We start from the raw sequence: 250,485 nt of genomic DNA on the forward strand, positions 1-250,485 counted from the left end.
AACTAAGAAAATGAAGCTAACACGCGAGAATAGACGCGCCGCAACGCAAACCGTACAATCGATTTACTAGGTCAGTCCCGCTTCCTCTTGGCGAGTCCGATTGAAGAGACAGACTGACGTTTCCGAATCAGTACTCAACTCCCTGCATCTGATCGGGAGCTACCGTAGGATCCGACTCAAGATGTCTCACAGTTAGAGATCTCTCTGCATCCAGTCGGGAACCAAATTGACTCGAAATCAAGATATAAAGAGAAATCTTCTCTACATGTAGTCGGATCATTGCTGGCTCCGTCTCAAGCTCGAGAGTAACCACCGCCACGCTTCACACGAGAGCTTGATCGGCATAGCCGATATAAAGATAGAGGAACACCTCGCAACATAATTCCTGTATCTCTGCCATATACGCCCAAGTTCAGAGGAGATACCTCATCTGTGTCTTTCCCCAAATCATTGTTATATTCGAGTCAGTATAAGGAGAGAAATGAGAGAGAACACAAAGAATCCATGGCCAGTACTAGAGTACTAATTCCATGTTCTTGCGGAAGTGTATCTATAGAGAAACCGGGAGAACTATCGCTTGTACAGCGAGATAAACTTCTTTTATAATTTATTTAGATTTACATTTCTGTACAAAATAAACTATTGTATCAATATGTAAATAAGTGATATTTCCTTACACACTGCGAAACAGAGAATATCACAAAATACATTCTGCATCTATTATTAAATTTTATTAATTTTGATGTAACATGCAACGTAATTATTATTAACGTTTAACAACGAAATACAAAGTGATGCAATTCAATGATGATATAAATGCGAATCAATGAAAACAAAGAATGAGTGACAGTAAATCAGTTAAGTAAGCAAAGCTTTGTATTTTATGCATGATCCACAGCTTCTTTCAGCTTCTGCGTTTGACTTTGGAGTTTCATTTCTATAACATCCACAGTCGCGTCTCTGACTTTACTTTTGTCGAGACCTAATTGTTGAATTTTCTCCATCTGTTCTGTAACATAGGCTACTCTCCTATCGAAGTAATCTTTAGCATCTGCAATACTCTTCTGAGCATAATAGCCAGTTCCGATATCAACTAACACATTAGTTGTGTCTGCAAGCTTTCCAGCAACGTACATCGATCCAGTTAATGGTACAAGTATCTCATTATCTGTAAGAAAGACACTTCTACTTAAATGCAATGCATAAACGTTATCCACATTTCCTAACCTCAAATTACGTACAGAAAACTGCACAGATCCTACTAATGAAAAATGTAAGTTTAGGATCAATTGACACGTACCCTTTACAGACGGGGAAATCTTTTCAAGACACGATCCTGATTCTTGAAATTTACTTTGAGCGATTTTTAAAGTTTGCAACGAGTCTTGAAAGACACCAAGTTCCTGATCCAGTTGCTGCTTTAAAACCGTGAGTTGTTGAAGGTTTAAAGTCGTCAGATCAATTTGTTGTAAGTGCGGTGACTCTGACATGGAAATTTCAGACATTTTGAGGTGTTTGTGATCAAATTAACGATAGATCGTACAATACGTTTACTTGACAGGACACGTTCCGGCACTATAACCAAAAACGGTCAACACCATTCTAAACCCATTAGATAAACAGAGATAGAATATCTGATGATTCAAAGAATTTCCGACAGGTGACGCAATCGTCCAATCAATCCAGGTTTCGTCCTCTGTTATCGAAATTGTGTATTGTCTTGTCCAAATTCGCTTCAAAGATAAACTACCAAAGATGAACACGTTACAATATATGTACACCTTATTACAATAATTGGAAAAAATAGTTACTTCAAATAAACAATATTTTACAGTGCTTGTGAATGTAGGATTTTTTAAGATCTATAGCTAGCGCTATCTATACACAAATCGTCCAAGTTTGTCGAGAAACAGTTTGAAGAGTTCGCCACTAGATGACGGAACGATGATTATTCCCGTTTTTAGGTATTTTCACAAATAACTTAATAATAATAATAATAATAATAATAATAATACAAGGTAAGAGTTGATTAATAATTTATTTAGTCTTCAAAATTCATGTTTATGTCTAAATTCTTATTCAAATATAATCTTCTACTAAACGTAAATAAAACTATTTTAAATAGAGATTGTACTGTTACTACAGATTTAAAAAATGATTAATTATTAGTCATATATTTTTGTTGTTATTATTAAGTTATTTTAGTAAAAAAGTATGGTAAACATCCAATATTTACTTCTAAAATCAAAGAATGGTATTAGTACCTCCATCTAACGACGAACAATCCGAACTATTTCTTGATAAATTTGGACGATTCGTGTATAGATGGCGCCAGTTACATCTTATGATCTATGGAAAATTAGTTCGACGCTCACCGCTAGATGGCGATACCGATTTTTGCACCGTTTTTGAAGATACTTAAATTTTTTAAATTCTTACATTCAGCTTAATAATAGCAATTAATATATGAAATAAATGTTAATTAATGATTTGTTTAGCCTTTTAAATTTATGTTAATATCTAGATCTATTCCCTAATATAATATTCCACTAGGAACGAATAAATATTGTATTAAATCATAGATCAAATGTTTAATTTCAAACATTATTGTCGATGTTATAAAACAAATAATATTTTTCGGACATATTTAATAGCAAACTCTAGACATTTAAAAGACTATAGGAGCAAGGCGTCATCTTGAAATAGAGCGTAAATATCGATGGCGAAATTGTGGCGTGACGACCCATTTCACTTGGCTTGTCAAAACTTTAACATTTAATATCTTGAAAACTGTTTGGGTTAGTAAACTGAGAATCATTTTCTCAAGATTATCAATTTTGTATTACGCTTTGTTTAACTTTACCAGTGCCTTCTGTGCAAACTACACCATAGTGTAGTATACTATACTTATAAGTATAAGTATAAGTATACTTATATGTTTGCTTTTTGTATATATTTATTTTATTTAATACATACAATGCACAGAAAAAGTGTTAATAAATGAATAAATAAATATATTGGCATTCATTTTCTTGATATTGAAGAGATTTATTTTATAGCAAGTCACCACCAATAAAAATTCTTTACAATATTAAAAAATCATCTGTCTTTAGAATAGAGAATGTCTGAAATAAAAAATGATGTTTCTAGATACAGGTGTGCGATGAAAACAATTTTCCAACACTATTATCATTTATTATGGATGCATCAATGTTTTATTTTATTACACAACATATATGCACACACTTTGTTACATTGCTGGCTTGAACTATTAGAACATTTCTCTATGACGAAATTATACAATGTGTTTTTTTTTTCCCATAAAATTTGTTCACACACTCGATGCTTAAACGCTTCTATTATATCCAATGACAATTTTAACGACAATCATACATCGAACGTTTTTCGTAAATTGATACAACAGCGAAGTCTCGAACAAGCGTGTTCAACATGTTAAAGATACATTTACATTACACACTTAATTTGCAATTTATGTTACATCTTTCGCGTCATTTACAAAAATGAAGTTTTTGCTCTGCCATTATGCGCATTGAAACCTCCATCAAGATGGCGATACATCATTTTTATTTAATAACTTTCCTTCCTATTTGTGGAGTTGAAATGGTAAGTGAAATGAGTTCCAAATAAAAATCGAAAATTATTTACAGTTGTTTTTATACCAAAATGTACAATTTTAGATTTTTTGATACTTATGTCATTTACTATTTCAACTCCCCAATTTATGTAAGAGCATCGTACTTGAATTTTCAAACAGTGATTTGAATTTTTACAATATGAAACATAAGTGTGCCAATAAGATATTATTTTTAATTGGAAATTGATGTGTTCTTCAAGAAAATTAGGCCTTCCAAGTTCGAATAAAGCATTGAATGTAGAATGAATCTTTCACCTCTTATTGTTGAACAATTCTCATATTTCTTTTCAAACTTAATCTAGGTTTACGGTTTTAAATTTAATAAACAATAGAACAAATAAAATCAAGTTTCCATATGTTACTTTCACTATAAGAAGATTGCACGCTTTATTTAACCATTTAATGGAAAGAAACTATCACGACATTTTGCACAATTGCACAATATTTATTTTCAAGTAGTCATTTCAATTTTTATCATGGTATACTGTTTTTATTTTTTTTTTTTTTTTTTGTAAATCATGTGTCAAATGCAAATATACGCTAACTCGCACAATTAATATAACGACTCGCGATATACATGAGTCGTTTAATATTCTCAGCTCTAACTTTTTATATATGCATATTCCGCTAATGTAGTATATATATATTTTATTTCATCCGTGATAAAATTATATCATTTGGTTATTTTATACGATACTGGAGGGTTGTCAAAGATCAGATTGTCGAGTGAGAGCGCGCACAGTATTGACTAGAATTTAATTACAAACGAAATGATTTTTTTTTTCATTGATCCCATGGTACTGAAGAATGTCCACGAAAGTACATTGTATCCATCTTTGTCTCTTAGTATATCAGCATTAAAGAAAAATAGATACTTTTGTAATTTCCATACATCGTTAGCGGCGCACATTTGTAATTGATAGTGAAACAATACTTATCTTACTCGTGTATAATAGAAAATAATTTAAATAATAACCAATATGATTTAAAGTACTCATAGTATTTTTTCAGTTATCTTATGAATAATTATTAAAACGTAATATAGCAACGTTACTTGTATTGATTGTGTTTTTAATTTAGAAAAATTGATTTCATTGATGGAGTGTAGAAATAATTATATTCATCATCAAGTCGATTTCCAATTTGAAAAAAAACAAACTGTACAAAAAGAAAATTAACTTTATTAATTTCAGGAATATTACACATTTTTATGAAAGAGAGCTCCGTCAATTACAGATATGTATTCTATCCTTGATATATTCTTTAAATTAATTCATGACCATTTGTCCGTTTCATTTTTTTTATTATATACATGAAACTGTCTAACATTTTATGTACGATTTGAACCTCTTACAAAGGCGTACTCTTATATTTATCGTGCGTAATAGTGTTTGCAAAAACCGAGCAATTTATTTAAATTATACAAAAGACAGTTATTAACCCTTTATACTACAATTACTTCCTTAGTTTCTTCTCGACCAAATGTTATTTAATTTTTAGGTTTAACAAAAGGTTGTTCTGGAAGAATATCTGATATCAAAATGTTCAATTTAAAAGTACGATACTCTTAACAAAAATATAAAAAATAGATAATATGAAGAAGCTAAAATTTGAGGAAAGAACCAGAAAAGAAAACAGGAATAAAATAACCAGAAAATGTTGGAGCCAAATTAAAGAAAAATTAAAAAAAGAAAAAAACAAACTGTGACCTCATCGTGCAAAGGGTTAATATAAAAAGTCTGTTGCTTGCCTGCAATGGAGAATATTTAATTTAAAAAATGGATAAAGTGTAACGCGTTCTTTTGTATATCAAAATAGTATAATGGAATCTCGAAGTTAGGCAAAATCGTCGTACAGAGAACAGTATGAACCATGCGTGGATACGTGTTGCATAAATGAGCAATACCTTCCTTTCATAGGCGAATCGAAAACGGATTCCCCTCGCGTTTCCTTTCGAATACAGGGCGAGTCACGCAACTGGGCCAGGTTATATCGCTTTTTTGGTTAGAAATAGGGAAACTGTCGGAGGAAAAAGTTGAATGCCGTCGGGTAGTCTAACTTTCCACGACCTTGTTTCATTTTTTCTGCATCGGCAAAGTGCACTTGCATATTCTTTTTAAATGGAGCTATACTTTTCTTTCTCCTAAAAATCGATTCCTTGGAATTCTCAGTTTAAGAAAATATTGAGACAAGAACTTGCCAGGATGAATACTTCAGATGATATTCCAAATTTTCTAAGAAAACTTATGCTTCATTGAGGATAGAATTTATTTTTAATGTTACTTTCAATAAACTCGATTGACAACAAAATTGATATTTAATTTCTATACGATGTGTTTTTTAAGACTATTTGATTGAAGAAAAAAGTCATTTTCCCATGAACTAAAATTGTTTTTCTTTTTTTCTTTTAATGAAAACGTGTTTTATAAATAGCACAATGGTAGAATTTAATAATATGGAAACACTTGCACGTCGAAAAACAAATATATAAAACAAAAATAGTTTTATTCGCGAGTATCGAATAGTCTGAGAATATTCTAACTTAGAAAAATGAAGTCACTAATTGCTAAAGGTAATATCTTTGAATTCGTAATATATTATAAAAAATAATACATAAATATAACGGAATATTTTCTATATGTCATTCCTGCTGTTAAATTACTTCCAAATGAAAATTCATATAGTTATAAAGAATATCTTCTGAAGAAGACCTCCCTCTCCATCTTCTTCCCTCTCTGGCCAAAAACATTCAATACTTAAATAAATGCTTGAAAGTCAATCAACGTGATTGATTTTTATTTAACATCCACCATTTTGGTCCTATCTCCAGTTACAAAAAAAAAACGAGTTTCAGCTGCGAAATTCACCCAGTACATAGCTTTGAGGTAGAAAAAGTGATTGGAATTCATGTGGGGAGACGTCAAGCCAACCTAACGATTAGACACGCGTTGAGCATTGCGATATTCTTGCGCCGAGGAGCATAGATTTTAATTGCTCCTCGATCCTTGCTGATTGAGACGAAATCTCAGCCTTTATAGCTCATTACGGTTCCACCTTTTTTCCTGCCTTTAATGACTCTGCTTCATTGGCAGGCGTTAATGACGAACGCTACACCGAAAGCTTCGACACTTAGAAATAAGCACACCGCACGGATACTTACCTTCTCCGCGATCGACCATCTAATTCTCATCTAAGTTTCATGCTTATTTAGTTTGCTTTTTTTTTTTTGTTATTCGTTCGACTTTAATTCTACATTTCTCTAAACATTGTCGTGATTAATCGCTATGTACCTCGCTGTCTAACGATCTGTGCTACACACATGTACATTCGCTACGTACTATAGCTCACAAACGATTGTGTGTAACGTTGCAGAGCCTGAAGATTGGAGCATCGAATCGTTCAAACGCGTATACGTTAACATAATATAGGCGAATATCGAACTTTCAGATAATTACAATATCGTGTTAAAGTCTTAAACCATTTATAGTGGAACATTTTCGGAGTCTTTAAATGTTTGGTTTAATTTCATTATCTTGTACGATTTGTGTTTATCTCATGCTTTGTTTTATGGAGTTCAAAGCATCGTTTTACAAAAGAATATTTTGATACAAAATTTGTAATAATATTGTAGTATTCAATTTTCATCTTCTATCATCTATTTAATTTGAAAGTACTCTCACAGTGAAGGCATCTAAAGAAATCTAAAATAATGCATATGAAAAATATTAAGCAAAACTCAGCCATGAATATCTACTCTAAAATTGTGTTTAATCATAAAAATAGATTACTCAACATATTTAAATCCGTACTGTCTCAACATTACGGAGGCTAGTGGAACAGAATCATGCCTACTAAAAGAGTTATAAACCCATGAATAATGTCTTTTTCACGAGAAATAGATTACGTTGGTGATGAATTATTGCGGTTCCCTTGAAATGGTCCAAGACTTTAGAAGAACTCGTGTACACGTAATACATAATAAACTCACGTTCTGAAAACGATTACGTTTAAGGAAACTCGTGTTATCTATCTTCCTTTTCGATTCTGAGTTAACATGCTTTGGAGAATCTGAATTCGAAAAAGAAGATATTACAAATCTGCTGTCCTGCCAGTATCGTACACGGTATGTACAAATTTCTAATTGAATATTTCTCTAAGTTGTTCCACATCTTCCTCTGTTGTTCTGCTCACTTTTCACGCGCATAATACTACGTTAATCGCATACAGTTTGCATAGTAAAGCCTTCCGCGTAGGATAGATGAAGTAATCGGAAATTCATCAAGATTCACGGCAGCCTTAGCGTGGATAAATAAACATTCGCCCACGCGATAAAGGAACAGGTTGACTATCACCGTTGGCAGTGAATTTCGAAAAATACACAGAACCTCCAAATAATTGCAACTGAATTTGGATTTAATTTGAATAATAATTTACTAGAAATACCACGCGTACCGAGTATATACGATACCTTAACAATTAATAAGTACAATAGCCGCTGTGAAGCGTTCCAATTGGTTCACGATTAACTGCAGTGTACCTTCGTATATTAATAATTAGCGATACGAAAATTATACTTTTACGAGGAGATTGATTGCCAGTACTTCGCATAGAAAGTTCGCAATGCAAAGTAATAGCTTACTTACTTCTCTGTAGAAAACGTATAAACGTTTGAAAATGATTAAACAACGTCAAATATAAATGTGATCATTAATTAATACAACGTTAAGTAAAAACTGCCATTAAAGTAAACTTAAAGCATATCTTTGCGAACGAGTGACAAAGAGCTTCTGAATTATCCATTTGTATATTTATGCTATTATACAGGATGTGTGAAAATTATCTTAACACTTAAATTAACAAATCATTATACCTTTTATCATTTATTGTTGCAGCCCGCTTTCTTCCATCGTAACCTTTCTCTCGTTATATCTGAGAAGGATAGAAAATTCATTCCTGAGTGTTAACATAATTTTTACATAACCTGTATTTTAGTCTTTTCCCCATTTCGTCTTCTTAGCGACATAATTCCATTTCGTGACGTACAATTCTTTTTGTAGACCGTCCTATTGAAAAATACATGACCCATCGCGGATATCGCGGTCGAAAAAATTTTGGATTCGCTTCGTTTATCGATTAATGATTGTATCATAAAGCTCGATTAAAAGTATCAAAGCTATACTCTGTCTTTACAACTAGTTTCACAACATTGATTCGCGTCTCTCGATTAGTGTCCTTTAAAAATACGTCTTTTTCTTTTAAAATGCATGCTCAGTCGAAAAGGTAACGGTTCACCTTATGAAAACTCTTGAAAACGTACGAAATTGTAGCGTTTCAATGCTTTCTCGCGAAAGAAATATTAATAAAATGATTAAATACGCGCACGCAATGAAGAACAATAACGAGAATCATGCGTTGTAAGAAAAGTATGCCCGTGATTATTCTTTTATGCGCTATTGAAATATCTATGATAATTGACTTATACAGGATGCCACGTTAATTATATCGTGAGACAATTTTAGCAAACGCAAGAATGATGCAACTGTCTTAAATTTCACCGTGATAAGAGGCCTTGTATTATATGCAAATGAAGATTTGATAACCTTCCTATTTAAACTAACGGAGAATCTTCGATCGTTATCAATTGTCTCTGTTTAATTTTTCCTTGGCACAAGAAATTTTTATTTTTCAAGTTTTTCTATCATTTTTGGGAATTACATTCATGATGAATCATGTTTCGTAATAATAACTTATAATCTTCTATTTATATCGATCCTATCTTCAATTTAATATTAATATGGCAATAGATTCTTGCAAGAATTTATTTATCTAATTACCCTCTTCGGCATCATATGTAGTCGTAACTTTTGTTGTAAATTAATAGTTTTTACTTAAAACAATTTTCAAAAATTAATTGAATATGCCTGCAATTAGACATATTACGGATATTATCAAATAACTTTATTAATAATAATTTTAAATCAATTGGATTTCATTTCGTTGAGATTGATAGAACTGTGCGTACGTAGGTCACATAAATGTTTCAGGAAGTTCAAGTTATTTCATTATATGCCATACTGTGCACCTAACGTCGCACAGCTGTCAAGCGTTTTGGGAAGGAGTGCAGCATGAACTGAGACATGTGTCCCTCAAACGGAATAAATTAAGCTGCCTGGATTATTTAGGGGGCTGTTGTAGATAAAACTGGTTCAGATTACTTAACAAAATTTAAACAGCTGCGGGAACTTCACAGAGATATAATTTTAAAGATTCTCAAGTTACATTAACGTTTATCCTCATAAAATGATGCGAATTGTTTGTTACCGTCTACCAAGATTATTTATTTGATTTTCCCAGGTGGAAGCAGACAAATTTCAAAGACTTCACCGTATAATGAGATCTAAAGGAAAAATCACGTTAAAGCATTTATAAGGGCGTTGATAAATTGTCCTGTATAATATTTGGAAAATAACATTGTCCATTGGGAATCCGTGGGGCCTTGTAGGCTAGGAAAGAGCCAAATGTAACAGAACTCGGAGGAAGAAGGCCTGCATGTAAGTAGGCCACCCCAAAGGCAGTGCGTGTACGGATAATGGAATCCTTGAATGTTTGGTACTTTTTCGAGGCAACCCACCCCCCACCCCAAATCTGGTTCGTTGCACTTAAAAAATATATCCCTGTTCTTCGAACGTAAAGACAAATTCATACAATAAAACCTCGTGTGAAAAAATTCTATACTGCTTCAAATTAACGACAAAGGTTTCTTTTTTTCTCTCCTTCGAATCGGTGGTGTTCGCTGCGACGACGCGATATTTATCGATGTCTTGAAATATATCATGTTCTATCTTCCGAGCCCGAACGATCCCATCTTTCGTTAAATTACGAAACTTGCGCGTGCACGTTCCAAGAGACACTTGAAGTTTAATATATTTTCGTCATAACACGAAGCGCTTACCGCGGCGGTTATTCCTATGCATAGTCGTCTAAAGTTAATCATACACTCCATAACAATACTGTAAGACGCTACATAAAATTATACAAATCTTTGTTACGAGAAAGAATTTTCCTACCTTCGTACAGAATGTCATTGTTTATTTCAGAAGATGGTCTTCCGAACAGTGTTGCATAAAAATTAGAAATATGAAACACGTTATGATTTTGATAGAAAATTAATATATAGAGTTTATTTTTATTATTCGCTAGTAATGTGAACTGCCACCTTTTTTTTTACACAACTTAACATTTTTCTTACCTTTTAAGATATGTATTGTCAACTACAAGTTAATTTATTGTTGTACGAGTTATAGTTTTTCTATTTTTAATTTCCAAAGAAGTCTCTCTTTTTAGACGTTCCCACCAGGCCATAGTTTGAATCAAAATTCTTCTTTAATAGGTGTGAAATTCTTAAAAATAATAATTACGAAAAGAGAAATTCTTTCTTACAACATGAATTTGAATTATTTTATCGGAGTGTCTCATAGTATTGTTGTAGAATGTACGTGATTGTATGCGTTGCGTGCATCCCCGCACAGAAGTTAATAAATATTCATATACATATACATTATATACATCCGAGAATGCAGTCCTAAACCCTATATCAATGCATTCTACTACTATATACATAAAGCGCGCAATACTCAACTTCTCTGCGTTAGTATCGCAAACTGTTTACTACTGTTATTGTCCAATTACCACCATACAGACATGGCGTTACGATTACAATTCGATATCAACTATGGAAGGCCTTCTTCATCGTAACAATAATCCCCAAAAGTGTCTCATCGAATTATTCGCGTCCCGTCTCGTTCACGTCATGTGCAAATCTCCTTTCAATATTCTCGTGAAGGTTTTCTTAAACTGTTGATTGGCTAAAGCATAACAGAAGGGGTTCATGGGACTGTTAGCGTAGCACAAAAAATACGAAAACATGTAAAGATGCTCGTTCGTGCACGGTGGCTTCGAACAGAACCCTTCCACCAACGCCAGGATGTGATAAGGCGTCCAGCAGGCGACGAAAGCACCCAAGATGAAGGATATCGTTCTGAACGCCTTCCTCGCTCTGTTCTCCGTCCGTGATTTCTGTCGACCCACCATAGGGTTCCTTCTCTGCGTTTTGCTCTTCAAACGCTTCCCGATCGATTTGACGAAGTCCTTTCTGGAGCCGCTTTCCTTGTTATCTCTCGTATCCTTCTTCTTGGACTCCACCTTGGAGTCGTGTTCGTTTGCCGTTGTCGCTGAGGCCGTGGGCACCACGCTGCCACTTGACGAAGAATTCTGAGGAGGATTGACAACCTTCGTCACCTGGTCGGCGAATTGCTCCGTCGCGATGTTCACTGCTTCCACGGCTGGTCCACTGACTACCGTCGTCACTGGCTGCTGCTTCGTGTTCTGCGCCTTGACAGTGACCTCTGTATGGACCTTGCTAACCGTTGGAGACGTTTGAGAAGCGGCGTTAGTCTTCTGAGTGATGAACACCCGAGGCGGATGAGTTTGACTCGAGGCATTGGACATCACAGGTACGAGTTGACCCTGTTTGGTTTGGATGCCTTGGCTGCTTGCCTGCTGAGCAGTGGCTCTGATCAACGCTGCCTGCAGTAAATTGATATTCGAGGACGAAGCAGTTTGGCCTAAAATCGGCGACGAAGGCGTCGTTGAGAGAGGATTGGCTAGGCTACACGAGAAGGAAGACGGTGGGCTCTCGCAGGAGGGACTAGGCAGTATCACCGAGCTCTCGTCCATGAATCTCAGGTCGGCGCTGTCCAAGCCAGTCAGAATGTCGAAGGTGCCTGGGCCTTGAGAAGCCACCACTAGAGACTTAGGTCTGTCGGTGGACGACGATGTTAGGGGACTCTCGGACACGGGTGGACTGCTCTGGAACTGCGTGGGAGGTGGTATGATGTTTTGTTGACTGCTGCTGATGGAATGGTTGGGATGCGTGGGTGGAGAAATCTCAGCAGAGGTCACTGGTTGTTGGCTGCTGTCGTTCCCGTTCGATTTCAACGACTGTTCAGGTGTCAATGTCTGGCTGGACTTGTCGGGCTCGGCTAGATTGTCTGTGTCCAGCAGGCTGAGCTCCTGTATCTTCGGCAGTGTTTGAGCCTTCTGCGTCGTCGTGCCTATTTCACATGTCGAGCATGACGAAGTTTTCCTTGACGCTGGAGCATTTAAGTCACCCTTCGCGGGAACGACCCCGTTCAAGCGACCGTTGGTGACGAAGACCTGGAAAGCGCCGGATTGAGCGACCATGTCAGCCAAGGACGATCGTTTCTTGACGCTGCTGATGTGTTGGCCCGGTACAAAGGTGCTTTCCTCGTCAGAATCGAACGCTGGGCTGCTGGAACGTTCGGACTTTTCAGTTTCAGGAGGCAAAGTGCTGGCACACGTTTGCTTCTCTGCTGAATCTGTCGGCCCAGTTGCTGACGTCTTCGAGGAGGTCTTCTGACCGGAGCAATCGGCTTCTGCAGCATCCTCCTCCGATGTACCCACTTTCTGTTTGTCCTGGCTTAAAAGAGTGCTCTGGGTCTTCGATATTCCTATCCCGGCCGCCATTCCGGACATCGCTCCTGCGCTGAGCGCAACCATCGATTGCATTTTACGCTGTTTGGCCTCGCTCTTCTTCTGCATGTCGTAAGCTGTCTTGTATATGCAACCATAAAGGATAAACAAAACCACGAGCGTCGTCCAGTAGTAACCGATTATCAGGGCGGTGTTGAAGACGGGATCCTTGAGGAATTGCACGGCGCACTGGCCAGGACTTAGGTCTCTGTAACCGATAAAGTATTGCCAACCGAATATGCTGGGGAAGAAGAGCAGAGCAGGAATAATCCATGTGATCGTGACCATCGAGATCACGCGGTTCTTAGTTCGCCAGCAACGGTATTTCGCCGCTATCTTTACAGAACAGAATCGATCGATAGTGATCAATAAGACGGTGTATTGCGATACCAGGCACACGGTGTAGTCTACCGACAACCATAGATCGCAGAGCAGGGGTCCGAGGTTCCAGTATCCCATCAGCACGTACACTGTGAAGAATGGCATGGACACGGTACCTGTTCAACAATTTTGTCATGCTTAATTCTGGTTTACCTGGAAATTATAATATCTGATACGAATGAATAGAATATACTCTATTGTAAACGACAATTAAAATGAGCTGAAAATAGGAATATTAGGATGTATTGATATTTGAATGTGCTACTTTTAATTACTATAAATTCATGATTGTTTTTGTCAATGTAAAGATAAATTTCATTTTTGTTAGTATCAATTATTGTGATTGTTCTATATAAAGTACAATTTCATTGTTAATGTATTCAAACTGCTTTGGAATTTCAATAAATATAAATATTACCCCTTGGCAATATTTTTAATATTAATTCGTGTATTTGAACTAATTCAACATCGCTTGAAAAAAAGGTCGTTTCTCGAATTGAAAAAGTGAAGAGACTTACCGATAAGCATATCAGTGGCTGCTAATGAAGCGATGAAATAGTTACTCGGCTGCCTGATAGCTCTATCTACGATAAATGCCAGAAGAACGAGAATGTTACCGCCGACAGTTAACAGTATACATATTCCGATGGAGAAAGCAATCAGTATCGACTGCCAGAGTTCGAAGGGTGGTAGAACGGGCGTGAAAGTTTCTTCTGTTGAACATATATGTATCACATCAGTAAATGCCATAACCTGCTACTTTATTTTTACATTTCATCGAAAGTCATGTACTTCATCGTTTCCTAATATACAATCTCTCTACATCGATAGTTACTCTCTGACATCATGTCATCATTGTCTTGTATTAACAATTTCTAAAATTATTAATAGAGTCTACTAATGATGTCCTGCTAATAACGTACAGAAATCGATTTTACGTCGTGAAACGCGAGAAACGGGAAACCAGATGGCAGTCTGTAATGAGTAGAACCAATCGATAGCAATCAAAATTTCTTGAAAAAGTAGTCCGAGCACTCGATACGAAACGTTCTCTATTTTTTTGAATTGACCATATTTTTTTAATGTATCATATTGAGTAATATATGTAGTATAATTTTGTTTAACGTACAAAATATAATTTGTCCGATCGAATAATTGAAATTGCTTAGTGAGATATTTTAGGACAATCTTCTGACGATGAAAAGTAATTTTCTTACTATGCAGTTGTTTAATTATATTTAATTATATTAATCATACTGTTCAGAAAAATTCAATATTACCAGTTGATAAGGCCGTCGTATTCCCTGTTATCGAGCAACAGTTGATGTTGTTTGTCGGAAACAGGCCTGTTGTGAGTTCTACATATTCTCCGCTACTCCAGCGTGGATCATCCGGGTCAGGCCATGTCCCATTAAACTGGGTGCATTCCGTTAAAATCTGGTTGTACATGCGACATATTCGCTCTCGGTGTCTCTCCCGTTTCCTATAAACGAGATTTAATATCATTTTTCATTCGTATTTTCTCGGTCTACGTTTCTGCATAAATAAGTTTTATAATTTTATTCAAACAATAAATGAAATAAAAAAAACAGATGCCAATATTCTGGAAAAGATTGATACCTTTTTACATCCATGAATTGTATATATTATTTAATATATTATGGTAGTATATTCATAATATTTAATTCCAATTTATAAGATTTTATACTCATATGTTTTCATACCTTTTTAACTTAATAATTAACCAAATGCAGTTTACATAGAGAAACCGTCATACTTCTTAAATTCTACAAGTATGTTTCTGTATTTAATTATATTCTTTTTTACTTGACAAAGCTTTTGTATCTATGCACGTATTAATTTAGAAAATTCGATAGTAGCATTTGTGGATCCTGACAATGATTCTAATACAAAAAATCGAAACATACGTATAACAAGTAATATCTTGCTTCAAACTAAAAATAAACTAGTCTAAGAATACATTCTTTTAATATTCAGAATGTACTTAAATTCATTAACTATTTCATTGATATCAGTATTGACATCAAGGAACTTATTTGATATCTTACGATATTTCTTCAAGTAGTTTATGTAAGAAAGTAGATCCTTTTAGTTAATTTAACAATCGACACGGTTACGTTGTAAACGGCGTGATGGGAACGGCGCGACGTACCGTAAGGTGGAATAGCAGATGATAAGGAAAATAATGAATGATAAGGCCACTGGTGCTACAGTAATGTTCGTTAGTATCAAAGAAAATGTGACACTAGTATTTCCTGATTTTAGCTAGCGACATGCACGTCTCTTGCTCTCCATGAAACATTGCTGCAGTGGCAACACGAGAAGCAAGTCAAAGGCTGAATGCACCCGACGCACAATGAGCTTGAAATAAGCATGAATGGAACCACATCCATTTCCCGCTTGCACATCCCCGTCGCAGGCAGGGAAGAAACGACGGCCTGTACCTTAAAGAGGGTGACTCGTTTTTAAATAATTTACCAAATCGATCGTAACTTCCACGAGTTAAAAGTACTTTCCAGTCTCGCATTCTCGTTTCGCCCATACTCCTCGAGCATATACACAACATTATTCATTTATAAATTAAACAAAGGTGACTCTGGTGAATTTGGACAAAAGTGAATTTTCGTGAATTGAAAGTAAACGTGAAATCGTCTTTTCCTAGAGAACAAACAACTTTGAGCATTCTAAAGTAGGTATTACAGGTGTTAATATTTTCTAAAGGTATCAATCTTTTCCAGAATTTGTAACGAACAATCCGTAGGCTTTACTGAGTCACTAATAACCCATTTGAGTACGATTATAAACTAATTAAACTTGATTATAATACGAATTGTCGTGATATATGAAAAGTATATAGTAAGACAAAATAAATGTATATAATTCAAATACTTTGTACGTGACTTTTTATATTTTTGTCAACTTTTAATTTCTTTCATTATGTCAGTTTCGTAATAAATAACAATTGTGCAGGTCAAAAGCTCTGGAACTTTTTGCGATAATCCGTTTCGGAGCAACTTATTAATTACGGGAAATGCATCTATGAAATGAAAAATTGTTAAACATTTTTTACAATTCAAATTAAATATGCTAAATATCGCGATTAATAAACTTTTACATTGCTGTGATATGGCACAAAACGATTTCTACGAGATGGTTGCTTTCAAAATTATTGTGTCACAGAATACGTATGTTGTAGCATAAACATTTTTAAGCGTGCTAACATTCTGAATTTGACTAGGTGAGGAACAGGTACCCTGCAGCCTATATATCAGAACCCAACTAAACTTTGCAACAATATTGAACTCCATGGAAACTTTAGACAGCTTAGTCGACACAGTTTATATGAAGAACACACATCATGATCATAACTTACGCCATCTCGATACTTTCGTTAAGATCTATCGCAACGCAATATTTAACGTCCAATAAAAATTCAATTCTTCCAAAATGTTTTTATAATAGGAACTACATTGAATTAAGTTAATCGTAACCTATTTTCCAGTAACTTTCATTTCTAACAGTATTGTAAATTATACATACAGAGCAAAGAATAATTTTATTCTCATTTTGTCGTTAAATGCTGAATTTATGCTAAATTTAAATTTAGTTCAAAAGACGCACTCCTGAAGATGACTTATTTTATCGCAGAGATTCTGTCTTAACTTATTGTTTGCTTAATTTGTAAAATAATTTCTATTTTCAATGCAAGACTCTGCAACATACGACACAGATGTTCTAGAAATAATTCGCGTTTCATATTTCCATTGATGAAGTTTGTATTGATGTCAACAAATTTTGCAAGTCAATGTGAATCGTTCTAAGATTATTAGAACAGCTCGCAACAAACATAGACAATGAAGCCACGCGAATAAAAGATAGAGAGATGAGATCCATTGTTTCAATGTTCTCGAGGGTAAATACTTGTCCTCGTTATAGCGGGCGTTCCCTTGAAGCTGCGTCGCCGTCAAATGATTCGTAAATACTTGACCTCGTTATGGCGGCATTTCTTTTTTACGGATCTACATTACAAGTGAAATGATTCGTAACCGGGAGCTAACTACTTGTAATTGACTCGAGCTTAGAGTAGAGTTAAACCTTGCGTGGAACTGATTCTGCTTGCATCAAGAATGGAAAGAGTACACAGAGACAAAGATGTATACGAAAACTGAATGAAAACCAGATTTATGACTGATGAAGGTATAATGACGTGATGAGTAGATAGATTCAAGCGATAGAATAATAGCAATCGAAATTATTTATTAGATTAGATCAATAACTTGTTTTTACAAAAGAAAGTTTGATCTAGGCCAAAGGTACATTCTAATTACCAGTTATTGATTGTTCTTCCTCGTCCTGTATACATTGATTCTGAGCACCAGTTGATGTTTGTCTTAATTACAAATAGTAACAAAATACAATCTTTCCAAAGAATTATTATCCGTGTTTCTCTTCAACTAAAACTCTCGTTTAATAGAACCAAATTGTTTCAGGGATCTTGTTCTACTCCATACATTTATTAATCACTGGAATACGAAGTAACAAGTATTTGTGCCTTTCTTAGGATCATCACGTCGAAAAGTACTTTACAACTTTACTTTCAGTACTGAAACTTCGTTAACTAGGTATAAATACGCGAAGTTTACTGATGTCCACTTCCTTTTCCTCGCTGGGTGTACCTTCGTCGTAGCTTTCCTTCGAAAATTCATTTGTTCCAAAATTGACACGTAAGATATCGTCGCCGAATAAATTACAAACTAGTCCACGACCCTACGGGACCAAAACTGTAGACATTACTTCAGATAAATTACTCCGAGACACACGACTGAATGTTTGAACGACTCCGTGGGGCGTGCGACTATTACTAAGAACTGAATGTCGAAGAAGAGGAAGACGGATGAGAAGGTCCCTAGATTCTACCAGTGGCTCTTAACGTTTACTTCCCACGAGTTATTTGAGCATTACTTAATCTTTTTCAGCGAGTGTTGTTTATTAAAGTAATTCAATAGTGTTCCCAGATGTTCGAAAATTTCATTCCGTAAAGAATTTCATCTTGAAAGAATACCATTATTCCCAACATTCGAAAGTTTGCAGAGATGTTTTCATATCAACAGTTTAGCAAAGGAAGCTTGTAAGGACTCGATAAAAAACATAAGTATAGACTTATTGTAATGGAGATCATGTCGACAAAATGACGATTAAATATTCCTACTTCAACCAGAGTTATAAATGATTGATTACGAAGGCACGGAATCATTTAAAACTCTTGATTGTTGAGTTTACGAAATGATATTTATCACGGTGACAAAATACAAATTTTTACACCTAATCTGGCTAATTTTAGATGTAATATACGCAGCAAAAATAAATATTTTATATCTCCCTATGTAAATTCAAGAACTACAAGAAGTGTATCCACGAATCCCCTTGGGGTCCTTGTACCTCGGGTGAAGAACCACTGTTCTTAGAGCGTTTTGGACGATGAAAGAATGCTCGATGGGTCGCCACAACACGTGCATCGAAACGAGGGTAAAGTATCCGTTTTATCTAATGAGTTGTGATGCCTCCTCGTCAAGGCCATTCAACCGTGACTCGAACTGGCGGAGACACCCTTGCGAGGGAGGACTCTGAACTTTCCATTCCTGTGCGTCTCAATATCCTTACAGCGCTGGAAACAGTTCGAAAACCTACAATGGCGCGAATAAAACATATAAATAGAGAGAATCGATTGCGTTTGTAACGAAACTTGAAACACATTCGTCTCTAATCTCTCCACAATTGTCGGTTCAATACTGCATATTAATCACACTCATTAATCAAGATTCATCAGCAGGAAATTCTTATTTATTACATATAGTATTAGATAATTCTTTTATTCATTAGTTTCAAATTATAATTCCTTGGCAGAAGTGACTTTTCAGGAACTGTTAATTTTATAACATTTTAACTATGGTATCAACTACTACGAACGTGAATAAGTATTTATAATTCAACCTCTCAATTTTAATTTCAATTGATTTGTAAATATTTGTAAAACGTTCGATTTGTATCAAATGGGTCCATATAGGATTATAAATTAAGCGCTGTTCGATGTGTAGTGGTATCTCACTCGAAGACACATATAGTAGTCCAATTCAACAGTACACAGTGTACATTTCTGCGCTGAGGATTTACGCAAGAGTCTCTCCTCCGAATGAATAGCACTCACGTGGCAGATATTCAGTTCCTCTTGAATAGCTCGGATTGAAAAGAGAATTCAAGGAGAAAAGATTTGAGAGAAACGAGATAAAGGGGTGGATGTAAGAAGTGACTGTCGAGAGTATGGAGAATATTGTTTAATTATAGAGGAACACGTGGTTTTCGTTGGACGTGAGCACAGGGAAAGTGAAGTTGGAATTCGTAAAGATGTCGTAATTAATGTCAGTCAGGGCGTACCTTGGTCGCTAATTAATGATGTGTGTTCTCTTCACTGAATATTTCCAGTTTTAAATTCTCTTCAGAAACATTTTTATGTAAAGTGAACTTACAAAATATAATATCAGATAGTATTCAAAGAAAAATGTATTATGACTTATATCAAAGGTAAAATTAAACCATTTTACACTTTTTCAATTTTATGCAGTGAAATTGTTCAAGGAAGAATTGTCTTCAAAGAGTTTACAACGTATGAAAATTGATACTGTTTTGTCGGTACAACTTTCTGATTTTATCGTAAACAAATTCAAATGGTAAAATAATCAAATGATTAAGCAATTAAAACTGTAAACACCAAAAGTTCTAATATTAAAAAATACACGATCAAATAAGAAAATTCCTTACAAAACTTTAAATGAAAGTAATTCCTCAAACTTTATTTATTCATTGACAGAACCAAAATTATTTATTTGAAGGAGTATCAAAAATAATTCATACCTCCTTACATCCCGTTTGAATTAAAAAGGGGCATGCTTATGAATTAACTTCATCGAAAGCTTTGTTGCACGAGTACAACGTTGATGGCCAACGGTTCTTTGTCCGGATGTTGCATCCGTCCTTCGATACATACACGCATGACACCCTTGTCTATGTGTGCCGGGAGAAGAGCGAAGGGTGACTGGTACGTAAGCCCTGTTGAGCCGAGGATCATCGCCGTGGAATGGCATGATCATACGGCCAGATGGAAGGGGGAGGATGAGCGAACGAGGTGAACCGATACGAACACGGGGGTGAGAGTAAAGAGTTGAAACGGACGATGGGAGAAAAATTGCGCGGAATGGAAGCCAAGGGTGGAATTCGAGATGTGGAAAATAGTGGCAACAAGTACTCGGAACGGCAACGATCCAACATTCTGTGAATACCGGTTCGTGGTTTCAGGTTGTTCGCCGAATGAACCAAAACAGTGATCCCCCTCCCGCCTCTCCGGTCATTGTATCGAGTCACAGTGGAGAACGTCAGGAACGTTGATACCAAATAGCCATTTCAATGGGCACCTTGCGGCGACCATGTCGTGCTAACACTATTAGGTTTCGCTGTGGATTCATATGGCAGATTCGAGTGCTTTAACTCTTTGAAGCTAGGTTACAAACTGACCAACCCCTTCCTTAACTTTATGAGGGGTTTGTATTTTTGATCAGTTACGATATAATTTTCGTTATTTTTTCCAGCCGATGTACTTGACATAATTTTCTGAAATTTGGTACGTTTATTTATACATATATTTGCAAGGTCTTCTAAAATTTTCGACTATCCTGCTGAATCCTCAGCTTGACTAGATGATATATAGTATAAATAGTAAAGAGTCAATTTTAGCAATTTAAAATTGTTTTTAAATATAATTTGGTAGAAATATTTGAAAGACCCGAATACTCAGACTAAGGTGAAGCACTTCAGAAATAACCCCTTCAATTTCAGACACTGGAAACTGTAAGGGGATTGATAACATTTGTCTCGGAAGAAGTAAGTTTACTTGAAACGTGAGCTGTTACGTTAAAAAATATTCACTTGTCACGTCTAACGTGTTTCGCCCTGTTTACGTATGCATTAAGATCCTACTCGTATACTTCCACTTATTCATTTGAGTTTACTTCTCCAGCACCAGTGCCCTGCAATGTACAATGAACATATTTATCAAAGTTGTTTCTACTTTTATGAACATCTCCTGAAAATATAATTAAGAAATGAAACCTCTAAGAGAGAAGAGACCGAAGTAGGTGGTAATGACGTTGAATGAAACGGAGGACAATGTCGGCCAGATTAGAACGAAGACAAGAAGTTACCTCGGGGTGGAATTTCTTTTTCTTCGTAGGCACCGTATTTCCTTCCACCCGTATTGCCCATTTAGGCTCTACTTGTTGTCTGCGAATTAGAAACCCGAATTCTTAACGTCGTATAACGTTATTCGTTTACTCGAGTAATGAGAGAATAAAGTTTTATGAGAGCGACGACAATTTATATATTTTTTCCTTCTTTGCTCGATTTGTTATTTCAATGTTCGTATAAAAAGTAGTAGAAACTACAATTACAGCACGAATAGATTTTAGTATAATATTGAGATTGAATTCTGGAACTAGACAATTTAGTAACTCAATTTTCTTCACCGTAATAATGAAGTTTGTTACACTCTATTCCAAAGATGTAAATAACATTTTTTGCGTTACTCCTCGCACAAAACTCTTAACTTTTAAGTTGAGTTTACGAAATGATATTTATCGCAGTGGTCAAATAAAAATTTTAAATAAAATAAATTAATGGAATAAACGTTGCAAAAAATGGAATAAAGAGGTCTCTCCATTCGTTTATCTAAGCCTATCTCAACTTAAATACTGTATACATGGACATAATGACCTATCTAAGATAAGGAAAGACTATGCACGCGTAATTGGTGGAAATTGATACACATATTCCTGTTAAAAGCGTGTAAGGAGGAAACATATACGCGCACATATGTTTATGGATGGATCGTTTCATCTGTACGATGGCAAACATAGTGCTTCCTATCAGAAGCGTTTCTGCGCATTACTTAATTATCGGTCTCTGCCCCGGCATGAAGCATAGAGACAAATAGCGATACACTGAAATGGAACAAGAGAATAGAGACGTGACGTTGCATTACGCATGCTTGATTGCTGTGCGTCAACAGATGCCAGAAATCACGGATTGCATGTGGACGCAAATATGGAGGGAGTATACGCAGCGTATCGGAAATGGTATACCTGATAATAAGTGCAAAATCTGTAATAAAATTTGTTCATACGATAACTCATTTGTGAGAAAATGGTTTCTCATCATTTGTCTGGCATGAATAAAGTCCCTACCGAAACCAAACTGATCGATACTTGTATATTACTGAATTGTAACAGAAGTTTTAGAAACGATGTTTATAATATTTATTTTTTATTTATTGAAGTTAGTTCAACTTCTGAGCGAAACGATTTATTCGGTCGATTGGTTACTTGGATAATTTTGTGCTCGTTGAATACGAAATGTAATATTATTCAGTTACTAAAATTCTAATTCAACCAATGTGGGAGAAAAAGTTGATTTTTATTCGACATTATCGATTTTGTATATAGGTAAGAATTTTGCTCATTTTTGCTTCTGGAAAACTCAATTAGCTAATGCGTCTGACCAATGCTCGCCGTTTCTACTTGCGTCAGTGTTCTGAAACATTGATGATGGTGTGGAGTTATCTGTCTTTCTCTAACTACAGCCAATTAAAACCAAGGATGTGAAGGAACAAATCAACTTTTATTTCTGAGAATTCGTTAGAGAATATCTATGTGGAAAAAAAAATGTATAATACAAGGGACGAGGGAATAAATTCTTAATGTAAGAATTAATTAAATATACTAGTATTCGAGGAATTATATTTGTACACATTTATCAGAAACACCTTTGCAAACAACACCAAGTAACAACTCTTCTAGAAACATGAAATTTGGTTTTTCAAACTCAGATTAGATTTAATAGTTTACAGGACCAAATGTAGCCAGACAGTTAATCAATTTAACTTACGTATATTTACCATATTTGCTGGTTGCTTTATAAGAAGTTAATCGTAAATAAATTGTTGTAATAAAACAAAAATTTATTAAAAAGAAAAAAAACAGTCACAGCTCCTCATCGTTGCATGCGCTAGTTATTCATCACCTTTACTCAGCATCAGGAGTTACACGGTTCAACGTCGACAAGATGAATAAAGGATGCTGTTACCGGCATAATAGGCTACTGATAAGAAATTTAATACCCTGATATTACAAGTCTTGAAAGCTTTTAAAAGCTACATAATGAATGAAACGAGTCCTGGAGGTATGTGTAAAGAATTTCGATGGCAAGAAACGTCACATGTATAAAGTGCCTACATAAGTTCCACCTACATATGTTCCACCTTGGACCAGTTTTTAATTCGTAGCAATATTTCCACCTCTATAAAAGATATCTCGAAGCATCTGAAAATATTAAACCGAGTCGCTAATAACCTCACGTAGTCGATGATAATATAAATAGTTAATTTAAAATGAAATCCCTAATCATTTCTGACAAAAATCAAGCAGTTATAAATCATGAATTCATTCGTAACCTGTTTCGTGCTTATGTATTAAAAATTTATCTATGCCAGTAAATATTAAATATTGCTTGTAATATCATTTATATTTTTATTTATACTTCACTGATTGATATGTTACAAATTAGGGCGTATATACAGACGTTCCTTGATATTTGCTGTATCTTGGCCATTTTTAAATACACCTTAACAACAAAAAAATGAATATATCAAGTTAAATACTTGTACTGTCAAATTACCCTTCGTTTTGGATCAGAATATGCATTTGAATCTTGAAGAAACATTCTTGAATCTTGACTGTGACAACTGTCCCCTTGGAAAAAAAATAAAATACATGGAAGATCTGATCTCGAGTAGCAACGTTAATCGCGACGAGTTCGGCATCAGAGGTCAATTAACATTCTTCGTAGATAGAGGAAACGCGCTTCGGGCAAACGCCCAGCTACCAGTTGCTCGCGGGGGGCGCGAGATTGGCGTATCCTGAAATATCGTTGAGCAGTGATTGCGCGGTTTGAATAATGCACCGTAAGTCGGCTACCGATTACAACATTGGCGGGAATTTCCCCTCGACTTTCCAAGAGGATCTCGACTCGCCTGTTGGATGGTTTAGTGTCGCGCCGTGGGCGATCGTATGCCAGCAGAGTTATTAAACGCGTTCGTTCAATTCCCTCGAGCGATTGAGCTTCCCCTTCGTGGAGTCTGCTGCATCGCCACCATCAGCTCTTCACCGTAACGTTGATATTTTTGGAACACGCCCGCCCTCCGTCCAACTGTAAACCTAACTTGATCTCTACCTATATTAAGCCCCCAACAACCCTTGAATCGCGATACAACCGGAGGCAGGCTACGAAACGTGATTGAAGACCTCATGCGGAGGGTTCTGTTCTTGACAGTTCTTTGGACGAACGGCTACGCTTCCAATAATTACGTTTTAACCAGGGAACGTTGATTTTCTTATCGTTTTGTAGGAATTTGTGCTAATCGTTAAATAGAATCCTTTTTGTCCACTTGTATAATGTTTGTCTTGTTTCGTTGAGATAAAAAATTTGTTAAATTTGTAATTTGATATATGTATATTATAGGTTTGTAAACTGTCACTCTATATTTGAATTACTAAGTAGACATTATGTACTTGAAGATCATCCACGTGTTCGTTTCTTCCGCGTCTATTTTCGTCATCAAATATAAATAATTTATTCCGTTATCAATATCAGGACGTGATTTAATTTATAATAATAAACAGTAATCAACACTAAATTTCAATGATCAGAAGCATTAAATTATATTTCTTTATTTTACAACATTAATCAATAATATAAAAATAAAAGCGTCTAATAATGAACAAATTCTATTAAGTATATTATTCAAATTGTCCCCATTGAAGAAGAAATTATTTTTTTTATAAAATATTTATTTTCAGAAAAGTTAAATGTATGTACAATATTCGCATAGTTTTTAGCACTGGACAAGAAACAAATTGGAGACATCAGTTCTCGTAATGGTCAACTGCGGCGCGTGAAATTCGTAATATAACGAAACCCTCGCTCGTAAAAGCTGAAAGTTTCCCACTAACCCTTAGGAATCATTAAAGAAGAATTCCCTTTGTTTTAAAAGTTACCGGATTCTCGGCAACTGGTGACCAAGCCATTGCACAAATCTTTCTAGCCGCAGCGCCGTCCAATTTCACGAAAATTTCTGCTAACTTCTGCTCTCATCTCCAGACATCCACGCCAAATTTCATCCCCCCAGTGAGAATGGGTGAAAGATCAACACAAAACAAGGGCAACGCCAAGAAGAAACGAAAGGAAGAAGATATAACTTCATAAACTACTAAAAGTTTGATCCATTATACGCATCAAATGAGCAAAGTTTCATGCACCAAGCGCTGAAACTGAGCTTTCTGTACTAGTTTCCTATATTCAATAAGATACCAGCAGTCTAATTGATATCTATTTGATAATAAGTAGGAGACCGGCAACGCGAACAAAATTAATATCGATGTTATTATACATTTCGTTTCGAACAACAAAATTATAATAGAGAATGGTGGTGAAGAACAGTAATGGCAGATTGAATTTCGAAAAGGATGTGAAGAAAAATACAATAACATCATAAACGGATACAGTGGTTGCAAGAAAAATCGTGGTTCTGGCAAAAGTAAAATGATTTCTCGTCCTGCAATGAAATTTTCTCAAATCATATTTTGTTCTCTTGAGAACAGATACTCCTGAAAGAAATTTTCGTAAAAAAAATAATGAAATCGTCTGAATAAAAAAAAAATTCTAAGTCATTACACACATGGATTATATTGTGTACATTCTAAACCATAAATTCTCTAAATTAAGAAGCAGATAAATGTTGTTTATCTTGTATACGTTGTTCAATATGTTTATCTGGATAAGACTGTTGCCTGTGTATGAATAGTTGAGGTTAAACAGGGTTAAAGTAAGGCATGAGCTTCAGGGGCTGCAGTATAAGGGCCTCCAAGAATTTCCAACAATTAATGACGAAGATGTTTCAAGAGTAGCAGCCAAGTTTCAGAAGATTTACTTAGGTGACATCGATTCTGAATTCGTATCAAAACTTCTTCACTTCGAAAACTTCATTGAATAGTGTAATGAAGTCAGGCATAAGCTTGACACACCACAAGTACCTAATATCTGCATCCTTGTAATAAGCAGTGGATTAACTTCTTCATTCTCCACTCTTGAAATGCTCTTGTAATACATACTCATCTTTGTTAAGTTTTCCATTATGTTAAATGAATATTATAGTGTCCCCTGTAGAATTAGCTTTTACAAATTCTACATTGCATCGTTACGCGATACGAGTCATACAGTATCTGTTATAAATTAACAAAAATAAAAACAATGTTGTTACATCATTTTTGTGCCATAATACGTATTTATTGACACGAGATCCCTCGACACAATCGGCTGTCGAGTGGATAAAGTGAGCAGTCGACTTCCCTCACGCACGGCCGAGCTCTCTACGCCTATGGGTTCAAACTTCCTGAAGGAGCTCTTTTTGCGTCAACGGTCTATTTTCCTCGAGGGGTGGGAATTTAAGGAAATGATGTCACGGGAAGCTGTGCCGTCGAAGAAGAAAGCAGCGTGGAGCTGATACCAGCCCAAAGCTATGAGTTACGTATTTCGTGCATGGCGGGACGAGAAGAAGAAACCTTTTGAAATGCTCTATCCAGTGGTAAGGAAGAATGTAAGAATAAGATTTCCCTTGAGGGGATTGTGAGGAAACATGGAAGAATGTATCGCCTGACACAAAAATTCCTTGTGAATTTGTCAAACGGTCTTTTAAGTCGATTGAAGTTTGCGTTTAATTGTAAATTATGTTAACATAGTAATTAAAAGGAATATTTATTAATAAGAGGCAAAATAGAATCTTGTGTTTCAAATATAGACTCTAGATAACAAAGCAATAGACCATTGAGTCAGAAATATTTATTATTAAGTGAAAAAATAGATTCTTACCCTTCAAATCTACATCAGAACTTTAGCCTCTAGAAAATAAAGCAATAGAATCAGTTAAATCAGCTAGGGGGTCCATTAAAAATAATTCTTCTAAATTTTGTTTAATAGGAAATATACCGCAACACTAGTCGTCGTAAACTTGTTGTTTATTAGTTATGATTAACAGTCAAATGAATGAATTTCCTTAAAAATTACAGTTTCGAATGGCGAAATATTTGTCACAGGTAAAGTCACGTCACGTGACTGCAACGATTCAAAATTGCAATACTCTGTACGTGCCTTAAATTATAAATTGATCAATCCGCAGGACGATTAATCACAGACACCGTAGCAAGTTAGTGTGGTGTAAATTTACGGGAAACTGGGAAAGCTTGTATTAAGAAAGTGCGCGAGGCAGGAATAATTGAGTTAGTGAAAAATGGGATCCGCTCGCTGCATTTTTCGTGTACACACTTTATAAAGGAAAGGGATTAATAAGTAATACAAAGTGGTTCCCGTACGACGTTACAAGTTGTTTATGAAGATATTACAAATGTCAACTTTGTACTATGTAACTTTGTAACATGCTATAGAGGACAAGATCTTTAACTTTTTTAGTAAACCTAAACATTCTTTTCTTTTATGTCATTTCGAAAGTATGGCAACAATTCTTCCTTTACATTAAAGCATGAGTGGCAGTTACCAGTTATTTCCAAATAACGATTACTGTCATTATAGATATCTACAGTAATTATATTTTATTTTTCATTTCAAAAATGGAGAAGTAAAGATTGAAATACTTAAATAATATTGGGGTATTGGCAATAATCCAATAATATACTTTTTGATAAATAAAAGGTTATTTTTAACATTAAACGTGACCATTATAAAATACGGACTTAGTCTTGATTTCTTAAATTCTCCAAGCATACTTATATTTATTGACAGAAAATCATTTTTAATGACTGAGACAAAATTAAACTCCTGTCAGAGTATCCATCAGGTACCCATCAGTTCACCGTACACATAAACAATCTTCAAAGGGATCACCAGACGGAACGGTGCGAATACCTTCACGCAAAACTCATTGAACAATGTGTCGACGGACGGACGGCCAACAATTGATGAGTAAACACTGCTAATCAACCTTAATGTAGCATATAATTATGCAAAAAATAAATACATAATATTGAAGCACTACAAACCCATAATTCAATTTAGAAACTGTATCTATTACCTTGTAAAATTAACAAATATGTTTGCTTCGCTCATTGAATTTGTAATTATACTAAATAATAACATGCAGGTTTATTTAAATAAGAAAACATTTCAGAGAACACGCGAACGGCTATGAAACACTGTTTTCTTCCAAAAACGAGATTCGGATGCTGGAAAATCCACCAGTAGACCTGTTGATTTAAAAGAGTGGATTTCCAGCCATGTCGAAGTAAAGGATGGCGGCAGTGCTCGAAGGATAGTGACAGCACAGAATGTCTCACGTTGTTATCTGCACTGTTTTGTAGAGAAATTTACGAGAGAAACAACTGTATCCATATCATGTTCAATGAAGACAACAATATACAAAATCTGTCTATAATCAGCATTGTTTACCCTTAGTATTTTTGTCGGCGCAGATTCAGTTGTGAAGATTCAATACATCGTCTCTATTGTATTGAATTTCTATGGCATATAGCTGGAATTATAAAAATCCCCGCTTTGTTACGTCAGCAAGGCGTAAAAAACAAATTTACAATGCATCTGTAGGCAACAATAACAGGTGAAATTTAATCTGACCCAAATAGGAGATTAATATTGATCAAATTGTATATTTCGCTTGATACGAACGCAAGAAGAGCTTTCAATAATGGGTAAAAGCATCTGGGTAATTCACTGTTGTTTTTACAAAAATTACGTAACGTTCAGTTTTAAAAACTGAACAATATAAATGCGATGATGTATCAAAAATAAGATTCGGGTAGGAAAAGTTTTAGAAACAGACAATTAAAAAATTAACATACAAATTGATGAGATGAAATATTGTATGTTATTTTTTAAAACAATTTTGAATAAAATTGATAGATCATATTTATATTGTTTATTTTTTAGCACTCACGAATAATTTTCTACACAATGTATATCATTTTAAATTAATATTTTTCTTTTTCCTTCAATTTACAACATAAAAAATAACCAAAGGACGAAGTAACAAAGAATTTCTGTCGAACGCCACTCTTTTGTTTCTTCTTTTATTTCTATTTAAGGATTTTATTCGTCCCAACGAAACAAAATGCGGGTTCCTGGAGCCATAATACAAAAGATACAACAAAAAAGGAAAGGGAAAAGAAATACAGACATAGGTACAGCGATAGTGAAAGGTCGAGGTTCGGCGAATTGACTTTTTAGACCCTCACATAACCTACCCTAACTTTATCCAGCGAATCAGATTGCAGGTTTCTCTTGCATCCCTAAAGAATTGTTAGCTTTCCACATACGGCGGCCAAATTAAATATTTCGCGAATCTCGATGCATATCCTGAATATACCGTGTACACTTCTGACAAGGAGATTTGAAAGCAGAGCAACTCAACATAGAGAATGCACTTTTGTCTCGATACTCTCTACGGAGCAATGAAAATTCGAAAATCAATATGCTTCGTATCGTCACAATGTACCTACAACGGTTTCCAATGCTCTGCCTTTTTTTCGCTCTGTCCGCGTACATCTGTGTGCCGTGTATACATTCTATATAAGCGGCGAGAATTATTCTGTTTATTCCACGCATATAACACTATTCGCGAAATAAAAAATGAGTTGTGATGATATTATTTTGAAATAATTACAAGAGTATATTCAAGTGAATTGCGTGGCTACAGATCGGAGCAAAGATAAACTTTGTTAGTATTTTTTTTTTAAATCTGTACAGTAAATTGAACGAATCGTTTAGAAAATATAGCTGAATGAGTAAAATTGTTGATAGCCCAAATATTTATTTCAACAATATTTGTATCAATAAAATACGATTGAATTTGAAGCGTACCAAATGAAAGCAGAGTAAACTTTCATTAGTAGTGTTGAAATTGTAGGAATTACTATTAAAAATAATGCTAATTAATAACATTAATAATATTTATGAAAATACTATGATGGATCATACATTACACAAAAGATGTGCAATTTTTCAATGAAAATAAATCTGTCTAATAAAGTTAAACTTTTTGGTACAAGACGTCATTTTCGATACAATTTGAAATTGTAACGATAAATCTAAAGTACTGGAGCTTCTTTATGATTAAGGAATGAAATTCGAGACTTTGAGAAGCTACAAATTGAGATCATTAAAATGACAAAGCCTTGGCTTCCGCAGCAAGTGGTGTATAGTATACTGTTCTTGTTACTTCGTTCACCAAGAATCTAATGACACAATAATCTAATGGAACAATATTGAGGATACGAAATGAAGTTGTAGCATTTCTACGTATTAACATTTATATAAAGACAATGCAGTACCGACAGTAAATAATTAAACCTGTATAAAATGTATAATATTTAATTTATTTACACATTGAATCGTTATTATGATATTGTACAAATCTTATACTCGATGTAAACATTGTCGACATATATTGTACTTAGTACAGAATATTGCTGTATGCTGTACGTATAAAAGAACAAAAACAATACTATGGCTGCTAAAAGAATCACGCCTTGTTTTACTTCCCCCTGTCCTTTTTCAAATCGATCGGCATCTATTAATATCAGTTTCGAAAGAAAAAGAAACGATGGGATTCAATCACGTAGCAATGATTAAACTATAATAGTCTCTGATCGATAATATAAACGAATTACAGCTGATTAACACACCATAATAATGCACACTAATTTACTACCGCATAAACCGCGATGCTTGTCTCTTGATTACACATTCTTGATGAACGTACTGCACAATTTGCACAAGTTACTGCGACCCAAACAATAGCAGATGTTTCTCACCAGAATCAACACTGCAGGTCGCGTTTTCATTTTTTAATGCGCATACAAACCAACAATTGATGGATCTATTTATCTTGTTTGATAAACTGCATTTTTGCTCGAATGTTAATTTCGTAAGACTGTTTATGTTTGTTTAATCCTAAGGTACCCATGAAAGAAGAACAGTGATATTTGGAAGAATGATTGACATACTTGACTGAAAGATGTGCCACAAACAAATTAATTTGGATTCGTTTTTGCATCGTGTCATTCAAAGTAGCATACATTACTATACATTTGTGATCATTTTTATTAAGTGTTGGGATAGAACTGGATATTACTTCTTCTAAATAATATATCTGTACAACTTATTTAAAAATACATGTCATTTCAGGCTTACCAGTTCGATAGTTAAATTAATGCAAGTCTTGTAGAAACGTCTTATCGAACATGTCTTGATGAATTTTTATAAAAAAAAAGAACATATTGTTCATCGTGTATATTGCTTACCTTTCTCATTCGCCTGTTGTATGTTTAGCCAGGGTTTCGCCGTGTAACGTTAAACGTAATTTAGTTACACGTATAGCGGAAACTGATACCAGTTTCTCGAGAAATATATACGTAGACAAATGCTCATTTTAAAGTCATACTATACTTTTCATGTCGCAAGTGATATGCAGATGGTATGCATAACATTGGAATTGCAAACACTTCTGCAGATTCGTGCCGACTTGGATGTCGATTTTATGAACGATAATTAACTACAATGGGTTTTACCATGCTTCAGCCTTGTATTCATTTTGCGCATACATATTCTGCATATCGTTTTAGTTTTCATAACGCAATTTTCAAAGCGTAAATTATATATTTTTGCTTTGCCTAGCTTTCGTTTCATTCGATGCACGACAGGAATTCGGGCTACGATTGAAACTGAAACTAGCAACGATACGGTAAACTGAAAAATATGCAACTGTTGAACGTCGAGATAAAAATGACCTGGAAGTGACACAGTGGCACGATATCGATGTAGAAATGAGCAAGTACAACCACAGCGACTGAATATCGATAGAAAAATAAATGGGTGCTGGCCGAACTGAGAAAATACAGTGGATTTTAAAGACGATGGGATAGAACGAGGTTTGAGAAATTTAGTTGAAGACACGAATGACAGCTACGATGTAACGTTAGGATGTCGCTATGTTTACGGTTGACGGAATGTTTACGGGCGAGAAGTCAACCGACGTTAAAGAGGGTACGTTAAATATTAATAGAAGTTGAAGAACCAGGAAAGAACGGGACCCAATTAATAAGTCTTCGATCATTAAGAAAAATGACACACGGACAAAGTGTTGGAAAAATTTAGATCCGTAGTTTTTTTTATCGTCTGTCACTCATATTGTATTTAATTAAAGCTACCCCCAAAGCGAATGGAACACGTATTCAATAAAATGTTTTGTATGTCAGGGTTAAAGTGCAGTACAAGTGCAGTTACAAGTGTAGCAATTGCAATTTCAAATTTCAGGTAGTCATAGTTGACGTTACGCTAATGGAATTGATCTTTTATAAAGATCTGATTGGCTACAGTGACGTCACTTAAAACTTGGGTGAAAGAGGAAATTTTTTGTTTCCATCTCCATCGGTCGATAAACAAAATACGTAACATATTCAAGGAGCTTGGGAGTTGCACTCACGGTTACAGTGTTTAATTATAATACAGAATAACGAAACAGAAATATTTATGTAACAAAACAAATTTGAAACAAAAGGAGAGAAAACGAGCAATATACATTTTACTTAGTGCATGGATTATAGTATTTTTAACGATAATTGAGGATGATTAATGAAAGTAAAAGTATACACGTATCAGGGAGTCAGATGCATGGTAAAGAATTTTACTAATTATTGAGAAATAATTAACCTATATATGAATCTAGGTTAACTCCACTACTTTACATGTATTTCGTTCCCATATCAAAGTTGTCCATACTCGTTTAACCCATTCAATGGCATCTGCGAGATGTCGGAGTTCAAATTGATTGCAATTACTCGAGGGATAAGTTTGTAAGAAGATGAAGTAAAAGAAGATCGTAAATTTTCTTTTTAAAACAACAAATTTAATATCACTTTTTATTATCAAAATAATAACCTACATTACACATGTGTGTTAAATCTTGGCGCCCAAGGCAAAACGCGTTTTTGCCTAGCAGTGAATGGGTTAGCACGACGCGTCATATTCGCAAGTACTAACGAAGTGATAAGTCTAAGAATTTGGAAAAAAAACCTACGTATTTGTATCAACAAAGGGCATTGTTTGCGTCAAAGGTTACCACCCATTATGTTCCATCGAATTTCAATAACCCATGAAAGAAATGACGCAGCGATACCAAATGCCGCTATGTATAATATGGTAATGCTCAAATACCCGTATACAATTGCGTCACTTGTACACGATAAGAACGAAAAGACTTTGTCCATCTTATCGGTTGACCTGAATTTTATCGAGAAAAGATTTTAGTATGAAAGAGGTAATCTTTATATTCAGTAGTGGTTCATTATTTCCTACTCGACTTGAATTTGACTAGGGTGAATAAAAAAATCATTCCTTGTTACGTTGATTTATGTAAAATACCAAAGCTTTCAATGGATATCTCTTACTTTCATTCACTGAAAACAAGAGAACATTTTTATATTTGAAGATTAATCCGACTTTTATCTTACAGCTCGAACAAAAGAAAATCACAGTTATTCATCAAGAGTTATTTCCTTTCGAAAAAGAAAAAAAATCCTACTCTTGAAGAGATCTCGAAGAAAAACCAAAACATCACGATACAATTCAATTAATATTTATATCAAACATGAGAAATATATGTAGTTTTAAATTAAATACATCTATTTGAAGGTCGAAATATTGGCTGAAACTTTTTTTTATTTTAGTTTAAATATATTAGGCGTGGACGTTACTTTTGTGACTTTGTATTTACATATTTATAATTCTACTTGTGATACTAATAATATTATACGATACATTTTGTTTTTACAAGTATGTATATCTGCTCTTTTGGAATGTGTGACTAAGGGAAGATTAAAAGTTGTATGATTTTTCTTGATAAAATAAATGTCAATTTTATTGTAGGAAAAGGAGGAATTAATTCCTACACCTGATAGTTTAGCTGGTCTGGATAATTCAATGATTACGTTTGCCTTTGAAAGGTGTTGATCGTTGATTGGACTCGGCGAATATGTTTGGTATGACTTTGTATCAAGAACGGTATACAGTTTCGTGTTGAATACAGGAATTGTAACGCGATGCGATAACAGACTGCGTAAGCAGTATCGAAAATACAGAATAATCAGGTTAGGGGTCTCACATGCAATTCTGCAACGTCCGCACGGCACATGCGTTTCGATCTAGGAGAGAAGAAGGATCAATATGCCAATCGAAACGGAAACGTTTGCGCGACACGTTCGTCGCGTATCGTATGCAATCAGAAATTGAATGTTTCACCTATAATAAAAGATTTCTATCTTTCTATCGCCCGCATAACAATTTTATGTAAATCTTATTCGTTTTTTTCTTTTCTAATACAGCATGTACTTTCTGGTATTATTTTCCTATTAATTTATATAAAATCATAACAAATTTAATACTCGATAACTGATAAACTTTAGTATTGTAGTTAATGGCTATTTACTTGGGCACCAATAACTTCATTCGTTGTCAGATGCAAGAGGAAATCATTTGGACCCAATACTGTCTGGTGAAAATTGCAAACGTATGCGGGCAGCAAAAGCCTCGCTTTAATTAACCAATTTGCAGAGTATAGTGAAACTGAATGTTACAAACGATTTATTTACCATCCGTTTCCAATACAGACTGCTTTATATGTAGTAGAGGATCATTTTAATCAATCTAATACTATAACGGTGTACCTCAATCCAGCGACGCAATTTAATAGGCAAACAGGTTAAAAAAATTTTTGCTCTGAGTTCTTGGCATCCAGAAGTTATGGTTTGCATAAGAATATAAAATGATACAGTGAGTAGAAAACCAAATTTCTCAAAATGTCTTCCAATTAGATAAATTATGTAATAAAAATTGTACTTTTATTTCGCAAAAATAAATCAAATTTCAATTATAATGAAAGTAAATTATTCTACGTCACACGCACGACTATTTAATTTCATTCGCGAAATGAAAATGAACGTGTAAAATCAATATCATCTCTCGTCGAAAATATCACCTGCACATTTATTTGATCGTAGCAGAATGTCCATTATCTGAATTAATAGGACACAAATGTTCAAGTAGATATCAATTTTCGAACAATAAAACGATAATTATTTTGACGTTAAATTTCATATATTTTAGACGAACTTAATATTTTTAATTTGTTTATTTTGTATTGATATTGTTCTTCCTTGTGAGAGTTAACTTGAATTGAATTTGACTCCAATTACATTTTAAACGCAACGTCAATTAAACACATTCATTTGCAATTAAATATTAATAAACGGTATTAAATATTCGTAATTTTGATTTATGTTTTAAAATGTAACTGAATTTCAAGGAAAAAGGTCTTCCATTTTTTACTTTTTAATTTCGAAACTAAACATTGGATGAATAAACTGTAGATACAAAAAAGTTTCGTCTCGTAATTCTCTATAAGGTGAAATTTCGCCATTTACGCGTGGGCGTTTAAACTACGATAGCGAGGGAATTAATAAATCTTCCCTTTTAAGAGACATTCTTCTCTTAGGTCAAATATGATCCAGTGATAGTAACGACATGTACTTATTTCGAGTATAAAATATTTCGATGAATATCGCCGTCAGATACTCCACGCGCGCATTTGTTACGGTAGAAACGGAAACGCGACGTCGAAGTAGGAAACACACCGTCGGAACAATAAAATGTTCAGATAATGAAGCTGCTGTATTTTATCGATAGGCACACGCAAAAATTCACAATTTTTCGCGAGGATTGCGTGCCCTAGCCGTCGATGAACAGCATAACGTGACTCGCGTGTTTCAATCCAGTCGCACGACAACGGTTCTCCTTTTTATGAAATAATGAAGCCTGCACGAGCATGTATTCGCGCATTCGACCAACTAACCCCATCAACCGAAACTCACCTACTCGTCTGTAAGCCCCGACTCGACGGTCTACGCGAATTAACATGTCTAGGTCAAGGGTGCAATTTTCCCCAGATTAGTTTTGCTGGATGCCAGCTAGCTGCTCGTACTTCCTCTATTCTCCCAGAACAGCTGGGAGCTGGAAAGATGATTCTCGGGTTACCAGCAATATAGTGGTACAATATGCGAGAGAAACGTGAACGTTGTCGAGTAATTTCGGCTTAGTTCGAGTCTTCGAAGCCTGTTTAAAACGTCCGACCCTACACGACTCGCACTGCCTTCCAGAGATCAATTTTCCACGTGCAATACATTCGCGAAAAATCCCCTTCGGTTGAACAGGAAAGTCTGGACGTTGTCGCTTCGAAATTGCATACGAGAATTTTTCTTACTCTGGATTGGAAATGAATTGCGATTTAATTCAATTCCCCGGAGACTCGAAGAAAGATTGAAACGTAGAATAATAATGAATATTCTTTGTTAGCCGATAACAGTGGGATAAATATCTTTAATTATTTCAGCAGGACAGCATTCTATTCTTAAGTAAGAGGTCTGATATAAATTGGCTATTATTTCGTTCAATTAAAAAGTATTGAGAACAATATTCGCGGAAGATAAATAAGAAAATATGGTATTTATTTATAATTAAAAGAAAAAGCATATTCTGAGTTTAACGGAGAATCACGTGACTGTTTATCATTGTTAACGTCTCTAATTGCACATAGTTATTATTTTTATTCATTTCTTCTGCCAATCTTCTTTTCTTTACCGTCTAAATGACTTGTTAATTTGAGAATTGTTTTAATTACTCGATGAGATAACATAGCAAAGTGTTTATGATATAAAAGAACAGCGAACGCTTATACATTTGTTATTCTTTAAGTTTACTTTAATTTTGGTACGTAATATGCTTTTATTGCGCTTACGTGCATACATATCACCGGAGAAGGGCTATTTTTAGATGAGAAAGAGTACTAACACCGTCTCAAAGATCTTTTAATAGCCACGAAACGCATCTATTTACCGTGTGTATAGCGGTATTCATTAAGCGCGACTAGAAGGACAATGCTGTCTTCAGGAGAAAGCAGACGACCTCCCCCCAAGCAATTTTTGTCTTGGTTTTGGCCCTCGTGAAAGTTCATTTCCTTTGTGTTTCCTGAGCGTACCCGCAGTCAATTAACATCGGCCGTGTAAGAGAACCTCACATGATGATTTAACTCTTCCAATAATGAGTATTTATAGAAGGCGACAAATTCATCAAAATGCCACACAAATTTCGAAAAGATGTCATAATAATCCACATGTTATTGTTTAAATTTCACGGTAATTATCAGGAATAATATTTTAATTCATACACAAGATTATATTATAAACTAATAACCTAAACACATTCTCAAAATTTAAAACTATTTATGATATTAGTTCAAGATATCTTTAGAATCTGGGCAAAATTTAACAAAGTAAAATGTCTGATTATAATATTTATACGTGATATTACTAAAATGCATGTAAATATATGTATAATTTTACATAAATTTTATATTTATGACGAAATTCACGTATTGACGAAATTCAAAGATCTTCAAATAATTTATTACGCCGATAAAATATGGAGACGATTATTATAAACATCATCTAAATGTTTGTGACTAACGCTACATCATGATCAACAAAGAATGTCAAACATTAAATGGCAGGTTACAACAACGTATACCTCCAACTCGCATCTCTTTAAATACATTTTGCAGCAAATCGTGACTCTCGTTAAAAAATTGTTTTCCAATTGAAGTCAGAAGTAATAAATATTTATTTGCATCGAGATCCAATTAATTAGAAAAGTTTTTCTCGTTTAATAACCATCGGTGCCGTATTTACAGTGGAACGACTTATATTCAAGAAAGATGTAGGTCGACGTTTCTTTGAGAACTATTGCGAAACGTAATTTCGATTTATAAACGCCTCGTACAATTTGCTAAATTGCTTCGTAACGTCATATCCTTACACGAAACAGTTCGAAAATTTCGCGTGTGCCAAGTACTACCTGCGTACTTGCTAGTAAGCCAAGTAGTTCACTGAGGCTGATTATTCCATAAATACACACACCACTTCTACCTGGTGTGAGAACTTTCATTCTGCATTTGATTATAATTGCCACGAATTCTATACCTTCAAAACTAAAGTCAGAAATCGTGCAAGACTCTGGAAGTAGGCAGCCTACTCAATGTTGGTCTTTCACTGCTATAGGAACTTTTTAATTGCCATTTAATTCGCTACTTAATTTTATTATTATTACTATATCTAACCATCGATTTATACGGTACATCGGTTTCATAAAAGTTGTATATAAATCAGGACTAACATTTACAGGGGAAATAGGAGGGATAAGTTGTTTATTTCCCAATATAAAACGATGATCTATTTTTATATTTATTGAATATAATTTTTATGCACAGGGCACTTTTTGAAGGTTGACGTAAACATGAAACATAAAATTCATGAAAATTAAATTTTACTTTATAGTTTCTTTACAATTTTTCGTAGATGTTTGTAGGCTTGTTTCGATGACTCCACGCTTGATTTCTTTTATGTCTCTGTTCAATTTTGTTTAAATTGAATCAGTATAAATATATATTATTAAAAATTCACGAATAGTGCCCCTTTTTTTAAGTATTTAATGTTGGTCTCTATTTTCTACACATACAAACGTACCTATATGTTGATATTTTAAGAGGTTCATTGAAATACTGGAAGTTTTAGTGTATGCAATGTAAATCTATATACTCACCATTCAGACATGTAATCTCTACTGATGACGTAAACTGATGACGCAGTGCGATTGCCTTCGGTGCCGTTGAGGCTGTTATCTGTCCCATTCAAATCCATCCCACCAGGTGAAAATCACGGTGGCAGTAACCTTCAGAGTCACCGACACCTTCGCTTCAATACCCAGTCATCTTTCCAACATTCTGAAATTAATACGACAATCACTATAAAATATTCTATTCTATTAGGATTTTAACATTTATACAAATTTTATAGTCTTGATTAGATCATATTTGGTGAAAGAGAATATCAAGATGTGGCGAATACGAGGAATAAATGAATATTCTCACGTACTCATAATGTCCACTAATTATATTTCACATATTAATCATAAAGCTCTGGAGAACCCCAATAACAATGTTTCATCAAAACACCACACTCCTGTATGATATTGTATAACAGAAAAGCATTAATTACAAGATGTTCATTTTACTCATTGAAAACTAAATAGTTTCAATAACTCATCGATTAATCGCCCACGTATCGCAATGGTAAGAAAATCAATTTTCCGTTGAAATGATGAAAATCCTTGAACACGTTAACAGTTCGCTTATAAACGAAGCTAAACGAAGTAGTTAGTAGCAGAATTTTTTGTTTACGTTGTAATCTCGTGCTTACGTTCGACGTAATTCAATGCGCAGTATTCGTGCTTAACGGTGAATTTTTTTTTGCAGCAATAAAATGATGAAGGTCATGAGAATTGAAATGGAAAAAATGTATCGCATGTCGCATGATTATAAATGCTTCGGTCCGTTCTTCTGTTTCAGACAGGTATTTGCATGATTAAAGACGGTTCTATATACTTTTTTTCCTTCTGGAAACATAATATATCCCGGTTTACTTTCTCCATTATACCCTGAGTGATGGTTTAAAAGTGTTTTACTCCTATTGAATTCTTGTTTTTTCGATAAAATACGAATTTACGATTAATGTACAAAATATTTATATATTGTGTCATAGTTTTGATTGTTTAACTGTATCGAATATTCAAATTGTAGTGTTGCAATATTGCTATGTGATTACGTCTAACTATAATTAATTACTATTCTTCTGACGTGTAGATGGATGCATGTATATTGATTTTTATGAAATTCTTAAGAAGATCTCATTATAAATACACACTTGCCAACTATGACTTATACGTAATAGAAATTTACACTTATTTTATCAAATTAACATTTGTTACCAACAACATCAAATTGTCGTCTTTGTTGAGATGAATGGGTATTGTCAGTAGTGAAACTCATATGCTGCAGAACCTCCACCACTCCAACATCGTTTAACTGAAGTATCATTTAAGAGAATTGTGTCATGAATGATATCAGAGAATATAATCGAGGAAATAGTTTGTGACGTAATTATTGTTACGATTAAGATAAGCTACAATAGAAATAAAGGAATGAATAAGGTAGAAGGTATTCTGTGAACATTTTGTGTTTTAGAAACAAGGACTCGGGTAGAGTGAAATAAATAAAGGTAGTTGGAAAGAATAGAGATTGTTAAATTATTTGTACAATTTCTGCTTTATATAGAATGTTACTTATTGTTAGTAAACCTTTCTCTAGTTAAAGAAAGTTGATTCAATTACTTTAAAGTCACTTGAAAGTTAATTACTTTACTTAAATTCTTCCAACGTCCATTCTTCCAAGTTCTTTAAATAACAGAGACTTTGAATAATTACTCCCAACAGTAATTATAGGAACTGTGACCAGTCAACTTCATCTCGGTGTTTTAAAACCATTTTATCTTCTTGGTATTATATAATTTTATTGTTAATTGCACGAACCCTTTGATCTTCAAATATCCCTATCCACAAAGAGCATCGAATTCGGAGAATGTTTACAAACGAACCCATTACATTTTGAAAACTTTACCTAACGCAATACACTGGTCTCTAAAGGGGAGCCGATGTTGAAAGTATACGTATAATGCAACAAAGAAAGGGATTTCTCTCTAGTACCGGAGAAGACCCCAATTAGCATGACCTATTATAACGATGCTCACGAAAATCATACTATTGTTTTGTCGTTGAAATGGAACATCACTCTGCCACAGCTTTTACGGTTATCGCGAGCAGTGACGTTCGAGCCTCTTTATGCGCAGAATACACAGATACAATAAACAAAATTGGAGTTTGACGTTAATTTGAAGGAACCATTCAAGGGAAGTTTTGCCGTCAAATGTGCGGCAAAAACAATGAAATACCACGTACTAATATTCGCTTAAATATTAATAACAATCACGGTTCAAAATAAGTATTCATTGAAGATAGTAATCGTGGGAAATTTGTCTATACTTTGACATCTATTGGTTGTATCTGTTGGTTCTGGTAATAGATAATTATTAACAATATTTCGGTAATTATTAACAATACTTATTTAAACAACGATGGAGAATATGATTTTGCTGTGATATTAATATTTCACGAATTATTTTCTCGATGGATTCAACGCGTCTTCGAATCAAGCGTCACGCGGTTGTTGTTCGCCCTTCCCCTTCTCTACTTCGAGAGGTACAAGCGAGCCGCGACCCTCGACCGACACAGGTATACGAGGGGCGAGAGCTCATTCTTCGACGGTCCTTCGGTCGATATGGATCTCGCGATCGCGCGTCCGCGTTTCGCGTCCCTTCCATTTTTGCTTTCGTAGTTTCCCTTAGTTATCGTGGCTTGGTATTGGATGTGGGTAGCTTAGTTTGGTTTTGTTAGTTTTAAGGCATGTACCTAAGTTAGTTTTAAGGCATGCGTGTACGAGTGTCTGTTCTCTGTCAAATAATTATTAATCATTTGTTCAATTCTTTTGTTTGTTCGTAGGTCCATATTGGACTCGCAACTCCGTTCTCCATTTCGGTCACTATTACTTGATGTGATAAGTGTAGTGGTCAACCATGTGACTGGCCAAAGTCGGTTGCCGTCCTCTAGTGGGTCTGATTTGAGAAAGGGTCAATCGACGCCTCCGAGGAATCTTCTACTCTCTGTACGCGTCAGGCGAAGTCCAGGCTCCCGACGCAGCGCAGCTCAAAAGAGCCGTCAGACGGATGCAAGTCGTGTCGTGGACTCCTGACGTTGTGCAGAGAGTAGAACTCCGTTTCGGGACTCTACGACCGTCAGACATACCTGGTGTCGCCAGGGCAGGGCAACCCGACGCGGTGCTACCTACGTCGTACACTGTAAGGTCGGATCTGGGCCCTCGGCAACAGGTACGCAGGGAGTAGAGTACTGGCGGAGACGTTGATCGTCTTTCTCTCGAATCAGGCCCACCAGGGGAAACGGGACTGACTCTGTAAGTCCAGTTACGTGGTCGCGTCGTGTCGCAATTTCCATTTACCTTCCATTTAGTTCAAATAATTATTTGACAGAGTCAGACTTAGACTTTGGAAATCGAAGGGAATTTTCTTTTCCTTTGATTTTCATCGTTTCGTACTTAGTATTAAGCTCGTCGACTCTATGTAGAGTATGCATCTACGTATGTATACTCTATGTAGAGGGAGATCGAAGGAACTTTGTTTCCTTCTATCTCCGGGTCTCCAGTCGCAGCAACCTCCACGTGGTGAGACCTGGTAATCGGTATTATTCGTGACGAACAATCCTTCGTCGCGAGTGATACCGAGCTAATGGCTGCGAACTTGGAATAAGATCTTTAGATATAAAAAGTGCAAGGTGTAAAGTGCAAAGTCAAAGTGCAAAAGTGCAACATACAGCGTGCAAAATGCAAAGTGTAAAAGTGTAAAAGTGTCAAGAGTAAAGTGTAAAAGTGCAAAAGTGTAAAGTGTAAACTTATATATTAACAAGTAATCAGGCTCAAGGATATCTTAATATCTTTCCTCCTTCAAGGAAGCACACCGCTGAGGATGCCTTCTTATCCTCAACTCGACACCTTTTTACCCCTCAATATTCCATGCCTCGTTTCATGTTATCCGAACGCGGAAAATATCGTGAACATGAATCTGGTAATATGTCTTATCGTTGACGTGCGTCGTATTCGTCCGGATGCGAGTATGCGATACATTTTTTTCCCTATTCTTGCAGATCATAGGCGACCGTGTTTGGGGGTAGAGTTAAACGAGCCATCGTGGCACATGTCGCGTCTCTGTGTGCAGACGATATGAAACGACCAAGAGATAATGAAAATGGAACGTGGATAGGACACCGAGCTACACAATTCTCCGTCGGCGGAAAGTAAGAAGAGTCTGACGTGTCGGAAATTTCAGGGAACGAGTGCTTTAATGATCGCAGGACTGCAGAAGATTAGAACGCTGGAGCAGAACGAATCGATTCGTGACAAACTAAAAATTAAATTTTGTTTAACTCGTGTGTACATGACGTGGGTTAAAGTAAAAATTATAATTTTGAGTATAACTTTTGCAATACTTCGAATCATAGTGAATACATACAGTCAGTTTCATAAGTATTCGTACAGCGTAGATCACCTATACTGTATATTTGTTTATTAAAAATATACTATCAAATTTCAACAGCTAATTTTTTAAATTCTCTTCGGAAAACATGTAATCAAAACGTGCAAACACTATACATACATTCAGTAATTATCTATACTGAAATAACTACGAATTTGTATAACCTTTTACTACAAAAAAAAAATTGAACATATCAAATTAAAACGTAGCACGGAATATTTGAGAGTGATACCAGAAGTGTATCGTAGTCACGTAAAATGCAAATAGATGACATTACGAGAGTTAAAAATACGTAACAAAACCTTGCAAACAAATGTAACGATTCTAAACAAAACGAGCAATCAGTTAACGATCACGTTTTTTTGAGTCTTTTTCAAACAACACAGGCAATAGACCATCCTCTGAACATGTTTGAAAATCGGTGAACAATTCCTGTTTTCTGTTCATTTTGTTCGTTCGTTTTTTTTTGTCTCTTGTCTACAAAATCCAAGCGATCTGCAACTGGAATCTTTGTTTCTGCGGAACCGATACGATCCTGGCTTCTTTGCATCTATTTGTGGATACGTGTACACTGGCTCGCTCGAACACATCGATTACCGATGTACCGTTTTTCAATGTAATAGGAAGACACGGGTCTACGTGAAAAGGGAGCTTTTCCACTCTCTAACCAAAGGAATTAGTTAGAAAATTGATGGAAGATGAATATGCTTAAATTGATATATGTACGTAGTCATATTTTAATTAAATTTAGTAATCGCGTTTAAATTAATTTACATGAAAACGGAATGCCATCTGAAAACATATTATTAATTAAGCCGATTATCAGATGGATTGATAATTTTCAGTAAACGAATGAAATATTTAGAATGCATCAAACGTGACATTAATATTAAAGGAAAATGTAAATTTCATTTTGCATAATAACAAGCTAGGAAATTCCGTATTTGTGTTAATGGTGAAAATGTTCATATTCTCATTGAGATTAAAATGTAAAGAAACCTTGTATTTCTTAATATTAGAGCGTACTAATGGATACGTTGTAGCAAATTCAGAGAATGTTTCTTCGCCGAGAACAATTCGATAGGGCAATTATGCTGCTATATGTAATCCACTAATGATATAATCGATATTGAGGCTTGAGTTCAAGTACGAATTATTGTTCAATTTCAATACACGCTAATAACAAACAATTGGGAATCATTTAATTGTTCATTCTTTTTAAGGATTTATTAATTTGTTTCCTGTTTTGAAGAATATGTAAGCAAAAAAGCGACAGATTAAAATAAAATTAAAGGATTTCATGTATAAAGTTATTGAAATTTGTTCGTCGTGTTTCAGAAGGCGTCGATACATGAATTAGTCCAGAGTAAGCCATCACTTTCTCATTATTTCTCTTGGACATCCCCCGACATTACTCGAGAACCACGTAACGTTGTTTACACGATCAGTAAAAAGTGCTCATCGGTTAGTTTGAGCAAAGGAAGTTACCTCCCAGACAGCTGATTCAATATCCCCCAACAGCGGAGATGGAAGTCGCTGCAGTTTGGAATTAGATCGATATATAACTACACAATTATATTTTCTCGAGGGGGAAAAAAAACGTCGATAAACCTAGTTTAGCGTCCTTTTCCTTCCTGTCGATTTTAATGAGATTCCCTGCGATTAACCAGAAATCGGTCGTTCCGTTCTTTCTTTCTTTCTCCGACGGTGTATTTGATCGATGATGAAGCGAACATCATTGACAAGTGAACAGCATCGACGTACCACTATTTCGATCAATCAATTGAACGTCCATGCCAGTAATTAATGCATCCCATTATTTGGCCATTTGCGCGCGCAAATCGATAATCAAAGATTATTCTTGGTTTCCAAGAAATGTATGATATTGAAATCATTTAGAGAACATTGAGAGAAAAGAGAAAAGTTTAGGAAATATTCTGTCTAGTTTCCGTTAGGACGATCATTTAAATAGGAAATTCAGTTAATAAGACAATTTCTTTATCTATACAATATGTAAAATTATTCATTCTTTTCAGTAATGAATTAATCAGTAATAGGAAAAGTCTCTATGCTAAATGAATACACATAGAGGATACAAGTAGTTATAGGACTGACTAGGTAATGAAAGTGAAGAAATTGCATTAGAATTCCAATGGGTCGATGTTTGAATTACCATAATGAGTGAGTTTCCTATTGCAATTATTGTGAGTATAAGTCCGAGCATGTCTGTTCCACTGGTTGTTGTCGTGATTAAAATGTCACTCGATGATTTTTATTTATTTTTATTTATTATTTCAGAAGACACTATATTTATCTCGCGGTATTTTAACATCCATATCCAACTTTATCGAAACGTTCTGCTGAAAGAGGCGACGCAATTTAAATTAAGTGTGTTACAACAGGCGTGGAATATTTTGAATAAACATTTCTCCGATACTGCGTAAACACGGGGATAAGTAACGGGTATAGTAACTATCGAAAAATTGTTTTTTCATCATTGTTTACAAAATTGTCTAAACTAAGGAATACATCATTCTTTCGTAATGATAGTTCAATTATTTTTATTTTGATATATTGAAATATAAAATTATAATAAATAAAGATTAATTAATAAATCTCTTTTTTTTTATATTTCTTCTTACCCCTTATATTTACGATGTTCGTTATTTCTTAACTGATACACAGTTTAAATATTAAAAGTATTATTCTAAACATTCAAGTAAAAGAACTTCCTTTTTTTTTGTTGATAATTCTCTAAGAGTGTTTATTTTTGTGTCTGATTTTTCCATGTATTTATGAATGCAAATATTAATAAATAAATTGTAGATTTAACGAAAGTCTAGATTCAACGACAGGCTTGATGTTTCCAAATAAATGTTTCTTTACACATGTGTATATTTATAATAAAACGTTCATTTGAGAACGTATAACCTGTAATTTGATTTAAAGTACGAAAACTTATGGGACTGACTGTATATAACACATCAGATTATTAGATTATTAGACTGCCATAAATCATACGTGTACGCAAGTTTCAAAAACTGAACTCCACTGTCCAACACTTGCACGTCTCTCGACCACTTACCGCATAGTGGGTGGAAGAGATATAATGAACTCCTCGAGGCGTACTCAAGTAGTATGTAAAGTGATACCTTTGTAGGCGTAAGCCGCCAACTCGGTTTCTTGACACTTGTTACAGGGCCGCAGAGATCTGCAACGATTGCCCCTCTAGACGTGTGGAGACCCTTAATGTGCCATTGTGTAGCTCAACACTTAGACAAAATCCCTGAGGTGAAAGGACGCTGGTCCAGACTCTTCTCCCACCAGGCCTCCCACTGGACTTACTTTCTCGATTATGCTATTTTCATGCTATTTCAATTTGAGTCGTTCTCTTTTTCCAATTAGTGGTATCAAATTAAGTATTAAATTAAGTAACATCTTGCTTGAAAATTTGTCAAGATAGTAAAAATATCGATAGAGTGGTAAACATCCATTTTTCTGAATAAATCTAATCTAATTAATAAAGTGAACTTACTTTAAAGATACTTACAATTGAACTCTTGAATTTCAATTACTTTCAGACCTATAATTATTCCAATTAAGGTCTAAATTTAAATTAAAACATTTAGTTTAGTTTAATTTACTTAAAATCTCTATTTTTTAATGACCCAAGTTGGTCCTCATCGTCTGTTCATAGTCTTACATTTATTGATTGTTGAACAATAGATGACTCGATGGTAGAACATGAGATAATTCTGGATCACTCGTAACCCACAGAAAATTCTGTCTTTATAATTTCAAGAATGAACTTTATAGAATACATTTTCTTGTAACTTTTATCTGATAGAATCATACTAGTAATTGGCGATTGAGAAGAACACCTTCTTACGAAGTTAATCGTGATAAGTAAAAATCACAGAAAAGGTTAAGAAGTACAATTCAAATTCTATCAAATTGAACAATGAAGAGAGGATTGATTAAGCCGTAAGACGTTTAAATAATACCAAGTGACACTCCGGAACTAGGCAATTTGCCTCTCAGGGACCGATTACGTCCCCACCATATTTAGATTACTCCCCCAGGTATCGTTCCTAAGTTGTCGAGCTCTAGGTACAAATTCATGTAGCTCAATTCTCATGATACCTCTAAATGTCTCCATGTATAATACACTATGCCTACAGATTTGCGTCATGGCAAGGTAAGACAACATTAATTAAATAGTGTCGTGTATATTTGATTGATTATGTATTGATTATGTATATTGATTGATTAAATATGAATTGGTTGTAGCAATATTTATTATTTTATATATTTATTATTCACTATTGAAGAGGAACATGTATCACGCTAGAGAAACTTGTCCATTTAAAGTTCAAGTTCATTTATTTGTTAAATGTGCGTTAGTTCACAGATTTTTTGCTATAACACCTGCTGTCCATTTAAATCAAAAGGCTCTTACTAATGGTAAGCCTAAGTTCGAATGACATTCTTGTTGACACCGTTTTGAAAACGTTCTTGACATTTATAGCTCGGTAAGACCCGATGTCTTGGAACATATTCTTTGGGGATGTACATGACGTTTATGGCTGGCGAAGGACTTGGGGTCTTAGAGACGTCCATGGCATTTACGGCTCAAGAGAAACCAGATGTCTGAAAAACATCATTTCAACATCATTTCATTATATTTCTTTTCTTAACAATTAGGTGTTTTTGCAATCTGTTGCAAAACATAACAATAATTAATGTAACTTCCACAATAAGGTGTTAACAATTTTAACAAAGACTTTGTATCTTATTTAGAGCCTAATTTAAAGTTATGACGCTACGAATTGTTCTATCACGAAATGTATATTTTCTTGTTTATTATTATGTGTATGTATTTATCAGAATTTTGTTGTATGCACTTTTTATTATTTCTGTAACATTCATTATAAATTCTACTTCTCTAAAGAGTGCCCGAATCAGAACATCGAACTGTCAACATAAAGGTGCCCATTTAAATGTTCTAAAAATCTAATAAATCATTTGTCGTGATTTTTCGTTACATTCATTGATATTGCTTTTAATTGGCTAAGCTTTGTTCGTAATGCACTCCTTTTTTACATATTGTTATTAAATAATTTTGTTACAGTTGTTTTGTTAAATTTTATACAATGCTTCTTCTGTATCATTATTAAAGCTTCAACTATCATATTACAAAAATCGTGCAACAAGATACCGTGCTGATTTCACTGCGGAAGCATACAAATTTCTCCCGAAATTTTATTATTGAAATATAACTAATTAAACTTCGCGAACCCAACTTCAGGGCTGAGTTGCTTAAACCTCCAAGCAACAAAGATAACCATAATATATATACAGACATACGCATACAGTGGAGAAACGTATGTAGATGCTATAGAAAAAATTCTGCTTTGAATGCACCACCATAAACTTTGATGTATTTTCGCGCTGGATTAAATAATTCCGCGTACATCGGGATACATCATGCACGCCTTCTGCTTTCATGACTTTCAACTCATTTATCGTCCAATCGCATGTAAACTGCAAATTTCATCGGCGGTAGAAACAGTCTTTTCTGTCATGTAAAATCGTAAACTCTCGAAGGCGTATCAGCGAATTGGAATATATGCACGCTATACTTTTATATATGGATGTTTATCGTCGTCCTTGAAAAAATAAATTTACAGTGGAACGTGGCAAGATAATGTATGCAGCAAGCTGCTTTCCCCTCACGTGTCTAAGAATTTTATTTCACTAAACGAAATATACGAGTAGCAACTTACGAATAGTAATTTCAAGGCAACTTTGTGAATCACCTCTGAAAATAAAAATGGTTCTTTTTTCCTCGAAATTGATGAATGCTTATATTCGTGTATTTTATGATTTCAATTTGTGTAGATAAATTGCATATGTTGCATTGTGCGAATAGGTGAAAATGTTGACAGAAAAGTTTTTTAAGGCAGTTTTTGTTCTTATTATTAGAATAATACTGACCCTTCGTCTATTTCAACATACTGTTTGAATAATACGTAGATGGAAGGAATATTATTTCCCAATTAGAAACTCAGAAATCATAGGGTAATTAGTTGAAACACGTGGAAAAAGTCGAACAATTATATAAATTTGGATTGAAGGTATAAGCGCACACATCATTACGAAACGCTTGAATTCTTGCATAGGTCTTCATTTAGAGAAATTACGTACACCCTCATGCACTGAATATATAATTAGTGCAATTAAGGTGAATCTCTAAAGACCATCTAAATAACTCTCTTAATTTTAAAAACATCAAACCATATTCTATACACGATTTAAATTGGTTTAATCCGAAAGATGAACCAAATATAAATTTAATAAAGTCAATCTTTTCAAAGTTTGTAATCACATGATTTTTGTTAATAAAAAGATATATCAGCTCTTATGTTTTACATGTGACAGAAAATGAGCTCATAATTTCGTATTATCACAACTGGCAATTGTAGCAATTTTAGTTTGTAATGTCAACGATATAATAAATATTAAAGAATATGAAATCACCTTACTTGTCTCACATAATTATTGTAAAAAAAATTATACTTTCCAAGAAACTGACTATCATATTAAGGCTTGAATTTCTCTCGTAATTTCGTAGCCCTTCTTTGAAGTTGAACCGCTAGTGTTTAAACTTCCATATAGAGTAACGTAGTTCCCCACCGCGTTTCACCTAGATTTTTGGATATGAAAGCAGCAGCCACGATGAGCAGTCAGGTTTATGTGGATTCAGTTCCCCCAAAAGGGCGAAACGCTGCAAGATCAGGACCCTGGTCCCTGTCAAGCATCCTTTTAACTGTACAGTATGTTAGATTACTCGTAGGCCACTCTTGAATAACCATGGCATTTCCCAGTGCATCAAAAACGAGAATTACATGACTTTTACCTTGGAAAAATACATTTCTCAATTTGTACCATAGAACGTAACCTAACAACACTGAACGTTCTTAAAATAATAATAATTTTAATTCAATTTAAATGCTTTCACGCTTTTTAATTAAAACTATTTATAGGCTGTTTACTAGAGGAATGCACAGCAATAAGTATTAAAAAAGTTATAGTTCACTAATGGATGCTGTTGCTGTTTTCGATAACTATTAAAAATTCATTAAAATTAACTACCTTTTGTTACAGTTTTACTTTTACAAAAAATGAGTACAAAGTTTTACCTGTTCTAAATTTTCATACTGTTTAATTACCAAGTTATTTTATCAACGATATAATGCGTTTTAAACAACATTTTTAATAAAATCATAATATAATCAAAAATATAATATAATATAATATAATATAAAATATAATATAAATATATTCATATAATATAAGTTATAGGCATTCTTTTCCCTAGTTTAGTTAAATTAAGCGTTTCATTTCAAACCATCGAATGACTTGCACTCGTATCGATAAAATTTTTCTTTCAGGAATACGGATTAATAGTTTAGAAAAACCTCTTGTTGTTTGATGTGTGGATCGAATGTGTTGGATTATAAAGCGACGAAATTCACTGACAAAGCTCGTAAAAATTCCAAGCTTTCCCTAGTGGCTCTCTACGTTGACCAATGGGCCATACTAGAGGCACTGGTACATACGTTCACTCATTCTAATTTCCCGTTACTAACGAACTCCTAAAAAACTGACGACCATCCTCAGTTTCGTAGTCAACCCAACCCCTTTTCGCGATAGACGTAAGATAACAAACTGTGCTGCTGTTTTAATAACCTCGTGCATACTCATACCAGGACCTCTGAATATTCTTTGTTCCGTGTCCGTTGTAGGAGTCAGTTTTTTTCACGATAAAACTCGTCCTTCTGCTTCCCTGCGAGGGAAGATAAAACAGAATTGAATATGAAGACGATCGCGACGCCTATCTGTTGCGACCAGTACACTGATTTGAAAGAAAATAAAGAATTTAGAAGATTTACAAAGAATAAGTAGAGAGTGAAGAATGGAATAAACAGTCAGCATATCATTACAATAATACATATATCGTTTTTGGCAGATGTAGTATATTCTTCAGAAAAATTGCTGCGAAATGTTATCATTGCATTGTATTCAATGAAGCAGTGATAATAGTTAAGAAATAATTATAATTAACGAAAACAAACATGGTCTGTTTGAAGAAAGGAAATGGGAATGTATTACAATTTGTTTAATTACATGTTATTAAACAAATTACTTCATATTTCCTGTCGTTAATTACTGGCTAGTTACTGAGCTTCAAATTATATTTTGTATTTTAAACGTACAGTCCAAAAATAAAGTGCAAAGCTCCAATTATGAAATTCACATTTTTATTTGACATATTATAAAAAATGAAAAAATTTTATATCAAGTCTATTCCAACGCATTCTTTGTTAATAAATCCTACTACCGAAATAAATATTAAATACATAGAAGACAGTTACCGAATTTCAAGATGTCGAAATGAATTCTATATTTATAACTAAATTATGATTCACTATAACAAGGAATTTACTAGCGTCGTAATATATCATTAAGTTAATAATATTATTAAGTGTATGTAGGCTAAGGGTGAAAAGTCAAAATAAGTATTATCTATCTATCTACCAGCATTACAATTTCTCTAAAAAAAGTGTCCCACTTTTGCCATAGTGTGTGAGCGATCATAAGATCAGTTCGCCTTTGTCGCGATTTTTCCGTGACTCCCAATTCACGAAATTTGTGACACGTGGCAACTGGCACAAATAATATTTAGCACCCTCTCGCCTCAACTACAAACGAAACCGAGCATTCATAACTGTCGCATGTTTTAATCGCCGACAATCTAATTAAAGTTCCTACAAAAGCAATTAAACTTGCCGCGATTAAGGAAAGAACGGCAATTTCATAGAGCTACGGTATAATAACAGGGCATAGCACAGCAGCATCGGCAAGCAGCTTCGACAAACAAGGTTCTCTACCCTATGAAATAAAATTGAGTCTGATACTTTCTGCGACAAGCACTATAAAAAGCATTATAGTTGTTCCGCTACTGAAAGTAATATTGCTTTTGTGGACCCTGACAACACTTCGTCATCGTGCACTGAATATACATCATTTTTCGCTTAATAATTTAATTATGGTGCATTGTAACGTAATTTGCAAAACATTATTAATTTTAAGAGGAGATACTTCAACCTGATAATATTGTTAGTTTTAAATTGATTACTTTTAGGTTTTCCACTGTATTGGTCACAGGAGCAAATTCGATTTAGTTGGAAAAATTCTTTTCCTGAATATAAGATTTAGTATTTGTTCAACGTTACTTCCAGTTCTCTTCCATAATAAATTAAATACATAGTTCATATCTACTGTAGGAATATGAAAAGGGGATAACAAAAATACATAAATAACTTTGTGTTCGTGTTACTTGAAGGCATAATTATAAACTATTTTTCCACGTAATATTTTGACCACTGAATAAAATAACTAAGTATTATCTTATCAATATGTGGAAGTAGCACGATGTGATTTTTGTCGTAGGAAGTATATGTAGGATGTATTATTTTAAAAATGAGCTCATAATTATCTCCTTAAGTAACAAACACTAATAATTACTTTTAACTCGTAAGACACGAAGACGTGGATGTAGTACAGTAATTCTCGTTTTCAAGTGATCATTTTTATATTGGATTCAAGTACTAAAGTCTTCCTTCCAAGTGTTTATGTTTATTCAAATATACTTGACCTCAGCTTCGGATAAAAATCGCTAGCTACCTCGCTTTCAAGTGATCTGGCGGTCTCGTCTTCGTCACTTGAAGACGAGAGTTGTTGTGCTACATTTTTTTTACAGGCACGCTAGTTATTTTGGCCATCTTTCCATACAAAAGTTAAAACAAAAGACATTCAGCATGTAAATGTTTTTAATTGCTCGGTAATTATCATTTATCGATAATCGCTTACAAGGCTTCACTGATGGACGTATTGATAACTGACGTAATTAAAAAGTAATTAGGAATCTACTACAAATAATCGACATCCTGATCTAAAATTATAGCATAAATTGATATCTTTATCTCGTTCTAAAATAAATATTTATGAAATATTTCATATTCTTCTGCACAAACTTTTCACTGGTTTAAACTAAGACACTTCCGTTTGAGTTTCAATTCTTTCTTTGTATCTGTAAAAATATGAATTTGCATAAATATTTTAATTAGACGATGATTCCATTATATTTTACATTATTTTCAGCGAAATAAATCAATGAGTTAACAGAAGCAAATATAATTTGTATTCCAGTATAACATATACACAAAGGCGATAAAACTTTTTGGATTATTTAGTTTGCAAATAATTCTGCGAAGAAAGTAGCACGACTGATACAAGGATAAATGAATTCAGCATTTCATTTATCGATTAGATACTTGACCGTGCACTTCAGTATCCAATCCGTATAAAATTCCGAACAAGACAACTTGACATATCGCGTTTGTTATATCGCGTTCATCTATTCTGCGTGATTTATTTTCGGTTAGAAAGCATTTCTCGATAAGCGAAATAATTTATTTGAAAAGTGGACGAAAGTGGCATGTATTGCAGCTTTTATTTCATAGTCCTAAATTGAGACGCTGTAATTCTTATATCACAAGAAGATACGGAAATTGTGATGATTATTTTTAGTAACATTCAAGGTGGTTTCCATATTGTCTATTAGTAGTTTCAAAAAAAGATTCTTTTATTAAGAATTTTTTAAATACGTAAAACTATCATTGTAACCGACTCGTTTCACAGCTATCCTTTTCAGATTTTATTATTAATAGAATCGAATGTATCAAACGGTGCAGCTATTAGCGCCAACTGTTGCCTGATTTTACGATACGATCACGGACTTCTTGCAACGTTTAAACAGAGGAAGAAACGAACTTTTCTCTTCGTTTAATACTTTACTAGCAGACGTAGAAAACATCTGGGCTCGAATAATTTTGGTTTGTCGGCTGAATTAAAAAATAATGTTTTAGTTTGCGCATTACTCATTCTACATTTTCTTTTTTAATACAGCATTTGTATTTGGAAGAGAATCTGGACAATAAGATTAATTCATTAAACTACACGATGCTTGGATAGATCATTTAAATAAGTACATAATGTATTCTCATACTTTGTTTATTGGACAATTTTTTTATATCTGTTTAACACAAATTAAAAAAAGAAATGATTGGTATACGTTTGATTTTAATGACAATTCAGGTCGAAGTTTTGTGGTCATGTAGCATTTAAATTATACAAATATATCTGTAAAAAAATTCTAAATTTATTGTGTTCAAAGAATAATGGTACTGTGATAGATATTTAATTTTTCCAAACCAATGCCATTGAGATAATTCACTATCATTTAGGTGACAATTTTAGATGTACCATATACTTTACAGAGAACTAATAGGGTGGAAAATTACACGAAACACGAACACAACAAAATGAATGTGTGTTTCAACAAGCAAAAAGGCGAAAAAGGGGTTCCTTTTTAATACATGGGTCGGTAATGGTCTTCCAAAACGAAGGATGCATGCCTAAAATTTTGCGTTGTTGCCAAATCCCAGAGCACCACTTTACATAGACGTCTGTTATCGCTCATTGTCAGTCGTCAATCAGGACACTCAGAAGCAATTAAGCTCCAAGAGTCAGCTATCTGTCTACAGTCGGTGTAGAAGCAATAAAGCTTCTATTATTGTAGGCGCAAATTCAACTGGCCGTTCAAGGCCACTTCGTTGGCTGTGAATGACGTCACAAACTACCCCGTGACTGGGAAGGCTACGTGCCTTCGCGATTTCAGAGACAGCCCGCGTGTACTTTATGGGAGAAATACAGCTGGGTATACTCGAGACACATTCCAACAGCGTGAAACGACACCCCTTGAGGGTACAAATCGCCAAATATGAAGGGTAGGTTTTCAACACTCACCCGTTATAGGAGATCTCGAAACGAGATCGTTCAGATACCATAAAGTGCTCTTGAAACACCTCACGCTCAGAAACTGACGAAGAAGGTACTATGTAGTTGAAGATTATTCATTTATTCTATTGAGCTTTAAAAATGTACAATGTTAGTATGTTGTTAGTCCAACCTGTACCTCGTCTTTGTTAAATGAATACTTATTTTTACATCTATATATTAATTTATCCTTTCCCATATATAATGTGCCATACATATCCATTATTTATAAAAATGTTTCAAACAAATCTTAAAGAGAATTTAAGTTTGCGTAAAATAGTTTAACTTCTCAAAAGATTGATTATTATTTATTACTTGGCAAATGTTGGTAAACAATATAACGTGAACAGTAGAACGATCGAAACATGAAACCGATTGCGGAAGCCAATTATTTCAGAGAAACATATAATGGCTCAATATTCGTGGTACAATCGAAAAGAGGGTGATTTGTCGTGCAAAAATAAATTGGAATTGTCCAGTGAAATTTTTTTCTCAGAAGGCTACCTGCTCTAGAAAATTGATTTTTAATGTTAGCTAACGTGTCTGACCATTACTCACTATTTCTACTTGCGTTGCCACTTGTAAACCTTGAGGGCAGTGTGGTATTAACTATTTCCCGTCGATCTTACAATCTTCTAACTAGTTCATGACAGATAAAAAAAAACGGACAATACCACGCCACTGTCAATGTTTACAAACACAAGTAGAAACAATGAATAATGGACGGACACATTAGCCAAGTCGTACTCAATCGCACTCGACGTACGTTAAGCATCGATTTTCTCGAAAATGAAACCTCGTACGAAGATATGTTATTCTCCCATTTCTATTTGTTTGTATATTCCGTGTATATTCCTTCTCTCCACGTCGGATTCTAGACCAGTCTGTATCAAATTCGTATTTTAATCATTAAAACGCTACGATAGCATTATCGTAAATCTTGAAACTAAAGAAACTATCAAATGTAATAACATTTTTTGCTTTTGTGGATAATTCCCAAGTTCTTTTAGTTTTTTCTTTAACTTTAACATATAGTTTTAGTTAGGAAGTAATTATTGAAAAATAAATTGCGTAATTAATTCTTCAGAGAGGCGATTTCTTACCCACGATTAACTCAGCTGTGAAAATGTTAAAAAAAAATCACCCGTGACGAAATATATATCAAACAAATTCTAAAAGTAATTAATTCTTGAAGGGTTTACAATTTTGTTTGGTATATGATCATTTCTGCAGAACAAATTGATTCGAAATAAAGTATGCATAAAACGAAAATGACCTATAGAAATTCTGATGCTTGCATAATTCAAAGCCAAAGCTAATTAATCGTTAGAACAAATGTAAACAATTACGCAGAAACAATTTTCACTAAATACATTGTATATCACGTACTTAAATTATATATCTTATGTATATAACGATTTATTTTCGTCTTTTTCTTCAATTTTCAATTAAATTTCAAAAACACGTTACGTTCTCGAAACTTGTATTTATTTATATTTTATTTAAGAACGTTACATGTCTGCGACGGTTAATTACAAAATGAAACAAGTGATGAAAAGAAACTGTTGTGGGTATGCAAACAAAATTTTAAAGAAACGTGTGGTGACGTATTGGAAGAATTAAAACAAATGGAATTATTTGAAGGAGGTCGAAAACGTTTCAAGAGCGAAACACGGGCTTGATACTTATTACTCAAGATGTTCGTGACGGTTTTCCCGTATTAGGTTGAACGCAATTCACGAAGGGTGGCGTGTACTTGCGGGGTCTCGTGCTCTTTATCAACTCTTTCGCGAAATGTGCCTCGTCGTGCTTCGTCGTGCTTCGTGATATATTATAGTAGTCATAATTATTTATCTAGAGTTTCCTTTTTTTTTTTTAATGCTTCCCATGTGCGTTAAGCAGACTCGACTGGAACTCTCGATAAACTACACATCCCAGGGCTACATTTTACAACAGCAATTTCTCACAGAACAGTTCAATTATTTTTTCGATGTATCATCTGATAGTTTATTAAATTAAAAATAAAGAGAAACAATATACATATATATATATATATATTATCTTTGAAATAAATTTAAAGTAACCGAGTACTACCTTCAACGTCTGCGATAAATAAATTTCTCTCCTTTAAATAATTTCAGAACAAACAGAATTAATTTTAACGTAAAAATCTTTAAAAAGAAACACAACTGCTGTAGAATTGTTCAAACTAATTTTAATTATCAACGTCGTCAATAAGTAAATCAATATTAATCTCTTTGAAGGTAATGCGAGGAATTCTAGCAAAACTCGCGACACACTTTTGTTGTCAACGTCTAACAACGTCTGTTGTTTAAACATGAAATGCAGTTTCGGTGAAGGTGGAATTTACAAAATCAACTGTATTTTGTTCCGCCTTGTTTCACTTTGATTACTAATGATTTTATCAGAATGGTAATACGAATGTATGGACACGTAATTTAATTGCTCATCGACTATTTGTTCAGATTATCGATTAAATGCACGCCACTGCGACGTATCAAACGTTACAACTGGGCTTAAACATTTTTTAATTTCACTTATTTTTCAATCTTTTACGGTCACTTTACGTTACTTGGCAAGCATGAATTTTTAATGAAACCATTGCATACTTTCATACAATATTTGTATCTCAGTGAACATGTACTTGAATTACAACAAAGAATGGTTAATTAGGACTTAAATTAACTGAAAATACAAAATTAACAGAAATTTTTTTATTCGAAGTACAAAGGGATATCTAATAATATCTGTAATTATTAAATATTTAAACAGACATAATAATATGTACAATTATAATGCAACATTAACAATTACTCAAATTACAGTATGAATAATTTGACACGTGGTAATATAATACTGAATTTGCTGCTTAATACAAATGTTGTATGCTTGATTCATATACAATATTTTCTGTGAAATATTCAACTAATAATATTTTGATGAAATATATTAAAATTTATTCCCTACAATTCTGTATGTTAACTTCTATTCTTCCTGCTTGAAATAATGAACCCTATCGTCCATTGAGCGAAGTGCCATGACAGGATAATACATACAAGTAGAGGTTTCTCCATACACGAAGAACAGACTAATCGATATTTATCGATTGTCCTTTGGAAACCTAGCACAGAACGCACGTACCAGAATCCTTTTGCGTTTCATATCAACTAATCCTGAAATTTCGACGCAGTAATTAAATTTTTTGAACGAATAGGACCTCTGTTTTGGAATTCCAGTTAACACAATACGTAAACGAATGAATGCATGTACTGAAGCTTTTTTACAGGAAAAACGAATATAAAACAATACCGGCCTTCCAGACTTTTACGTTATGGAAATCGAAATCATACACTTGTTTTCACCGTTATAAATATATTCAATGCACTCGTCTACTTTTCTAAGAAATGAACAGAAAAAATATTAAAATGATGATTAATCTTAAGTCTTAGATAAGCTATTTTTTTTATTTAATACGTTTCGTCACATTTGCAAACTACTTTTTCATATTCCTTTCCATTACCTACTAATATAAGTATTACGAAATATTAATACTCTTAATAATAAATACAAAATATTTACTGTTTAAAACTTGGAATATTAAATCATTTCTCTGCATAACAAGTAACAATGAAATTAGTAAATATATTTTTTAATTAATATTTGTATAGTTATACAAATTTCAATCACAGTTTAGGCAGGACCAGGTAATTCAAAATGATTTATCATAAAATAAGTACCTTTAATATTACACATAAATCTTTGTACAAGGTTTAACCATGTTTCTGGCAAAGTTTGTCGTTAAAAGCTGCAGAGTCGTTCGTTTGACCATAATTCAATTTTTCCTATCTAAAATAAGCCAAAATTCATGCATACACAGGTGTAACGCAGTCAAATGCCGCCACAGTGTTCTTTTTCTCCAACAACGTTTCTCCTACCTAACACAGTCCCGTCAGTCATGGGCTCAGTATCGCCTGGTTGAGCGGAATAAATGAGTCTGGAGTCCGTTCACGTCGCGGTTAACACCACTGACAATCAGAATTTTTACCTGGTTTCCATAGTGTGCGGTCAACGATTTTTGAATCTGAATAAGCTATCATACTTTCGTCCAGAAAAAGAACCGCGGTGCACGCATTTCTATTTCCACGGGAATCGCGGTCAGCTTTACATTTTGTTTAACAAAGCATGGTCGTTGGAATGTATGTGTAATTTTTTCGATAATCGATCGATCTTATCCCGCACGCATAGCATTAAAGCGAAACCGTGCATCGGTACTTGCATTCGTAGTTTCAGAGGAAGAAGTGTATTTTTGAAATTCAGTCCATAAGTCCATAGTCCGTTAACTTTATTTCTTACTGAAAAATAAGGCTTGTTAAATAAATTTCTTGGCCAGTAAGAAAATCCACTGTTATGCTGTGTGCATAGCCTCAATCAAGTATCGTTTATGTGGAAAATTAAATAAAATAACAAGTTAATAGGTGAGTTTTATTATATTGTTTTGAATTTTATATTTATAGAGAATTGATAGAGTGTTGGATAAATCCATCTGATATCCAACAAGGAAAATAATATGTGAAATATAGAATTCGTTAAATCTAAATTATACAAAAAATATTTCTGTATTTCCAATAAGTGAATTTAAATATCTGAGCTCTTAAGGAAGTAATCTTGCTCAAATTTGTACACATTTAATAGTTTCCACTCAGGAACTCAATTACAATGAAAAAAGTTCTCCAGAAGGCTCAAAGCTGAAATAAAGAAGAATATTGCGCGAGAAGCAAACATCGTTCAAAAAGCGAGGAAAATGGAAAAATTGAATAATCGGCAACTGACCTTGCGTATCCTTCGTGAGGACCACGATGAAGTGTGTACGTAAATTCACGGAACTTCGGGTTCTCGCTATAGCACTCCGTCACGCCTTCTCAAGTTCTTAGCTTCATCTTCTAGTTCTTCCAAGTTCTGCGATCGCTATAGAGCAATCACGTGATTCAACGATCCACGAATAATACCATCGCGTGAAACTCATCCGAAGAAGAACAACGTGCTATCCATCGGAACAAAGAGAGTTCTCTAAACATCTAACAAACCCGAGGTTCCTTAAACGAATGTCACTTGAATCGAGTACTATCGAACCGATTGTAGCACACTTCCGTTAAGTTCATCCCTTCAACTTTCCCCCATACATCGTACCCCTCTTCTCCAACGTGTCAAGAACCTGCTAACTAGAGAAGTTCTGAATACCGCGGAACTTTGGATCACTAGCGTCGATCAACGACGACACGTATATACACCTAGATCCTCTTACGGTAGCCTCATCTTCCCAGAGACTTGCCCATTTCGCTTCTAATCGCTAACCTCGTCACCTTCGTCGACGATTGTCGAATCCACCGATCACCTAATTAAGGACGTCGATCATGAAGCTGACCGTTCACCGATCGTGTCCTTGAGGCCCTCGCATGAAGCCAGGAGGACGTGAGCTCGATAGTCCCTGTCAATCGCTAAGTGTTCCCCACTGTCTTTTCTTTTCACTCGCGCACCACATAACTCGAGCAAGTGTCAAGCCGAGGATAGCATCATCAAAATAAAAGGTTCGTGGCCGAGGAATTTTGTCCCTCGGTATCTAAAAAGACATATCGATCTTGTTCGTGAGAAGGACACGGGCGGAAGCGCGCGACTTCCGGTTCCGTCGCGTTCAAAAATCCGTCCCGGATGCGGTTCGACGGCGAGTCGGCCGACGGACACGCGGCGAGAATTCAAGTGAGCGCCGTGAGCGTCGCGACGCTGTAGAGCGTCGCCAACCTCGTTTCAGGAGACGCTTGCGCAGCGGTGTTCGGTGCCCTTCGACGTCCGCGTAAGGGGGATGAATCGTTTCTCCGTGGCGTTGTTATCAATTCACCTAGTTTTCTCCATAATCGCCCAGGAACCAGCGACGTCGGTTAGGTGTATCAATTAACAATGAGTCACTCGATTGTGACAACGATACGTGAACGATTCTTAGTGATTCCTGACGACGGTAATCTCGCGATTGTATGGATGACGGCTGATTGTTCCCCGCCAACCTCGAAGAATTCGCGTCACTTCTTCTTCCGTCGCGATTCTTCTTGGGATACGCGATATAATTAAATTCTTTGCGGTGGTACCTGAACGCAATGTTATTTCTCTTTTAATGAAATCGGGAAGGAGAGATTTGTTTAGGAATGTCATTTAGATCGGTAGACGACGACGGTTTGATAGGGTGGAACCGAGAAATCAAAACTATGTAATTGGCTTCTAATAGTATTTGTAAGGAAGTTTGCTTGTAGTATATCAGATTAGGCGTACAAAAAATAAGTTCTGTCAAAAAAATTGAGGTGATGTGTGAACCTTGTAATTGTTATTTTTTTTGTTTTTCCAGAAATTGTATTTATAATATCTATAACACATAGTGTTTAATAATACTATGTGTTACGTTATGTTGTATCACCTATTAAATTGTTATCTTATTTAATTTTCAACATAAATGATGTTCGGTTGAGATTATGCATACACCATAACAATTAAATTTCTTACTGGACTAAACATTAATATTATAGAATTCTCTTTTAAATTATAATTATATTCCCTTCATAATAAAGTATTTTTAGAATACAACACACAAAAAACAAACATTAATTTTGAACAGACGATAATTTGAAACCGAATAGATCAACATGTGTACACCTCCTACCATAACAAAGTATTTACTTTGTATTGCATTAGAAGATATATTTGATTAATAATTTATTTAATATCCCAAAATATTATTAAATGTTACTTCTAAAGTAAATTAAACTGATAACTATTTTATGAATTCCAAGTTATATTTGCATTTTTTACCAACCACCATATTGTAATACCTGATATTTCAAAACTTAACGTTACATGTACCCAAAATTAAAAATGAATATTCGATTATAGTAGACAAAGGGTCCGGCATAATTCGATCTTCGTTATCTGCTCGTGGATGTTTTGAAAGTGTTGGCGGAACAGCCGGGCTACGGTTTGCACGAATTCGCGTTTCGACTTATAATGGAGTCCGACTAATTGTACGAGTTTACATCATCGTGCGGCTTGATCGTGTCGATCAGCGAACAGCTTTCGGAGATACACGACATGCTGGAAACTGTGCAACACCAGTAGGTCAGCGCATGCAAAGCTCTATCGGTGATCCCAATCTTCTGCTTTGACGAGGATGTGTGATCAAGTACAGTCCAAAATTAACACCGTGCCACAGGATATAACGGCGAGCCAACGTAGCGTCACGAACAACGCGGTTGATTTGCCCCTTTGCTTTGTGTTCTCCTAAAGAATTCTCCCTTAAATTCTACCGAAACGATATTTAAAATGAATTGTTTCAATAGCTTGTAAGAAACCAATATGATATTTCAATTCTCGTACTTTCCTTTTTCGGACCATTTTAAAAGTAAGAAACTCGATATCTAAACATGGAGGAATACTTAACGTATTAAAAAGTTACGTTGAACTAGAAAAACGTGATGGAATGCTGTGATATCTTCTTTTACACGCGTAGCGTCGGAGTTATTGCTGGCAATGTACGTATCATACTCATCTCTGCATGGCTGGGAATAACGTCATATTTCTCCGTTATAAATAAATACAGACACTTTTTAAAAATTGCATTTTAAAGCTCGTGCGTGATTTTCTCGTAACCATATCATTTATTTTCATTCAAAATGAATGGACGTGCGTTCTTGAAATATTTATAAACGCATGTCCAATGCCCCATAACCGCATTCCACCACGTTCCCTGCAAAATAAAAAGGTATCCTCTTGACCAAAAACTAAAAAAAAAAAAAACTCCAACCAGGGGATAATCACTTAAGGTGTTAGTCGCAGTCAGGAAGAGGAAAAACGACATTTCTTTATGATTTTTTTTTTTAGTTATTGAATAATAATTTGCATAAGTAACAATTAAGTGTATTATAAAGCATGTTTTAAAGAACTAAAAAACCTTTTTGTTTTAAGAAACGTTTAATTTATATCGTCATAACAGCCGATGACGTAGACGATGATTTAAAAACATAGGTTTGCGGTGAGCAAGATTTTTCTACACTGGTTTACCTGAAAACAAAAACAAAGGTAGATTTCGAAAATAGATTAGTCTAGCGGGTCCTGAACGAAGGATTTTGGACAAAATTAATTTAAAACAAGATGGCGTACATTTGAAGTTGATTTTCAAATTTTTCACTCAAATTAAGCGATTCAATACAGAATAAAAAAAAAAGTGTACAAGAAAATAAAAAATCCCTCCATCAGGGACCCGTTAGTCTAATATATTTTCTAAATCTACCTTTAGTTTTGTTTTGAGGTGCACCAGTTTGAAGAAATCTTGCTCACTGCAAACTAAGTGGTCACTCACGGCATCGCCTGTTATGACGAAATGAATTAACCTTTTTTTAAAACAAAAATTCTTTTATAGTTCTTTAAGACATACTTTATAATATATTTACATTTCATTCAGAAAAATTATTATTTAATACCTTAAAAAAAAAACACACAAGAAACTGTCCGTTTCCATTTTCCTGACTGCGACTAATCCCTTAATTAAGAATTTCCACATAAGTAACAATTACCTTATTTTTCTCTCGATAAATCGTAACTAAAAAATCCTCGACAACAGCTTCACTCCTTCTAGAGCCAGCGCGGAACGCCTCGAGCGATACGGTTAAAAAACGATCCACTTCTCGAGCATACTGAAAACTTGGCGCGGCAGCGCGAAGGGATCTAGCCCCCCGTTTGAATAAAGGTAATATCAGCGAGCAGGTATTCGGTAATGTTTAAAAGTAGTAGGTGGTTCAAAACCTGCAGGTAAAAAGGGGTCTTCACAACGACGTCGCGACGGCAGCTAGAATGTATAGGCTGAAGTGTCGAGGATGGTCAATGACGGGTACGGTGACGTGAAAAGAGAAAGGAGAATGAAAGAGGAAATGGCGGGAGGCCTTCATCATCCTCCGCTAATATTTACACGCGCATGTACAAAGGCCACTCTGGTCACCAAAAGAACGATCTCGTTTGTACTCTCTGATAAAGATGTAGGAAACTACGGAAGTCGCCACAACGACCGCGGTTCACCCCGCTCGAGGGGCCAGACTAGCATTTTCAAATCAAAAAATCGATTTTCTTTTCACTGTCTCAACTCTGAAAGACAGAAGGGTATCGTAATCGAGACAAATTTCGACAAAACTTCCTTAAGGTCGATTCAGACTATACGACACGTACCGGCACCGACACGACAAAACATTAAAACACCCGTTTTAATGGAACTATTCACACTTAACAGACACCGACCTGAACGTTCCGTCAACGGGAATGGTGTGAATAGTTCCATTAAAACGCGTGTTTTAATGTTTTGTCGTGTCGGTGCCGGTACGTGTCGTTGCCGGAACGTGACAGTCCGTGTCGTATAGTCTGAATCGACCTTTACACGGTTCATAGATCATTCTAAATGGTTGATATCGTGAATGAGATTCTCGATTTCTCTATATTTTGGTACATATTGATTCGGATCACTAAGAATTAATTTCTGGTAATAGGTAAATTAATTATTAACAGCGGTTACTGTTTAAACAATAATTGTGAATATTATTTTGCTGAAATATTAATGTTTCCGTTAATCTATTACTGCGACTCTCCTGAAAAACTAAATGAAACATTTGAAACACTCTGCATGTATTATTATTTATTAACGTAACAAAATGGAGGGTAAATATGTTCATTTAAACTACTGTTATAAATAGATTGCGGATCTTCATGTAAAATAGAATCTTTGCAAACGTGCATGTACAAAAATTGAACCTAAATAGAAATTTATTTTACTCTGCAAATATTATAATATGAAATTTACTTTCAATATTTTTTTATATTATTGCATACTGTGTACATTTTGTAGTTTCTATCACGTTCACATTTTTAATAAATGCATACAAAAATCTGTAGTCTAGTTATAAATGATTGAATATGAAGACACCCCCCCCCCTCCCCCTCCCCCAGTTATTCTATCATATTTATATTCATCATTAAGTGTTATTTCTTATAACTCTGTTTCATTTTTTTATATTTCTATCGATTGCATATTTAAATACGAACTTTTCGAACTTTAAAATACTGAATTATATAGACGTCTAGCGGTGAACAGGTATAACTAATTTTGAAAACTATTACTAGCGCCCTCGGCGACAAAACGCTCAAGTTTGTAGTGAAAACACAGTCGAATTACCGACTATGCACTATATTTGCATATGATTTACATTCTGAATTTTAAACAGCATGATGTAAGAAAAATATGTTACCTATAACCTGTATTCCTTCATCTATATGAGTTAATTAATCAAACAATTGTAAATCATAATATGTGCTACGAATTATTTTTAAAAATTTTTTGTATAAAATTGTTCCATTTCTTATATACAAGTTCGAAATGCAATTAAAAATTGTTGATAGTGCATAAGTTTTTCTTAATTAATTAATTGGAGTTACGTCGAAATGTGTATAGTGCACAAACACTTATATAATTTATCCAATTCCGCACTTGTAGTACTACTATAAAGTTTATTCTTAATTTTAAAGAAATACAATGAAGTATGATTGAACAATTTAAACAACAACTCAACCTTTTAAGGAAATATAAAAATCGAATAATCAATTCCGTCTGTCGAGCTCTGTTTAAGCATCCGATGGTTATTTACATCAATTACAATAGCCCCTAACCATATGCAGCTCCTGTGATTTAAAATTTTTTTAAATCTATAGGAATTGTGATTAAAAAATGTTGCTATTAGCATAATGTTGTTTCTTGTCAAAGTATTCTTCTAGTGCTGCATTTAATTATAGACCAATACGTGAAATATATATATAGATAGTATTTTCACGTTTCTATTTACCAACTCCCATGCGTCAAACTTACGGTATATTCTTAGGCAGGAGCACAGAGAACCAATGAAATTCTTTCGCAAAGATCATAGTTATATTACTAGAGTCTCTTTTTTTTCGTTGGATCGACTAAAATCGAGTTTATTATATTCTGCTTAATTTTTGGAAATACTAATAATCTCACAGTTTCACAAAACGCTACACCTCCAGTATTATGACATTTAACAACACAAAAATAAGTTTGAAATAATCATACCTATGCCTATTTACATATCTAATAAATTGACTAAATGCTCGACCTATATTCACAATATTACAGGTGCAAATATTCTTATCACATTATGAAATACATTCGCATTATAAACTACGATAGAATTGATACCTAAGGAACAAATTCGTACAATAAACTAAAAGCATTCATCAGTATTATGTATGTAAAATTAAAATTACATCATATTTAGTTTTTATTAAAATGTGTATTATTTATTCGAAAAATATAATTGATATTAATAAATATATCAATTATATTAACTAAACATTGACGTTTTAACAGTTAATTTTCGTAATTTCAAAAGTTGAACCCCCTTATCGTAAGACAGTGCAAACCAACCCTTAAATTATCTTAACGCACGTGTGTTCTCACATGTATAACCTAGATCTGTTTTACACTTAAATTAGACTATTTAAAATAGAATTGTGTGACTTAAGGAGAAAATCATCATTTATCTAGTTATTTAAATCATTCAGGTATCGTAATAAATTATAATTACATTGAAATAAAGTCTATTTCATGTTTTAAAATAGTACTGAGGCATTCTCATTTTTAGATGGTATTCTACATTCAGGAAGGAATGCAAACGATTGATATACATAGATAATACTTGCACGTCTGAATTTTCTATTATACGTTAATTTATATCCTTATTTTCTTGTACCAAAAAGCAATCAGTATTACAATTCATCTTCAATAATTTGTCTTCCTTAAAGGTATGTAAGATTTCTTTATAAAACTAACAATATCAAGTATTGTAAATGAGAAACCATTTTTTATATCAACAATTGGTAAATCCTTCTAAGTAAAATTATTCATACATTTTATTTCCTAAAAATTGTTGGCAATTTAGTATAATAGTATTCTTTGTCATTCTTGCATCATCTATTATAATCAGTACAATAATTTCTATGTTCATTTTATTTGAACCAGATGGTTTCCCAAATATTTGATGAATCTCCTAAAGAAATGCAGTTAATAAATTCGGATAATGAGGAAATGAGTCAGAAAGAAGTTCGTGGCGATGGGAAAGTACAAATGAAAAAACAACTTGGTCTTTTAGAAGGTGTTGCAATTATTTTAGGAATTATATGTGGTTCAGGTAAACTTTTTCTGATCATTTTTAATTTTAGAATTTATGAGGTACATATGCCATTTAATTATAGATTTGTAAAATATATTTCCTCAAGAATAATTAATTAATAGATTAATTGTCAGTGAGATGATTTTTACATGCATAAATGATGCTATACTTTAACTGTATGCCTAAAATAATGAAACTATCTATTATGCTTGTTTAGGTATTTTTATTTCTCCAAAAGGTGTAATTAAAGAAGTAGGAAGTGTTGGGGTATCTTTAATTGTGTGGGTATTATGTGGTCTACTTTCTATGATTGGTGCATTATGCTATGCTGAATTGGGAACTTCTATACCTCGTAGTGGTGGAGATTATGCTTATATTTATGAAGCTTTTGGAGGATTACCTGCCTTTTTATACTTATGGGCTGCTAACTTAATATTTGTGTAAGTTACTTCTCAATGAATAAATGAATGTTGTTTGCAGTAAGCAGAGAATAATTACAATAATATTATGCCCTTTGCAGACCAACTACAAATGCTATTATGGGATTAACATTTGCAGAATATGTTTTACAGCCATTCTTTCCAAACTGTATTATTCCAGATGATGGTATACGATTAATAGCAGCAGTTACTATTTGTAAGACATTTTTCATATATATAAAATTATATGGATTCTCTATTCGTAATATTAGATCAAGGATAATTATGGCTATGACTTTTGAATAGGTTTACTTACATTTGCAAACTGTTATGATGTCAAAGAAACATCAAAAATGCAAAATGTATTCATGTTTGCTAAAGTTGGTGCATTAGTAATTATAATTATTGCGGGAATGGTTTGGCTACTACTAGGTAAGTATAATTTGTATAACTAGTAGCTAAATCATTACTCATTAATTATGTATGTATTGATTTGGTATAGGTCATACAGAAAATTTTGAAAATTCTTTTGAAAATACAATTACTGATCCTGGTAAAATTGCTGTGGCCTTCTATTCTGGTATATTTTCATACTCTGGATGGAATTATTTAAATTTTATGACAGAAGAATTGAAAGACCCTTATGTGTATGTAATATAAATTCGTATGAAATTATGACATCCTTTTATTTTTTAATATTAAATAAATGATTTAATGTTATAGAAATTTGCCACGGGCTATTTATATATCACTGCCTCTAGTTACTTTCGTCTATGTACTGGCAAATGTAGCTTACTTATCAGTTTTAACTCCAACTGCTATGATCGCTTCTCGTGCGATAGCTGTGGTGAGTACTACTGTCTTTATTTTTTATGTGTGTATAAGTATTTAATGACAGTAATAATATATATATATATCCTATACAAAATAAGTGCTATATATATTTTTTTAGAATTTTGGTGCCGAAGTTCTTGGCATGGTGGCATGGATAATACCTGTAATGGTAGCTATATCAGCATTTGGAGGATTGAGCGTTCACATCATGACATCATCTCGAATGTGTTTCGTTGGTGCTAGAAATGGTCACTTTCCTTCAATGTTAAGTCACATCAACATTTCAAGATTCACACCTACTCCTGCCTTAGTATTCCTTGTATGTATAATGAAAGTACACAATCTATTGTACGTTTAAAACTTCTAAATTGATGTTAATAAGTACATAAACTTTTTTTGTTTACAGTGCATTTTATCTTTAATAATGTTGTGTACAAGTGATATTCTTGTGTTAATTACGTACTGCAGCATAGTTGAGTCATTTTTCATTATGTTATCAGTAGCTGGTATTTTATGGCTTCGTTATAAACAACCTAATATGAATCGACCAATTAAGGTGACTTTATTAAATGCTATTGTAAAATGAAAATTACACATTTTAATTAATATATTTTACAGATGCCCTTATGGATTCCTGTCACATTCGTGGCTATATGTGCATTTTTAGTATTTGTTCCTTGCTATGAAAGACCATACGAAGTTGGTATAGGTGCCTTGATAACTTTATCTGGTATTCCAGCTTATTTTATTGGTATCAAGTGGAAAAACAAACCAATGTGGTTTCAACAAATTAATCGTATGTAATTAATTTTATATGTAATGTGATTAGTTTTATTTATGCATTTTTTATACTTTAACAATTTTACAATCTTTCGGTTTTAGTTGAAATCACTCACGCTATTCAAAAATTATTTATGTCTGCCACGGAGGAACAAGATTTCTAAATTCAAGTATTATAAATTTGAAAATAATTAAACCTGAAAACAATTTATGACATTGCTTTAATGCTAATCATGTATGTAATTGTAACCTCTCTATCGCTAACAAAGAACACAGATTGTGTTCTTTGTAAACAGAGAATGTACATATGAAATAAGTACGGTTGCTCTGTATCTTACACAAATCATTTATTATTATTATGTATTATAATTTATTTTTGAAAGTTGGAAAAGTATTTTGGTTGTACATAGTGTGATTGTTTACATATTACTTCTAATAATCGTGTTCCTCTTTGTGAGAATGTCATAATAAACGCGTGTGATACTTAGAGATGAAAATCTATTCTTGTAAGTATTAATATATTTTCTATTTTATACATCTTACTTTACTAAAAATATATTAAAAAATAAAACAGTAACCTTAAAAATTAAGTATCTTTGTTCAAAAACTTTTACATATATGTAGTATTAATTCTTCATTATTTTGATTATATTTTTAATGTTGCGTATTTCAAAAAATAATATATGATAGTATTGATTATAACTTCTGTGATGTAAATAATGTACATTACATTTACATAATATTACATATTAATGCAAAATAAATTTGTATAGTTACTTCAAATCAAATGTTTCAACAAGTACAAATAAATATAAATATGAATATTATTAATTGTAATTCTAATTTTCATATTTAAAATTGTAATAAAATAATAATTTTTGATGCAACTTGAACACATAATTGAAAACACAATTAAAATTTTACGTTTATTACGATGAGGTAACTGGAACAAATGAATCGATAAAAACAAATAAAATGAGAATGGAGTTCATTATTTCTAATTATAAAAATGCATTGTTAAATTTTGTCAATATTGACCATGTATATTGACAATATGTACCATGTATTTTTCATTGGAATTATTTATATTGTTCTGTAACAATGAATAAAATCTACTGACTTTTATGATATTTATAACATATATATTTATTTATGCAATTAAATTTTGTGTATGTAACAATGACATAGAATATGTTTTTTAAGCCACTCAATATAAACTTAATACATTTAAATTGGGTGCCAAATATAAATGTATACTGTTCATTCTGAATGAGTTAAAGTTGATATAAGCGATACCACCTATTTGCATAGGATAAAATTTATACACATATTTTACAAGAAATATTAAGTAAAATATTGAAATGTAAAATAAATAGTGGAATGTTGTACATATTTCTATTTTTTACAAGTGAACTATAACAACACAGTAACATTAGATACAGAGATTAATAAGTGCCATACAAGTCATACATTTTTATATTTTTTATATGGCTCAACATTTTATGTACATGGATTAGTGTATATCTTCTGGATTAAACATTCCCTGCAAAGTAAAATTAGAAAGACTAGTTAACAAATTACTTCTTCTTAATAAAAATACTTGTTAATAGTAACTAACAAGTGATTTAAATACAATAAATATTTCTAATATGCATTTAACACATTCAGGTACCTCCCTTCAGGAGTCACCAACATTTTTTTAAATTTTATTTTGAACCACACTCATAGGTTGTCATCAATCCTGAATGTGTTAATGGTAAAATACCAATTAATAATTTACATTATAAATGTAATCTTACCTTGGCACGTCTTAGAATGGAGTCTTTACTGGCATCATATGGATGATCTTTACTGGGAATTTCTAAGACTGATGGTATAGGTTGTGTATGACTATCAATTACATGACGAATCATTTCTGCAACCTGAAATAAGTACATAAAATGTTAACTTAGAAAAGTGTTAACTTTCAAAAATGTTTATTTAATAACGAAATAGAGCAATGTAACACATTATAATTATTGTAACATACATGCAAAACTTACGTTTTGGTTGATAAGTATAATATCAATATCATCTCGTTTAATAAATCGTTTAAATGTATCTTCTATGTCACTTACTGCTGTATCTGTAAGTAATACAGGTATGATTTTACACACTGTGATATTAAGATTAAATAAAATTTTATATAAAATAAAATGTAACAGTGCATACTTTTATCTACAACCATAAAGTTGGGTTGACGATGTTTATTAATCTCGCCTACTCCGCCCAAGAGGAATCCAACACAAGTATCCTAAAATGATACTATTATAAATAATCATTGAATGTAAAACGTAATTTGATATACAATTTATTTACCTCATCTCCAATCACTGCAAGAAGCTTGCCCTTTCCAGCAGAATGAAGAGCCATTACTACGAAAGGAATAAGAATAACGGATAAGATTTAACAAAACAATTGTGTCGAATGCAACGATTCCTGAAGGTGCATCAGCTGACAAGTCACACCTATAGATTTAAGTTACACGACATCACGTGCCAAACTTGTCCAATTGATGAATATAGGAGAAGGACTGGGGAGGATAGTGATAAAGTTTATATTTTATCTAACGAGACAATGAATTCTGGTAACAAACCCAGTTGATTTACTACATGGCCGTTTCAACACGTTCAACTCATTCAACATATTCGAAAATGCGAAATACTATTACTTTCTGTTGATGGTTCTAACAGTTCCAATTATTTTTTAATAGAAAACTTGATATCGAGTTTTCGATCATTTGTCGAATCTTATAAATATTTGTGGTCTTGACACACTATGGGCTACACCACAAGACAACTAAAAACACTGGACCAATAAGATTCTGTTGCAAGTCATGTGGCTTTGTGACCATGTGACCACAATCTATTGTTTTACTATAGGAAGCATAACATAACGTTGTCGTAACTTATCTCTTTCTAATATTACCTTTCGAAAAAAGATACAGCGATAGTGTACTTGATAGAAATAATGGGCATTAACAGTCGATTATAAAACGTGGAAATCCATATTATTGAAAATCCTTATTAGGTACACATACACGTACCTCTTACTTATTCAGCTGTATTTCTGTCGAAATGGTTATTTTTAACTGTTTCGTCTATTATATAGTTACATAGAAAAACAAAATGACACTCGTGTTAACAAATCAAAACTCCTTGATAAAATAGTGGACTAGAAACGTGTAATAACTTCAAAACTACTTTTCTATATACGTAAACGTGTATTATCCGTATGCTTTTAGTTGTGTTTTTGCACATGTGTATAAGGCATAAGTAACATAAGTTCTGTGTGCCTGTGCATCTAATATATTATGTATGTCGTAAAGTGGGAAACGGAAGCTTGTGTTAAATCTAATAGTTTTAACCATTGTTCTATATTTTGATATGTAAAACACAGAATTCAGTGATTGTTAAAGAATTCTCGCAGAATTAAATATACGTTCTAGAATTACCGTTATTAATTATATCATTTGGGTTATGATGTTATGGAATTTGAAACTCGCAAAAGATTATTGTGTATTTTTTTTACCGAATACAGCTATAAATATGACTACTCGTAATACATATTGATTTTCATTAAATATAAAGTAGATTTTACATTTAATTAGGTTTTGATGTTATTAACTTGCAAATCTTGACTGTTGCGACGAGCATAACCCTAAGCAAATATCAGTCAATATTTTAACAAAGTATTCTTGTATATTAAGTGACCTCGATAATGTTCAATCATTAGTCTATCAGCACGAATTTGTTATCGAATGTATTTTTTCTAATTTTATTTTTTAGGGATTACATTTTATCAACGTCTGTACACATTATCTGAAAATGTGTGATATTGATGGATAGAAAATACAGTACAAAAATATGTCATTTATGAATGATGATAGATACAAAAAAATGGTTTCTAAAGAAATCATACAAACACCATGTACGATTGAAGAGAGTTCAACAGAGTTTATGGTTCTACCTAAATATGAACACATAGAAGAAACACTGGTAACAGAATATTGAATACTTCAACATACATATTTAAACATATTTAAACAATATTCTTTGTGTGAATTATATGTTTTACTTAAATTTTGTATTTACTTTAACATTGATTATGAATAATGTGTATAGGTTGTTGGTGAAGAAATAGTTGTTGATGAAAATATGGACATAAATCAACAAATCTCTGAAGGAACTATTTGTGAACCAAAAGAATATTTTGAAGCAAGTATAGAAACAACAATGCCTGTTGAATATGTTGACGAATCTATGTCATTATCAAGAAGTAATATAAATAAACAAAAGTGGCTTCGAAATCATAGCTATAAACATGAAATATTGTTATCAGAGACAGAGGATAGCGACCCTGAAATAGCTTATAATAAAATAACATGCGACGATCAATATGGAGATGAAGAAACAATTGCTACATTTGTAACTGCCGCTGGTCAACAACTAGCACTGTATGCAGTTGAAGATTCCGATGAAATTTTTGCTGTAGCAATGTATGATGAATCTGGTGAACCTCCAACAAATTTTCAGTTTCTTATGAAAGCAGATGTTGAAAGATTAATAGGAGAAGGTGCTGTTAGAACTGTAAAGAAACCAACACAAATAAAAAAACAATTATTGACTACACAACCACCAATGTTTTTTCCCAAATGTGAACAAGCAAATCGCATACCATTCCATAATGAAAATGGAATTTTATCAAGAGAAATTCGAAGGATACAAAAAGAAGAAAATACATGGGAAGAAAATTCAACTTTGATAGAAGATTCTGATTTGAATTTAAATGTAAAAGAAGTTCCTAACATTATGTATTCAGCTGATAACAAACAAACAGATGTAGCATACTTAATGATGGATGATTGTTCTGTAAATATGGATAATTCTGAAGATTGTCAGGAAGACAACGAGAGTGATAATGAGATTATAGAACAATCAACAGTACAGTATATTCTATTTGAGGGTGATCAATCCGATTCTGAACTAACATTCGACGAAATACAGGCTACTCTTAAAAATTTTAAAACGGCCGAATCGAAATCATCGAAAAAGCAACCAACTAAAAAAGGCAGTAGAAACCATGATAACTTCGCAAATATTAAAGAGATCAATTATGAAAATTCATTGTCTCAGAACTCAAATTCCAATTTGTCTAATCACAATTCCAACACTTTAATGGAGAGAAAGTTAAATTTAATAGAAAATCAAGGAGAACTAGAAACACTAGCGGAATCGACTATGGATGCAATGTCGAATACTACGAACTTAGATCTATCAAACGGTTCCATTGAATGTACATCACCGAAATCAACACAAATGCAATGTAAAACTAAAAGATCTCGGAAACAACAATTAATTTTCGTGAATCGTGAAGATTCGGAAATAATTATACAACCAGCGTCTCTTTTGTGTGAGGAAGATAACAATGTTAGGAAAAGGGGAAAACGAAAGAGAAGAGTTGTAGGTCATTCTGGGTATCGTCAAAGACATAGCGACTCGAAAAGATTAAAAAGGATTAAACACAAAGAAGTTGAAATTATCGAAATTGATGTCGACGAAGAAGAAAGTATACTGCAATCTAAAAGGGATGTTGTTGAGATAACCATAGATGATACTAAAGATAAATATTCTAGCGATAAAGAAAACGAAATTATCATGGTAGGAGATTCAGATGATGAATCACAGCAGGCAAATTCAAAAACAATGTTACTGCAATGTGAACATTGTTCAAGGAACTTCAGGCAACAAAGAGCTTTAGAAACCCATTTACGAGTTTGCTCAAAATCACCATCAAATACAATTCGGTTTGACGAACAGAAAGTAAAGCATGCAAATAGATCAGGCGAAAATACGATTAAGAAACAATATGCTTGTAAAATATGTCAGACAAAATTCGATGTGGTGGTAGCTTTAGCTCGTCATGTACGTTCAGAACATTCACAACGGAAGAAACGTAGATTTAGTGACTCGTCGGTTGAACAACCATCCATAAAAGTCGAAAAAAAGAAGGAGCCTGTAGAGCCAAAAAAGCAACTAACTATGATTAAAAAAATTAAAAGAAAAAGGAGCCAACGACTAAATTGTACCTGGGAAGTAAAAAAACTAAGTTGTTCTGATTGTGGTAGATGGTTTCCAAGTGCTGCTTTACTAATGGCACATTGTCTTCAACATGGAACAAAAAAATCTGGTAAATTAATACAAAGCCATATATTTTCTTACAAATTTTTATTTTCATAGTTTAACTTTGATCATTTCTTCACATTTAACTTTTCATAATTATTATGTTTTAATAACTAGATGTTCCCTAACAATATATCACAAATTATATTTACAGATCGGATACATAGGTGTCACGTGTGCCAGAAACTAATAAAATCTAGACTACGTTTTGTACAGCACTTAAAACAACATGGAAATATACAAAAGAATACAAAATCAATAGCAAATATTCAGAAAAAATTACATACTACAAGATCAGTGACAAGCAAAATTACTACACTGAGAAAGCGAGGACGACCACGAAAACTTTGATTGCTTTAAATATTGATAAATGGCACTTTTACAAAGTGGTGATATGTAACAAATATTGCTACTATATTATTTCCTTTAATACGAAATGTGTATAATATCCGTACTTCTGATAAAAATTGGAAATATTTATGTTTGTTGAAGAAAAGACTTATTTTAAAACATATTTGATGCTTAACTAAATGTATATACTATTTAAGTATATTCTGTACATTATGTATCATCTAACTTTATGATGTCATATTAACCTATAGTTTGATTTTATTATTAAAGGCTAGCTTCTCCTAATTGATATTTTTCTTTGATTGTGGAATTATTTGCAGAATAAAAATGTTGAAATTTGATCATATAAAAATGAAAAAGATACAGAAGCTTGTAGTGTTACATCAACAGAACATTTAAAGTATGTTAGGTAAGTTAGCCTGTAATTATAAACTTAAGTGATGTACATTGGTTCTACTCTCATACATTGAAGACACTATTACTGTAAATAAAACAATTGTATTAAAAATACATGAACATTTATTGTCTGATACCTACATTTTTATGTATACAAACATTTTTCCAGTAATTAGGTTTCTAAAACTTAAATAAACCTAATGAAAAGAATTACAAATATTCTTGGTGTAATAAATTGATAAATTGCTACAATGAATAAAGAATGTTTAAATATCGATTTGACGAAGTTCATTGGTCCGTTATCTCCGACTAAGAGTATACGTAAATCTGACGTATAGTGGATATTTGTATTATTTTTATTTGATGTTTTTGTATATTTTTTCGTAATTACTCTTTTATAATAGAATTGTAATCATATATAAGTAGTACCTTGCATAACATTAGAGACACAACACTTTGCCATTTCGTCTCTGTCGTAAGTCACGTGCATTTGAGGTTGTTACTAGGTCCATAATCTTACTGAATAAAGTATATTATATAGCGTTGCCGCGTTGCTGATCTTAACTATTTATGTACTTTATGGCAATATAGTTTGACAAATATTTTCATTTTGTCATTTTTTGTGGTATATAATGGAAAACAAAATAGAATAATTTAATATTTACATGTCGTTGAATCTAAAAATGGATGTTGTTAAAAGGAAAAGAAATTTACGGAAAAGGAAAGAGCAGATAAGCAATAAAAGTGAAGTAGAGAGTAGAAATGAATCCAGGTCAAGTATTAAGTGGAGTAATAGGGATAAAAGAATATTATTAGAAGCTCTTAAGAAATATGGATCTGAAAATATCACAGCTATATCAAATACATTACTACACATACCTCCTGAGGCAATTAAATCAAAGATTGCAGAATATTCAGGGATGGCAGAAGAATTACAAGAAAATGAACTGTTAAACAATTGGTTGAATTGTGGTTCATACAAACCTGGCGATAGTCTCATACCAGAAGCACTATTATTTATACAATTATTTGAAAATCACCCATCACCATCTGAAGTAGAAGGCTATGATTTTAAGTATGGGTCATTTTTATCGTTTGCATTGCTATTCACTAGGAGCAAAAACTTTGTCAATGTATTGCAATCACAACAAATAATAACATAACTATACTTTTTCTATTTTAGAGCAATTTATAAGTTTCTTTATCACTCGTGTCTTGAGCAAACATCATTTTTTGATCTATCACGAAAAGATAGGAATATGCTTTGTTCTTCTTTATCAAAAGTTGAAAACAAATCGTGGCCAAAATGTCAGAAAGAACTTTGGGAATATGTTGGAAGAGCTTACAATAGAATAAACATAAAGAAAGTATATCCAGGGAAAAATGTACATTCGTGGTAAAATTATAATATTAGTTAGTATATATTTATGTACAACAATACTGTTTAATAAGTTTTTACTGTAATAAATGTACATATCTATGTAACATGTTCCTAAAACAGCCAAATTTTATCAGTATATGCTACCAATTCTTTTAAAATCTGTATTAGTGAATTCCAAGATTTGAACAAACTTGAACATGTAGAACATGAAGTGGTACATATTAATTTTAATGAAATTTAGAGAAAATGTATTATTATTTTTACGTTTTCTTGCTAAAGGACAAGAATAAAGTAAGGTTGGTAAAGTTTGACCATATATTTTGGGAACAATCTGTATATAAGTCTGTAATAAATTTGTTAACCAATATAAGGAAAAGCTGATAACACAATACGAACAGTTATGAATTTTTAATAGTAAAGTAAATTGAAATTATTCTACAAGGCACAGATCTGTTTCTGTTAAAAATATTTTATATTAAAGATTAATTCTCACGAATATATACAAGATATACTACAGATATTGATACCTGTACCAAACGTTTACATTAACACGTTCATACGTTCTCATACAAGGGGATTTTGCATTGTTCTAACTCCATTATAATTGATTTCCCTCATTCAGAACACGTAGTTTATAGAACTTGATTGGAATATGAAACTAAATGAAATTATGTTCGCTAATGCTTATTAATACATTTGATACTTTGTGTGTTATTTCGTTATCAATCATAATTATAGTCTTACAGATATATAAATGGTAATATATGATAACTGATTCATTTGATGTTAGTGGTACCGACATGGCGGCGAATGTATTCAGGATCCAACTAGTACAGGCCTAGTTCTTAAGGTGATAATATACTGTATTAAAATATTTTCTAATATGAATAATTGTTGTAATAACTATAAATAATAATTACACAAAATTCATTTGTACGATACATGAAAAGTAAAGTAATTTTATATTTTTGTATTAAAAAAATGAGTTTTAATAAACCTAGTAATAGTTTGAAGGTATAGTAAATACATAGGTAAATAAAACTGAGCAGAAACAGCGTATAAGTAAATGCTAATAAACCTTTACAATTTAGTCTACATTGACAGTACAGCACTTAAAGTTCTTGAGCGTATTCCATACATTTTCTCAAATGCTTGAAGTACGTACGCATGTTACTCGTAAATGAACATCAAGTGTCTCATAGAATGTACCAGCGTACATTTTTCATGGCAAAAAGGTGGAGTATTGAATAAAAATATTTTCACTTTAATAATTGTCATTATATTACATTATATGAATTCAAAATCTATATGATAGAGAAATCATTTGAAGATCTTGAACTTCGATAAGAATTACCTAATTATTCAATAATGATTAATTTTTTAATATTTCCCATGCGTCATCCTCCAATTTTGGATCCCAACTAGGTGTATGATTATCAGTACCAAAGTTGATTAAAGCTTCTTCCTTTACTTTGTCTTTAGATTTCCTCATAGTTGGTTTAATGTCTGTTATCTTTTCATTACTTTGTTTTGTATCACTACCCCAATCCCACTCACAATTGGAAGAATTTGTAGGTGATACATTAGTTCTGAAATGTAATAAACTTATGTGTTTTATGTTAATAAATTATATTTAAGAAAATGAGAATTAAATCCTCAAATTCCTCATGTTAATTTATGACATACATATATGTATTAAACTTTCTACACATGATAAACAAAATAGCTAACTTACTTTGACTGTGATGTTTTCATTAAAGATGTTTTTTCAGTAGAATATGATTGGACTTCACTATTTTGATAAACAGAAGAAGAACTCTGATAATTTTGTTTTGAATTATATAGATTTTGTTCAATCGAATTTGTTCCTCCAATATCACCCCATCCTTTTCTTCCCAAATCTCCAACCTGTGTATTTAATATTTAATTGTAAAAGGAATGACAATCTGTTAATTGTACTACAAAATGTAAAAATATCTAATCAATGTGTGTCATTAATAATAAAAATATTCAATATTCAACTATCTACCTTTGCAGCTAAACTATTAACCTGAGCTCCAACATCTTCCAACAAAGTACCCTCACGAACCTAGCAAAAACATAATGAAACGAAACGAAAAATTAAAGCATAAGTGAAAAATACTATTTAATAATAAACAAATCTAAAAAAAATAAAATCACTATTACGAAAGCATAATCAAATAAAACATAACGAATTTGCAACAAATAGTATGCAAATACTATAAATCATTTATATAATTAAATAAGAGTTACAACAATTTTGTTAAAACCAAAATATTTGTTCACTTAAAATGTATTATGTTTACCTTCTGTGTTGCTAGTTCTCCAATTCTAATAGCATTTTCTGTAGCTTTACTTGCTATCTTTGATGCAGATGAAGAAAACATTGACCATCCCTAAAATATCATCCCACAAATTATGTTTATATAATTTGCTTTGTACTGAATAGTTGTTTTACATATTGCTACATAATATAAACAATTAAATGTACCCATTTAAATAGGACACCTATATCTATATATCTATAAAATATGATACAAAAATAGTTATCTTACACTTGCTAATGAAGAAACTGCAGTGTCAAAAAATTCTTGTGATGAGCTTCTAGGTGGTGGGTCCATTTGATAACCAAATCCTCCATACTTACCACCCTGATTAGGTGGAACATTACTGTGTAAATTTTTATGAATGTATATATTATTGCATTATAAATAAGTGTAATTATTTATTGTCAATTATGCTAAATGTAATCACGTTTGTAATTTATATAAATGTCAATAAAATAATATGCTAATATATTAATTTGAACCATGCAAACTAGTCAATGTGAAAATTTATACTTACTCAGGGCGATTGGCATTTTCATTTTGTTTTCTAGCAAAGAAGGCTTCTGTTTGAGATTTACAAATGTTTGAATTAAAATTTTGATAAGAACTCGACACATCACTTTGATATGATGTATAATCTTGTTGGCTTCCTGAATATGTTGAAGGCTGGAAATCTTTAGCTGTAGAGTTAGTGGGACTCCAATTTTGTCCACGAGCTAATGCTGCAATCTAATAGTTATATATATAATTATTTATACAAAATATAGCTTCTATTCTAACACATTATCATATTCAATTATATGGTTTTTATGAATTTTATTGAACATATTGAATTAATAGTTTTAAAATGTTGTACAAATCAAACATTAAATTATTTGAGAAAAACAATTAAAAACTATAACTTGAAATATTGTAAAACATTAAAATTTTATTATCTTTCTTCTTTGTAACTTGAAAGGAAAATAAACTGTAACATATAATAATGAGATGTAAAACTATACTTAATAATAAAATATGTTTACCTTATCTCTATATAATGCTGCTGCTTTTGTATTATACTTTTGTGATATAGACATACTATCGTCCCAATCTGGCTGTGATTCAAAGAATTCACGAGCATTTTTATTTCCACCAACTTTCATTTTTTCCAATTCTAAATCTTTCCATTTATCCATAGAAATTGATCGAACAAATGACAAATGGACACCTAGTCCCCTGTGTTTGCCTGAACATTCAAGACAAATCCATATACCATATGTAACAGAAACCCATTGAGGATTATGTGTACCACATTCAAAGCATCTCTGTAAAATTATGAGATGCAATTAGATCAACATATGGTATAGTAGTAATAGAACTATTTGAATAAATTACATTATTTTCATCCTTAGGTTTAAGTTCACTTAAAACTCTTCGAGTCCGTGGACTGGCCATTATTTGTGTCACCGAAAGTCAAATTGAGTCAAGTATAATATGTATTATTCGAATTAAAGGTCCACCATACTACACTTGCTGTATCCAGTTTCAGAATGGCAACCTCATTATTTCTAATTTCTTCTATACAACAACGACTAACAAAAACAATTTATTCCAATAAGTAACAATTAGCGAAAGCTTATTTTAAATTCTACTTTTTGTAAAATAATAAATATATTGCTCATATCCAACAAAATCAAATATCTTGACGTCGACCAACGTCAACTCCGATGAAACGATCATTTCATTGGATATTTCATTTCATATGATGAAGGAAGACCATCAATGACCATAAAAATTCAAGCGGGTATACTTCTAAAATCTACCGTTGCAGTGCGCTGCATGTTAACTGCAATTTCCTTTGTTTATCACTATATATGTCTATACTGTAGGGCCGTTTTCCATGAGATTATTCCCCAATACTATATACCAATTGAATAGAATTTACATAAATTACTATTTATGTTAAATGACAATTAACTATTTTATAACTCTATGTACATTATATTGACAAAAAAGTATGTATATATGAAACTTTGATAACTTATACTCTATCTTTATATTTTTATGTCTATGTTAAATGATTGTTATACGTAGTAACATAGCGCTAAAAATTGATCAAAGTAACATGGCTGAAGAACTTTTGAAGGTCGATTTCCATCTCAAGGTTGAAATTTCATAAGAAAACGCAACAATAATTGAAAAATTGACGTTAAAACTTTCATGAAAAAAATTATATTAGTTAGTACTTTGATCATTTATATATATGTATATGTATAGTAGCTTGAAACGCTTCATACGAGTCACTCTTATAACATAATGATATTTTATATAAAATAAACAATTAAATTTACATTTTTTTACCATCTTGTAATATAATACATTGCAGAGCAAACAATTTAATAATTTCCGTTGATATGCAACAAATTCATCGAAAAACAATTTGTATATATGTTTCACTCTATGTTATTCTCCTTACTTCTAGCTTTCAACTACTTTCAATATTACTCGTCGTCGAAATTATTCATGTTTGCATGTGTGCACGTTGCACTCTTTCTCGTATCTAGTTTGAGAAATGAAATAGTGAATGAACTTTAGTGTTTGTATGATAACTCGTGTTGGAAGATATAAGGAAACGAGGATAAAAATCTAATGGTTATTTGATCCATATGAAAGTGGCTTCATGTCTTCTGATATAAGAAAAATGCAGAAGGTTGGGAAATTGAATTCGTCGATTGATATTATTCCGCTACAAGGATCTAGCGGAGATTATAAATCGAAGACCATGAATAATAAACACAAAATTGATAACTCTCACAGATTTCTACGGGATCAGTTATTAATTTCACGCGTGCAAACGGTAATTCGCTATTTGTCTAACATTAAGTTATCTTACTCGATTAGACGTAAAACCAGTATGCCTGTAATGCGTACTTTGCGCGGTAAATTTATATTTGACAATTATAAGCAACATGGCAAATTTAGAAGCTATTTAAAACGTTCATTAAATGTTTCTGTTGTCATGTACGTAACGGACGTGATTCTTTCTAAATACTACTGTAATTAATAAATTTAGTACTATTTCGAATAGCAAATGTTGAAGCGAATGTAAATAAAATAGTATTTATGTTAATTATAATGGCCCCAATTTGAAAATAAAATAATTTATTTATTTTGCTATTTGCAAGATATGTTTTAGTTTCATTAGGTTGATTATGATTTTTCATTCAATGTTTGATATGTTAAGTAGTATTATATCTTGTAATATCTATAACTGTGTAAACTTACAATAATTAGATCTTTTTATTTTGCAGTACATGCATGAAAATGAAAGTAAAGTCTACATCGATGTGAATGAAATGGCAGATGCTTTACAAAAAAAGTATCGTGATTATCGATTAAAGAAGCGGGGTCCCTTTAGGGCTTTAGTTCGCACAGCGTATGATGAACTTACAGAAATGTTTGCAAACAAATATTGTGCTCGAGATTGGTCTGCTTGCGACGATGAAGATGATGAAGATGAAGTCGATGTTGAAGTATTTATGTACATGTTATTTGAATATTATTTATAACAGCAGGTTTTAAAAGATAGTTATTGGTTTTAGTCAGATACTCGAAATACTATGAGTGGTATACTGTTAAAAATGTATAAAATGTCACAGAACAAGCAGAATGGAAATTCTAGTGACAAAGAGCTGATAGATATTAGTAGTGATGATGATGCAAGCAAAGTGGAATCAAATTCTTGTAATAAAACAAATGAATCCGAGGCTACAGAAAAGGGTCTACAGGAAATGGCTGGTCCATCTTCATGTGTAGAAAAGCCAGAACCTGCTAAAGAAATTGAATCATCAAAAACAGTAAATCTTAACCTTCCTCTTATATTTAATAAATTTTTGAAATTTATTATTGTTTGATACTATCTAGCTCAAGAACATTAATAAATGAATGCTATATTAAGTTTACATTATGTAAGCACAATATATGTTTGCAGCCTGCAAAAGAAACGCGACAGATTACATCAACAGAACATTTCACAAGAAAACGAAAACGGGATAATGATACAGACAATAGTCAATATATATATACAAAGAAAATTAAAGGAGTATCTGTATCACCTTTCTCTGAACCAAAAGTCACATTTTCAAATATAGGAGGATGTGATAAAGTATTAAAAACTGTATGTAAATTACTTGCACACATAAAGCATCCAGAAATTTTTAAACAGCTTGGGATATCACCGCCAAGAGGATTTTTACTTCATGGCCCACCTGGATGTGGAAAGACATTATTAGGTCATGCTATTGCAGGAGTAAGTTTTGATTGTAAATAAGTATATTCTACTTTGTACAGTTAGTAATTGTTTTTTTTTTTTGACATTAGGAATTAGGTATACCTTTGAAAAAAGTAGCTGCACCTGAACTAGTGGCTGGAGTATCAGGTGAAAGTGAAGCACGGATAAGGGAATTGTTTGATCAGGCTCTTGCACTTTCACCTTGTGTAATTTTTTTGGATGAAATCGATGCTATAGCACCACATAGAGCTACCGCTCAGAGAGAAATGGAAAGGAGAATTGTTGCGCAATTATTATCATGTTTGGATGGTAAATTATTACTATTATTAAATTATACATCATATTAATTTTCAGTTTGATTAAAAGAAAAACATTAATACTTCATTTAATAGAATTGAGTTTAAAAGAGAATGGTACTGGGGTATTAGTACTTGGAGCAACAAATCGGCCAGATTCATTAGATCCAGCATTGAGAAGAGCTGGTCGTTTTGATCATGAAGTATGTCTTGGAATACCAGACAGAGATGCAAGAACGAACATTTTAACTGTGCACACAGAAAAAGTCGCACTTGCTCCTAATGTTAGTTTATCTACAATAGCTTCACTTACACCAGGTTTCGTTGGGGCTGATTTAGTTGCATTGATTCGTGAAGCGGCTATGGCAGCAGTAGATAGGTAATTACTTTCAATATTTTATGTATATTCAAAGAATAATTTATTCACTATGATGAATTATACCTTTTTTGATTTGTTGTTTTTAGGATCCTTGAAGATTTAAATAGATCAGAACCAGATTCTAAATCAGTGGAAACAAGAGATGTTAGTAGTGACACTGAAAAAGAAACACAGAACTTTGAAAACTCTGGTAATTTAGTCGAAGAAGTAACTGTTGAATCGCCTACCTCAGAGCAAAATAACGTTTCTAAGATAGACAAACCGAGTAATCCCGAAAGTCCACAAGCGACAGTAGAGATGGATGTACAAGAAATCTCAAAGTCCCCAGATTTAGCAGGGTTACTTACTTGGCTACGCAATGATCCACCAATTCCCTCAGAACGATTAACAAATTTACGCATCGAACACAGTGATTTTGAAACAGCACTTCGCGTTATTCAACCATCAGCAAAAAGAGAAGGTTTCGCAACTGTACCTGATGTTACATGGGACGATGTCGGTTCTCTACGCGATATTAGAGAGGAATTACAAATGGCAATATTAGTAAGTGTATTTACGTTTATCTTCGTGAATGTTTAAACGTGTTAATGAAACAATACTTTTTTTTTTACGTTTTATTTTGTTTAATATTCTAGGCTCCTGTTCGGCATTCCGAACATTTTACAGCTTTAGGATTAACAGCACCCACTGGAGTATTATTATGTGGTCCACCTGGTTGTGGTAAAACATTGATAGCCAAAGCTATTGCGAATGAAGCTGGAATCAACTTTATTTCTGTTAAAGGACCAGAACTTTTGAATATGGTAATAATTTAATTAATTAAAATAGTCATACATAACACTACGATGCAATACAACGCGTTATGGATTAAATCAAGTAAAGTACAATTATTCAATATTTTGTTTTGTTTATTTCAGTATGTTGGCGAAAGTGAAAAAGCAGTTCGACAATGTTTTCTCCGAGCACGGAATTCTGCACCTTGTGTTATATTTTTTGACGAATTAGATGCTTTATGTCCAAGACGATCTGAGGGTGATAATTCTGCTACTTCTCGTGTTGTTAACCAAATGCTTACAGAAATGGATGGAGTAGAAGGCCGTCAAGGAGTATTTTTAATGGCTGCAAGCAATAGACCTGATATTATTGATCCCGCAGTTCTGAGACCGGGAAGATTGGATAAAATTTTATATGTTGACTTACCTACTGCATCAGATCGCGTCGATATTTTAAGAGCATTAACAAAGGTACTTCATACGTCAATTATTAATCTCATAAGTTCTTGAGTAGTTAATATTTTTCATAAAAATATTTACATTTATAGAATGCAACTAAACCAAAATTAGCTGCAGATGTAAACCTTGAACAAATAGGATACAACAATAAGTGCGATGGTTACACTGGAGCAGATTTAGCAGCTTTGATCAGAGAAGCCGGAGTAGAAGCATTAAGAGAATTATTGGATATACATTATACAGGTCAATCAGAGATTTCTATGCGGCATATTTTGTCTGCATTTGATAAAATAAGGCCGTCTGTACAAGAAAAAGTAAATATTATCACCTGTCATTAATAAAATTGAATATGCTTTTTTCGTCTGGAAATAGAAATATAACAACATGTTACATCTTGCAGGATATCAAACATTATGAAAAACTGAAGAAATTATATTCAATTAAGAAGAAGTCGGATGATACTCTTATGGAAACTCCGACAGATGCAGTTATAGTGGATGTAGTTATGGAACCCATGGAAACGTGAAATAAAAGTACTAAATGTTTACGTAAAAATCTTCCAGTACAGAATACTCTTTAAAATTGATGAATTTGATATAAAAAATGTACACTATTTGCCTTGACTTTATTTTTGTAGTTGAGGCACTTTAGCGTTCATCTTTGATGAGCAAAAACGTAGTTGTAACATTAGATTCTGGTTTACAGTTTAAAAGTAAAAGCTAAAAATACTTCTTTTCAAATATTAAACAATGCGCTGCAAAAACTGTCTGAATAATTTTTCATGACTATTAATGTAATTATGAAATTTTTATAAAGTTAAATAAAATTTACGTTCGATATATTCTTGAGTGACTTAAACAGTTACAACTACCTTCATGGCGACAAAACAAACGATATTCTATCTTTATAACAACACTCGATCGAACTTAATTTTTTTAGTAACATAAATGTTTTAGGAATCAAGAATTGTGCAATAAGTTTTTAAACATGGAGCAACCCATTATCTTGTATAGATGTATTCCATTGTAGATTGATTTGCACTTACGAGTATCAATTGGATATGAAAAAAGGATTACTCTTATTGATTTAATTATAGCATTAATATGCAATTGCAACGTGATATTATTCTAATTTTGCGCGACTCTCGGTTGAAAAAAGTATCCAAATTACTTTACGCCAATGAGTTCAAATTCAAATCTGTTATAAGTTTGGCGTTTGTCTGTAATCTAGGTTATGAATAATAAATAAAGAATAAAAGATACAGCCCCGTTGATCCAATATATCTTCGATAAAAGTAAAAATCCGAATTGTACATCAAAATAAATTTCATATTGAATGAATGACAATTTACCTAAATAACTTTTTAATTAAATAAACGTTGCGAATAAATCTTTATATAAAGTTTCTATTCATCATCATCAAATAAACTTCTGTCCATTTCTACCTATAAAACTATAAGTTCCAGTAAAATCCTTCACAATAAATCATTTGCTATTGAGTTCATAAATAGTTCTTTCTTTTTATTAAACAAATTTTATTGATATTAAAAAAGTTTAATATTTCACAATTTTGTCATGTATCACATCTTTTTCATTCCAAACAGTTACTTACATTTCAGTTTGGTACAAATAAATGGTCCAAGTTGAATTCTGTATTAAATTTCATTAAATTTAAGAAACTAATAAGGCGTAAATGCTAATTTTATATTAAGTTTATACTTTTAAAAATAACAGTTCCGTTAAATAAAAATAGAATAATTAGTTAAATGTACACCCTAAAGAATATATATATATACCCATCTCATATTATAATAGTATAACATATTCCATAAGGTATGAATACAGTTCGTTGTAATAGAAGTAATTCTAGTGATTTCTAATAAAAAATCACATTAAAATTTACTACTTTATCATTGAACATGTGGTTCTGTAGTTCGATTTTGTATAATCCATGGATGTTTTAATACATCCTCTAGCGGCAACCTTCGATCTGGATGAACAACTAATAACTGGAAAAGAAAGAAAATTAAAAATCAATAATTATTACAAGATTCTTATTTAATGAATATTAATTTATATTTAACTTATTCATTTTTAGTGAAGATATTTTAAACTTTTGAAGACAAAGAAAAATAGCTCACCTTAGATATTAAATCTCTAGCACCTTCGCTAACATAGTCTGGAAATTTATATTGGGCTTTCTTGATTTTTACATAGGTTTCATCATAGGTCTGAGCTAAGAACGGTGGAGTACCAACTAAACATTCATAACAAAGAACTCCAAGTCCCCATAAATCCACAGTGTGATCATGTGTTTTTCCAACAACCATTTCAGGTGGCAAATAATCTAAAGTGCCACATAGAGTGTTTCTCCTGGAAGAAGGTGCATGAACAGACCATCCAAAATCTGCCATTTTTAATTCACCTTTTATTCCAAGCAATAAATTTTCAGGTTTAATATCACGATGTATGACTTTTTTACTGTGACAATACTTTAATGCATCTGCTAACTGAGATATGTAAGTTGCTGTTCTAACTTCATCAAAACGTTTCTCTGGTTGGGCATTTAACTCTTTAAATAATTCTCCATTTGGAGCATATTCTAAAATTAAGTACACCCTCTTGTCATCATGGAAATACCCATACATTTTTAAAATATTTGGATGCCTGTATTTAAAAGATAAGTAACAATTAATATTCCTTGTATATTATAAATAATTAGAATATTACCTCAAGTGTGTCTGAATTTCTATTTCTCTTCTAACTTGGTGTTCTACATCAGCCTTCTGTATCTGAGCTTTAAATAACACTTTCATAGCAATAATAAATTTTGACTTCTTTTCTCTTGCCAGGTAAACATTTCCAAACTTTCCTTTTCCTAATGGACGGCCAATATCAAAATCTGATAATACCCATTTCTTTTCATTTTGATATTTATGGTTTCCATTGTTCTGTTCTTTGTTTTTCTCAGCATCTATGTTCTTGTTATTTTTATTTTCCTTATCATTTCCATCATCAATCTTATTTGATATATGTGCTACTGTTTTAGAATACAAAGGTAATTTAGGTGGTGGCATCAATTCTGTGGACTTTTTTGTGTTGTCTTCAACTTCTTTATTCTTTGTTAAATAAGCACTATCTAATTTTTCAGTATTATTTGATATATTTTCACTTAATACTGATGGCACTTTAGATATCTTTAGTTGTTTAAAATTGTTACACACTTCTGGAATTATTCGTTGTGGTTGAGAATTTGTATTTCTGTTTTTTAGCATCGCTGAAGCTGCCAAGTACTACCTGCAATTAGAAATAATGTGAATATCATGCAAAAATGTATTTACAAAACACTATATAATTAAAAATCTAGAAAATTCAATATTTAATTACAGGTCGCTGCAAAAGTGATTTTTAATTATATTTATGAGGACAGGGGATGTACAAATGAATTTTTATTTCTGAAAATATAAATCGTATGAATTTAATTTTTTTATTTTAGTCGGAAAGCATTTGAACTTGTAAACAAATTTTTATTACATTTTAAAGTCGTTTTTGTAATATGAAAATGTTAAATAAATGACCTCTGTTACCTGTAATGCTGAATACCGCAGACTTCGACACACAAATGGTCAATCTGTCGAGAAAATGGTTCAGGAACTTTGTATACGACTAAATATTTCTAAAAGTAATTATGTACATTCATTATATTCTAATTATTTACACCATGTAAATTTGACAATACTAAATTAAATACTTACAACAAAAACAGAAATTACAATTCTTATAACAAATGTCGTGTACCTCTTCCCGTCTTCTGTTTTAAAATAACGAATTTGGTTGCTTTCTTATGATTGGTTGAACCAGATTGAATGCATGCATGGTTACTGGTGGTCACTGGCAGTTACTGAATTGACTACTTGACTGTCATGGAGTCATTAAGGAGTATACACAAAGAGATGGGTACAAATTACAATATGCACAAAGTTGTAAAAACTGTATTGTAAACTCTATGGGAAATTGAGATACGAAATGATAGTTATCGTCGTTATTTATTATGAGGTACAAGCAAGTACAAAGCCATTATCCTAGGGTGGTTCATACTAAAGATCCTAGTATAGAAAGTGAACTATTGAAAACGCACATATACATTCAGAAAGAGAGACATAAAGTAAACACTGTTGCGTTCTCTCTCGCACTATGCGTGTAGCTCTATCATTGTTGCACATTAGTGTGTTCTCTCTCGCATGAACGCTTTCGAAAAATGTTTATAATTATTTAATTTTAATCGAAATCGTAACAACAATGGTATTTGAATGTTGCTATTGATTCAGACTTTATACCGGGAGTGCCAAAATGCATAAATTATTTGTAGAAAGTTAACAAACAATCAAATAAACAAATATTGTCAATATCGCAACGTCAAAATGGTAATACTTATTAATTATTTAAGAGTAATCAAGATAGTATGGAAAATGATCCTTAAACGAGACATATGAAGATAAAAGATAAAATTCTTTCCTTTCTTAATTGTAGCCAGGTTTACCCTTTAGTAAATTGTTTATTTGTATATCACAGATTACAGCTATGATTGGTACAAAGTTCCTAAAAACTATAATGTAGGTTGATGTACATAGGTTATTAAAACTAACAAAAACTTTACCGAAGTGATTACGCGACCTCAATAAATATCGCTAGTTAATATGAAATCGCTTTTAATATCTGGAATATCCCACCGAAAATAAGAATTAAATCAATAAGAGTAATATTATGGAACAAATAAAATTCTTTATATTTTGTAATATCCACTTAAATATTTCTTACAAAAGATTACTGAAACATTTAATTTTCGGAACCCTTGTTTTCATAATTCATATTTCCTGAATATATCAGTATGTGTTTTGCATTAAATTATGCACATACTTGTATGAATGTGATATACCATGTCATATTCCACTCAGAGAAAGTGTATAATGGTAAAGTAATAATGAACAAATTTGCAAGTATATATTGTATTTTATATTTCATTGAGCAAAATTATTACTACATAGTCAAAAGTATGATATTTCTATAAATTAAAAATTATACTTTTCAACAATTTTGTTTTCAATTATAGAAACTGTAATGTAAAAAATGCTTTATATTTATATGCAGTAATAGAATGTTATATACAAATATTTTATATGCTTTCTAATGAATATAATAAACAATCCACTAAACATTTTTATATGAATCTTAAAATATTTATTTCATTTATTATGAGTAATATATTTATTACAGATTAACAAACATTTGTAAATAGGGTTTTTTGCTTATCTATATTACAGACCATATTTAGAAAAATATTCTATATGGAATAAAATTTATATTTCTTGTATCAAAGTATAATTAAACTAAACAAAGTTATATGCTTTATTCTAAATATGGCCATAATTTCATACACATTTATTGAAAAAAGATTTTGTTGATCGAATACAGATTAAATTTCATCATTCAAAAGTTTCTTATCAAAAAGGAATTCTCCTAACGGTCCATGAGTTGTCATCATTTTACCTAATGTTGAGATTTTTCCAGCTAGGTCACGTTGTCCCTTATATTGCTCATCTAAGAAATCTCCAGTGAGGTAGTCTACCAGCTAAAATTAAACGATTTATTAAATACAATTCAATAAGTTTGAAACATTAATTTCTATGTACAAGAGTATACAAGTAACTTGACTTACATGGTAATCATTGAAGGAGACAGATTTTGGATTTTCGCACGTTATAATAATGTCGCGAATATTACGCGTAACTTTAGTTTCCAAATTAAGAGCATCTGTAAGAGCTTCAAGACCGCTCTTCCATTCTTCACGCTTTGTGCTCTAGAAGTGGTAGTTACATATTTTTAATTTATTGAATTGCAATTATGTGGCTTACAATTTGAAAAATAATATTAGATATATACCAAGGGGAATTTCAAAAGTTTGCTAGGATCATTTGTTAGCTGGCCACGCATTAATAGGTAGTCAATTACTTTTATTGCATGTTCTCTTTCTTCATTAGCAGCATTGAAAAAGAACTTACTAAATCCAGGACGATTAATCGTGTCACGGGCAAAATGAGCACCCTTTAACAAGATGAAACATGTATAAATTTTCAAAAAGTACTATGAAAAAGTAAAAACTAATGTAATTACCATTGCAAGATAAGTTACAGCAGCTTCAACTTCTACTTTGACCTGGGCTTCTAAAATTTTTGAACATGGTTCAACCATGTCCAACCATAACTTCGGTATATCAGCAGGTTTAAGTGTACCTAAAAATACAAATACGTAACATTATTGGATAAAATATAGTTTATTATAAGAAATTACATTGTGATTATGTAAGTTATTATTGAAGAAATTGGTATAGCTTCAAAATGTAATCTATTGAGATGATCATCAGTTATAATAACAATTTTTGTTGTAGATAAGATTACATTCATTTATCTTTGATAATTACAAAGGCGTGTATGACTAGATTACTTCTTTATCATTATTTTTTTAGCACTTCATTTCCTTTATTATCTCTAGTGTCTGTACAATACAGTCATGTACAAAATCAAGTTCATTAATTTAAATTAATGTATACCATAATTAATTATATTTTAATTTCTTAAAATATTGATTAGTACATTATATAAAAACTTTAGTATAAGTACTAATTAATGGCATAGTAATTATTTCAATAAATAAATATAAAATTATTTTTAATATAATTAATATCAAAGTAAAAGAAATTGACAATTGTTAGAAGTATTAATGATGACAAAAATAATAATGTTAATCATTATTTAAATTCAAACAAAACTTCATAGTGAAATAATGTGAAAGGAAGTCCATGATACACAGTAGTTTCAATTGAGTTATCTAACTTCCCAGAACAGCATACAACACACATACAAATTCAATGTGGACTTTAGAACATGCAGTAATCAAAACGTTCACATTGTCTCGTAAAACTTATCAAATGTTATCACCCTGAAAACAAGATTGTCAATAATAACCAATAATTAACACATTCTGGAGTCTCACTTCATGTAGAATGACTTTTAGTGCATCCTTTAGCGTACAAATTTGCCACCAAATCATTTTTATAAAAAACTATTCATGGAGTAAATATTAATTATGGATAATAAAAATATGTATCATAACTGTACAATGTCTAATCTAGTTTATTTTCTCTAAAACATAATTACTAAGTTTAAGTAATTGTAAATGTTGAACAAATATAATTAGATAAATTTTAGGAAATAAAAATTAGTTTTATATTGCAAGTCTTTACTAAAATATTATTTACAACGTAAAATAAAAATAATTGTATATGATAATTTTATTCTAAATTTATATTTATTGGTAGCTTTAATAATATCTCTTCATTAATGATGACCTATTGAAAATTATCTTCCACATGTACTTTATGAAATCATAATTTTCAATTAGGTCAAAAGATTAATAAAAATATTGATGGTGCCATGTGATATATGAAACTTTTATAAACACCAAGGTTAATAAAGTATTTGGAATAAATAGTACAAAAAATTGTCTCAATCTTCCTAGAACGTAGCAGTTGTAGAGTTAACTATGTAAAAATGCCCAGAAAGATAAGCAACTGAATAAAATGAAATAGACAATGGAATTCAATAATGACATCATTGCATGAATTGCATCATATGTCCACTCATTTGCACAATATGTAGAGTAACAAACATCCGATAACATCTATAGATGTGAATAACACAAGGGAAAACCCATGAAATCATACAATGACTAATAAGTATAAAGTCTGTAACAAAGGATATATCACTACTGATAAGTTATATAAATAACAATGAGTACTTAAAAACATAAAAGAATAATATATTCATCTTTCACAGAAATCAATGAAAGTAAAGTTAGGAGAGTTTGGAAATATATTTTTACAGAACTTTATATGAAGTATCATAGTTTCAAAATAAGTTGAAGTTATGTACAATTAGAAGAAGATATACATAATGAAATTAGTGTGTGATTTACAATATGCAAAAGTAATATTAGTAACTAATCTAGAAAATACTTCAATGGTGGAATCTGATTTTAGGATAATACATCAGTTTTTCTTTCTACCAGAAGAAGGTTAAAGAAACAATTTTTTTTATAATTTATTGTGAGCCAAGCACTAATTTCACTATTTACATTACTTTCTTTATATTATTGAAAATATTTTTAAATACTGCTTCTAAGAACACCTGTGTTTTTTTTTAATATTGACAAGCACAAATATTACTGCTCTGACAATTTAATTGGCATGTCATTTCGCGAGCTATGTTAGATTCTAATTTAAATCGTTTAATATTAATAAATGCTTCGTACCTGCATATTTGGCATGTATTTAAGAAACGCAAAATGGGTTTATTCAAGGACAACAACATCGATCACAGAAATGGAATGGATACAGGACAATGGGATCTATTAAGGAATTACAACGGTAACCTTAATTAGTATTTGCGGCTGAATATATCAGTCAGAAAAAGTAAGTTTACAGGTAAAAAAAAAAATAAATAATAGACTTACATGTAAGTCCATCTCCTAGTGATCCACTGATGCAAAGAAAAGCGGTGAAAAGGAAGTACAGCAACTTCATCGTAGATTGCTTTTGGAGGTTATAATTGAAAAATACGCAAGAGTACTTATTATTGCGTGTTTCGGGAGCAACCTTTATACGCACTGGTATAGAAGGCTGCCTTTACTGAAGCTAGATAAGTGAACGTACGTGAACTAAACACGATGTACGGCCATCGATCATTTAATAATTGGCCAACAAATGCGTACCATTCGTACTGTAATCGACGGGGAGTAACTGGAAACTTCTATTCCCTTTCTACCGCGCATGCGCTCTTCATATCAGCTGACTATGACTGTGTGAAAACTACCAACGAAGGGTGTTATTCAGTGTTCATTGTTGGAAGAACGTCGAAGCGAGAGTATTCACGTTGCTTCCTTTTAAACGAGCACATCGTTTGAACAGGTATGTAATATGAAGAATTTAACTTTACTGTTCATTGCAATAGAGTTATACAAATTTTATGTATAAATAGAAGACGAAAGAAACAATCTGTTTTCGGCGCATGTAATTCTGCTTCTATTTTTTTTCCTTTACACTCTATGCATAGAAGTACTGCGTATTTCAATATAACAATAACGGTTCCACTGTGCAATGTCTGATATCTACAGCGTCACAATTTTTTTTTTAGTAATAAACTGACGTCTGTAGATTGTAGCCGAATCAGCGATATATGTTGGACCTTAGGTTATACTCTATTAGCTTTAATTTACATCAGTAACTAGGCTATCGCGTGTTATTCTCTGTTATCAATTTTTCTGCTTATCTTGAACGTAACGGCTAGTGCATTTCGTAAATTAATTGAATTCAACCGAAGGTAATAATAATCTAAGTATAAGTAGCTTTATTTAATTTTTACTTTGCAGCCGAACAGACCTCGAATAAATATTTATTTATCTATTTAAATTTTTATATTATGTTCGATTGTTAAGTAAATTTTATTTCGAATAACCAATAGAATTCGTAAATTTATTCATAAAAGCAGAAACGAATAAATCATTCAGCTACTGTCTTTTTGATTTTATTTTTATTTCTGAATTTATTTGTTTCTGCTCTTATGAATAAATCTAGAATTTCTATTCATAATTTGAAATAAAATTTATTTAACTTTGAATCTAAAAGTAGATGTTACATATAAATAGTTACTTCTTTTTATGTATTGTCTTAATAATTTATCCATAAAAGAGTCACTTATGTTTTGTCTCTTTTTTTTACTTAAAATTACAGAAAACATGTTGTTCTTTGGGATATTATCTATCGTTTTGGCAGTTGCCTCTGCTGAATTTTGTTATTCCGATGTGGAAGGAGCTTGTAGCAATAGACCCACATCGAATGGTATAAAAATATTTAATACTTTGAAAAATAATGTATTAAATTCCATCTATATTTTATAAATTCATAAATACTTCTGCATTTAGATGGTGCATTGATTCCCAACTGTAATGCAAAATATGGAGCTATCGATTTGCTTCAAGCAGATCTTCAATCATATGCCAATGCTAATATAGAGTCCAGTTTTGAATATTTATTAATGTCAACTTATTTTGGCAATTATGTGGCTCAACGTGAAGGATTCAAAGACTTGTATCGTAAACTTTCTGATAAAACATGGGAGGATGCAATCGATTTAATTAAATATATTGCCAAACGTGGTGGTAGAATGAACTTCAATCAATTACCGCGCTTCAAGAAAACTGTAAGTAGATTTATATTTTTCATAATTACATCTTATAGTATAAAAATATAATATTAGCAGAAGAACTTTTTAATAATTTTATTATATTACTTTCTCAGCCAAAGGAAAGCAGAGTATTAGAATTGAACGAACTTAGCAGCTTAGCTAAGGCACTTGACACGCAAAAACAACTTGCTGAGGAAGCAATGCGTATTCACGGCACGGCACAGGCTCATAACAAGCATGATGCAGCTCTGGGTCATTATATGGAAGAACAGTTCTTTGAATCTCATACTAAATCTGTACGAGACTTAGCAGGTTATACAAGTGATTTGAAGCAGCTATTAACTGAACGCGACCCATCTGTATCTGTATTCTTGTTTGATGAAATCCTGAAGAAAAGTTTGTAACTGTTTGCAACCAAAACAATATTATTATTAAAATTCTCAATATCAGTAACCTATGTTCAGAAAAGTATACTTATTTTTTAGTTATACAAAGATTTATATATGAAATTAATAAATATACTATATATTATTTTTTTGACATGCTTCATCCAATAACATGCATACATTTTTTTTTCTTGAAATTAAATTACTAAACAAATATTTTCCAAAAAATCAATTTCAAGCAAACTTTTATAACTTGAAAATTGATTTTCACATAAAGAACAAGGATAAACAACAATTGAAATAATTATAAGACTCCAATTTATTTAACATAGTTAAGCAAATATCAAAAATATTTTTTTGAAAATAGAATACCTACATATAGTTAAGGAAATAGCATATAAAATCTTGATTATTTGTAATAAATTAAATGTATAATAAAATATAAAGAAACATTGGCATACAATATTTTATTTTTATATACTGTTTGTGTGCATTACATTAAATCATTTGAGTACTAAGGTGCTTTTCGTTATTGCGCATTCCTTTCAGTTCATTATTTGAGGTTATCACTTTATATTTAACACTAGAATGGAAAGATTGATTAAATTTTACTCCTTGCATTACCTTTTGTTACTTCTTCACAGTTTATTAAAGACTTATTTTATTTCCATTAAAAGAGTAAAGAGTGACCTTTTCGTTCTAGGATTAAGGGTGGCATTTAGACTTTTCGAGAGATGGTTAATAATTAAACAATTGTATGTATTTGTTTTTTATATGTACATGGTAATAAAACCATGGTAAAAAAAGTAATATATTAGGTTGTACCAAAAATTTTTATTATCACTTACTTGTTTCAAACAAGCAACTTATTTCTAATTACATAAATTTTCATTAATTATAACATTAATAAAAGTAGGTTAAGTTCGTAGAAAATAAAATATACATATAATTTTCGTATGAGAATATAGACAAATGAAAACTAATATTTCTATATTTGTAAAAAATGCATGTATAATTATTTTTTGTACCATTCTATTGATGGGAAAGAATATATTTAGTCCTACAGTAGTATGTAATATAAAAGAATATTTATATTCCGTTTCTTAAACCATACATTTTATAATTTGAAAGGCTTAACAATTGGCCTTTTTAACATTTCATAATTGTTCTTTGTATTATATAATCGAGCTAAAACTATTTACTTTTGAAATAATAAATAAATATTATTAACGTGGAAACAATATCCCGTTAATTGTAAAGGAATTAGAAGCGTATTATGTATATTAATTAATTCAGTCTAAAATATATCTTAGTATAAGGCCTTGTTGTTTTTATAATTTTTATATAATTTAAATAAAGATATACTTTGTCACGCTACTGCCTGATATGTTACTTTCTATATCAATTAAAAAATTTTAAAATAGTTATACTAAATCACATTGCTTTTTTTTATAAGTTATTTATCTTTTCTGTTGCAAATGATCTAAATGAACTATACACTAAGTAATAGATACATACTTTTGGGTATTTTTTGCAACAATTTGCAAAAATCTTTATAATATGTTATATAACTTTTGCAATATTGATTACTCAACTTTTAATGAGGCATTATTGTATTTCTCATTTTCAATATTTTTATATATATATCCCTTTCATTCTCTGTTCAATACTGTAAGAACTATTCTACTATTTTTCTTTGATACTATGTATAATAATAATAATGTTCCTAAATTACCTATGTAATTGGTTAGAAAGATAGATATATGTGTTCTCGTACTCAATTTCAATTTGAAACATAAACATTGTAGATAACTAGTCTTCTCTGGTGACGTTCTTTCGTAATCTTCTAATCAAAATATTTCATTTAATTGTAGTTATACTAGATTCTAATCTGAATAATGGAAGTTATATTATACAGTGCTGAATTCATAAATAACAATTAATGTACAGGTGTCGTTTATTATATTCTTTACCTTTTCTTAATTCCGACGTGAATCAACGGTTTGCAACTTATATGCAATTTAACGTTGACTTTATAAGTTATGCGAGTGCGTCTAAAATAAATATTTATGATGTAAAGTAACGTATCTAGTTAAATAATAAAGATAAATTATAATTAAATTTTGTGCTTACTGCTGAAGATGAAATTCGAAGATGTATTAATAGTGATGCAAGTTCAAGATCTTCACTATAGTTATTTTTTAATGGAACGCTCCTGTAACCTGATTGTAAACATCGGACCTAAATGTACGGGTATATCCAAAAAAATGCAGTATACAATTAGTAATTTAAAAATAGTAGTAATGTTTTGCGAATAGTATGTACATACAGGATAAGTGGCTTGCCCAATAAAATTACTATCACCAAACATGTCTTCATCCTGTACAACGAATCGTATAAACGCAAAGTATGGATTGGAAACTTCAAAATCGCAGGATTCATTCCACATAGGATTAAATCCATTATCAGCTACAATTTTAATACAGTTACTGTTTAATTGTCAACGCCGATAATATATAATTTTATTTTACTTACGTATTGTTTTAGTCGTTATTTTTGTACCACTATCAAAATCGGCTCCTATAATTTCAATTTCAACAAAAGGGCTGGCTATACCTCTCCCTGATCTAATTAAGTGTCTTGCACCAATAATTTTTAAACTAAATTTAATAGACTCTACTCCTTGTAAACAATTTTTATCATATGGACTGAAATCATCTTTAAACATAAATTCGGGTTTCAAAATATATCCGCAATTGCCATTTTCTCTAAACTTTGCCTGATTTAGTTGCATTGATTTATCTCCAGTTTGATAATTCAATGCTACCATTTGACAACCAGAATTCCACATTGGTACAGGATTATAATTTGACGAATCAATACGTTGTCCTTTTGGATATACTCTGCTAAATTGAATCTATAAAATTTTTATTTTAGATACTTCGACAAATTTTATTTGGCAAATATTATTAATGGTAGTAAATCCTATGTCACTTTACCTGATGATATTTTATAAAAAATTTGTTTTCTTGTTGACACATCAGTTTTTCAGCTTTCGTTTCAGGAAAGCTACTCATTTCAGAAAATATAAAACCTTTTGTTCTTATTCTTTCTAAATTAAATGCAACTGATCTACAATAAACTATTAAATTTGACATTTCTTTTGCTATTCTCCATGCACGTTCCATTTCTTTGTGTTGATTTTCCTGAAACAAGAAATTAAATGTACAATTAATTCTTTGATTTCATTGTCGTTTCAAATTTTAGTAAACATATGAAATTTTATGTTTACCCTGACACTAGCATTTTGAGCAGTTTCTTTAATGCTAGCCATCCATTCCAACGCAGTATCTTTGGAAGGAGTTGCCACTTCAAATACTGAACACATACTAGGATTTTGTATTCTCAATATCCATTCTAATCCAGGTCTTCCACCTACTCTTAATTCAACAACAGCGCCCATAATATCCAATGAGCCTTTCTGTAAACTACCAAACATCATGGAATCTGCTGACTGAAAACAATAATAACATATTGATATTCAGTTAATAATACCGACAAACAATAGAAATCGATGCAATGTAAGGTAGACTTACGTCTCCCTGATTGTCTTGAGGTTCTATTTCTTCCACATAATTAGCAGGAAACCAGTGCTGTTTTTTACCACCATAATCTCCTCGCCACCAACCACCACTTTGTCGGTGCACATTTGTTACTATAGCATGTTTTACCAATGTTAATTCATCGTCTCTCCTTGCTTTATAATCATAAATTGCTTTTACAGTCACCTTTAAAATATATTAAAAGTGTAATGTTTCTAATAACTAATTATTTCTACTTAATTAGATAAAGTGACTATTATTACAACTTACTTTTGATGTAAAACTTGTAGGATCCATATAACCAGGAATACCGTAAACAGAGCCGTCATCTGTATCCTGAATATGAAAAAATTATTTAACTATTTATTAAGGAAAATAATTTATTAAGTGGCCAATTCCAACCAATTCATACCAATTCCATTCTCCTAATGACATCTTGATTTACAGGGTGGCTTAATTTTATTTTTTTATATAATGGATGCCTTTCATAATAATTAACTAATTCAACCAAGCTTTCAAACTGTATAGTACCAATAGTATATAATCGTCCTTCTTGTTTGATTCTACAGTGCTTAATCTGTTTCTCTGCTCTGGAACCAAGTAAAAACGAGAAAAATAGAACATATCTAATAATACAATACCATTACATATTATCATTTTATGTAGTAGTCCATTTAAATGTTTTACCTAAATGAAATAGCATATGAATTGCTTTCTTTTTCGCTGGGTCTTACTAAAAATGCACCATCTGTAGGAATGCGTTTTAACATTTCTTCGGCTAAACTTCGACTACAATCGGCGTGCCACCATTCTTTTTCTTCGTGTTTATTTGGTTGTGGAACAGGTTCTTGAAGCGTGATTAAAAACTCCTGTTCCATTTCATTTGAAGATTAATTAATGGAACATCTATGTTACTAAAAGTAATACAGTGCTGTATCTTGTTTACACTTACTTGACTTCTTAAGGGATGATTACGATAATGTGTAATTAAACTGTACAAACTATCAAAGCAATTTGTATCAATAAGATAATATCGCGTTTGACCCATTTCTTGCTTGAGTTTAATACGACAATGATTTACTTTGCCTTTACGCCAAAAGGAAAGGCAGTAATCTCCCACAAATGTAACGCACTGCCGGACTAAAAATGTGCCATCACCAAGGTGCGAATACCGTCGTAACAATTCTTCTGCTTCTTCTCTTCCTCGTGCCAGTTTACCATGAAACCATTTTTCTCCAAAATGTAATTCGTCATTAGGTACACCCTATATTAGAATCAGTAATGGAACTTAGTAAAATAGTAGTAATTAAAAATAATTATATCGTATGTACATACATCTGTTGGTCGTCGAGCTACATCTTCTTCATCATCATCGTGTTCAATTTCCTGAGTTCTAGAAAACGTATCCGTGTAGAATAGCTTCTGCTGAGTTAGTACAAAAAAGTGAGGATTCCACTCTCTATCAACAGGATCCTCAAGGTAAAGAATACCATTTTTTACTGTATTTCTGAGGTCCATTTCTTGTCTACTTTCATCGCTTCGAATAAGAAACGATGTTTCATCAACACCATCAGGTAATTTTTTATGTTTTAATATAATCTTTCTTCTTAGTGCGTGTGGTGATGGCAAACAAGTTTCATTTTTATCTGCAGGTTGAACCAACAACATGTCACCGAATACCTCTTGCATCGTAACTGCCATTTTACGTTGCTGAGGTAGTGTACAATTATCCTCAATAGATAAAATGACAGGATAGCTACATAAAAAATATGTTTACTTTGTGGCTTTTAAAATAAAAATGAAATATTTATTTATACTTACTCCGATGTAGCAAATGCATGCTCTTTAATGGTTTTAATGACATCCAAGAATTTAATTTTTGTGGTAAGTGTATGACCATGAAAGATAAATGGCATCCCATCTGGTCCGTCCCAACAATCGAGTTCTATGCATCTACATCCAGTCCTTAATGCACGCACATAAGCCTGACAACTACTTTCACTGCTAATTTGATCTCCCATTAAATATCTACAATAATGTTTGTTGAAATTATTCACTTGCTATTAGTATAAGCCACTTTTTGCAAAAAAAATATATTTACGTATTATGCGACGAAGCTATCCAATAATGTGCTAGGGGTTTATTCATGTCCTGATATATTCGGGAATATTTTGTATTCCAAACAGAATTTTGTTTTGAAAACAAAAAATCGATAAATTCGGAAAATGTAAAATGTGGTTCCTGTACATCTCTCTGGGGATCTTGCAAGTAATCCCTAATAAAACAAGATACTTCTACTTCATTATTTCCTAAAGGATCTTGTTGTTCGGATGTTAAGAAGTTTTGGAAATCATGAACAGTAACAATTGGTCCTGTTTTAGAATAATTGATCAATTTACTCCAATCTGTGAAATTCTGTGAAAGTAAAAGTACAATGTATATAACAATTAGATATTTAAAAAAATTAGAAAAACCGACCCTGCATACGTAAATCTGTAACGAGAAATACAAATATTAGTAACATCAATAAATTAAAAAACTTACATTTTGATCAAACATAAGTTTATGGTAAAGTACAACAAAATCATCAAAACCAAGTTCATTTCTATTTCTTGTATCTATTTCTTGGAAGATTTCTCGAAGCCTGTTTGTTGCCACTTTACAATTAACTCTAGGTAAAAATGCTTTTACATCTTTCACAGTAACCCTGTAAGTGTAAATAATCGAATTAAAAGTGTGTAAATTAATAAACTGAAGCATTCATAAATATTTTAATGAAGTTTATATAAAATAAAGCATATAAAAAACATATAGGGAATTTAAAGATACAAATGAATTATAAATTTTTTTACGTTTCTCTTGAATTTTCCATTGCATAAAACTCTTTTCTTAGCCATCTTTCAACTTGTAAAGGATATGGAGCTTTTATAGTATCTTGAACTAAACGACGTAACCCTTTTACCCAAAGTTCACATTCTTTTTCACTAAGGGCTGAAATAAATACATAGAAGCAGGTGCACACAAAAACATACTTGAAGAAAAAAATGTTGTGATTGAATATAAAAATATAAATGTATAAGTTTTAAAAGGAAACATTGAAGTAGTCACAGATAGAATAATAAAACTATACAAATATTTTTTGTATTTACCAGATATTGAAAGTGTTTTAAGTCGAAATTCAGAACCATAATATATAACAAAACATCTTAGATTTTCAATTCTTTTTGCATCTTCTGGCCATTTTTCAAAGTCCTTAGAATGTTTTCCAACTTTAATTTCTTTTATTTCTCTTATTTCAACTAAAATCAGAGAGAACAAAATTTTTCTTAATATATCTTACACATCTGTATATATTTAACATATTAAATCCTATATTTAACAATACATATAACATTTTGTGTACGTTATATATTGTACCTACATATAAACATTATGCAAATATTGTGCATAAATGATACTCTAAAAGTATTAAGTGTTTTGAAAAACAGAAGACATTTTTGATTAAAGTTCTGATTGATGTGTCATGTATTAATGTTTTGTGGTAACATATAAAGTCAGCAAATTTGAATGATTACACTAGTTTTATTTTAAATCAAAGACCCATGATATCCAATAGGGCTGATTCAATATATCAACAGTATCCATGGGCACGTTTGTTTGTAGACCAAAAATGAAGGAAATGTCCACTAAGTTACATGTTAGAATATTTAATTTAACATCATCAAATTAATAAATTATCAAGTCAGAAACATGTATAAGCTAATTCTACATTGGATGCAAGCAAATATGCAGTAAATGAAATTCATTAACTGACTTAGGTTGTATCTTTATCGTAAACTCACCCATATACATTATTCACTAGGACCTTTCCTTCAGGTTTTTGACCTAATAACTAGTATCCTCAGATAATATTTTGCCCATTTTTGCTCTAGATATATCTTCATAACCATGCAAAATGTGTGCCTAGAATGTTAGGTGGAATTTTATTTCAACAGTATCGAATAAATATATACAAATTTAATAAGAACTATCATTTTAGAAATGCAGAAATATAGGTTTTTTAAAATCTCTATAATTTTTTATTTACTCTTCTTTTAATGTGTAATCATGGTCAAATAAAAATGTTGTATTGTTTTGTCTTAAACAAATAATAATGTTAAATTATTAGAGCTCTTATTGTAATTTTATTTAAAGCATGAAATATTTTTACCTGAACCATCAAAAGGTCTAAATGTTGCACTTCTTGCCCAGACAATTTGCCTGGTTTCTCTTCTTATCATAAGAGTTTTCTTCTCTGGTCTCTTTCTTGAAAAAAATTTTGTTACCACAGTCCCCCTTTCGAGTTGACTAATGATTTGTTCCATTTCCGGTATTATCCCATTCATGTTTAAAATATTTTGTTTATGCTATAATGAATAGGTTTATTTTCTTTCATTTGAAGACAATTTAAATTTTGTTAAGTTGTTTACTTATGCATATATTAGTTTTAGTTATATTTTATTAAACAGAACTATTTATATTGTATTAGTTTTTGCTTCTTAAAACATTTGTACATACTATTGAAAAATAGAGAAAAGGTATTTATAAATTATAGAAAAACTACCGATCTAAATTATTAATTAAAAATAGCTTCTTTCTAATTTGTTGACATTTTTTATATCCACATAAATTAATATAAATTTGTAATTACTTAAAACTTCAAAAAACACCATTAATTCATAATAAATTATACAGTAAATAAATGTATATTAAAGCTTGTGAATACATTGTTATTTCATACAAATATTGTCAAAATAGACTGATGCAGAAGTAGCGTGTTTAATACATATTTCAAGGATATAAAAATTTGACTCCAATATATGATTTTAATTAGTAAACTGAACTCACAATCAAATGAATTTTTTCAAAAATAAGTTAGCACAGTAAACAGAAAAGGAGTGATTTAATTGTAATTATTTTAATAATATGCGACTCCATTTATTTATTATAACTTATTATTATTACATTACATGTAGTATTTACTATATAAATGTTTATGTAATAATATAATAATCTTTTTAAAGATTAATTGTAGTAAAAAAATTATACAGACGTATGTAGTTCCAAAGTTACAATTGTTTGTTGTATTGTTACACGAATTTCTTAGAATACATAAACATAACCTACTATAAAATTCGTTTCAATTTTGTGTATATGTTCAACAAGTAAAATTCAAAATACAAAACTTTTTTAAACAAATAAATCGATAAATATGAATATAAAATGTGACTTGAAAATATACAATTTGTTTTTGGTAGTATTAGTCTAACATAAAAAAATATAATACTGGTTGCGTTTTTAATTATATATTTATTTTCGTTACGTACTCTTGATGTTATTTGCTATCTTTCGTTATATACTTAAAGATCTATCATACCTGGATCAGAAATGATATTTTGTTAATTGTATGATAAAAAAATTCGATTCTCTTATCATTTGTAGGTATCGGTCATGACTCCCTATAGACGAGTCTAGGGAACTTTGTTGTAATTTGAAGCATTGGGTATTTCTATGTAATTTTAGGTAATGTAAAATACAAATTCAATTCATTTTTATTTTCAATTAGTACTTCAACGAACTGAAATTGTTATTTTAATTTTATGCATAGTTACCAGTTATTTTTTTTTTATATGTTCTGATTGAAAAATTAAACGTAAAATATAACATTCGATTTCGTAAATTATCTAACGATTCTTATAGTTTTATTTCAAGTACTTTTGATAGGAAATTGGGAAATCAATCTTTAAATACAATTGTCTCATTACATAATTTATTTTATTATTACAAATTGTGTTATCTAAATTTAAAGAATTCTTTTAAAGATGACCCTATAGATGAAAAAAATTCACCGATGGATTTGAACGTTGATGAAGTTTGTTGATCATAGGTTGAAGAAGAAACGGGAGATAAACGTAATGCTATGTTTTCTGTACAGTGTTCATTTTCTTTACCTGTACTATTCTGTGAAAAAAACATAATGTAATATTTACTCTATATATTTCTATAAGTAAATACTTAAACTTACATAATCAAAGTTTTGTATGCAAGAATTACTATATTCAGAAATATTATTATTTTTAAATTTTTTAAATCTTTTCAATAATATGAAGCAATTACTGTCCGATTGTATGTCCGCATCTGCTTCATTGTCTTTTTTAAGATACATAATTCTTGATGCATCCAGATTAACCTGTTAATTTAAGTATAATTATATAAAATAAAGAGGCATGATGTTTTAAACTAGAAACTGTCGTAGCACCTCAGTTTCTCCATCTGGTCTTTTTCTTTTACCAGCAACTACTGGTATATTTTCAGATGGAAACAGATTGAGATTATTATGTCTTAATGGTTTCCTTGAACTGCTATCCTTTCGTAAAGTCTGTCTACACTCTGCATACTAAAATAATGAAACAAATTGCATTAATTATAAGATACTTGTACAGTAATTATGTTTATTAATACCTTTTTTATGGAATTTTCTATTGCTTCCATCCATAAATTGCTATCATCTTTCTCAGAATAAAGTAAGAGTGTCTCATTTAAACATGAAACACGAAACAATCCGCCACTTAGAACACATTCAACCTTGCATTTATTCAAGGGTAAAACACAACATAAAGTTAATGAATTTTCTGGATCGCCTTTGCAATACAGTAAAGTATCACTTAGAAGAACAAAATATCTTCTATAAGCAGAATTTCCTCGTCTTGACACTCTCATTAATGCTCCCTGTTTAATAAACCTTCTACCAGGTTTCACCAAATTAATTGGATTCACAATACATTTTTGTAGCTTCAATAATTTTTGTACTTCTTCATGTTGTTCAACTAAAGTATTTATGTGCCTTGCTGCTTTCTCAACTTCTACTAAACACACTATAAACGCAATACATTTATTTTATATAAAACATTTAAATTTGAGCAACACCATTTTATTATAAATATTGCAAATTCTTACTTTAAAGTTACCTTGCAGAAGATTATATTCTTTATGTTTATGAGGTGTATGTTGCAAGACTTCTTGTAAAAGCAATCTATATCTAGGTACTCTTTGTATTGGTGTAATTAATAATGAAGGTAATTTTCTACTAACTTCAGGTCTTGATTCTTGTTTACTAATAAAATCTTTAAATATGAAGTTACTTTCTTGTTTTGTCTGTAAAGAATATATAGCTCTGTTCTAATTGAAGATAAAAAATAATTATAAAAGAAAGTTTTGTGTTGTTAACATACCTGTATCAAGGACAAAACTTGCTCATAATCGTAAGCATAAACTGAATATAACTTAAAAAATGGTGCGAGTTTATGAAATGCACCAGCTATATTCTCTGGATCTTCTTTTAATTCTTTTACTAATTCTCCACTAACATTGTATAATGTTTTTATATTTTCTGATAGTGTTGAAAGCAAAATGTGATCCAATAATTTTTTTTTAAACATAGGTTCTATGAAGTACTAAAACAATAATAATTGATTTTATATTGCTAACAATATAACATTTGAATGATACCTAAATAAATATAAAAACAAACAGAATACCTCCATTAATATTTCTAATTGTCGTAAATAAGTAACTTCTGTTGTTAAAATTTCTTGAATAGCTTGGCACCTCAAATTTTTTTCCTTTTCTTCGAAACATCTTTGATTACTTTCATTTAAACTGTTAAGAACTGTAAACATCAATATGTTAAATTTTATACATAAAAACTAATTAACAGAAAATTGAACTCTTAACTATACCTTTCATACGGCTCCTCATGCTCAAAACATTTCTATTGTTTATAATTGTTCTTAATTCAAAGCTCAAAGGAGTTTGTGGAGACATTGGTGAATTCATCATTTTCAATATCGTCAAATTAAAGATATTATATATATCTATACAATCAAGTTGTATTATAATTTATGAATTTATTACACAGATGTTGACGTATGAATACATTTTCATATTCAAATTTTGTTAATTATCCGTTGAAATTCACACTAAATTACTATTACCACAACCGACTTTAGAGTAGGTTGTGAAAATAACAGTTCTTTAAAAAGTACTATAGTTTGTAGTGTTTATGTTTTTCGTATAGTAACTTTGTCGTTTAAACATCCGTTACTGGGATTTAAAACTACTCTATCAATGGACAAACACAAACAAGCGATGAAATTATTTTATTGGTTCTTCGATAACAAAACGCCAATAAAAATCAGTGATAGATAGAAACTTTTAGTTTAAACGAACTTTTTGATGATTCTCGTATTACAATGTTGGCAACGTTCTGGAGTTAGGAACTAGTATTATACGTGTTTGTGGAATATCAAAACATGATGATGAAGTGACAATTTTACGAGAATCGTATTTGTGAATATACTTACAACCTGTTCTATTACGAGTTGATTATTAAACATATTGACATACAGAAGGATAGTATTGTTGGGAATATAGCGTTATATTTTCTGTTCAGCTTCGAAACAAGGTACGATATGGTTGATTCCTGTGTGATAATTTTACCAGCGGTTCTTGTCACCTGTGAAATGTCACGTCCGGGTTATAACGATTTATTCGAAAAGGAATGCATGCATTTTCTAACACAGAATGAATAATATTATTTAAATCTGTATGTGATACGAAATAACTACTTTCTCCAATTACTTAATTACGTAATAAAATATGTTATTGTTATACAGTCCTATTTTTTTCATATTTGAAGTAATAATAAAAAAAAAAAACGTGTATGAATCAATGCAATACTCACTTTATATGTTTATGCAATTCAATATTTACACTTGCACAATTAATATTATGTATACAGAATTTAACTTATTTGAAAGTGTCATTCTTGAACTTTTATCAATTTTCTCAATAATAATAAGCAATTATTTTCTAATTGTGCCTGCATTTCCTTTACTATAATGTCTAAAGTACACAATTACTTATAGGGTTAATTTGTTAATATAACAAATATGATAAAATTATATATCTAAATTTGGTATATTTCATTTTGTTCATTATAATGAAAATGCATGATTCTTCAAATTCAAAATTACTGTAGCACTTTGCTTGATATATCTAATCAAATTCTTTTATAAATTATTGGTACACTTTCAGATGAAAACCAATTAAGATTATTATAACATAGTTGTTAAAACTTACAAACTGACATTTTATGAATCTGTTGTTACCCATAGTGGCACACAGAGGAATTCAGCTTTTTAAAAAGGTATGACGTGGTTGATTTATATCACAAAATTTGACTAGCTCTTGTGTGTCATTTGTGGAATAGATTATTTAATCTATAATGATTTGTACAATATAGAATAAATAGTATTATTCAAAGCTGTTTACATATATAATAATTATTTTTTTTAATTATTTAATTACATAACAAAGTATATTATTATTATACAAGTACATTCTTTTATGTATCAATAATTTGTTTAAGATGTGTAACATAAGTAAGAACAATTTTTATGAGTAATTCTGTAAATATATTATCATTTTCATAAATTATAATTGCTTCCGCATACAAAATTTAATTATTAAGTAGGTTATGTTGCTTCCAACAGGTTATGTTCCACGTTGGTTATGATTGTATTAGTAATTATTAATTAAATACGTGAATAAAGTATGCAATACATTTTACAATACATATGAACATAGAAATAACCTTCTTTATATTATTATGTTTCATAATTTGGAATTAGAGATCTATTTAAGAAAAAAAGATTCAAATATTAAAATACCGAGATTTGAACATGTTGTGAATTACCTGTCCTATTTTTAAAATCTATTATGTTATGGTACTAAAGTACATAGCAGGTCAATAATGCTTAGGTACTAATAATGAATGTAAATGATAATATGTATTAATATGATGTCAATGTGTAATGTATATATTATTTGTTTCAGGGTATCTAAAATATAATTTGAATGTAGAAATGTACATAAACATGATTAAGTTCTTTATACAACATTTCATACATGAAGATTGTATGAGTAAAAGTTATTAACCATATGTTGAGAACAAACATTATGTGATATTTAAAATGTCACAAGTAAATGGTGGTGCAAAACCAGTAACAAATCATTAAACAGTGCACCTGTACATAATAATCGTATTACTGTTGGTGCAATATAGTCACCTTTAAATAATAATAATATGAATACCACTAGGAATAATAACAATCAAGTCCCATTAGTTAATGTAAGGGATAGGTTGTTTCATGCAATATTTTTTAAAGCTGCAATAGCATATGCAAAAACATTTCCAAGGCATGTCAGGAGACTTATAGAGTTCATAGTTTTATTAAAGGTAAATAATTGATCTATTTTCGTATTTCCTGAAGTTTGATAAATGTACAATTTAATAAATTTATTAAAATTAATTTATTACATTTATTAAAGTATCGTATTGGAAGTTAAATAATTATGTATTACAAATTTTCAGGCTATAATAGCATTTTTTGTGTTGGCTTATATTCACATAGTATTTTCACGAGTACCAACTAACTGTCTAGAACATATAAGAGATGATTGGCCGCGAGATGGTATATTAAGAGTGGAAATACTTAGAAATGGAGGAGAAGACTATAGTATAGATAAAACTTATGTAAAAGAAGAGACATTGAGACAAGAAAAAGTAGATGACTTAACTAATGCTTTGGGAATATTAACTAGAGATGGGTAAGAGTGCTAATATTAGATTTGGTATTACAATAATCTTTTATCATTTTATATATTTGCCTTATTTTATGATGTTTCCATAGGTTTATTATCATTGAACCATCTGCTGTTGATGAAGATAGAGACACTGCTAACATGTCTAATGAAGAAAATCACGACAGTTTAACATTAGCTGAGAAAGACATAGTTGCCAGACATGCTACTGTTTTAGGTGAAGCACAAGATCCAAATTTAAGTATAAGTAACACTACAAGTCCTTCACTATCAACAAAATTATGGAACGAATTAAATATAGGCACAAAAGAGGTAAATAACAACTGATCAGGTACTGCACATATTACTTATAATGTTGATTTCAAATTCTATTTTAAATTAATGTTTTAGATGTCAGACGAGAAAATAGTGTCATTAACAGATGAGCAAAACAATACCGCTGAACAAGATGTAAATAAATCAGATAAGGAAGAAAATATACAACCATTAAAGGAGCAAAATGGTGAAATCGATAAGCTTGCTAGGACAGGTACAAATATGATGTAATTTATTAAAAAAAATATGTGATCACTTGTAGATAATTAAGAGGTTATGTACACTTGGACACCCACAAAGGGGTTAATTTTATGAATTTGTATATAGAATTAGTAATTTAAAAAAAAAACATTCTTTTGCAGTATTGAAAAGTACAGTTTATAAACAAATTAAAGAATGAGATTATTCAAAAAAGATTTAAAAATAATCTAGTAACAACTTTGGCTTCACAAGATGGTTTTTGATATAGCATTTGTCGGTGGTTCCGTTGCCGTTCAAACGGCATATCTGAAAAAAATAATTCAATAAATTTGTTGTAAAGAACATTCATGTAGTTAGTAGTAATGATTGCAAAAATAAAAATTTGTTAGTTAAAAAAAAATGACAACTTTCGAAATCGCGACAATTTTTACATTCTTTTTCGTTCCGCATTTTCTATTTAAAACATAAAATTCATTTAACAAAAATGTTAAATCAAGTTTTTTTTTGTATGGCATCCAAATGTATATAACTGCTTAAATGTCACAAAAAAAAAAATAATAATAAAATTATTATTTCGTCAGTATAATTAAAAATTATTTTTTTTTTTAGATGATGGGTATATTGTAGAATATTCATTAGAATATGGTTTCTTGAGATTGTCACCTGCTGCAAGACAGAGGTTAAACATTCCCGTAAAAGTTGTTACTCTCGATCCTATGAATGATAAATGTTTTGGCGATGATTTTTCAAGATTAATACTTGATGTCTTCCTGGGATACGATGATTTATTGATGGCGAGCATCAAGACATTGGCAGAACACGAAGACAATAAAGGCTTTTTACGGTGCGTAACGTATTAAATATTATCATATTTTAATTTTAATAAGTTGTTATTTATTGTTCAAATTATAATATCATGTACTAATTTTTACAGAAATGTAGTGACTGGAGAACATTATCGATTCGTAAGCATGTGGATGGCCAGAACTTCGTATCTTGCGGCATTTTGCATCATGTTAATTTTTGTAAGTACATTTTTTCAATTATAGATACAGAACGTCTCACTTTTACGATGAATTTAATTAGATTGGTCGTACAATTATATCCAATTTTAATTGTTTACTATATTGCGGTAGTAAATATTTAATACTATAACTTTTTAATACAATAAACTTGAAAATTGAATAGCATAATAAGATATAGAATATAGAATATGTATAAATCGGTTTTTTTATTTTTTTATTGTGAATGGTTTTTTGCTTGAAGTAAGATTAAAATCTAAATTGACGAGTCTTTAGAGAGTATTTTTAAACATTAAATTTCGTTAATTTCTCGTGCGTTTATTTTACCGCAGTAAGAAATTAAATTAAACCATTGATGTTATAAATTATACGTCATAATATTATGAGCACGACCTGTGATGAGTGTAGGATGCTCTGTATGTGTAAATTAGATTTAGTTTCACGTGCTACATGTTTTCGATCCGGATATATACCATCCCGTCAAGGGGATGGTATCATACATATCCACGCAACAGCCTGGTACGTGTAAAAGGATATGGCAATCAATTCAAAGTAACGTACTGAGATAACCCGCGTATAACCATCCAAACCCTTGCATCCTCGCGACCTGCGATCCCTTTGGATTTGAACCGTCGGGCATAAATCAACGTTATTAGGGGCATCATATTCGTTACAGAGACCCCAAGCTGGTAATTTTGTATCAAATTGTCCCCAAATAAGTTGCGCTCTCGTATCGGACGCGATAATAATTTTCAGAAATTTTCCATCGCATCAAAAGTGTATTTCGTGCACGTATTTCAATTATAGATAATTACATCGGTAACGAAATCGTTTTAAATAACCATTCGAACATTATTTCGAATAAAATTTTTTATTAACCATCAACTTATGATATGTATGAATAAGATAATCATATGAATGGATTATCGGCAGCTGTGTTCCCACATAAACAGCACGAATGCGAGATGGGTCGTGAAATTTCAGTGTATTCCCCGGGTGTTAGGAAGTGATTGGATCATATACGGACCAGCGAATAGCTGCGCTCGTGTTTAATGGGTTCACACTGTGCGAACAAATGAGTAATACTGCATACCACTAACCACGATTCAAATGCAATGCATTGTGTACCAGTCTATACCTGGTTTATATCTACATAATTACGGAGGATATAATCCAAAGCCAATTACTTCATGCACGAGTAATTATACGAGAAGTAACATTGAAGTATGGATGATAGAATATTAGAATACTTTCGTTGAGTCTGGTTACATGTTACCAGTGTAGTCTTCGATTTTTCAAATACCAGCTGAACGAGCTTCCTTCCCTGAATCTAAATATTAACACTTTATCTACTGAGAGCCTATTTATAGGCTTTTTAGTTTCATTATCTATTTGCAGGAATTAATTAGTAGTGTTTAAAGAGTGTCGTGGATCATTGGCATAAACGTTTTCTCCTCGTACTCCCGAAGAAAAAAATCAACAACACAACAATGCAATTGTTTCGTTGCTTGTAGTGAAGTTCCACTATTTCTGTGCGTTGTCGTTCTATTTTCTTAAATCGTATAGCTTTTATTTCTCAGGTATTGGATAGAAGCGTTGCATGTTTGACGGTTTACGAATGTTGTGAAATTTATAACGAAACCTCTTAATGCACTCGACCGAATGCATTATTACTCTTTCGTCACGTTTCGACGTAATATTCCATGCATAGAGCATCGGAAATGCTTTGAATTCAGTTCGTGGTGGAGACGGGAGATGGGTGGATTCCGTGCCAAAACACGTGAATGCTACTCCAGTACTTGGAGTGTCACCTGGAACCACCCTCGGTCAACCCCACCGTAAAGTCACGTGTACGGGACGGTCGTCATCCACGTATTACCCCGTATCTCCTGTGTCATTGTACACGCGACATCGAGTACTCTGTTACAATGCAGCGTGTAACACTTTTCTCCCTAGCTGCCCTTTTCTTTAACTATTCCTTCCCATTTTCTTCATCTTGCACGTACGCTTTTCTATAAGTTTCCGTTAACTCCCTATTAGGATGCTCATACAGAATGGAGTTGGGCTATTGAACAATTTTTACGTGAGGTTGTAGATAAATGTTTCTAAAATCTCTCAAAATAATTTTCTATAAACGCTAGATCACTTTAATCTATGAATTTTTCTCGTATTATACATTTTTAGCAAAAATTCTCGACGTTTTACGTCTAAATTATTTTGATCATATTTTCCTTTTATTTTAGAAACGTCTACCTTGATGATCCCTAAAGAATTTTGAGTTATTTCATTCTGTTAAAAGGATCTGGTAAGCTAACGTTGGGTATTAAAGAAATAGATCCAACCATACCTTTTTCTCTGTTTTCGTAGCATACAACACGAAACCAGTCATCTGTTATTTATATTTTTTGTTTGTTTTTTCTCTCTCAAATCTATTCTATTCTGGTTTCATCAAATAAAACACACATTCAACATGTAAATACATACATCAAACATATCGAAATTGATTGAAAAATATTCATGAAAAATTTGATTCACTACGGTTGATCGTTGGAACGCGTTATGTGGTAAATACATATGCATATTTGAACTTACATAACACAAAAACTGTTATACTATGAACTGGCGATTTTATTAATTATTTTGGATATTTCGATGTACGAAATGCACGTAATACATTTACGTACATGTTATTTACGTATGCCAAAGTTAATCTCACATTCTAAATTGTAAATAAACTTAGGTTAATATGCGTCTAAAATAAAAAAAGAGGAATACATATACAAAATAAATATTTTAGTTTAGATATTACAGACAATTGTTATGCATCGAAAGTTTATGAACGATGCAGAATTAGCCAGCGCGAGGTAGAAATTGCGAAACCATTTTCATATTTCATTTAAATTTTATTTAAACTAGAGTATTCGCCAGAGTTTTCATGGATGCTATTTTGTTCGTCACTTGGCTTGTAAATAACAGTGGCACATCTGCACAGTAAGATTAAACGGTTCTGTTACCAAGGTTGCCCATCGCAAATAGTAAATTATCTTCAGGGTGTCAGGTGCTGGCTCAATCCGAACCGATCGCAATTCAATTGCACTATTCACTCTCAACCCGGTAACCGAGTACGCACTGTGCAACTCGCAATTTATCACGTAACGTAGCTATGCTGCAATCTCCCTCTAGTAAATATATTTTTACTCACGATACATACTAATCGACTCCATGGAAGAACTTCATTAAAATTATGCACTCTGTTATACCGATACTACATAGTTCCACTACTCCAAAAATAATTGTAAATAAACATTCGAAGAATTTCCTCTGGTGATACTAAAGGATTTTCGAAAGGTAGCTTTAAGATTTTGTTTTTTAATCAAACGTAATTGGTGTGGAATATAATCGATTTTTTTTAGGATTATTTAAAATTAAAATCGGATATATTTCGTACCAATTGTATTTTATTAAACAACAAAATTTTAAAGCCCCGTTTGGAAAATCCTTTATTATTAACAGAGGAAATTTTTCGAATTTTTATTTACAATCATTTAGGATTTTGTTTTTTAATCAAATACAATTACCATGGAATATATAATATTTTTTTATTTTAAATGAAAGTACACATGATCATAATTGACCGTGTTATTAAGAAAGATATTGTGGAATAATTTGTAGAAAAGCTTAGGAGAATGATTATCGATCAAATCTTTCTGAATGGTATTAATTATTATTACCGCGGTATTAATTTTCCACTTGTTATCAAATTTTTCATTCCCTTACTGTATGAAGATTATATTACAATTCTATCTCTATCTAATGTTATTTATTGTAATCTTTTCTTGTTTCAGACTACCTCCGTTTCAATGTTGCTACGGTACTCGCATCATCAGATTTTCGTGTTTATTGGTAAGTAATTTACAAATATGTTGACGATATTAAAAATAGCTTGAATGGATTATGTTCGGCACGTTTGAATTACGAAAGCATCTTTTTCATTTTTGAAAATCAAAGTTGTCTTACTTGGTTAACAGTGCGTTTAAGAAATAACAAAATGGCTGAATAATTAATGATTATCGAGAGTACACTATCGAATAGTATCAATTTATTTGTAATTCATACAACCTGCTTTCGTAAAATAAATCGGTGTGTCCCGAAAAGTTGGACCAGTTGCTAAATTAAAAGTAATGCATATTTGTGTATAACATTTTACATTTATTATTTATACTCTTTTGTATGTACTACCTTATCAGAAGCAACGTATTATCGCTTCCTTGAGAGGCTAATCTCTCATTCGATCAGCGATTTCAACAGGTCAAAGCCCGCTATATCTGATAACATACAAGGAAACGTCCCTCGGTGCGTTTAATTGGTCAACAAGATATTTTACCGCGGCAGAACTGAAAATATCGAAGCCATGATTACGATTTTATGGGAAAATGTTTAAGACACTCTGGGACACTTGATTATTATAAATTAGGTTAGAGAAAAAGATGTACCTACCAAATAATTGGGTTTGGTTTATTCAAATTTATTAATCCCCATTATATTCACTGTGAACTTTGTTGTATTTCTGTATGGCTATTGTAACTTCTTCACAAAAGTGACAAAAACTATTTCTATTTTTTGTGAATATACTATTAGATTCAGTCATGTTTGGGCAATTATACAGATATTTGTCCGTTTATGGAAAATTCGAGGTCGAAGGCCATGACATTGGATGAGCTTTAAACCAAGAGGTACCCGTAGATCTCGAAGGAACAATTAATTTTCACTTATACACGTAGGAGTCGCAAACTAATAGTTTTCGATCTATTAAGGATTGTATGCATCCGCGACATAGCTTAAATACTTTGACTGCACAATGGGTCACAAGAAAGCGGTGTGGTCCAGCGCGCAAAGTGTCAGGCTCTGGCGGCGCAAACCCAGGTTCAATTCCTGGAAGGAGCAGAAAAAAAAATCAAATCTTTTGTAATTAGGGAAGTTACTGGGCTAAAAATTAAGATGTTTGCTACAATGGAGTTGTTCACTGTATGCCTAGAAATTGCATCAATTAATGAATGTTGCTACTGTCTTCATGTTTGCCAAATGAATACGGTATGTGTTCGTTCGTTGTTAACATCTTTATCACCCATATATGGACAACGTGGCAGTGAATGTGTTGAACGCCTACGGGCTAGAGAGTTTCAGAATTTGTTTGTGCAGGAAGAAAACAGTTTGAGAAAAAGAATACGAGTCAAGTATGGAGTGTTGTGTTGGAAACCTTAAGAAGATGTATCGTCGGCACAAAGCCCTCGGATTACTGCAACACAAGATGTCCGTCATAATTCTTACTTTCGCTACTTCCTTCCGCTACGCAACATTTCTGCGTCTTTCGTCTAGTTTCTGTTCTTTTCTATGATAATTCCTACGTGTTTCTTTTCTGATTCCTTCACTCGCCGACCTGACTTTTTTTTACGTATTTATTGAAAATAAAAATAATGTATTAGGCAGCTTTATGAGGCTTTTTCTGGGTCTTTTATTGGATATTTGGTGATAGCAAATGAATTTCTTTTAATACAAAATTGTACGTGGAAACCCGTGTATACGAACCTTCAATTTTTCTTTCGTAAGTTTCATAAAGATCCGCTGAATAAATTATTTTCAGAATATTCGTAAAAAATGCCTCATTTTGTTATCGGTGTCGTAAAATCTTTGGAACTCCAAAATGCTAATGTCTTTACCATCCGAATATGAAAGTTTCTGGTATTGATACTTTCAATTCCTCGTGATTCTTTTATTTCAGAAATTTCTAATTTAACGAGACTATATTCCGAATCACGTGAAGTGCCAACAACCCCCTCTGATGCAAGCCCCTTTGTGCGTCGTTTCTAGTGTTCTATGCTCAGCAGTGATTGTCCGTTTCGTGCCCAGTTGCTCACTATATTGGCACGTTTCATTGTCGGCTCTGATGCCCATTATGTTCATAATGTTTAATAACGACATGGTTCTATCGTTGAAAATGCATATTGCAATATCAACCGCGTTGCCAACGATTTTCAAAAGACGTGGAAAATTTTGTCGTTGTTAAAAAAAAAAATTCCGTACTGTTTGAAAATTAAATTCGAAGAATAATTTTTATAATTATAGGAATTAGGATTAATCGTTAAACTCGTTATTATGATTGATTCTTCAATCGATACTGCAGCTTTAAATTTGTAAATATATGTGATACAGTCATGAGCAATTGATTGACTTCGAATAATATTAAAAGATCACAATACCTATTTATAAAGCTTTTCAAACTAGACAAAGCGCAATAATTTGTTTTCGAAAAAATTGTTCATTTAAAAGAACGTGTTCATTCAGCATCAAACAGTTGAAAACGATATAAGTGAACTCCCATAATTGCACTTTACCTTGATTATAGTTGCACGTATCTGATGCCAAGGTTGCGTGGCTATTGTTATCTTTTTCTTAAAAAATGAGGTTCGAAATAGGTCCTCAAGTAAAGCGTTAAGCTTCGCTTTTTTCTTGTATACGAATACCTGTACAGGTCTCTGAATCGGCAGTGATAATGTTGTCGTTCCTGTAATCTGTTTTCTGCAAGTATTGACGAGGAACAACGCAATATGCTCACGTGGCTGACGTAACAGACCTTCTACTCCCTCCTCCTCTGTTTCTTCGTACATTGATAAATCCGTTCATATAGTCGATCATATTTATAACATTCCTTCTAGTCATCAGACAGAGTCGTGTTTGTATCCATCCTCGCAATGATGGAGTTGTCTTCGGTCTCCTTTTCGTTCAAACTCTTAGTGACCGCCATAGTTACCATTAGCTTGGCGAAATTCGTCTCGATATTGCATCGACAACTGACACATTGGAGGAACCGACGCGTGCCCTATATTTGGTCGATGCCAGTATTCGGAACGGGATGGAGAGTTTTCAGCCGTCTCATGTCCTTTCCAGACTACGCACAATTCATTTATCACTATTACCCGAACGTAAAGTACGTGGGGATAATGGATTTCGCCACGCCAACTGTCGTCGTTCGGGACCCGGAACTGATCAAGGAAATATCCGTAAAGAGTTTCGAGCACTTCCCCGATCATTTGGGCTTCGTCAGCGAGGAGGTAGATCCTATTTTTGGGAGAAATATATTTTCCTTGCGTGGCGATCGCTGGAGAGTGATGAGAAACACTCTCAGCCCGTCTTTCACTACTAGCAAGATGAAGTTCATGTTCAGTTTGGTGTCGAAATGCTCGAAGGAATTCGTCGGCTACCTGTACGATCATCCAGAGTTCTCTTCCTCGATGGAAACTAAGGACGCCTTCACTAGGTACACCAACGACGTGATCGCCACCGCGGCGTTCGGTATCAGCGTGAATTCTTTGGAGGACCGTGAAAACGAATTCTTCACGAGAGGAACCGATGCCACCAAGTTCGGAGGTTTAGGGCGTCTTTTGAAGTTCATGTTGTTCCGTTTCAGTCCCTATTTATCGAGACTGATGGGACTCTCGTTCCTATCGCCCGACTCGGCTAGTTTCTTCTATAGAATTGTCTCCGAAACTGTGAAGACGAGGGACGAAGAGAACATCGTTAGACCGGACATGATCCACCTTCTGATGCAGGCACGGGATAAAGAGAAGTCTTCGACGCATCGGATGACCATCGAGGACATAATAGCCCAAGTATTCATCTTCTTCTTGGCTGGCTTCGATACGTCGTCGACCTTGATGTGTTATTTAGTCCACGAATTGACTGTGAATCAGGATATTCAGGAGAAGCTACGCGAGGAAGTCGAACGCTACATGGCCGAAGGGAACGGGGACATCTCTTACGAGGCTCTGTCGAAAATGGAGTACATGGAGATGGTGACGTCGGAAACGCTCAGGAAGTATCCTCCGGTGGTGTTCATCGACAGATTATGCGCGGAGAAGTTCGAATTGCCTTCAGCTGGGCCTGGATACGACGGTGTGATCGTGCGTCCCACCGATGTTGTTTGGTTTCCTGTTTACGCGATCCATCACGATCCCAATTATTTCCCTGATCCGGAGAAGTTCGACCCTGAACGATTCAGCGGAAAAAACATTGATAGTATTCAACCGTATACGTATATGCCGTTTGGTTTCGGGCCTCGAAAGTGCATTGGCAATCGTTTTGCTCTAATGGAAACAAAAATTCTGATTGCCCATCTGTTGCACAGGTTCCGCTTGCACCCCACCGAAAAAACCAAACATCCGGTCACGTTTAGCAAAGCACATTTTTCGCTGCTCTCTGATGACGGGTTCTGGGTTGGACTAGAAAAAAGGAATGTTTAGATAATTATTCGTATGAAAGAGTTTCGTAAGGATGTTTGTCGAATTTGCAAGTGTAATATTTATTATTTGCATGTATGAGTAAGTTTTGTAGGTTACGTTTTGATACTGTTTTTGGTGTTGATATCATTGGCCGACCTGCATTCGAACGAATGAATGACGATAAATATAACATCATTTTTAATTTCTTAAAAATATATATGTAGATTTCATTTGATTGATAATGATGATAATGCATACACCTGGTAATGATTAAATTTAGGGTAATACCCTTCATTTTTTATCATATAATGTTATCACATTTTTCACAATAACGGCTCCTTTCGAAATTCAAAGATAAATCCTGCCTCGCTTGGGTCTTATATAATTTATAAATCTATTAAAGCATGTCTAATCAATGGGATATAAAAGTAGTTGGGAATTTTTACTCGGAAGGATTTATAAATCTTGCCAATAAGAAGGATAAATATTCATGGACTTGTAACAAATTCTTCATACTTCCTTTAAGATGAATCAATCTTATTTTGATAAGCGAGAATGTTATCATCTTCACAATCTGTTATCCAGTTTCCATAATTTCAGTACAAAACAAAACTATACATATGGTCCACGTGATAGTTTCATTTGAATAAATCAGTGAGTCAATCTGTTGCCATTGTATAGTATATTGTGATTCAGTATTGAAGAAGTACTAAGAGACAATACCATAATGTAGTACCACTCGTTGTCAACACTGGTGACACTATTGTTATTGAATAAATTTGTTTTACAAGTAGCCCGTTATTTATTCGACCACCCATCGCATACTAACGAAAATGATACGTGTGTCGTTTGTATAAAGATATAAATTTCTATAAAATGTTTTATAAAAAGAAATACATACTGTTGTTCTTGAAGTATATTGACGTGACTTTGTATTTAATACATTAATAGATTATTCGCATTACAATAATAACATTATCCCTAAGAAAAATATACTCGTAACTCCAAACTGGCTTATCTAATCGCACGCATGCAGTATTAATTTTGTTTACGTGCGAAACACGTATTCATGTCATAACACGACGTTTATCTCTTCCGCGGTACACATTTTTTTTCTCCTGCATGATTACAGTATATCAGTTGCTTCCTTATTTTTCTAGAATTTACGATTACTCGCTTTTTATAATTGTACTTGCACATTTAGCACTAGGTTTACTTTTATTTTACTTCATTGCATCATTGATAGAAATCTGATATGAAATCTTCATAATCCATATGTTGAAATACTATTGTCTAGCAGCTCTAAACGAACACTACTAGACAAACATTACAGTGTATAATAATCGCGAACGTATAGATATTTGGTTTCGTGGATTACAATAGTAACTCGGATTCAACAGGTCTCATAAAAAGATACGAACAAGGTTTTGGGGCTACATTTGCCAAAAGATATTAAAGTTAGATGAAAAAAGTTAACAGCAATAGAACAATTTGAATGTTTAAACTAGCTGATGTACGATGGGCTATTTTCTCAGGTTAATCGTTTGAAATACAAATTTGCATAGCAAAACACCGCAGGGTAACTCTTATTTTCTCCTTCCACCAGTAGGTTGGTTCGGATGTTTTAGGCAGTTCCAGAACTGTTGAAGTTTGCCTCATTTTCTACCTTTTATTCATGTTTATCTCTGGCAGTCTGTTTTCGTTACATCGAGCCCTTTTTTTCCATTTATCTTCCTTAATTTCTCCTGATCGACTGTTACGTTCTCTAAGACCTTTCTCAGCTCGTTTTCCTTTGCGTTGCATCCCCAACCAAAACATCTCTTTCAAAAGCATAGCGAAAATACTCGAAAATCGCTTAGTTTGAATTTGCCCTCTGAGAATTTCTAGGCTGCAGTTACAAATTCAACGTCATTTTGTTCTGTTTCTTCTTCTTTTCTGTAATATACGAAGTTCTGTACTATTAATAATTAGTAATTATTAATTACTCAAAGAACATTTATTTAATGCTAATTATTGCAACACAATTATTTCTCCTGTTATTACGGATTTAGGGATTTACCTATTTCTCCTACAACGTTTCTTACTATACAAACATTCAACATACATAAATTTTATCATTCGATAGGGCTCAGCTGTTATCTTCGTTCCAGCAGCAATTTTTCAAAAGCATCATTCATTTCAACATCAACCAAAAAGAGTACTGTACATGCAACAACAAATTTCTTTACAATCAAAATAATATAGAAATTGTTGTCGATTGCAATGCCTTAATAAGATGGACACCCTACCAGCCACAATTTATTACAAATCAAATCATTGACTGCCATGTCTCAATTTAATTAAAAGAAAATTGTACTGGTATCTAGTTCGGAATATTTGGAGTAGTTTCGAAGGAAACAGCTTGTAGCAATTCATTTCGGAATATATTTCGTAAACATTGACCTGTGATTCTTAGAAATCAGCCTAGTGACCGAAATGTTGAAGGATCTTCGTTTACGACGTGAGCAAGCAAGAAAGCGACGTTTGGAGTTGCGAGGAATGTTCGTAGTTCTTGCGTATTCACTTGTCCGCGGACACAACGGAAAAATAATTTGACGGTACGGTAGCAAGGCGGAGTTCAGATTACGTGGCGCAAGATGGAGGAGTCAGGAGTTTTAATAAGCAGTGGGAGTGGCTTTAGTGGGTGACATCTTAAAATCTAAAATTCATTAAATTGTAACACCAAGGTTGTGGCGGAAATTTGTAAGCAGCGATACTTGGGTTACTATAAAGAAGAGACGACATGCGTCGTCGTTTGGGAATAGCTGAACTTCTTAATTACATCGCTGCGCTTCAATTAAGTTATAGAAGAAAGCACCCCCATGAAAGTTTCAGTCGTCCCCCGAAGAATTAAGCACTCGGCGCCGCACCTTCGTTACCACTGACCCAGAGACTTACCTTTTTTTTTAATACAAAACTCAAACGACCCGCTGAAAGCTTCAATTACGTTGTAACGTCACCGTCTTTCATACATTGTAACGAATTTTTAATTTCCGTGAAAATATATTTGAAACGTAAAGCAAATATTTTAAGAGGTTTTGAGAAATAGAATACTGCAAGTAAAAGAATTTGGAAAAGGGTTTGGAAGAAAAACTGTTATATATATAGAAATATTCAATTTAGGCCATATGTTTATTTTGACTTTTTGTACATTATGAATATTTATGAAATTTTATAATGTTTATAATACTTATTATTTAAAAATAGTGTATAAAATGTACACTTAGGTCGTTGTGGCCATCTGAAATAGAAAATTGAAAGAAATTTTGCATGTACGTGTAGCTTGGGATAATCCACCATGGATAACGTAAATTTATATTTAACAAAATGAGGTTATTTTTAGGCTATTAAAGCTGACCAAGGTTCATCCTAAACAGAGACTAATTTTTTATTTATTTATAAATTCACAGTCAATATATGCATTTAAAGTTTCATTCAATACCATACTCTAAACTTCAATTTTTCAAAATTAGGTACGATAGACACCGTTTTCAATTATTCCAGTTCGAGTATCGACATTTAAATGAAAAGAACAACGCAAACTGAAGGTGTCAGCATAAACCTTAAGTAATTAAGCAATAATTAGTGTCCTGCATGAAGCGGCCATAAAGGGACGAATTGAATAAAACAATGAAAAGTTGTATATAGATTAGGCGCGCTAAGAAAAGCGAAACCTTGTCTACCGTCTCAAGGCACCGATCGAAAGTTCGCCAAAACTTAAATCGAGATCGAGGAAGTTTTGAAATTAATTCTTATTGAGCTTTGAACCGAGTCGTCGAACGCGACACGATTTCTTCACGGGCCCTCAACTTGTGTAATAAGTTTCCGCTCAGAAACTTTTCGTCACGGAGTATCTAATAAATATTAAATTCGAACCGTTCGTCGTCCAGCATAACGATTTCGATACAATATCCCGTCGTCGTGCATTTAGAGAACGGAATATAAAGTGCATTTTGATGAGTCTCTTAAACACCTCGTTGCGCCCGAACCCCAGACGATCTGAATGAAACGAGTGCCGCTCGCGCTAATATTCTCATCGATTTTTCGTGTGAAATGTACTTCTTTTCACTTTGTTTCAGTGGACATGCTCCATATGTTGGAGTTCAGTTTACCGATATCGTTTCCGGCTGCATCCCTGCTCACGGTGATCTTGGCTCTTGTTGGTAAGTCGAACAACTTTCGTTTTTACATGCAGCCGCGGCCATAGAAACGACACCATTTCGAAAATACTGTTTGGATTAACTTCAACGTGAACAGCAGCTGTCTATGCTGTCGGATATTTGATTTATGTTGCCGAAAGTATTATTTATTAAATAATACACTTTTTAAAGAGTGGACTAATTTCTATGGTCATTACTGCATATACAACCTCTTTTCAATGTTTTAGTTTATACTGCTAGACATTAGATTTATGTCGCAGAAAATATAATTTATTAAAATAAAATAATCCAGTGTAAGTATCATATTTGTACCGTATCCATGTATTGAATGAACAGTATTTTTAAGGAATCGAATGGCATTTAATCTGGTCGAGTCCAGTGGAGCTGTTTATTTTTTAGAACCCTTTTATGAATATAAAAGAAAGAATTCCTTAGAACAATCGTGCTTCAAACTCCAACTTGATCTGCTGAAAACCAGAATATTTCCATAAACTAGAGACCAGAATGTCAGATGCATCGTAGCTCCCTGCATCGTAGCTCGATATTCAAAAGTTGGGACGATGGCAGGGACATGGTCGAAGGTGTTAAGTTTTGCCGGCGGTGCGTTAAAATTGAGCGCGTGTCATGGTACCAAAGGTGCAAAATATTAAAAGCCTTTTTACTAAATCAGGGCCTCTCTCGGTTTCGTTCCCTCGCTGATACGACGTTAGCTCAGTTACAAAGCTGATTGGCCGGGACGGTTAACCCAGGATTCTGCATAAATTTCTGATGAAGGCGCAACAGTTGGGTAACCCGCTCGGAGCCCATTTAGCAACGGTGGCGGCGTCGGTGGTTTCCCTACCACCACGACGCCCATTTCCATTTCAACCTGAATCTCCTCTTCACGCTTCGCATGTCCGTCTGCACCACTCAATTGATTCGTGTAAAGTGCGATATCGCTAATCCTTACGCGACGTTATCTAACGATTCTAAAAATACTGACGAAACTCGATTTTCAGGTCACCCTTTCTCTTTAGTTACCCCTATCTCCTTTTCTTTCGGTGCTGTCCTCTTTCAATGGCATCGCTTGAGTGCTCTGTAGTACACGTAAGGAAAAAAATTACTCGCGTTCTGATTGGTCGGGGTTTTCTGTTAATATCTCCTGAATGAAACCCCGGACAATATTGTCGCTAAGGAAAAAGTTGCTTCAAATCATCTCCCGAACCACCCTTTTCAAGGAACTCCAACATTTTTTACACACACTGTAACATCACGGTATTTGAAATAAAATTGAAGTGCAGAAATAAATCTGTGTGCATTAGATATCGACGTTATTTTCGTAAAGCAAAATTGATTTTGTAATGAGTCATTTTTGCAACTTTATTGAGGAGCGATATATCGTTTCTTGGTATCCAAAGGGTTAAAACGATCTACACGCATAAAGGGAATATTATGCAGTGTATATATGTCTCCTAATAATGCAATTTTTGTATACAAAGTTTGGAACTTCTACGTGCTACTTAGGAAAGTACTGTTTAAACGCACAGTATTCAATTCATCTTTTTCCCTTCATCAACAATATTAGAAACGTGATCACCAAACATTTTCAGTTAATCGATGCGTGCAAGTTACACACAGCACCCTATACACGCCATATTTTGATCTTCTTTTTCGTGTTCATTCAAACGGAAAACTTTTCAAGAGGAACACGTACTTCCAGAGGTGTCCCCGAGTGCAAAGGGTTGATTTGTGCAATACCATCCATTACAATCCAAAGTCTATTGTTCCAGTGTTCGATTCACTCGACTGACTTTCAATTGCGACCGTTCCCCTAGCGTTCAACAGCGTGTAGGTGGCACGACGATGTTCAGTTTTCGTTCTAGTAGAAGCGGTCAAGGTTTTCTTCGCCTAGCGCTTATGATGGTATATTGCGGTGGGCCACCAGTTGCGCGGCTGGTATTCGAGTAAAATAGCGACAGAAGTGGTAAATTTCCGGATTCGTACTCGCTACCGTACGGATTGCTGGGGGTTCGCGCGACCACACTTGTGTGTGCGTATCGGGTTTGCGGGGTAGTGGATGTAGAAGAAGGAAAGGAAGCCTTAGGGAAGTTGTTATCTCGAGTAATGGGTTCCGGTTCCTGTGTCGTTTCCTGCCCTCCATCCGTCATCCTGCAGCTCTCTCTGGCGAGTACCACTACGATTTCTCGAGCCTTCTATACGTTCGCCTTGCTCTTCTGCCCTGATATCTACGGCCTCTCTCTTCTTCCCTCCCCCGCCAACGTCCTCTCTTTTCTACGAAAAGAATACCGTGCATCGTATTGCAATGATAATAAACACCGAAGAACACCAATTTCACTGATATACCGTGCTAAATTTGTTACCGCGACTGAAATTTCACGTCGTACGGCGAACTTATCTTCTTTCAAGCTCGTTACGCGTGCACTAGTATTTGGAGACTATCTTTGACGAGATACCGACGAAGACATAACAAGACTTTGAGAAATAATGATTGTTGCATGTACAGTTAATTATATGAAAATTATAGCAAAATTACAAACATATTTTTATCTTACCATTACCAATTTTCATGGGGGTTAATTAATATTTATGCGTTCATCTCGCATAAAATAAATATATGGATTTTTATCTTTACCGTCCAGAGACACGTCTGGAAGTATTAGGTTGTCCCGAAAGTTTCTTTCGCGGGTTGCACTCAATTATTTTATGTGGTCGTGTTTATATAAATAGACAATCTAATTTCATAGATATTCATGTTGTAACAATAATGGAGCATAATGAATCGTGCACAATTCAGTAATGTAACATAAAACATAAATTATTGTGCATGTATTACTTATTAATAAAGCGAAAGAAACTTTTGGGACAACTTAATACATGTTCCTCTTGAAAAGTTTTCCGTTTAAATGAACCCGAAAAAGAAAATCAAAATATGGTATGTATAGGGTGGTGTATCTAGCCTATACTTATTTTTAGTTTAGTGTTTGAATTTTTATATTTCATACATTTGTTTCGAAGTTAAGATCACAATTCTTTCGACATGTGCGCTATCTACTTCAACGACTTTTTTAATAACTTTCCCACCACGTTGTTGTCGGTTGTGAGTATAAATTCTTCGAAACCTGACGAATGATGTCTTATCAATAATTTGCAGAATACTTGATTTTTTATATTTCTTTCTTTCAAATGGAGCCCCTATCTGAGAGAATTTCTTCTTTAATATATTTCCTTCATCTTTTTTTTTTTGGACGAAGAATCATTTGTTTTCGTATGTGCCACGAATTGCTCCCGTTGATATTTAAAAGGTTTCAATCGTAGTTAGTTGGATTATTGCAAAAATACAGGTGTTTAGATCCCGCGGATTTATTTCCACCTTTTATCACATCTTCAGTTGTGTTCTTCCACTGCACAGTTATATAATTTATTACCTTATTTAAACGTAGCGTTGAAAAGGTGTGATCCTGCCTCCTCCAAAATCGTTCACTACTGTTTCTATCAGCGTCATCATTTATGGTCGCAGACTTGCAGCACGATGCGCAACGCACCCTTTGTGCGTTCCCACTAAAATTTCGTTGTTCCATTCGTCGTTCAGGGTTGTTGCGTCCATGATTCTGTCGCGACCCGTGTATCATCGGTACGAATTCACGTGAAATCGACCACGTGTCGCGCGGCATTTGGCCTCGGAAACGACGAGGAAGACGATTTTGCATAATGGAACGTCAAAGAACGGAGTCCCTGGCGCCCCAGCGCATCAGTGACGCATGATCGACCGCCTAACATGCTGTAAACACATTTTCAGGGACGGTCAGAATATGTTGCACTCTCTGCTGTTTCGTTTATCTGCTCACGACCCTGTCGAAACAACCTTGCTTCTATCCCTATCAGGGTAAAAGCACGGGGGGATGCGTTACGCAATCGCCAACACGTGTTTTGCGAAAAGTGGTGTTCGTGCTCTCAATTAAAACCAACTAAGGTATGTGTAAATAGATGGGGTTTGAAATGTTTGAGATAGATTTTGAGAAAATTTATATTTTGTAGGAATTTATGAATTGGAATTGATAAGTATATTTTGATTTCCTTCAGGCCAATTTTAAATCTATCCTAATACTATTAAGAGGGAAAATTTGTTTGTATGTAGAGGGTAATCTCTGGAACTACAGAACCGATTCTAATAATCATACAGCAAAATTTCTATTGAAATGTACATGTACTCGTAATTATTACATATTCTACTCTTGGCTTTGGGTTATGGTAGCAGCTTTTCTCTCTGTACATTTAACCGGATGGCATCTCACCACATTCGACGGAAATGCACCATGGAATCTGGAGTTGAGCAATAGTTACAGACCAAGTTGTTAGGGTTAGATAGTTAAATCAACATACAGTGCGGCATTGATCTACTCGTGTTCACAGAGTTTGAAACACGTGTACAATGCGCCTACGTGTGTTTCAGGCAAAGCAAACATGCAAGTAAACCCGTTTTCTGTGTTTCTGTTTCCTTTGACCGTGTCTGCTTTCAATATAATTTACAGAGCTTACACACGGTGTATCGAAAGTGCGAAAATTCAATTACAGGATCGTTTGTATTGCAGAATTCTGTCGACGTGTTAATCTGTACATCACGATATACTCGTACATTATTTAAAATGTAGATTAGCAGCTTTGATTATAAGGGCAATCTTATATGAAAGTTATTATCGTTTGCTGGCCATTTTCAAGACATGCAAAATTACTTTATATTTTATTTCTTTCAATTTCAAAGAATTGCAATATATTCTACTTTACAGACGACATCTACGATACAGACATTTACGTTTAAAGATCTACAAAAGATGACATAGTAGATTAATTTAATACAGGCGAATTCTAGCACAGAAAAATAAACAAAAAGTCGAACGCACTTATATTCATTTCGAATCGATCAGAGACAAGCGCGTCCAATCTCGGATTCCATCAGGCTCGAGTGCGTTCAGTATGCTCGGTCGGCAGGAAATATTATGTTCATTAAGTTCTGGATGTTCCGGGTGCTCTGGTGGTCTGCGCGAAATTAGTGTCGGCGTGGCTTTGTTCGATACCAATGACACGTCGCCGATGACCAATTACAGGTGACCACTGATTAACCACATTATTAGCAATCGTTCCTTACAGAGGCGACGCAATTGTGCGTTAGCTTTGTTTTGAATTCCGACAATCGCAGCTAGCGACGAAGCTGTGCCAACTGATGCAATTAAAAAAGTCGAAGACTTTGCAGAAATGAGGCACGCGTGAATCCAGTCACATTTTTATTTTTTATTGGGACTGAAAATTGATTTTAGGGGATCAGTGATGGGATAAGTGATCCTCGAAGAAATATATTCAACAATAATTTCATATCTCATCGAGATGTACAATTCTTTAGAGATTTTTTTCTCATAGATAGTAAAAGTTGCTCCTATATGTTAATTAAAAAAATATGCTTCATTTTGAGGAAGTAAAAACTAATTTCTGTAGATAATTTTAAAAAAATATCTCTCTTTCATTTTTAAGAAATTGGGTTTTCATTTTAGAGAAAAACTTTCGATATATTTTTTATAGCGTTCCATGAGATCTACAATAATAAAGAGCTTCAATCCAAAATGTTCATTCTTAAGAGAGCTACAAATTTTTGAAGTTCAGGAAACTTTTATATATTTTACCGTCAAAAAGAATTAAAAAAATAGACTCTATCGATAGTTTTATAGTAGTTTCTCGATTTGATAATTGAATTGAAATAGTTTCTTTCATTGATTTACGCTATTTCATTTCATTGTCATACTGGTTCATTGCTGATTCCATTTTTCTAAGGTTTCAAGTCTCACTTCGTGAATATGGTAATTCTATGTACGGTTGTCCAGAGGTGCTGGAATTTTTTGCAGCCTTGTCTGCCGATTCATTACCAGATATTCCAATGTGTAATAGTATTTATGTTACTGCTGCTTCGTAAAAATTTGTTCATTTCCGCAAGCGTGGTGTAGGAGACCGGTAGATAGAGAAATCTCAGCAGTGCAAAGTGTTTCTATGACGAAGATGCAAGATACTCTGGTAAAGTGAGGAATCTTGAAGTTTGGCGACATCGATGTTCATCCATGATCGATCAGCGTCGTCGTTTTGTGCGGGTAGGTGCAAGACCGGGTAAACCGGATCCGTCGCGCACAAGTACATACATACATGTCACACATGCCCACCGACTGTACATCTATCTTGTCAATCACGACTGCGAATTAGTTTTGATGCAATAGGCTCGTCGTGAACCCAACGTGGCGGAAATTATAATTATCCCATGGTTGCTGGCTGCGATATACATACAAAGTGGCTCTGAAAAAGATGATCTTCGTGAGAGCGGCAATTCAGACCGTAGACTGAAGGAAATAAAAATCCTACACGTTGTCAAAGATGTGTGTATCATAAATATACTTGCGACAAACTCGTTATTGGTAGATTTATGAAGTGTCTATTCGAATGACTTTAAAGCAGTCATATTTATTAGGCGTAGAAATTAATTTTGCGCCTTTTTAAGGTAAACTTTCCTTTCATTTTGAAGATATTATTGTAAAATATTTATTTAAAAGTATTGAATGAAATAAGCATAAATATATGAAAAAGATTCATTTGTACGAAGTTTGCAGGTTATTTTATTAATTATTAATTATCTAATTGCTGAGGGGCAGTGAGTCACTGTTTGATAACCGTACAAGACCATTTGACGTATTGTTATTGACACGTAACTTGAAATTTTAATTTCGATTAGATTTATATCTGACCATACTTGAAAGTTACTATAATCTAATTTATCTTATCATTCCGCAAGTTATTGTCATTAACACGTTTTTAGTTCATTGACCCGTGCACGAATCAGGATCACTTGTATTCAGAAGTCAATGAACCTCATGTGGCTCGAGTGTCTTATCTCAGGAGTCAGTGGCCAAAGATTTCATTTTTTAAATGTCTTCGTGTAACTGCCATGAATTCGACGTGTAAATTTGTTATTATTCCACTTATATCGAAATTAGTCGAACCACTTCGGGGAATTGTACTACAAGACCATCATGAATACTCCGTTTGATTCGATTTTCTGATCGTTTGAAGCGGTTTCACTTTAAACTGTGTAGTTGACGCGACCTCAATCGACCAATATACCTGCATCGATATTGATATGCTCTCAAATGGATCGAGTTTACGGTCACATTTATTGATACTGAGACGAGAGTAAGAAAAATGGAGTTACATATGACCTGCTATTTAATTTTCTTCTTTCGTGCCATTGGATTTTCTTTTCTTTATAAAACGTAAAATAAATTTAATTGAATTAATAATAAATAATGGAATTGACAAAAAAGCAATACTGCAGTATAGTATAATTAATAATTATAGATCATTTTATTTTAATTATCTTTATGTAATTAGAGTAAGTGACTTTCGCTTCTGTGGATAAAATATTTGTTAAATGAAATTATAAAAACTATAAATAGCAATTTTGTTCATCAATATAGTAACACGTTGAATATTGACGAAAAACGAAAGCAATCAAATTCTCATAGTAATTAAAAGATTATTAAAACAATGACAAGATATGATTTCAAAGTAGACGATTTAAATCATAGCTAAAATTATTTTGGACATTCTCATTGATTGATTCTCAGAACAACATCAGATCCAAGATTATGTACTCAAACTTTGCACTGGGTAGATTGCGTCATTCTCTTCTATATTATTTACCGATAATCTTCCTTTTCTTTATCGAAGCTTTAGATTCTATTAATTGCTTTGCAATTATCTGTATTAGCTTTATTATTTTAATTATTGTTATCATCGTGTAGCTTGTTCTTTTAAATCATCAGTTTATAGGTTAACTGTTAACTCATGTTCACTTCGAAAATTTTATTATGTGATTATGTGATTATTTAATTTAATAACTTAAATTTAAATGTCCAATTATTTAAGAAGTAAGAAATAAAAAGTTGCGAGTCTTTTCTTCGTTACTTCTAGCACATACTGGCTAGTAGATATTATTATTGTCTGCTTTTTACGGACATCACAGTTCCTACCTAATTTCAAATACAGTCGAGGTACAAGTTAAGCGCAATTACCCTAGCTGTGCAAGGTACAGTGATTCAGAAGTTTGTCCGTACGTTTGAAGTCTTTAATAAGTGTCGCAACTCTCAAATTACTTGTTGCAACTCTGAAATTATTCATCCTACGATATCGTCAAAATCTTACTTCATACACTCGTTCAGTTATAAAATTATTGATGCGATGCACGATAAATTTTCAGAAGTTTTTCACAGTTCTATTACTTCAAACATAAATTTAGTTAAAAAAAGAACATGTAGCATCGAACTTAAGTCACAAGTTAATTTTCTTACAAGAAAAATCAAAATGTTTCGGAGCATTGCTCACGAAAATTCCGTCACATAACAAAATTTGAGATATTCTATTTTCATAACAATTTCGTTCATACCTCAATTATTAAATGGACGAGTTGGCAGACCACCCTGAATTACTGATTTGAAATGTCCACAATAAATTTGATTTGTTTAATCTCGAAGGATCATCGACATAGTGCAACTCTACGAGATAGTTTTCAGGCAGAAAAAGAAACTGTTTACCTCAGAGATATGGATATCCTTCGCATAAAAGTCGGATCCTCCGTTAACAATTTCCAGCTATTCGTTCGCCCTGCTCCCGAAATATCGAGAAATTTTTCTTCAAGTAACGAGGATCCCCTTGATCGGTTTTTTCGTGGTGGAAAAATGCTGGCGACATAAATTGGAACGTTCCCCGTGCAATTTCAGCGTCGCCCGAGATTATCGAGCCCTCGTCGTAGTTGCTCGAGGAATTTTAACGTCTTTATAAAAGTCAAGAGGAAGAGGAAAATGTCGAAGCGCAGTTCTGCTGCACACTCGGTCAGGTCTCGTGCAGCAAGGGGGCTTACCGGGCTGAGGTAATGTCCGGCTAGTATGCATTTAAATGAGTGCATTATCCGCGCATTATCCGGCGTTAAGATCATTTTGGCGGGGGCCTGTGTCTAACTGATTAATGCGTCTCGAAGTTGTTACTTAAACAATGATATTTGTGACATTGATCTTCGATTGCATTCTTGAGGATATCGTTCTCTATTTCATTTCATTTGAAGTAAATAAATTGGATGTATTCCATTTGCATTTTGTTAAAAGACAAAATCCTGAAGACCCTTTACAATGTGTACAACTTCAAATTAATTGCTGCACAAGCGTAAACGTATTGACAAGTAATTTATATGTTGAGCATGTGTTCACGTTTTAAGAACCACTCTGCACTTGATGTAATTATAAGATTGTTGCTTTTGTGCTTTTATGGCGTACACTTATATGGAAAAGGATCCAAAAATATACATAGTGCACGTAGAATTAATTTTTTTAAATTAATATTAATATCCCGTTTCGAACAAAATTAATGTACAGTTTTGAAAACTTTTAAGATTAAGTGTGAATACAGTGGTTAGCATGAAAGGTGATATTTTACAAAAATATTTCGGATAAATTTATTTATTGTACTTGCCCAAAAAGATCTTCACATATATATTAATTGCGTGCGGTTTAACATATTGGTTGTGCGTAATGCTCTTTACAATTTCGCAACGCCGGATCATATCTTTCGATAGGCATACAGAACACATTTACAAAATTTAAATTTATTTACGTTTTATTGATACATGTACAGTGAAAAATAATTTGAATTAAATTGTGAACGTTAAAATTATCAACGGCTCTCCAGTTTACATTTCATCAAAATGTAGCAGCCATCATGTTCAAGTAAATTCAACAAATTAAAGCTTTTAATACGTTTGTTGGAAAAATGATATATTGTGGATAATATCCTTCCTCTAATGGGTGGAATTTAAAATTTAGTATAAAGTAATAAAATTTATTGTTCTGGCAAGTGTCATATCTCTGATTCTATTGGCAAAACTATTAAAGTGATGAACAAAAGTGTCTTAGACAAATGTTTTATGACGTTTGACGAAAAGTTTTTAACAAAAAAATCATTCTTATCACCTTCATTTTCGATGCTATTAATATTTTTATGAAGCCCCGAATGAGACGGTCTTATTCAGACATTGACAATTAGTAATAACGGTTTCTAGACACTGATCGAAATAAGGAGTATATTTAAAATATTTTTTATCATTTACATAATACCTATTTTACCTGTACCAGAAGGTTTGACAATGTTTATTATTTCAAGCAACCAACGACTAACATTAATGTATTTAACAGTAACAAATGAATAACTCGATTAGTTCAATATATCATGACGTCACCTCTTCCAGGCGCCAATGGATAGTCTGTCGATGTATACAATTAACTAACCAGGCTGTTAACGAATGATTCTTCATCCTGCCGCTACTTTTTCAGGATACATGTGACACGTCGTCGATCTATTTGTACCATTCTGATGTCGCCTATATTCGGGATGTAAACCGCTGGGGGACACTCATTAGCATTCCCCTGGCGTTGTTTTCTTTTCGTTTTGTCGCACCGTGTCCCATCAAGAAACTAATTATCCGAGGTCTCATCCACTGTCTAGAAACTATTTATTCTGCTCGTTGCGGAGTGCTTTCATCTACTGCTACCAACCACCCCCTCCACGGCACTTTTTGTGCGTATCGGCGTTTTCTCTTCTTCGTCTAATATCGTTCCAGCGGTATTTTTCGAAAACCAAAACGTCAGGTACCCCAAAGATCGAATATCGTTCGGTCAAAGGGGAGGTAATTACGCGATGGTAATGGTTTTCTTTAGATTCCCCCGCTGTGTTCCCCCCAACCCTTATTTTCGTGGTTCGAGGCATTCCCTTGTTTATCGAAGCGATTGGCCTCGGATGCGGATCCTGAAATTGCACGATTCTCCGAAATTTTCGGCGAGACTTCGTTATACATATTTATTACGTTTTTCTATGTAAAAGGTTTCGCATATTAGAACTGAAATATATTTTTAGAGAATACTTTTGATATATTCATAAATTAAGTCACTATTGAGTAATGCAGTCAACGTCATTGTTGGAATCCATGACACATGAACGGTGATAACAGAATTTTATTATCGTAATAAAGTCATGAATGAAACGTAATGTTTATTCAGTCGAACAGTTATTCAGGTAAAGAATATACAATTTCAATATGTAATTCAAACTGTAATTTTTATTGAACGAATAACAGATCGAAAGTTGTTTACGTTTTATTCTTTATTTGAAACTATGCTATGAGATTCTCGCCACTCTATGCTTATAATCAACTCAAGTATTGTTTACGTTCCCTTTCTCTACGGTTTTGTCGTAGGCTGAAAAAAGGATTTGTCCCTCCGCGTTTCTAAGATTCGAGATATGCTAATTGATGGCGGATGTAGCGAATTACTCGAAAAGAGGATCGTCTCGATTCTCTTTTAGAAAACTTTTAACGTAGCCATTAATCACCCTAAGGCGACGTATTTCGCTTTGGTCGTTTTGCATTTTCGTGACCTGGGCACGGCACGCCCTGGGATACTTTTATTATTTCCGCTTGGTCCCCAGGGAGGTTTCATATCGTTACAATTCATTAGGAAACACGCCAGCGAGCATACATCGGTGTTCTATGCTTTTCTTCTAATAGATTAATTGTATTCCCTGTGAATGAGATCTAACTAAAAATTGGCTACGTTAGACATCTTTTAAAAATTAGCTATTCTTCTTTTAATTTTAATACTTGTATTCACTTACTTTTGTATCCCTATTTTATTACTTTCAAAGCTGGCATGAGAAAGAATTTATAGTGATTCCAAGTATGTATTTGAAATTTTGGTACTCAGTTGTCATGGGAAAAATTTAAGGATTTTTTCCCAAGAATTAACCCTTTGACTGCAGGCCAATACTTTAATGATATGACCTTATAGAGAATGACAAAATCATGAAAATGAAATTTATTTTCTATTAGGTATTATTATCTGAAAATTTATTTAACAAACTTTAAAATTTCGTCTGTTTTATGTAGGGCTCTTGATTTCGTGTAATTACTGGATTCCGATATATATATATGTTGACTTTCTATGGATGAATATGTGTTCACTTCTGTAAAAATACTTTTACTGTAAAATCACGGTTCGGATTAAAATATCTATTTAAATCTTAAATAAAAAGATATTTGATTTTTACCTGTGACAAATGTGTGTATCCTTTTAAGGAACCAATACTTTCGATCTTGGTTTGGGTCCTCTTCGTAATGGAAGAAATCGTTATTAATCCTACCGCATTTTTGCATTATGATCATGATTATGTGCTACCTAAATTTTCATTCGCAGTTAGTTTGAAGGAAAATTGTTTCAAGTGAAATAACTTGCGCGATACCTCACTCGATAAGTGAGATTTAACGTTCAACGCCTACGAAACAATAAAAACTCCCGGCAAAATGCGCCAAATGTATTGTTTTAACAGCATAATGGCCCGTGGGTCGGTATTAAATTTATATGTAGCGAGTCTTGCACACCGTACCACGAACTTTTAATCGTGCGGAAACTATTCGATTAATAGGACGAGCCTGCGGGTTTGATAGCAGACGATTGCGTGTATCGATTTCCGCGATTTGTTTTGTTTTTATTTCTGTTTTTTTTTGAGCCTGCATTCCCTTTCTTTCTTTCTCTGGCACGAACATTCTGTGAATTAACAATTTAGGTGGTTTATGATACAATGTTATTGGGCTCAGAGTCTGAAATATGGAAAATCTCTCGGAAAGTCTAAAGGACTAGGTTTTTTTGATTGTTTTATTTTTCTAATTTCTTCCGTGTAAACGAAATTTTCACAAGGGCATCGAATTCGAGCAATGTCTAATTTTTATTCCATTACCTTCATAAACACGTCTAATTATAATAGAAATTCTGTTTGAGATTTGCAAGAAAGGAAGTAGAACACGCAAGTAGAAAAGGATCGTTATAGTCAGCCACATGGCAGTGTATAGAGAGTACCACATCTCTATGTAATTTTTCACACGTGCTATATCTTGAAAATTGTTTCGAGTAAAGATTATTCAGATTAATGTAAAGTATATCATCCAGTTAAAATTTAAAGGATTTCATACGAAATATTTACGTAAGAAAGTGTGAGCCGTGCAGGGAAAATGGAGTGTCTATGGTCAGACACATCTTGGAACAGTTATCATATGCACTCTATGTTTCTCTGGTTTTTCATACGACTATTGTTATAAAAATTCTTTTCAGTAAAGTTGTTAAAATTAATGTCAACTGTATAAACATGGATAAATAGTTTAGAAATTTCATTTAAACTTTTGAAATTAAATCTGTATACGAAGAGTTATTGCCATTTCTCTGATGTTTCATACTAGTGCTATTATGAAAATTTTTTGAATAAAGTTATTAAAATTAATATAAACTTTATAAATATGCACAAATAGTTCAATTATTTTATTTAAAATTCTGAAAGTAAGCTTATACATGCTGCACATGATTTTGATAGCTTTTTAACGAATAATTGTATCGAATCACAATTTGACAAAAGAAAACATTATTTACATTGTAAGTTATGAAATTATGCAGGATTATACTGAAAAGAAGTTTTTCAAAAAATTTCACTTTTAAGAGTTTAAGAGTCAATTTTAAGAGTTAATTAATAAAGGTTATACTATAATATACTTGGTAACTGATAAAGATGATATTCTGTTGCAGGAATGGAGGCAATCATGTCCGAATTTTTCAACGATACTACAACTGCTTTTTACATCATATTGATTGTTTGGATTGCCGACCAGTATGACGTTATTTGCTGCCACACATCCATTGCGAAGAGGTATTGGCTTCGGTGAGTGTTACACGATTTAATTTTATATTTATACTTTATGATCACGTACTTCTATAGGTAATTGAATTCACCTCGAATGTTGCAAGATTTACTTTTTACTATAATTGGATCCATAAATTACAATAAGTTTTTAACGAAATATTTCATATTCATCTGAAGTTCGATTAAAAAATATTCTTTCCAATTAAGAAAAACATTGTTAATTTTCACAGCTGAACAAACATTCCACAGGCTGAACTGTGAAATTAGAAAAATAAGACTTATAAGGTTTTGTTATCCTACTATAAGAGTTAGCAAAACTGTACTAAGTCTATATAGATAAATATAGGTTTTGTTCCCTAAAGAATGACATTTATCAAAATTTATCGTTAAATTCCATACATTGAAATTATTAAGAACCACAGACAATAAAATTAAAAAATGCTAGACAGATTTAAATGAATTGTAAAATTCAGTGGTCATTAATAATGATCAAAATTTCGAATTAATTTATGCAAAACCATCGAGAGTTGGCTTTAAATATTATTCGATTCGTTTGCAGAACAGATTGTTGTAATTACAAGTTCATTCGTAGAAGTCCTAAGGATTGTTACTCGCGTGCTTTACAAATTGGGCAAAGGATGATCGAAAGAGCATTTAATTAAACAGTATTAAGCTGTACTAAGTAGCGAGTCAGTCGTAGTTCTGGGCACACCGGTAGTCACGTCTTTTATCTTTATTCCGGTCCGTGCACATCCGGCTAAAACCGAAATGATCAAAGTATCTATTCTGGCGCGTAAAAGCCTTTGTTAGCTGATGATGAAACGCCTTGGCTTGTTTCGTCCGGGCAACTTCACAGAAAGACCGACGGAAGGTCGACGCGTAACGCTTATGAAACAATAAAAATAAGAAACTTTTCGATGGAAATTACCTACATCTATATTTTGCAAATTTAAGTAAGTAAAAACCATAGTTAAGTAGAATTTATCTTATATATAAATTTAGAATTCAATAAAAATTTGCTTTTAGAAAGAACATAGACATTCAATACTTGTTGATACTGTATAATTTACTTATATAATTATTCTTTCTTCTTCCTCGATACATTTAATATCGAGCGGTTCAGTAATATTATTTTCTAAATCCGCGTTTGCGTTACCAAGAAATATCTAATTTAGATTCGATACGACTCTCCGCATCCTTTAGTAGACGCTAGTAGTCTCCTATTACCAGAAATCCTGTGCTTTGTCTCCTAATTATGCGATTATGGCGGAATTTGTCTTTGTTAATGGACGTCAACACAATTAAGGACGAATACGTACCTTCTGTGATTATTGGTGTTTATTGATTGCCACGGATCGCGCAGATCCCGAATGTGGTACGTTCAGCGAAATCTTAACCAAACACTGCGGTTTGTAGCGCAATGAGCTCACGGACCGCCATCATCTGTTTACGTACGTCCCGAAATCATTGATTTCTTCATGCTATCATAGCCCAGAGTATGATCTCCATTTTTAAGTCCCCCTTAAAAATATCGATAGTATCTAGTCTTGTATTAGAGCGAAGCAACAAATATTTCGAGTTGTAAATGACTGATTATAAAGGCACAGAATTACTTTCTACACCTAACGTATCCACAAATGAACGTTCCGAATTTCCAAAGTTTTTGTCAAGTACTGTGGCAGCAAAAAAATTCTAACAATCGGCCCGAAACTAGTCCAAATACTCCAAACTAAAAGAGTATCCCCCTAATATGTTTATGTACATTCTGAGTCATTGATTTCTCTATTATGTATTGTTATATATTTTTATATATCGATTGTTTATCGCCATAAATATATCCGATCGATCCAGGGACTGTATATTTGCTCTCGGAGATTTCGTGGAAATGTCAAATTGAGATCAGGATGAGCCCCTCGTAATAGGAATCGAGTTTTACGCTCGATGTGGCTTACGGGAGAGAACTATACTGCAATTTCCTTAGACAGACAAAGGTATAGGGTCGAGACATTAGAGGCATTAGACAGCGATTAAACAAAATTGTCGCCGGTGATAGTTCTGCTCGCCGCTCTGAATGTTTGAACAGTTTCACTGACGCGCGATGGAACAGCCAACGAAATTGCTCGCGGCTAGAGGACGATACGTTTAAAGCGGAATATTTTAAATCACCGTGAAAGTTTGACAAATAGATCGAACGCAGCCGAGTTTCCGGAAATGAAGAAGAACGATGGAAAAGTGATTCCTCTCAAGTGAGCAGGGCAATAGGAGTCCGCAACGAGTTAGACGAGATTTTACTTTGGATTAAGAAAGTGGTACAATAAATATTAATAAAGGATTTCCCCAAGGGGACTTTACAATTTTGGTTTCTAATAGAACACTAATGCTGTCGAGTATATTCGATTTTTTATTTTAAGGTACATATGGTTGCAATAAAGCGTGAAATATGAAATCATTTAAATGTTACGCCCTTCATCTCATTGTTGAAATTATAGTTTGGGTAGACTTCTCTCCTACTAGGATTAAAAATTACCAGGAGAAATAAACATGTTTTTTGTAGAAAAGTTAATTTCTTCTAGAAGAGTTTATTTACTAATAGACGTCTTAAAAGATACCCATCAGTAGAAATTGACTATTTCAAACAGTTACTCCCTGACTTGTTACACGTGAAAAGCTTCGAGAAAGTTGCTCTAAACTTGCAAATGGGAATAGAAAACTGTAAAATTTTCAATCTTTTCACAAACATTCCTATTCGAAAGAATATATTTGCTACAATTAGTTCTCTATTTTAATAATTGTCACTCAAAATTGCGACAAAGGCATTGTGAATAAATTTGTCAATAACTTTAGAATGAAATTATAAATCCAAGAGTAAAAATGACTAGTTAATGTTAATTTCCGTCTGTTTGTACTCTGTTTCACCTCACGAAAAGTCATAGTATCGTCTCCTTATTGTTCTACACGAAACATGTAAAGGACCAGCTAGATTTCCCAAAGCCAGGCCGCCGGTTACTCACGAAGCATTAAGACAACCGTTGTTGGGCAACAATTAAACGGATCTGACGCTGGTAATACCCTTGTAGTATCACTGCCAAGCATCTGGGTTGTCCTTTGAAACCTATCGAAATCGCGATGTCGTTTGTAGTATTTATACTACAACTGGTTTCAATCGCGTGATTCAACGGCAATCGTGTTCTTTTTCATTGTTGAAATTAGTTTCCTCGACATGCGAGAAGATTCCTCAGTTTGACCTCCTTTTCGAACTCCAACTATTTCGTTTAAACGGAAGCTTAAGATGGACCTCTATCCCGTGAACGAAATACAATTCAGTGAACGATGATTGTCCTCTCCGTAGAAATTAGTTTTTTCAAATTGGACGAGTACAATTTCCGAAGTTTCCCTTCGTTCGGTTACCGACGATTTAAAACTTGATCCAATGAGTGGCGTTATATTATTTATACAAATGTTATTTCATTGTTTCTCGGCGAGTGTCTTGCTTTCATAAGTTTGTTTTCGTTGTATTTCTCAAATTAATTAAATATACAAGTGTGGAATTGTGTTTAAACAAATGGTAATGGTCCTTATATTTTTAAACAGATTCTATTTAAAGAGAAGATATTACCATCGTGTAGTATATATGTAATAATTGCATTCACGTTACAATTGAATTATTGCAATAATTCTGTATTTAACTTAAAAAGATCACAGGATACTAACAGCATTGAATGGTTAAAAACTTTCATCACCTGAAAATATTGGATCTTACACAACCGAGGTTTTATATCTATAAGACAAGAAAGACATTACGATTGCAATTTATCACCACCTTACATTAATTCTAATGGCTCCATTTCTTGTGTAATTTTTATTATTGACAAATGTTCTCTTTATTCCTATCATGTCACAATTAATTACAGTGGTAATAATTCCAACTCTACTCTATATAATATTAACTTTCATTACCTAAAATTTATAAGTGCAACGCAGATCTTTGAAAATCTATGCGAATCCTTTTTCACAGAAATAATTTGCAAAATGTGACGCGTTCCAAAATGTTACACAGTAATAATTTTCATTAGGTGGGACACATAATACGTCTGACCATAGACAGCCCGTTTTCCCTTACTGTTTTACATTTCGCTTCTCCACAGACGTACTTTGCTACACGTTTTAATATAAATTTAATTAATATGAAACGTAAAAGTTTTGTGGTTTTATAAAATTTTCATTTAAGATCTTGAAGCCGTGCCATGGTTCCATCGTTACCACTCTGTTGAAAGGGTTTTGAGTTTTCTTTTCCACGCGAAACTGTGAGACTATTTACACGGCGAGGTCTAAAATAAATAGACATTTCGTTTATAAAGTTAAAGGGAGTGAGTCATTTAAACTGCACACCATCAGATAACTCTGTAATACAGTTCCAGATAATGACATTAACAAAGAGATACATTATGTATATTTTTCTTTAATATATATGGTATCAAAAAAAAAATGGTGGACAAATTTTAAAGTGGAACTATGTTAGCATTTTACCATTTGGAGTTAGGAAGAATTTTATTTAAATAGAAGTTCTACGTAGTATTTCATTTACTACGTTTATGCAACATTAGTTCAGAGATTAGTCCAACATAAAACTTAATATAATCCAGATCGTAATTTTTAGTGTATATCAGAAAGAAGGATGCTTACCTTCCATTCGTTGTTTGAAATCATTAGTCTACTGACATATATTTATCTAGATATTTCGATTTCTCCTGTCAATACACTTTTTAGTCAAGGATAACGAATAAATTTTATTTTCAGATAGAGTGGCAGTTAAAATGTCAAAAGTTTTCTTAATTACGTATAATTTGTTTCTTCAAAGCAGTTTTGGATGCGACATAATCGGAGTTCGGTTTATCGCTTCACTATCTTTGCTTCTTGTGGTTTTGGTTGGCTGACTTTGCGTTACCGTTGATATGCAACTAACACCGAACACTGTCGACGGACCGTTTCTACGGGTCATCCGATTTTAATTAGAAGCTCGACATCCGCCTACCCACGGTTTATTCGATCCTTCGTACTTAGTTCCTGTTCCCATTCTCTCACCATTCGTAATCCAAAGCCTTTATAGAGAGACAGAGATTGAAATTGAGAGAACGGCTAACGCCTAGAATATAATCGACATGCAACAAACAGATGTTTTGTTTCACCCATGCGCATTGGGTGGAATCATAAAAATAAAAATACCGATAGAAGTTTTATCCTTAAATCAATTAAATGACTAAATTTTTGACCATTCACAGAAAAAGTACGCGTAAATTTCATTCTTAATTAACGATTAAACCCAAATTCTATTTTCACAACGTCAGCAACAACACAATAATTCATGACGTCAGTTAACATTTAGATTTTTAGTTTAGACTTTCTGTAACCATTTCTCAGGCCGTACAAAAATTTACTTATGAGTCTGATTTTCTAGGCGCGCATTGCTATAACTGAAGCGAAACTCTGGAAGTAAAACCAAGGCAGTTCAGCAATCTTCCGTTCGTTCACGCTCGGAAAATCGTATACGATACACAAAGAATAGACATTGCCGGAAGGCAAAGAGGCTCTGAAAGTTCAATGATTGCCACGCCCGATATCTGTTCTATGCGAAGTTAGGTGTTTTCGCATATTGTTTCTTGCTCCTTTTACGTGCTGGGAACCCCAGACTAGAGATAGCCAGCATCCTTCGTTTCAACATTCTCAATTTTTACACGCGAAAAGGATTTCCACGGTACTGCAAGAATCGAATGAATAATTTCTTCTTCCTCTCACACATACGTCATTTATGTCGTTATTACCACAAGTTCACATTCAACCGTATATTTACTGTTGTTGAATTTTTAACCTTGGGATTAATACAGTAGAAAGTTTAATATATGTTCTAACATTGATGCTCCATTTTATTTAACTCACGTATATTGGTATTATAATTTAAGAAAATGTTTTATAGAATTTTATAAAAAATTAACAAAGCATTTTGCTACTAAAGACCACCAATTTGAGCAACATGATCTAACGCATTAATGAAAATAAAAATTTCAATAGGTGCTTTATCCTTTAATCGGATGTATTGCGTACGAAATATAAATGCAATAACGTTTCGATTCTCTGAAATAAATTATTTTCATCCTCATCAGATTTACATATTAACGAAATGTTTTGAGGTTTACATTTTGTATACCATAAAATCAGTATTAAAATTTGGATTTATATTAATTTTATCATGAGTGGCAACCATGACACAATATACATTTAAGTATAATTTAACATTAATCTGTTTAACGCAAGTAAGAGATACTTTATATCCACCGAATGACTGCTTTGGAAATTTTCCTGATAAAATAATTGCTAGAAAATTCTGTGAATTTAGGTATCGTGTGAAAGAATCTGTCTATTCGACAACGGAGATATTGTCTAATGGATATAATGTAATATTAACAATTTTATAAAGTTGTGGATGTGTTGTCGCTCGCGTGTAACAACACATATTTATTGATACAATTTTGCTACATGTTGTACAAACGTAATGCGTGTATTTAATCCAAAATGATTGTCCGAGTTACCAAAAGGTCCTCGTGTTCGTTACGCTCTTTAAATCATTAACTGGAAAATTTATCTTACTTCAAAGTCATCTTCCATAATTGTTTGAATGCTTTTCAACAGCCAAACGCAAAGACGGAGACAACGTTTTCCCGTCGGTAAAAGCTGTTTATATTCGTAAAATGAAGTAGTTATTCCGTCTCGCTTTGAAGAATCAAATGCTGAGTCGATATCATCCAGCAACGCTCTCGAAACGTTTCAACAAAGCACTTTTCTAATTGTTTTCGACAACATCCGTGCGTACACAGTCTGCCGCCACATGTACGCCGGTAGACTGCGAATAGCGACCCTTTTAAATCGTTGAACAAATGGATGAAACTCTTACCATTGGGTTGAGGTTTTAACTGGCCAAGCCTGTGAAACCAATTGCTTGATTGCGTTTATCCTTGGGTCTTTAAAAGAAATAAAATCGTATTGCAGATTACTTTTTATGACGACCGGGCAAACGTTACCACACGTTCCAACTGCGGACCCTAAATTCCATGCAGCATCAAATGCTAATTATTCCCATGATGCTCGTCGAGTACCGAATGATGAATTGAAACACAAGTGACACGTTAGATAGGATTACCAGAAATCGATTGTCTATCTCATTTGGCGTCGAAAGTGTTGGGAATAAAGTTGAGACGAAATTTAAGTGATTCGTACGTGGCGAATTAGATGCCAAATTATGTTTTCGTGAGAAAAGAATATCGGTACTTTTTATATAAAATTTTGTACCGTCCCTAAGTTATTCAAAAACTAATACATGTACTGCCACAACAGCTTTACAAAAAGTGTATATCTGAAAATAAAAGATTTAAAATAGTATTTTATTAAACATTTTTAAATGTATCACGAGTAAACAGACTTATAATTCTTTGTTCAAAGGTAGAACATTTCAAAATAGGACGCAATTCCTTTGTATCCATGATCATCTATCACTTTATTTAAATTTCTATGTAAAAATATCTATGTCCTTAAATAAACCGATTATTTTAGGTGATACCAAAATTTTCAGTATTTTAGCAGACAAATTCACAATAAAATCGATATATTCATTCCAGCAAAATAAATATCGCAATTCGTGATTAATTGTTTTATCAGTTTTGTACGTGACCTTTTGCGTATTGCACACATAGTGCAAAGTGGTGGAATAAATAAATCGAGGTACGTGTATAAATTTTACATAATTAAGAATAAACCATAATTTTAATTTAACTCAGCTGTGGAATAATTCATTCTTACCGGCGGTCGTCGTCTGCTGCTCGCTGCGTCCGTATTATTTTTCGCCATGGCGAATCTCTTAAACATTTTTCTCGCTTGTTTTTGTACGCGTGCGCACGGTAATGTGTCTTTACGGTTATAAAAGAAGACGTTGCGATGAAAATCGTTACGTTCTAATTTAACACTGGAATATCGAACAAATCCTATTGAAACATTCGAATCATGCGCATCGAAAGTTTCGGAGTCAAAAATCATTTTCATTAGGCATTATACTTTTCTGGTTTAATAAATTGATGATCGACCTCGATAATATAGTCTCCGATGGTTTTTAAAAGTTTTTATATACAGTAGGGTGAGTTGTTGGTTCAAATTCGATTTTGACTTTTTTGTTCATTAAAATATTATGCATTCTTGAGCCTATAATTACTCACACCACTGTGTATGTTGAAAAATTACGGAAATCGAATGATCTGTTAGAAGAAGTAGTGAGTGATGAAAATGATTGATCTGAGGGTGTGGGTGGTTTCACGTTACTGATCCTTGAGTGAATTGTCATTGCCAGTGGCACATTTCATCGATACGATCCAGTCTCGAGGGCCACAAATATTTGAAGAATTCACTGTTTAAACAAATTAAGGAAATTACGTCATTGTCTCGCCTTCGTTGTCTTCCTTGGTAAACATGTTCCCCAAGAAAATTATATTGTGGTTAGATGGTTATGAGATCGTATCATTAGAACGTTAGACCTTTTTTTCACACATATTCATTTTTTTGTGATTTTCTTTTTGCTCTCTAGAATTAGAAGAATTGTTCTCTAGTAATATTACTAAGGCAATAAAGTTAAAGTTATTATTATTATTCATCTATTTCAAAGGTTCTTACATAAATTTACGCACCAATTGAAGTGTATAATCAAACTTTCTTATAAGCTCGATAGTTAATTGTCCATTTTGTATGCTCATTTCGAAAAACATTCGGAAAATCGTATCCGTTGGCTATTCAGGGTTGTGCGACGCTTCATCCTTTTTGCTGAATTAGAATGTGTCTGGTGTGTGGATAGCAGCAGAGTGGCTGGGAATGAAAAGAGGAGAAAGGATCCGAAGAGAGCTAGAACTGGTCTTGGTTTGACGATACAGGACGATGTTAGGTCGTCACCGAGGGGTGTGCACTTTACTTTCGATCCGTAATGTGGATCTGGATTCTTGGCAGTTCGTAGATAACGCACGCTCAGTTCCATCCGAGCCTAGAAGAGCTGTCTCTTCCTTCGTTGTTCTGCTTGAATGACTTATCCCGAACTGGTGTGCACACACAAACACCCGTGTTCCTTCCTTCCTAGCTGGATTCGAGCAAATGGTGACATTAAGGCGTATACCACTCTAATATAATAATTTAATACTTTCATTTGCTCGTAGCTGACCTCTGGCTTCTTGATGTGCAATAATTCCCGCGTCGCAGAGTGTTAGCTTGCACTCAAGTGAAATGGTTTACTACTTTCGACAGACAGTTGATGTCCAGTACCTGAGAATTAGGCCAATACTGGTGTATGAATTTTTTCTTTTTTCTTTTTTATGAATGTGATAATGTTGGATGATTTATCTGATATCCCTTAAGCAATATAGATAGCTGTTGGATTGACTGTAACGTAGATTTTATTCGAACTGTTTGTAAAAGTTGGAGCTTTTTTAAATTAGTTAGAAATTATTTTTACACTGACTCGTGTTTTTTGTTTTTGAAGTATAAGATTCATAACTTTTGAAATATAGACTATAGCATATTCAACTTTGTGCAATATCTGAGATGCTGCTCCACTTGGCATTAAAATTGTAAAATAACAATGTTATTGATGTATATTTTATGCTTCATTTGTTACTTGTATTTAAGACACTTTTATTAACTATCAATTATTCCTAATAAGACGCGATAGAAATTGTGCTATGTTTCGAAGAAAATTCGTTACAACGTGAAAATAACTTTCTAGCCATAGTATATGGTAATATTCAAGATTATTATAGGATTTAATTGCTTGATATAATTCGTCGCTTCTGTGCTCTTAATGTTGTTGGAATAGTTTCCCAAGTTCCCCGTATTCAGGCAACTTTCTTAGTCCTAATTTATATTTGAAGACATGATGGTACTAAATTTCGACTTCATACCGCTATAATTTCATTACACCTGTTACAATCTGCGCAACAGCGTTATTAATGATTCCGGAATTTGCTCGAGAAGAATGTTTAAGTATTTCCTGTATTTTAGCAGCATTTCCTTTAATGTAATAGGCTATGTTTGATTAGCTTCAAGCATATTTACCCTGCGTACACCTTTAAACATTCATTATTTCTTCGTTGCATTTTATCCAAATATTAAATCCAAATATTAGGGTAAAATTATGTTGCTAACGACAACGTTGTCAATAAATGGTGATCAATTTTCAAAGCTGTCCGTATAAGTAGCTTTTGTGATTTGTGATGGAAATGGTACATGCAAAAATAAGTACTGGTTTTTGTTTGTATGCGTACGTAGAATGCCAGAAGACGTCACGTTTTGCACATACACATATACATATACATAAGACATAAACAAAATTCCCTACCTTTTATTACCTCTCTGGAAAGAAAAAACACAAAGTCTTCCTGCAATTAGAGCATTTTCAAATCCACCAAGCCCAAGTGTTAATGCTCAGTGTTCGATTCGCTAACCTCCTCCTTCCTCCTTCTCCTCCTGTATCCAAATCCAGCTACAAGTTCGACATCATCACGAACCTCTTCCCGCAGCCCCATTGAGTCCAACCATTTCCCAGAACCAATTCCCTATCACTGCCTCGCGTACCCAATCATCCATGCCGATTCCCGACCATCGCGGGCTACCATTGCATTATTCCTTCATCGAGCAATCCTCTAAATTTTCGTCTGATCCATCGGGACCACCGGCGAAACAGTATCTTCGATCGAACCGCGTTTCAACCGGCAACAACACCGGGGTTTCGAACGCGGCTCGCGGCGGTAGATGCCGCGTCATTTCCGTCCCATTCTGGCTCATTCCCTATTTACATTTCGCCAGCAACGAATTAACCCGGTCGAAAGGGATCGTCCTCTCGCAGGAGGCAGTCCATTCCATCGCGGTTGCCGTCGGTGGCATTACGGGGCGTCGACGCCACGCGACGCCGGCTCGCAAGTGGCGCGTCGAGTGCTTACAATCAGCTGGGCTTGTCCGCAAATAACACCGGAGGATGATTATGATTGAATAAGGCCCGTAATTTAGGCTATTGAGCAATTATATAAATAACAAGCACATCACGGACACCGATGCACAGCCACACGGCCAGACGGGGACCCATAAACGCATATCACGAGTGCGGCTGGACTGCCTGGGGTGTTATTTCAGCATGATGGGTGGAGAGTCTACGGGGGTGGGTGGTCGTTCTAGGGGGTTTCTCTCTCCCTCTCTGTCGCCACGTTTCTCTGTCCACGTCTCTGTTCCTCCGCAGCCGTCGAACGGGAGCGGCGGCGGGTTGGGTGGAAAATTACAGTGCAAACATAACCTGTACCTATATACCGCGAGCCCTCGGCACGTCGCATTTCTGTGCGCTGTTAGGTGGAGCCGATGATCTCGAATTGCCTTCGTTCCGTTTCCTACCGCCTTGTTTTTTTCATTTCAACTGCCCCTTGCCCCTCGCTGGCTCTCTCACTCCGAGCTTGGAAAATCATGAGCGCCGTGAAATTGCATTATGCTCGAGAAAATTGTTGGAAAGGAAAAAGTACGAGTTTCCTTTTGGGAGACTCAAAGTGAGGTAATTCGAAGGCAGGAGGAGGGGGATGGAAATTCAACCCCTGGCGGTGGCCACTTCTTGCGATATTATGGCTGAGTTTATGAAGTACAGTGTCTTTGTGGTTTTGGAAGGTCGTCTTGAGAGTACTGTTAAGAAATTCGAAATAATTAGGATGATATAATGTCTTCTGCGAAGGGCGTTTCAACTCTCTGACCACCTCTTATATATTCATAGTAATCTTCACTATTACTGTATGTATGATTTTTTTTAAATATTTTTGGGGAGAAACTTCAGACGCTGTCAGTTTTGTCTACAAAGTGCACATGTTATTAAATTAACACGATTGCGTTGCAGAACTTTCTGATACATTCCGTCGAATATTATTTAACAATATTAGAAACAATAGCAGATTATCGAATTGAAGACGATATGAATTGTATGGATATAATTTATAATAATAATAATTGGCAGAAGAATTGTTCAAACTATGTATGTACCTTTGATGTTCGTATATTGAACATGAAGTTAATTAATGGACGGACTGTTTCATTTATTTGAAAGTTTTGAATTTTCATCGGATTGAATTTTACGGTTTAATAAATTGTAATACGCAATGTTATCAAAATATTAAACCGTAAAGTGTATTAATAAATATTGTTTGCTTTCCATTTAATTAATAAACCCATCGGTGAAGTTTTGTATTAGTTGTCCAAGTAATTTGTGCGTATGAATTTATGTGGAATCATTCGTGCAGCATGCACATATTTCAAAATTCAGTTTACCTTGTCAGGATGTATGTATCCAGTCCTCCTATTCGTCTCTCTTGCAAGGGTTGTGCAGAATTCGACGTTGTAATTACACTTCTAAAAATTGTCTGTATATTATATTTTATTCGCAAACTATATAATTTTTTCGTTATGCAATTCTTGCTATACCGATTGTACAATGTGTACAGACGTGTGTATAATTTTTAAATCGAATTTAATTCAAAGTTATATATAAAAGTGTATGCATTTTAACAATTTTAAATAATGATGGTTTAATTTTCGGCTCCATATGTTATCAAGAAGATTAGAATTACATTTCTATTTACGGGTTGTACTAAACGCTGATCTTCAATTGTCGTTGGAAAATTCCGAACATCATGAATTTCATTATTACAGTTTAGGACGGCCTCTGGCGTGTGGTGTGTGGTATTGATAAATAATGATAATTATTCGTACCGTTGGTATGCGAATTGCGTGTGATTTCGAGCGGTGTTAACAATGCTTGGTATTTTCAAACCCCCGACGCGTGTTTGCCACGAATTTTGTATCCAAACACACCCGTTCTCATCTTATCGTTTCGCGTTGCACAACATCATGCTCGTTTATCGATTCGTGTTTAAATATATTTAACTGTCTGACAACGTTCGAATGACAACAGATCAGTATAAAATGATAATTTAATTCGTTACGATCATTTTTCTTTTGCTTTTCAAGCTGATATTTCTTTTGTTCTGTTTATGAGAATTAATGAGAATTAATTATAATCTTTATTATAATTAAATATAGTATTCTAAATTATCGCTATATTTCCTCTGAAGGTAACACTTAACACCTAACAACGAGGATCGTAACGTAATAAAATTGTTTGTCTTAAAAATACCCAACACTAGCCCTTACCTTTACCCAATTTTCCCCATTGATAAACTCCCTAACTTTCATACAAAATTTCTCGCCACTGGCTCGAAATCTAGCCTTTCATCGAACGGGTTGTATCGTCGAACGTTCTTTTTATTCGTCGCTGCGTTTAACCAGTCAGTTAACTCTGACGTACGAATTCACCGAAAAAGAAGAAAAAATAAAAATAAAAACGCAAGGCAACGGGTTAAATCGACGCCGACAAACGTTACTCACTGCCTGTTATTCACCCGGAGCGAAAAGCCTTGGCAAGAAGCTATAATTACTTTCTACCACCCCCGATGTGTTTACTTCGTAAAGGTGGATTTCGAAAGGAAATAGCGAAACTTGGAGCTCGATACACACGGAATTGGCGTTTTAATCAGGGTGTCGCGTTCGTCTCGGGTATCTCGGGAATAGGGGGTTGTTGGGGGGAGGGGGGTGTGGGTGATACGGGACGCATGGAGGCGAAGGGGCGTCAGACAGGCGCCAGCCGAACGGTGCTCTGGCTCCGACGCTGACGGAACGAAGAGCTGACTTCATTTTCCACGGATCGCCCTTTCGCACTCCGTCTATATACGATCGGTCAACGCTTTTGTCCTCGCGACAGGGTGCCAAAACGCCCTCCACGGGGGTTCTTTTTACCTCCGGACGTATGGATTTACGTCTTACCCCGCTACGAAGATCGATAGCCGTGGATATGGAACCGATATCGGTGTACCTGGAAAAATTCGAGGTGGTTAAGTGCACGCTGGCGGTCTTTTGTTTAGACTTTCGTCAGTTTCAGGTATCCAAAAATATTAGGGTTAAGGGGGTAGTCTTTTATTTTGGTCCAGTTTCGAAGGCAATTTTAGTTAGGTGGGATACCCTGTATATACAAGATTATGTTTAATTTACAACTGCCCTGGTCAATTTGTTTACAAATTACGTACAATATTTCTCGTCAGTAAATGAATATTATTGAATTGGTTATTATTGAACACAGGGAAGATAATATTTCGTGTACATCAATATAATACGTATCATATTTTCGAAATTAGAGGATTGATGGGTAAATAGATTTGCTAATGTAATTACCACTGAATATTGCAACAATAGCATTCATAATGATTCTGGAATTTTGAATAGAAATTTGTAATACTAGAATGCTTAATTACAAGAATGTGGGACGTTTGCAAACGACGCAATTTCGATTCATTTCTGGTAAATAATGAATAATATTTTTAAATGCCTAATATTTTCCTCTTACGAGTCATTTCGAAAATGTATTTGTTACGTTACTTAATTTCTTTTTTACACTCCTAAGTAAAACACAAAAAGATCATTCTGAATCTTGTAGACGTATAATTTATAGGCTTTTAATTATCTTTCTGATAAGAAGATTGAAGCCACCGTGCAACATTTCCGACAAAGCGTTAATCGTTTCCTTGTCGTCTGGAGGAGTTGATAATTTTTGATCGAATTAAGTTTCATTTGTGTATGCTGAATTATTCAAGACGGAACAAGTAAAATTATGCAAAGATATTCGATATCGCAGAGTTCCCTTGAAACGGAACCGTAGGCCCGTTATTTACCACACGAGACACATGATTAATCGCGAACACTGGACGGAAAATTAGTCCCCGTAAAATAATTAGCCAGCATAATTAATTTTCTTCACTACCGAGTGTACAGTTTGGAATACTAATCGGGGACTGTCAGTTGCGTTCAGAAAACTGCTTCTTCCAAAGAGGAGAAGAGTAATCGCTCTCGTGGTGGTTGTATTAGTTTGAACGATACTGAAGAATCGTTTCTAGTAACTTCGTATCGAAAGTATCGTTACTTATCATTTATACATAGTTGAAAATACGTGTGAAATTTGATATTTCATGGAATTTTATATTCAACCTACGAGGACATTCTAAACCTTTTTATTTCTCTTTGTTTTGAAGAGACGGGTGTAGAAATTGATTCTGTACATTTTCATTTATTATTTTTAAGCATTTTAATGTTTTAATAACATTTTGTTTTTACAACTACATGTGCTCTCTTGGTCTGTGTGGCAGATGACATTAAAATAAGTACGATTTTTCTTCATAAATGAATGGTAAATTTACTTCAGGAAATCTCCGAATTCATTTCTACAATTAATAAACTAAAAGTCTTTCTCAATATTTGTACAAATATTAAGTTTACAACATAAAAATGTGAAAGTATGTTGTAAAATAGAGAACATTTGTTCAATAGTTCCATTTGGATTAAAATTGACACTTCCAAATTGCCCCAAAAAGTTAAGATCAACTTGCTTCAACAATTTTCATTCTCTTGATCATCTCAAGCATAGTGATATTAAAATCACGCATTTTCTTGCGAGGCTAGAGAGTAGCACAGTCCGACTTTATGAAAATATTAAGTAATTGCACTAATCTTTTATTAATTTTCTCTTCCCACTCAGCAAATATCCTACACTTTCGAGATTACAATGATTAATTTAGTGACGAACTTTAATTATCGTAAGATCGTTAATATTTCATCTCGTTGCATCATTAAAATCGCTTTGAAGTATCGTGAAGTATGCTAGAATGATGTTCACAATGCAGCAGCTCATAGGAATTAAGTGGTCTGAATCGTCGAGAGATCGCGCACCTGGAAATTGAATTCGCATCCGTTTGCCAACGAGTTCGAGTCAATTGAATACCGTTGCTTTCGCTTGCAGCCTGATTACGTTCAAAGAGAGGTTGCTTTGAGTTTTTAACTTCGCTCGTTTATGGCGTTTGAAATCGAGAATCTTTTTTCGGAATTTTCTTTATTGAATTAAAATGAAAGAGCAAGGCAATTGAACGATCGCGATGGGAAACAATCGAACAGCATGTATCGTTTTTTCTTGAAATAGACTAATCGCGTTTTGATGTGGCGATAGCTGAAGCCGATGGTATTTCTACCGAGTTGTGAATTGCATTGCTGTTTTGGTCTCTGTCGAAACCGCAAAGTGAACGAACATCAATCTTCCTCTGGGGACAGCTTCAGCGCTTAGTAAGCTGTCTGCAGTTTCAACTGTAATAAATTGTCCAGACTGTACACGTATCTTTGTCGTTAATTTCGATTATAATAAGATCTATCCTGTTAACACTAGTGCATGTGACTTCCTAGAGATCCGTTATATTCGGTTGCTATTGGTTCAAAAATATTTCTCATGGAATTTAATAGAATATGTTTTATCGTACTACTTTATTCATTAATAATTACTGCTTTATTCACTACGATTAACTTTGTTTACGAAACAAATGCAGAAAACAAACCAGATTAAAAACCAGATTACTCATTCATGGATTTCTAAAACTTAACGTACGTAAGTACTTTGGTGGTACATTATTCTACTAAATAATCAGTAATCGTGCATATTCTGATTTAATTAATTTGATATATACAACCAACCATGATGATTCAGTTAATGAGCCATGTCTCTGATACCATATAATTTCTTAATTCTACTTTATCGATGTGAAACACGTAAACTGTAAAATATCTTCTTTAGTCTGTTCGATTTTTCGAAATCGCATGACTGCTATTCGTTCCAAGTAACGAGCTGGAAGAGGACGAAACGAGTGTCTTTTTTTTGCGATAATGGTGTACAGGAAATTGAATTTTCCGAAGCATATAGAGTCTATATCCCGGGACAAAATACCGACGACATTAACAAATGAATATTGTCGTTTTAAGCAGCGAATGTGTTAAGCGTAGTTTCCACGGAGGAATGCCCGATCTCGGCTGGAGATACGCTTATAAAATTAAGGGATAATGAGAATTAACGACGACAATAGCAATCTGCATGCCCGCGATATTTTCTTTGTGTTATCGAGGCTACGGGGCCGAGTAGACCGAGAAATAAATACAGATCTGCATTGTTTTAAACCCGGGATAAAGATAGAGGACGAGATAGTATGCGCGTGTTATCGCGTTGAAAAAATGTTCGGGAAAGAAAGCTATTTTTTCTTTCATTTATCTTTTATTTTCACTGTTTTTCGTATTCGAAACGTAGAGTGAGTTACTTAATAGGGTCTTTTCTGAAAATGGATCTTGAGATGGAAGATATTCTTTCATCACTAAACGAATTTTTTTTTTACCATTACAAGTATATTTTTTGGTGTTTCAGAGGACTTTATCGAGAAAGAAACACATAACTTTTTGAGCCCAGTACATTAAGTTTTTAGTAGGATGAAAATTGTTCAAGGCGGATCGATTGCGTTTGTTTTTTCCAATTCATGGCACGCACGATGATCTAAAAATGTTAATATTGAAATATTAATATCGCCATGATACCGTGAAATGCAAATATCATTTGAAGAGCGTAAAATGAAATAGGCGACGGAAGTAGAATATTCTGAAACGGATTATCATCGACTGACAGGCCAATCCATCACGATATCGTTAAATTTTATGAACCTTCGGTATCGTTTTAATATTTAATTCGCCTTTACGGTTTCTACCTTTTAAAGTCTAGTTTACATTCGACGTTTATTTTCCCTAACGCGAGGACATCATAAGGAATTAACAGGGTACACGCAGATGTCATAGCTAGAACTCAAGAATTTTTTTTCAAGAGTTAGATGCATATTTCAGTTCAAAACAAAGTCTAATTGTATGTATCAGCGGTGAACTTAATATATGAATTTTTTTGTTCAGATATATTTGTAAATGGCTAAAATGCAGCAAATTATCAAGTAGCTTTTTATAATTTTATATTTATATAAATCTGTGCATTTACATTCATTTATTCATAACTGTACTTCATCTATTCATAACAGATTACCTACTTGACTCTATAATCTATATGTCTATATTATAAACTCAGCTTAAATAGAAATATTTATTCATCAGTAAAATGAGATGTATAAAAATAAGCAATGCCAAAAAAAAGGAAAGATTAATTTAGAAATAAATGACAAGTTTAACTTAAGAAGGTCCAGAAATTTTGACCATGGCAATTGCGTGTATTACCTAAGTCCTAAGTCGATCATTATATCATTTTGCAATACTTTGGAATAAACGTTTCACGAGATGCGCGCATCGGTTCGTATCGAATCACGAATATCATTAAAACGTACAGCTGCATAGTTGGTAACGTGCGCGTTACTCGTGAAGTGTATTTTGGTAAACGTTAACTCGGACATATTAGCACGATTTGCAAGAAATTTTATAGAATTTTCGCGTGGCCGATCCGAATGGCTCTTTAATGTTTGATAAATACAAAATTGGGGCGATATACGTTCGCTGATAAATATCTCGTTCAACCGCTCGTTTTCCCCGTATAAAAGTGTCTTTCTGAAGAGAGATTACAATCGTTCAAACGCGCACCGCGACATATCTGCATATTTAATTTCACGCGTCATTAAAAGCACCGGCGTAAGTTTGGTAACGCGGGACAAGTTTTACGCCCATCGTCGAAATGAAATTCCTGTTTATTCATGGTATGCGTAATTCAAAATGGCATTCTGCCATCGCGGAGAGGCAGTAAATGTTCATCTTGGAATACGTTTTCGTGCGTCTGGAAGACGCTTAGGTCTTCGTGAATGCGTTTGGTTGAAGAAGCAGCATCAGAATTTTAAAGTTCGCTATTTTCAATTCTATATCCGTCATTTCTGGAAAACATGTTTGGTCAAAAGATGAGTATGGTCAACAGGAGCAAATTTCGTTCTAAAAATAATAGGAATTCACAAAACAATAAAAGTTATGGTTCATTTAATTTATTAGAGTCTCAGCTTCAAAATAGAAGAAAATCTTTTGAGGAATGTTTGAAATTGAAGAAGGTATAGCAAAAATTAAGATACATAAAACAAAAAGTGAATGGACCATTAATTATCATTGGAATTTTCAGTCAGGAATTGGAGTTTCAAATATAAAATGATCTTCTAAATTGCGATGTTTTACTGTGATACATATTACAAAAAATTGACAATTCAAGCGACCTGTTTCACATCTCAGATAAAACAAAAATTCGATTAATTTACATTTCTATTTCCATTTTTGACATTTTTCCTTTTCTACGAAATAAATTTGTCCCGTTTTGAACGTCATTGTATTTCGGATATTTCGCGTTTGATAGTCGTGCTCACCGTGTGTAATATTTTAAATCGTACGTGCATATTTGTACAGAATATTCGCAGAATGAAGCGCAAGGATTCATTAAATTAAAAATCGCACGTGGTCAAACAACGAGAAAACAAACCGACAGGGAATACAATACGTGCGCGCAAACAAACTGTAAATCTGCTATATAGAACTTTCGTGATGTTTGTGCTCTCGCTCGTGATCCGTCTCTCATCACTTCGTATACACTTTTATTAGTTTTATTCCAGAACAATATATCATTTATTTTCTCGGTATAATAGAAAAAACATTTCCTCTGGTGTGCTGTGTTCAAAGTATCGATGCCGTTGTTGATGTTACAATCGCATTGCGTACGAAGTTTTTCGGTGAAAATGCATGTGATAACTGGCCATGGGGTAGTATTGAACAAAATTGAAGCAATACGTCAGAATTCGACACATATTCCAGGAGAATGCTAGGATTTTTTTTTCATTCACCGGTAGCGACAATTGGGGGATTTATAGAGTATTGTTTCATCAGGCTAGGATAAATTTTTTGGACAAATATTTAGCAGTATTTGGCCACGAATGTTATATGATTATTAGACTATAGAAAATTAAGTATTTATGGTAACTGGAAATGTATATGGGGAAATGTATGAGGATCTGGACAAATTGAAATATATTAAATAATTGAAACAATAATAAAATAATTATATATAAAATGTTAATAATAAAATACATGTTACACTGTTTATAAGATAAGAAATAATTTCATTTAAATTTCATTTATCTGTATGTATAGAAATATAAGTTTGCATAAACATCCACGGTCTAATAATAATAATCGTGGTTCTGTATATCGGTCCTAGTTATCAAGGGAGCGTTTGGACACACTGTTATGTAATTTATAAAATGAATATCATTTTAGATTTTGAAGTTACAGTTTCCTTTGTTTATACAGTGGCGGTGTACAAAACTGCATGTGTATCCTATTACCTGGTATACGTTACTATGATGCATGTAATTATTACAAAAGTAATTATAAAGGGTTTCCCATTAGGAACTTATTGAATTTGTTTTTTAATAACACAATACGCTTGTCAACTAAGCCGTAGTAGACAGTTACACGTCGACTTCCATGTGTAATTATAATAATGTCATTCATAACATTCATTTAAAAGAAAAAGTTGAGTATATTGTCTACCATGTTTGGTTTATTAATGAACAAAATTCTGAAGCCACTTTATACTGTGACATTAATTTTCGGAATACTAATAGGTAGATACATGTGGAGTGGAGCGTAGAAAATAAAAATTTTTATTTCAAAACGTAAACTTTATGAAAAAGAAAATTCAGACTTTTAATAGCGCACATTTTTAACATAGTATTTTTGTATATCTAATTTATATAACGCCTTGAGTTTTGTTATTGAGCCTCAAGGAATTACACCAGCGTAAAAAGTGAAAAGATCGAGTGGAAAAAGTTCTTTAAAATTAAAGTATTGACTTTTACGAATATTTTGCACTCCGAATAAATTTGAAATTCGACAAATTACGGAAGTTATAAATTTATTTTGAAAGGTGTGCCGGGCCGATGATCGTACACGACGTAAACTTTAATCGTGTTTTTCTCGAAACCGTGTCTTTGAACCGCGTTGACAGCATAACTCGGTAAATAATTATTCTACCAATTTCAACTTTGCCCTGAATATTTTAGATAATACTATTCATCTTAGGACGTGCTAAATTACACTATTAGGATTTTTTTTTATTTTTTCGATACTAGTTTTAGTACTAGTTAACCCTAACCTTTAGCCTATAAGAACGTGTGACACACGTGATCCGAAGTTCGGCGCCGAACATGAAAAACACGAGTCAGACACGTCGTACGAAAGTATTAGGTTGTCCCAAAATAATCTTCCATTTCATTAATAAGTAATACATACACAATATTTTATGTCTAATGTTCCATTATTAAATTGCGTACGATTCATTTTGCTCCATTACTGTTATACAATATTAACATCTAAGAAATTAGGTTGTCTATTTATATAAACACTGGCATACAGAATAATTGAGTGCAAGTTACGGAAGAAACTTTTGGGACAACCTAATACTCAGGAATTTTATACACGACTATGGCACGCACAGTCTTAAAGCAGATCGTAGGGCAAAGGGTAAAATTAAAGCTGATCCTAAGAAAACAATTACACTCTAATGGGGTTGAAACTCGAATCCAAGATCTATATATCCTCCCCCTAAACACCCGTGGGGGACACCCCCTTTCTCCTCTGGGTTTCAACACAGTTAAATCTTATCGCTCGCGCAGAAGCACTCGCGAAATAAAAAATAGACGCTGAGAGCATCGAAAGGTAGGGGCGGAAGAGCCATTAGCAGACACTATAAGCGCAAAAGCGGGCTGCAAATCTACCGGGGACGACGGAACTTCGTGATGTTTCGTTGCACGGCGCGTTTCCGTCTCTCATCATCTCGTTTATATTTTTATCACGTCTATTTCCACCCATCCGTTGGGGATTCTATGTACGTACGTCTGCCCGATTCTCCCTTCCGTCCCCCTCTCCACCCTTGTTTCATGCCCCCCACCGGAATCGTGGCGTCGGATCGCGTTTCTGCTGCGAGCGTACGCGTCATATAGGTACTCATTTGTGTACCTGAAATTCCGGCAAATCCTCGGGAATCTGGTTCGCTGCGCAAAAGGCACGCAACGACGTATTCGCTCGATCGCAGAACAAACGTTCGCCACCCCGTCGGTTCATGCATGGACAATTTCATTACCTATATCGGGCCTCGGTGATGCTGCCGGTGGTTGTGATGGCGGAAAGAGGTGGACGGGAGGGGTTCGGGGGCGAACCGGAGGTGGATCCGTGTGGGTGGTTCGACCAGAGGGGCTCGGTCGGCGAGCGCGGCGACGTGTGCAGGCGAAACTACACTATTAAATGGTGTCCTGACGGGCGCCAGTTAGGTGCACCGGGGTATGGCCCATTCTCATCGTGTCACTACGAATCTATTTGCATAGTAATGGCGTCGTGCTTCCACCCTCGTCTGCCCTCCCCGCTCGTCCTAGCGTGTCGCCGTTTAACGTATAAATACCGATACGGGAAGGCTTCCGCCGCGACGGAAGTCTCTCTTCTTTCATCGTCTTCCGGTCAGATTTGGATTGATCGATCGGGATTCTACCAATCGAACGTGAATCTCACCGTGTCTGGGAAACTTTTCTAACAACCTTCCACGCGGAAGATACTCAACGGATAAGTTTATAGCCTTTCGAGTCACGAATTATTGCAATGGATTATCGATGATTTTACAGACACAAAATGATCCTAAAGTCATTTTTAGAATTTTACTCAAACGTTCTTGATAATTCGATAGAAACTTTTGAACATCTCTAGAGTTGGCTATTCCATAGATTAGAGAATCGAAAGCTGTTTATTGTAGGGGCGCAAAATGATGCAGAACGCGAACGTATTTCCGCATCGAATTTATTGTACCTAGTTATTTGACGAGAAGGAAATTGTTCTTCAGTTTTGGTGAAGAGACACTCGAATTATCTGCGTAATAGGATTACCGCTGTTGAATTTGCCAGCTTATTAAGAGTGTACATTTCCTACGAATCCGATAATAGTTCACGGAAACTCTGCACAGTGTAAAGGAGCGTGGTAATAGTATCAGGAGTTGGCTGTTATCCCGAGTATTCAGTAAGATTCTGTCGAAGACGATTACCGAACATAATGCATTCAGAGGCTGGAGATATTGAGTTGCTTGTAATTGCATTGCTACATTGATACGGTTCTCTATAATAGCGTAATTGTGACAGTGATTATGTTGGCCGTTATGATCTACTTTCCACGCATATGAGGGAGGAAGATATTTGAAAGTGCTTCGAACTAAAAAAAAAAAATACATGTCGAATTGAGTAACCTCCTCCTTTTCGAAGTCGGTTAAAAAAGGAACAGGAAATAAAATTATACTGGAAAAATGTCGACTCGAAAATAACTGCTTATTTGTACTATTAACACTAATCATACCACCATTTCATTTATATAATTGACTGGTCTTGAAAAAAGTTCACATTTTTTACAATTGAATGCAGAAGTATTTAACTTGATAGTGGGTCAAATAATACACAAAACAATTTTTAGAAAATAATGAAACATATTAATTTTGTGTTCGTTTTGTTTTGTATTAAAAAAAGAAAAGATAATGTTCATATCTTATTATCAAAGGCACATTTTCTGTCACATACTTGTTCCGCTTGAAACAAAAATATACATAAAATATAAAAAATAGAATACACGTTACAACAATTAGAAGTAAAGAAATACTTACGTTTAACCCTCTGCGCTCCAAATTTTCTGATTTCAGTACATTATTGTCGAGCCTGATTCGACATAGAATCACGAGGGGTTAAGATTCTTTGTCGTCTACATGTATAAAGACACAAATTTGCATTAACATCCGCAGGTCGTTTACAATAAAAATATATTTTAATCGATACAAATAACGATTATCCCACGACACTTTTTACTCTTGTCATAACAGTTACCTTAAGAACGGTTAAATACGCTGTTATTTCCGGGGGCCCAGCCTAACGGAATAATTATCGCTACGCGTTCCAACACCGTTGCTTAGGGGCGGGCGAGTTAAGTCGGCGAAGTTATATAAATTCATCGTAAACGTCAATCTTCGCGATAATTAGGATTTCATTGTAAACTGGCACCGATTTTCCCCGGTCGCGAGACAATCACGAGACGAACTTAAAAAGCTCGCTCGAGTAACGGGTTGCGATCCCCAATTATTCGTCATAATCCTAATTATCTCGTTCACCTTGGCTCCCCTGCGAAAATCTGCGATGCTGCGTACCGGATATCCATGGAAATGTATCTCGAGACGGCGTTCGCGATAATTAGGAGCTTGCTCGGAAAGCATAAGATGATTACGACACAGCGACGCCGTAGACGTCGACGACGAGAGATGGAGGGGTGGGTGGGCGTGGGTGGATGTCTGCTGCTTTCCATTAGAAGAATAATAAACTATCACCGATATCTACCGCTTCCTAGGAAACAGGCAACTCTATCCCTCTCGTGAATCGCGCGGGAAGGGGTTGGAGGGGGGGGGAGGGTGGTCGCAAGAGGGCTCCTCGGTCAGGAATGGGTGGGTAACAGAAAACTGCCGTAATGGAGGTTAATTACGAAGGGATGATTGCGGAGAGAGAAGATCGGTGGAACTAAAGGGAGGATTGAAGGTTTCTCCGTCGTCTCGCTCTCTTCCCCTTCGTTTCTTTCGTCTTTCCGCTCTTACTTTTTCAATTTCACCCCCTCTCCCTTTGGCACTTCTCGCAGCCCTTCCGAGGTTCGGCGAAGGCAAAGCTTTGGCTCGGTTGCCAGGGCACCGTCACACCCAGAGGGTCGAAGCTTCCTTCAATTATAAGAATCCGGTTGTCTTCTGCTCTTTAATACCAGGGACATTTTTTGGGCCCCTGAATCCTTTTCGCTGTTGCGTTGTTTTATCGGAACTTTGAGTCTCTGGTTATTTGAACCCTTTGGATTGATAGACTTTCCTTTAGGGGGTCTTTCAAAAGAGGTAGGTTATTACATATTACATATACATATGTATATATTACATATTAATTATATATCTTGACATTCAGAGCAAAACGCTCTAAATTTGCCTGGCAGTGAATAGGTTGAGGACATGTTTTCATCCATTTCGGTATGCACCATTATCTAAGGATCATCTCAGAAAATAATAATTTATTTTTCATGTGGGAGGAATGAGATAAAAATTCTCTGGTACATACTTTTACATGCATATATTATTTTCTTCCTGAGAATATTCTTTTTCTCCATCATCATTCATCTTATTTATTTTACTAAATATGAAAACGAAAATAAGAAAATATCATATTAATTAATAGAAATAATGTATATGTAAAATATATATTTTTTCCATGTTTTCCATATTAGTATACGTCATAAATAAAATCAACAATCCACCTGTGTCGTTCCCATTTTTGTATACTCGTTCGTTCCCCATTATAATCTTAGAACTCACATTATTATAAATAATGCTCCCATCGGCACCTTGTAGCATCTATAGTAATTTTATCAGACCAGAATTCATTATAAATCAACGCACTTATTACGCTGGGAATATTCCGTCGCCTCGTAGACAGAAACGGAATTAACGCTAGCACGACAAGAAAAATTAGAAAAGACGAGACCCGTCCTCTAATACCGTTTTCTTTTCTCTCGTATCAGCGTCTCAAGACCCTTATCGAGGTGGATCCAAAGCGCACGGTACGATTTCACATTTTGAACGCGATCAGGCGTGATTCCTCATAATTGGTAACGTTCATCCCCCCCACACTTTCTTGAATCTCTCACGGTTCTCTGACTGTCGGCAAGTTTCTCTCGTCTCCCGTTTCTCTCTCGCTCCCTTTCTAGCAAACCTTAACATCGAAGAGAGGTCCTGGGCACGAAGGTACACGGTACACCTCGCCAATGACGTAACCATGGGAACAGATCGTTGCGACACATCGATGAAATCCTCGTTACTTTCCGTATACCTTACGTAATTGGGACGCCTCGCTGATTCGTCATTTCGCTTCTCTCTATGTATTTGTTAATCATCGATCTTTCCACCTCGTCTCTCCAAAAGGACAAAAACTATACAAAAGAGGGGACCTTTCCGTTGAAGCGATAAAATAGGTTAGAAAGCGTATTTTCTTGCTCGCGCGATTCCCGAAGGTTGGGATAACGATCCTAATTAGTTTGGCATTGAGTATCGACGTCGCGGTGTTTGGTGTTGGTCCGCGTGCTAATTGCGATTTACTATATTTGTTTAGGGTCAAATCCTACCTGTTTGACAAAGACCAATTACGGGGTAGGCTGTGTTTACTCGCGAATTCTAGAAGTAGTATTTGGACTGTTGGGGAAGTGATAAGAGATAGTATCATTTTTTGTGTCACTTTTTCATTTAGGAATTAATTAAGAGGAATTAATTAGATTTATTAAATAAAAGATATGGGTTGCAATGCATGTAATTGGACTGTGGATGTTTACGTAAATTAATATTTATTTAAGCTTCAATTTGTGTATTTTCGTTAATACTTCACGTTTTATAGTTGATGAAAATCGTGTTAGATTTTTTTAGCTTTGGTTTCCGCCTACTGTTTTAACTACGATATCTTAATTATTCTCACAATCCTCACGGTGTAGCACAGAGCAGCAAAATGTTTTATAAATCATAATAAAATGCAACGTTTGTAAATGTCAACAATCTTTTTAGTTTTGGTTTGTAATATTGAGCAGACAGTTCACAGTCATAATAAAAATAAAAAGCTGCTCGTATACAGAAATTCTTGTCATCCAATTACAAACGGGATCACCACTTTCTTGGAAATATTGAAGAGAGCAGAAAGAGTAATTGAATTCGTGATTATCCCCAGCGCTTGTATATCACGACGTAACAATTGTATCGTAAGAAAGCTAAGCTTCAGAAACATCCTCTCCCTTTCATGTTCGCGCACCGCAGATTTAAAACACATTACAGCAAATTAATTGACTGCGAGAGTGAACATTCTTTACTTTTCTCTCTCTCTTTTCTTCTTCTGTTTTTTTTCTTTTTTCTTTTTTTTTATTGCTTTTGAATTTCCTTCGGAGGGCTACGAACCAAGCAGGTGTCGGCGAGCATCGAGGTGGAAACGGATGATCTCTGCAAGTTAATTTGTAACTTGAGCATTCCGTCAGGGGGATTGGGGTGGTTTCTGGAACTGGTTGACAGGGTGGAAGCAGGGTACACGGTACCTTGGGGCTGTTTGTTGCGCTAATGTCTAATTAGTGGAGTGGTATCGTGTCGCAACGAAAGCCGTTGTCGACTCTGTTCTTTCGCTGCGCCGTCATGAACGTAGTTTGCCTTCCAAATTCTGCGGGATGAGCATAGTTTCTTTCTTTCTTTTATCTTACATTTCATCGAGGAGCGCATATTTTTATCGAGGCACTGGAATATTTACAATCGGAATATTTATATTTTCTGACGAATAACGACCTGGATAACTACCAAATGAGTTGATTTGTATTTAATTCGTATTTCTAACATGTACTTTACAAGGATCTCGGTAGTTTTAGTGTCAAATTTTACATTGAAATTGTAATGTTTCTATCAAATTATATAAATTGAAATATTAACGAATTAACGTTTAAATAGAGTTAGAAATGGTATATAGTATATTTATTTAATTAGAATGTTCGTTCAATGAAATTATAAACCACAATTTACCTCCCTTTGTGTAACAGCAAATATTAATTTTTCAATGTAAAACGTATTATCAAAAAACAAAATTCTAAAACCTATTTATAATCACAATTTTCGTATAATACCATACTTTAAAATATCACGTTTATCAATTTTGAACGCGCGTAGACATATTTACAAAATCTGTTACATTAACAATTGAAAATTCTTGTATTTCATAAATTGAATTATATTAAAACATACCCATTAGAAAAGTACAATTTGCATAATAAGTATCTAAAATGAGACAGTACAAACTGCATTCTCATTTCATACTACGCGTAGTTAATGCATTCGTAAAATCCTTGCTACAGATTCAGCTACTGCAGTTACCAAACAAACTTTCATCGTTCGAAAACATCCCAGTAGCGCTTATAATTTCATGTATGCTAATGGCTCGTGCCCGTTTACCGAAATGAATAAATAAACGTTGAATCCTCGTTCGATCCGGTAAATTCTTGGCCGAGCAGTAATTGCAACAATTAAGTTCTAATTACTCGTCTATTAGAATACTCGATCAGGACCTCGGCTAATCGCCGCGAACTTTCCGGCAAACAACTTCGGTACGTTTAAAGCGGCATTAAAATTGATCGGATCGAAATGGACATCGGGAGCCCCGGGGTGAGACATCGTGTAAGCGAGTCACGGAACTCAAAACTTTCTCGAAAATGTACGAGATGGTAATCAACCGTCCCAGAGGATCATATTGATTGCCTGGGAACGAGCATTCCCTCACGCATTTACGAACTCGTGACGGTCGCAAAGCAAATTCGGGAAGACCGACGATACGATGATCTGATAACCGAGCGGTGTATCGTTAATATTTCATCGTACTACGTCGAGAAACTTTGCGGTCACGCGTCCATTCCTCCTATCGAGGATCTTCCACGGGAGGATCAAAAATACATACAGTAGAAACCCACGTTCTGTAATCTAATTGGGGGGTTACAAGTGTTTGTATGTAAGAATTTTTACATAATACATAAACGCACAAGAATAAAATGTGGATGAATTTTTGCATTCTTGCTGAACAATCCTTTTGTTAATGAAACACTAAGCATTAAATAACTCCAAGTAACTTCCTTATAGCTAACATTACATAACATAACACAACATACATATTTTAAAATCAGATATTAAAACTATATTATTTCTCTTTTAAAGAAGTAAAAATGAAAGAAATATACATACTTCGTTTTTGTTGAATAGTAAGCTCTCATAACACTAAAAACTAATGATCTTCTAAGTGCTTTAGTACTTAAAGTGCTTAAAGAAGAATTCTGTACGGTGTCACAGTCTGACGATATCGTTTAATATTGATTTAGAGTCAGTTTCATCTGGATATGAACACAGTTTCGCAGAGATCGCCGAATAAAGGTGAAATTGCTTATTTTCCTTAGACGATGGGGGTGAAACGATAAAACGTTTGTAGGCACCGCAGTGACCACTTTCCAGCGGCCGGGTGTGGCAGAATTAGAGTTTAAGAGATCGCTAGCTATTGGCAAGCTGCTCGTGCAAACCGCCAATGGTCTCAATTGGGCGAGTTTCCATGTCCTCTTAAACGATTGTAAATACTTCTCAACATTTGAACGAATTTTACGCGGATGCTTTTAAAGTCAACTCACGTCGAGTTTTCAATGGTCGGTACATATACGGGGTGTTCCACACGAAGTGCATTTTATATACTGGTTACTTTCATATCATTTTTATATCGTTTGGGTAAGAACATGTTGTATAATAAAAATTTGTATTATTGCCAAGATAACTATCAATACTGCCATTTCCATATTGCAGTAAGTTCTACCAATCCCTAATATTACACCATTTATTCTGTCGCTCTTCGTTAAATAAATACTTGTTTAAAGAGAATATCTGTATGCAAAAACATTACGAAATACGTTTCGAGTTTTAAAAACTTTTACTTCTAATTACAGTTGTAATCTAGGAACTCGGTGGATTTATTTTATTATACTCGCGAAGGAGATGTATCTTTCACTTATTAATCATAATTATGGATAAATAAACCTTTCAATGTTCATATACTTATTGCATGATTCGTGCTACTGGTCTCAATAATGAAGAAAATTATCTTTTTTATGAGGATACGACTATACTTTTTCCTTGCGTACAATCGTCGATAAATGTATCCACTCCGAATCGAAAACAATTTTCAAAGTAATGCACGTATTGAAAGGTATAGTAAGATATATCTGAGCTGTACGTCTACAATATGAAACAGAAACGAATGTAAACAGTAAGAGAAGATTCTTCTCCTCGACTATCAAACACACTTTGAAACCATTACGACAGGAACTGTACATCCTCATAAAATGGATTATTTTAAAAATTCTGTCGAATAGAAAGCATAGAGTTTCGTTAGATCATGTGATCAAATTTAGTCACGCTTCCATTTAAGAGTTATGAGTTCCATTTTTCTTCAACTTTTTATTCGGAATTTACGAATGATGAAAGATTCTTTTTACTTCCTATAATTGAGATAATAAATACCTTGTATGATGTAACAATACCATATTACAAGGTGTAACTTAATTTCAACTAACTCATTTATACGCAAAGTGTCCAATATATTTTGACCATCTTGAACATCGTGTTGATAGGAAAATTATTTATCTAAGAGACAAACAGAAAAACAAAGCTCAAGAAAAATGTCCCGAAGTTGGTAATTCTTGACCACAGAGGATTGACTCTGCGCTATAGACAACGGTAATCCTGTATATTCTCGCAGAATAATCAACAACGTTTGCGTTCTATTCTATATTGCCAGAGCGTGATTATTGTATACAACTGACATAATACGGAGGGGAGTATTAAAGGCCGGATAAACCTGGCAGCCGCACAATAACCGGCGCGAGCTTTGGAAGTCTCCTCTCCGTACCACTCGTCTTTCCTTCGTTCCTCTTTTTTGAACTTCTGAGTCTGGTTGGAAGTGGCCCACGCGTGGTATCGCATGATTAATGATTACCACTGGCACGTTACTCGCTCGACACTCCAAAGAAATCATTTTATCATCGCAACGGATTTCGACCGAGTCGGAGCGCCTGTCTTGAACTGCTCTGCTGTATCTTCAGGACTCACCTGAAGGCACTAGAATAATTCGAAAGTTTTTTCTTTAGTCAACTTCACAGTCAAATTAATTTTGTTCTGTTTACTTTTAATCATTTCTTTCACTGATATAATCACGTGAGATTCTCCCTATTCTTTTCAGGGTTAAACATTAATTAACAAGTAAAAAGAAAAATGAAGAACTCACTCCGTAGCTTCCTTGTAAGTTTACATTCGTTAAATCCTCCATCGAGCCATTCGCCATACTCTTTAATTATTTAAAAATACAGCCGCACGAGACACGGAGAGCAAAGTAAGGAGCGTCGCCTGGGAAAACAATATGAACAGTTTTGCGTGGTTGCGGCTGGGTCACAAGTGCGATATTCTGCAAATACATTATCCAGATTTGCTATCCGTCTCAACGTCGAAAAATCTATGGTATACAAAGAGCTTTGCCACGTGTTAGGATCCCACGGCGTATTTCCTTCTTTCCCTCAATTCTCTCCTTTCCAATTTTTTCCACTCCTCCTTCACGAGGTCTCCTTATCCCACCGTTACTTCCGTAAACTCTCTTACGTATTTATCCACGACCTTTTTGGCGTTCGGTCCCGTGTGTTTGCGTCGATATTATTTCATTTTCCGCAAGTCCAACCCCGGCGACGTTGAAGGAGGGGATAACTTTTCATTGAGTCGCAAGGGGCTTGTAACCTTATTTGCTGGTGCATGGCTGAAGTCATCTGCGTTGTCTGAATAGATGTGTTATACATGCCTGCGTCAACGCCTGTACCCTCCATCTGTTGTCTTCAGACGTTAGCTTAACCCTTTGACCGAGGGACATTTTTGGCTGGAAATTCTAAGATGCGTGGACGTATGAATTTAAAAAAAAATATCAGCTTATAGAGGATATCAAGACGGAACTTTTTCATATTTACAGTTTATTTCTAGGACGTTTAGTTTCAGAGATAAAAATTGAAAACTTAGAAGATCTTTTTCCTGATATTCAATTTCTGCAAGGAATTTCTAACTTAAAAATTTTTATTTTCGAAACTAAGCATCCTATGAATAAACTTAAATATAAACAAATTTCGTCTCGTCATGCCCTATAAGCTGAAGGGCACAGAATTAATTTCTTCACCTAATGGTTGTATTTATAGTAGGTATAGTTTACAGCTAAAACAGTTATACGTAGCTTTTTATTTCCTGGTACCCTGGACCAGGTTTCTTAAAAGACCATATTCGATCATTTCGAGGGTAATTCCTATTCGCAGACCTACCAGTGGGTCACAAACTTGCTATTAACATCAAATTGAATGACCATGATGAGTTAGCCTACCGGTAGGACAACTTGCAGCGTCAAACTTTTAGACTTTGTCAGATGAAGTGGTAACAAATAACTTTGACGGATTACTTTATACTTTTACCTATTCTAAATGTTGTACTGCTCGGTTCTCCAATGGGAAAGTGTTAAAACTAACTTCGTTCGTCGATACTCAATTGGAATCTACCCGAGAACCTAACCTACTAAGAACTAATCTGGTTTAGTCTTTCGAGTGAACCAGGAAGGAACAGGACATCATGTCCCGCTGTTCGAAACATCTCGCGATCGTCAGTGGCGTTAGATTCATTCTCTACCGTTAGTTACCCATAAAACGAACCGTAAATAAGAGATTTTGAAAGACATCTATCAATCCGCCGCCAGGCTTCTCTCCCCGTTGCTGTCATTGTCTCTCTTGGCGGTCGGACCGATATATTTTCCTAGCACTCGGAGCTCCCCGTGAACAGGACACGTCACCTCCTCGAGGACACCCAGGGTCTTCCAGCTCGACGTTCTCAGATACATCCCACCATCGGCCATATCCGTTCGGTCACGCTGAGTTTCGCTACGTATACGCGATCACATCCACGGCCAAGTCCCGTGGTACACCTACACGCGTGTCTATAAGCATAGGTACAGGCACACCAGAAGCAGGAGTTTAGTTTCATCCTATTTGTTGGGCAGGGTCCTTCGAGTGGCCAGAGTAAAGGACTTCTCCTTTTCTATCAAGTTCCCTGCCTCGGTCCGTTCCACCATCGCGGCAGAGAGAGGGGTTTGTTTGCACTCTCTGGCCGCTTCCTTCGCTGCCCCTTCTCCCTGGAGTCACTCTCCTTTCTCTGTTCCTTGGATCCTTAGCTCCTTCGGCCCCGTCCACGCCCCACGGGATCCCGCCGCCCCGTCGACCGAACCTCAGATTGCTTTTATACCTTGGATTGATTGACAATATACTTACGTTAGTCGAGTGGACCGTACAGTTATGGAGACGGCTACGTCCCCCCGTTGGCCCCTCTCTCTTCTCCTTCCTTCTCTCATTCCTCTTTTGCCTCTTCTCTTGGCCCTTGGCTCTACCTAATGCGATCCTCTTTCCTGTATCGGGCCACCGCTGCAGGATATGCTTCTCCTCCTTCACTTTTTCCTCTGTTTTCGTTTTCCTTTATTTTTTTCTTCACTCCTACTAAGTGCGCCATTTTTTTTCTGGTAATACACCGAACGCGAGGAAAAAGAGGAGAGGACCTCGGCCGGGACGTTTCGGTATATCGGTTATGGCCGACATTCCCGAACAGTCGAATAGGTGCTCGCCCGTTTCGAATGTCCACGTTACGTAAGGCTGTATTCCGTCGCGATCCTGTTTATTCGTAAGTTTCTCTCCTTGTTCCTCGGCTTACGCCGCGGCAGGCATATTCCGCTGTGTGAATTTAACAATGAACGATACCTGGCTGTTTTGGACGCGACAACACTTTTATATGAATATACACGCGCCTATCACGTCGTAAATCCCCGTCGATGCGTTGGGCTATCATGAATTGTGACCCCGGAGAAGGTGAACGAAAGACAAAGTATCCCTTGGCGAATCCATTTCGTGTGATCTGGAATACCCGGAGATCCCTATATTGCATCGTAAATCTCCCCGGACGAGGAAACGATGAACTGCAAATTACAAATTTGGTTTCTGTGCCTTTGGTAAAATGCCCTAGCTGCTTGAGAATCGACTGCTTGGAGGTAGCATGAATGCCGATTAGAACGAATTTCAGATTATGTGTTTTAATTTTTAAGAATTTCTGCCGTAGAAAATATTCAAAAAAACATTACGCAAAAATCCTGTTTAAACTTTTTCAGTGAACTTTGTAGACATTTGTTTGTTTTGTTTTTCGATTAGGCGCGCTATGCAGTACAGGGTTAAGTGTCTCGGTCGATAACTGGTGTCGCTCGAGAGATTTCGAGAGCGAGACCGGAAGTTGGAAACTTGCAAAAATCGTGCTCAGAGTCCGAGCGTATCCATCGCGATCTAAGAGAGGGGCCAGCACTATTCAGTGAATTCAGAATGCGTTTGGAGAGTCTCCAGTCCCCTCTTTACCTTTTCCGTTCTCGGGAAAGACCTATGAATCGTCGTCGGATGGTTGTGGTTCCCCGAGCGTGGGACACTTTAGACGCTATGTCTCCGGAATACGTAACTCGGGATTTTGAACGTGCATTCTTCCTCATCCTTTTTCCTTCTACACTCTATCGCCCAGTCTTTATGCCGCCCCGCAGCTCTTTTTTTTTGCCGCCTACGTTAAAACGGAATTATCCTGTTACGCAAACGCTGAATTTATCGCCTACTGATTCGACCGTCTTCTTCGTCTGACTAAGCACGGACTATTCTACTTGCCGAGGTTCTCTTTCATTCGTGGTATTGAAATTTCAGAGCTCTTAAACGCGGCGATTATCGAGTGATTTCATAACAATTCCTGGACATTGGTCTGGGCTTTTCCATAATTTAGGCTTTTATTGTTTGTTTAAATTTATTGTTTTATTATTTGCTCATAAATGTATATAAAGGAAAACAGTTTGAAATAAGCATTACTTTAAATATGAGTATATTTTTGCTATAATTGCATCTGCTTCCATAATTTATTGCTCGAGTTTATTGCTTTATTATCTCCACATAAATCTATACAAACGAAAACAGTTTGAAGCAAGTATCATGTTAAATATGAAGTACGTTTTAAAGATAACTGAGTCCATTTCGATAAAACGTATTCGATCTAGACATTCTTTGTATCGATTTGCATGTGAGGTGTTTACACGTCATCAATTAATCAATATTTTCCGTCCATTATTCAAATGTTGGTGGACAAAACGATATTCAAATAAAATATCCGGCATCTGGCATCTTCATCTGTGCAATAATCCCTCAAAAGACGCTTCGATTATTATCTTTTTTTTCTATTTTTCCTCCAAATATTTCATCGAAATTTCTACTTGATACGGTATAGCACCGTGTAAACATAATAGTTTCTTTTTTATGCACGCGAGATGCTGTAAAGGATAGATTTATTATAGGGAGTTGCCTAAACTATCTTCGGTCTGATCAAAGCTCGTCTCGATCTACTAGATACTAGAGGTAACACGTATACTACACCGAAAACGGAATAGACCGGACGCCTAAACTGCATTTTACGACTGACAGCGTCGTAAAACGTAATGCAGAAACGCTTTTGGACCGTTGCTCAGCGTACATAAATTCGCACTGTGTAAGATTTCGGGCGTGTTATACGTTTCAGACGGAATCGTTTATGGCAAGCGAGGAGCGTCGTAATTTTAGGGACGATTGTGAATTTATTTGCAACAATGATCCAGTTCTATTTACTATTAACGAAATAGGCAGAATCCAGCAGTTTGTTTTATGAATTTCGTTTAAAATTATTCGAAGATGAAATTTCTTGAAAAAGAATTTTTAAATTTTAGTGGTCGATAAAAATAACATATTGGATCTTTTGTTTGCCATAACATATTTTATTTTGGAATCAAGGTAATTAAAATGGCATAATACACTGTTCAGCGAAAAGGATTAATTTATTATTAAGTAATATTAAGAAGTTGCATTAAAACCATAGTGGGGTTTGAATAGAACTATATTATATTTGTATTTATTTTCATGCGATGCTTTACTAAACATCGTGAAAAATGATTAAATTAAACGATATGAAATCATTACAATTACATACAAAATTTTTAGAATATAAATACCTTTCCTCAAGAACAAATCTGTAAAGTACCGACATAAAATATCACTTATGGGCACTCATTCGAACTCTCGTCGTGGTAATCACTTCCGTAAGTAACATGTATTTCAAGGATTGTTTCAATTGTCGGGTCTTCCCTTCGTCGCTTCGCATAGAATTAATAACAGCTGTTTAAACTGAATCCGTTTAATATTCATACGAAACGTCAAATGTAATTATACAACAACCTCGCTGTTACACGGTTATGTTTAATATGTAAAATTAGTTAGTTCGGTATTAAATTCATCATAAAGTTTTCATTACTCCGCGCTAAAGGCGTAACGATAACCAGTCGAATGTAATAAACATGTGCTTCAATATTCCCGGTTTATTATTTGCCAGGAATAAATTCTAAGCATAATGCCAGCCGTGTTAATGAAGATTTCGCATAGCGAAATTCATTGCTGGATGATGCAAATGTCCCTTCCTCTCGTATTTAATAGGAAATTTGTAGCTTCCTCCGCGGGCGTGCTCGAAAAGTTAAATGAAAGAAAAGTTTCGCCGTATACTTTAGGAAATTAGTCACCTTGCTTATCGAGGGGATACACAATACCCATTTTTCCGCCGACCTCCCCTGTCTCCCCGTCCCGACCACCATTTCCTCACTTAAGGGCGGCGTTGCAGTCTGAACTCCACCCTGATCCGCAAATATTGGCAACCCCGTAACAGCTACTCGTAAAAATCACTTGATTACAACCCCTCCCTTATCACCTTAAAGGTCCCCATAAGATGCGGCTGAAAGTAAAAAAAGTCATCTTACGACTTTTTTTATGTTCATTGAGTAAAACACAGAATTTGACATCGGGGAAGTTCGTGCTCTCTTCTTTTCTGTTTTCAAGTTTGGCGTTGTATATCGTGGCTTCGTTATTCTTCGAGGTTTAAAGTTTAATCAATTTCTTTGTTGAAATAAGAAAAACCGCCCTTTGAATTAACAGATAACTTTACATGGCTTTTGCGGCTATATTTAGATTTTGTGAAATTTGGTTTTACGTTTCATTTTGCTTAGTTTTGAGTCTAATTTATTGTCAATTTTTATGTTCTATTAGCCCATGACATTAAGAAAAGTTTGTAGAGTCTTCCTCGAAGCTTTCAAATTAGGAGATCTGGGTATAAATTTATATTCTCATATTCGTTTTGTAAGCAAATTTTAGTGATACAAATAATATAGGAAATACAAGCAAATATCGAAAATTTAGGTTAGAACAAAATTACATAATGTAAGTAATGTAAGTTAATGATTAAACGCAAAAGGGGGTCAGCAAAACATATAAAATATCATTATTATATTATTAATTCATAATTAATACATTTATTTTGAGAATAACTCGAAACGTTAATAAATATTCCACTGATTAATTTTCACTTATTCAAACTATTAGCAAGCATAGTCTTTATTTAAGCAGTCGTAAAATGGTTGTCTGCTATCAAATTGTGATTCGATTCAGTCAACATAACAGTTAAGAAATATTTTATTTTCGTAAGACCACCGAAAGTAGGACACAGAAAAGCGGGTCTTCTAACAGTTCATGGGAACGATTATGGAGGGAAATCTTTGTTCATCAAACGAGGCGGCACGAAATACTGCAATAAGTAATCAAGTTAGAAGGAGATTAAGAGATAAACTGTTTCTACGTTTTATTTACCATAAAGCGGAGGTGGATTAATGCCTGCCCCGACGAGAAGAAGTTTCATGATTTTTCGGTACGCGAAATCGGAAAGTTTTGCCAGTTTAAAAATGTTTCATTACGTCGTAAATGCGGCCGACATGCTGTTATTTTTAACGACTTGCAAACGTTGTAACAAATTGGAACAAATAAGACACCCAAAGCAACCATTATAACTTTAAATTGGTAGTTTAGTAATAATTCGAATCGTGTCTTGCTAGACAATTTTAATATTCATTATTTTGTTTTAAACCCTTCAATGCTCTTATCGTGGTGTAGCTTCTATAGCAACAAATAATCTCTTACTAATTAGCGGACGAGTAAAATTTTGTTATAATTATAGATGGGGTGTATTTTAATTAAGAATCGCGTGGGCAAGTGCAGATTGCACAGATTTATTTCAAACAATTTTTTTTGTTTTTGTTTTTATATAACGATTTTAAGGAATATACAAAATTTGTAAATAATGAATTGTTTTAATCGCTGTTGCACTTTTGACAATATATAAACCCATATACTGTGAAGCCTGCGGAGTTACGTACTCTGTTAAGTAACATTGGTAACGTTCCAAGTAAAAAAATCATTACCGTTCGGCTATTCTCAAAACAATTATTCTTTTGTTTCAGGTTCTTCTACTTGTACCATTTCTCGTTCTATGCTTATCACTACCGATTCAATGGCCAGTACAGCAGCCTGGCGCTCCTCACATCTTGGCTGTTCATACAGGTGAGAATTTACTATAAAAATAGTTTATCTCTGCATTTTTTTATTACATCTCCATATTTATGTTCTTATTCCTAAATTTATTCTATTAATGTGCATATTACTCTATTTACACTTGTTCATTATTCCATTTATTATTTTAAGCGTAGAGCAAGCATGGGTAAATGTGTGAAATACAAACGAAATTTTACTTGGTTAGAATGAGATATGATTATTAAAAGGCGTGAATTTACTAATTCATATGAGCTCTGTACGCGTTCAACCCTAGCGATAATTGAATATTCAATATGGTATGTTATGAAACACATATGCGACTCATGTTTGCTGTATTCAGATCATAATTCGCGGCATGGGTGCGACTGAACAAAATTTCAAAGTGAAGAGTTTAATTATCTAACTGTAAACAAGATATATAGTTTGAATATATAGTTGTTATGTTAATCAGAAGAATTCGTGATCTACATGAAATGAATTTTTATTATAATTTACCATGGTAGGGAAACTAATTTTATCGTGACAAAATGATCAATAAATATTTCTATCTAAATTGGAGCTATAAATAATTAAATATAAAGTCACACAATTACTTTCTACACTTAGTAAAATGTATAGAAGTTTAGGACAATGATATACCCTTACATTCTATTTATAAAATCGAAAATACTATATGCTATTTTGATGCAATGACAATTCTACAGAGCAAAGAAACAAAATAAATACTGCGCTTTAAAATAAAGCACTTTAAGGGTCCCTGCAAGGTTTAAAATCGTCGAATGAAATAAATCCGTATCGATATCGAGTTTCATCGATTTAATCCAACTTTCTGGAATTTACGGCACTAGGAACTATACTGTTTTCATGAACGTCGAACATCCGAGGCCAAGCAATTTGAAAGACAAACACATTTGCAGCCCTCTTGAGAAATACACCATGATCGATGTCAGGAATGACCGATCGGTAAGCGGAACGCGAAAGGGGAAAGGTACACCGTGACATAATTTTCAAACGTATGCTCATTGTTTGAGGAGAGCTCTTTGATAAGTGCCCGGCCAGCACGCGCTGTTAACTTCTGCCTGAACATATTTATTCGGCCGTGCAAGTATTCTCAAGTAGGTCGGAAAAGTATTTCTGATTAATGTCCGTTTTCACCACGAACGAACATCTGTTCTCGGCCGCAAACTTTTGTATTCCCGTAGGAGTGCTTACACGAAAGACAATCATTTCGCCATCCGCTAACGGCCTGCCCGCGCCTTAATCCCGAAACATTTGATCTAAGTACACGTTTGCCAGACCGTCTCTTTCGGGATGAAATATTCGCGCATTATTCACCCCGCGAAACGACGATTCTGTTTATTGTTAAGGGGGATACTCTTATTTTTTGGACCAGTTCTGAGGGATATGTATGACTTTTTTTTTGCTGTCGAAGTACTTGACTTTCAGAGAAAGAAATTAACCCATTCGTTACTAGGTAAATTTAAAGCGTTTCGCCTTGGACGCCAAGATTTAATTATATTTATTTAGTTATATTCCCACAAGCAATATGTTTTTGTATGGCACAGCAAACAATAGCCGCTATATTTTTATGAAAATTCGGGACGAATAATGTTTTTCAATTACTGAAGTGCTCCCTAATTATGCAAATACCTAGAAAAACAAATCAATGCAGTTAGACTTCGTATTTTATTTTCAAACAAAATTAGTACTTCTTGTATCTCCAAGTAGTGAACATTTATATCTCCGGCTGTATTAAACTATTATTGCATTGGGGCATTGTTTGCATAATTTTGGTGCTGGTCTTCCAAACACTCGAAATTTCAACGTAGTTGGAATAAGTTCAGTGGTCTCGAGAGTTTGGAAATTCCACGCGAATGTCGAGTTATTCAAGGAGTTCAGTTCAAGAGTTCAACAAGTTCGCAGAGTTTAAAGAGTTCCGTTTACAGCTAGTCAGAGTGGTTTGGAATTTATGGGCTTCATATGGTTCACGAATAGGAATCCAAAGTTTAGAAGATTCGGAATAATACTTTTCAAATGGTCGAACCACAGTGATTGCTATACAAATGTGCAGATGAATAGATATTATCGTTTTATTTATAAATATTTATTTTTATTTGAAATGCATCGAATCTACGTGCTTCAATTTTAATTTCAAACGAAGAAAATTAGTAGAATATTGACGATGTAACGATGTAAAATATAAGTGTTTGTATTTATATTTACGCTTCTGCAAAAGAACATTTGTTACACTCTTCCTCTTTTTTCCTTTCTTTAATCATCCTTATACGTTATTTAATTTTATTGTATCTATATTCACTGAATTCCCTAAACACTTCTTCTAGTCATTCTCTTCTTCAATTTTGGTAAATTAATTATGCGTCTGCACATGTTAGTACATATTTATATTGCATACAAAACCACTTCATCTATTACTTATTTAAATTGTGTCCAATTCGCTCGAGTGCTTAAAAATTTCTCGTAATCACTTTTTCCTCTTAAATTTTGCTAAATAATGCTTAATACGACGCCTCGGAAAGTATCGCGTCGTATCTCTGTTAATTTTTTTTCCCCCCTCAAAGAAAGGTTCGTAATTGGTTCTTCGATAGCAAGTTTCCAAGTTCAATGGAGTGAAACGAAAGGAGAATATTTTACGAGAGACCCTATTGGCTATCGGTGAAAGTCCTGCTATTGACAGTGACGGTAGCGAATGAAGAGCCGGGCCGTAACCGTTTTGCTTTGCAACCCATGGACCCGCCATCGCTCAAACCTAAGTTACGTAAACGCAACCAGGACAATGCACCTGACAGTTCAATCGATGGGAATAATTTAATGTAGTCTCAGGATTTCAATGAGCGAGGATAAATACCAATCAATTATAATTTCGTTGCACCAGACCCGTTCACGGGTGTCTTTTAACGGTATCGTATTGTGCCCGCGAAACATTTGTTTGCTAACAAGCCGTTTAGAGCGTGCGTTTGCCAAGAGAAATTGTATTTACGCGCTTTCCGTGAAAATGTTTCGAAAAGTATCGGGGATAGGTATGTAGTTTCGCGCGACGGATGATAACATATGATAATGAGAGTTTGAATTTTCGCTGGAATTTCACACGCAAAAATAAATTTTTCAATGGCGCCAATTATAAGTCGGGTAATATGATTCAATACGGGGCACTTTGATAATCCGATGAATCATAATTAGATGATCGCGACGAGAGTATTAACAGTTATTATTATAATGGCATTATAATAGGTAGCCGTTGGCGTTAATAACTACGTTTGACATGTGCTGTATATATTTTGCGTGGAAAAATTGAATACCATTAAAGTGTAATGGGAATGGCTCGTTAAAAGATACGAATGAATCACGGATTTGGGATCGTTATGGGCGCTGAAGGAATATCGTTTCATGTTACTGGCAAGTATCGGTGGTCCTTTATTTTTACCTGTTTCGGTGCAAGTTTTACGATTTTTTGTTATTCATTGTCATAGAACGTTTTAAAAGTTACACTTTTTTAAAAATTGTACATTTATTTATTCGAAAGCAGTAGCTACCATAAAACGACAATAAATTTTGTTTTTTAGGATGATTCATGCCTGTACACTATTTTTATGATATTCAAGACACATAAATGTCTAAAAATTTGGTTTTCAATAAAATTGTTATTGATTGTGCAAATTTTTACAGCTGTAATCATATCTGTAATTAAGAATGACGATAACAATGATCTTTGGTCATAATTTATTTTATTTTCTTGAAAATTTACAATTCCTGCCATCTTGTATAGTGTAAGTATAAATCAATATTCGAGTTGAGTAAAAAATGTTCAAACAAGTACTGTGAAGAATAACGAAGGAAAAAGGTATTGAATTGAACGATATTGAAATATTATGATACTTATTGATATTAAAATATTGATAAATATGAAAGCTATATCAGAATTTATAATTCGCCTCCTTTTTCTGAAAACGCATTAATTGATGAAACCGATAAAATGTTGAAAAGCCTGTGAATAAATTCCTTGTAAAAAAAGTGTTGATTCGACTACGCTACAACGTACCATATTTTTTCCCGTCATTTGATTCTTATTCCGCCAGAATCGGATCCCATTCGCTCCAGTTACTATTCAGTAACTGAAAACAAATCTAGTTGCCACGGTTCCAAGCGAATTTCGACAATATTCCACCATCGGCAAATTAAGTTACTCGGTACTGGCCCAGTTACGATTAACATCTGCCCGATAGTTAAGCGCGGGGCTCGTTAAGAAGGCCACGCCAGGCGGCCAAGAGACGATCGACAATTATTTCCCGGGAACGAGTTTACGAATAGAGCGAAGCCGCTGGAAAATTCGAAAACCCGGAGGGCAACAAGACACGGCTGGGTAAACCGGATCGTTTTGATTCCTGGCGTCGGGCTGTCCTCCCACTTCTCGCTTTATCTATCCGTCTCACCCGTTCCTTTTCCCGTGTAGGTCAAAGTTCAGGCGATTAGCCCCGCGGCGTGATTGTATGCCGGCCGATATCGATGTCATCGGGCGCTGATTATCCGGCAAACGAAAATCCGATTTCCTCGGCAACCTGTTTCGCCCTAGTCATCGTTTTAACCCGACTTACTTTTTCCCCTTCGTCCCGACGCGAAATCCCCTCTCGCGATACCCCACTCTCTGGCTCCGAATGGTGTCGTCTTTTTTCAGAATATACTAGGCAAACATTATTTCTGTATGATTTTTTAATCATACAGAATTTACGCGTTCGATAGTTGATTGTAATTTTATGATAGCTATTATAAAGAAATTGGTAATTCTTATGATCATTAAATTAGAAACAGCTTTAATCTACATCAAAGTCTAAACCTAAACGGGTATCCTTAACCCTCCAGCTAATTAAGGAGATAAAACAATAATGCTAAAAAAAAAAAAATAAACGATATTTTCTTGCATTTTTCAAAACATATTTTAAGAATCTTGCGTGACGCGAACCTATCTCGTTCCCGTCCCACCCGCGTCCGCCCCCCAGCCCCTGACTCCGAGAGGTGTCGTCTTCTTTTTCTGAAACGATGCAAATTCGTTCCGTTATACCCGACGAATCACCGTGGATACCATTTCCTTCACGTCGACGACAGGTGCTCGGTCTCGAGATATCTATTTTCTATATTCAGCCACTCTTTTCCTTTCCTCTGAAAAGAACGTCCTTCTGACGTTGTTTTTTTGTATCTTCGAGCCGGACTCCTCTCCGCGTCTCGGCGCTCGCGGCCAGAGAGATCCGTCGCTGGATTTTTGCGTCGCTCCGAGCGAGAACGGATCGATTTACGCTGCCTCGAGAAGGAAGGATCGAGTAGGGCAAACCGGGGGCTAGTCGTGACTGGGACTATACGGGGTGTGTCGTGAATCGCGATGCGACTGGTCAGGTGGTAACGGTTCCACGAATAAAACGAGAAAAATACATAACAAGTTGCCTGACTTTTTAAAAATTCGTAGCTCCATTAATAACGAACATTTTGGATTGAATCTTTTTTTTCGCTGTAGATACCATGGAAAGCTACAAAAAACATACAGAAAGCTTTTCTCTAAAGTGGAAACTCAACTTATTAAAAATGAAAGAAAGTTTACAAATGGTTCTACATATAACATGAATGGTTTCACTGTAATTTTACCATAGTTCCCCGTTACGAAATAAAATAAAAATGATCGCTAAATGACAAAAAAAGATTGCAACGACACAAACAGAAAATTTAGAGATATTTCAGTAGTTAGATAGTTAGATAGTCATAGTTGAGATAGTTCAGAGCAACGCGATTTCGGCATAACAAATTTTATTATTACTTACGCGTCGATGAAAGCTTATCTAAAGAATTCGATTGGCATATTTTGATAAAAATTTCGTCCCATAAGAAAGATCCGCGATCGTTTCAATAATTTCAGGAATGTCTTTATTTGTTTCCGTGATGGCGCGAAATTATTCATACCCCGTATGCGAGAGCAAAATGCTTGCAGCAACGTTGAATAAAGGTATTGTGTTCGGTAGCGGCGCGAAGCGGAAGAGGAAGAGAGACAGATTGACGCAGGGATTTCGAAGGGTGCAAAGTGAACGAGAGAAACGATATAGAACAAATTTGGCGAATTTCCATATAAATTTGCTGGTCACGAGCGACATACACACGGGTTCGCAGAAACAAGCGATACCGTGAGGCCATATACACCAGCCTGTGTTCCGCACCAACACCTCTATTGCTGCCAGAAGTGGCTACTACTAACTCCCGAGCTAGAAACAAGTTTAGTAATTTTGATATTGCGGCAAACAGATCATTGTTAACGCTGTTGTCGATCGACTTGAATATAAGTATCAGGTGTAGAAATTAATTCGGTGCCTTCATGTTTAATTATTTGAAACTCTATTTTAAGTAGAAATATTTACACGTTATTTTGTTGAAGTAGCAATCAAGTTCTCGACTTGATTTCCATTAGAATGAATCCATATATATTGCATAACCTGATTATGTATTATATTTATATTAAATTAACCCTTTATATTCACTCATTAATCATTTTAGCTCAAACAGAAATATTTAATTGTTATTTTGTTATTATATTCTAAATTACCAACCTTTCAGTAAATAGGATAATACAGGATATCATAGAGTAGAAATTATTATACAACAAATGAATTCATGTAGACTTTTTATTTAAACGTGATAGAATAGAATATTTTCTATTTTTTATTTGTGATAGAATTTCGGGACATTGTTGGAGATTGTAACAAGATCTATTTTCCTATGATCTCATTTTCTTTGTGAGTGCAACGATACCCCTGGAAAATGCATTTACTTTTTTTTTTTAAACTAGCCTCATGTTTTTTCTTTTTTTTTTTTAGATAGATCGATTTATGTCCTTTTGCATACAAAAGTAAAATCTGAGAGAAAATTGAGTTTCTTTTATAATTTTAGCTAAATAATTCTAATGTTTTGGATTCATAAGTATACTCTATTTCAAAGCTACAAAGTATACGTGGATATACTATGTATACATCTTGAAAAGAATTAATTAAAATTTCTTTCAAAACACAAAGTATTCCACCCTCCAATATGCCATTTGGTCTAAATCGAGACCACAATTCTAACTATTAGTTAAAAACAAAATGTAGGTAAAATTTGAGATTGTTCAGTTTATTAAATCATTACACGACGCAATTGCGAACTATTTAAAAATAATAAGAGCAAGTACAGGAAGTATGAACAGCCATGTTTTTTGTTTTAAATGATTTCAGCACTCGATGTTGTACTTCTTCCATCATTACGAGCTGCCAATGATCGTGCAGCAGGCGCAGTGGCAGAATCTTCAGCTTCTCAATCACGGGGAGCTTGGTAGGCCCGAACGTTTACGTGCATCTCGTCTTCTGGTACCCACTCACGAGGCGGTTCATATGCCCGAAGGTTTGCGTGCATCTCGCCTTCTGGTACCCACTCACGAGGCGGTTCACGTGGCCGAAGGTTCGCGTGCATCTCACCCTCTGATCGACAATGTCGAGAGGGCCGAACGTTCGGACGAATCTCGCCTTCTGGATCCCGATTCGTTGCCTACGCGAGCTGCCACGGAGGGGTCCGAGTTGACAGAAGAACCATCCACGCCTAGCTCATCGGAATCGACCATTTCCGACGTTGAAGTCGAGGAAGAAGCTAAAACCGCGACGCATACTGCCCAGAGCGAACAAGAAAACAACGAAGGTAGCTTAAAATTTAATTCGAACTATTATCTAATAATTTCCACAGCTATTAACTGCTTATAAGCGAGTGTCTTGTCTTCTGCTGGTCCCCCTTCATGATCATTTTCATGTTTGGACGTTCGAGGAGTTCCACCATCTTAATGGATCCAAAACGAGCGGTATTTTCGCAAATTTTTTGCATGTAATGAATTGAAGTAACTGTTTAGCTATTTGTAGAGTACTTCACGAATTATTTTTTGAAAGTATTTATTATTGTTTAAATTGGAATAAATGGTGTCAATGGTTTAAACTTTTTCAAATGTAAATAACAAATTCAGAGGTTCCTTTATTTTTAAAGATATTTGCTATCATATGGCGTGTGGATTTTTTTAAATTTATAAAAAATTGGAGAAATATGGATTTTTCTCAACCATTTCCTGCAACGCCTTGCAAATTATTTTAAAAAACATATCATATTTCACGGTATGTAAAATTTCATATTCGGTTTGACGGTTTTTTGGATTCTCACTGATACCAGATCAGAAAGACGATCTTTTGAGATCGTTAAGATGGTGTAACTTTTTAAATCTTGTTTTAAATAATTAATTCGTGTCTATTTAATTCAATCAAATATCTTTTTCTTTTGATATCGTAACTAGTGTTATTGAATAATTAATTGCTTCATTCGAGGTATACTTCCTTTCTTTGAAGTAATTTCTTATTTGTTAAACGTGGCTGCTTTCGATTATCGTAATTGTTTATCAGCTTTTTGTGATTTCCCTAATGCTGTTTAAAGCCGTGCTCGGATGTGTTCGAGTTCGCAAAAATCTTCACGAGGTTTGAATCATTTTACAATGTTGACCGCTCACTTTGTAGATCTTGTGTCACCAACACTCGTCGTTCTAACGCGGCTACGTATTGTTTGGTACACGATATCTCTGGATCGCGTTTCATTCGTCCTGCCGAACTAGCATTGTTTATTTTCACCGCTTTTAATTCTACCTACCTGGCGCTTCTGGTGATCTGAGCAATCGATAATCCCTTTTAACGAGTGAAACCGATATGTCCAAGAATTTATAGGATTTGGAGAGGTGGTCTGCCCTCGATTCAAAATCATCGTTCTTTACTATGGTATCCACCCCTCGATATTTAGCCAGGAATTATTTGGATATCGAGTTTGGACGTAAAAAATATCGATTTCTGTTGTTAAATCGGGGAATCACACTTTCGAGTCTAGATAAATCCATAAAAAAATGTTCCCTTTATTTTGTCGTACTTTGCTTGTATTTTCTATGGTGTAAGTATTATTTTGAATTTGAATTTGAATTTTATTCATGGACATGTTAAATTTCGTACGACAGTGATTTTCATATCGTATTTTTCCTTTATTTCAACAGTTTGCTACATGAGGAAATAATTATATCTACACGACTACATAAAAAGAGGGATTCGAGTCGATTGATTGAAAATTAGCGTGGCTGGAATGCCCGCCAAGTTTAAAGTTTCAAGTTTTAGTTACGCTAATGCGCGCCTCTACTTCTAGAGATTAAAACTGCCTTTACACTTTCGATATCGGTTTCTAATTAACGGCATCATTTTCATATATATATTAACAAAACAAAAAAAATTGGATTTTTGCAAACGACGAAAGTGTTGCAACCCCTTAGTTAGCTTCACGTCCGCTCGATCCTTCCTCGCTTGTCCGTCGTAACCTTCACCAAGCAGATGCTCAGAATCTTTGAACCTTAGCGACGGAGAACCCGACGACGGCGCCCAGCGCGAACATCAGGAAGGACACGGAAGCGAAATCAGTCGCGCCGATATCTGACGGTGCCGCTTCCTCTTCCGAGCCAGGGGACAATGGGTCGTCCACAGATACTTCCATGTCGGAAGGCTTTGAAGTGATCGAGGCTACGGAGGCGACCCGGAAGGAAACGGCATCCTGTCAGGACAAGCAGGAACATTAAGCGCCTCGAGTCGTGCCAGTTTCCATAGCGGATAGCCTGGGAGAAGAGGTTGTCATTTCAGAGCGACTGCATCTGCGACCGGTTGCACCCCGCGGCTGAGGGACTTCGTGGATCGCAGACAATTGGGCACACGGACCGTATCGTTTGTTGTGGATCCTGCATGAAGGGGACGGGGCGAAAAGGAAATAAAACGTTTATTTTACAACGTATCGGTATCGAAGCTTCGGGGAAAGCTCGTCCTTCGGCGGCGCTGGCCCGAGCCGGGCCTGGGGTCAGGTTTTAACGAGTAACTGGGGACTGAGGATCGGCCGGGTTGAAGCGTGATAATTGGTAACTGGATTTCATCGTGCACGGGACCAGATAGCTAGGAAATATACTCCTACCGTTGAGGTTAACGTATGCGATATCGTGTTCCCGGTGATCGGCGAGAAAGACGAAACTTCGTGGGTGGCGGAGCAATTTTTTCGAAGCGGATTCTTTTTAAACGTTTGTACAGAGCCTAGGATAGATTTTACCGTGAATTGTTCACCTTTCGTTCGCCGTGACGGGTAAAGCTTTTCCTTTTTGGGGCACCGAGTGCTCGTCTGGAATGGAATGGAAATTTTCTATTTAACGAAAAATCATTATATACATTTTGAAATTTATATTCTGATCTATTAAGTCTCTAAGTTTTGTTTCAAAATTAATAAAGCCAATAATATTGTAATCATGTACGTAAGGGATTTTTTCGAGAACTGTTCTACGGTAATGAATGTTCATTGCTTTTTATGTGTATCAGGAAAAGAAAATTTTTTTTTTTTTTTTTTTTTTTTTAGAATAGACGAACAAATGCGTCTACTTTAGATTGCTCGAAAATTGCGGTCAATTGTGTATGGATGTGTGATTTTTTACTTAAATCCCTTCCCTTTCTTGTCTATTTAAAAAAGAAAAAAAAAGAAAAGAATATTCATCACAAGAATGACAAAAATCAGGTAGTTTTATCGAGAATGTCTGTTGTTAACCTTTTCTTTAAAGATTCTTTATTTATAACGACTCTGTTAAAAAATATACAAATTCAAGGAAACGAGAACGTGATACATAGTAACACAAAATGCAAAACGAAGGGCCGAGGTTGAGCTAATTGCTAATCATTTTGTAACACATATTACGAAACATTTATCGCTTTACCCCGATGATGCGATGCGGTTTTAATCTAATTAGTATATTTTATAAAATCTTAACAAGAAACTGTTACACGTTTTCAATTTCGCGTTCGAAATCACCTTCGGAATACAAGCAAATTTCTTCCTTAATTTACAAATGGCGGAAACAAAGAAAAAAAATACCAGGTAAAACTTTCTTTTCCATCAAGAAGTTAATTAAATGATTTATATTGTACTCCGAAGGTGGTTTCCAGATATTTCTAGAATACATTTACCGATAAGGGTTTACAACGAGGTCGAGTACGTTCTAACGATTAGCAACAAATGATCGTTGACTAGATTCCTAGTATACGTTCGCAGAGTTCAGGGATAATCCAACATCGGTTCCGTTTATAATCGTTTACATATTTCGTTTATTTATTATTATTTAAATGTTCATGCATATTCTCTCGTAGCTAGGTATGGGTTATTAAAGTTTAACGTTTTAGAACGATGGTTTTGGTTTCGCCTACGAGTTCGTTCAGGGATATTCTAACACCTGTCGGTCGAGCTAGCATCGACCGTGACGAATCTTTCTATTGATAAGTACCGTTTGTACAGAAACAACCGAGACTTAAGTCGAGCGATTCGTTCGTATCTCGCGGCAAGTTCTTCGAACGTTATCCTTAGGCTTAATTAACTAAGTTGCTTAGTTAGTAATTTCACACGCGGGAATTGTAGCGTGCCAGCGGCGCGTGTCGCCGTAACGAACAACTTTCGCAAGTTAACGATCAAAACGATGAAGGGTGGAACGAGAACTGTGTGTACATTACGAGCGTCAACGTAAACGGATCATTCGCGGTTCTACGTTCACGTGCTATTTAACGCTTGATCGCTGATTATTATTAAATAAGTTTTACTGTAACATACGTCTGAGACGAGGGGGTGGGGATAGCTCCACATGCTAGATCAACGTCATTTTTCTGGGTCTACTCGAAATCAGTGATAAATGCTTCAGTGTCAATGTTTTCGTCGACACTGACTACGATTGATTAATTAATCTTTTCGCCTTACACTTGTCGTAACAGTGCAAAGACCATAACCATCGAAAGAGAGGGAGGGTCTATATCTTAAAATGCATTGAAATTTGATTTTAACAAATTATTTTATTTCCTCGATAATATCTTTTAATCGTGTTAAAATTAATTTTTATACATTTTATTCCAAATAATGTTAATCTGGCATAATGTTTACAATGGAATTTGAACGTCCAGAAAACGACTACACTGTAAACGAAAGTACACACCGAATTAGCACTTGGTGTCTATGAAAATTAGCTTCAGTAACACATAAGTTCTGCTATATTTTGTCAAGGAAAGCTTGACGATTAAAAGATTGTCCTCGAAACGTCAGCTGATGATTTCGAGTAGACCTTCTTTTTCTATATAGGTTTCAACGCGTTTCGACGGGAAACGTGAAACCCGCGGCGCATTGAGATTAGTTTCTAAGAGAGGCGATCGTAGAGTAAGAGATTAACTGGTGACAGAATTTGTTAAGAGGTACTCACTTTGCACATATATTTATTCATTTGCTATCGACGTTACTCTATCCTTGTGTACATGCAAATCGTGTCTTGAAAGCGGAATCAGGTTGGACCCGAGTGTGTTCGCTAAGTTTTTGCTCAAACACGGCTCGAATGGCCGATCGTTTGACGGCGAGAGATGTCTAAACGATTTTACACGCAAAAGTTGCCGAGACAGCCTTTTGGTATCGTAGAGAAACGAATGGCCGATTGTTGTTTTAAATGTTTTTAATGTACAAATATCCGCCTATGTAAAATATTTTCCTAAACTAATTATGTCCGTAGGAGTCTCTCTTTGATTGTACATATTATTACATTATATTATTATTACAATTATACTATTCCTGATCTTACTGGTAGATTACAAATAAACGTAAAGGTGTTGCAATTGTTGTGTATTCATGTTTTCAGTGTCCCTATCTCTCCTAACCGACGAAAACTTCGTACAGAGGGCAACGACGTTATACATCTTTCTTTAAACCTTTAATTTAATTTTTCACAAATTCTCCTGCAGTGTGTGTACAAATTTATACTGTTATTTGGAAGTATAAAAGTAGGTGTAATACAGTTATGATACAAAAATATTTAATTATAACTCACAAGTATCTGATTTTGCATTCTATAAGATAGAACTTTGCAAACCCCTTGGTAAACAGATCTATTGAGTCAACTGTTTTCGAAAAAAAAAAGAAATTGTTTGATATAGCCACTACGACTTTCACACGTCCAAGGTAGTTTTCTTCCTTACAGGACAATTTTAAAAGAGTCCTATTTATTTTCCATTGTACTTGCGTCCATTTCTTCGGAACTAATTCCCAAAGAAGACTATATTACAGCAATTTCACTTTCAAGACCCCTTAAAAATTTGATCTACAGCAAAGATAATCCTCGCGAGCAGGTCGCATTGTTCGATTCCGTAAAGCACCTTCCTACCGTGGAAGTTCCAGACGAAGGTCCCGGGTGAAACACGGAAAGTGCAAGATTTAAAAGAGATTCCCATGAAATTGGAATTGATTGTTCAAACGGGACAGGCGAGGCGGGGCGAGCTTGGGGTGTAAGACTGGGGTTGAATTCTGTCGGAGACGAAGGCACGAGGTGCTGAGGGGAATGTAGAAACGCCGAAATAGACAAATAGATAGTGGTGTACCTTAGAGAGAATCAAACAGGTGGCGAAGAAACCGAAGGAAACGAGCAGCGTTCGGTAGGGAGAGAGAGAGAGAGAGAGAGATCCTCCAGGAAAAGGGTGAAACGGACGAGGAGAACGATCTGCGAAAATGTCCAAAGAGACACGGTGGTTGTACAAATGTAACGATTTATTTTCATTACGACATAATTAGGAACGAGACCCGCGATTCGATTTCGTCTCCGTCCCCTTGCCTTCCGTGTGCTTGAACACAATCACTGGGACACGCGCACACTTACGCGACCTTTTGCCAAGTAAGTATTGCGAATTTCACTGGAGATACACTGCTTTAATGGATGGGAACGTCGTCGAGTTTCGTCCTTGGATCCCGTGCACGGAATGGGAAATTGAAAAATTTCACGCGGGGCATCGGAAGTCAACGTGTTTGTTTGGTTTTTGGAAGTATTATGTTGTTGCATATGAAGGCATAGATTTCATTATTTGTGAAATACTTCTTTTGTTTGACTAGTTTCGGGACAATTTTTATGATTTTTTTGTAACCAATGTATTTGTTTAGAAGTTATAATTAGACTATAGGATGTATGCATTTATGACGTACAGTAATTTAGAAATCATATAAAAAATATACATAATTTATGTTGAATAATATAACGCTGTTATATCATTTTGTAAAGGTGCCCATACATTTTGGTTATGTGTAGTATGTAATTACTATATTAGTTTGTATCATAAATGCATAAAATCTGCAGTCTAGTTATAATACCAATTTGTTTTATTTTAGACGAACCTACTTAGATCCTTTCTTGCATATTTAAAGAACTGGTTATTACTTTACACTTTACACATTTTATATCTAAAGATCTCATTACAAGTTCGCAGCCATTAGCTCGCTATTACTCGCGACGAAGGATTGTTCGTCACGAGTAATACCGATTACCAGGTCTCACCACGTGGAGGTTGCTGCGACTGGAGACCCGGAGATAGAAGGAAACAAAGTTTCTTCGATCTCCCTCTACATAGAGCATACATACATAGATGCATACTCTACATAGAGTCGACGAGCTTAATACTAAGTACGAAACGATGAAAATCAAAGGGAAACAAAATTCCCTTCGATTACCAAAGTCTATGTCTGACTCTGCCAAGCAATTATTTGAACTAAGAGGGTAAAGTTAAATTGAGATCGCGACGCGACGCGACCATGAAACTAGACTTACTGAGTCAGTCCCGTTTCCTCTTGTTGGATCTGGACTCGAGAGGAAGACGACCGACGCCTCCGAACCAGTCCTCCACACCCTGTACCCAGCTGGGAGCCACGACGGACCCGACTTGCACCCGTCTCACTGCGCTTTGGACTTACTGCACTGCGCCGGGAGCCTGGACTACACCAGACGGGATACAGGGAGTAGAGAACCAATCCGGAGGAGCCGATTGTCTTCCTCTCGAATACAGATCCACCAGGAGGACGGCAACCGACCTTTCTGTCCAGTTACACAGTTGGTCACTTCACTTATCACATCAAGTAATAGTGACCGAAGTGGAGAACGAAGTTGCGAGTCCAATATGGACCTACGAACAAAGCAAAAGAATTGAGGAAATGATTAATAATTGTTTGGTAGAGGACAGACACTCGTACACGCATGCCTTAAAACTAACTTAGAACTAACCAAACCAAACTAAGGTACCCACAACCAATACCAAGCAAACTAAGGTACAAGGAAAAATAGGAGGGACACGAGACGCGGACGCGCGATCGCGAGATCCATATCGACCGAAGGACCGTCGAAGAATGAGACCGCACCCTTCGTATACCTGCGTTGAGGCTCGCGGCTCGCTTTTGCCTCTGAAAGTAAAGAAGGCGAAGGGCGAACAACAACCGCGTGACGCTTGATTCGAAGGCGCGTTGAATCCATCGAGAAAATAATTCGTGAAACATTAATATCACAGCAAAATCATATTCCTCATCATTGTTAAATAATAAGTATTGTTAATAATTCATTTAATCAATCAATAGATACAAAAATGAATAGATATAAAAATATAGAAAAATTTCTCACGATTAATGTCTTCCATGAATACTCATTCGGAACCGTGATTCTTATTAATATTTAATCGAATAGTAAATTTTACTGTATACAGTATAAATGGTTAATCGATTTGGCGATATTCGTGTTAATTGCATCTCGAACTTTCAGATTGTTATTATTATTGAAAAAGGGGCCACCGTTTAATGTATTCTCTTCTTGATTCGTTTAGCTTGGTTCGATTCTACCTCGCAATCAAGAAAAAAAAATTGTTTGTCAGAACTTTTATATCAATTTCTCTAGTTTCTTGGCGCTGTACTTTAAAATCAACGAATAATACCTACAAACAAATTTATTCCAAGCAAAATTCAATTTTACAGTGCCCATCGCTTAGCGCGATAGTTTCTCGCAAGAATTAACACCTATTTCCACCCTTCTCCCTAAATCTGCGCATCGACTTTGAGCGAGGGACGAGCAGGGGTTGCTTTTTCGTAGGTCGTAATTGGAAAGGGCCAGAGTGAACAATGCGCAGGGGGAATATACGGTATCAGTGGGCAGCGAGAGGATTTTCGTGTGACCCGGAAACTCGTACACAGATTCAGCTAGAGGATGCTGGTGAGAAAAGCCTTTCCCGACAAGGGGCGACGGGGAGAGGGGAGAACAGAAAGCCCACGGGGGCCGAATTTGCATCTGGCAAAGCAACCTCCGACTACTTCATTTGATTGGCTGCCCACAGGGTTACCTTCTATCCCTACCCCGGCGAGCCCACACGGAAGTACATTTCCGTATTTCTCTCTTCCCTTTTATTCAACTGCTTCTTCTTCTCATCGCTTCCTGCTTCTCTTCTCGCTCCTTTTACATTTACCTCGCAATTTTTGCTTTCCGTTTCTTTCTGTTTAATTCGCCGTACTTTACCGGCTTCCCTGCGACGAATTTTTTACCCTCACAAAGTCAAAACAAAATAAAATGTGCAGGCCCCCATTTAAAGAACGAGTAAGAACACTTTTGTATAAATATAATAACAAATTTAAATACAAATTATACTACAAGATGATGTCTATCTAGTACAGAAACCGATGTTCATGCAATAATTTTAAATAAAAACGATTAATATTTGATCCTAGGAACTAACTCGTTCCTCGCACATTACAAACGATTAACAATAATGAGTTTTTGAAACATTGTTGGGAGCTTCTTTGATCGGGGCCTTAGGCAAGTGCCCTTTTTGTGTATAGTATAACGTGTCACTGCGTTTTCTTTGTTGTTCTTTACTCTTGTGCCTTCCTGCGCTTCATCTTTAGCTCTCTCGTGTTCCTTTTCTTCTCCTTTGATCTCTCAGATTTCCTCTCGCTTTTCTTGAAATAGTCTCGGAGAAACGGTCCGCGATTTGCAGACTGTGCTGGAACCCCTTGAGCCTTCTTAGGACATTTCCTTCTGCATCTCGACTCGGATCTACGCCACAAAAGAGTGGTGCAAGCTCCAATCTCTGTAATACTTTTACGACTGCAGGCATCAATTACTTGCTCAAGCACCGACGAAATTTCCTCTCCTTCGGTCGATGGACTAGTATGTTTTGAATGTACGCTACAAGTATCTACATTTTTGTTTTTTTATAACAATTGGTCTTGCAGTTATTAAACATACGCATCAAACGAGATTGTCTTTAAGAGATTAATCGATCCGCAGTATCGAGTTAAAAAGGGGATTTATCTCGTTTGAGCAATTTTAATATGGAATTAAGAACTGTTAACAGTATTAGTAATTATTTTGTTCTTACAATCGTTATCCATCAGGTTGGCAAAATGATCGAAGTATACAAATAATCATTTGTAACGTAAAGCGTTTTACGCTAAATAAATGAACGCAAATATTAAATAAATAATATTTCCTGCCGAATTGTTGGGAATAGTTGTTTTTTGCTATTGATATTTAATTATCCAATTCCAACAAGGATTTATTTTCATTTGATCATCGTGTATTTTATTAAAATATTATTAAAGTAGCCAGTTGCGATTGATTACTTGGCAATTGAAATGATGTTCGAATGAAATTATTGCTAACGAGATGCATTGTAATGATATCTGAAAAGAAGCATATAATTATTCTGTACATGTTAAAAAAGGTAACGTGTATTTCATGAAACTGTATCTTCTCGCAGGTAAGCAATTTATTTAAATGTTCAACATTTAATTAATATGGTTTAAATTACGTCAATGTGATACTTTATATTCAAATTCCATATGATGAATTTTCGATAAAATATTTGTCTTCTACATTTTCGTTGCCAGAAGCGAGCCAAAATCTTTCCTGAAAATATGTGAAATCCAAGGCATTTGGCAACGGAACGCTTGGAGTGTCCAGCTGGAGGTACTGGACCGTCCTCGCGTAGACGAAGATACGTGACAAAGTAAGCCTTGCTTTTAATGACTACGCCTGAGACACCGATCGATTTCTGTTCTGTCCATCGGCGATGCTCGACGTCGGAATAATCATCCGGTTTAATAAAAACGGCTTATCCACGAAACAATGGACTGTCGCTTGCAGAATGGCCGCCCGTGCCGGACGAGGCATCATAGAGGCTGCATCGTGGTCTCTTCCCACGCCAGAGTACTTGCCTATCTGCTTTGCTTCACTCGATATTAAGCGATTTTTGTCTTTGCGATACCAAGTATCCCGTCGCCATTCTCTTTCTTTTTAACCTCGGCAGGGATCCTTGGATGAATTCTTTCGTGGACTTTGACGATGAACTGGAAAGTCCTGGGCGAGCCTTATGAACAGTGTCAGCTCTTTCAACATCCAATCATCTTTGCGCACACTTCGCGAGCCTAGGAGTCCTAAAGACAGATTAAAAAGCTTGACTCTAGCGTTTAATTACCAAGCGCTGATTCTCTTAGGGCTTTGCAGCCTGTTATCTTATGGTAGTGGTGAAACCAATCATTTCTCCTGTTTCTTTTTGTATTTATTGATGTTTTGAGCTTTTGTAAGTCTAAAAATGTAGAGAAAATGATTTCAAGATTCTGTATGTATGTAGTTATGGAGAAGTTAGTAATCACCTTGCCGCCAACGGAGAAACGACGAAGCAGCTACTGCACATGCACACAGAAAATATAAATGACTTATAGGACACATTGTATGTTGGCTATATTATCCTATATGTTTTATTTTATATTTATGTGATCAGAAGTCTTTTAACAAACAAAATTGCCCACTAAAATGTCGAGTACCTAAATTTGATAAAATTAATAAATAGTGCTTACAGTTTAGAGTGATAATTCTCTATGGCTTAACCGTGAAATTAACAAACAGAATTGCCCAAACATCATTTATTGTTCAAAATATTAAAACAATTTTCTCGTGCATGCCTCTTCATCTTCTGAACTCTGTCGAGCAATTTTGTAAAAGACCAGTCCGTTTCGTCTATAATTTCACTGTGACAATCGTTGTAATAGCGCCATTTAATTTCAACATATTACCATGGTATTGCAGCTTGGCAAATCTAGTCTCTCTTAAAATTCGAGTTCCAAACTTTTGTCTGTGGAAAGACCATTGCTCGGTTTCAAAAGGAATTAAACAGTCTCGTTTCGCGTTTTAAGCTGCTCAAATACTCTTGTAGGATATGCCTAAAGAATAGTTCTTAAAGAAATGTCGTCTGATTACGTCATCATATTATTAACGTAAAATTAAATGCATCCATCTGAATTTTCAGGTCTGCTTAAATTGTTTTCATTTGTCTAAATTAATTAAACTATCATTAACAACCACTCAGATATAATTGATTCGATGTTGAATCTACACGTGACAGAAAATAATGAACTGTTATTATTTAATAAATACTTTCTTCGCTACAAATTCTTCGAAGCAAATTCTCTGTGTTTGCTCTTCGGAGATGTACTTATGCGTGTTCGTCACGGATTCGGGGTTACCCACAGAACTTAATGGTTTCCCGATAATAATAGTTCTCGAGTCGTTGTAGCGGTAGTATCTTGGACTTTGGTCCTTTCTCGAAAGTGATGGAACTGCCCGCATCGAGTTACCCCAAGTTCTGCTTGTCTACCGCAAAAGACAGACTCAACTGGAAATGACTGGCTCTTGTAAATTCGTTATTAAAGTTTATCCCAGTCCGTAATATTCGAAGAATCGAACATGCTTTGAGAATGATCAATTCTTCCATATGATTAAAATAAACATACGAGAGTCACTAATCTTCATTAAAAATATTGCAATTTATACATAATTTTGCGTGGGGCATTCTCGAATTACTTAAGAGTATGCTCGTAGATATAATAAATAAGCAACGCCTAATTATGAATTTCCAACGAGCTCTTATTATTAATGAAACAAAAATAAATTATACTTATCGTTATACATCTTTCGTACGTATATTTAGGCATTTACTGTTCTTTGTTGAGTTCATTTATTTTTTGTCATCATTTATCCTGTCTTACACATCAGTATTATCAGTATTATCTGTATTATCAGTATTTAATATAGAAAAATTAGTCAACGATTAATATTATATTTAAGCAAATAAATAACTTGTTTATTTATTTTTATTATACAATTTAGTGACTGTGTACGTAATGCATTCCACTAATTTATCAATATTATTGACTTACAGAAATACACGCAACAAAATTATATTCAAGAATTTGTTTTGGAATAATCTAGTTTAACAAGAAAAGGGATACTCCATCACTAAACTTATTTAAAAACCATAACATTCTGACAGCAGTTCATGAGTCTTGAATTTACAGTTAGAATTGAGAAAATAGTGTTTGCCATAGTCAGTTCAGACTAGTTCAGTCGACGACGGTGTCGTGACTTTACTGCGATAGTTAGTCGATAATTGTGAAGGCCAGAATCAGCAGGGGGTATTGAATCCAGGCGATACTGTTTTCCGTGATCCATCTTTATTCGAAACTAAGTAGAAATACGACCTGCCTTAAACCCTACATGATGAAGAGTGGGTTGGGAGTTCATAGGCGTAACTACTTTTCCTTGACTCGCAATATCTTCCCTCGGCGAATCGAAAGAGAACTCAGTATTTACTGAGCAATTGGACTGACCACTGATACTTTTTTTTTAAATAATGATCCCTCACAAATTCCTTAAGAGAAAAAGCAATGATTGCTGACAATTATTAAATTATTATTGCTAATTATTGAATTATTGTTTGGTGACGTGTTTAGTATCGCTCAAAACACTGAGACAAGTCATTGTGTTATTCTCACAAATCAATAAATGTAAACAATTGTACAGCAAAGTAGAAAAAATTGAATTCAATGAATTTTCAGGTTCAGTTTATAACGTTTAGAATATATTTAATTATTTCATGTTGATTGTATGCATATGGTGTCAATTTTCTTTGCATTAATAATAATTCTGTGGCTATAGTAATATTAAAATAAGTGATCGACAATTTCGATAACAGTAGTTATAAATAATAGCTAATTTCATAACACAATTCGTATAACGAATTATCACGAATACTCTAATATTTATTTTTCAGAGCTTTTCGTTCTACTTGTTAGCTTCTATCAACCACTTAAATTTGTGTTATAACTCTGAAGTATCTTCTATAAACGTGGAAATTTGAAGTTCGTTAGTATCTATGTGCAAAATTGTTCGCGGACACACCAGGAAATAAAATAACAAAATGAACCGTGTATTTGAAACGTGTTCAGTAAATTTCTACGACATTTGTCTCTTTATTCGTCAAGTACGCCTATGGCAAGGGTTTTCCCCTTGATTTCCACTCGAGGTTGGCAACTTCGTACCTCCATTCTAGGCTCCACTTGATCGAATTAATCCATTCCCAATCTAATCAAATCGCGTGAATGTCTAATTTCACACACGATCCGTTTTCGTCGCGCGTTCTGTCGATACTTCCGTATCGAATGATTCGTTCACATGTGCGCGCTAATAGTGCCCAATTACTTGGAACGTTTGCGTTGATAGACTTTCCTCTTAAGAATGAGTAAATATACTCCCACGGGGTTGCGTTTACTGTTCACTTTATGTACGCCCGTGCACTTCGTTTAGAGATACGTTTTGATATAGCGTTCGCGACAATTGAGACTCCACTTTGTTGATTTCGTTATTATTTGCTCCATTCCTGTGTTTTTCTTTAATTTGCGGAGCAGTCTATGCATCTGTTTGGTAATTACACATTTGTATTTAAAATTTTTAGTCATTTCCTTCACGTACAGAATTTTTTAATAGAAGCTTCATCTTTACTCTGTGTATTTAATTGGTGTATATAAATGTAACACATTCATGTTTACAATTTTTATTAATTTGCTGCATTTTATGTAAAAGATCTCCTAAAAGAGGCTTTCGGACTTTGTTTTTAATATTACCATGGCGTGCTGGATATTTAAATGACATTCTTTGAGTTTAATTATATTCATGTGCACTTCCATTTAAAATAAAAAGATCAGATTGAAAATTGATTGTTTATATTTGCAATGTTCTTTGATAATCAAAGAAATAATGGAGATCGTTCAGAAAAAGCTTTTGATTGTAAGGCGATAAGGACCAGTATAATAAATCTCGACGTAAGTGTCATTTATTATAACAATACGGATTCCATTGAAAGCAGTATAATAAAACAGTTATAGGTATAATGTTCTAAATAAGTATAATTCACAGATGACCGTCCTTAACAAGATAACAACATTTACTTGAACATATATTTGAATATTTGATAATTTGTATTTGGGATGTAACTACGTTTATTTTGTCTTGATTATCTAAGTCACCTTCATATTTATCAAATTTCGCATCTTCTCAGCCGATGAAAACGAAGCAAACATTATGAAAATAAGATACGCGAACGACTGCTCCTAAACGAACTTCCTTAAACTTAAACGACGAATGGCTCGCGAGAAAATTCGAAATAAAACTTGGAAGCTGGCGGCAAAGTGACGAAACCTAACTACGACGTGACGCAAATTCGAAACAGTTGGTTTACGAATTATGAAATACGAAACCTTATCGCTATTCGCGGCTTTGCAGGGGAAAGCACGGTTCAGAGAAGCGTGCTAATCGGTTTGATGTCGCTACGAAGTTAATTACGAACGGAGATGCAAGTCGTGGGTGTTGCATTTGTGTTAATTGACCATTTGATGCTGAAATTACAATATTGTTGAAATCCACTCAGTGCTACCAGAGGAACGTGGCGAGAGAGTTTCCAACTTTGAGAATATCGAGTACCTATTTCGTCACTTGATTCGTCAATGCACGCGGAAATTGTTAGGGAAAATTTCGTGAAATCTATCCACTATTTAATAATAATGACGGAAATAATATTTTATGAATTTTAATAAACAGATTTGACGTAAGTCGTAGATATAAAAGTGGATAATGTGTTTATTATAATAATTATCTTTTTAAGGGATGTTTAATCGAATAAAAATATGAAATTCTTCGAAGATAAAAACTCATTGAAATTTCTATTCATATTCAGTCATTTGTTTGTTTAGGTAAAAACGTTTTCCTAACGAACTACAAACTAAATACAGAAACATAAGCAATATTTGTCAGTGTCTTTTTTTAGTTTCTTTTTTAGATTTATTTATTTATTGCCCCATCAATTTGTAAGCCATTACCAACTACCGCAAGTTACATTTTCTACATTTACATCCATATGTGAGTCATAAATAATTAACGCGGACAAGGAATGACTCGTGTTGACTCAATGTGGATGACAGTTGATCTCAGGAGGTTGTAGCGTCCTGTTAATTTTTTGTTATAATTACTGTCAGCAATAAAAAGAACAAAAATTTGATAATAACAAAAAAAAAATACCCGTCCCTGAAGAGGCGAAAGGAATACGGTCAGTAAAACGCAGCTGGCGCGGTTTAACGCTCGGTACGTCCCGCGGTTGCCTTCGACAATCAAGACGACCATTGTGCTACAAATGTTTGAATTAACAACAATGTCGTTTAACCGGCGCCGAGGAAGACGAATGCTGGCAGCGAGTTTCCGGGGGCTTACATAAGTAATTACCGCGATCGATAGGAACATTCGTAGAGTATCGAGGCACAGAGAGTCGACGTCGATTTAAGTAGAAACCCGAGTGCTTCGCCTTTGCAGTATTTTTCCAGCGTTACCGTGAATAGCCAAGCCCTCCTAGCAACGTACTCAAACATCAAACGCTTACGGGTTCCCCGTTCACGCTGGCTCCGCGTCAACGCCTTTTCCCTCTACTTTCCTCGATCTTTCCAAGCTGTTTTTTTCCACGGGGCGAACATATTCGTCTGTTATTCCGTCGTCTCCTTTCGAGTCGGAGCAATTATATTCGCACTTGTGCGTGCTCGCAAAAAGAGAAAACCCGGGAATCGTACGCGATCCGAGGACAAACTCGAAGGGCCATTAGATAGCATTAAATTCAACGTACACGGAAAAGAAGTAAGGACAGGCTTTCGCGCCCGCACACCTAACTAGATGCTGAAGTGAGTCGCGAGCATGTGCGGATCGACGGTAAAATTGTATCCCTTTTAAGAGGTGAGTCAACGTTGACTTTACTCCCCGCCCTCTCAAACTTTCATATCTCTCCAAGGAATGTGTCGTTCTTTTGAAATTGCTTCGACAAAGAGGCGAAAATAAAATTTACTCGAACGCTAACTCTAATATTCTATCGAAATTACTCGTTAATCGGAGTGAATGATTATGCTGGAATTTCTGTTTCTTTTTTTTTTACGTTTGACTTAAGGGAAACGTTTTTATCTAGCATACATCGAAAGATAGAACAACTCGTTCAATTAACGTATTTTTTATTTTGAAATTCTTTTGATGAGGGTCTGTTTATGGAATAATTATTTAGAAATTTGTTTGGACAGTCTGCGGAATTGTGTATTTAGTTTAGGGGTGGGTAGCATTTTGATATTAGAAGGCCGCTCAAGCACTTCCGGGATTTCTCTTAACTTTGTCAAAATTCTGAGGGTACACTTTATTTTATAGTGAACCTGAATTTTAATATTATTATCGCATGATCTTACTGTACGAATATTTATTTGGAAAACTGAACTTGTGGATAAAGATTTGGATTACTTTATATTGCAATTCTAGAGCTTTATATTGGCTTTTATATAATCTGTTATGTTCTATTGTATTATAATCAATTATACTTTATATTAATCTGACAAAGTAGTTGTAATATACATATATTCGATAATTAATGTTCATCAATTATTCTCCTTGTAATTCCATGGCTATGCTTGTGAAAGTTGAATCACTTTATAGAAAAAATGTACAATTTTATTCACCCTTATTACCAAAACTAGCAACATGCGCTTTTGCAAATAATTTTAAATGATCTCGAACTGTATAGTAATTGCAGTAATAAATCGTAATGGGGTATTAAGAGAGATTCCAAGGGAATAATCTTGTCATTGCTTGTTGACCTACTTAAATTTTATTTGCTTCCTCCTCACACGTACTATAACTTTAAGAGATGGATCAGGGGAACGTTTGGGGAGATAATAAAATTTATGAAACGGGGCAACGAGGAATTTTATTCGATCGAGAAATCAAAAATTAGGGTAGATGGAGGAAATTCTCATTTTACAAGGTGTTATGCTTGGCGAGACAGAGAGAGAAGTTCCTACTTCCCTTTTGCTCTTCCTGTAACCCTCGTTTGTTCTTGCAGGCGTATTCCCTTATTGGTTCATTGCGGGTTCCTCCTCTCTTTTATGAGCGGCGTTTACTTTCCCTGCATGCTAAATATCTATCTCCCTTGCTTTTCAGCCCTTTTGCTTCTTCCTCCTCTTTTTTCGTCGCAAACACTTTGGCACCCTTGTAAAACCATTTGTATGTTCACGAAGCTCCAGAAGGTATTTACTGATTGATTGTTCCTTAATCCGCTTTAATATACTGGCGATAATTAATATTACGTAAAGTGCTCGTTAATTCATCGAGGAACACGATTTACAAGGAAAATGAAACTCAAGCTGAACGGAGTACAGTTCCATTAAATTATTTAGCTTTAAAATTCATGCAAAACATTAAATAACAGATTGTTTTGATAATATTATTTTTATTATTAAGAATAAAATTAATTCAGGTATTTTCTAAATGAATTAGATTCATAGATAGTTCAAGATTTTTTATACTACATTAAACAACATATCCAATTTAAATTTAATAGGTCTATATACTATGTTATAAAAAGTCTCAAAGATTGTAATATAAATAAAGATAATAATATAGTTACGTAAGCTTTAATGACACGGTCAGCGAAAGGAGCATCTTTGAAACGGTTGTGATGCTTTTTAAAAATACGGTCGTGCAAGTTTTTCGGTTGGTAAAACCGTTCCAAACGTCGGGAGACGCAATGAAATTATAAATTCGTATCGTCGATGCCAAATTATTAAATCCGACGAGGTGTTCGTCAAGGAACAGATAATGCAATTTTTATACGCTTCACTTGTACCGTACCATTATCGATTCGCGTCGCTCCCATTCGTTCCCGTTCCCCGTTCAGCTGTTGCCTCGATCATGTTAGAAATTATGCGATAAATTTTTATATTTTCGAGGACGTCCGCACGGTGGACGGAACCCTGAATGAGAAAACAGGGACCCTCGTAAGGGTATTTTCCATATTTATGATCTGGTTAATAATCATCCCTTGTCTCCTCGACGGTTCGCACGACATTTAACGGAATATGGGATCTATTCATGGTGCACAATTTTATTTTCATAATCTATTGCGGTTTCGTAAATCTTCAGCGACTGTTGCCAGTCAAACCTGCCAAGGAATTTAGGAAAGAAATTTATTTTTTATTTTAATTTTAATTGTTCATGCGGTAACATTTTTTTAAATGTAATTGCATTCGTAGACAGTTAAATTTGAGTTATATTTTAATATATATTAATTTACATGGCTACTTCAAATAATTCCTTCTGTCTCGAATGTTTTTTTTTTAACAGACCAAGTTTTCGTCTTGTATCGAGTGCTTAAGAATCTCAATATATAGGTATTTGAATTTAATAACAATATACACTACCCCGTTAAAAGAAATCATATAAATAAGTATAATAAATACAAAATCGTTCGGAATGACCAATTGGAGAAATCCTGATTTAAAATACCAAGATTGTGAACGCTAGAAAGCGATCGAGAACTGACAAACAAGGTGAACCAGTTGGAAAATAAATACTTCGTTTTACCTGGGTGGAAAAATGTCTCGTTGAATCAGCGAGCTCGTACATGCTCGCGCCCCTCGAACAATGCTGATTTTGAATTAATCAGTCTTGATTGCTTTTCCGTGGATTCGCGAATAATGCGAAGTCTTGGCAAACGATTTTCAGCTGGTTTCATTTCGCGGAAATGAAAGGTATTTATTAACGTTTGAGAGAGGCCGATTCAAATGCGAAGCGAATGAATCCACCATGCGAAAACACATCAACGTGCAAGTATTTTCATACGTTAATAGGAGGGCCAGTGGAGATTAATATTGACAGATTCGTAAAAGACGAATTACCGCGAACGCACGTTTTCCCTACTTTCGACGCTTCATTAGAACCCGGCGGAAGCATCGGTGTAACTTTTGATCCCTTGCAATGTGTGTTTGCTGAAATTTCCGTACATACATATTTGCCGACTGTTTTCCACCGAGTCTCTCCGTCGTTCATTACACTCGTACCACTCCGTACGTCGTGGTATTATTTGTTAGAAAATAACTAGCGATGGCCGTTCGAAACTGTGTCTTGAAAGGACGTTTCCGAGAATGTTATATGGTATTTCTAAAAAGATTTTCAATAATTAAGGTAACAAAGAAAATAATGGGGAATGAAGGAAGATAAATGCGAGCCGGTTAAATATATTGTTGAAGTGTTAAGCATTAGCGTAAGTTACTAGAGTATTGCAGAAAATATTGAACAGTTTTAGTTAGAAGTTTTGGCACAATGTAGATTTGCAATTGAATGAATCCTCCACTTTTTCGTGTACTTGGCGTAATTTTTTTACTTTTTTAAAGTATTTTTATGGGGATTGTTATTAGTTATCAGAGACATTATATAATTAAAACGTATACGTCATCTTGCGGAACAGACTAAAATTATTTGTTTAAATGTCGACATATTAGCATATGACCTGAAAGCTACATGAGCCCATAGAGATTAATTTCTACACCTAATATATATTCCTCCGACTCCAATGGAATTTCTACCGATCGAGTAGTCTAATCTGCTAACATTTTCGACAGATCACCGTCATTTTTAAAAACTCGTTGCCGCGTCACCGCCCGCGAAACCGTGGGAGCGGCCAGGGAGGGTCGAGTCTTTATTTCGTTGGATGAGCGAGATATTATAATCACGTTGTACTATCGATTGACGTGTGCACGGAGGGTTGCACGACAGTCTGGTATACGGGCTGAAAAGGGGATCGCCGAGAGAGTGTTAGGCGGAAGGGAGGAAGCAGAAGCTGCCAGGGTGAAGACGCTGCCTAATAGAATGCCAATATGATTATGTGTGCCATGCTGCATCCAAACCACGATCCACGTTGCACCTACGGGGTGTTCCTGAATGCTCGTAGCCAATGTAATCGACTAGCACGCGAAACGACGCACCGAGAGAAACTGAATTTCTTTCGTCTTGCCGCGATAAGAAATTCACGGTTTTTGCTCGCTTCTTCCCGAACCTCTAACCTTCCTTTTCGGTGCTCTCGATCATCGACATCCGCAACGTGTTCACGGGAGGACAGTGTAATATATCGAGGGGACAAGTTCGGAATTCATGGCGTCTGAATAAACGATGTTCTGTGTAATATTGGGTGTTAGATATTAATTCTGTGCCTTTGCATTCAATCATTTATAAACGCAGTTTAAACGAACATATTTACGTGTCATTTTGTCACGTTAAATTATCAACCTTCTCAAACTGATCTTCATCTCAATGAATCTAGTAATAATATCGTAATTTTGTTTCTCGTAAGTGCACATACATTTCGATTACTTTTAGCACGTATTTATTATGTTAGCTTGTACCATAAATGCGTAGAATGCGTAGTCCACGAATCATCATCAATGGGGAAATTTTTGTTTGTCTCGCAGCGCGGGCCAGTGTCCGTGTCGAGAAATTCGAGCGTGTATGGAACGCTAAACTTTCGATTTATAACGTTTTCCAGTCAAACGCGTTAAATCCATCAAGTGCGCGTGTATCGGAAAATCAAGCAGTCATGTGCATTGGGTGCAGTGTCAGTGCATTAACTCGTACATTCGAGTGGAAAATAGTATTACTTAGCCGTATTACCGCTGTATCATACACTTGAGGCCATTTCTCTTTGATCGTATTGAGCGGGGGTTGCGTTGGGTCAAGCACCAAGTTCGCTGCGATTATGAAGATACATACGTTTATGGGTTTCCTGGTAATCCTGCTTTTAACAGATTAAATCGCAGATTTTCGAGAAAGTTCGCGCAGATCACGGTGTATTTTGCATAATCAAATTAAATTCATTCATTAACCAGATGCTTGTAGCGGTAAAATAATTGTACACAGTTCGGAAATACTCCTTGCTGATGTCTTTCAGGGGATAATTATTTCCAGGAACTCGCGCATGCAATGTTATGTAATACACTCTAATGGTTTCTCCGAATACAATAAAACATGTTGAAATTGTCAGTTGGTACGTTCCGTAAACTTTGGATAAATACAAAAATCCCATCTCGATATTATTGTTATTTTAATAAAAGGTTCTCATTAATTATATTTAGATGTGTTAATCACGTGTGTTGTAACAATTTCCAGTGAAACAATTCTTCCTTGGTCTTGGAAATCATGTGAAATGACGTGTATCGAGAAGAGGCATACACTGAACATTTTTAAGTTAATTAATCCTCACGTAGAAGAAACATTCTTCGAACATTAACTCTTTGCGATCCAGACTTTCTCATTTCAGCATATTTTTGTCCAGTCTCACTCTACAATACCATTGCAATGAAATAAGGAACAATTGCCTCACTGGAAGGTTTTGCTCATTTATAATTAAATATTAATAACAACAGTAACTGATTTACGGCTTTTTGATGGATGAGTAGACATCGATGGACCCTACTACGTAAAGAATTTCGATGACAAATTCTACCGAGTTAGATTTTCTCTGAAAGACACAGAAAAACAAAAACGAATTTCTCAAATTAGTAAACGTATTAATTGAACATAATATATTGAATAAACTGTAATTAAAAGTGTAACCACTAACCTGATCACTAATAACCTTGTATTTGATGTGGCCTTAAATAAAATGAATTAAAAGGAAAATTTTGACACAATGCTTGGACTATTGGACCTTGCTTAAACTGTCGATCATCGTATGCGATGCCCAAAGACTGTGAAAGGGTCAACAGAATGCATTTGTTATGCAAAAATGTCCAATAGATTCGCGCTATAGAGTCGTCCACAAAGAAATGGCACCGTGCGTGTACGCGTTTCGAGGCACGAGTGTGACGAAAGGAACGTGCCCGAATACAACCCCCCACAAGCACATATACACGTGCATATGGGCGAAGGATACGTGATATACGAAGTGCTCGCACGGCTTAACGCGGTCGGCCACGTCGGTGGCTTCGCGAAAGGGAAAGAAAAGGAAGGAAGAGATGCTGCGTTATAAATAAAGCGCCACCACCTGCTACACACTGATAAACCCGAAAGGCTAGCCATGCGCGAAACAAAGGTTAACTTTGACGGGCGCTACCCCTATACAAGCGTATAGGTAGAGGCAGCAAGCGTGATGGAGCAGCCGAGAAAGAGGTCGCCCCGTGATACCGGATGTATCTTTCGATATGTATTATGAACGCTTTCGTTCGACGCCGTTAAAGCACTTCCTGACGTTCTATTCTATCGTGTTCAAGCCGCTGTGAAACCGTTCGCTCGTAAAAGTCGCGCTGCGTGCCGCTGACGGAATGCGTTTTAATTCACCAAAAATCTGAACGAATCTTCAGCTGTGACTTTCCATCCCCTTTTCTCTCGCCTTTGATAAATCACGCTTCGATAGCTAGACCGCTTGATATTCGATATTTACCAGCGATACTGCTTGCTCATTTAACCTCTTCCACCAGGGGTGGTCCTAACTTGTAACTAAACAGACGGAAATTCATGTAATTTATAGAGGGAAATACTCCAAAAGTTTCTTCTTTAGTGATTTTTTAATCCTTTCTCCATTACGCAAATTTAACGTAGGTCTTTTTAATAAAGTGCTTCGATTTATGTATACGAAGGTGAAAGTCATAGTAGTGTCAACCGTGTAAGTTATCTTTTTATTCATTTCGAAAAGCCCTTTCTTTTAATGAATTTGAATGTATAGATTGTATCTATACGCAGAAGTTAATATTTTTAAATTTCAACTTGCACCGTTATGGATTTAAATTAATCAAGTTGCTCACAAGTTGCGTCCTGATTTCAGAGCTCCTGTAAAATAACACTAATTGATCAATTAGGGGGATATCAGTGTTGCTTAGGGAAGTCAAGTGTTGCTAAGGGAAATCAAAACATGTTTGTCGATTTTCAAATTTGTTAAATAGCGCTTAACGTTTCTTGAAAATAAAATGTAGGTAAGACTATTTTATTGTTATTTTGGCAAGTAGATCTTTGAAAATGTAGAAGAAAATCTAGAAGTAAAAGATTATGCTATGGTATGTGTCATCTACGAGTCGCTTTTAATTTAAATTAAAATAGAAACAAGATAACTGTAATGCCTCTTTAATTTCGTAATGGAGATTTTTATTAGTAAAGTCGAAAAAATAAGTACATTGTTCATAGTAATATACGAGTGCTCCAGTAATCATCGAGCAATGTTCTCATGAAAACATGAAAAAAGTTCCAAATGAAATTTCGTAAATAGTTCGCGTTTAATATTCGTTAATGGATCGCATTTCTTTTGATATTATTCATTTCTGCTTCCTTCAGTCGTTGTATTCATGGAATGAACAACGAGAAGAATGAAAATGAAACTTTATGACAGTTTTATCGATTTGTTTCATTCTTTCTCACATAGCGGGGCACAGTTGTTTACTAGAGGTAAAAACATCTCTTCAAAGAAGTTGCGAGTTTCTGTATCACCGAGAAAATCTGCAAAAGCGAGGAAAGATATCGAGGAAAAGTTTACTTCAATGTTTTATTCAAGATTTTTTGTATCCTACAATATGTCAGAAAAGAAATTTCGAGGTTAAATTAACAAATTATATTATAAAATGTCAAGAACTATAAACTTCTGAATGGAATCTTTTTTCCATATCTTTCACTGTTTCGCAGATATCCACTTCAACGTGTCAAGTTATAACTTTTCTCAGGGTTGTTTTAACTCCTAGGATTGCTTCATTGTCTCATTCTCATATTTTTATATTTATATTTCTTACAATTTCTTGAATTTTCGAGTTGATGAATTTTCCTTGACCCTAATTAACAGCAAGATATTAAGAACAATATCGAACAAACTGTACTATACTTATATCTAGCTTTAGGGACATCGACTCAAGTAGAAATAGTCAATAATGGTCAGACATGTTAGCCAACTTGCATTGTATCGTTTCAAAAATTTCTAGATTCGTATGAACAAATTTTCTTGTATACTTTTGACTTAATTTTGCATGAAAAATACCTCCTGACTGATTGCAAGCAAATTTATTTAGAATTATTTATTTATAGACTTAATTGGATCATTCAGAGTTGCGATAATTTAAAAGAACAAAAATGAGAAAAATATGTATTCTGTTTATGAATTATAAGTATTGATTTTGGTGAACGTTAGTTCTCCAATGAGACAGATATGTCAATATTTTGCTATTAAACATAATAATATTGTCTCCGACGCCATCAAGGGTATGAAAACTCCTCATGCATTCACGGAACTCATTCACCATTTTCTCGCGCCCAATAATCGATCATAAACATTCTCTCGATTCTCCAAACACTTCATTCATGTTAACAATCGTTCTGCATTCACTCGATTCTCACAATAGCAGTAATTTGAAAAATGCGAATTGGTCGTTTACTTATTAAGAATTCCTTCTAAAATTGCGTTTTCCTCACAGTTTGAGGTATTTCCACTTATGCATTATCCACGAGCGATATAATTGCCGACGGAATTTTAATAAATCGCACAAAAGAGTATGCATCTACTTTTAATATCTTCCATCGAACGTTTTCCACGAATGATCGCTTCTGAATATACAAACAAAGATCGAGGCGGTCGTTCATGTCGAAGAAAATGCGTGCTTATATTAAAGTTCCGTCGCGTGTTCACGGTTGTTCATGAGGAATTCGACTGGAAGGAAAAAAAAGTAAAAGGAGAAAAGAAACGAGACGGATGGGGACGCTAAGGTAGGGAAAATTTTCAGTTATTATGGATGAAGTATAGGAAGTTGTACAAAGATCCGTCTTTTCAAGGACATTGTCTTCCGGGGTTGAAACGGGTATCGAAAAGGGCACAAAGATGAAATTCTTAGCGAAGCAGACAAGAATAGAGGAACGACGCCCGTCGAGAATGGCGGAATTAAATTTATTCAGGCAGTGCCAATAAGTCGGAAAAGTCGTGCCCTAAAAGCCGGAATCCGCTCGGTCGACTCCCATTCCCAATTCTCTTTCCATTTTGCCCTCCTTCCCCGCCCTTTCCCCCTTTCCCTCTTCGTTGGCTCTGTTTTATTGTGAACCCCGACGCACTCGTTCTGCCCAAATGACGCGATTCAACCGTGAAAATGTTTAATATTGTACACGAGAAGTAAGTCACTCCATTCAAGAGAGAACGATTCGTATCGTATTGGGTTCCTCCATAACTCTGTGCAATTTTAATTTCACATCGTATATGTCTCGTGTATTAAAGTACCGTACAAATGTCTTGGGCCACTGATACATTTTTCTTTTACAGTTTTGTTGCTAAAGAATTTGCTAAACATTTTGTCGTTATTGTACAGTGTGCTATCTGAAATTGAATAAAAATGTAATATAAATTCAATGGTGAATTTAATATTCAGTACTACTTTTACCTTCATGATTAGCGTCAACTTTTCGTGAACAATAGTTCATATAATTTTTTAATTATTTCACTCAGTTCGTCAGTATGGAGTATCGAATTGATAAAAATTACCATTTATGGCATGTACTATTCTAAAAAAGGTTTAATATTGTGCAGAGTAAGTCGATTCTTTTAAGGGAAAAGGATTCGTATTGTATTGTCTGTAATGATCCACAATTATCTCGGGATTTAACTGAAAAAATGAACTGCTCTCATCAAATAGTGGCTCGACATTTAAACAAAATGGGAAAGGTGCAGAAACTTGGCTCGTGGATTCCACGTTGTCTGAGGAGAACAAAAACCAGAGGATTACTATCTGTACCTCTTTGCTGGCTCGACTTCGTGTTGCACGCGAACAACGTCGTCCATTTCTGAGTTTAATTGTTACAAGAAGTGATGAGAAATCGTGTCTTTACATGAACGTAGAGCAGAAGAAAGAATGGGTAAACAAGAACGAACAAGCAACATAATGTTAAACTGCGAGAATGGCTGGAAAAGTGATTTGCATATATAACTGTGATATTATTCGAGCAAGGAATCTAAATATTTCTGAATGATAAGGAATGTAATATAGATTGGGCTTTATTAAAATTTTTAAAAAAGGAGAAAGGAATTTTCTACGTACGAACTTAACGACTAATCTAATATTTGTTGAGGCCTACTCTTTTCCTAGAAAGCATATGTGCTCGAGTGTTGAATGTGCCAACGTTCGCCGAGGTTGGAGCACATGTGCCAACGTCCGCCAAGGTTCGAGCACACGTGGAAAAAATTTTAATTGATTATATCTCGACAACAAAGCCTTAGATTGGAAAATGTATACTTTTCGATTCATATTGGCACAAAGGATTCACATTAGCATACAGAGTGGCACCAAGTTTCAGATTTTGAATAACACCCTGCAAATCATGTATCTTTTCTTCAATTGATTTATGTTTAGAAAAATGTCTGTTTTCTCTTGTGACAAACGAATTGTACACAAAGTGTGCGGTTTGATGAGAAATCCGTGCCTTCTAATGTCAGTGTTCCCCACTCCTGGTTCGTCACCTTTTCTTTAAGAGGCTTTCGGGTTGCTATAGTCTCCGAGCATCGCGAAAAGAGGATTCTCTCCAACAGTCGAACCTAGGTAACTAATAATTTGCAAGTTCACAGTGGAGCATGAAAATTACTCGACGCGTTTCCATGGTCGTTTTGTCCAGAATTCGCGTACAGGTATCAGAAGAAAGATGAAAGAAGCGGTAATTGGGCGAAACAAAGTGATGATAAAAGTAATTTTAAGAAAGTAGGCAGCCCACCCGGATGAAGCCCGAGGATAAGATAATATATTGGAGGCGAATTGCAATGGACAGAATCAGTCCTTTGCAATTTGCTTCGAGGCATCTGGCCGGACTACCTCCGATAAAGGACCTTCTGACAATCAATTATCTATCCAAGACGAAGTGGACTTAGAGAAAGGGGGATGCATACTACGGTATCTGCGCAATACAATAACCAGTTTGATTAATAAAAGTCAAGAATATATTACGCTACGGATGATAGTGTATTGAACGCCAATCTTTCTATCGCGTTTATCAGTTTTTGATTTATTTAGCTAGTGCACATGAAATATCGTTTATAAAAATATAACTTTAATCGCATTTAGTATTTTTCAATCGTCGCATATTTAACTAAATATTGTACACGAGTTTTCAAACGAATTATTAATTTAAGTATCGCAAATTTAAACAAATTATAGCCTTCGAACGTTACAAATTGTTGAAATCTTTGAAAAATTAAAAAAATTTGGAAATAATGTGCATGAGCAGAGTAATTAAATTAATAGGATGAACCATTTTTGACCGAAGATAAAACAAGCCTTTGAAAAAGAAATGAAGAAATACTTTTCTAGAATTTGTTTTTATGCATATACAAAATATACTTGATACATTACTAAAAAAACAATAAAAATATTCATTACAGAATTTAGAATTTATTAGTATTTGTTGGGTTAATTTATTTGCATAAATTCTGGACAACTTCATATTGCTTACGTACGATACTGCGCACTTAGTATAAAATAAAAGATACGATTGATTCATACTACCCAATAAATCACTACGGTGATTTATATGCATTCCTCAAAGCGTTATCTTGTTTGATTATTTGGAATTCATACGATAAAGAAGACATTCTTTGATTATCTATCTTAACAATGAACTACGCAGTAGCAATTTAATATAATCGATTGAAAATTTTATATATCTATATAATTCATTATACCTACGAAATACATGAATATTTATACTACTTTATTAATTTTAATCGCGGCGAATTAAAATGATGCTACTGATGATTTTCTTGTAAAAAGTTGATTTGCTAAATAAGTTTTCATAATTATGTCATTAATATAAAAATATCCTGAACAAGTAGCCTACGGACCGTTACAGTTACGATATCAATTAGGTACCACTGAATTTCTATAATGTCATATAATGCCACGCTTCAAAATGAAGTAGGACTTCAGTTTCAGTCGGTGCTTGTAGTTTGAAACGAGCAAGTAACGTGCATATCAAATTAGTAACATGAATTGACTGGCAACCAATTCCCATAGTGAATGTAACTGTATGTTATTCATTTATTTGGCTATATTATGTTGTTTACCGAATAAAGGTTTTATAGAAAGAATATCAGTTTAAATCTCTGCGTTTAAAATAATGTTATTCTAGTGAATACTTTTAATACGTGAGATTTGTCACGATTCAATTGAATATTAATAACTTTAGCGTGAATGTACATTTTTACATATGGTTGCTGTATTACGTACATAATTGACACGATTTGTTCTTTTAATTTTAATAGATAATGTAAACATTAATTTTATAGAAATGAAATAGAAACTAATTGTAAGAAGAGAGGGAAACAAATATCATTTATCTTATCTTATTGGATTATCATTGTTTGAAAGTAAAAAAAGAAAACATTATCTTACTGAATTCTTTTGGACTTTATGGCAACACATGCGCACGTGACATTTGAAAGTAACCTGGCATCGCGATGTTTCTCAGTCAGTCTATTCAGCAGGTTAACCAATGGAAGCAGTCCAACCGCAGATCGTAACGTCTCAAAATTGCGATAGCAAAGCGGTTAATTAACGCGGTAGTCCTAGGCCAGCCTACGGGAAAGCCTAATTTCACAGTTATTCCCACCACGGACATAAGAGGACTACCGTAACATGGTACTCATTGACATTCACGGTCCTCGTTACAAGCGTAAAGCTATTTTCAGCGACGTACAATCCAGACGATATGTACGTAATTAGCAATGGCACGTCGTGTTTCGCTATTGAGCCCTACGCGCTCGGTCATCATGATAATTATAATTAACACATAGCAGTAACTGCGCCGCGCTCCCTCTAAGATACGCGGACTAATTCCTTTGAGTTCCCATGAGGAGTACTTCCGCTTAAACGGTGTACACCCGGCAAACGTGGTTATTAAGCCTTGGCCATACACACGTTACTAGAACTTTCTATCGTCTGTGCTCTTGCTAAGTCAACTTGATTCTCAGATTGCTAGAACGACTGCGAACTTGCTACGAGTTGCCTGCGATAGGTCATTCATATCGTGCGAAATGCAAATTTTTGATCGAGCTGGAGTGGAATTGTAAACGTGATCTTTTGATTAGGATATCGCTGGAGTAATTGACGCGCGAGACTCAAGAATTATTGACTACTTTCAAAATGGAATTAAATGCATTTTCATTTAAGGGGTTATATGCATTTGGGGCAAGTGAAAGTGGTGGGGAGTGAATTTCTTTTTGGGAAGACAATTTTGTTCTATTTGAAAGATCAGAAGAGTGTGGCTTGGATTTAATGTTTTTTGTTTACTGATTCAAATTGGAAACTTTGCAATCGTTTCTTCGTATTATTTAATTTCGAAAAGTATGATCATTGTTCGACGAATTCTGTCTTAGGAGGTTATTTTTTAAGTTTTTCTCTATTATGATATTAAATAGCGGTCAAATTAAAAATCAATAACTTGGAAGATTATGGAGGTCTATTTTACAAAGCTGGAGGTTTATTAATTCCATAGTAAGTCAGCTCCTAGAGGTAATAGCGTAGCTGATTTTTCAAATACTTCCACCATAATTTAGAACAATGGAAATTTATACAATTTTATTATTCTATTTCGAGAAATAAGAAACAATCGAATGAACCACGGCATTTTTAAAAGAGAAAAAAATTCTCCCATATTTCTGACAAGTAATCAAATTATCAACGAATTAAGAGCTCCTGGCGAATCCTGTGCTAGACGTTTCAGGTTTCAGCTACGTTGGTTTCACGTTAGATCTGCCCTAGCACGAGATAGCGTATCACAAATCGTTACGTGTTGTGTGTCGTCATTTGCCAAATGCTTGACGCACGGTGTCAAACTAGTGTCTAATCGGGTGGCGGCGTATTCGGTGCAGTGAACTTCCTTCCAGCAGACGGCGAACGTATCGATCATCTGGTTCTCTGATGATCGATCGCGCGGGAACACCAAGTATCCGCGGTGCGATGTATTTTGTCGCTCGAACAAATATCTTGCCACTCGATGCGGTGCGAACTTCGTGATCGATCGGACAATCAATTTGGCAACCGTAGATTCCAATCTGTTACCGCCGGATAAGAAACTAGACGAGTGGTCACGAACGCGAAACAACCAGTTTCGTTCAATCGTTGGGAAGACGTATCGGTTGACATTAAAGAGTTGAGAATTTGTACGACAAATATGAAACATTCCGATCCTTCGGCTTTGCCTCTAGGTAATTCTCCTAAATGGTAGGCGCTTGATTCCTGTTCTCACGTGTTTGGGAAACACTTTAGATGTACATAATAGTGTTTAAGGTGCAGGTGACCATCGCGAATGGTTCAGCGCAAGACGAACGAGCAAACTATATGGCGTCACAGGGATATTTTACAGCGCCGGTAGTTCCTATACTCACCGTGTGCTGAGATGATCATGGTATTGAACTCTGACCTAAAATAATGAGCTATTACATTACTAGTACCGTGAAGAAACATTTAACCCATTCATACCTCTGCAGAAGCGTTTAGAATTTTCTTATAAATATATTCACACATATTCATCAAACTTCAAATAAACTGTAATTTTTCAAAGTTTATAATAATTATATCAGCGTACATTATGCTATCAGTTCCATCAAATTTAAATTACGAAAATACCACCCAATACCGTCGAAGATCCAGTTTCCACAGTATTCGAACTATAAATCAGTTTCGTTCCCTCGCTTGTCGATTGTGTAATAACAGAAGACTCCTTCGGTCTATCAGTTCCGCCTCTTCTTCGCCATATACATACAATACCTCACACACTCGGCGCACAGCGCAAATCATCGTAATGTTCATTAGGCGAACCCAATTACTCGTGCGTAGCGCGCATATAGCTTACGTTTTAATCATAGTTCAGTGACGCAAAACATCTACCCGGTGCGTCGCGAACCAAGGAGCCCGGGCAATGTTACCGGTAACGTTGTTACTCTGTTCTTGTTATACGACCGAGCAAGGAAATTTTTGTCTGACAAGGTAGAAGTCGACGAAAGTAAAACGTGTACTCGGAAGACAGAGAGGTAACTGCGTTATCGCGACATATTATATAGCTACGTCTTGAAGATTTAATGACGTAACGCCGCAATATGACGTAGAAGTCTTTTCGCGTTTCTTGCGGAGACTGGGGTTGCCGTCTCGAAACGGTGGAAATGTATAGTTGCGACTATATACATGTATATACGAGGAGAGGGATGGAATAACGGACGAGACTAGGCAAACAGACAGATGGATTCTGCTTATAAGCATAGGACTCACGCTCCATTAGGAATCTCCGATTCGATCTTCTTCAATCGTGCTTCTTTTCGAATTACTTTCTTTTTTTGGGGCTTCTTTAAGGGGACACGTCGCAGTAACGACTGAAATATACCTAAATGCATTTCTCGAGAAATTTTTTCAATTGTACGATCCAAGTAAATCAATTGATTATTTATTCCTAGACTGCGAATTATTATGCATTTATGACTTATTGATCAAATATACCTAATGTATGTTGAATATATTCTACAATTATTATAATAATATTCAAGTCCACATACAATTTTTTTCTTTATTTGAAAGATTGTTATACATGGCTTGGATTTAATGTTTTTAGCAATAATTGAAATTAGAAATGTTGGAATGATTTCTGAGCAGCTTTCACTAAGTACTTTTCCCAAATAGATAAATAAAAGTAATCTTTGGTGCAATTGATTCTTGTAATCTTGATTGCTAGTAACATAGGGATCGTGTTACGTTATATTCATTTTACTTTTACAGTAACAACGAAACTCTTCTTGTTCTTTAACGCTGCTAGAAATAAAATTTCAAGGCATAAGGAGAGATAATGAAAGGGGACTTGCTCTCTTCAGAAGTAATATTTCCATAGTTATTATCATTATTTCGTTTAATGGATCCAATTATTTCACTTCGATTCTTAAAAGAACTACACAACTTCGTATACAAGCAAGTTTTTACTTATCTGCTTTTAATTTTCTATTTTCTATTAATGTTTGTTATTGAAATTTTAAACTCAAATTCATCCAGAAATATAGTAATCGTATATATATATATATATATATAATATATTTATTTCTTTTTTAACATATATATTAATTATCGTTAGGATATAAGAAAAGTTTTGGAAATAATGATTCCAAAGCAATGATAAGCAACGATTTTACAAATGAGTTGTGCCCAAGAAATGCATGTATTTAGATTTTTATTATTTTTAATTAAATAAATAGTTGTATAAATTCAAATCTTCGCCATTCTTACAAAAACTGATATTTTGTAATTTGAGATTTTCCATTAAATCAATTGCTTAACGAAAAAATTGTTGAATATAGCCATGATGATTTCTTTCCTAAGTTCCTTTTAAGAAGCATCAGTGTCTAAGTACTCGAGTACATTAACCAAGGTATGCATTGTTTATTAAATTTCACCTGTCCCTTCCTTCCGAAAGTAATTAATTATTGATGTAACCATCGAACTATACGACAAGCCCGTACACCGTGCTTTCCACGGTAATAGGAGGCGGTAATTCGAAGAAAATCGGTTTAACAGGTCACAGCCATACGACAGGACGACATTGGGCGACATTATTCGTGAGTGCATCGTAAAAGCTCAACGCAAAATGGAGAAGCAGTTTCGCGTCTTGTCCTCCGCCTTTAATTTCTTCGTTAAGCGCGTCTCTCGCAACCTTCTGGACAAACAAGAAGCCAGAAGTCAGTCGAGCAGCGACTGTGGAATACGCAACGGATCTCGACAAAGTTAACCGATATATTTTTAATCTATTTCCAGGTTGTTTAAAATCTAATTGGATGTCGTAAACAGAAAATAATCAACAGCCAGACGTAGAATTATCGTAGACATTCTCTCCTTCGCTTCCAAGGCGAGGAAACTTATTTACCTTGTTCAACGTTTTGTAATACTGCTCCAACTTGGAAGACTGTGCCATGTTCGAGACAGATGTTAACGATTTTCTCGTTTTTAGCGAATATTCGAAGTGTAAATAAATATCTATGAACACGTGAGAATTTGCAGTAGTTTATTCACGTCAGATCTCATTATTGTTGAAATGGTATTATTTGAAATTTTATTTTAAAAGATTTTAAAGTAAATAAGATAAAGATTATAAGGTAAGGGTAGAGATTTCTTTAAATAAAATAAATTCTTTTTATTGCATATTATCTTGAAAATTATTTTTGAAATAACATCGTTTTAAATGTACCGTTAAATGTGTTGTATTATTTTATAATTATTTGAAGTAATTGTTTGAAATGACTGTGAAAAATGAAATAAAATAAAATGAATACAATTTAATTATAGATAACTTCATATATAATATACGAAATAAAAAAGGATATTGTTAAATATTTCTAGGTTTTCTAGGTAAAGACTTACACATATTATAGATCCATTGCAATGGAGATGAGTTTAAGAATTTCGAAGGCTGGTATTTCAACATAACAAAACGACGAGTAAATATTTCTACTATTATAGATAGTTATAAATGTATGAATACAAAGGTACAGAATTAATTTCTATATATTCACATAGAATGAAAGGACGTTCAAATATCAGAGGTTTTTCTCTAATAGCCGCGATTTTTTCGGCTCCATTTGCCAAAGAATGAAGGAATCGCTTGAAGCCAGTGGTTTTTAGCTAATTGATTTTTTTTTTTTGACCAATTCAGCCAGAGTATTCAACCCCTCTGTGCTCTCTGAAAGCGTGCTTTGTAGTTATGCAGCTCTTATTGCATTCCTGCGCGTTCGATTCCTATACAATTTTCAAGATAAATGCACACCTGCCAGATAAAAATCTCAGACAGTTCATACTCCCGAAACAAAGAATTTACAATATTTTACGCCATCTTATCAAAATTAACTCATTATCGATTCGTAATAAAGGTAATCCCCCAATTCAATCCACGATACCGTGAGATGAGCATCCTCTGTAAGCTTAGGATGAAAGAAACAATTCACGATCTTTCTCGAAAACGACATATCTATCAAACGACGGATCGTGAAATATTCTTTATCCGAAAATCTCACAACAGTGCCGACTAATCCGTGAAATGGCGTCGCAACATATTACGAATCTCCACCCTTCCTTCTCCCACGCCTTCCCATAGTCTGGTAGATTTGTCGACGTTTATAAGAAGGCTTAATGAGAAACGATCATTTGCAATACATGTTCGATACAATGGAGGCATCGACTTTGTCTGCATTCACGGTGTTAGTGATCACTCTGATTACCATATGCCTGGTGAAGATCGCGTCGATTATATACCGCCAACGCACATATTGGAAGAAATATGGTGTGCCGTACGTGAACGTAACCCCAGTGCTTGGATCCATAGGGAAAGTTCTTCTGCGTCGCGCAGCCTTCCACGACGAGTTGAATTACTATTACAAATCCTACCCGGATGCACGATACGTCTGCATGATGGACTTCGCGACACCAACGGTCTTCATACGTGACCCCGAATTGATCAAAGAGTTGGCCATAAAGAACTTTGACTTTCTCCCTGACCATCGAAGCTTCATCAACGAAGAAATTGATCCCATATTCGGGAGGAACGTGTTCTCGCTGAAAGGCGATCGCTGGCGAGAAATGAGGAACACTCTGAGTCCGTTCTTCACGTCCAGTAAGATGAGATTCATGTTTGGATTGGTGTCAAAGTGCTCGTACCAGTTCGTAGACTATTTGTACAATCATCCAGAATGTTGTACCAGGGTGGAGGCCAAAGAGACTTTCACGAGGTACGCCACCGACGTGATCGCCACGACAGCGTTCGGCATAAGCGTAAACTCTTTGAAGGATCGCGATAACGAGTTCTACAAGACGGGTGTGGACGCGGCTAACTTCACGGGTGTATTCCGTTTGTTCACATTTCTGTTGTTCCGTTTGAACGCGCCGTTGATGAGAACGATGGGTTTGACGTTCATGGCGCGTTCGTCGATGGATTGCATGTGGAAGGCTATTACCGAGTCGGTGAAGGCGAGGGACGAGCAAGGAGTCGTCAGGCCTGACATGATCCACCTTCTGATGCAGGCTAGAGACAAACAGGACGAGAATAGTCGGATGAAAATCGGCGATATCGTCGCTAATGCGTTCATCTTTTTCCTGGCTGGGTTCGACACGGCGTCCACCTTGATGTGCCACGTAATCTTCGAGCTGGCTCTGAACAGAGAGATTCAGGAAAGGTTGAGAAAGGAGGTGGATCACTATACTTCTGAAGGAAACGGCGAGATTGTGTACGAGGATCTGATGAAAATGGAGTACATGGACATGGTGATGTCGGAGACCCTTAGGAAGTATCCTCCGGTGATGTTCACCGATAGATTGTGCGCGGAGAAGCTCGAGCTACCCCCAGCTGGGCCTGGCTATAATAGTGCGACTGTGTATCCGGATGAACTTATTTGGATTCCCATTTTGGCCCTGCATCACGATCCGAAGTACTTCCCTAGTCCGGAGAAATTCGATCCTGAACGATTCAGCGAGAAAAATAAGGATAATATCGTTCCTAATACGTATATTCCGTTTGGACTGGGGCCTAGAAAGTGCATCGCCAATCGGTTCGCCTTGATGGAGGCGAAGATTCTGGTGGCGCATATCTTGCAGAAGTTTGTTATAACGAGCAACGAGAAGACGAAACCTCTGGTGTACAAAAACGGAAGTTTTCAATTGGTTCCGAAAGATGGATTTTGGCTCAGTTTCGAAAAGAGGGACTATTAAATCTTTTGAACTAGTCTGAAGCTATTTTAGAGTATTTGACATATACCTTCAAAGGAATGTAAATCATATCAAACGGTTATAACTTGGCAATTGATAAATTTTTGTAATACGATTTGGTAGAAATGTTTTGAATACTTTAAGTAATAAGAATATTAATACAAGATAAAAAAAAAAATACCCGTTTGATCGATTGGTATTACAGGAAGTGAATGGTTAAACCGATACACAACTGGTCGAGCTGGTGCAAGATCGTAATCTATTGTTTTGTTGTTCGATATATTTTTAATCCCATTTCTGATTTAATCATGCACATCCATCTTCTCGAATTGTTTTGACCGATCGTGAGTCAACGGAGAAACTATGTTGTTAGATAAAGATTGTACGGACTGTGACTCATATTTATATTGCTTTTAACAACAGTCGACAGTGATTCATGGTTGAAACGATAACGAAGATTTTTCAAACTTCACCTTCATTTAAAAATTAATTATTTTATTACTTTCCGTACGGTCTCTTTCAAGATTAATTTATACATTTCAGATTAACAGCTTGATCTCAAATTGTCAAGAATACATAATTCGTTTCCGTTAACGTTCAACTATGTAGTTGTTTGCAAGATGTCATTTTCTTAATTTTTCTCTTTACGTTTTTGCCAATCTGAGCAGATAACTACATCAAAATATTATATAACTCTAATTATGATACATGTTAATCAGAACGACCACATTTCTATTTATAACCCTCCTTGTTTCAAGTAAAGATAATTAATCGCATTTACACTTAATAACTAAGATGAAGTACTGTATTATTTCTGACTGAATAATTTAATATAAAAATGTATATTATAATGAAACATATGTTCAACCTGTGCTCCTTAGAGTGGATAACAAGGAAGAATGGTTTGTTGGAAATAGTACCATAAATTGATTAACAAAAATTCGCCATTTTATATACGGAATATGTCTTTTTACTTATTTCAAATCGTTAGTATCTGTGAGTAGCAGAACTTGGCTAATTTAAAATCGTAAATTACTACAACGACGTTTATGCGTTTTCGACATGAATGCGTTACGGTCTATAAATGTTTATTATTTCAACCGTATCTGTCATGGAGCGCCCATAAAGTTCGCTACATATACTTTGCTACGTTGCGGCTCCGCTGATTTTATAATGTCTTCTTCTTCAACTTCAACTGAATATTTTGTTGCAATGAATGCACAGTCCCCTGCATCGCGATTTTATTGCTTTCTTGGAATAGAACATCCACTCGATTTAGCAAAAATAATCAAATGGAAAGAGAATAAAAAAGGCTTTTTTCAATTGTAATCCCAAGTAAGTAAAAAATCCTTTGTTTCGATTTTGTTTGTAGAGAAACCATTTTTTTAAGGAATAACATTATGAGAAGAATTATACTTTTATCTTAATGTTTTGCACTTGATAAATATATATGTAATTAAACCTATTTATGTTGCCCCCTAAATTGTTTACAGATAAAAGCTACATATTCTCAAGCATTGTTTGCAGGAATTCATTTTTCAAATGTATTCATTTTTCATGCCTCTGTAATTATAGACAGTTCATATGTTGTAGTACGTGTCTAATAAATTAATTTTACGTATAACTTGTAATTATGTAAAATAAATTATGTAGAATTATACTTTGTACAATTTATGCAACTCTTGTTATTTATTTTAATCAAATCAGAACTTGACATGACTTATACTGTTCTATATTTATTAGATAACAGTTTAATCATTTTATTGTTCCGCTTTTGTTATATGTGTGTAGCTTATCGTAAATCGCACATTTCCATTTTTATCCTTACTTTTCACTTAATCATTTATAATCACTTGCAAAAATTAAAACTGTCATTCTGTCTAGAACAATTGGGTCAAGTGTAACTATAACAGTAAATAAAAGATCTTGAATCACTGTGGTACTAACCTCAAGTATGTGTTGTGACGTTTCCTAAACGATTTAATTTTTAATAAATATGCAAAGTTATGACATGCCATATTACGACTATATAAATAAATCCTCCACCAATTTATAATCAATTTCTCCGCGAAAATCTTCGTAGCAGGGTTGAAATCTTGTACCTTGGTGCATTTTAGAACAATGCTACACGACGCCGCCTGTTTATCGGGACTAATGAAGGCAAACACTAATAAGCAGAAATCTTGGTAACAACTCGCTCCTTGTATAATTAGATTCCCTCGAAACTTTAATATAACGAGAAAACTCAGGAATAAGTAGGTCGTTCGTTTAATATAGACCGCGACATATTTGTTTGTTAATGATAAGAATGTAACAGGAATGTTACAGAAGATTACATCCAAAATTGTTGGCGACGTTGAAATATGTTATTAGACAAAGTTTAAGGATTGCAGGTACCACATTTTGTTAAATTATTAATTAATTACATATTTCATACACATCTACGATGAATACATTATATATATTTTATATTTTCAATTATCCGTTGAATTATGAAAACAAAACACAGTCAGTAATTAATAAAGGTAATAATTATAAATCACATTTCTTTTTAATGTATTATTATTGTTATTATACTTTATTTCATGTAGATTTATAATGAATACATTACATATTTCATATTTTCGAATTATAGGAGCAAAATAGTTTTCATGAGTTAATATAAGGGTAATAATAATAATAAATTACATATTTCTTATTGTATTCTTATATATTTATATACTCATATAATGAATATATTATACATTATTTTATACACACATAGAATGAATACATTATATATTATGTACTATCAATTATCTTTCTAATTTCAAGACCAAAAAGCCCTCGTTAATTAACTCCACAACTAAACTCTCCAGAAAAACAATTGTCACATAACAAACACACGTTTGAATCCGAATTTGAAACCTTTTTACCGTCCATTTCACTTCGCTCATTTACGATTCACGCATCACGTACCATGACATTCGAGAAACTAATTAATCAGTATCTATCGTCGTCCCGGTCATCATCCATAGATTTAGTCGTCTAAACAGCTATATATTCCAATTACTAATGAGTGATTTCCGATGCCGGTTGGATTGATGGTCTCTCCCCTCCCCTCTCCCCTCTCCCCGCCCGCCGGTGTTTATGTCCAATCCCACCACTAACTCCTCCCGGCCCGAGTGGATTTTTATTAATTACTTTATTGTTCCCGTATCGATCAATTATGGTATGTAGGTACACAACCAATTGTTTTGCGGGTGATTGGTTGTTATGTGCGGTAGCGCGAAATCCAATAGTCGTTGTTTTTGGTGTCTCGAGGCTGATAGATGGCGGATATCGACTGCATCGCTGCAGGGGGCTGGGTGGCTTTCTCATTTCACAAGCCGAGAGGGACTTCCGCCGGAACCCAACTCCCAGGGGGAGACACTGGGAATTCGCTTTAGCCGCGGCATCAAATATCGCCGAATTTTCTGTTGGTGTAACCAATTTTGGTCTATCCAGTGTGTCTCGGGCGTTTTTTCGTGCAAAACCTTTTCTCTCCCCCTCTCCCATCTCTTTCTCTCTCAACCAGTGGGCGTTCATTGGAAAAATATAACGCGCTGGAGAAGCGCTACACATTCCAATATAAAGCGTCGGATAACTGAAATTGAAATTTCTCCAGCTTTTAGAGGTACATTTGAAAACGAAGCGCTGTTGGCTCGAAACGTACGCCAGGGAAAAATGCTACCCTCGGAGGATACGCCCGTACAAAAGAATAACCTTAAAATTGTGAAACTGAGGTAACATCGCAGAGGGTTCGTATTCCCGATTCAGATTTCTTCATCGTTTTTAGCGGCAAACTCGTATCGGTTTCATAAGAAAGGGAGTTGTATTTTGCGTATTTTGCGTTCATATCGAATTCAGGAAGACTGTTTACTGTAAACTCTTGTAATTACGGACCTAAAACTGTATGAATCCATAGTTTTTAATGAATTTCTGTGATGTAATGTATCTTATCAGTTAAAAGATAAATGTTTTCATTTCAATGTTTCCAATGCACCGGTTGGGAAACCCCATTTTCTTGTAACTTTTCACAACGTTTACCACAGAAGCTTCGATAAAATTCGAGAAATTCTCGTGTAATCGACCAGGAAAATTAACTTTCGCTCTGTTCAGACATTTAATTAATAAAGTTACATTAAATAAAGCTTTTACTTTGAGGCAACACATACTATTTCATTTTATTTAAATTTCATTGTCATGGGATTTCAATTAACCCTTTGACTGCGGGACGATTTTTGTTGGAAATTCTAAGGGGCGTGTCACTCGGACAGGGGTGCGATCGTAATTTAACCGGCCAGCTCAATCGGTGAAATTTTTATATTTGTTAAAACAAGACGAAACTTTCAAAACAAAAATAATTATTAAAATGTTAAAACTCCTTTTTCCCTCGACATTCGATTACATTTTAATTACATACTAATTTTTTAGTTTAAACAACTATGAACACAATTAGTAGTTTGCATGTAAAAATCGTACAACTATTGATCGGTATAAGACAAACAACAAATTTTTGTTAATGGTCGAACACTTCCAGAATAACATAAAAGATTATAGAAAAAGTGTTCAACACACTTTCCAGCCTAGAAAACACATAAGAAATCGAGAATTTTCTTCCATAGGAATAGTAATTCGCCGAAAATCTTTCACCCCATTCATAGTAAACACAATTTTTCAGTAAGTAATGAACCTCCACGCGCCCGCTGCGTATCGAAGAACGCAAGCCCCGTCGTGTCCCCGTGGAAAAAGCAAAAACAGGAAACCGAGAGGGGCAGGAATGAAAAAGAGAAAAATCAGTTCCAGCCACGGGCGTGCCGGAGCAGATTTTCCTACGGAGAAACGATCCGTCGTTGTCCAATTTGCTGTACGAAGCCAATAGCCGTCGTCGTGTACGACGCACCGAAAAAAAGGGACGTCCTGTACGACAGAGCCGCGCCGTTATCCGATATTTGTGACCGAAAATGGAAGCAGGTATCGTATAAAATGACAATAAGGGCGTGCCATCCCGTAGTATCGTGCTGGACATCAATAACATTCGTTACCGGCGTTACACCCTGTATATACGAACGTACGAATACACACGGATTACGGCTGCTCCTACGCAGCTGTATTGTCAGTGTGCTTCACCTGACGTACACCTGTGTGGGTGAGAACTACGCGTTTTCGTGTGAGACGGTTGTGTGCGCTTGATTCGTCTGTTACGCGGCCGTGTACCAGTGTGTATGGTAGTCAGTAAAGAATAGCCAGTCGTGCGGGGGCGTATAAGACCACTTTACGTAACTTATGTCTCCTTTGTTAGCATCGCTATACCTCGACCCCGTTGTTGTTCGCCGAGGAGACGGTCGGCCTTGTCGTTGATGCCCTTGCCATTGACGTTCTTCTGTTTGCCGTCATAGTCGTCATCCGTTTTCTCGCGCAGTTTTGTCTTTTGCTCTCCGCAGGATGGATGAGAAGACAGGGAATTAACACACCTTAATGATCACGCTCCCGTAGATTTCTAGTGGAAGAAGCGCTGATCCGCATGGGTGGACGGTGGATGGAATCGTTTACAGGCTTGGCGACGTGTAAGAAGATCCGATGCTGTCTCGTGACCTTGCGTAGGAGAGTATGGGAGTATTGGACATCTATTATGCGGGGTTGACTTCATTTTGCGTGAGCAACCAAGGAGGAATATTAGAGTGGTATTCAGAAAATTCAGGGCGACTGTTGGAGTGAATGAAAAGCGTTTGGGACTAAGAGTTGAAGAATAATTATTCTTGTATTGTTCAAGATTAGAGTTGAAAGGAGGCTTTAAGTATACGACCTCGATGAATTGGGACATGAAGAGGGGGATAGTTTCTCCAAATACGCTTTGGCTTTCAGAAATTAGCTTTGAGATACTGTCCCCAGGCTTTAGGATGTACCTAAAGGATGTATCAACATTCCTCGGTTGATTTTATGAGTCAAACTGTTTCATCGGAAAAAGACGACGCGGCGATTATATTAAATTTACATATTATTTTGCAAGTGAAATTTACTGTGTGTTTCTTTGCTTTCGAATTTTATCCAAATCGCGCTCAACTGCACGAAGGTAAGTAAAATGGGACGTGTATTATTTCAAGGAAAGAGAAAGTAATACGGTAGAAATATAACATGAATTTTTCGCTTTTAGTTAAAACTGTTTAATATTAAAAAATAGTCCTTTACTATCGAAAATGATCAGGGAATGCTAGGGTTGAAACGTCCGATGCAATACGAACAACATATTTAGACCGATATTCGTGTTTATTACTTTTGTATCGAGCAATAATTTTAATTATTACAATGTTAATTCATAGAAGAATTGTTGGGTCTGACTTGATAACTTAATTAATAACAAGTTCCAATTAAGATCTTAGATTATTTATCATTATCATTGTAATACTTATTTTTGTGACATAATTGCAAGACTTGTTTTCATTTTCAACGTGCAGTATTCTTTCTAAAACATCCACATGTATGTGTTTATATATGTACATATGAAATACATATAAATTCCAAGTAAAAAGACGAGTTGCTGTTACTTCTTTGGAATGAAATCTCCAATGAAAACTTTAGTTTGGAGCAATTTAATTGTGAAACCCCTTAAGAGGCTAAAATAATGCACATCTTGATGTGCCTTGGTTAAGCATGTTATCGTCTCCTCTTTCGATTTTAATTTCCATGTTCTAACGTTGTTTTGGAAGACGGTGCCAGTGTCGAACGGTGACCACAATGTCGTTAGAAAATGTCTTCGGGGTCTGTCTCAGTTATGCTGGGCTTTCTCAGGAGGCAGCTTAAAAGGCGGGCAAATAATCCATTTTCGCAGTCTAACGCGTTTACTCGATCCGTGGTTATGTTCGCTCTTGTTCACCGCCTTCCTTCCGAGATTACTTGTCGCGAAGATGTGACGTAAACCAGAGATCCTTAGTTGTAATTATCTGGATAACGTTGTGTAGATCATTTTTTAATAGTGAGAACGAAACATTATATAAAGAAATCGTCGAGTCGTGAAGCCTACATAATCTTGCCAAGAAGAATTTGAATTACAATTAAAATTTTAATCACGTTTCTATTTTATATCTCTATGTATCTCTGGAAAAGATATTCTTTTAAATTGCATTTCGATGCTTCGGATTGTTATTTTTATTATAAAAGGCTACCTTTATTCTTGATATATATTTTTCTAATACCTGGGATGAATTAATAAATAGTACAAAAATAAAAGATTATAATAGAATATTATATAATATAGAATAATCATATAGACTACAAAATAGTATAACATATTATGTAACACAGAAGAATTATATTATATAGGAGTAAAATAGAAGAATAAAATAACATCATATAATACAAAACAATTTCTTTGTAATAATGTGACGTGGGACACAGATTCCTGCGTCACAGCTTAAATAATTTTTAAATATTATTATTATATATATTTTACTTGCCTATCGGCAAGGTCAGGTCTTTGTCACAGCAGTCCCGTACGGGCCCTGGCTCGTATGTGAATTTCTATGTCCTTTATTTATTTAAGATTTGGGATTTTAATAGGATGTGAGCGGTTAATTCAATTATAAAAATGTTCTATTCTTAACATGCCACTGAAGGATATTTATTCTATTAATATTTTTTTGTGGTATTGATAATAATAATACAATGATTTATATGATTTTGAACCAAATGTACGATTGATCGACAAAATTTAATATACACACTTTCCTTCCTTATAATCTCATATAGAAAATATACATATGAAATCGTCAAAATTCAATTATGCATTTAATAAAGAAAAACAATGAAAAGGAAAAATACATATATATTTGTTCCTGGAATATCAAATAGGGTTACCCCGGAAATGAAATATATCATTTATTGATATACCAGAAACCAGAAATTGTCGTTTCATATAATAAAGAGCACAATAAATTTATAGTTTCATATAATAAAGAGCACGATAAAATTATAGTTTCATATAATAAAGAACACAATAAAATTGTCGGAATAATTTTTGAGAAAATATGAATGGAAATACCACCCGAGAAAATCAATGAGGGATTCCCCGAAAATGAAATATCATTTATTGATATTCCGAGTGGTCACAATAATATACATTTATAAATATTTATGCAAAGAATATTGATTGGAAGGAAAAATCAACTCACCACTAAATCTCTTTACAATATAAATCGAGTAACGCTGATCTTGGCTTTGTGCGTTCTTCGAATCGCCCTGTTGTTGAAGGAAAACACACACACGTGAAAGAATTAATATTTACGTATTCAAAAACGAAATTACTATTTACGAAAAAGAAAAAGAAAATCTAAATCTAAAATACTTTAAATAAATTAAAAGAAAACTATTTTATCGAGGAATAAGAGTCCTTGCCTATCACTCACTTTTCACAAAATGAATTTAATACGGCAACTCTGCTCTTGATTTATTCGCCCGGACTAATATCGCGCTTTCGCGACTGTACGATGAGAAGTGAGAAGGCTCGTGCCTTGCTCGACCACGTAAACTCGATGGAACGTTCTAGAAGCTTTGGAGACAAAGGATCTTAGAACCACGTGATCGTCGCCAGTTTATAGAAAAAGTTTTCAAAATTTCGCGACTCGGTACACGCAAGAATTTGGTGTTTACAAGTTGTACCGCGTCTCGCTCCTCGCGCCCACCAAACCGCTCGATTCGTCCTAGCGACAACGTGCGCGGACGAATCACGCTGCTATTCGAGTTACGGCTTCGGTATTCGGAGCGTACATGGAGAAGAAATAGCAAAATAAAGGTTTAACCTACATGCGCGATATTTACATGTCCTTCTACCAATGTTATTTGTAACCGTGATATTTGAACGCGATGGTAATATTCGGTGTGCTCATCTTCCCAACAATCATACATGTATACGCCACTGTTATATTTCATGATTTAATGCCTTTTATTCGTGATAAGCAACGCATTTAACGTATTTACAATACTAAACCTATTATCAATTAACATATTTACAACTTTACACAGGGTGCGGCACTGCCAGCAGGGTGAAAATGGAGTGACGACGTTGATTTTAAGGAAGGAATGTGTAACTTTATTCAAAAATGAATTTAATGAACTACCGTCAAAGGCTAGGTTTGTGTTCGATTAGAACGAATTCGGGATGGTAAACCATCTCGAACACATTCCTGCCGACGAAATCAAGAAAAATAAAATGAAAAATATCGGCACGTAACAATAAATATATGCATGTGTAAAAGCAGAAATATAATAGAAGAACACTGTACCAAAGAAAACATGCAATTTTCAGATCATAAAATAAACACAAATTATGTACTTATCGAAATAAAAAATCGTCTACCTCACAACGCAAACGACGAATCATGTGAACGACTCGTCTGCGCGTAGCAAACGCCACGAAGAATACCATTTTACTCGAACGACGATCAAAATCAAGATTCATATTCTGATGACACCCCACGCGAAGACTGGCGGAAATTTTAACGCGGAATCTCACGGCACGAAACAGTCGTCTCGAGAATCACCGAGGATAACGTGCCCCGAAAGAGCACCCCTCGGCCAGAGTAATGCTCGCCAATTATCATCTAGGATATACACCTTGCCATAAATGGCGGCAGTAGCACGGTTTTTTCCGCGTCGCTCGTAAAGACACGGCCCTTTCCTTTTCGTCATAGTCGGCCACCCTTATTCCCGGTTTAAGAATTAAATTAGCCGATACGAAGGATGGTTTCACGGTGTTGGATCGTGGGAAGAGGAAAAAAAGTGATCCCCCAATGTCTACTGGAGTCACGAACGAAGAAGAACCTCTCGAGAGTGCCGTGAGGGCCACGATTCCCTCCTTCCCTGTTGCTCGTTCTATACACATCTCGCGGCCTCCTTCTCCCCCGTGGATCTTAGAGGTGGTAGGCCAGGCGAAGCTGAAACCAGGATATTGAAATTTCCCGCGGAAGAAGTGTATTTCTTGCTCGCTTGCTCCCGCGACCGTGCACCTCTTCTGGCCTACTTTCAAACACTCGATTCCCAGTCGTCCACCGTGGCTGTTCTTTCCGGTTAAAAGTCGTTAAGGAATTGTCGCTTTAATGGGGGGAGGGCGAGGGGTCGTTGATAATAATACCCGAGAACGGTTTCGTTTCGCACGCTTTTCAGTCACGATTTCTGGCCACTTCTAATTTTCATCGATACTCCCCTCTGAAACTGGACACACTTTTTCGGGACGATTGAGTGGGATTTGGACTAGCTCTATTTGTTTATCTCTCTTTGGTTTCTCTTTTGAAACATTTGGGGGGAGCATTCGTGAAGTCAGACCTCTACGAAAATTGGACAATTTAATTTTTTTAAATAATTACGATTCGTCCAATGACGAAAATGGTTTCGTACAATTTGAGAATACTTTGTGATTAGTTTTGTTCTTGATTGTTTACTATTTTTGTATTCTTTGAGTCTGGTAGGATAATAGTATTCTACAGTGGATTATAATACCAGCTAATATAATTTTAATTTAGAAATTTCCTTCACGAATCTTTCTTTGTCGTTTGTAAATATACAAAGGATTAAGAAAATGGGGAGGAAAGAACAATAGACTCTTTAGCAACAAAGCCTGATTCAACGTATAATTAAACGGAAGAGGATGCGATAGAGAAATAAATGAATCATTTCAGCGTGACGAGAATTTTTGAAAATACTATTTCATTGTGCGCCACTTATTACAGTACGAACGATACGCGACGACAATGTAGGGCATCGAGAAATCGCAACCTAAACGTTTCTTTTATACGGGGGTGAAAGTTGTCGAACAAAATGCTTCACGCACGTATAGACTAACGTTGTCAGTCTAGTAACACGCGAAAGGGTAAGTTCCTCGTTATTAGCTGAACCTTCGTTGCAGGGATAATGTGGGGTATAATCTAGAGCAAATCGGTTCTTATTACGGTGGGGAGCAACGCAGGCGGCGCATATTTTTATTTTTACAGGAAATAGGCGCGCTTTTCATTTTAATCGTTCAAGCTCCCGTTGCACGTAAAATTAAATCGCAATTTACCGGAGGAGAATCAAATTAAAGTATACGCGGAACCGTATTTTCGAGTTACTTTTTCATCGTGTTCGATTGAATTCAACTGCATGCAAACGGAAAAAATTTGATTCCAATGGAGAACAGATGTACATGACGCGAATCTGCCAATATTTTTATTATCTCAATTATTGTACTGTGATAGGGGGGATACTATTTACAAATTGTTGCAAAACGGATTTTTAAAATGTTATTTTATATCTGAAACATTGCAAACAGTACCAATTTTTTTAACGCATGTAGTAATTATTACAATCTACAAAAATAATAATTAATATTATGTATATGTGTATTAATATATATTTAATGTTTTTAATTGAAATAAAATTTAAATTGCAGCATTATTCTTACCGTACAGGCGCAACCAATAATTCAATTAAAACTAATGAGACACAAACTGTCTATTACATAATTTGGATTTTAAATTTAAGTAAACATGCAAACATAATACCACACATAAGAAGAACCTATGGAATGAAAATTGTCATAAAGAAACGTTGCTTAATAACTCTTACAAAAATATACACGGTGTCCGAGAAAAGAAATATTAGTTTAATCGACGGACCACTTAAAACTCTGTTCTGTTCTGTCTTAAAGCTCTGTTCAGCATCGACTTCGACATTTAACTTTATTTAACAAACATTTACGTCAATCATGGATGGTATAAGGCGGGACAGCAACGAGAACGGTGCGTTTCCAGAGGAAACGGCCATCTCTCGAAGACGATTACTTAAAGAAAGCGAATGCTTTTATTGGCTCGTTTCGCGAGCATTTCCCTCGGTCCTGGCGTCTCCATCACAAATGGTTTCGACTAAAGTACCATTAAGCGAGAGTTTCGTTGCACTCGGTACCCCGCACGATCTCGAAAACACAGAGGACGCGGGCGTAGCCGGACGAGAAAGAGGAAATTCGTAGCGCCCTCCCCGCTAGGACAAACACGAGCGAAACGAGAGGACCAAACGTAAGCGAACTATGCGGATCGAAGGCTGCCGATGAGACGGCATGTTGTTTCTGGTCCAGTAATAAGAGAACTCCCCTACCCCCTGGCCGCAAATAGACTAGAAAACTCTAATGAAGACGTGCCAAGAGTTTATCTTGGAGGCTGGTGTAGCGACGATTGGTCTGGGTTAGGTCCCTCAGGGACGATGATTTCACGGGCTTCGGTTATCCCTCTTTCTTGGTAAAGGATTCGGGATCATCTTTGTCTGGTCGTCTTGGATTTCTTCCTCATTTCTTAAGGGATTATATATTTTCTCTAGCCTCATGAAATCGGTTTTCAACATTCGTAATTATTTTTTATACATAGTTGGAAGGGAGGAAGGAAGAAAGATAGTACGTAACACTGATAATTTCAAACAATTTCAGATTTACTATTATATTTAGGTTTACAGTTGCTTCGATTTATTGGTCATTACCCACTATGTGTTTTATTGATTATCTAGGTAAGGTAATTATATATCGTCATTAAATAGGTGAACACATCGTTTGCCTAACTGCGTCGTCGTATATATTGTACTTGTCTAGTATCAAGATATTATACATACAGTTAATTCCATATGTACACTCTGTATTTACTGAAAAAAACTTGTTTACATTAAACGATACGTTTGATGTTTTCAAATAAATGCTTCACCTTAAATATATACATGAATGAGCACATGGAAATAAATTTACACATAAAGGAATTAATGAAATATATAGGGTCTCTATTACATAATTTGAATTTGTAATATACATATATATTACATATGTATACAATACATTCATAAATAATATTTGACAGAAATTGTATTCTTACGTTATCAAAGAATATAATTTATTACATTTGATCTTGATTTAGTGCACTATGTATTTTAATTCGAAATTTAATCAGATAAATATTTAATTTGGAGAACAAATACTATAAATTTAAATTGTATTTAAATATACATTAATTACATATATTAAATAAATTAAATTATAACAGTAAACTATGTACATATATTTCACTTGAGTCACTTAACTAATAATTTGCATCCATCATTTCTTGCCTCTGAGGTACATACAGATTCGGAAGTGAAATTAGCGTACGTAAACGAATTTTAATAACGGATGAATCGCAGATTGGAATTCATAAATCATTAGCAGTTATTTAGTCGAGTTTCCCCTTTGGCAGCTGATCATTTTTGATGAGCCACGAAGCGGCTGCAAATCATATGGCGCGTTGAAAGATACTAGAAGACCGATATTTCTCATGAAATTTCGCCCTCTTGTTTCCGCGTACGGATCGAATGCGGAATTAGTGCCCACAATTACTGTTCGAAATGTCATGCAATTTATGACGGGCATGAATCGAATCGTTCGCATTTATAACATATGGAAATCAACGAGCCTTCAGAGCAGCACGGATCTGCGAAATACAATCGCATATCAATGTACATTTATCGTGAAAACAGTAGCTTAAACGGAGCCAGGAGGCTGACATATTCCTGACAAATTATCGTCTGATTTTGACTACTGAATAATCGCAAAAATGTCCGTTCTCCGTGAACGAGCGGTGCAGATAAATTACCAGTCGTTGAGACGATGGAAACGTAACTTGAATAGACGGGAGTCGTTTCATTTGACGAATTAAGTAGAATTACGTTTTTTAAATAGAAAACAGCATGATATACATGTCACCGTTCATTGTTTTCTTTCCGTCCTTCAATATATATCATTTGAAAATTGTTTGCTACTTGTATAGTCCTTACTTTTTTTTATATGTTATGACATCTTGATTGTGTCTCAATACATTTAGTTTATAGATAGTCTGCACTAACAATTTAATATTATTTTTATCAATTTAATTCCATTTCTTTATACCATTTTTAAATAGATTTATATTTCACAAGGAAAGTTTAGTTCTCTTACTCGTTAATGAATTATTTTCCAAACAGAATCAAAACATATGTAAACAGATACATAAACATATAAATGAATAAAATTAAATGAGTTATTTGCATTTCTGATTCAATGAAATTCAGCTATTTAATTCATTTTAAATGAAGAGTATTATCGTGTATTAGTATGTTCAAAATATATATAGAAAAATTGAAGACCAATACTGCTGTGGATGATTCAATAAATTAAAAAATAAATTTCTTTCAAAATATAATTTTCTTATTCTATTTTTCATGTAGCATGTACTTATTTTATATCTACTCCCCACACATAAGTTATTTATTGTGACATTCTCTCATATCTAATTACATTTCACATTCTTCGCAATTTTCCTGTATAATTTCTAGAAAATTACTCTTTATCGTCGAGGAGTATGGAATTGGAACGTTTCAACAAATCTCCCAGTAACAGTTTGTCCATATTTCTGAAACGTATCTTTTTTCTCAGGGGTGGCTTTGCGTTGGTCGCAGACACGGCGAATAAAGTAATCCGCCGTCAATTCAAATTTCCCCTTAATCGAATTCTCGATAATTCCAATTTCATTCAATTTCAGTTACACCGAGAGTTTCGTTTAATTCGAGGCCTCGTTCTCATTAGAGTTTCGTCAGCGTTTACATCCCACGGACACCCGCACCGATAAATTCGCTGAATTCGACGTGTTTGAATCTACTTACGATCCACTGTTTCGCTCGCATCGCTCGAATATGAAGCTTGGGGAAGAGGAATGATTTTTCGCGCGTCGGGTAACGTAGTTTTGCGAGTCACAAACGCGAGAAGCGATCGTGCGGAAATTAAATGTGACAACCATGGAAATTCACGATGAATGAATAATTCGTTCAAAATCCAATACGAGTGTGGAAATTTTGTTACACTCTGAAAAATTCCACGAAGCTTTGCTTCCTTCCCCGAAACAATTGGTTGAACAACAATGAGCTGCTAGTGGCTTATTTTTGTTAAATACTATATATTGAATATTAACGAGAAAATTAAGGATAATATACCAATGGAAACAGTATTAATTTTAAAGACGTTTCACTACTTTTGAACTCGATGTCTTCATTATTTCCTACTAAATAATAATAAATCAATTAGTCAAGAAGGAAATTTGAAAAAGAATAATCTAGTTCTCTACAATGAGAATGGTGAGAAACGAATCATAATTTTATCAAAATATATGTTTTTAAATATTAAAAAACGACATTGACATTTTTTCAAATTTCGAATATATAATAGAAAAAGCAAAAAAGAAAAAAGAAAAATACAAGTCGTAGGTATCATTAGTTATATAGAATTCAAATACTAAATTTCTTTGGAATACGTTTAGCTGTTTAGGGACAAAATTGTATCAACAAACGTGTATTTATTAAATATTAAAGTCAAATTATGTAAAATAAGCCAATAAAGAGATCCCTTTATAGATTGAAATATGTAGAAATACAGAATTTTTATCGTTTACCATTCACAAATGACAGTTTACTTTGAATTATGACGTAAATAGAGAAATTGATATCATTACCAGAAAGTTACGTAGGTCATAAGGCCATACTTTCATTCATATTAATCCATCAATTAGGAAACTTTAAACTGTCGCAGCTCGGCGTGGAATTGTCGGATTCGAGTCGGACAAACTTCAAATTAAAGAGCTTTTCTTATCTAAGCAGTATTTATTATCAATGTTAAATATTCTTAAACACCTGTTTTATTTATTGCTGCACTGAACGCAAAATTATGATTATTGTGAGTTAAAGCAAGTAAATGATTAAAGTAAGTTTCCTTGTATCTTATGAATACTACGTACAAGTGTAAGAAATAAAGTGCTGAATGTGTCGTTGTTAATATTTATCTAAGTATATAAATCAAACGTTTAATTAATGTTCCCTCTTGTGTGTCTGACTGGATTGTTTAAGTTTGTGAAGAATCCTAATAAATAACTTACGAAGAAAGATATTAACAATAAGTATACTGTACGGTATATACTTATACATATGACAAATAATTTAAATAAGACAGACAATCATTCCACATAACTCTCAACAAGTTAAAAATTGTCTATATGTTGACAAATCATAGTACCGTCAAAAATAATTTCCATTCGTTCGTTATGGCTTCGAAGTAAAAATCGTTCCGTCGATGGAAAATTCGCTGCAAAATGGAAATTAGGTGAAATCGTTTCGACCGAGAACCGGTCGCACGTAGCATTTCGTCCGAGTGGACGGCTCGAAAATTGTAGGCGTCATTATCTATTCAGGCGCATCAGGTTGGCTTGAGATATTGAACTGCACTATCCTATTTAAATATTCATGAACATCTTCGTAATCGACGTAATACGAGTCTAGCGTAATCTCATGCACCGTAAAGTAAATAGGCGTGCATTTTCAACTGGCGATTCGTCGATTAAATTACTGCATATTAATATCGCTCATCATCGAATGTTAAATCTGGGATGTTAGTAACTTTCAACATGGATTAATTATTCCCTGACCGCGGATGTTTACGCAAATTCATGTTTCTACAGATAGAGATAAAGCATCTCTTAGTTTCTGAACGGTGCAATGTGTGCTTCATTATCGATCATTTATAAAATGACTGTATTATAAATGATATTCTTCTGTGAAATAAAAGAATGTTTACGCAAAGCATTTCTTAGTTCTCAAACAGTGCAAGGTGTGCTTCATTATCGATAATTTATAAAATGACTGTATTATAAAAAATGTTCTTGAAATAAAAGTTCGCAGTTCATCTTCAATATTTTTCGAACATTTGTTTTTTTTTTTTTTACGTATATATTACATATTTCTATGAACTTACATAAGCGAGAACATGCTTTACTGTTGGGTGTACGAAGTAAGAGTCTTGTAATCATTGAAAGCCGGAAACCGCACTTTCTTAGACTTTTTATTAATTTAATTCGTAGGGAATTATATAGTGTGCATTGCCAAACTACATGATTCAAATATAAAAGTACATCTTTTCGTTTTAATTTCACGAAATATTCAATCATACGGCCTATCATCTTTTCGGACTAACAATAAGATCAGGTAACGTTTATATTACTTCTCCAACTTCCATTTTGTATTTCAAATAAAACCAAAATTTGTTACGCTTACTTCAGAGCACGTACTCGTAATGCATAGAACGTGTACATACACTCCTATTTTAATTACTCGAAATATCTGTACATACGATACGTCCCACCATTTCGTTCCGTCACTGTCGTTTGATTATCCAGCCATCTTGCGCCCGAACTGCTTCGGATAACCATGGTATCGGATCTGGGTCCCTGCACTACTTAATCGGTCGCGAAATCGTCGACACTGGAATTTCCCGGAGGGACCCGGGCTTGGCTCGTTAATTCAACCGGCTCGATTAATTAGATTAATGAAAATTTCCCGCAGCAAGGAGCGTCGGCGCAACGCGAATCACGGTCCGCTGGTCTTTATTTTCTTTTTCGACGAAGTGAAATGAAATTCACTTGCTATATTCCGTGTGCCTGTCCGTGGCTGTTGTTCCGCTGCGGGCTGTTTAGCGGATCGCGTTGAAATAATTCCCCGTGGAAATTTGATTTGCTAATTTGACATCGGTTTTCGTAGTTCGCCGCCATCGACGTCGGCTGGTTACCATCCCCGATCTTCGCGAGGAATCGCGCTCGCGGACTCATCGTCGCCCCTGATCCGCGACTGGTGGAATTCACGAACAATGGCGTTATAATTATAATTGCAGTACAGCGGGCAACGTAAACAGGACGGCTTTGCAGCGACGCGCGTCGACTTCTTGCTGTTATTAAACGAGGCGTCCGCTGCCGAGCTGGCCAACATTATTACGGGACGCAACAATGGCGACCAGCCGGTGGCAAAAGTATCGCAAAGTCGATTTTAGGAGGGGTCGCTGTAAACCATTGTTTTTCAATGATAACGTTCCATGTTAGGCGATCGACACCTTGTAGTGGGCGAATTTTTGACTATTTGCTTTTGGGGACGATGGTCATTTTGCGTGGGCGTATGTTTTGTAAAAATCAAGATCAAAAGCGTAATTTAATTGAACCGTCTTACAATAGTTCTCACTTTGCAAGTCACTATCTGAGTCCCGCTTAATAAACAATAAAATATCTCGAAAAGGTTTCCAACAATCTCTAACAATTCATTCTCCATTATGTCGCCCATTACGTTCGATGTTCGACGAGACGTTATTCCTTGGAAAGGTCAACGATAACATGAAAGAAAGAAGCCAAGCGAGAGAAACGTCCATCGGAATGGCGTCCTTTATTCTGAAATTTTTTGCACTTTCTTTACCACGCGTTCATCGCGATAATTGTTCGAGAGTTTACTGCGCATACGGTGTGTGTCTTTCGACAATCGATCGTCCTGCTACCGCCAAGGCAAATATAAGGCGTATAAAGGAGCGCCCCGTTTAAACTTGAATGCGTCCCGTGGGACGTGTGCCATCGTCGACGGTAATAAATATGTAAAGTACGGTTTACGAAGTGTATGCGGAAACACACGGTGTTGGCCCGTATCCGGTAACCGTTCTAGTACTTCGAAAAGTGCATACGAATGACCTTATTGCATAGCCCTCCCCCCAAAATGGATTACCAATGGGGAATGATCGATAGTATCGGTTGAGAAATGCGCGAAAAGTTAAGTCGCCCCTGTTGAAATTTTTAGCAGCACGCGACGAGGGTTGATCGAGCACTGTGTACTCGATTTGGTGAAGTTTCGGATGGACCGACGATGGTGTGTAGCGTGCTACAGTCATCGGTCTTTCTTCTTGTTGTGTATAGTTTGAAAAGTATGTGGCTTAGACTCAACGAGCAGTGGGATATCCTGAAATTTAATAGGAGGAATGCTAATGAAAATTAAAGTTCGCAAAGAGTGGTGCATAAGAGCTACGCTTAATCTCTTATTTCTGCCAGTTCTGAGGCAATTTTCCTGATTTTTGTGCAGTTAATAAGTAATTGACATAAGGTTCTGATATTTGGTACGTTTTTTGATACGTGTATGTACAAGATTCTATAAAATCTTCAATTGTCCTATTCAATCAACTTGTTTACTAGTTACATGCAATTTTCCACGTCACATTCTTTATTTGAAGAAGATAGAGGAAGAGAAAAAAGAAAGTAAATTTTGTTGCAACTCTTTCGAGTACCACTAAGGAATAGTAACGTGACTTTTTTATTTTTAGAAAACTTCAGATTCTTTCAAGCATACTTATCGTGGCACTGCTCTGGTTAGAAATGTTCCTTTCATTTTACGAATGTTTGCATATAGTAAAGCTCTGTTTAACTTGAATTGCAACAATAATTATTAATCACAGTAACATTCGTGTTCTTAACGGTAAACCTCCACGTATATTCTCTTTTATACTTTGCATGTAGTACTGACACGATTCTGTAAAACGACCATAAATTATATTAGATCTTGTACACGTTAGTCATGTTTGTTCACGACGAATTAATCAAGTTTCGCATGCAAAGCATAAATCAAATGTTCATGCAGTGCTACACTTAATCATTGCTAATTTAGTCTGGCAATTGTTCGGTTAATTTTCATCAAAGTTACTATTACTAATTGTTAAAAGGAAGTTAGTACATTGAGCAATATTTTGAAAATTCCTAATGTTTCTAAATTCAATTCCCAACAATTGATACAAATCTTTTACTGTAAACATCCTTCTGAAACGTGAACTATTATACATTTAATAAGTATGCATGTCACTACAGGGGGAAGCAATTTTCTAAAATTATAAAGTTTCAAACGATACTAAAACTAGAAAACTACTCTTATTTTGGATCAAGATTTGATTATTAAAATAAAATTACATAATTCAATCGCTTTTCTTTTTTAATGGTTAAAATTGTTTCACTTTGTTAAGTTTCGAAGAAATTCACTCATTGTAGCATTAAAAAATTCAAGATTATATTGTTGGTTTATTATTTTTTAATAATTTTTTATGATACGTATATGAATTAGAAATTTAGAATTTAGAATATAGAATTTAATTAGAGTGAGATATTTGTAACTTCGTTTATATTATTTCTTCATTTCTGTTGCGAATGTTAACATCACATTATCAGGGTGTTCTATATTATTTGAAATGGTATTCTCGACAGTTTGGATAACGAAGCTTTCAAATTTTACTTGATTAGTTTAGAACTTAGTTGATTCGATATACAGGTATATGTATAGATGTGGGACATTTCTGGGCATATTAGGAAGCAGTACCAAAGGAACTTAAATACATCTTCAGCCGGAGTGTGTTACATAAGCGTGGTACATACGTGCTTATGATTAGAGCTACTTAGCTTTAATTAGTCCCTAATTCGATAGTGCACGTAGCATTATCCATCGTCTGTTTGCTCTCTGGACAACATCTCTCTCAATCCCACCTCCTTGCTGCTACTACAAGATGCCTAAACTAATCGGACTTGGCTCCTCAATCCCTTTGAGGATTTGTAATTAAGGATATCCCATAGGGACCGTTCCAGCGTAACTATATTTGTTGATATTGTTGCTGTGGTATTGCCGTTTCACGTGTTGGTTCGATATTTCACTTTTTCAAGTACATATTCATTCTTTGAGTGATTCTATTTTACGCAATCGATAATAATGATTGTCGAATATTTTTACCAAATGTTAATAGCAACATCGTCTACACTATTATTAGACATAATATATATGTATAAAGAGTAATATTATACATACTTCAGAGCAAACATACTAATATTTTATTTTATCGTTATTATTTTTTAAATATGACTTAAAAAATTATACATGTGTTACTTTGTATAGTCACAAAGTACAGAATGATTCTTTATGCTTCCTTTTAAAATGGAATTATTTAAAACAATTAATTCGTTGTAAATAGAATAATATCGTGTCATTTAAATTGTAAACACTTCTCCATACCAATGTTCATGTTTAATACTTTAGTTGTTCCTAAAGTTTCAATTACAAATTAATGTTTCTATCATTTCTTTTCTGGAATAATAATATTTTCTTATTAAAATTATTATGGAAAGGGTACATATGATAATGGTGTTTATAATATCAATGAAAAAATAGAAATAACTTTATAAAACTGGCCTTTGTTACTTTACTAAAAGAATTATTTCATCGAGTTGTTCCAAATTTATTTGATTATTACATAATACGATAAATCATCCGGTTAAAATATATTTACACAGTTTCAAAGTAATCTTATATAATAAGACTTGATTCCAGTTTGCATCGAAATGGTTTCGAATGGAAAGGGGGTTAAATAATAATTTTATTTATGTAAGGCCCACATGGCGTCCAGGGTACATTCGAAATTCCAGGTGTATTCACTGTCTCGCATCTCCACGCCGTTGCAACTATGTCGATTCCACGTGCTTGGATTCCAGCTGTGTCGTCTTTATTCGGAATTCATCGGATCTCAAATACTTTTCGTCGGGGCACGCCGGCAGATCCTTTGGAAATCCCGTGTGTGCAGACGCGATTGTACCGACGCAAGAATGTTTTTCGTTTGATCCGCTGGTAAGCCGGGAAAAATGCTCGATTTCAAGGAAATCGTGACACGCGTCATTGAAGATACCTCCATTTTTCTGTAAATTTCGTAGCCCCTACCACCGGCTCTTATCCTTTACTAGCGTGTCGCTAATAATTTCTCATGCTCCTCTTTTTAACCCCATTGAACTCGATTTACTTTAAAGATAGAAAGAAGTATCGTCATAAAGAGTTTTTTTTATAAAAGGCTTCAGGATTTCGCTGTTTTAATCAAATGTAAATAGGGTGAAATGTTTTCGATATTTTTATTTTTATTTATGATACTTTTTTGGTTCGTAGACGTGTATGAATTCTTTATTATATGTATAAAGTGTTACGTATATAAGAGAATGAAGGAATAGTTATAAAATTTTTTCTTACGCTGCATTAATATTGTACATTCATCTACAGTTTAGTTAATGTGTGTGATTGAATTTTTTATTATGTATGTATGTATAGGAATACATGTATAAGATAATTAATGTGATGCCTAAGTTAGTATATATTATATACTATTATTATTTTAATATAATATATTAAAAGTTCATACTTTGAACAACACTTTTGCCTATGTTTATGTATATAGAAAGTACAGGAAGTATGAAAAATATACGAAATGTACGAGATGTACAAACTTACAATACATATTAATTATCCTATAAAATAGTATTTTATTCGTGTGCACATTCTACTGCTCGCATAAATATAAAATGTACAAAGAATCTTAATTAATTTTAATTAATTCTAACTTTTAAAACTTATCACAGTTGGAGTTTCCATTGATAACATGCTCGAGTAATTCGAAATATAGTCAATAGATGGTGTTACGTATCTCAATTAAACCGTAAATGGAAATTTATGCATTTGTTAACTTGATAAATTTCACGAATATTGGGACGTGGACAAAGTCTGAAGGGCTGCTATTGAATATTACTATCGAAGGGTAGCAAGATACTCTTGCAAATTTATTCGCGAATTCCGTTACAATAATAAGTAGGAATAACCATAACAGTACATTTAAGGGATAGAATAGGTAAACAGTGATTTTGGAATTAGTACCTTCAATTTAAATATTAACTATTTTATTAACTGGGATGTCTTAAAATTAAAGCATGCTTGTATCGCGTAGCAATTGTTACAATTATCGAGTTCAAATCATTTTTTTCCATCTTTGAATCTAATTTTGACGTTTCACGAATAAAACCATTTGGTTTCTCCGTTCCCGATGGACCACCCTGTGTGCAAGTTCATTGCTTAACACCTCTGGTGAGGAACTGGGAAGCACTAAGTAAAAAGCGCTACGTGGGGTGTCCGCTTGTTGGACACGGTAAGGAAACACGGTCTTCTCATTCCTCGGCCTGTTAACTTTTCAACGAACCTCGGCTACGAGACTCAAAAGCTCTTGGTAAAGCGTGATTTACACGTCACCGAAACTTGCTTCGTATTTTCCTCTTCCTTACACCCGGCATCCGTGATTCTTTCGCGAGAAAACTCGACGACTCTGCTTGCTTGGAGTGCTGGGACACATTTTAAACGAGAACTATTGAACATAAATATTGAATGAGATAGTATTTGATTATTTATTAAGAACTTCATAAAAAATAAAAGAATTTGTAACTAATGTAGCATGTTTTTTACACTTAATCTTTTAAACATAACGAGTAAGAAGAATATAGTATAATATAATAATATATTACATAATAGGAATAATTTTGTCACGTAACAAAATATTTTTTCTTCTGCTCCCTCAACATGTCGATTTTATTTATTATTAATAAAAATGCCCCTTTTAAATGATACAAGAGATTCATATAAAAGTAGGAGATTGACTTTCAAAGATAAATAATTGCAGAAATATTTGTAATTAGTCCCCTATCGTTTATTTAATGATACAGTTTGAAATAAAAAATGTAAACAAACAAACAGCCACACAGAAATATTTATTTACATCGTCATCGAAAGATAGAATAAAATACATGTGTAGGTGGTTAATTAATACAGTTATTTATATTTAGTATTTTGAGTGATCATTAGCATGTACACATATAATAGTAAATGCAAAGAACTGTTGATTTATTAAATTGAAAGTTGAATATTTCCTAAACTGTTATCCTTTCGACATAAGATTATTAACAATTCACTGCAATCATCGGCTAGCCTTCTTAAACAATACCAAGCAACGCCAACTTGTTCTCTCTTAAAGTTCATTTGATCGACTAAACTTGCTTCATCTGACCTCATAAACCTCCGCCGATTTTTTAATAGCTAATATAAACTTTCTTAAACTTTACTACATGTCCAATAAATATGCAAAACGACTCGTTCAATTTTCGTCTCGATGGATTCTGATTAAAAATTCACCAAATCTCGTTTCACGATTCTTTTGTTCATTCATACTCGGACAAAAGTTTGTTATAGGATAAATAGATTTGGGAATTGTCCATAATGAGGATCTACAAAACTAAGATGAATTATTCAGGTATGTTATCAGAGTGTTTCTATACGAAACTATAATAGAAATGACAATTTTTTCATGTGTAATTAATGCTTTGATTCAGATAATTCTCAGAATATTACAACAAACACGAAATATTTATGAAATATTTATGAAGTTCTGGATGCTATTGTAATAATGTGTACAATAAATAGTATGTAAAAAGCTAATTTTTAGAAAATAACTCCTCATCTCTAAGGAGAATTGAAACGACAAGTTGCAAACTTGGAAGACCGTGAACTTCATTTCTTATTATGATTAATGTTAATAGTATATTTCAGTGACCCATTAGGAATATTCATTAAAGAAGAAAGGAAACGTCAAAGGAGCATTATCGAAATGTCGAATTCCGGCTTTATTTCCTTTACATAATTTCCTTTCGTGGTACCTTTCCTTTCCTTTTGCGCAATAAACGTCTACTTCCATTTAGGTTAACTGGACATAACAGTGACATATAAATATGATTCATTGAGAGAATATTACAGTTCTTCATTTTATGTTATTATTAAAAAATGTACGCTATAGATTTACTCCATTTCTTTTAGAAGATACGTAGCGAAGAAAATAGTACTTACATTATCAAAATGTAACTTACGAATAGTGGATAACAAATTGGAAATTATTTAGTACAGTTTCGATGCAATCCAGAAACAATTTCTCCATTCATATATTTTTCAATTTATTTAACATAATATCGACGTATAATAATATCGGTAAACTGTTTATATTAATATTCATATTGTAGAAGTTAATTTCTCCAACATTTATCAGTTTCGTGAGCTAGTCCTTTTAGAATTCCACACATATACGTTTTAGTATTTTATAATCACAGGAAAAGTCTTGCGTCCAGTATGGAAAGACAATTAACCAACGATGACGTGACCTCGATGGTGAACGACCAGGCAAACTACGTGTATTCGCAAGCAATAACAACTCAAATGTGTGTTAATTCCCCAAGAATACTCGTCGCCAACCTGGCCTATCGGCTTTTCAAAAATATTTCTTTCTTCTTATTCCAGAGTCCGTTCGATGACTTCAAGTAATACGTTCCTTGCCACTGTTGATGCTGAAGATGAAGTATATCTCGACTTGTTAGTGGAAACTTGTTAGTGGAAATTCTTTATAAGTTGAAACTGTTAGAGACTTACAAGTGCAGCTGTGATTTTTTGAAAGATTTTCCTTTGGAGAAAGTTGACAATTTGCTTGAGTGACTCCAATAGTGTATTAATGATAAGGATCATTAAAGTTCTATACACAGAAATGACAGTTCAGGATACATCCAATTTTATTATTTTTGAAAAAACAAAATCCTAAAGCCTCTTTTGGAAAATCCTTTATAACATAAACATATAATTATGTTATACAAAGCCACAATAAGTATTTATTGTAGCTTTATATGAAGTGATTATATAATAATATTTAAATAAATTTCATTTTCACGAGACTTCTCTTTACCACAGAACCAACAAATATATAATCAAACAACGACACATTCTCAGGGAAAAACAAATAGATATAAAGAAAGGAAATGAAATACAGTATGACTAATATGTAACGTGCACCAAATAATTTGTTGTGCAATTTTTCCAAGAGACAAGAATTTCACCGAGCTGGACATCATTCGAATGGAAGGATATTCGGAAACAATGGCACGAACAGTCGATTTATCGGGAAATAATCAAGCGACAATGCGAGCCTTGAGCTCTCGCGCAATTAGCACGAGGCTACCTCAATCTTTCCGGTTTTTTTTTCAGTGGTAACGCATGAACGCGTACGGGCTACACATAAAACTAATGGAATATGGTTGTACTAGGACGAGGTTCCCTGAAAGGAACACTCGTCTGCGTGTGCGCGTGTATCTGCATATTTTCTTAGCCATGAGAACACGTTCTCGATCACGCGATGGCGATTTAAGTATATCCTTGCGCAAATGGACAGTAAAGCTCAGGAATATGGGCTCCATCGTGGATATTATGGCGGACGAGGTGTATATTATTCCCCACGAACGACATTTCCACGATACAACAATTTTACGAGTTGAAGATCGTCTTATTCCTAGGAAAATTTGATTTTATTAATTCAGAATTAATGGATAGCACCTTTTACGAATCTACATACAAACCTCTGAATGTATATCCAAACCTCTTATTTAGAGTCTCGGAATGTATTGAAAAATTTCATCTGGATAATTATTAATATAAAATTCACAGTGTGATTTCTCTGTAATTTGTACTGTTTTTCTCCAATATAAATGAAATTTTGTTTGATTGCATTACACATGAATAATAGCTGCAGCCATAATTATAAATTAATTCAAAAATAATCTTGAATTTGGAGAATATAGTACTGGAATTTTTATGGCCGCACAAAATAGTTACAATTGTATTACTTAAATAACCGATTGAAAAAACCTGTTCTAAATTAATATGCATAAACACATTAAAATCCCCTTCAAGCAATAAACTACAACGTGTATAATATATACTAAACACACGACATAATTTTAAGCTCCATATGCGTTTGAAAAGTGAGCAGTTAGTGTAGCTAATGAAATTTGCACAGCAGTCTAACATTTCATTCGGAATCGTTTAATTATCCTTCCTGTTCCCTGTTGCATTTGTACTTGTCGGGCTCATCGTTATTCGCGATAGACTATTGAACTCGATACCGCCTATACAAATACTCCACTTTGTTATCACTGACGCTACTCTCGTTTCCATTGATACTTCGAATTAGTGGACACGGTTCACGCATGTTTCACCGCGTTGAAATATATTTTTCATCGTTGGACAGGTACAATTCGCGGCCGAGCATTCGCGTCTGTAAAACGACACCTGGTCCTCTGCAGCCAGTACGGCTACCTATTATCGCCGTGACTTCGTCGAAATTCATGGTGCTTTTATGACGTTCTATTAACAGTTTGTGTCACGTGTGAATCGCAACCTGTCGTTCTGTAATGGCGCGCGTTCTGGTGTAACAGGAAGCCACCGCGGCGCCGCCGCGCGCCTCGCGCCGGTGCGTTTCGTAACCAAAGTACTATTTCCACGCTGGAGCTGATCGACTGGAAAATACTGGAACATCGATTCCAATCAATGGTGTTGCGTTTTATTGGACCATCGGTGATTTCGGTAATTGATACGCTTTTTCAATGTCGTGCTACTTTTTAGGAGAGTAGTGGTCACAATCAAAAAGTAACATTAATTACAGATGGAAAATATGAGGTTTGAATAATGAAAAATTGCAAAGTAGGATTAAATATGCTAAAAGGACAGCCTTATTAGTAGAGAAATGTTTCTTTATATTATTCAAAGTCTACGTATATTTTTTGTTGTATTAATAACTGATACAAATAAAATGTTTAGACAAGTAGTAAAGACCCGTATATAGTCAGACAGGCAGTACAGTAGAACGCTTACAATTAGTCAGGAAAGTAGTATATGACCATACTTTGTCAGACCAGACTGTGCAGTGTGGCTTTACCTGATCAGACGAATAGTGTACTTGTCCTTTTCAATTTCAATCGAATTTAGACAATGTAGGGAAGTTGTGATGGACGTATACTGATAGAATGCTAATGGGTGTATGACTGTTAAAATGATTATTGTAATTATACAATGTAAATTATAGGTCTAGTCGATTTACCGTTTCACATTGATCAAATAACCAGAAGCATCGAATAAATGTTGCAAATAAATTGTTATACAGAGTTGCCCTTTCTATTCTTTCATCTAAATTAATTTTTGACAAACTCTGTTAAAAAATATATAAATAAATACGTAAAAGCACAATATATACGTCGATAGTCGAATGTTCAGAAGAATAATGCACCATCAGGAACTATGGTTGTTCGTTAGTGAAACAACACCAATTAAAAGTTTCAAAGTATCGATTTTCTGTCGAGGTTGTGAATCGAGTATATTTCTATTTTTATACTTGCAACAGCTTCTTGTAATTATTCTATTTTAAGCTTGAGAATTGTACAAACGTCTATAAAAGTATATTTTATTAAAATTGAAATTGTACATGTACTAGGGAGCAGGAATTACTATTACAGAAACACAATTTTTATACTTATTTTGTAGTAACTTATAATAGAATTGTTTCAAGAAATTACTTTCCAAAATTATCAGTATTCACTATAATGTTAGTATATTGTAAATTGATCGACTTTTATTAAAGCATTTCCTAGTACCTATTACAATATTTCTCTAAGAAATGTTTGTTATGAATTTCTGATATATTATATTACACAAGAAAATGATATTTCTTAATACACTCTCTGTAGAGGTTCGACCAACCATCGCTGAACCCTTGACTCTCTCGAATCTCTAATTGGCACATCTCAAATGTGTCAATAAGAAAACCAAGAGAGAAAATGTAATAAAGAAAGAAAAAAACAAACGACGATACAAACTATACTGTTAAGCATTTCCCCCTTGGAGCATCGATCGAGGTGGAGAATTCTCTGGGAACTCGGAGCACGAGTGCTGCTTTAAAATGAGCGAGATCCATGCATTGAAGAGTTCG

At 34.4% G+C, this 250,485-nt stretch overlaps 16 protein-coding genes and 1 long non-coding RNA gene across 30 annotated transcripts; 8 read left to right on the forward strand and 9 right to left on the reverse strand.

The window, feature by feature from the left end:
• Positions 1–590: 590 nt before the first annotated feature.
• On the reverse strand, positions 591–1,609 carry LOC128873959 (prefoldin subunit 5). The gene is made up of 2 exons (XM_054118050.1): positions 1,301–1,609; positions 591–1,168 (listed from the first exon to the last, which is right to left on the reverse strand). Exons 1-2 carry the CDS (start codon positions 1,503–1,505, stop codon positions 882–884), a joined length of 492 nt encoding a protein of 163 aa, XP_053974025.1. The 5' UTR covers positions 1,506–1,609; the 3' UTR covers positions 591–881.
• A 9,011-nt stretch (positions 1,610–10,620) lies between these two features.
• LOC128873827 (muscarinic acetylcholine receptor M4) lies at positions 10,621–61,613 on the reverse strand. 3 transcript variants are annotated; one of them, XM_054117712.1, is made up of 5 exons: positions 60,769–61,613; positions 39,500–39,680; positions 14,869–15,071; positions 14,107–14,301; positions 10,621–13,704 (listed from the first exon to the last, which is right to left on the reverse strand). In XM_054117712.1, the coding sequence occupies exons 2-5, from the start codon at positions 39,595–39,597 to the stop codon at positions 11,459–11,461; spliced, it is 2,742 nt and encodes a 913-aa protein (XP_053973687.1). In that variant the 5' UTR covers positions 39,598–39,680; positions 60,769–61,613; the 3' UTR covers positions 10,621–11,458. The 3 variants fall into 3 exon arrangements, with proteins under 3 accessions (XP_053973687.1, XP_053973689.1, XP_053973690.1); XM_054117714.1 differs by lacking the exons at positions 39,500–39,680; positions 60,769–61,613 and adding exons at positions 19,049–19,274; positions 32,095–32,155; XM_054117715.1 differs by lacking the exons at positions 39,500–39,680; positions 60,769–61,613 and adding an exon at positions 32,095–32,170.
• A 5,697-nt stretch (positions 61,614–67,310) lies between these two features.
• Positions 67,311–71,158, forward strand: LOC128874048 (Y+L amino acid transporter 2). The gene is made up of 12 exons (XM_054118300.1): positions 67,311–67,590; positions 67,671–67,830; positions 68,048–68,216; positions 68,416–68,638; positions 68,719–68,834; positions 68,924–69,049; positions 69,120–69,264; positions 69,341–69,464; positions 69,570–69,770; positions 69,858–70,007; positions 70,070–70,247; positions 70,334–71,158. The coding sequence occupies exons 3-12, from the start codon at positions 68,048–68,050 to the stop codon at positions 70,393–70,395; spliced, it is 1,494 nt and encodes a 497-aa protein (XP_053974275.1). The 5' UTR covers positions 67,311–67,590; positions 67,671–67,830; the 3' UTR covers positions 70,396–71,158.
• A 454-nt stretch (positions 71,159–71,612) lies between these two features.
• Positions 71,613–73,459, reverse strand: LOC128874055 (V-type proton ATPase subunit F). Of its 2 annotated transcripts, XM_054118311.1 has the most exons (6): positions 73,317–73,459; positions 72,590–72,645; positions 72,443–72,524; positions 72,274–72,356; positions 72,031–72,153; positions 71,613–71,774 (listed from the first exon to the last, which is right to left on the reverse strand). In XM_054118311.1, exons 2-6 carry the CDS (start codon positions 72,641–72,643, stop codon positions 71,745–71,747), a joined length of 372 nt encoding a protein of 123 aa, XP_053974286.1. In that variant the 5' UTR covers positions 72,644–72,645; positions 73,317–73,459; the 3' UTR covers positions 71,613–71,744. The 2 variants fall into 2 exon arrangements, with proteins under 2 accessions (XP_053974286.1, XP_053974285.1); XM_054118310.1 differs by lacking the exon at positions 73,317–73,459 and having other exon boundaries at positions 72,590–72,810.
• LOC128874047 (zinc finger protein 37 homolog) lies at positions 73,161–77,296 on the forward strand. 3 transcript variants are annotated; one of them, XM_054118298.1, is made up of 4 exons: positions 73,161–73,300; positions 74,059–74,268; positions 74,395–76,459; positions 76,607–77,296. In XM_054118298.1, exons 2-4 carry the CDS (start codon positions 74,137–74,139, stop codon positions 76,801–76,803), a joined length of 2,394 nt encoding a protein of 797 aa, XP_053974273.1. In that variant the 5' UTR covers positions 73,161–73,300; positions 74,059–74,136; the 3' UTR covers positions 76,804–77,296. The 3 variants fall into 3 exon arrangements, with proteins under 3 accessions (XP_053974273.1, XP_053974272.1, XP_053974271.1); XM_054118297.1 differs by lacking the exon at positions 73,161–73,300 and adding an exon at positions 73,477–73,585; XM_054118296.1 differs by lacking the exon at positions 73,161–73,300 and adding an exon at positions 73,592–73,828.
• Positions 77,297–77,710: 414 nt separating this feature from the next.
• On the forward strand, positions 77,711–79,320 carry LOC128874054 (uncharacterized). The gene is made up of 2 exons (XM_054118309.1): positions 77,711–78,274; positions 78,383–79,320. Exons 1-2 carry the CDS (start codon positions 77,865–77,867, stop codon positions 78,597–78,599), a joined length of 627 nt encoding a protein of 208 aa, XP_053974284.1. The 5' UTR covers positions 77,711–77,864; the 3' UTR covers positions 78,600–79,320.
• A 503-nt stretch (positions 79,321–79,823) lies between these two features.
• LOC128874049 (ADP-ribosylation factor GTPase-activating protein 1-like) lies at positions 79,824–83,286 on the reverse strand. Of its 4 annotated transcripts, none has more exons than XM_054118303.1 (8): positions 83,259–83,286; positions 81,951–82,153; positions 81,446–81,657; positions 81,157–81,271; positions 80,908–80,997; positions 80,610–80,669; positions 80,316–80,488; positions 79,824–80,169 (listed from the first exon to the last, which is right to left on the reverse strand). In XM_054118303.1, the coding sequence occupies exons 1-8, from the start codon at positions 83,269–83,271 to the stop codon at positions 79,953–79,955; spliced, it is 1,083 nt and encodes a 360-aa protein (XP_053974278.1). In that variant the 5' UTR covers positions 83,272–83,286; the 3' UTR covers positions 79,824–79,952. The 4 variants fall into 4 exon arrangements, with proteins under 4 accessions (XP_053974278.1, XP_053974279.1, XP_053974276.1 ...); XM_054118304.1 differs by lacking the exon at positions 83,259–83,286 and adding an exon at positions 82,303–82,670; XM_054118301.1 differs by lacking the exon at positions 83,259–83,286 and adding an exon at positions 82,303–82,670 and having other exon boundaries at positions 81,951–82,232.
• Positions 83,026–87,946, forward strand: LOC128874045 (nuclear valosin-containing protein-like). 2 transcript variants are annotated; one of them, XM_054118294.1, is made up of 12 exons: positions 83,026–83,145; positions 83,390–83,764; positions 84,219–84,440; positions 84,510–84,764; positions 84,899–85,216; positions 85,288–85,507; positions 85,591–85,873; positions 85,960–86,416; positions 86,509–86,676; positions 86,791–87,117; positions 87,195–87,419; positions 87,506–87,946. In XM_054118294.1, exons 2-12 carry the CDS (start codon positions 83,588–83,590, stop codon positions 87,629–87,631), a joined length of 2,778 nt encoding a protein of 925 aa, XP_053974269.1. In that variant the 5' UTR covers positions 83,026–83,145; positions 83,390–83,587; the 3' UTR covers positions 87,632–87,946. The 2 variants fall into 2 exon arrangements, with proteins under 2 accessions (XP_053974269.1, XP_053974270.1); XM_054118295.1 differs by lacking the exons at positions 83,026–83,145; positions 83,390–83,764 and having other exon boundaries at positions 84,320–84,440; positions 84,514–84,764.
• Positions 87,947–88,225: 279 nt separating this feature from the next.
• On the reverse strand, positions 88,226–91,018 carry LOC128874050 (aurora kinase C-like). Its single transcript, XM_054118305.1, has 5 exons — positions 90,860–91,018; positions 90,692–90,780; positions 89,835–90,401; positions 89,246–89,771; positions 88,226–89,113 (listed from the first exon to the last, which is right to left on the reverse strand). The coding sequence occupies exons 3-5, from the start codon at positions 90,377–90,379 to the stop codon at positions 89,015–89,017; spliced, it is 1,170 nt and encodes a 389-aa protein (XP_053974280.1). The 5' UTR covers positions 90,380–90,401; positions 90,692–90,780; positions 90,860–91,018; the 3' UTR covers positions 88,226–89,014.
• A 1,301-nt stretch (positions 91,019–92,319) lies between these two features.
• Positions 92,320–95,907, reverse strand: LOC128874053 (ferritin subunit). Its single transcript, XM_054118308.1, has 5 exons — positions 95,673–95,907; positions 93,276–93,394; positions 93,045–93,206; positions 92,821–92,961; positions 92,320–92,733 (listed from the first exon to the last, which is right to left on the reverse strand). The coding sequence occupies exons 1-5, from the start codon at positions 95,740–95,742 to the stop codon at positions 92,578–92,580; spliced, it is 648 nt and encodes a 215-aa protein (XP_053974283.1). The 5' UTR covers positions 95,743–95,907; the 3' UTR covers positions 92,320–92,577.
• Positions 95,908–95,983: 76 nt separating this feature from the next.
• On the forward strand, positions 95,984–97,933 carry LOC128874051 (ferritin, lower subunit). 2 transcript variants are annotated; one of them, XM_054118306.1, is made up of 4 exons: positions 95,984–96,126; positions 96,949–97,056; positions 97,140–97,417; positions 97,516–97,933. In XM_054118306.1, the coding sequence occupies exons 2-4, from the start codon at positions 96,954–96,956 to the stop codon at positions 97,804–97,806; spliced, it is 672 nt and encodes a 223-aa protein (XP_053974281.1). In that variant the 5' UTR covers positions 95,984–96,126; positions 96,949–96,953; the 3' UTR covers positions 97,807–97,933. The 2 variants fall into 2 exon arrangements, with proteins under 2 accessions (XP_053974281.1, XP_053974282.1); XM_054118307.1 differs by lacking the exon at positions 95,984–96,126 and adding an exon at positions 96,419–96,538.
• Positions 97,934–98,857: 924 nt separating this feature from the next.
• LOC128874044 (1-phosphatidylinositol 4,5-bisphosphate phosphodiesterase gamma-1) lies at positions 98,858–106,916 on the reverse strand. Of its 4 annotated transcripts, XR_008456556.1 has the most exons (20): positions 106,807–106,916; positions 105,601–105,796; positions 104,540–104,689; positions 104,243–104,381; positions 103,935–104,097; positions 103,492–103,805; positions 103,212–103,418; positions 102,726–103,146; positions 102,343–102,654; positions 102,078–102,259; positions 101,803–101,980; positions 101,661–101,726; positions 101,385–101,576; positions 101,081–101,302; positions 100,788–100,994; positions 100,324–100,705; positions 100,118–100,257; positions 99,922–100,029; positions 99,762–99,842; positions 98,858–99,679 (listed from the first exon to the last, which is right to left on the reverse strand). XR_008456556.1 is itself a non-coding variant. In XM_054118291.1 (19 exons), the coding sequence occupies exons 2-19, from the start codon at positions 105,773–105,775 to the stop codon at positions 99,822–99,824; spliced, it is 3,579 nt and encodes a 1,192-aa protein (XP_053974266.1). In that variant the 5' UTR covers positions 105,776–105,796; positions 106,807–106,916; the 3' UTR covers positions 98,858–99,821. The 4 variants fall into 4 exon arrangements, 3 of the variants coding, with proteins under 3 accessions (XP_053974266.1, XP_053974267.1, XP_053974268.1); XM_054118291.1 differs by having other exon boundaries at positions 98,858–99,842; XM_054118292.1 differs by having other exon boundaries at positions 98,858–99,842; positions 106,483–106,883.
• A 272-nt stretch (positions 106,917–107,188) lies between these two features.
• On the reverse strand, positions 107,189–109,496 carry LOC128873314 (rac guanine nucleotide exchange factor JJ-like). The gene is made up of 8 exons (XM_054116812.1): positions 109,169–109,496; positions 108,968–109,098; positions 108,662–108,883; positions 108,398–108,584; positions 107,892–108,304; positions 107,689–107,826; positions 107,455–107,619; positions 107,189–107,390 (listed from the first exon to the last, which is right to left on the reverse strand). The coding sequence occupies exons 1-8, from the start codon at positions 109,266–109,268 to the stop codon at positions 107,223–107,225; spliced, it is 1,524 nt and encodes a 507-aa protein (XP_053972787.1). The 5' UTR covers positions 109,269–109,496; the 3' UTR covers positions 107,189–107,222.
• A 210-nt stretch (positions 109,497–109,706) lies between these two features.
• LOC128874319 (membralin) lies at positions 109,707–190,831 on the forward strand. The gene is made up of 13 exons (XM_054118955.1): positions 109,707–109,893; positions 111,327–111,729; positions 111,865–112,100; positions 112,184–112,406; positions 112,485–112,623; positions 113,220–113,454; positions 113,545–113,635; positions 117,478–117,535; positions 126,027–126,110; positions 139,808–139,940; positions 177,989–178,088; positions 185,339–185,795; positions 187,523–190,831. The coding sequence occupies exons 2-13, from the start codon at positions 111,577–111,579 to the stop codon at positions 187,738–187,740; spliced, it is 2,127 nt and encodes a 708-aa protein (XP_053974930.1). The 5' UTR covers positions 109,707–109,893; positions 111,327–111,576; the 3' UTR covers positions 187,741–190,831.
• Positions 117,710–119,824, reverse strand: LOC128874323 (uncharacterized). The gene is made up of 3 exons (XR_008456630.1): positions 118,130–119,824; positions 117,872–118,026; positions 117,710–117,799 (listed from the first exon to the last, which is right to left on the reverse strand). It is a non-coding gene; the product is annotated as an uncharacterized LOC128874323 (long non-coding RNA).
• On the forward strand, positions 120,328–122,701 carry LOC128874320 (cytochrome P450 9e2-like). The gene has a single exon (XM_054118956.1). The coding sequence runs from the start codon at positions 120,382–120,384 to the stop codon at positions 121,927–121,929; it is 1,548 nt and encodes a 515-aa protein (XP_053974931.1). The 5' UTR covers positions 120,328–120,381; the 3' UTR covers positions 121,930–122,701.
• A 29,545-nt stretch (positions 190,832–220,376) lies between the features above and the next one.
• On the forward strand, positions 220,377–221,924 carry LOC128874321 (cytochrome P450 9e2-like). Its single transcript, XM_054118957.1, has one exon. The coding sequence runs from the start codon at positions 220,377–220,379 to the stop codon at positions 221,922–221,924; it is 1,548 nt and encodes a 515-aa protein (XP_053974932.1).
• Positions 221,925–250,485: the final 28,561 nt, after the last annotated feature.

This window comes from Hylaeus volcanicus, chromosome 3, assembly GCF_026283585.1.
Source record: "Hylaeus volcanicus isolate JK05 chromosome 3, UHH_iyHylVolc1.0_haploid, whole genome shotgun sequence".
NCBI classification, from domain to species: Eukaryota; Metazoa; Arthropoda; class Insecta; order Hymenoptera; family Colletidae; genus Hylaeus; species Hylaeus volcanicus.

Bases quoted from the DNA above. Each gene is read 5' to 3' on its own strand.
- LOC128873959 (XM_054118050.1), bottom strand. From the start codon at position 1,505: ATGTCTGAAATTTCCATGTCAGAGTCACCGCACTTACAACAAATTGAT. The intron at 1,169-1,300 runs GTACGTGTCAAT...TCTTTCTTACAG, and splicing joins GATTTCCCCGTCTGTAAAGG to ATAATGAGATACTTGTACCA.
- LOC128873827 (XM_054117712.1), bottom strand. From the start codon at position 39,597: ATGGATTTGAATGGGACAGATAACAGCCTCAACGGCACCGAAGGCAAT. The intron at 14,302-14,868 runs GTAATATTGAAT...TATGTTCAACAG, and splicing joins TACGACGGCCTTATCAACTG to AAGAAACTTTCACGCCCGTT. The intron at 13,705-14,106 runs GTAAGTCTCTTC...ATTGTTGAACAG, and splicing joins AGCCACTGATATGCTTATCG to GTACCGTGTCCATGCCATTC.
- LOC128874048 (XM_054118300.1), top strand. From the start codon at position 68,048: ATGGTTTCCCAAATATTTGATGAATCTCCTAAAGAAATGCAGTTAATA. The intron at 68,639-68,718 runs GTAAGTTACTTC...TGCCCTTTGCAG, and splicing joins GCTGCTAACTTAATATTTGT to ACCAACTACAAATGCTATTA. The intron at 69,771-69,857 runs GTATGTATAATG...TTTTGTTTACAG, and splicing joins CTCCTGCCTTAGTATTCCTT to TGCATTTTATCTTTAATAAT.
- LOC128874055 (XM_054118311.1), bottom strand. From the start codon at position 72,643: ATGGCTCTTCATTCTGCTGGAAAGGGCAAGCTTCTTGCAGTGATTGGA. The intron at 72,357-72,442 runs GTATGCACTGTT...TATTACTTACAG, and splicing joins CTTTATGGTTGTAGATAAAA to ATACAGCAGTAAGTGACATA. The intron at 71,775-72,030 runs GTAAGATTACAT...TTTACTTTGCAG, and splicing joins CCATTCTAAGACGTGCCAAG to GGAATGTTTAATCCAGAAGA.
- LOC128874047 (XM_054118298.1), top strand. From the start codon at position 74,137: ATGTCATTTATGAATGATGATAGATACAAAAAAATGGTTTCTAAAGAA. The intron at 74,269-74,394 runs GTAACAGAATAT...TAATGTGTATAG, and splicing joins AACACATAGAAGAAACACTG to GTTGTTGGTGAAGAAATAGT. The intron at 76,460-76,606 runs GTAAATTAATAC...TTATATTTACAG, and splicing joins ACATGGAACAAAAAAATCTG to ATCGGATACATAGGTGTCAC.
- LOC128874054 (XM_054118309.1), top strand. From the start codon at position 77,865: ATGTCGTTGAATCTAAAAATGGATGTTGTTAAAAGGAAAAGAAATTTA. The intron at 78,275-78,382 runs GTATGGGTCATT...TTTCTATTTTAG, and splicing joins GTAGAAGGCTATGATTTTAA to AGCAATTTATAAGTTTCTTT.
- LOC128874049 (XM_054118301.1), bottom strand. From the start codon at position 82,362: ATGGCCAGTCCACGGACTCGAAGAGTTTTAAGTGAACTTAAACCTAAG. The intron at 81,658-81,950 runs GTAAACATATTT...TATAACTATTAG, and splicing joins CAGCATTATATAGAGATAAG to ATTGCAGCATTAGCTCGTGG. The intron at 80,489-80,609 runs GTAGATAGTTGA...TTAAATACACAG, and splicing joins TTAATAGTTTAGCTGCAAAG to GTTGGAGATTTGGGAAGAAA.
- LOC128874045 (XM_054118294.1), top strand. From the start codon at position 83,588: ATGTCTTCTGATATAAGAAAAATGCAGAAGGTTGGGAAATTGAATTCG. The intron at 85,217-85,287 runs GTAAGTTTTGAT...TTTTGACATTAG, and splicing joins TAGGTCATGCTATTGCAGGA to GAATTAGGTATACCTTTGAA. The intron at 85,508-85,590 runs GTAAATTATTAC...TTCATTTAATAG, and splicing joins ATTATTATCATGTTTGGATG to AATTGAGTTTAAAAGAGAAT.
- LOC128874050 (XM_054118305.1), bottom strand. From the start codon at position 90,379: ATGCTAAAAAACAGAAATACAAATTCTCAACCACAACGAATAATTCCA. The intron at 89,772-89,834 runs GTAATATTCTAA...TTTTAAATACAG, and splicing joins GAAATTCAGACACACTTGAG to GCATCCAAATATTTTAAAAA. The intron at 89,114-89,245 runs GTGAGCTATTTT...TTTCTTTTCCAG, and splicing joins CTAGAGATTTAATATCTAAG to TTATTAGTTGTTCATCCAGA.
- LOC128874053 (XM_054118308.1), bottom strand. From the start codon at position 95,742: ATGAAGTTGCTGTACTTCCTTTTCACCGCTTTTCTTTGCATCAGTGGA. The intron at 93,395-95,672 runs GTAAGTCTATTA...TTGTATTTTTAG, and splicing joins ACTAGGAGATGGACTTACAT to GTACACTTAAACCTGCTGAT. The intron at 93,207-93,275 runs GTAATTACATTA...ATCTTGTTAAAG, and splicing joins CTGTAACTTATCTTGCAATG to GGTGCTCATTTTGCCCGTGA.
- LOC128874051 (XM_054118306.1), top strand. From the start codon at position 96,954: ATGTTGTTCTTTGGGATATTATCTATCGTTTTGGCAGTTGCCTCTGCT. The intron at 97,057-97,139 runs GTATAAAAATAT...TTCTGCATTTAG, and splicing joins CAATAGACCCACATCGAATG to ATGGTGCATTGATTCCCAAC. The intron at 97,418-97,515 runs GTAAGTAGATTT...TTACTTTCTCAG, and splicing joins TACCGCGCTTCAAGAAAACT to CCAAAGGAAAGCAGAGTATT.
- LOC128874044 (XM_054118291.1), bottom strand. From the start codon at position 105,775: ATGAATGGGATAATACCGGAAATGGAACAAATCATTAGTCAACTCGAA. The intron at 102,260-102,342 runs GTAAGTGTAAAC...GAAATGGAACAG, and splicing joins ATCATCCCTTAAGAAGTCAA to GAGTTTTTAATCACGCTTCA. The intron at 101,303-101,384 runs GTAAGTCTACCT...TATTGTTTTCAG, and splicing joins CTCAAGACAATCAGGGAGAC to TCAGCAGATTCCATGATGTT.
- LOC128873314 (XM_054116812.1), bottom strand. From the start codon at position 109,268: ATGATGAATTCACCAATGTCTCCACAAACTCCTTTGAGCTTTGAATTA. The intron at 108,585-108,661 runs GTATGTTAACAA...TATTCTTTACAG, and splicing joins AAGTTTTGTCCTTGATACAG to ACAAAACAAGAAAGTAACTT. The intron at 107,827-107,891 runs GTATTAATAAAC...TCATTATTTTAG, and splicing joins TAGAAAATTCCATAAAAAAG to TATGCAGAGTGTAGACAGAC.
- LOC128874319 (XM_054118955.1), top strand. From the start codon at position 111,577: ATGAATACCACTAGGAATAATAACAATCAAGTCCCATTAGTTAATGTA. The intron at 112,407-112,484 runs GTAAATAACAAC...TTAATGTTTTAG, and splicing joins TAAATATAGGCACAAAAGAG to ATGTCAGACGAGAAAATAGT. The intron at 113,455-113,544 runs GTGCGTAACGTA...TAATTTTTACAG, and splicing joins GACAATAAAGGCTTTTTACG to AAATGTAGTGACTGGAGAAC.
- LOC128874320 (XM_054118956.1), top strand. From the start codon at position 120,382: ATGATGGAGTTGTCTTCGGTCTCCTTTTCGTTCAAACTCTTAGTGACC.
- LOC128874321 (XM_054118957.1), top strand. From the start codon at position 220,377: ATGTTCGATACAATGGAGGCATCGACTTTGTCTGCATTCACGGTGTTA.